Consider the following 278,457-nt stretch of genomic DNA (forward strand, 5'->3'; position numbering starts at 1 on the left):
GTGTGTGTGTGTGTGTCTCTCTCTCTCTCTCTGTGCTCTCCTGTTCGTGCTCTGTCCTTTCTCTGCCTCTCCAAAATAAAGAAATGTAATAAAAAAATTATTTTTTAAATACACCTTTTGGTGGTGCCTGGGGGGCTCAGTCGGTTGAGCGTCTGACTTCGGCTCAGGTCATGACCTTGTGGTTCACGGGCTCGAGCCCCGCATCGGGCTCTGTGCTGATGGCTCAGAGTCTGGAGCCTGCTTCCGATTCTGTGTCTCCCTCTCTCTCTCTGCACCTCTCGCATTCGTGCTCTGTCTCTGTCTCTCAAAAATGAATAAACGTTAAAAAAATTAAAGAAAAGTCTGACGCTTCACCGACTGAGACCCCGGGCGCCCCCGCCCTCCCCTCTTCTGAAAATCTGGAGCGTCTATCCAACAGCCAGGGCTATAGCTGATGTTCCGCTCACCACGTGGGATTCAGAAAACACGAGGCGGAAAGTCTGCTGCGCTTTCCATTCTTCCTTATTCCTTCCCGTTGCTCGAAGATTCCATCCTCTTCCTCTCTCCCTTCCGTTTGCAGAACTTTCTCCAGCTGCCCTTTAAGGAGGTCCCTGCCTGCCAGCGTTCTTCTCCGCTTGCTCCGTCAGAGGATGTCTTTATTCTTTTCCCTCCGTTCCTAACAGGGTGTTTCTGCCAGACTCCAGGCTCGGTTTCCTTCGGCACCTTTGCGAAACATGCTTCCAGTGCCAATCTGGTTCGGAGTCTCCGCAGGGCTGCCAAGGGGCACGAGGCCCAGCCGCCTGGTGCCTCTGGGTGGGAGGGGGCCTCCGGCTTGCTCGCACAGAGAGCGCTCTCGGGGCCCGTGCGTCTTGTGTGGGTGTTCCCTTGGCCATCGTTGTCTCCGGGTGAGTAAGGGGACCACTTACCTGGCCACTTGCTGCCGGAGGCCTGGGGAGCGTAGGGGGTCCTACGGAGCCTCGCGGCAAATTGTTCCTGACTCAGTCTTGGGGTCCCAGCCAGTTCACCTGCTCCCTCCCTTCTGCTGGCCTCTCTCCACCGTTCCCAGGGCGTGTGGCTGTCCTCAGTGGAGAGGGGCAGGAAGACACGAATCCCACACCATCCTTTCCAGACGGGAAGTCCCTAATTAGGTGATTGAGTGACTGAGCGTCTGTTTGAAGGAGAGAGGCGAACACAGGACCCTGGGCCAGAAAAGACCTTTCTCTGTGAGACGCAGAGTAAGTGCCTGAAGCCAGATCCCTGAGATCCGGGCTGGACTCCAAGGCCAGCCAGCTTCTGTCACAGCCCCACTGCCAGCGCGGCCAGGAGCGGCGGCCCCAGGCCCTGTGTGGCGTCAGGAGGGACCGCAGAGAAACAGCCACCCGCTGCCCAGCCACAGGGTGCAGAGAGACAGGGAGAGGGGAGAAGCCCCAGCAGGGAGACGCCTGGAAAACAGACCCCCTGCCCCCTCCAGGGCGGGGCATTGCCACCCGTAGCAGACGTCACCCACTCGATTGTAGGGATGGATGTGACAGCCTCTCCGGGACAGAACCTCCTTTCTCTCCGCCCCAGCCAGCCCTTCCCTCCTGCCGGTGACTTTGCTTTGCAGCAGACAGGGTGGGGGCCCCATGGTTCCGACGGCTCTGTGGGCATTCTGGGCCTTAAGCCGGGGGCCTGGGACACTGGGAGCTCTGTCTGGGTCTCTGTCCCAGAGGAGATGGCTGCTGTCTTTCCAAACCCATCAGGCCGCCGGCTCCTTCCCGTCTCGTCTAGCTGCTGATCGGTGTGTGAGCACTTCTGTGCCCCACCCCCTGGCCCCATCCCAGGGAGGCTCGCAGGGCAACTTTGGGGGGATGGGGGCCAGAAGAAAGGGAGACCCCAGGAGGCCAGTTCTTACCCGTTCTATTCCATCTCTTTCCATACACATCGTCTGCACCCAGCTCTGTGCTGCAGGGAAGAGGGGACAGGGTGCACACAGGTGACTCCCACCCGCTCAGCCCTGGGAGGAGCTCAGCGGGCCCAGGACAGCGACCATGACTTGAGAGGAGCTTTCAGTCCTGCCCCGGGCAGCAGCCATTCGGGACACTGGGAGGTTTCAGACGCCAGGGTCTTTGGACTGGCCGGTCCGTGTCTCCATTGGCATCTGGCGGGGCCAGGAGGGCCGGTCCCCTGTCACCACGATGGCAGGGGAGGCCGAGGCTCCGAGGGGCGTGGCGCCCCCAGCCCCCACGCCCAGGCCTGTGCCCTGCCCCTCCCACGTCTTTCCTGCCGGGGCCTGTCTGTGGCTCCCCAGGCAGAGGCCCCGGTCCCACCCCCGGCGTCCGATGATGCCGCTGGCTCTGTCCTGCTCGCGGCCTTCCCCGCCCGGCGCCCACCGCTCCGCGGAAGCCTGTAATTTCGCAGGACTGAGTCACCGCTGGCTGGCTAGAGCCGGGTCAGCGTGCCGCCCGGCACGGGCACTGAAGTCAGCTCCCGGGGCCTGTGCCCAGCGGTTAGGTGCCCAGGGACGGATTGCCAGGAAGCCTTGCCTGTGAATAAGCCTTTAAATGCCAAGAGCGAGGCGGAGAATGACCACGCCTTCCTTCCCTCGCCCCGCCCACGTCAGGGGCCACCGGGCTCCCTCCGCCTAGGCTCCAGCATGTCCCATGGGCTCCCCCTGACGCCCCGGGGCTTTGGGCGAAGCCTACACATTTCGGAGAGGGCGCCAGGCTTGGCCAGCAGTGGCAGCAGACCCAGCAGAGGCTACGGGACAGCACGATGGTCCCAGCGCGGGGCCCGGGGGGGCGGGGGGGTTGCTGCCTGGCACCAAGCCACCGAGTGGCTGTGTGACCTTGAAAGGGCGACATCGCCTCTCTGTGCTTATGTGCCTCATCTGTGAAACGGGCCTGTGACGGGGCTTCAGTGAGTCGCGGCGTGTAGGGCACACAGGGCCGGCTGGAGAGGCTGCCGGAATCTGGAGGCGAGGTTTTGGGGGGGGGGGGCGGGAGGAGTGTGGCCAGGAGGGCCCCGCAGCTGTGACCGTGGGGGGGCGGGGACCCTGAAGCGTTGGTTTAGACCAGTCTGGTGGTTTGAATATGTGGCAGCGAGTCTAGGCTGGCGAACATGAGGTGCTTCTTAGCGCTGAGCATGGACGGAAGGCCTGTGACCTGCCCGAGCTGTGAAGCAGGGGGAGGGGGGCCAGAGTGGAGAGAAAAGTAAGCCGCTGAGCTTGGCCCCTGCAGGAAGCTGGTCACCCTCACCGCCACTCGAGCTCCAGCCGCAGGACGGGTCTCCATCAGCTGCCTTCCCCCCATTACTCCACCCCCCTTCTCCCCTTCTATCCATTCCATCCCCTCCCCCACCTTCCCCCCTCCCTCCCCCCCGTCCCCACCCCCTCCCCCTCCCCCACCTCCCTCCCCCCTGCCCCCATTCCTCCATCCCCCTCCTCCCATCCACCCCCCCGTCCCCCCTCGTCCCCATCCCCATGTCCCCCTCCCCTCTGTCCCCCTCCCCCATCCCCTCCATCCCCATCCTCCATGTCCCCATCCCCCCACCTCCTCCCCCCGTCCCCATTCCCCCCTCCCCCTCCCCCTCCCCCATATATCCCCCTCCCCTCTGTCCCCTCCCCCTCCATCCCCCTGTCCCCATTCCCCCATCCCCCTCCCCCATCCATCCCCCTACCCTCTGTCCCCTCCCCCTCCATCCCCCGTCCCCCTTCCCCCATCCCCATTCCCCCCGTCCCCATCCCCCTGCCCTCCTCCCCCTACCTCCCTCCCCCCGCCCCCATTCCCCCATCCCCCTATCCCCCGTCCCCCTCCCCCCGTCCCCATCTCCAACGTCCCCATCCCCATGTCCCCCTCCCCTCTGTCCCCCTCCCCGTCCCCCTCCCCTCCATCCCCATCCTCCCTGTCCCCATCCCCCACCTCCCTCCCCCCTGCCCCCATTCCCCCTTCCCCCTCCCCACCCATCCCCCTCCCTTCTGTCCCCTCCCCCTCCATCCTCTGTCCCCCTTCCCCCATCCCCATTCCCCCGGTCCTCCTCCCCCCCCCTGCCCCCATCCCCCTGCCCTCCTCCCCTTCCCTCCCTCCCCCTGTCCCCATTTCCCCATTTCCCTCCCCATCCATCCCCCTCCCCTGTCCCCTCCCCCTCCATCCCCCGTCCCCCTTCCCCCATCCCCATCCCCCCCGTCCCCATCCACCTGCCCTCCTCCCCCTCCCTCCCTCCCCCCACCCCCATTCCTCCTTCCCCCCATCCCCCTCCCCCATCCCCCTCCCCCATCCCCCTCCCCTCCATCCCCTTCCCCCATCCCCATCCCCCCTCCCCCGTCCCCATCTCCTCTCTCCACCTCCACATCCTGTACCACGTCTGCCCAGTTTCATCATTTCCTGAAACAGCCCCCTTTTGCCCTCCCCAGCTGTTTCCTGACCTTGCTGTGCTCCTCCCTGAAAGGCACCAGTCCAAACCATCTCCTAACTGGAAAAGTCAGAGCAGCCCCCGTACCTGCCCCTGCCACGCCTGACATCCCGGGAAAGGATGCCCCGCTGGGGTGGGGGTGTCTCCACCCAAGGTGTGGGGGTGCGCAGTCGAGGAGCAACCTGTCGTGCGGCCAGGCGGGAAGGTGTCCCCCAACAGGCGCACCTGTTGCTGGGAGCCCGGTGCCGGGTCCTTTCTCAGTCCCCCAAGCCCCCTTGCCGGGCAGCAATTGTCAGCCCGTTGCACAGATGAAGAACGAGGCTCCCGGAGGTCCAGCAGCCCCTCTGAGTTCACGGGTCAGCAAAGAGCCGCTTTCCCAGAAGCCCCCGGGGCAGCCTGCTCACCGGCCCCCGATGGGGCGTCCTTTTCACTTGCTGCACTCGGCCTCGGCTCGGGAGTGACCGCAGCCCCCGAGTGACAGCCCCCCACACCGGTGGCCAAGCCACGGCGAGAAGGTGGCCATCCCAGGTTTTGGGGGGGTGTGGCTCACGGGGACGCTGTATCTGAGTGTTGTGGGAGCGGGCTGAACCTCGGGAGGCCCAGAGCAAGCCCGATGCCTCCGCGTCTTCGGAGCTGACCCCAAGCCCCCGGCTTTAACAGCAAAGTGTCTGTCGTTCGGGATTCCTGCCCTTCCCCCCAGCCCCCCCCCCGCCCCCCTGCTGTCGCCATCACCATGGGCTGGGCCAAGGTCCCAGGCCTTCCGGGTAGGCCCCTGGTCACCGCTCTGCCCACCATGGTGACCTCAGGGGCCTTTCTGACTCTTAGCTCTGCCTCTGGGCCTCCCGGGGACCCCCTACGGCTGTTCCCTCCTGGCGCAGACGGCCAGGCCCTGCCTGGCCTGCGCCCACGTCCCCACGAGGAGTCGTCCTCGTCTCCCGTTTCTCTGTCTCTCTCCCTCCGGCACCCCTCCCTCCGGCACCCCTCCCCACCCCACCCCACGCAGTGATCAAAGCTCTTCTCGAAATGCAGGGGGGACCACGGTTCTCCGTCGGCCCCACCCCAAATCCCTGACACCTTAGAACATGTGTAAAGTAAGGTCTCAGGAAACCACCCCCCGGCAGGGGTCCCCCCCACGGCCCTGCAGGTCCCCTGGGTCTGTTGGTGTTCCCATGAACACGGAGCGTTCCGCCTTGGGGATGGTAGGGCCTGCGCGTGTCCGGGGGAGGGGGGGGGTGCGGCCGGGGCCCGCACTGGGGTGGGGAGGGGAGGCTCGGGGGAAACTGGGCGGCGGGGGGACAGCAAGAGGGCCCAAGAGAGACGCTCAGCTAATTTAACGTTAAATGGGTGTCTGTGAAGACCGAGAGCTGCCACCACCACCCCTTTCTCTCCAGAAGGAGCGTCCGTCCCTGGGAGCTGCTCGTCAACGAGACCACGGCCGGCCAGGGTGCCTGTGACTCTGACCGCGCTAGGGGCCTCCGAGAAGGGGAGTCCTGCGCTGTCTCTGCGGTCCTTTTAAAGGCGGGTTTCCCGTGCATCTTCCCAATTCCATCTCCCCAGTGACTCTCACTCACCTCCCAGAAGCCCTTGGGAGGAGTCACGACAGGAAGGACATCGGGCCTCGGACCCCAGGCCGTGGAGCCCGACCGGGTCACCGAATTGCCCAGGCGGGACCCAGGGAAGAGGGTGTATTTCGGGGCCCCGGAACGTACACTCAGCAGATGAAATATTTCAAGCGTCAGAAAAGTGGAGAGCCACACGACAGACACCTGTGCCCGCAGCCGAGCACTGGCATCCCGCCGTGTGGGGGTCAGACCCTCCCTCCTTCCAGGGAATGCTAAGCCCACAATAACGTGAAGGCCCCTCAGTACCCCCAGGGACCCCATTCTTCCTCCCTCCATTCCCTAATGTCTCTGCATTTATAATTTTATACTTTTTTTTTTTTAAACTTGTATAAATCTCTGTAAGCAATACCTGAAATTGTATGTGTTAACCTTCCTGCTCCTGTCATTGTCCATAACCGGCTTGTTTGGACTTTCCTCTGCCATTTACTTTTATGTTTTCTATTTACCATGCCTCTCTGTTGGACTGATAAGGGTTTTGGCTTTCTCTCTCTCTCTTTTTTTTTTTTATAAGGTTTTATTTTTAAGTCATCTCTACACCCAGCACGGGCTCAAACTCATAACCCTGAGATCAAGAGTCGCAGTCTCTCGTAACCGAGCCATCCAGGGGCCCCATCAACGTTCTCTCTCTCTTTTTTTTTTCCTCTGTTGGCTAAGTAGTCGCAGGAGGCACCCTTTGGGAAGGTATTTAAATATAAGTTTTGGGGGGCGCCTGGGTGGCTCAGCTGGTTAAGCGTCCAGCTTCAGCTCGGGTCATGATCTCTCAGTCCGTGAGTTCAAGCCCGTGTCGGGCTCTGTGCTGACAGCTCAGAGCCTGGAGCCTGCTTCGGATCCTGTGTCTCCCCCTCTCTCTCCCCTTCTGCCACTCACGCTCCCCCCTCCTCTCTTAAAAAGTAAACATTAAAAAAATTTAAATATACATTTTTTGTAACGCAGTTGAAAGTTACGCAGTATTTCTCTCGTCCTCTGCCAGCTTGAAACTCCCCTGAACATAATCCCCTTCCCCTCCCCCGCATCGTTATCACTTTCAGAATTTCAGTTCTATTCTTCGAGACACGTGAAATCAGGTATTTTCACTATCAGTAGTAACTAAATTCACCAACACATTTCCGTGGTGACCCTTGTTTCTTGCAGCCTTCTCTTCCCTCCTGGCCCAGCTTTCCCTCTTGCTGAAGTTCTCCCTTTGGTAAATCTTTCCAGGGACGGTTTGTGGGAAGGGAGCGCTTTCTTAGACTTCGAATGTTGGAAACGCGCTTTGTTCTGTTGAGGGATAGCTTAGCTGCTCTAGAATTCTAGGACGGCAGCTGGGTCCCTCCAGCCCTTGGGCGACTCCTCCAGACTGCAAGGAAGCCGCCGAGTCCCCATTTCTCCGTGGACAATCTTTTTGTGTCCGATAGCCCTTCAGCCTTTTCCCCGTACCCACGGACGTGCTGCGGGGCCCACTGTGAAGTCCGTAACTCCAAATCGGTGTTTGTTTTTCCAGCGCAGCGAATTTCTTTTTAGTTTTTGAAAGCTTTGAGCAATTATGTTTTAGGATGTTATTTTCTGTGTCCTTCGTTCTGTGGTCTTCTTCTGAAGCACCTGTGAGTTTTATTCTGGAACTTCTATCCACTGTCTGCATTTCCTACTTGTAGCTTCTTGTTCTTATCTGCTTCATCTGTTTAATTCTGGGCCAGTTTCTCAGTGCTGTCTGCTGGCTACCTCATTCCCGTGTGTCCAACCACGTACGCTCTGTCTGTCGAGCTTGAACTCTCCATAATCATACTTATCACTTCCAGGATTGCCAGTTCATCCTTCATCACGACCGCTCAGTTTTGTTTCATTGCAGCCGGTTTTCTTTCATCATTTTTAATTTTCTCCGATGATCCTCAGCACTCTTTTTTTTTTTTTTTTAATTTTTTTTTCAACGTTTATTTATTTTTGGGACAGAGAGAGACAGAGCATGAACGGGGGAGGGACAGAGAGAGAGGGAGACACAGAATCGGAAACAGGCTCCAGGCTCCGAGCCATCAGCCCAGAGCCCGACGCGGGGCTCGAACTCACAGACCGCGAGATCGTGACCTGGCTGAAGTCGGACGCTTAACCGACTGTGCCACCCAGGCGCCCCGATCCTCAGCACTCTTGTGTGAAAATCATTTTCAGATTCCTCCATTATTTCCATTTCACTGGGGGTGGTTTCGTATCTCCACGGTCGATCTTCTTGATGGTCATTATCGGCATTAGCTTTGCCCGTGTTTTGGGGATCAGGTGTGTGGGTGCATCTTTTTTTTTTTTTTTTTTTAATTTTTTTTTTCAACGTTTATTTATTTTTGGGACAGAGAGAGACAGAGCATGAATGGGGGAGGGGCAGAGAGAGAGGGAGACACAGAATCGGAAACAGGCTCCAGGCTCCGAGCCATCAGCCCAGAGCCCGACGCGAGGCTCGAACTCACGGACCGCGAGATCGTGACCTGGCTGAAGTCGGACGCTTAACCGACTGCGCCACCCAGGCGCCCCAGGTGTGTGGGTGCATCTTGAGTAGATGTCCCTGTCCCTCCGATCTCTTCCCCTATCTGTCCACCCCCGACCCAGCCTCCACCTGGCCGCCTGGGGGCTCCACTCCAGAACAATGAAGCCATCTGTTGTTGTCTCGGAGTGCCTGTCTCCTGCGGAGGCTGTTGGGGACCCAGCTGCTGAGTCCCTGGCTGTCGTGGCTCGGAAACTACGGTTATTCCCTTCCATTTCTCCAGGCACACAGCCGGGAGCCCTGCCCCGGCCCCTGTGCACAGCGTGGCTCCAGCCTCTGCTTCCTTTCCGTATCTATTACGTGGAGACGAGCGTCTTAGTTTTTTCTTACGGCTGATGTCTTTTCAGTTTCTCTTTTCATAGTTTATCTGTCTTTGCTGTATGGGATGACTTGGAAAATGAACTTAAAGTGCCATCTATCTTTTTTTTTTAAGCTTTAAATATTTCCTTTTATTGCAAACCCATTAAAAATAGAAAACCAGTGTAAATTTTCGGCTTCCTGGAATGTAATGGGTTTGAAGGTTAACTTTAAAAAATGAAACCTCATCAAGCTGACCCAAATGCGAGCTCAGCTAAACATTTTTTCGCCCACAGTGGCCGGCCCTGCCAGCTGCACGCAGGCAACGGATAATAAATTACTGTTCCCGGTTAAAAGTTGGGAGGTAATAACATCTCCTCGCAAGATGAATGGTGTCGGTTTCTCTCTATGGGAAACTTCTTTGTTAATTGTTTTATAAACTATTTTGCTGCATTACAGCGTTGACACGGAGAAGGGCACACGTCCCAAGTGTGCCATGTGACCAGCATCTGCACGTGGAGGTACCCCAGTAGCCTCCGTCCAATCCCAAGCAAGCCCGTGGCCTTGGGGAGGTCACGATCTGTGTTCCATGGGTAAGAAAATGGATCTCCGTTCCACGGGTAAGGGAGAGAAAATGAAAGAGCAGAGAGGTTAAGTGCTTTTTCCAAGGTCCCCAGCTCGGAAGAGACATCACCCGGAGGGGACAGCCAGGCCTCCCGGTCCCCCATTCAGGGAGCAGCTCAGAGAGGCCGGCGCCCCTGCTGCTCCTGGCCGGAACGTTGACACAAGAAAGGAAAATTTCAGAATCAAGACAGGTCCTTGGAACAGCTCAGGCTTTTACCAAAGAAAAACAAAAAACAAAAAGCGAGGAACCCACCACTTTGCTGTGTCCTCACGTGTGCCATTTTGCTTCTGACCGGTGACCGCGGACGACTGGTCCCAGGGCGGCCCCAGCCCCCAGCCTGGGAACTCCGCGGCGGGGGAGGGGATGGTCAAGGCTCCTTTCCAGGACCGCCAGTCTGTCCCCGGGGGCTGAGGCCATACAGCTTTCGGATTCAGCGAGTAAAAATACAGGATGCCCCGTTAGCTACCTTCTAATTCCAGATAAACAATAATTTTTGTAAAGTATACCTTTATGTCTTAAATACCACATGGGCGTGCTCATATTGCAAGAATCGCTTGCTGCTTCTCTGCAGTTCAGACCTAACTGGGCATTCCGTGTTTGGGCCTACAGCTTCGCCGAGGGACGCTTGCCGAACATGAGGGCTGAGCAGGGTGTGTCCAGAGGGCCAGGGGGCCCCGAGGGGCCACGCCGACCCCTGCCCTGTGACCCGAGGCCCCGGCAGCCGTGGCCCCTGGCAGGCCCTGTATTTATTTATGCTTTCAGTGAAAGCACGCTAAGATTGACCCACTCTTGACCACTGTGACGTGACGGCCCTTGCGGGAGGTGGAGACACCCGGCTTTTCTCGGCCTGGCGCGTCCCGCATGGGGCTCGGGTTCCAGCGGGCCCCGGACCCCGCAGGCCACTTTTCAAATGTTTCTGGAGTGCTGGGGGAGGGAGGCTTCAGGGCTCCAAGCGGGAAGGCCGCTCCTACCCTCACTCACATGTGAGAGCGCCCCATATTATCCCCCAGCCCCACAGCAGCCCAGGGCTGGAGTTGTCCCCGTGGGGCAGTTGAGGAAACTGAGGCACGGAGATTTGTAATCATGCAGAAGCTCACCGGGCTGATACCTGGCAGCCCTGGGATGTCTACCCAGACCTTGGGGTTCCCAGAGATCCTGATTGAAGGGGCCTGGCCCGGGGCCTGGGAGCAGGAAGCTTTGACAGCTCCCTGGGAGATGCCCGCGGACAGAGACGAATCCGGCTTCTCCCTGTGACAAAGGTCAGCGTGTGCTCTGAGGAAGGCCCACCAGGGAGGAGGGGGAGGGGGAGGAGGAGGAAATCCGGGGCTTCCGAGGCTGGAGGGCCTGCTGGGGGGACGGGAGGCTGTGAGCAGAGGCACAGGGGGATGTACCCCTGGGTGACGAGATAGAGGGCTGAGCTCCAAACCGGGCTTGCCTTGGGCCTTCCTACCCATGTTGCTGGGACTCCCAGCTTCCCCTGAGCCAAAAGCTCGGATGCGGCGTCACAGGGATGCCAGTCCTCCCCTGCCTCACGCCCTCGACTGGCAGTTTCCCGCCAGAAAGCTCATCCCGGCCCCTCCTCCTGGAGGGCAGTGGAGGGGAGAGGGGCAGGGGGCAAGGCCAGCAGGAAAGGACAAAGGAAAGGAGAGCAGGCCCAGGGGCAGAGGGCCCTTCACTTGCAGCTGACTTTTGGAGCCTGGCAGACTTCCCCGGCCCGTGGGTGCCCCTCCCCACCCCCACCGACCCACGGCCCTCGTACAAGCATCCTTTCCCAAAGGACGTCCCCATGGAACCTCGAGGTGCTTGTGACAAACGAGTTCTGGCGACAAACAAGTACTCTCAACCTTGTTGGAGACTCGCAGCCTCTACGGGCACGTTAAAGGCTCTGAGAAGTCCTGCAGCTAAGTTAGTTTTGTTTAACGTAGATGTTGCGGATACATCCTGGAGACAGGCAGTAGCTGCAGAAGGCTCGTGACTGGTTCCCGAGGGCAGCGGGGGTTGTAGGGTGTCATTAGGATCTGTGGTGTCCAGGTTAATCTTCCAGAAGAAGGGCCCTCCCCCCTTCCTCAGGCTGCTGGTGAGGGAGGGAAGCATCTTCTCTGGGGAAGCACTTTGCATGAGTCCCAGACCGATCTCTCTCCGGCAGAGACTCAGCCATCGTCTGCTGTCTAACCTGGGAGAACGGGAGATTCTGACTCTCAGGATTCGGGGGGTCAGCCCTGGCTTTCGTGGCCTTGGGAGAAGCCGTGCTTCGTGGGAGGAGTCCTGGGTGACCTCGGACTCCGTGTCACCTATTCTGTAAAACGTGGTCCCACGTGACAACCGCCCATGTGACATCAGTGGTTACGGAGACTTTGAAGATCAGCAGGGCCAAGCTGCCCAAAGGTGGAAAAAGCTCGTTTTCGGTCCTCCTGGCAATGAGTTTGCGAAAAGTTAAAACATCAGACAAAGAGGCTTTAAACATGTACCAACACTGACCTCAAAAAAAGTGTGCCCACCAATAACAACATCCATTGATGCATTTCTGTCCACATGTGTCGGTATAGCGCGGGTATCTATTTTTTTCAGGTTACGAAAGCAATACATGCTTCTTACGGAAAACACAGAAAAATACAAAGGAGAAACCCACAAGTCGCCCGTCATCCCACAACGGGCGGGCAGCTGCTCTTAGCACTTGGTGTAGCATTTCCCATATTTTGATGTTTTTCTTTTTAATTTTTTAAATGTTTATTTTAGAGAGAGAGTATAAGCAGGGGAGGGGCAGAGAAAGAGAGGGAGACACAGAATCGGAAGCAAGGCTCCAGGCTCCGAGCCGTCAGCCCAGAGCCCGACGCGGGGCTCGAACCCGCGAGCCGTGAGATCATGGCCTGAGCCGAAGTCGGACCGACTGAGCCAGCCAGGAGCCCCTTGCGACCTTCATTTTTAAAAAATAGTTTATTGAGGTGAAAATCACATAAAGCAAAATAACCACTTAAGGCGAGCAGTTCAGTGGCATTCAGTGGCATTCGCGACGTGCAGCCAGCAGCTCTGTTGAGTTCCGAGACGTTTCCAGAGTCTTCCTTTGACCTCACCATGGCTGGGAGCGCTCTTCCGCCAAAGAAGGGGGCTGTGACGAATTTAACTCCAAACCCGTCATCGAATGCTTGTTTAAACCCCCTGCACGGCCGGTAGGCTGCTGACCGCGCCCCGTGCCCACCTTTTGTCCGTGTGTCTGTCCATCTGCCTCCTGTAGCTCAGTTCCCGGCTCTGCCCAGCGGGCTCAGGGAGCTCCCTCTACGCCACGATCCGCCTCTGACTCCCGGGGAATAAACACCACCGCCCAGCCGATGGCTCCCCTCGGATGCTTGGGAGCCTCCCCAGGATCGTGTTCCTGGGACCCAGGCCGTCTGTCCTCTGTCCTTGTCTCTTGTCTGAGCCATCCCTGCCACAGCCCATCCCCGGGTCCAGGTGACTTTATCTCCAGAGATCCTGTCAGATGCTCTAGAATTTCTCTCTTCTCATCTCTCTGTCACCCCAGCATGGTCCCAGTCTGGAACACTGCCTTAGGCTCCCGCTGGACTCTGGTCCCCTCCAGCCACATGGAGGGGACCTCTGGAGCTGCAGTTTCAGAATGCCGGTCTGCTCATGCCAGCCCGGCTCCTCCCTCTCGGAACCTTCCCGTGACCTCCCATTCTTTTTAGGATAAAGATCTGAGTCCCTGACGTGCCTGCACGGCCCGCTTCCTCCACCATCCCTCCAGCTTCTCTGGGCGTAAGGCTCCTGGGTCCTCCTCCAGTTCCTTGCAGGGACCACATTGCCTCCCACCACAGGGCCTTTGCACAGGCTGCTCTCTGCCTGTAGTCTCCTTCCTCTCTTTTTCTCCTGTTTAATCCATGCTCATCCTCCTGACTTCAACCCAGTATGCCCTCCTACAAGAAGTCCTCCTGGACCCCAGACCAGATGTGAAGCGTGTAGTGTATACTCTGATAGCACCTTCTTCTTCTTCTTCTTTTTTTAAATTTCTTTTGAGAGATAGAGAGCAAGTGAGGGAGGGGGACACAGAGAGGGAGACAGAATCCCAAGCAGGCTCCGGACTGTCAGCACAGAGCCCGACGCGGGCCTCGAACTCACGAACCATGAGATCATGACCCGAGCCGAAGTCAAGAGTCAGACGCGTAACCGACTGCAGGCGCCCCCACATGGCACTTTCCTCCACGATGGTTTGACTGAAGTCTGTTTTCCCTACCAAAGTATAAGCTTTGGAGGGCAGGGGCCATCATGAGTAATCAAGAAATATATGTTGAATCAGCCGAGGAAAAAACAATGTAATTAAAAGGACAAAGCGCATGGGCATTTTATGCTTTTGATGCGTGTTACCAAAGTGCTTTCTTTCTGGACACTCCCACACTGCCTACGCGGGCGTCAGAGTGGCCACACCTGTACCGTAAAGTCTGCACCTGCAACAAGGCCTCAGTCCTCTGACGGGTTCAAGCTCGGGAGCAACATAAGTTGGAGAAGAGTCCGCAGGAGAGATGGCTGAGCCCCGCTGAAGAGCAGAGGTAAGCACCCGGTGTGACCGGGCCCCTCCCAGGTCAGAGGATGGGAGCGGTCCCCCTGCTCGGCCTGGAAACCCCGGGCGGGACGGCTGGGGAAGGGACCAGCGGGACGCTGCCGGAAGACGGAGGAGAAAAGGCGGGCAGAGGCAGCCGGCACGGGCAGTGGCCAGAGCAGGGCGTCTCAGCCCTGCAGGTGCAGCGTAGGGACCCCTGGAAGGGCCACCTTGCTAGCACCTGGGCTGGGGAGACCCAGAGATCGGGACTGCCAGCCAGATCTCCGCTTGTGGCCACCTCACCGCAGGCTGCTTCTGAGATGGCCCCAAAGACGTCTGCCCCCTGGCATGCGGGGCGGCCACCTCCGTGATCAGATTACGAGATCACGATTTCCATCTTTGCAGCAGACTGTCTTCCTCTGATGGACCACTTGCTACGTCGGGGGGTCTCAAAACCAAGGCCTTCGGTCCAAGAGCCTCCAAGGAGCCGAATTCTGCCAGCAACCACGTGAGCTTGGACGCGGACCCTTCCCTAGTTGAGCCTTCAGATGAGACCCAGCCCCAGCCAGCTCCCTGACTGCCATCTGTGAGATCCTGTGTGGCCCACAGCCCAGCCGAGCCGTGCGCATGTGCATGACCCACAGGACCTGTGGGGACTCCTGGGGAGGGCTCCTCCAGTCCTGTGCCCACCTGCGGCTTTTCCTGGGTCACACTTCCTCTTTCATAACTTTCTCAGTCCGCTTCCTCCCCTAAAAGGCTGAGAGCCCAAAAGCCTCTTTTTTCATTTTGCCCTGCCTTCATCCCATTGAGCCCAAGAACCTAATTCCTCTAAAAGCCTGGGGGCTGCCTATGTGTTCACGTAAAATCCGCTCCTGGCGATAAAAGCCTGACCCACGAAACTTTTTTTTTTTTTTTTAATTAATAGACTTTGTGTTTAAAGAGTAGTTTGGGGGTTACAGAAAAGTTGAGCAGGGGGTGCAGGGTGTTCCTATGTGCTCTGCGCCCACCAGCTTCCCCTCTCCTTTTTTTTTTTAAGGGTATTTGAGAGAGAGTGGGGGAGGGGCAGGGATCGAGGGAGAGAGAGAGAGAATCCCGAGGAGGGTTGGCCCTGTCAGCGTGAAGCCGGATGTGGGGCTTGAACCCAGACCCGTGAGATCCTGACCCGAGTGGAAGTCAGATTCTTTTTTTTTTTTTTTTTAACGTTTATTTATTTTTGAGACAGAGAGACAGAGCATGAGCAGGGGAGGGTCAGAGAGAGGGAGACACAGAATCTGAAACGGGCTCCAGGCTCTGAGCCGTCAGCACAGAGCCCGATGCGGGGCTCGAACCCACAGACCATGAGATCATGACCTGAGCTGAAGTCGGCCGCTTAACTGACTGAGCCACCCAGGTGCCCCGTGGAAGTCAGATTCTTAACCAACTGAGCCACCCAGGTGCGCCCCCCCACCCCCAGCCTCACCCCCACCCCTCTTCTTAACATCTTGCATTTGGTGCATTTGTTACAACCGATGGGCCAGTATTGGTACGTGGTTATTGACCGGCGGCCGTGGTTCGCACGAGGGCTCAGTCCGTGGGTTTGGCCAAAGGGGTGGTGACGTGCGTCCCCCGCGATGCTATGACGCACAGTAGTCTCGCTGGCCTACAAATGCCCTGTGCCCCACCTGCTTGCCCCTCCCTCCGTCCCAACCCCCCCCCCCAGGCAGCCTGGAGGGTTCCCCGATTCCTGTCCCCACGGTGCTGTCTCTTCCCGGATGTCGTGCGGCTGGAGTCACGCAACACGTAGCCTTTTCAGACCGACTTCTTTCCCTCGGCTCCACAGAACTTGTCTGCCCTCAGTGAGCATGCGGTGGGAGAAGCCCCCTGAGAGTCTGGAGGACGCTTTAACAGAGAGGGCCTGCAAGACAGGACCCTGCGGGTGCCTTTGTCCGTCGGAAGGAGTTTATGAAGCACCCTGACCGTCCCCCCCGCCCCCGGTCTTCACCACGGATGTCACAGTCGCATCTGCGGGGATTGCTCTGGCTTTTCCCCTTCCCCCTAATTTCACTTGAACTTGAACAGTTTGCTCTTAGTCCATCGGGCCCCTTTTCTCGTTTTATTATAGGCAGAGCCCTCCACCCTCCGCCTGGAGACCCCCTTCAGCGAGATCATCAAGTTCGTGAGGCCCACTTGAGGTCAGTCTCCTACGTCAGCCCTGCTAAGCTGCCTGTCACCACTTGGCGAAGGCTTCCGGTCCGCGAGGGCACAATGGCGCTTTCTTGCCTCCCTCGGGGTCTCCCTGGCCTCCTGTAAGGCTCTCGGGCTTCTCTGCCCGCCACCTGCTCCCAGCCAATGCCACATTTTAGGTTCCGGGGACAGCAGCAGAGTTAGGCGGCTGATGTGCGTTGTTTTTCTTTTTTAGGTTCGTTGGTTTATTTAGAGAGAGAGTGTGTGTGAGCGGGAGAGGGGCAGAGAGAGAGAGAGAGAGAGAGAGAGAGAGAGAATCTGAAGTAGGCTCCCTGCTGTCAGCACAGAACCCGACACGGGCTCAATCTCACAGAACCGTGAGATTGTGACCTGAGCCGAAATCCAAGACTTGGACGCTTCACCGACTGAGCCACCCAGGCGCCCCTATACATTGCTTTTCTAATCGGTACATCTGCCTCGCAAGCTATGTAAGGTATTGTGATCTACACTTGTAGGAGCAGGAACCGAGACTCAGAGGAGTCATGTGGCTGGTCACAAGCCACATAGTAAGTGAGGGAGCTGAGGGTTGAAATAGAATTTTTTAAAAGTTGGCTAGCCCGGGGGCTTGGGGACATTTCGTGAAGGAGTAACACAGCAGTGTGTGAGTCAATAACCATTAAAGGTATCACTTAAAATTTTTTTTTAATGTTTTTTTTTTTAATGTTTCTTTATTTTTGAGACAGAGACACAGGATGAGCAGGGAAGGGGCAGAGAGAGAGAGGGAGACACAGAATGTGAAGCAGGCTCCAGGCTCTGAGCTGTCAGCACAGAGCCCGACGCGGGGCTTGAACTCACGAACCGTGAGATCATGACAGGCTCGAACCCACAGCCGGGGAGACTATGACCTGAGCTGCAGTCGGCTGCTTAACCGACTGAGCCACCCAGGTGCCCGCCCCTAAGGGTGTCATTTAAAATGATCTTGATTTGGTCGGTGAAGCGTCCGACTTCAGCTCAGGTCACGATCTCACGGTCCGTGAGTTGGAGCCCCGCGTCGGGCTCTGTGCTGACCGCTCAGAGCCTGGAGCCTGCTTCCGATTCTGTGTCTCCCTCTCTCTCTGCCCCTCCCCTGTTCATGCTCTGTCTCAAAAATAAATAAACGTTAAAAAAAATTTTTTTTTAAATGATCTTGAGTCAGGAGAAAGCTTGGCCTACTCTGTTTATTAAGGCAAGTGATTATGTCACACGTTCTAGAGAGTTGCCACGAAAAGAATGCGAGTCACGCTTTTGCGCTTAAGCGCGTACCCTTGGCGCATCTCGATCGTGCGCTCAGTCGTGCAGTTCTTGCAAGGAACACCTCGCTGTCCCTCCCGCCCTCCCTCTCTCTTGTCCTTCCCTCAGAGTACTGGGAAGGCCGCACGTCCGGCAGCATTGCCACACAGGTGACCCTGGTTCCTGGGTGCCCAGGTACACGTGAGTTACACTCACAGGCGGAAAGGTGGGCGTTGAGAGAGAGGCGAAGCACACAGAGCACATCCAACGGTCCTCCGTGACTCCAGGATCCATCCGCCCTGGGCACGGATGTGCGCCGCGGCATTTCTGGCCAACAGTTCGATCCTTGGTTCCCAGAGGCCTCAGCGGCAGAGGGTGGTATCACATGGCCAGAATCAGAACAAAGCTAAGCCTTCTGCCTTGGCCAGAGCGGAATTTACCTAAGTGGCGATCGCGTGTGTGTGTGTGTGTGTGTGTGTGTGTGTGTGTAGGGGGGCGGGTGCGGCCGTCCCAGAATCTAATGACACCTGCTCATAATTCACCTCTACTCCCCAGGCCTGGGGCTGCTCCCTTCCTTCACAGTCCTGCCCTGCCTCAGCCTCCAGCCCCTAGTTGACCCAGGCAGAGCCCAGTGTCCACTTTGGTTGGGTCGGCTCTAACCAGGGGCTGGGGAAGGTCACCTGGCTGGACAGATTTCTTAAGAAGGAGACCGGGTGGCGGGGGCGCCGGGGTGGCCCCGTTAAGCGTCTGACTTTGGCTCAGGTCATGATCTCTTGGTTTGTGAGTTTGAGCCCCATGACGCGTGCAGAGCCTAGTGGGGATTCTCTCTCTCTCCCTCTCTCTTAAAATAAAAAAAATTTTTTTTTTAAAAAGAAGGGAAGGGGTGCCTGGGTGGCCCAGTCGGCTAAGCGACCGACTCCAGCTCAGGCCATGATGTCACAGTTCGTGAGTTCAAGCCCGGCGTCGGGCTCTGTGCTGACGGCTCAGAGCCTGGAGCCCGCTTCGGATTCCGTGTCTCCCTCTCTCTGCCCCTACCCCGCTCACGCCTCTGCCCCTCTCTCTCTCAAAAATAAATAAAACATGAAGAAAATTTAAAAAGTAAATAAAAGAAGAAGGGAAGCCGGTGGGAAGGACTCACGCACCCAGCCACACGTGCCTCAGTTCCCCTTTATAGGAGTTTCCCACTCTCCGGCAGGAAATAAAAATGCTTCTTGCCCCTCCCTCCCCCGAAAGTAAAGGACAGATGGGGAAGAGCGGCTCTTGGTGAGGCCAAGCATACTTTGTCCTGGGTTGGTTCGGGGTGGGGGCAGGGGCCCGCAGCTGCGCCCTTATGAGAATCTGCTCCCCACCCCTGTCCCCCTCCCCCCCGGGGACCTGCGCTGGCAAACCTGGAAGGCCTGGCCCTGTGTGTCTCCACACGATTGTGATACATCGCGCCTGCGGCCCCGCCTCGCCCTTCCCTCTGCCAGGAACAGCCCGCCTCCCTCAACCTTGGCTACCTGGCAAATTCCTGCTCATTCTCTAAAACCGTGTGCTGGCACCGCCTTAATACAGCTCTGACCTCACCCTCTAGACAAAATGTATCGCTTTCACCTCTGTACGTTAAGACTTTTTTTTTTTTTCATTACGGAAAATTTCCTTAAGGACACAGAATTCTTCTGTACACCTTTTGCCAGGACGCGCGCGCCCGCATCACTGCGTGCATTAAGCGGGTTGGAAAGGCGCGCGCCCCGTGTCCGCCCTCCTCACAGGACCTGGCGCAAAGCCGACCAATGTTTTCTCAGACGGAAGGGAAATGATCGGATCCAACGCACCCATCTTACAGATGGGCTCATCGGAGGAGTCACCGCAGTCTGCGCTTTTGACTACCAGAGGGTGGAGGGGCAGGTTCCCCGCTCGCCCTGCCCGGGTCCACGAAGCCGGTGTAACCGCCTCCCCCCAGTCCCCCCACCCCGGCCTGGCCCGCCCGTGCCGAGGCCGCTGCCCGCGCTCCCTCCTCTCCGGGGGCCACCTGGCCCTCTCCGCCCCCTGCGCAGGGAGGTGGCCGGACGCCCCCGCAGCCAGCCCTCCACGCTGAGGGACAGCGAGGGGCCCCGCGCGGACCACGTGGGCGCCCCCGCCCCCCCCGTCGGACACGCGGCGCCGGGGCCGCGGGGCGGGGCCGGGGGCGGGGCCGCGCCAGGTGCAGCGCGGGGCGGGGCCGGGCGCGCACCTCCACGGGCGGGGGCGGGCCCGGGGGCGGGGCCGGGCCGCCCCTCCTCCCGCCCCACCCCGCGCACTCCCGGCCCGGGATTAGCGACCCGGGAGCCCGCGCCCCGCGGCCCCGCAGCCACACTTTCCTGGGAGCGGCGGCCGCGGCGGCACCATGAAGAAGTCGTACTCAGGTGGGCGCCGCGGCCGGAGCGCGGGGAGGTGGGGGTGGGGGGGGGAGGTCGGGGTCGCGGGACGCGCCCTCCTTACCTGGGCCGGGGCGGGCCGCCGGACTCAGGCGCGGGTTGTGGCGGGTGGGGAGTTCGCGCCCGGCCGGTGGACGCGGCCCCCACCCCGCGTGGGGGTCGAGGGGCCGCCAGGCGTTGAGCCCCTCGAGGGACTCGGCGCCCCCCTTTGCTCCCAGGCCGCGGGGCCCGCGCGCACGTGCGGGACACCGGGGCGGGGGTCGGGGCGGGGGTCCTGGCGCCCGGGCCCTCTGACCCCTGCACGGCCGGCCCCGCCCCCCACCTGGTCCACGGTTCCCTGGCGCCGTCAGCCGGGGGTCGCCCGGAGGTCTGGAGGGGGCTGCCGTGGGGGCCGCTGCCCCGGGCTGGCCCTACTTCCTGCTCGCTCTCCTAGCCCTTTGCATCCTCGCCGACTCTGCGGGCGCCGCCGGCCGGTCGGGGAGTTTGGGGTCCCGGTGTGCGCGGGGGGGGGGGGGGGGGGCTGGTGGAAGATTTCCTCCGGTTCAGCCTCCAGGGCTGGTGGTCCAGGCCGCGCAGCATCCTTCAGATGGACTGCCTGTACCCAGCGGATGCCGTGAAAGTTCGCCAAATGGGACCGCCCAGCAGCGCTGGGGGCGGGGGGGGGGGGGGGCGGGTAACGAGGGTTCGTCCGGTGGGTCTCACAGCGCCCTCCGCGTCCTGGCGCCCATCCTAACTCCACCAGTGGGCCTGCCCTCACTCGGGTGGAGGAGGCCTCGCTGGCTCTCATCACCCTGAAGTTCCATTTCACAGATGGGCAAACTGAGGCCACAAGCACTGAAGGGCAGGTCAGGGTAATCCAGATCTCCGTCGTCTCTCTTTTCTTGTTTTTTTCTTTGTGGTTCCCCCCTCACCCCTAAAGGGTCCAGGCAGGATCCTCAGCCCTGAATTCGGTGGCATCTGCCCTTTCGCTCACCTTGCTAGCTGCGTTCTTCATCTATTTGGACATGAAGTTTTCTGCCAGGGACGCGTGACTTGATTTTTACTGATAAGAAGCCAGAATCATGGGACTCACTGGGAACCGAAGAGGCCATTTGGGCCACCCCCCTGCCTGTGGGTCATTTCTCAGTCTCCTGCTTTCCACATTCAGGAACCAAAATGAGTAATAAAGAATAACGTGTCTCAAAGAGGGTTACTCAGAACTTCCTTTAAAATACCCTTCTGGGTCAGTGGCTTAGAATGTCAAGTTTCACCCCCTTGTGGCCAACAGCGCGGCCCTAACCCGGCTCTATCTCGGAAGCGTGGGTGCGTTGATGTGATGGTGGGGGAGGAGGGGGCTTCCAGGTGGCATATCCTGGGCTTTGGCTCGCGGCCTCCCTCCCCAGCATGCTCCAAATACTTGAGATGGTTGTGGGCATTGCTGCTGCGTGAGGCCCTCTCCCTGGGATCACTGGCCCCGTGCGGCCCAGGGACCCCTGTTTGTTCTTGCCCTTGTCTCCCTATACCTCACGTCCTGCCGGTGGGTCTGGACAGTGGGTGTGATCGGGGTCCTCCCAGGTCACAGGTCCTTGGCTTTTTCCCTGGGGAGACTGCCCTACACGGATGCCAGAGGGCCCCCCAAGCTGGCTCGACCTCTCCTCTCCTCCACGCCTTCTCCGCCTCCCCCCAGGTAGATAAAAACAACAAAGCTGAAGCTTTGTGCAGTCAGTGGAGGGAGAGTTTATGGGGGTGAGTAGGAACCAGCTCTTGTAAAGTTAGCTTCCGTGGCTCCTGTGTGTACCTAACGGGGCGGGGTGCTGCAGGATAGGTGCGTGGAGGGCTTGGACCCCTTCCAGTTTGTTCCCCTGCTGGCAGCGGTCCAAGGTGGGCTGGGTCACTCCGTTGTAGTTGTGTGGGATCAGACTGGAGGGGACTGGCCCAGGGGCGGGGTGGCCTCTCGGCCCCATTCTGAACACGCTCCCGTTCCCCTGGTGCCCCGGTTCCACAGGGCTGCTTGGCAGAAGTCAGACCGACCCCTACGTAGCATGAATGCCACGAAATTAAGGAGCCTCAAACGGTGTTAAAAATCCCCCGGTATTGAAAATCCAAGGACAACGAAGCAGGCTTTTATTCTTTCCTGGACTGAGTGGGATCGTTGCTTCTGGACCTATTTACAGGCTCGGAGATAAATGGAATGATTATGATGGTGTTCTCTGTAGAGCTGCCTTTGAGTACTCGTGAGTGTCTGAAGAGGGGCAATTTTTTTTTAATGTTTATTTTTGAGAGGGAGCGAGAGAGAGCAGGTGTGTGCACAAGCGAGGGAAAGACAGAGAGGAAGACGGATTCCAAGCAGGCTCTGGGCTCACAGCGCAGAGCCCGACGCGGGGCTCGAACCCACGGACCGTGAGACCGTGATCTGAGTTGCTGTTGGACGCTTAGCCAACTTAGCCAGCCGGGCGCTCCTGGAAAGAGGAAAAAATTGAAGATGCGTTTTGGGGGGGGGGGGGATCCCAAGTGTCTTGGGGTCCGTACGCGTTCGTTGAACACACACCGTGTGTTGGGCGTGCACGGGCAGGGCCGCGAGGGTACAGAGGTGATGGAAAGATCGTGGTCCCCGCTTGCGGGGAGCTCGCATGCTCCCTGGAGGGGCAAGAAGCAGGTGGATGACGCCACACGGGCTCCAGATGCTACCCAATACCCTGGAAGCGGGGACCACGGGCGTGACGGGAGGTTTGAGTGGGCGGCCTTGAGAAGTGAGAAGCTGTGAGTAGGTAGGAGAATCAAAAGGAACTTTCCAGGTGGAGAACGTGGCAGACGCCCAGATGGGGCTTTGGGACAGCAGCTCCCGAGCCGCTCCAGGCTTGTCCCGGGCCCACCTGCCCTGTGGGCTCCAGCGGGCCAGGACCGATGTCAGTCTACAGGCCGCGTGGCCCCGCGGTTCATTGCGGGGCTCCTGGAGTTAAATCCGAGCCTGGCACCTCCCTCACTGCGGGGCAAGGTACTTGGTCTCGCTTGGTTCATTTGTTACATGGGGTCGACGCTGACTTGTGAAGACCGCACGAGCCCGTGCGTAGAAAGGCCTAGAAAGGCCCGCTCTGTACCTTGGCGGCTGCGGTCAGCATCATGCTTTTATTTTCTTCAGTGACTTCTGCTAAGTTTATTTATTTTGAGAGAGAGAGAGAGAGAGAGAGAGAGAGAGCGAGCAGGGGAGGAGAAGAGAGAGGGGGAGAGAGAGAAGCGCCAGCAGGCCCCGCACGGAGCCCGACGCGGGGCTTGAACTCAGGAACCGTGAGAACACGACCTGAGCCGAAACCGAGGGTCGGACGCTTAACCGGCCGAGCCACCCGGGCGCCCCTGTCTTCATGGTCCTCATCAGCACGAGGAAGGAGGAGAAGGCTGCGTGTCCCTGCCTTTGCCAGGAAGTCCAGGAGCTGTCCGGTCCTCCCCGCACCTCTGCGGCTTTCGAGGCCGGGAGTGAGGCCCAGGCTTCTCCCGCAGCCCCTCGGTGTTGCAGCCGCCTGCTGCCTGAGTCCCCCGGGTTTTCTGGCGTTCTGAGTCTGGGGCTCCTCACTGCACACCAGGTCACACAGACCTTGCCCTCCAGTGTCCCCGGCTCCCCTGGGAACCCTCAGTGGCACAGGCGCTTCCCTGAGGCCCACGAAACGGGGGACGGGGGGGGGGTGGGCATTGGTCCGTGTGTGCACCGGCCACAGTGGGGAATTACTCGGAGATTCGTTGTGGCTTTGAGGAGATTCCCAGAGGGGTACCTGGCCTACCAGGGGTTAAAAAGCTCTGCCCTGTAGTGACCTCTCCAGAGGCCCGGGTAGGAGGCTGGACCCCAGGGCAATGGCCTTAGAGAGATTACGTCCGCAGCCGGGCCCGGAGTGGGCGGCCTTCTCCACACCCAGTGCGCTAGGAGCTGACTTATGGGAAGGGCGAAGAACCTCCGAGAACACTTCCCCAGTGAGCTAACCCCGGGTTGCCGGGTTGCCGGGTGAGCGTGGGCAAGGTTCTTCCTCTTCTTTGTTCTGGCCCCTTCCCCTGCCCTGTCCTTGCTGTCCCTTGTCTCCTGGGGGCCAGGCCTGTTTGCTCTGGCTCATCTGGGGACGTGGGCAGAGAGAAAGAGCTGCCTCGTGCAGTTAGCCTGTACTACTGCGGGCTGGTGCCCAGGACCACGGAACTTGGGGATCCCCGAACCCCACAAATGTGAGCGAGCCGACTGAGCCCGAGACCGGGGGCCGTCCCTCTTCCTGGCCTCCCGCAGAGACGGGGGTGACCTCCCTGCCTGGCCTTCTGGCTCGCCCCAGCTCACAGACACCTGCCCACCAGCACCTCCCAGCCAGGCCAGCGGGGTTCTGAGAGGCCAGTGTGAGGGACCTGAGTTGGAGGTCGCCCATCGTCTTTCTGGAAGCCCCGCTCTGCCCACCCACCTCCGTGTCCAAGCCAGGACAGGTGCAGAGGGGACGTGAGATTGCCTCTCAGGAGCAGAGGCCCAGAGCCCCGGCCCAGGTGGCAATGGGGGCCGGCCATGGGCGTGGAGCTCCCAGGTGGGCGTCTGCAGAGGACATCTCACCTGGAGACCCAGGGACCCCAGGAAGAAGAAGGCAGTCCCCTCCCCCGCAACTCCCTGGGCAGCCTGGCGAGACTCTCCTGCCCGCCCCAGGCCGCCCCACGTGGATGGGACCTGGGGGCGGGACCTTATTTCCGCAAGGCTGTTTGTCCACGGGCACTGTTGTGTGGGATATGCAGTTTGCCTAAGATGTACTCGATAAGGAAGGTTCAGCCCACGGCAGTGCAGGGCCCAGCCAGGGGCGAGGAGCGCCAGTTCCGGGGCGGATCCAGCTGGTGGCCTTGGGGGAGGGAGGGCTGGAGAGAGAGGCCCAAGGCCCCAGGGGTGCGAGCCTCGCTGTGGAGGGAGGTGACGGGCTGGGTTCCCGGCCCTCTGTGCTGGCACTGTTATCTAGGAATGCCCAGCTCTAGGTGTGGCCGGGGCGGGGGGGGGCGGTTTGGGGACATCAGTGGGGGTAAGTGGCGGTGCAGCCCCCCGGGAACCTGTAGACAAGGCCACACAGAACCCACGAGACCGCGGCGCCCACCGTGCTGAGGGACCCGGTCTCCCAGAGCGACCTTGGCTGAGCTGTGGGGTGCCTGTCCCCCCCGAGGTTCCTGGCCCGTTTCACCTCTCCCTGTGGGTTCCGTCGCTCATTCCAGAAGGGTCTACCGGGCACTGCTGAGTTGCTGGGAAGGGCCCCCAGTGTCCTTCCTGTACTCTGGTGTCTCCCACTGCAGCCGGGGAAGGGTGGCCTGGCCTTGGGTCCCCAAGGTTGAGTGTGGTACTCTGCTCCCAGCCCAGTTTCTCTCTGCCTTATCTCCCTGTCCCCACCCCAGGGCCACTGCAGCCCGCATGAAGGGGGTGGCGGCTCCCAGGCGTCTTGCCCTCTCGGGCCTTTTGGAGCTCTGTAAGAGCCGGGCTTTGTTCCCGTCCTAATCTGACCTGGTTCTCCAAAGCGTGACTGCTGGCAGCCTGCGGGCCTCCAGGGCGGGGAAAGGGGCAGCGGCGGGGACAGTAAGATGATCCGGGTCACAGGGTGGCCCCGAGCCCAGGCCGCCCGCCTCCTCTGGCGGGAGCACACGTCACCGGTCGCGCTCCCAGCGATGCTGGCTCCACACCTGCAGAGGCCTGTCGTCTTGGGGGACAGGGATCCCCAAGGGCCACCCCGGCCCGCAGGTGTGGGCCCCAGTGTTGGGTGGGGCGAGGAGGGCGGGAAAGACCTCTGTCTTGCTGACTGACACCCCCCGGAGAGCCGCGTCTTGTGTCCTCCCTGGCCGGGGGGTTTCAGAGTGGGGCCGAGCTAGGGCGAGGGGGGGGCTTGTCCACTGCCCCCTTTCTGGCTCCTGGAGAGGCCTTGCTCGTCCTGGGCGGTTCAAGGGGTGGTGCGGGGATGCCCAGGCGGTGACTGGGCCTTGTGGGGCCCTCAAGGCTGCACCCGGGAATCAGGGCTGGCCACGGCAGCCGTGGAAGTCCCCGAGGGCTGTGCCAGGGCCCCTTGTCCCGGCCGGGCCAGGCGTGTTGGGGCAGCGGCTGAAAGGCAGGCGGCAGTGACTGCCTGCCCCGGTTGGAGACCGCTCCTGGGGAGTGTGGTTACCAGGAAGGGCTGGGCAGAGGCGAGCTGGCAGGCGGCCCCGGGCTTGGCCCGCGGCTCAATCTGACCTGCATCCTGGGGCTTTCACAGCCTTCCCGGTGGACCGTGCCTCCTGTTTCCACCGGGGATCAGATCCCAGCGGGAGAATAAAGCTCCTGTAATCCAAGCCACTTGGAAGTGGGTTAAATCCAACGCCCGTTGCCTTCCTGATCAGCCTGTTAAGAACCCGGCTAATCAACTTCAGACGGATTTGGGGGTTAGTTTGTGAAAGTCGCTAACAAAACCGTGACTTCTGTTGCACAGAGGTGCCCCAGTGTAGACAGTGTGGGGAACACAGGTCGGGGAGAAACATCCCATCGCACACAGAGGCGGCGCTGTGAGGCCGGGGAGGGGGAGGGGGAGGTGGTGGCATGGGGGGGGGCGGGTGCTGAGTTGTGCCACACCCTCAGCCCTGGCGATCCAGTCCGTTCTGGATGGTCGCACCTTCCTGGGAGCTGGGGGTTGACACTTGAGCGGCCAGACCTTTGCGTGTGTACCTTTTTTGTTGTTGTTTTCTTTTTTTTTTTCAATTTTTTTTTAAATGTTTATTTATTTCTGAGAGAGAAACAGAGCATGAGCGGGGGAGGAGCAGAGAGAGAGGGAGACACAGAATCCCAAGCAGGCTCCAGGCCCCGAGCCGTCAGCACAGAGCCCGACGCGGGGCTCCGTGAGATCGTGACCTGAGCTGAAGTCGGACGCTCAGCCGACTGAGCCACCCAGGCGCCCCTGTTGTTTTCTTAAAGGAAAACTTTCTAAAAATAAACGCCGTGCCTCTGACTCTGTCTTTTGCCTTTTCGACCCCCCCCCCCCCCCCGGTTGTTTGTTTGGCTCCTAACCTATGGCCGTTGTGAACAGGAAGTTGGAAGGACAGATTCTTCAGTCCCATCGGTCATAATTTTTGCTTTTCGTGCGCCCTTGGCCACACGCACCGGCCTACGTATCATTTGATTTGATTATCAGAGGAGGCTCGTGTTCCCTGGAAAAACCATTTTAATTCTGCTCCTTCTGCTCGAAGTCAGATGTCCTGCGTGGATCCCAGAATTGTAACTTCAGTGGCTCTCGGAGTGGATGTCCCGTGGTTGATGTGGCCATCCCTCCTAGCTGCTGACTTGCAGCCTCTTCTGTGATGGCTGGGAGTGGGCCCAGGACTCCGGTCGAGGGTTCTGTGCTGAGCCGAAGATCTTAACAGTAGGTGGGACACGGGCTGTTGCTTTCTGGAAATTTCTCCAGGTAATTAGCTTCATAAAACGTCACGCACGCCGCCGCCCTTTTTCCTTCATTCCTGGGCTTGCCTCCGTGGCCAGACCAGGGTTCCTACCGCTGTGTTTTGTAAGGACATTGGATGAACAGAAAGTGCCATCTGCTCTGCTTCTCAGTGAACTTCGAGGATTCGCGTGTTTGAAACATCGACCCCAAGTTCCTGCGTCCGAGCCCCGATCCCCAGGGGGGTGGTATTTGGAAGTGGGGCCTTTGGGAGGTGATTCGGTTTAGGTGGTCTTGAGGGTGGGGCCCCCGTGGTGGGATTGGTGTCCCTGTAAGAAGAGGAAGAGACCAGAGTGTCCCTTTACCCGCCATGTGAGGATAGGGAATGTTTTTTATTAAAGCTCAGGAAAAGACTGGCCCGCTTGCCTACAGGGCTTGACTCCTGTCTCTGGCTGGCGAGTGATGCCAGGAGTACCCCCTTCTCTTTGTCCCTCCTTTGGCCCCATGAACAGGTGCGTCTGGACCCTGGGAGGTGTCCCTTGGCTTCCTTGGGCCAGCCTGAGTGCCCTAGTCTTGGGGCCAGTCGCCCGAGGTGACCAGTCACCTCTCCTGATGACCATTCCTTCTGCTGCCTGGTTACTCCCGCAGAGACTTCTGGAACTCCAGGCCGGTCAACAGCGCCGCCTGCCCGCTGGGCCTCTGTGGGCGCTGACTCCCCTCGCCAGCCCTTCCCGGGCCTCTGCACCCCTGACCCCACCTCTCTCTGTGGTTTGTCCTCCGGTTAGGCTCTGACCACCATCCAAAGCTTGGATGAAACGCCGCTGCCTTTTGGGTGACTCGGGGGCCCATTAAGCAGCGGGGCCCGGAGGCGGACGAAGCCTTTCGCCGTGTTCTGGGGCACCTTCCTGCCCTTCCTGCTGCCCCTTTTTGCCGTGGTCGGCAGTTTCTGATCGTAACCATTCTCCACGTTACCCTCGATCTTCCTGGGGGTCCGTCGGCCCTTTGTTAATCTCCTCTGTCTCTCGCGTGGGCCGTTTGCGCTGGTGTCTCACCAGGAAACAAATCGCTTGAGGACTCGGAACCGAAGGGCTTCAGGGTGGGGAATTTGTCACACGGGCGGCGGACAGGAGCAGCCGGGGGCAGATCCAGGTGGCGTGGGGCGTATACAGCTCTCGAAACGTATGAACGTGATGTCTTGTTTAGGATGAGGGAGGAAGTGACAACACATCGCGAGGTTTATTTTGTTTTTGAAGAAGACTGTAGTTTGTTTATTTTTGTTTCTTTTCTTTGAAACGTGTATATATTTTTGAGAAAGAGAGTGTGGGCGGGGGAGGGGGGGAGAGAGGGAGACGCAGAATCCGAAACAGGCTTCAGGCTCTGAGCTGTCAGCACAGAGCCCGACGCGGGGCTCGAACTCCCGAAGCGCGAGATCACGACCTGAGCCAAAACCAAGAGTCAGACGCTTAACCGACCGAGCCATCTGGGCGCCCCCAGATCTGAGTTTTTAAGTAATCTCTGTGCCCAACGTGGGGCTCAAGCTCACAGCCTCAACGGAGCCAGCCGGGTGCCCCCAAACTGTAAATTTTAAACAGCTGGTGTATACCATAAGCACCAGAAAATCCAGAAACCTAAGAATGCTTTTATCAATCAACTACTTGTCCTGTCTCCAAAGCAATGTTTTTTGTTTTTTTTTTCCTACTGTTTTGGCTACACGCTCTGATGGCTTCTTTTACCTGAGGACCTGGTCATATCATTTATTCCGAACAGAAAGAGAGAGAGAGAGAGGTAGAAAGAGAGAGAAGAGAAATTTCATTCATCTTCCTGGTTACTCAAAGTTTATTTTGTTTATCTTCAGTAGTTGGGATGCATTAAAAAGTGTGACTTCACAGTTTGTGATATTGCCACGATTTTTGCCCTCTAAACACAAGAATTCTGATAAATTCTATTTTGAAGATAATTTCTGTTTTTAAGAAAGACACAGAAAAGTATGGGACAGGGGCGCCTGGGTGGCTCCGTCGGTGGAGCGTCTCACTTTGGCTCAGGTCACCATCTCGCGGTTCGTGCGTTCGAGCCCCGCGGCGGGCTCCGTGCTCTCAGCGCAGAGCCTGCTTTGGATGCTCTGTCCCCTCCCCACCCCCCTTTCTCTCTCTCTCTGCCCCTCCTCCATTTGCGTGCACTCTCTCACTCTCTCAAAAATAAAAATAAACCTTAAAAATAAAAGTACAGGGCATTTGTAACTGTACCTTTATTCCTGGCCGGGGATACTTGTCGTTTTGATTCAACGTGGACGAGAACTGAATTCTCTGCTTCCAACTCTGTGTCTGGTGATTGGAATGGTTTTCCGTAGACGAGCTTCTGGCTCCATACAAGCCACATCTTGCTTCTCCCCCTCTGCCCACATTTTTCTGGCATGCACCCGGGCCACGCCCCTGCCCTGCGCCTCTGACCGTGCGCAGCACACGGGTGGGGACGGGAACCGGAAGGCGCATCGCTGGGCTCCCTCCGCGGAATGGGCAGCGGTCACCTAAGTAGACGCAGAAAGGTGTGAGCTGTGTAAATGCAACCCAGCTGAGTCCCAACTACGTAGCTTTCCATCCAGCCTCTCCTGGGCCGGCACCCCCCGACGGCAGTAACCCTCCGGTGGCTCCTTGCACAGGAGGAGTGTGTTGGGCAGGAGCTCAGAGTGGACACAGACAGGGATTTTAACCGATTGGATTTAAGGTATTCCCTGGTTCGCAAATTTTGCAAGAACGTTTGACCGTGTCGACACGTTGTCAGGGCCCTTCCCGGTGGCTTTGCCGAGACGACCTACAGATCTTCAGCAGCAGGAAGCCATCCCCACCCCCTCCCCGCCAGATCGGAGGGTCAGAGGGAGGAGGTCCTGTCACTGGTCCAGAGTCCCCCGACGCTGGGGACGAAGGCGGGCCTGCCTGACAGGGGCTGCAGCTTTCGGCAGAGGCCAGACGTGACCTCCCAAGGCAGAGAGAGCGGGAAGGAGGTACCCCGTTTCTCCCTTGCTCCCACCTTCCGCTCTCCTCCCAAGCCCCTCGCTGGTTGGCAGACCGGGGGACCTGGAGACCTCGTCCCGTGGATGGCATCTCTTCTGTCACTCAGAGGAGAGCCTGGGAGGGCAAGGGATGATGCTTGAAGATTATCTGTTGTTTATCTGAACTTCAGATGTAAAATTTTTTTTTTAGCGTTTGTTTATTTTTGAGGGAGAGAGAGAAAGTGGGGGAGGGGCAGAGAGGGAGAGGGAGACACAGAATCAGAAGCAGGCTCCAGGCTCCGAGCGGTCAGCCCAGAGCCCGACGCGGGGCTCGAACTCACTAACGGTGAGATCGTGACCTGAGCTGAAGTTGGCTGCTTAACCGACCGAGCCCCCCCAGGCGCCCCTGAACTTCGGATTTCACAGGGCAATGTAGTTTCTACGGGTGGGGCCCAGAGTCCAGATGCCCCGCTGGTGAACCTTTGAGGGAAGGGCTCTGTGGGTCCTTGGTCAGCACCGATGGCTGTGTGACAGACGTGGCCATCTGGTGACACCTCTTCCCCGAGGTGTGAGCCAGATGCCCGCGTGGAGGGGCCCCAGGAGCAGCCAGGGCACTTTGGGTCACCGTCGTGTCCCCCGCTCCCTGGACAGTGCCCGGTGCAGAGGAGGCACTCAGTGATCTTTCACGAGTCTGCATCTGCCAGGATGCTCAGACAGGCTGAACACCCGCCCGAAGATGTGGTCCGAGCTGGAGGAGGACGTGCGCCCTGGTTCCTCGCCGCACACGCAGAGCCCTTGCCCGCGACGCGGCCACCGCCCGGGGCCTTCTCTTCCGGCCCTGCAGCCGGGCCCCAACCCTGAGCCTCAGCAACCGCGGCCGAGGGCACCGCACCAGAACCAGCGGCCCCTTCCGCTGGCGCTTGGTAGCCGGGCGGACCGTGGGCTGGGAGCACCGCCAACACCGGAGAGGGGATGGCAGGTGGGGGCGGGAGTCCGAGAAGGGACTGGGACCCCTGGCTTCAAGGCCCGAGGCTCTGCAGAAAACAGAACTTCCCGCAGTATTGCGTCCCTTGCCCGAGCACGTTTCCAAAGGCGAAAGGATTGCTCGCCACGTGGGAGAATACGTTGAGGTTTGCTTCGATCCGCAGCCCCAGCTGCCGGCCTTGGTGGGGAGAAGGTTCTCTTGAGGGGCGTGGGGTGGGGTGGTGGTTGGGGCGCCATCAGGAGGGCATCCGCGCCTCCCTAGTGTACCTGTCCAGAGCACACACACACTTCCTGGCAGCAAAGGCCAAGGGCAGAGGGTGGGAGAAGAGGGAGGGGGTGTTATCTCCTTATCTCAGGTTCCTCTGAAGATAAGCCTGGAGTTTGACTCTTTACTCCCACCTGCAACCTTGACTTGGGGGAAGCCCTTCACAGCTTCTGTGAGCACTTGAGCTTGGAGAAAGGGGGGGTAAAGACTGTGTGTCCTGGGCCCCCCCTACCCCCCCCCCCCAGGGCTTGAAGGAGGAGGGGACCGCTGGGTAGGGGCAGGCAGCTCTGGGCCAAGGTCGCCGGGACCTCCCTGTCCTTTCCTGAGAGTCTCTCATGAGTTTGAAGACAAAAGCTGAAAACCGATTCTCTATTGAAAACGGACCTCTTCCTGCAAGTCTCCCTTTTGAGAAAATGGTGACTTTTAATTGGAGGAAGGTCCTGTCCAGACCTCCTTTGCTGTTGGCACAGAGCAGAACGCGGTGCGTGTGTGTGTGTGTGTGGCGGGGGGGGGGGGGGGGGGGGGGCGGGGGGGCGGTGTCCCCTCCCCCGGGGTCAGGGTGTCTGGGTGGTGCACGACCCCGGCGGGGCTTGGGGCCAGCCGCCAGATCCTGGGAGGAGGCAGCGGCTCTGAGACTACGTGTGGTGTTCCAGTCATTAAAAATAATCACGAATAATAACATATTAACTCGAGAGTCTAGTTAGGTTCCTCAGTGCCTGTTTGACCATTTCAACCTTGTAATTTCCTGGGTTCCATTACAAAAACGTGGTTGGGAGGGAAAGATAAAATGTCTTCACACCTTGCCCTCCCTTCCCCGGGCAAGCTCCCCGGTTCCGTGACACAGGCACCCGGGCTGTGCCGCCCCTGGGGAGTGTGGCAAAGGGGCGAGAGGGCGCCAGGCGGTTTACCTGGACCCATTTTTGCTGCCTGGAGGCGGCCCCCACCCCAAACGCTGCTCCTACGAGGAAAATGCCCTGCGGCCCATCCCTGTTCTCCCAGCCTCGCGTGGGATCCTCGTCTTTCCCTCGAGGCCCGGGGAGGCCCCGCGCATCTTCTGGCCTCTTCTTTCCTGCTCTGCAACGCTGCGTTTTCATTCTGTTGGAGCCGCTGGCCGGGGGCTGAGTCCCGCTTTCCACTCTCTGCTGACTTTTGTCTCGTCTGAAGCGACTTTCAATCTCGCGGACTCTATCTGCCACGCTCTGCTGGCGTTGGTCACTGGTCTGGAGTTTGTGCCCACGTGGGAAACGGCCTTTGGCCCGGCCTCCGAGTCTCTGGGGCGGCCGGGTCTGGGAGGGCAAGCACCCGGAGTCTGAGCTCCCCAAAGCCTGGCTGTTTTCTCTGGATCTAGAAAACTGCCCACCTTCCCCTAACGTGCAGATCGCTGTGGAGACCAGGAGGGTCTGGGGGCTTCCCTGAATTGGGACGGAGTAAGGTAGAGCTCCTGGAAGAACTTTTTTTTTTTTTTTTTTTTTGGCGGTGGTCGGGGCACAGCAGCGGCCTGGCCGGAACGTGCCAGGGGCCTCGGTTACAACTTCTCCTTCGTTCAGATGCATCGGCTCTGGGCAGCCAAGCTCTCTTAGCTCCTAATTATAGGTCCCCAGGTTCAGGTTGGCGTATGCAGCAGGTGAGCGATAATAATTTAAAAATTGTTATGACCGTGATGAACCTACTGCCGATGGTAATAATTGTCTAATCTATCGGGTGCTTCCTTTGAGCTCGGGACTGTGCCCAGTGCCACGGCGTGTGACCTCATTTCGTCTTGGTCCCCGTGCCGCCGCCCCGGGGTGGGGGGGCTGGGGGGAGTGGCGAGGCTGGAACGGATTGGGGGGGGGTGTTATTTTCCCGGGGCGTGCGGCTCGCACCCGGCGGACTCTGGATGTCACATGGCCTCCTCTCCTTCTGAATATGTTTTCTTTTAAAATCGCATAAAAATAACTCCCTTCTCAACTGGAACAGCGGAGCCCTTGGATGTCCTGGAGGCCTTTCCAGCTCCCTCTTCGCCGGACTCCGACGCGGGCCCGAGGAATGAGGTCCAGGGAGCTGGATTTCAGTAGCTCTTGGCCGCGGGTGTCTCCCGGGCGGGGAGTTCGTCGGAGGGCGGGAACCCCGGGCCCGCCACCTCCCCGGCTCAGCAAGCAGCGTGCCCGGCGTCCTGTCTGCGCCAGGGGCTGCCTGGCACCAGCCGCGTGTTTGGGGAAATCGGAAAAATAAACAGCACAAATAAAACACAAACTCCACCCAAGAAATCTGAGACAGATGCTGTTGCTCTGGCCCCACCCGGGGGCTCGGGGAGGAGCCAACCCAGAATGGGGCTTGAGGACCGGACGCCCTGGTGGTGGGCGGGGGGTTGAAGAGCCTGAACCTTCGCCTGGAAGCCGCCACAGGGGCACGGGTGGGCGTCCAGCTGGCCCCGGGCGAGTCGCAGCCGGAAGTGAGTCAATCCACAGGAATGTTGGGCCCATTCCTTCTCTGTTCCTCACCCCGTACTGTTTCCATACTGGGGACTCTCTGGATTTACAGGCACAGCTGTGGCTCATTGGTGCCACTCTTAGCCCGACGGTGGGACCTCTGAGTGGCTTATTGTGTGTGTGTGTGTGTGTGTGTGTTGGGGGCTGATGATCATTCTCGGGGGTTGTCACATGCAGCGTAGCTCCCACTCAGGCGTGTGGAGAGAGCTCACGGCCGTCATGGTGGCCGTCGGAGGCTGGGGATGCCCACACTCCCGCCTCAGCAGCCTTGGGGGCGGGGCCCGTCTCCCTCCCGCCGCTCCCAGCCCTGGGGAGCCCACCAGAGCCACTGAGGGCCCCACCCTCTCCGGGTCTGAAGGGAGCAGTCAGTTCTGGAAGCCCAGTGCGGGACGTTCCCGCCCCCAAGGGCCCGAGGCCGCCGTCCAGCCTCTTCGGGCAGGGGTGGCCTGCAATCCTCGTGTTCTGGGCGGTAGTCGAGGAGGGACGGTTTCCGTCACTCGGCGGTGAGCAGACGTTTCATCGGGGTGGCCGGGCACCCGGGGTGCACGCGTGTCTGCCGGGTGACGTCACAGAGCAGCGGGGAACGGGCTCACGTGATGACGGAGGCTGAGGAACCCCAGGGCTGCGGCTGCAAGCTGGGCACCCCGGGAGGCCGGTGCCGCAGTTGAGCCCGAGGACCAGGGGGGCCGACGCCGTGCGTCCCAGCCCGTGGGCAAGAGAGGACCGGTGTTCCCGTCAGGCCCAGAGCAACCCCCTTCCTCGGTCGTGTCCACACCCACCACGCCGAGGGGACGGCCTGCTGTGCCCAGTCCGCCGATCCAGACACTAACCTCACCCAGAAACACCCAGAGATCACGTTTGGCTGCATACCTGGGCACCGGGGGGATGCAGTCATGATGACACATAGAGTTGGCCACCAGGTCGCCGACGTGGCTGGGGCGGGCCGGGGGGGGGGGGCCTTCCAGGTCTCGCTTCCCTTGTCTGAAATGGCCCTGGTGGCACCTGCGTCGTGGGGTGCGCGGGGAGTGGTCATAGAGCCTCCGCGAGCGGAAGTGGTCGTGACCTCACCGCGTCCCCCCTCCTCCCTGCCTCCTTCGAGGGTCAACTTGGTCGTCCCTGCCTCCCAGAGGCCTCGCTGGTCACTCCAGGCCCTTGAGTCTCGTGTCCATGCATCTCTTGGTGTTGTTCGGTGTGGGTTCAACATTTGGGGCACATCCTGGGGTCCTCCCCAGCCCCAGAAAGAGGCCTGGGCTTAGCGGCAGGTAAGAAAGACCCTGAAGGATGCACTGTGCCCGTTCTGCTGTCACTAAAGCCACTGTCTTCAGACGTACAGAGCATGGGTGTCCCTGGGGAGCTGCACACGAAGCCAGGTCTGTGGGTCACCCTGCGTGGGGCTCTGGAACCTTCAGGAACAGTGCTGGCTGCCTCCGCTTCCCAGTGGTCACAGTGTCGGGGGGGGGGGGGGCGGTGGTTGTGGGACGAATGAGTGAGTGAGCATTGTAAGAGCCTCTCCGGAAGACTGCGAGACGGGAGCGGGCATCTCTGGCCCCGGCATCCTGGGTGGCTGTCAGACGGCGGAGGCTGCGGGCAGGTTTCCGGGTTAACCCTGATGAGTGGGTCCTGTCCCCACTCATCTTGCCGTCTGTGGGGAGGGCCTCTGCCGGCCAACCTGGGGTGTCCCTGCGGCTCTCCGAAGGATGGCCTGGTTGCCCAGGCGGCACACTGCCAGAGCTCCGTGAGACCTGGCCGCGGTAGCACGCTCCCCTGCCCCTCCCGTGGATACCCTTCCTGGCAGCTTCGGCTGGGCTCGGCTTAGCACCTCCGCAAATCTCCTCGAGTCGGGACTTGCCTGCCATACGCCTCTCCAGGGAGCACGCGCTGGCCCCAGGGGTGGGTGCCGGGATGGAGCGTGTGCGGCACGAGGCGGTGTTAATCTGGGGCTCCGTTCTTGTTCCCCGCTGGGGGGTGTGGGGGAGGACCGCTCGTCCTCCACCCTCCCGGATCCAGCCCGGCCCTGCCCAGCCTCAGAGCAGTGGGGGCAGGGGGGTGGCGTCAGGGACCCTGGTGCGGGGAGATCCCAATTCACAATACAGATCTACGTGTGCCATCCCAGGGGGTGACCAGTGCCTGACCGGGAGCCAGCACCCCTCAGCGTCCCGCGGGCAGTCAGGATGGTTTGATGCACTGGGCCAAGCCCACATTTTAGAGTTGGACGGACTTGGGTTCTTTCTGGGCTCAACTCCTAGGAGCTGTGCGACCTCGGGCAAGTTCCTCGACCCGACAGAAGCTCGGCTGCAAAAGGCAGCGGTAAGAGTTAGGTGAGAAATGGGTGTAAAGAGTCTGGCCCGGTGGCCGCCAGTGGCCGGCTGTCCTTGCAGGTGGCTGCTGGGCCTGGGTGTCGCCGGGGAGGACGAGGACCTCTGGTTTCTGGTTCTGGAGCCCGTTGTAGGAGCAGAGGTGAGGGCGTGCCCGGTGTTAACCACCCGCCGGCGGCCGTGTGTGACCTGTGCCTTCTGCCCCTGTCTTTAGGAGTCACGCGGACCTCCAGCAACCGTCTCCGGAAGCTTGGCGACCCCACGGGCCCAGGTAAGCGGTGTGTTCAGTCATGGCCTTGCCCTCTCTCCCGCCTGGCCCTCTCGGGTGAGCAGGGCCCCTCCCCTGCTGTCCAGGGAGTTACCGTCTTCGATGGCTCTGATGCAGGTCGGGTTCGGCCCGGCAGAGGCGTGTCGCCAGGGGCTGGGGCAGCCGCCCGTCTGTAGGTAGCACAGAGGGAAGGCGTGAGGTGCCGAGGGCGGGCCGCCTGCCGGAGGGCGGCTTTGACTCTGAGCACCTCTGAGCCAATCGGCCCGTGACCCCTGCGCCTGCCCCCTGTGACCCTGAAGAAGGGAAGGTGCTCCCGCGACAGAGCGAATAGGTAACCAGTATCAAATTAGCAAGCTCATGATGGTCACGGCCAAGCTATTCTTCTGGCTCTTTCTGTGCGTGTTCATGCTGGTGGCCCCCTTTCAAGGAGGATGTCGTAATTACTTTATTTTATTTATTTATTTATTAAAAAAAAAATTTTTTTTTTTAACGTTTATTTTTGAGACAGAGAGAGACAGAGCATGAACGGGGGAGGGTCAGAGAGAGAGGGAGGCACAGAATCTGAAACAGGCTCCAGGCTCTGAGCGGTCAGCCCAGAGCCCGACGCGGGGCTCGAACTCACGGACCGCGAGATTGTGACCTGAGCCGAAGTCGGCCGCTTAACCGACTGAGCCACCCGGGTGCCCCCTTAATTACTTTATTTTAGACGAACTTCCAGCTAAGGTCTTCATGTAGCTAGCAGCCAGATCTTTCTGGCGACGCCAGAATTCCTTGCCCAGACGTTCCTGCGCCTACTTCCGGGGCCAGCGCAAACATCCCCGAGGGGAGAGGTGTCACCTGCCCGTGGGTGGGACACCTCCAGGCTCGTGGGGAGGCCAGGGGCAGCTCTTTGCAGGGAATGGGGGTGGTGGTGTCGGCGGGGTGTGTCTGTACAGGCTGGGACGTCCACACGGCTGTGTCTGAGGCCCCGTGTGGTGCAGGATGGGGCCGGGTGTGGGAAGGGAAGGGTGACGCCCGGCTGGAGGTCTGCAGGGCGGCCGAATGATTCACATCCGTGGTTAAGCAGGAGCTCCGCCCACCCGGGGCCACGTCAGGCCACTGACCACTGGACCGCCCGGCCGCCTCTGCCTTCCTGGGGAACTTTTCTCCGGGACCCCTTGCCTCTGCAGCTGGGCCGCTTCTCGGTCTCCCTCCCTTCCTCCAGCGGGGCTGGGTCTGGGGGCCTGGTCTTGTGACGGGCTGGAGACCGGCTCCTGAGCTCGGGGGTTGAGGTCCTGGGAGACTGGCGCCCCGGGCTGCGTGGACGCAGCCTCCTCTGGCCAGCGCCTCCCCGCGCTCAGACTGGCCAGTTCTGTGCCGTCAGCCCTTGGCAGCCGCTAGCACGGCTCCACTTGGAAGCCTAAGGCATAATTTGCCAAAGCCCAGAGCTGCAAGTCGGTGATCTGGGTTTCGCATGGGACCGCCTGCTGACACACGGAATCCTCTCTGTGGGGGCCTGTGCGGGCTCCGGCCCGGGACACCCTTTCCTCGTCTCCCTGGCTCCTTCTGTCAGCCCTGCCGTCCTGCAGCTGAGACCTCGGTCCAGGCGGGGCCCTGCCTGGACCCCCAGCCTCTCAGCCCCCTCGCCCTGCCCCTCTGACCCTTGTAGAATCCCCTTTGAGAGCCGCTGCCCTCCCTCCCCTCCCCGAAGCTTGACCTCCTGTCCCCCACCCTGCCTGGTCTCCCGTGTCTGGGACCTTGGACCCCGAGTCCTACAGAGGCCTGCTTTCGTTCAGGTTCTTCACGGGGCTGTGTGTGGGACCAGGCCGGGGACGGCCGTTTCTGGCACAAGCCACACCCAGGTCAATGCTTTGACGAGCTCACTCACTCGCTGCTCTTTTTTATAAAAATGGAATTGGTACTGGGGCGCCTGGGGGGCTCAGTGGGTTAAGCGTCCCACTTCAGTTCAGCTCACGATCTCGCGGCTCATGAGTTCGAGCCCCGCCTCGGGCTCTGTGCTGACAGCTCGGAGCCTGGAGCCTCCTTCGGGTTCTGCCTCCCTCTCTCTCTGTTCCTCCCCCGCTCACGCTCTCTCTCTCAAAAATAAAGAAACGTTAAAAAAAGTAAAAAAAAAAAAAAAGAACTTGGTTGACACGTAAATGTGAAAAGTAAAGTAACAGAACGGCTGTGCCCCCACCATCCGGCGTGAGCTATAGGGTATCACGGGTGCAGTCTGAACCCCTGGGGTGACCCTCCCCATGCCCACCCCCGCCAGGGTGACCACTTGTTTGAATTTAGCACCGGTCCCCGTCGGGCGTGTCTGTGGTCAACACACGTGGTCTCGTGTGGTCTCTCGTGGTCTCGTGCTGAAGACCAGCGGCATCACATCGGGTGTCCAAGGGGGCGGTGGCCGTTTGCTGCTTTTTGCTTTTCCACGCGACGGGATGGCTTTGAGACCTGTCCACGCAGGGTCCACGTAGCTTTAGTTCATTTATTCTGACCGCGGGCGAGGGCTCCTCCGTGCGGGCAGGCCGAGTTGCCTGTCTACCCGCGGGCCTGCTGCCGGGGTTCCACCGAAGGCTCCCCCGTTACAGGCGCTGTTGGGAACATCCTCACGTGTCCCCGTGCCTACGTGTGTGACCCCAGGCGGATCGTCTGGGCCGTGGGGATGCCCACACTCAGACCTCCCAAGTGGCCTTCCGGTTTCTTTTCCCACACTCTGGGCCTCTAGCAGTGTGTCTGGGCAGCCGCTTCCGGGCCACTGTCTCGGGCCAACCTTTGCCCTGGTTCCCACAGCGCACCCGGTCAGCTCCCTCACCTTCTGCGGCCCGGCCCGCCAGCCTGCCCGACTGTCCCCGGCCGGGATCCCTCAGAGCCTTCTCTTTCTGCCCGTCGTGTGTGTTCTGGGTCCTTCTCTTCCTCCTTCAGACACCTCTGAGGTTGGTGGCCTCATCCCTTCTGTAGGAGGTTGAGTCGTGTCCCCTGAGGATTCACGTTCACCCAGAACCTCAGAGAGTGACCTGACTTGGACGTCGGTCTCTTCCGGGCGTCGTTGGTTGGGGATCTCGAGATGAGGTTCTGCTCCTGGTAGGGTGGCCCTAAACCCCACGGCTGGGGGTCCTTCCAAGAAGGGACATGGCACACAGGGGACGTACACGGGGGGGAGAAGGCCGCGTGAAGACGTAGGCAGAGATGAAGTGAGGTGACCACTCCGGGGGATGCCGGGACTGGGGCTGGAAGAGACCGGAAGGGTTTTCCCCACAGCCTCTGGAAGAAGTTCAGCCCCGCCGATGCCTTAATTTTGGACTTCGGCCTCCAGAAGAAGAGAGAACGGGAGAGAACCCGCTTTTGTTATTTTAAGCCCCTTTGTTTGTGGCGATTCGTTACGGGAACCTCAAGGACCTTCCCGCTGGGCCGCTGTGGGTGGATGGGGGCTGTGTCTCTGCCCTCACGGGGGACGCCTCACAAGCGGGTGCCGCCCGGGATCTCGGGCGGGTTCCTCCGACGCTCCCTCCCCGCCCGTCTTTCTGTCCAGGCTCACGCACCCCTTCCTTGACCCGGGCCCAGTGAGCCCTCAGCCTCACGTGCAGGACGCCCAGCTGTATGCAGGGCCCCGTCGCCATCATTGTGGCCACACGGGCAAGAGGGAGAGAGCGTGCCTCTGTGGCAGGGAGCCGGTCGAGGAAGACACTGCCAGAGCCTGGCTGACCGTGGGCAGGACCCTGGGCTCTCAGAGGCTCCCTCGATAGTACTCCCTTTCCCATGCAATGACACCTCTTTTCCTTTGTTCCCGTCACGTCTCAGCCTGACCATCCACCCAGGTACTCAAGCAAGAAGTCTGTGTCTCCTTGACCTCTGCACCACCCCCAACACCCTCTTGTCAACCCCCCCTCTCCCCAAATGGCCGCCTCTTGGCCTGGACCTGGTCAGGCCTCGGTGTCCCTCCTCATGGCATCCCTTCTCCACACGGAGGCTGCCCTGGTCCCGTCAGCATTCGGTGGCATTCGCTGAGACCCGGCCGTGTGCCCGGGCCTGGGCCAGAGGCTCCGTCCGTGTGATTATTCAGAACAGACCTGGTCATGATCCTCCTGCTATTAAGGAAACCTTGGTTCACTTCTCCCCGCAGGCTAAACGGAACCCAAGTACGGTGGTTATGACCCTTCCCAGCCCGGCCCGGCCCCCTTTTCCAGGCCCTCTCTCCCGAGTCCTCCCTCCACGCTCTGGGTGCCCTGGCCATCTGACGACCACGCTCTGGGATGGGCTGTGCGCCTTCTCGTCTCTGAAGGTGTTCTCTCTCCATGGTGACTTTGACCCGGCCCATCAGTCTCCGTTAGCCTGCTGGCCTGGGGGTTTCGGGGTCCTCCCCACCCACAGGGCTCCATGTTCTTACGGCACATAGCTAGCAGGCTGTAAATACTGTGGACTTGTACTCGATAGGAGAAGCTTGGGACGATGGGCCAAAGAAAGAGTTTAAAATAGAAGTTTCCGCCTTCTTTTGCCTTGGCTGAAAAGTAGCTTTTCTTTGTTTGTCTTCTGGTGAAGACATTTATGGAGAATGCGATGTCTCCGGGGAGAAGGAGGAGGAGGAGGAGGAGGAAACCCATTCAACAGTAGGCACACGTGGCTGCCATATTGAATGCGGTAGATATAGAACATTTACATCATCGCAGAACGTTCTGTTGGGCAGCGCCGGTCGGGAGAGTCCACGTGTTGGGTCTTTAACTTCGTTGTTCCCCCGGCGAGCGTTTACTGGGTGCTTGCCGAGCAGGCAGAATGTAGGGCTCCCAGCGGTGAATGTAAGACACCAGCTCTTTGGGGGAGTTTTCAGTGTTCTGGGCAGAAGCTCCAACGCCGGGGCCCCGGGGGGAAAATCTACCGAGAACCTGGCCTCCAAACCCCTAGGCCCCCCTCGCACCACACGGCCAGCCGGGGCCTCCTGTAGGAACGGAGTGCCGGCTCCGGCCGGGCTGCAGCCTGGGATGGCTGGCTGAGCGTGAGGCCCTTCTGGGCCGCTGCCCTCCCCCGTCTCCTCTCGTCTTGGTTCCCTTCCTCCCAAAGCAACAGGCCGGCCCAAGGGCAGAGAGCGGCCGGGTTGCATTTGCTCAGGAGCAGCCGAAAGTTGGCCGCGCGATAAAAAGCGGGGAGAAGGTTCCGGAGAGGAATGCAGCCGGCCCCAGCCCGGAATCTGTGTTGCTCAGGGAGGCTGCCCGCTCTGCTGGCGGGTAAGGTAGCAGCGGGAGGGGGTCAGGATGGAACGCCTGTACTTGTAAGTCAGGGAGGCAGACTCCAGTGGTGAGTGTGGGGATGAGCGGGAAATGAACGGAAAAGTCATTTTTTAGAGGGAGAGTTCTCTGGGAGCTCGGAGCCGATTATGGAGGCTTCGCAGGCATCCGTGCTGGGGGAGGGGGGGGGAGCGGGGGCGCAAAGTGTGAGCCCAGAGCCTCAGAATGTGACCTTCCTTTCTGAGTGTCTCCTCTCCCCCCACCTCCTCACAGCCCCTCCTCAGAAGGGGCGCGGGGAACAAGGCCCCGTCGGTCCTGCCAGCCCCTTCTCGATGCTGCCCGCACCATCAGAATCATCCTCCTGGCCCGGTGGCAGGCGTTCAGGGCACCCCGGGAGCGCCTCTTGCTTGGGCGTCCCCTCCCCACCGGGTGCAGGGCGGTATCTTTAAAGACAGGCCTCACCCTGTACCAGGCCCCTCGCTGGTGATGGTGACATTGAAAAGAAGGTGGCTGGGAGCAGGCAGATGGCAGGTACACATCTATGGGTGGGGGTGGGGGGGGAGTGAAGGACGGAGGCACCATCTTGAGAACCATCTGGAAAGAGCTGTTGTGCATTGGTGCCCACCCCAGGACGTGGGCTGGCTGGAGGGGGCTGGGACTTGCTGGCTGCTCCAGGCAGTTTCCCAAAGCTATGGCCGGGGGCGGGTGGGGGGGGTTGGGGGGTCGGCCTCCCCCAGGTGGCAGGTGTCCAATCCGGGCAGTGCTGGGTTAAAGGAAGCCTGCCCCCTCAGTGGCATCGCTTACCGCCTTTCGTATGCTAATGAGGCAGCAGATTCTAAGCTGGGGGGGGGGGCGGGCGTCGGGTTTTATGTAACCACAGACGAGGATAATGGAGCCATGTGGGGAACCCACTTCGGGGATGCAGGTCCGGCCTGGCCTCACCCCACCTCTGCGCCTGGCCTCTGAGCTGGCTCATGACTCACACGGGCCTCCTCGGAGCCGATCGGTGCTGCCAGGTTTTTTGGTTTCAAATGATCCCCTGCTTGGGCCAGAATGCTCGGATTTTTAGGCACGGTGGTGGGGGGGACGGACGGACGTCGAGCCAAACTATGCCGGGGACAAACCCCAGGTCAGCTGTGCTTAGCAGCTGCACCAACTACGGCTGTGAAATCACAGCCCGTGCGCCCGGCGCCTGCAGGAGGCGGCCTGGATGGACGAGGCCGCCCCGTGTCCTGGCCTAGCCCGAATTTCCGCCAGCTGGCCTGTCTCGGGGAGGGGGGGCCTTCCTGGGCCTGCTCGGCCCCAGCGGGAATTGGTGCCCGAGAGTCTCGTGTGGTATTAAAGGGGTTCTTCTTTGGGGCGCCTGGGTGGCGCAGTCGGTTAAGCGTCCGACTTCAGCCAGGTCACGATCTCGCGGTCCGGGAGTTCGAGCCCCGCGTCGGGCTCTGGGCTGATGGCTCAGAGCCTGGAGCCTGCTTCCGATTCTGTGTCTCCCTCTCTCTCTGCCCCTCCCCCGTTCATGCTCTGTCTCTCTCTGTCCCCAAAATAAATAAACGTTGAAAAAAAAAAAAAATAAATAAATAAATAAATAAAGGGGTTCTTCTTCATATCTTTTCTGCAGTTTCTAAATCCAGTGCGATGACCAAAGATTACATTTATAAGCAGAAAAACCAGTAAGGAGTATTTCTTCAAAATCAGAAAAGAGACTGGAGGAATAAACCCCCAAGCCCCCACGATTGCCACTGTTCTAACCCAAGGATTGTTAATGGTTGGTTGAACGTAATGCTTTAGAATGAAATGTAATGGCCGGAAAACGTTATACGGGGATGTTGGCTCTTGGGTTTATGGTGTCTGGGTGTGTTTCCTGGGGCTGTCGTAATAAACGGCCACAGACTCGGTGGCTCACGACCATAGAAGTGAGTTCTCTCCAGGTTGTGGACCTGGACGCCTGAGAGCAAGGTGAGGGCAGGGTTGCCAGATCCTTCTCTGGCCTCTTGCTGCTCCTGGGGGCTGCGGCCCCTCTGTTTGTGGCCGCACCCAGCCTTGAAAGCCACGGTCTGCAAATCTCTCCCGCCTCCCCCCCCCCCATATGATTAGGACCCAGCCTGATAATCCAGGCTAATCTCAAAATCCTGCACTTAATCCCTTCTGCAAAGACGCTCCAAATAAGGTCCCCTTTGCAAGGATTAGGTTGTGATGTGTTTGGGGGCCACTGTTCAGCCTGTCGGACCCCCCCCTTGGTTGAGACACCGCCCCCACCTTCCGTCACCATGCGGGCCGCTTTTGGGGCTTTCCTCCAGGCTCTGCTTGGGGGGTGGGGTGAGAAGGTGCTTGCCCTTGGGCGTCCCCCGCCCCCCCAAGAAGACGCCCTGGCGACATAGGGGACTGTGTTTGGGGTCTTGTCCCGGGCGGGAGGGGACGGGGACCTTGACCGCGCCGTCTGGCAGGCAGGCGTGCACGGACCGCCCATGGTAACACGGCTCACGTGGCCATGTGGGACGGGATGGCAAACTCAGAATAATGACAATGAGTGAAGGGGCTGGGGGACCAGGGCAAGCCGGAAAATGCGGTTTCGTCAATGGGGGGCGACGCTCTTCACACCAGCCCACGCGGCCACATGGCCGTCTTTTCCAAGACAAGCGCGGAAACTGCAGATTCTCCGCAAAACTGCCCGAGTGGTGCGGCAGGGGCCCCAACGCGCGTCTTCTTTCGAGAGGGTCCGGCCGACAAAACCCGTGTCTGTCTGGGGCCAAGGGCCTTGGAGGGAAAGAAGCCTAAAGGGCAGAGGGGATACGTCCATCTCCCCGGCCCCCCAGCCCTGACTCTGACCGGGTGCCGGTGGGGCCCTGAGGTTGCCAGGTGAGCGGCCCCTCCCAGCCGCCCGGGCCCCAGGAGAAGAGCAGGGGGCACTCGAGCCCCCAGCCAGGCCCGGAGAAGGGGCTGAGTGTGGGGAGTCGCGCTGAGGAGCTCACTCCCTGGGGACAGCTGGGGACGCACTGACTCATGAGTGTGTGGGACCTTCCAGGAAGTCTCTCTTGCGCCACCCCCCTCCTCGCCCGGGCGGGAGGGAGGGCCGGCCGCGTCTGTCAGGACCCGGACATCCCGCTGGGCTCCTCGGGCAGGTGCTCCGGGGCCCTGCCTCCTCCTCCGGGGGTGGGGGTCGAGTCTGGGGTCGGGGGTGGACTGCGGGGCCGCAGGCAGAGGCAGGCACGCGGGAGCGAGGCTTTTCGACCAAAGGAAACGGAGCATCTAGCATCGCGGGACGGGAAAATAAAAGACTTTGGAAGTCGCCAGGAATCTGACTGTGAGCTGGTTTCCAAGAGGCTAAGTTAAGCTTCTCCAAGTGGATATTAAAAAGGAGCAGCAGGCCTGGCGGAGGGGCTGGAGGGGGTGGAGAGAAGGCCGCCGGAAGCCGCTCGCACGCCGCACCTCTGGAGCCACCGGGTGCACAAAGCCCAGACGGCAGTCCGGTCCGGCCGGGACCCTGGGGCTGCGGGAGGCCCGCGGCCCACGTCCGGCCCCCGCCCCGCCTCTTCGCCTCTATTTCTCTGCCTCGGTCCCTTCTCCCTCCTGATTCAAAGAGACAATGCTAGTTCAGTTTGGAGCACAAACATATGATCAGCACATGGAAACGTGGTAATTTGGATGCATTCGTGATTGCAACAGATTGAAGAAATTAGACCAGACAAAGAGTGTTTTTGGAGGAGGAGGAGGAGGAGGAGGAGGAGGAGGAGGAGGAGAAGGAGGAGGCAGAAGGAGGGAGGGCGTCGGGGGTGAGAAGGGGAGGAAGCCTCTGGAAAGGGGGACGCCAGGACTCCCGCCTGCTGCTAAATATATCCGTAGTAATGGAGAGAGACCGGATCACAGGTAGGCCGCTCGCCGCCCCTCCCCTAACTCAGAGCTGGATCGCTGCTTCGGGAAGTCAGCACCCAGGGGTCACTGGGATTCATTTCTGTGGACATATTTCTTTCCTTTTGGCTGTTCTGAGGTCGTGGGACGCGGTGTTCCCAGAGCCGAGCTCCACGAAGTCTGGCTTTTATTTCAAGCCCGCTCTGCTTCCCTGATCCTTCTCCCCCTCGGTTCCCAGCGTGCCACTTCTGCGTCCCGAGACGCCGGGCGCAGGGACGGGGACGTTGGCGCCGAGCTCCCCGGCAAAGGGTGGGGGGACCCGCGGCCGGCGCTCGGCTCTGGGCCGCTAGTTGGTTGGTTCGTCCCCCGTGTGGTTTGTGTTTTTGCTGCCAGCCAAAGTCCGTCTTCAAGGCCGCCGTGGTCTCCTCCTTGAAATAGCCTTTTGGTGCCTTCCCAGGAGCTGATTGCCGGGGTGGAGCTCCCGGGGCTCAGGGCAGACATGCAGACGTGTGTGTGTGTGTCTGTGTGTGTGTGTGTGTGTGCGCACGCCCGCACACGGCTGACAGACCTGGTCCTGTTCGCTGGAAGCTTGGGGCATTAACCCAGGTGACTGGTGTCATTGGAGCCCCTACTCACCTAGGAACCCTGCAACGGGGTGGGGAGTGGCGGTCTTCCAGGGTCACTGAGGGACGCGTCAGGCCAGGAGGATGAGCAGACGTGGGCTCGGCTCAGATTCCTCAGCAGAGTCGCTGATGTCACGTCAGGGCACAGAGTGAGGGCGGACGGCTGGTCCTGGGGCAGCGGGGCCTCGCGGGTCTGGACCACTCCCCGCTCCCCTTGTGGGTCCAGCGTTTCAAAGACGGGCCGTTTTCACTGGCGGTCCCCACGGAGCGGGCACAGAGCCGCCGGGGTGGCGCGAGAACCGATCCTGGAGAGAGGGGAGGCAGCCCCACCTTGAGTCATCCGGTTAGGTGGCCCTCTGTCCGAGGTGAGGCTGCTCAGTCCCCCGGCCAGCCACGGCACGCCGTGACTGTGTCGGCGTCTGACCTCGTGACTAGCCCATCGTGGTGCTTGCCGCTTTCAGCGTGCCCCTCGAGTGTCCTGGGTACACTGTGCAGGTCTGGGGCCTTCTAGGGCTCCAGGGGGTCCCGGTGAGGCTCAGAATGTCACCCCACAGGTGCATAGCCTGCGTGCCACTGGGTGGGTTGGGGGGCTCCCCAAGAGGCCAGAGGAAAGGGTGGCCCGTCCCGAGGCTGCTCCTCGTCTGCTGCTCCAGGGGCTGATCTGATCCTGACGTGAGGTCAGGGCTGACGGGGCAGCCACTGGGGGGAGAGCTGCTGACCGGCGTGCCCACATGTGTGCATGCGTCTGTGCGTGTGCATATGTGTGCCTGCACGTGTGTGTGCACACGTGTGTGCGTGTGCATGTGCATGCACGTGTACAAGGCCGGGACCACCACGGGAGGAGGGGCAGCCGTGGAGACCTGCGGAAGGCAAGGTGTGAGCTGAGTGACATGGGCCAGCTGGAGTAGACAGGTGTGGAGCCAGACTTCCCCGCGCTCCCCTGGCAGGGGCTGCAGGGCACAGGGCGCCCTGAGCGGGACCCCTGCAGGCTTGCGATGGTCCTCACTTCACCAGCCTGGCTTGCGGGGCCTCGGGGCAGGGGGAGGGGTCGTGGTGGGGCACCAGGTCCGGCCTTCATTTTACAGCCGGCCAAGCCACCGCCCACATGGGTGACACCAGGGGAGCGGAGAGCAGGGGGGAAGACTCTTGGGAGGTGATAGCACTCTTGGAACCTTCCGGGCTAACCAGACCCCGGGAGCTTTTCATGAACCGAACAAAACTGCCTTCGCAAACGTTCAGCTCTGCACCTCGACGGCCGCGCGAGGCACCGCTGCCCTCATCGGGCAGGTCTGCACGGCGAGGGACGACGCGGGGACCTCCTCTCAGGGTGTGCCCGTGGAAGAATCAGTACTATCGAGGACATCCTCACAGGGCTGCGTTGTCCCTAAAATCGCTTACTTCTTTCAAAGCTCAGTTAGAAACTGGTTACAGATGGGGACGAAAGTGGAGACCCTTCTGCCTTTTCCCCGATGTGCTCCCCAGACCTGCTCAGATCTTGACCTTGGCCTCTAACGGTACCTTTAACTGGGGCCCCCTGTGCCTGCTGGGGCCTCAGTTTCCTAACCTGTCAGCTGAAAGAGTTGGGCCAGCGTGGCCGGAGGCAGCGCCCCACTGCCGATGGGGCCTCCGAGTCTGTTCTGGGGGGGCCCTGAACCCTCCTTCCTTCTCGCCGGACACGTCCCCGCGTCTCGCCGTTAGGCGGTTGTGACAGCTGTCTCAGTCCACACCGGGCAGAGGCGCCTGCCCGGCCCAGCGCCCCACCCGGGCCTTCCCGACAGGATTCCTCCGCTCATGCCCCGGGGCTGGTGGTTAAGGTGGGCCTTCGGCCACTGCCCTGTTCTGTCCAGGAGGGGTCGTTGGGGAAGGGGAGGGGCTTGGGGCAGGTGCGGACAGCCGCGGGACCCTCACGTCTGCTGCTCCCTCTCCCGGCCGCGCTGGGTCCCTGCCCGGTGTGTGAGTCCGGGGCCCGGGGTCCTCCTCAGTGGGGGGGGGGCACCCCCGACCCCCTCAGGGGCTGCCCGCTCCCCCACCCCCACCCCCACCCCGAGAAGATGCCGGAGGGCTTGTCAGCAGGGCAGGGATGAGTCACGGAGCAGTGACTGGCCGCTGAGACACAGAAGGCCGCGCCTTCCAGCCAAGGGTCGGGTTTTTTCCCTTGTTCTGGATTGGCTTTGTGGCTTTTACAAATTAAGCAGTTTTTATCTCGTTCCAAGCGCTTGTATTTCAGCAGGGAGAGAATCTCCAAGAAGGGAACTTTCCACTGGGGAGCTGTTACTGAGCTCAGCTGGGCCCCGGGAGGGTGGGAACGGGCCTCGCGGGTGACTTGCAGGCGGGGAACGTGGAAGTCCCTCTGCTCTGTCGTGGACGTCGGTGTGGGGTCCCGGGAGGGCCAGCTGCCCCGTCACGACACGTCTGCCCCTGCCTGGGCGTCTGCCTGACGCATGGAGGTACACGGCGCTTGCCTGGGGAGAGGGGACTGGTGGTCTGCTCTTCTCAGGGGTGTCCCGCTGTCACGGGGGGGTGGGGGCAGGGAGCTGGACACCCCCGCCCATAGGGACAGTGCCTGCGTTCTCACCCGTCCCTGCTTGTGTCTGAGTCCCCGGGCACCTCTCACCCCTGTCCTGGACGGACACTGCGGTTCACAAGCTGCCTGGACCTGCCTGGCCCTCTCCGGCTTGGTTTTCCTCATCTCCCAGAGGAGAGGCATGGCCGGGCACCCTCCTGGCCCTCCTCCTCTTCTGGCTCTGAGTGGCGAGGGACTTGGTCCCCCGAGTAGTTTCTCAGGGCTGCTGAAACCAAGTGCCGCAGACTGGGTTGGCTTAAAACAACAGCCGGCCACGGTCTCAAAGTTCTGGAGGCAGGAAGTACAAACTCAAGGTGTGGGCAGGGCTGGCTCCTTCCGGATGCCCTGAGGGAGGAGCTGGTCTCCCCCGCCCCTCCCCGCCCCGCCACCGGGAAGCAGGCTGCCATCCTCGGTGATCTTCGCTTCTAGAAGGATCACCGAGTCTCTCTGCCTGTTGTCACAGCCTTCCGTGTCCCCAATCTCTCCTCTTCTCTTAGGAGGACACCCATCACTGGACTGGGGGCCCCCAGGGGCTCTGTGCTAGACTCTGAGCTGGTTTATTTATTTATGTTTTTTAAGTTTATTTATTTTGAGAGAGCGAGGGCGAGCGAGTGTGCACAAGCGGGGAAGGGCAAAGAGAGAGAGAGAGAGAGAGAGAGAGAGAGAGAGAGGGAATCCCAAGCAGTTTCGGTGATGGCAATGGGGAGCCTGATGCAGGGCTCGATCCCACAAACCATGAGATCATGACCCGAGCCCAGACCCGCTTTCAGACGTTTGGGGTACATACCCAGAAACACGGTTGCTCGATCATATGGGAATTCTGTGTTTAATTTTTGTGGGGACCTCCACACTGCTTTCCCAGCGGCTGCACTATTTCACTTACCCACCAGCAGGGCACAAGGGTGCTGCTTCCCTACAGCCTCACCGACACATGTTATTTAATTCATTTATTTGTGTGGACAGCAGCCGTCCTGAGGGGTGCAAAGCGGTGTCTCTCTGTGGCTCTGATGTACATTTCCCTAATGCTCGGTGACGCCAAGCACCTTCTCCTGGGCTTGTTGGTGTCTGTGTCTTTGGAGAAATGTTTCTTCTTCAAGTCCTTTGCCGAGTCTTTTATTGTTTTATTGTTTTGTTGTTGTTGTTGCTGTTGTTATCGGTTGTAGGAGTTCTTTATATATACTGGATATTAGTCCCTTGTCTGATATGTGATTTGCAAATACTTAGTCTCATTCTGCGAGTTGCCTTCTCATGCTGTTGTTGGTGTTCCTCGGTGCACAGAAGTTCTTCATTTTGACAAAACCCAATTTTACTGTTCTTTTCTTTTGTTGCCTGTGTTTTTGTTGTCATACTCGTCACAAAAACTTTTCCCCGGTGTATTTTCCTAAGAGTTGTACAGTTTTGGCTCTGGTGTTTAGGACTTTGATCCATTAAAAAAAAAAGTTTATTTACTTTGAGAGAGAGAGAGAGAGAGCAAACGAGCATGGAAGGGGCAGAAAGAGAGGGAGAGAGAGAATCCCCAGCAGGCTCTGCACCGTCAGCACAGAGCCTGATGTGGGGCTCAATCTCATGAACCGTGAGATCATGACCTGAGCCCAAATCAAGCATCAGATGCCTAACCAACTGAGCCACCCAGGGCCCCCGGCCTTTGATCCATTTTGAGTTAATTTCTGCACATGGTGTGAGGTAAGGCTCCTGATTCACTTTTTCTTTCCTCACACCCAGGCAGGCTCCTCTGGGAGGCAGGAAATGGGGAAATCCTGGGCTGGGCCAGGCCTTAAATTGCACCCCCACCCCTGCCCCAGGCCAGCCAGGGAGCCCCAACTCTGGCCCAGAACACAGCTGGACACGTGCCACGCCCAGGGCAGCCCAGGCCGGGCCCTTCTGGGCTGACGACGGAGGTCAGCCTGGGACGTTTCTGGGTTCCGCCGTGTCGACGTACCCCCTGTTCTGTCTGGTCCCCCTGCCCGGCCTGCACGTGACCCTGGCTGTCTGTGTGTCAGTGAGGGGCTCACTGTCCGTTAGCCTGTCCCGTGCTCCTTCTCAGGAAGCCTCTTCCAGCCACGCTCTTCTGCTTGCCTTCTGCCGTCCGAGCTTCTCTCTCCTGCTCTGAGTTGGTCATCTGATCCGGACAGAAACCTCTGCGCTGAGGTTGCCACTCGAACCCCTTTGCCCAAAGGCCCTCCAGCCCCAGGCACGCCTTCACCAGCCACACGAGGATTCCGCTGACAGGGGCAGTTGTGGATTCATTCAGGCTGCGCATGTGACCGGGCAGCAGGCAGGGTGGGAGCTGACGGGGAAACTGGGGAGATTTCCTTCTGACAAGTGGCCTGAACTTGGAGAACAGTCTTGGCCACAGCCTGAACTCTGGACAGACAGCAATGTGGATTTCAGCTCCTGGTGGAGAAGGCTTCTGTCTTGAGACCTTCGGATGCTCCTCCCCCCTCCTTTTTTTTTTTTTTTTTAAATAAATGAGGAAACTCTGACTTGAGCAAAGCTGAACAAACAAAGCAACACACCCCTAGGAAATTAGCGAAGAGGCACCAGCTCTGAAACTTTGCTATAGAAAACTACGTGCTTTGGGGCTGGGTGCATCTGTGGGAGAGGACGGGTGTGACGGGGCTGCAGGGCTCGGGTGGCAGGGACCCGCACACCCAGCCCAGCGCGTCACTTCTCCCCGCCTTCCTCCCCCCTCCCCTAGCCGGTGTCAGCTATCTGTGTTGCTTCTCCTGCTTTGAGTTCACCTCCTGTCATTCCGTCGCCGGGATCCTGTGCGCAGGACCTTTACGCCCAGCTCGTTCCAACGCACTTTTTGGTATTTTATTCAGGTCCTGCAGTGGGCAGGCGCTTGCCTGGGTTCTTGGCCGCTGGCGAGGCACCAGGGGGATACGGCCCTTGCTTCCCTGGGGCTCCGTCCGAACTAGATGTCAAGCAGTTAGCCAATAAAGCACATCGATGCGTGAGTTGGGATGAGGGCTGAAAGAAGCCTAGGACAGGTGATGCGATCATCACCAGGTATGCATGGCCGTGTGTGTCGGGGAATCAGCGGATGTCCTCCCCGAGGAGGTGACACGGAGCTGAAATTTGTATGACGGGGGCGGGGGTGGGGGGACCCGACCAGGCCAGCCTCCAAAGGAAGAGCTTTCAGGCAGAGAAGCACAGCAAATGCAAAGGCCCTGAGGTCGGGTCGTCATGAAGGTGCGCGTGGCCAAAGTGTCATCGGAAGAGGGAGCGGCCGGGGGCGGGGGGGGGGGCGGGGTGTGCTGGGTTGTGCTGGGGAGACATGCTGCGTGCCCTGTGGAGGGAGCCACAGGCCCTGAATGCCCGGCGGCTGCTAGGAGTCACCTGTGGTGGGCAGGGAAGGGAAGTGGGGAGGCCCGGAGGGGAGGAGGGCACCGAGGCTGCTCTTTGCAGCGGGAGAAGGCAGGCCTCTGATTGCTGGGCAGACCCGGGCGGTTGAAGAGGCGGAAGATGCACTTACCTGGGGCCCAGAGGGCACCCCCGAGGGGGTAGCCTCAAGAGGACATGCGGCGTGGGGGAAGCGTCTCGTTCTTCGTGTCCCACAAGGCCCCGGGTCTCCGGGCAGAGGGGGCGGGAGCTCTGGTGCGACCCCACGTGCCTGCCGGGGACTGATACCGCCTCCTGCTGGTGCGGACGGACCTGCTGCTTCTCCAGCTGCCGTGTTTCTGCTCCCATGGTGGGGGCTGGGGAGGGAGACAAAGATTCAAGACGCCGTCTCCTGGGACAGCGGGCAGTGGGTGCCTGTGCACCCCGGCCCACACAGGGGACGTTCAGGTCAAGCCTTGCTCGCTGCTCAGTGTGTCCCTTGGCCATCCGCAGGATCGCCGGTGGGGGCAGCACAGGTGTGAGTGTGGAACGCAGAAGGCTCACCCGGGGCCCAAGACCCCGCCTTCCCGTGGCTTCGCTTCGGGCCCGGGCCCCGCTCTGGCCCTGCTTCCGGTGCCGTTCACGCGGGCGGCCGTCTGTGTGCATGTGCCTCCCGCTGTCCGCCCTTGCCAGGTGCCCTCTCCAGGTGGCATTTCGCTTCAAGGATGCAGGGCTCTCGGCCCTGGCGCTGCGTGACAGGTCACCGGGCATTGTTGTCTGATAGTAACCACAGAACGACGGCTTTGGAAGGGCTGACTTCGTCACGCTTCCAAGCCCCAGGATCTTCAGTGTGTGCCCATCCCGATGACGCCATGTCCAGGGCGGAGGGATGGGGCCGGGGGGGACGGTGGGCCGGGGGCTTACGAGCCACCCAGAGAGGGTGGGCTTGGGCCGTGCCTCTGTGATGTGTGTTTAAGGGTAGGGGACCTACACCGGGGAGCGCCTGCCGCAGCTTGCACCTCTCTGATAAGGAGTGTCGGGGGGCCTGGGTTCTGGAAACATGCATCGTTCATGCCTCAGTGTCACCCCCCTTCCCCCCCCCCCGACCCCCTCCACCATTGCTGCAGTGATGCGACCCCGGGGGAACCTGGGGAAGGAGGAGGCCGTGAACCCCAGAAGGGAGAGGGATTGGGCTGCAGAAGGCCTTTCCTCCAGGAGGTGGCGCTGCAGGCCCTGGAGAGCCAGCCCCTGCCCGGCTCCCATTCTGCCCCCCACCCTGTGTTACTTCCACTTCCCGTGGCTGCTGGCTGGGGTGCGTGCGGGAAGTGACGGGTGGAGAGAGCAGGAAACGCCCAAGGATGGGAAGATACCCCTCCGGCACCGCGGCAGGAGAGAGGTCTCCCTCCTCAACTGGCTTTGACCCCCTGCTTCCCTCTCCTTTTTCCCCTAGTTTTCGGTTGATACGTCTCTGTCTCTTTTAAGTCTTTCCATCTTCTCCCTATGCAAAATTTCCGACGCACAGGAGGGATTGAAGAATTCGAGCGCCAACACCCGTATGCCCGCCACCGAGATGCTGCACGTTTTGCCCTGTTGGCTTCGACACCTGTCTGTCCCTCCCTCTGCCGACAGTCCCCCGTGACTTGGGGGGTCCGTTTCAGATTAAGTTGCGGATATCCATACACATCGCCCTGCAAACACTTCGGCTTGCATTTCACCAGCGAGAGGCCAGCGTTCGTTTATGGCTCTTTTTCTTTCTCGGCGGTAAAATTGATGTGCCGCGAAACGCCCAGATCTTGGGACGTGCGCTTGCCCTGTGTATCCTAAGTCCTATCAGAATTGGGAACATCACCATCGTCGCTCCCGGCCAGTCAGTCTCTGCCTCCACCGGCCTAGGGGCAACCAAAATTCTGGGTCTTTCCTCACACTACAGATTAGTTTTGCCGGTTTGCGTGTCCTTCTAGCTCTCTCCGTGTTCCTGCGAACACCGGTGGTTTGTCCCATGATTACTGAGTGGTGTTCGTTTCATGTCTCCAGTGTAAGGCGCTTACGAATAAAGCTTTGAGCATTCCTTTTTTTTTTTTTTTCAAAAGATTAAAAAAAATTTTTTTTAAAGTAATCTCTCCGTTCCACGTGGGGCTTGAACTCACGGCCCCGAGATCAAGAGTCATACGCTTCGCCAGCTGAGCCAGCCGGCATCCCTGCTATGAGCGTTCTTGTACGTGGTGTGTGTGTGTGTGTGTGTGTGTGTGTGTGTGTGTGCACATGCTTCCATTTCTCTTATGTGACTACCAAGAGGTAGAATTGTTGGGCCAGAGGATAGGTAGGTATGCGTGTATTTAGTTTTGTAAGAAACTGCCAGATCTTTTCCCCAAGTGGCTGTACCATTTTTGCTTGCCCACCAGCCATGCAGGAGAGTTCTGGTCGCTCCGCGTCCTCGCCAACCGTTGGTGCTGTCACTGGTGGTTCCGTTCTCCTGGTGGCTGTCTCATGGTATCTCATAATGGCTTCAACGCGCATTTGCCCGGTGACTAATGCCGTTAAGCGCATTTTCCTGTGCTCATCTACTTTTCCTTTGGGAAGGGTCTTTTTCAGATCTGCTGCCCACTTTAAAAGTGGGTTGCTTGGCTTTTATTCTTTCCGGATGCCGGTCTTTGGTCAGCTGCGTGGATTGTAAATATCTCCCCCCCTCCCTGCTCTGTGGCTTGCCTGTTCGTTTTCTTAATGATATCTTTTGAGGAGCAGAAGTTTAAATTTTAATTTTGATGAGATCTACCTTAATAAATTTCTTTCTGTGTGGTTACCTCTTCCTGTGTTCTTTATAAGAAAGCTTTGCCTGCTCTCCCACGTGGCAAAGATATTTTCAGTGTTTTCTTCGAGAAGCTTTATAGTTATAGCTTTTACGTTAGGTTTAGAAATCATCTTGAATTAGGTTTTTGCTTATGGTATGTGATGGAGAGCACCGAGGTTCGTTACGTTGGATTTTGCTTGCTGGTTTTTTTTTCTGTAGCACTATTTGTTGAAAGGACATTCTTTTTTTTAAATTCCTTTTTAATGTTTATTTATTTTTAAAAATCTTAAAAAAAAATTTTTTTTTAATGTTTATTGACTCTTGAGACAGAGACAGAGCATGAGCAGGGGGAAGGGCAGAGAGAGAGAGGGAGACACGGAATCCGAAGCAGGCTCCAGGCTCCGAGCTGTCAGGACAGAGCCCAACGCAGGGCTTGAACTCACTGACTGTGAGATCATGACCTGAGCTGAAGTCAGGCGCCTTTCTGACCGAGCCACCCAGGTGCCCCGATGTTTATTTTATTTTTGAGAGAGAGAGAGAGAGAGTGTGAGTGGGGGAGAGGCAGAGAGAGAGGGAGACACAGAATCTCAAGCAGGTTCCAGGCTCTGAGCCATCGGCACAGAGCCCGATGCAGGGCTCAAACTCAGAGACCATGAGATCATGACCCGAGCCGAAGTCGGACGCTTAACTGACTGAGCCACTCAGGTGCCCTGGTGTTATCTCTTTCTTTCTTTTTCTTTCTTTTAAAAAAAATTTTTTTTTTTAACATTTATTTATTTTTGAGACAGAGAGAGACAGAGCATGAACGGGAGGGGCAGAGAGAGAGGGAGACACAGAATCGGAAGCAGGCTCCAGGCTCCGAGCCGTCAGCACAGAGCCCGACGTGGGGCTCTACGTCCCACACCGTGAGATCGTGACCCGAGCCGAAGTCGGACGCTCAACCGACTGAGCCACCCAGGAGCCCCTGGTGTTATCTCTTTCTTAAGTGTTTGGTAGAAGTCAACAAGGAGGCCATCTGTCCTCGAGTTTTCTTCTTGGAAAGTTTTTTTTTTTTTTTAATTACAAATGAAGTACTTGTGTTAAATATGTTGAGAGCATTTAATATTTAATCGACTATATTGCATATATTTGATATAGAGAGAGTTATTCAAAGTTTTTTACTTCCTCTGGTGTTAATTTTGGTAAGTTGTATTTTGAAGGAATGTGTCCATTTCACCGAAGTTGTTGAACTGATTCGTATAAGTTGCTCATAATGTTGCTTTATTACCATTTTAATGTCTGTAGGATCTTAGGGATAACCCTTCTTTTCCTAATATCTTTCCTTTTTTTTTTTTTTTTTTTTTTTAACATTTTTTTATTTATTTTTTGGACAGAGAGAGACAGAGCATGAACGGGGAGGGGCAGAGAGAGAGGGAGACACAGAATCGGAAACAGGCTCCAGGCTCTGAGCCACCAGCCCAGAGCCCGACGCGGGGCTCGAACCCACGGAACCGCGCGATCGTGACCTGGCTGAAGTCGGGCGCTTAACCGACTGCGCCACCCAGGCGCCCCCCTAATATCTTTCCTAATTTCTGCTCTCCGTCTCTCTCATCAGTCTGCCTATGAGTTTATTGATCCGTAGATCTTTTTTTTTTTTTTTTTTTGTTTTAAAAAAAAAAAAAAAGAAAAAAAAAGAAAAAAGAAAAACGCATTTTTTGCCTTATTATTTTTTTTTTTCTGTTTTCTATTTCCTTTATTTCTGTCCTTATCTTCATTGCTTCCTCCCTTCTACTTTGGTGTATTCGTCAGGGCCCAGGCAGGAAACAGAAAACCACAGCACACCAGTAATTTGAACAGCAAAATGTAATACAAAGCATCATCAACAGGCAAAAGCTGACTACGACAAAGAGGGTAAAAAAAAAAGATTCTGAGGAACGTAGAGCTGCCCGTATAGAAGGAGCTGCTTTAGGGGGAAACACAGAGGGAAGCCTGTGACATTGGGTTTGGCACAGTTGCTCGGAAGGGACACCAAAAGCACAGGCCACCGAAGAAAAAAGTAGATAAATTGCGTTGCACCAGGGCGCCTGGGTGGCGCAGTCGGTTTAAAGCGTCCGACTTCAGCCAGGTCACGATCTCGCGTCCCGGGAGTTCGAGCCCCGCGTCGGGCTCTGGGCTGATGGCTCAGAGCCTGGAGCCTGTTTCTGATTCTGTGTCTCCCTCTCTCTCTGCCCCTCCCCGTTCATGCTCTGTCTCTCTCTGTCCCAAAAATAAATAAATGTTGAAAAAAAAAATTGCGTTTGCACCAAAATCGAAAACTTGTGTGTGTTAAGGGAAGCCCTCTTCCGAGTGCAAAGGCAATCCCCAGATTTTGGAGAAATAGTCGCAACCGTCTATCCATAAGGGATTACTATTTAGAATATATAAAGAACTCCTACGATGCAACAGCAAAGAACCCAAACAACCCAATGAAAAAACTGACAGAGGACTGGACGTTTTCCAGATAGACATTTCCCCAGAGAAGACAGACCAGATGCCCGGGGGTGGGGGTGGGGGCTCAGTCGGTCAGCATCTGACTCCGGGTTTCCGCTGGGTCGTGATCTCGCGGTTGGTGAGTCCGAGCCCTGCATCAGGCTCTGTGCTGACAGCGCGGAGCCTGCTTGGGATTCTCTCTCTCTCTCTCTCTCTCTCTGCCCCTCCCCTGCTCTCTCTGTCTCTGAAGATGAATAAATAAACTTCAAAGAAGAAGAAGATGCAGAGATGCCACAAGCCCGGGAAAAGACGCTCAGCGTCACTAATCGTCGGAACGATGCAAATCCAAACCGCAGTGAGATACCAACTCATCCTCAGGAGGATGGCGACCCTCCGGACGGCAGAGACGAACGCACGTTTGGGGACGATGTGGAGACACCGGAGCCCTCGGGCACCGTCGGCGGGAAGGCAAGGCGGTGCAGCCGCTGTGAAAAGCAGTATGCAGGTTCCTCAAGACGTTGAACACAGAATTCTGACGTGAATCCGGCAAACCCACTTCTGGTCGTGTGCCCCGGAGGACCGCGAGCAGGGTCTGGGGCAGATGTGCGTACGCGTTCACAGAAGGCGGTGGTTGCTGGGGGCTGGGGTTAGCGTTTGAGGGGTACAGGGTTTCAGTTTGAGAAGACAGAAAGTTCCAGAGATGGCTGATGTTGATGGCTGCACGGCCGGGTGGATGTACTCACGGCCGCCGAAACGGGTGCCTAGATTTGTGAACACGGTGACTTCTGTGAGAGCCACGGCTGTTTCACTGCACGCAGGAAAGGAAGGACCGAGCCTCTGGGGCTGCGGGAAGGTACCTGGGAAGGAATGAAGAGCTGGGGGCACCGGCCCCGCCTGCCTCACTGGGTCTGGGGTCCAGGCCTTGCTGGAGAGCGTGCGGCGGCCTCCGAAACCCCGGGGCCTCCTGGCGGCACAAACGCTCTTCCCAGAGGGTGTCGACTGGCTGGCCGAGAAACTTCTGGAGGGTGTGGGCAGGCTGGAGCTGGCCCACGAGAAGTTCTCCGGGGGGGCTGGCGCACAGGAAGGGGCCTCTGGGTGCCAGAGGAAGCCTGCGAAGAGGGAGCACCCTGCCGCTCAGGCGCACGGGGGCCAGGAAGGGAAGCCTCCCCCTCCTCTCCCCTCCAGCGTCGTGTGTGTGTCCGCGTGCGTGCAGAGGAAATGATTCACACCCAAGTGCAAAGGTGGGGGTCAGAGCAGGCAGCCCAAGGGTTCGAGGAGCCCGGAGGAGGAAACGGGGGCGGGGGTGGGGACAGGAGATGCGGCGGGTCCCGGAGAGCCGCCTTCCGCCCCCCTAGGAGGCCTGGGGGGGAGGTTTCTGCGAGCCCGGGACGAGCCTCGGGCACGTTTCTGAAGTTCAGTCTTGTTCCATGAAGCCCGGGATCCTTTGACATGAAAGGAAGGAAGAGGACTTCCCCTTGGGGGTGTGTGTGCAAGTGTGTGTGTGTGCGTGTGTGCGTGTGTGTGCACACATGTGAACACAGCTCTCGTTTCCCGTTTTTTTCTACCTTCCTGACCCCCATGCTGCACATGGAGGGGCGTGTGCACATGCATTTGCACACACACACACACACACACACACACACACACAGGCAGGGGCCAGCAGTCCTACAGATTGTACCTAGGCCTGGCAGGAAACCGGACTCTGGGAAACTTCAGGCCCCACCTTTGGCACAAAACGATGCTTTTTGTTGTGTGCGTTCAAGGGAACAGAAGGGGGTGGGGTGGGGGCGGGACAGTTGACGTGCAGGAGGGCAAAGTTTGCCCCAAGTGCCAGTGCAACTGAGGGCCCGTTTTGGCGGCTTGTGTCCCAAGCTTGGGGAGACGGGGGCACGGGAGACACATCTGCGCCCGGGAGGCTCGCAGGTCGGGCCGGCCCTTCTGGCGCTCCGGGTCAGGATCGCGGGGTTAGCACAGGAAGGAGCCTTGGCCAGCATCCCGCCCAGTGGCTCCCCAAAGTGGTGAGTGCAGGCGGCTGATTCAGTTGTCTGGGCAACGTGTGAAAATACAGGGTCCGGGCCTCCCCTCTGAACCCCTAGGTCAGATGAGGTGCTGAGTGTGAGGAGGGAAAGGGGGCCCCGCGGCGGGTGCCCCGTGACCGTGGGGCGTGGGAAGATCTGCAGATACTCCCAGACCGAAGCTCGGGGCGACCAGCCGTGCGGCCTTGCCGATGAGGCAAAATAGCGGATGCAGCCTCTGGCTGCTCTCGGGTGGGGACGTTGGCCAGCGGGCCATCCTCGCTCAGGTCCTGGACGGGTCTGGAGGCCGTCGTGACAAGTGGCCACGAAGCGGGGGTTCAAACAGCGGACACGTATTCACTCGCGGTTCTGGAGGCCAGAAGTCCAAAGTCAGAGTTGGTTTCTTCTGGAGGCCGGGAGAGAGAAGCGTCCCCGTCGTCTCCCTGTTTCTGGTGGCTGCTGGTGGCCTTCCTGGGCTTGTAGACACCTTGTCGCAGGCTTGCCTCCTGCTGCGCGTGGCTGTCTCCCCCGAGCGCCTCTGTCCACAGCGCCGCTTCTTTCTCTTACAAAGACACCTGTTCGTTACTGGATTTAGGGCCCACCCTGATCCAGGACGCCCCCATCTTAATTCGATCACATCTGCAAAGACGCAGTTTACAGATAGGGTCGCTTTCACGGTCCTGGGCGTTAGGGCTTCGACAACCTTTTTGGGGTCTCAGTGCAAGCTACAACAGGCCCTTATCTGCAGACGGGCCTCTCCAGGGCTCAGCCGTGGAGGAGGTTGTGGGTGGACGAGTGAGAGCCCCGGGGTGGGGGTGGCGGGGACCTGCGTGGCCAGGGAGGGCTTGGAGCAAAGTCAGGGCAGGGGAGGGGAGGGGGCCGCGGGGTTCTCTGGACAGGAGGCACCGAAAGAGAAGAGCTCTAGGGACACCTGCCTGGCTCAGTCAGAAGCGTGCGCGACTTGATCTCAGGATGGTGGGTCCGGGCCCCACGTTGGGTATGGAGATTAGGGGGGGGGGGCGGGGGGTGTCACAGAGGAGGAGGAAAGGACTTAGTCTGAGTTCCTCCCCAGTGCACAGCTGGTGTCAGAAGTACAGCCTCACTCATCACATAAAGAGGCGCTTTGCCCACAACCTGGATTATCTGACCCGTGGAGCAGGCCAGTTCGCCCAGTAGTGAGTTCCCCATGCCTAGAAGTATTCAAGCAGGGACCCGCGTAACGACTGTTCAGGAAAGCTGGAGAGAGGACCTCTGAGGTCGAGACCAGGGGTCCGTTATTTTTACAAGGACTTGAATTTCAAAATGTCGTGATGTGGGGAACATGCCTAAGAGGGGGGCCCTCCGCTCAGGCCCTCCACCTTCTGCTCTGTCTTTGGGGCTGGGGACCGGGCGGGCCTTGATCCTACAGCGCTTCCCCCCACCCCGCCCCGGCACCTGTCTTTGGCTGTCTCTGGTTCCTACGGAAACAGAGCCTCCGCCCTGTGGCCCACCTGCCCGAGCCCAGACGTCATCATGAAGCAGACGGTCACACGTGTGCGTGGACACATGCCTGTGTGTTGCACGTGGGGGTCCCTGGTGCCGGGCCCCAGCATCTGCCGCCCTCCTGGGTCTCAGGCAGCATTTGAGAACACCGGCTCTGCTGCTAAGCACGCAGTGACGCGTGTGGTGTTTGGAAAAAGTTTTCTTTTTTTTGTTACTTATTTAGCAAACCTATAAGGCTTGGCTTTGTGCCAGGCCCCGTTGCAAGCACTTTACCAGTATTAAACGCATCTCCTTTTTTAAAAAGTTTTTTAGCGTTTATTTATTTTTGAGACAGAGAAAGAGAGACAGACACGGAGTCCGAAGCAGGCTCCAGGCTCCGAGCCGTCAGCACAGAGCCCGGCATCGGGGCTCGAACTCACGCGCTGTGAGATCATGACCTGAGCCGAAGTCGGACGCTCAACCGACTGAGCCCCCCAGGCGCCCACAAATTCCAATATATTAACACATTTTCATTTCAAAGAAGGTAATGTTATCCCCTTTTTATAGATGAGGAAAGTGAGGCACAGAGGGGTACAGGGACTCGCCCAAGACCTGCCTCTCTCCCTCATGCACACTCGCGCCCATTCAGACACGCTCTCACACAGTTGCTCTGGGGTGGCTATTCATCCCCCTCTGACATGACGCGGGTCTCTTGAACGGCCAGGGCCCTGGTCCGGGTCTGGGTCTCACCTTGGCCTTGTTCTGCTGTGGACATTGAGGGGCATTCTAACCCTGTGGTCTGGCCCATCTCCCAGGAGCTGGATGTCCCCCATGGCCCTGGCCCAGCCGGGAGGGAGGGCTGAACGACTCATTGCTCCCGGAGGAGGTCGAGGTCAGGTTCAGACCCCCTCCGGCAAGCCCCTCCTACCACCGCCCTGGCTCTGCTGGCTGCTCGTGGGCCCAGGCTCCCGGCAGCTGTCAGGCAAGGAAATGACACTTGAGCCTCCGGGAAGCTTTGGGAGAAGCAGGTGTGGGACGTGCGCCTCCTGCCGCCATTTCCCTGCCCCTGAGGACGGGCATGGGTGAATGACCACTCGAACATTGCCCCGGGGAGTACACAGGCATGATGCCAGCTTGTCCCCCATCTGTCAGCGGGGAACTGGTCTAAGTCCTCCGGGCTGGCCACCCACCCGACCCGGGCCGGTGCTGGACGCCCACAGACATTGTCGGGTCATCTCGCCGGGACCTGGCGTTTCACAAGGAGGCTGAGGCTCAGAGATGTTGGGAAACTGGTCCAGACCCCACCTGCTAATAGCTTAGCTGAGCCGGGATTTCTCTTGCGAGCCGTGCGACTCGAAAAGCCCAACTTCTTCCTATAACGTCAGGCCCAGGAAAGGATCAGGATGTTTTTCCATGAGCTGATCTGTCAGGTGCTCTGTGCTGCCTGGCTCGTTGTAGCTGCTCAATAAAATGCTGAACCGACGGGCGGGTGCTCCCCCGTTGACCCGCAGGACTGAGAGCTAAGGGCTTTGACCCAAATGCCTGCCTCTAATCCTTTGCCCAGCGTCTCCCTCTGGGGTATGTGACCTTGAAAACAGGGACCCTCCCGTCGTGCCTCGGGCGGCGTCTCGGAGTGGCGTTAGGAGAGCAGCTGGGGATTACCCGCGCCCTGTGGCTGGCGGGCTGGGCACCAGATTCCTGGCACGGATGTGTGGGTGACTGTCAGCCACCTGTGTGCGAAGAGCTGCGCGTGTAGGGCTTGTGCAAACGCCCCGCCCCCGCCCCCCGGCACAAGCCCCCTGGGCGGCTGCCAAGATTCTGCTCTGGAACCTTGGCCAACGGGGAAGGGGGGGGGTCTTGCCTCGTGTCCTGGCTGTTGTGGCTGTTGGTTTAGGTCCCAGGGCTGTGTGCAAAGAGCCTGAACGTGGATGGTGGGTCATGCATGCATTCGCTGCTTCTACCTGGGGCATCCTAGGCGGAGACCCCGTCCCATGCACGGTGGCTGCGGCATCTGAAGGCCCTTCCACGGTGAAGGACTTAACGTAGGACCCACGCATGCGCGGTGGGGTTTAGGGGCACTAAGGCCTCTTCCTCCCCGGCAGGGCCCTGCGTGCCTATCCTCAGAGGCAGCATCTGGATCTTCGAGCAAGGCCGGGTGGGTGGGGTCCCCCTGCCGGGGAGGGCGTTCCTACGCCGGGACGCGATGCCACGCACGGAGGGGCTCCAGCGTGGGCGGCCAGGACGGAGGTGCCCGGGAAGCCTCACCCGGCACAGCCGGGTAGCATCCTGGCCCCATTCATGCCTGGTGAACGCCCGCCACGCGCCACACGGCGCCTCCCGAACATCACAGGGGCCGCGCACCAGGCCCGGCCTCCGGTCTGGGCTCCCTGGCCTCTGGAACCTTCTGCGAGGACTCGGAGCCAGAGCCCCTGCTGCCCTTGATTGTCTTTAGGTCCATGAGGATGGGCGTGGGGCGGGCCGCGTTCACGTGCCAGCTTCTCCACTGACACCTGGGCCTGGGCAGGCTCCCGCCTTCCTCGCGCCTCTGCCGTCCGGGAGAGATTGGGGGACGGAGAGGCCCCCTCGTGGCAGTTTCTCGAGGATTAAAGGGGGTGATGGCGTAGGTGGTAATTAACAGTAATCGTAAGTGTGATTAGTGTAATGGGGTGCAGGCACCCGGCCCTCCCTCAGGAAGCAGCTCCTCCTCCTTCTGGTTTTCTCCATCCCTCCTTCCCCTCCCTCCCTCTCCCCCTCCCCTTCCCTCCTCTGCCTCCTTCTCCTCCCCCTCCTCCACTCCCTCTTCCCCCTCTTCCTCCACTCCCTCCTCTCCCTCCTCCCCCTCCTCCCCTCCTCCCCTCCTCCGCCTCCCCCTCCTCCCCCCTCCTCCCCCTCCTCCACTCCTCTACCTCCCCTCCCCTCCCTCTCCTCCCCCTCCTCCCCTCCTCTGCCTCCCCCTCCTCCCCCCTCCTCCCCCTCCTCCACTCCCCTACCTCCCCTCCCCCTCCTCCCCCTCCCCCTCTCCCTCCTCTGACTCCTCCCCCTCCCCCTCCTCTCCCTCCCCCTTCCCTCCTCCCCCTTCTCCCCCTCCTCCACTCCCTCCTCCCCCTTCTCTCCCCCTCCTCCACTCCCTCCTCCCCCTCTTCCCTCTCCCTCCCCTCCCACCTCCCCTCCCTCCTCCCCCTCTTCCTCCTCTCCCTCCTCCCCCTCCCCCCTCCCTCTCCCTCCCCCTCTTCCCCCTCCTTCCCTCCTCCCATCCTCCATTCCCTCCTCCCCCTCCCCTTCCCTCCTCTGCCTCCTTCTCCTCCCCCTCCTCCACTCCCTCTTCCCCCTCTTCATCCACTCCCTCCTCCCCTCCCCCTTCTCCCTCCCCCTCCTCCCCCTCCTCCCCCTCCTCCCCTCTTCCTCCACTCCCTCCTCCCCCTCTCCCTGTTCCCCCTCCTCCCCCTCCTCCCCCTCTCCCTCCTCCCCCTCCTCCCCTCCTCCTCCTCTCCCTCCTACCCCTCTTCCCTCCTCTCCCTCTTCCCCCTGTTCCTCCTCTCCCTCCTCCCTCTCCCCCTCCCCCTCTCCTGCCCCTCCTCTCCCTCCTCCTTCTGCTCTTTCTTGTCTCCTTCTCCACCTTCTTCCTCTTCCCTCCTCCCCCTCCTCCCCATCCCCCACTCCCCCTCCCCCACTCCTCCTCCCCCTCCCCCCTCCTCTGCCTCCTCCCCCTCCCTCTCCTCTCCCTCCCCCCCCTCCTCTCCCTCCCCCTTCCCCTCCTCTCCCTCCTCCCCCTTCTCCACTCCCTCCTCCCCCCTTCCTCCTCTCCCTCCTCCCCCCCTCCCCCTCTCCCTCCTCCTCCCTCCTCCCCTCCCTCCTCCCCCTCCACTCCCTCCTCCCCCTCTCCCTCCTCCCCTCCCCCTCTTCCCCATCTCCCTTCTCCTCCATTCCCTCCTCCCCCCTCCCCCTCCTCCTTCCTCCCTCCTCCCCCTCCTCCCCCTCCCTCCTCCCCTCCTCCCCCTCCGTCTTCCCTTCCTCCCCCTCTCCCTCCTCCCCTCCCCCTCTTCCCCATCTCCCTTCTCCTCCACTCCCTCCTCCCCCTTCTTCTCTTTCTTCCCCTTCTCCTTTCCCTCTCCCCTCCTCCCCCTCCATGCACTACCACTAACACTACAGTTTGCTGTCCCCCACGGCCCCCTCCATTCCTGTCTTCTGTCTGATTCTCCCAGTGGGGACTCCAGCACAGAAAGGCGCTGTCCCCCCGCCGGGCTCCCGCAGGACCGGCTGCCCTCCTCAGCCTGCGTCTCTGTCCACCTTTGGCCTGCCGTGGGCTGGGGCGCAGCCTCAGGGGGCACAGCCCCAGCAAGGGGCTCCGGGACCAAGGGGTCAGGGCCAGGACGGAACCCTGTGAGGAGAGGGGTAGGCGCCACGGGAGGGGAAGCTAGTGAGACAGTCCCCAGTGCTTTATTTATGACTTAGGATGTTTGCGGCGTGACCGGAGCGTAGCTGAAGAAGCTATTGGCCGGCTGTCCAGAAGCGTCCGCTGGGTGGCTGGGCCAGGCTGCTGGGGAATGCTCCGGGCAGGCAGACAAGGAAGGCATGGGGGCAGAGGCTGACGTGTGCTTGGCATCGGTCGTGTGCCAAGCACTGAGCCCAGCAGGGCGGAAGGAGAGCCGGCATCTGGGCTGGCCCCCACCCCCCCACCCCCAGAACCTTCCGGGTGCACGTGGGGAGAGGAGAGCCAGGACTGGGAAGCAAGAGCCTTTAAACCTCTAAGGGACACACTCAGTCAACATCCCTCTTTCGATCTTCAGAAGGAGACAGGAGAGGCATCCAGGCTCGCACGCAGGCTGCGTCCTAGCACGTGCTCTGTTCGGCGGGTCTGCCCCCGCTCCGACAGCTGCCGTGGCTCCCTGCACCCCCCTCCTCCAGACGCGGGTCGTGAGGATTGTCAGACGCGCGGCGGAGCCGCGAGCAGTTTACGGTGCCCACCCACACTCCTGTCCCTCAGGTTCCGCCGCTGACGCCGAATCAGGCTCACTCTATCACCTCTCTGTCCGTCTGTCCATCCTTCCGTCCGCCTGTAGGCTCACCATATTGTTCTCTCTGCCGCGTTTCAAAGTAAGGCGTGATCATCCCAGTTACCCACAGGATCATCCCACGTATTCCGGTCTCACTCTCAGAATTTCTCACCGACTACCCACTGCTTGTGCTCGGCCGGGGCCACCCATTCCGCAGCAGGGGTGCGGCGGGGGGAGCTGGAGCCCAGGCCCCAGTCCTGGCTCTTGTCGCTAACAGCCGCGCGACATTCCGCAAACCATTCTGCTCCTCTAGGTCCGGCTGCAGACGGGGCCCCACTAGACGTTATAGGTAATGAGAGCTACCGATCACCGAGTTCCCATTTTTTTAAAAAATGCTTTTTTTAACGTGTCTTTATTTTTGAGAGAGGAAAGAGAGACAGAGCGCGAGCCGGGGAGGGGCAGAGAGAGGGGAGACGCAGAATCCGAAGCAGCTCCAGGCTCCGAGCCGTCAGCACAGAGCCCGACGCGGGGCTCGAACCCACGAGCCGTGAGATCGTGACCTGAGCGGAAGTCGGACGCGTAACTGACCCGGCCACCCAGGCGCCCCTACCCAGTTCCTCTTTCGTGCCAGACCCTTACTGTCACCAATCCCTTCGGTCTAGACATTGTCGTTCCTAACATACGGGGGAGTCAGTGAGGGCTCAGAGAGGTGAAGTAACTTGCCCTGCGGTCCTGCTACCCGGCGAATGGCCACGCGGCTCCGGACCCAGCCGTGTGACCCAGCGCCGAAGCCTCAGCCCCCGCCCGCGCTCTGAGGGCGTGCTCTGTCCCTGAAGTGGCCCATCCTGTTCCGTCCGGCACACATCTGACTGTTGGTGTTGGTGACCTCTCCAGATCTAGCTCAATACAGAACTTCGCAGAGCAGTCCCCAGGCTACTCTGGGCCTGACTTTATTCGGTGTCGCCTCTGCCCGATGTGGCTGTTTGTCCTCTGCCAAGCTCACACCTTTACGTTCCCATTCCGAATACCAAAACAAGCAAACAAAACAAACCGTGGGTGACCTAGGTGGTTCATTTTGCTCCGACTATATTTATCGTATCAGACACTGCCAGGGGCTTGGGGCATAAAGCCTAGGACCTCTGCCTCGCCTTCAAGGAGCTCCCAGACTGGAAGAAGGATGGGTACACGCTGCGATCAGTCAGGGAGCCGTCTGGCTGTGTAACAAAGACTGAAGCAACAAGGCTTATGCAAGAGAGAAATTCATTTCTCTCCCTCTTCCCAATCCAAGCGTGAGCAATCACGGTGGCCCAGGGCAGCGGGGACACGGCGTGTCCCTTCTTTGCTGCTCTGCTATCCTCAGCGTGCGGCGTCCATCTCACGAAACAAGGCGGTTGCCCCGGCTCCTGCCATCACATCTGCACTCCAGCTACGGGAGGGGAAGGGGCAGGAGTGTCCTGAAAGTTAGACACTTCAGCTCCCCTCCTGCGGGCCAGAACCTAGTCACAGGGCCACTGCAAGCAGCAAGGCTAACTGGGAAACGTCTTCTTTCGTTGGGCAACCGTGTGCCCAGCTGAAACTTTTGTCACTATGGAAGAGAGGGAGATTAGATGTGATGAAGGGCACCTAGGGTCTGTGCCGCACACACCGCTAGCCCCCTTTGCACGTACAGAGTCGGTGGCCGGTCCCATGGCAGGGATCGCTCCGGGGAAAGGCGAGATTGGGGAAAAGTGACGTTTGCACGGAGCCTGCACGACGTCTTCAGGTCAGGAATGGCCGATGCTGGGCACAGGTGCCACCAGCCTCCTGTCCCGAGGCTGGGGCAGACGTCATCGCTCGATCATCCTAGCCGTCTCTCTCCCTGAGCCCCCGCGCAGCCTCGCAAACCTGCCTGCCTCCCCCCGGTGGGCCGGTGACCGGGTTGGCTTGCCGGGTGAACCCCACCGGCCGCGGCTGTTTTGTGTCCCCAGAGAAGAAGAAGAACCTGGGGTTATGTGACAGCTAACGGCTAGCGGTGCGCGCGACCCTCGCCAAGTCCGTGCTCAGTCACGTCGTGTCGGTAGCTCGAACCCGGCCTTGGTGGGGACCATTTACATCACGGCCATGGGCGAATGTTATCAACCAGGCTCCCCAGCCACCGGCCCCAGCCACCGGCCACCAGGGCAGGTTGTTGCACATTTAGCCGCAGGCCACTGCTTTAGCCCGGTCTGTTATCCTTTGGTGACGAACGTCTTCCTGCAAGGTTTGCATACGGACCTCTGTTGTCATAGGGGGTCCGATCGCACAGCACTCGCTTCCTTTTGGAGATCCCGGGGTCAGCGTTCTGAACGTCCGTTCCTCCTGCCCAGAAGGAGGTTCGGGGGGCCTGCTGGATCGGCACCGGCTGCTGTTGTGTTCCGGATGACCGCAGCTGTGCGGGTGGGACGGGCGCCAGGGAAGCCGTGTGGTTCTGAGATCGTGGGTTCCCCGATGGGACTGCGGTGCTGGACGATTCCTCGACCGACGATCTAGATTATTCATGACCGAGGGGGAGCCTCTGCACCCCGGGCCTCGCACACGCCGCCGGCCCAGAAGACCACATGTGCCCCATAGGCTCCGGCGGTGGGGTGGGCCAGGGGCCCGGGGGGTGTGCTGACATCCGGTGAGTCGCTGGCCTTGGAATGCCCGCGGTTACCTCCTCGGGAACGATGCCCGCGGGACCATAAGGCTCGGCTTGGGTTTGCGCGCCCGTCTGTTCCCCACTTGTGCTGTGGCTTTGGCCAGCCCGGCGGATTCCCTGCCCCGCCCTGCCCCTGGGGCTGTGCAGCTCCAGATGTGTGCTCCCCTGGGCAGGGATGGCGGGCCCGGGGCCAGGTCTGCGGCCACGTGGCTGGAACAAGCCCCAGAGATCCAGACTCCACGGTCTCTGGGACCAGTGTAGACGTGGCCCCCTCTGGAACATCCCCACCCTGTCCACGAGGTGAGACGTCTGTCTCTGCTGGAGAACAGCTGTTAGGAGGAGGTGGCCCATCAGGCCGGCAGGGTGGCGGGGCCCCCGACACGGTGATGCTCATCACTTCCTCCTTCCTCTGGCTGTGTCCTTTTCCGTGGCAGGAGAGGACTGTCGCTTCCCCAGGCTGATTCCCTCCTCCGCGAACCCCACCTCCTGATGTCCACCGCCTGGCTTCCTCCTCCAGCCGTCCGGGGTGCCCGTCACTGAGAAAACCCACAGGAGGGTCTGGGAAGGAGTCCCTCCACCCAGGGGTTCCAGGGAGGCTCCTCAGAAGCGGCACCTGAGCTGAGTACCTGAAGGCTCGAGAATGAGCCGGGCCGAGGAGGGTGGGAGGGCCTCCTGGGCAGAGGGAACGGGAGAGAACAGGCACAGATCTGTGACACTGGCTTGTCCGGGACCTGGCAAAGCGGGGCGGGAGCAGAGAACGTGGAGACGCACGGGGACAGGAGGCAGGAGCGGCTGGTGCAGACGGAGGGCCAGGGACAGCCTCGCGGACCCCCTCACCGTATTCAGCAGGTGATGGGTCACATGTGCATTCTAGAAGGGGTGTCCCACTGGCAGCTTCGAGTCAGGCTGGGAGTACCGGGCACCCCGAGCAGGGAGGCCGGCCTGCAGCCTGCACGCTTCCTCCCTGGAGCCCGCGGCCAAGGGCACAAGAGCGCCTGAGCGTCAGTGTTAATGAGGGACTGTGATGCCCCAAAGCTGCCTCTGATTGATGCCGTCCCAGAGCACCAGGGCGACAGCGTCTTGTTCCTGTCCTCCCTGGCCAGGTCCACATTGGTTCGTCCCTTCAGCTCCCCATTTGCAGGGATCTCCAGGAAGACTGTCCCCAAACGGGCAGGGCCACACAGCTGCCCGGGTGCCCAAGGAATCAGAGACACCTAGGGGCCTTCCGCTTGCTTCAGGGGCCCCAGATGTACAGTCGGTCGGGGGGGGGGGGCTCTGTGCTGGGCGGCAGCCTTTGTCCTTTGTCCTGGTCTGTCTGCTGACAGCCCGGCCAGAGCTGGCATCCCCCTGGTCGGGGCCCTCAGCCCAGCCTTGTCATCTTGGCAAATGACTCACGCTGGGGGTTGGGGGCGGGGGGAGAGCACCAGGCGGGGTGAGTTAACAGCAGACCCATTACGTCCCCGTCCCTGAGGTCACTTCACACGAGGGACAAATGGTTCATTGAGGTTGCTGTGGCTGCCGGCCGGCCCCAGCAGCAAGGGCGCTGGGGAGACTTCATTATCCAGGAGAGCGATACCAGATTGTCGGGAGGGGGCCCCGCCGGCCTCCCTCCGCCACGGAGCCTTCTGTCCCCAAGGCTCTGGGCCAAGACCGAGAGGGTGCGTCTCAGGTACGCTGTGGCACGGGGGCCACCCTCCCCCCCATCGGGGGTCACGCCGGGCGAGGGGCGCCGCTGGTGGTACCGAGCCCTCTCTCGGTTCGTGGTGGGCAGGAGAGGGTGGAAAGCCCAGCCCGCAGGGAGCCCCGTGCACCTTTTGGCTACGGACGCCGGTCCCTTCGTCCGCCAGACGTGCTCGAGTGTCTCCTTCGTGAGCTGGCTGTCTCCTCCTTTTCTTCGCCGTCCTTCCGTGGAGGTGCAGGGAAGGCGACACGTGGTCCGAGATGCGCAGTGGAAGCAAGGAGGGGGCGGCGACATGGGAGAGGCCGGGGCTGGGGACCTGCCGGCTCAAGAGTCTGTCCCGAGATACGCGTGGCTTCCCTGCTGAGCCCACAGCCGCCTGCCACAGACCGTGGAGGAGGCACCCAGCCTTCTCCCCTCTCGCCCTGACCCTGGGCTTACCCCCTGGGGGGAGTTCTGGAGCTGCCTCCGGCTTTGCAGCCCTGGGCTTACAGGCTGGCTTCTGGGGACGTTTCCCCACGTGACCGTTTGATGGAAAGCCAGTTCTCTTCCGGGTCCCAGAGCAAGCCCTGCTCTTTCCCTTGCAAGCTTCTGCACTCAGGTGTCTACCTTTGCCAGGGACGCATGAGAGCTGATGTCCCCCTGGGAGCCCCCTCCTGGGGGGCCGGCGTCTCAGCCCCTTTCTCGAAATTTCTACGGTCATCTCTTTTTGAAGCAGCCCCAACTGGACGCAGATAGAGGAGGCAGCTGAGAGGCGCTGAGCTGCCCATCACTGGAGGTGGGCGCATGGGCGTTTAGGGGGTGGGCACGGAAGGGGGATCCCAGCAAGAGCTGTGCACGCCGCATGTGCCCCGGAGACCCTTAGAAAGGAGGGCGCGGAGAGGAAGGCTCCCCCTCTCCTGCCCTTCCTGGGTCGACGGCCGCCTCTCCGAACCTCAGCACGCTTTCCTCCCACCTGCTGGCCGTCTCCTGGGCAGCGGACGGGGACACTGTCAGGGCATGTGGCCGTAGTCCACGGCGGTAGGCGGACGGGCGGCTCCCTGGGGACGACGTCACCTCGGTCACGGCGGCGACTTTAAAAATAAGTTTGGCCGCAGAGGGCCTGTTGTTCTTTCTTCTCAGCTCAGATCCCGCTCAGATTCTGTTGTTCCTGCTGACGTGGAGCTCGGGCAGGCCGGTGACTCAGCCCTTGTCCCCACGCTGCCTCCGGCCGCTGAGCCCGCAGAGCAGGGTGCCTGCTTGAGAAAAGCGGCGAGGAGGTCGGGACACCGAGGGGACGGCCTGTCCTCCTGGGTGTGTGGCCCAGCCAGGTGTCCTGGCAGCCCCGGGTGGACAGCCGCTTGCTGCTTCGAGGCTGGGTTGGTACCAGGCCGGCCACTCCTTCGAGGCCCCTTGTGTGACTCTGGAGCCACCGGGAGGGCAAGGGGGTGCCTCCGCATCAGCCGGGGCGCGAGGGATGCCGCGTGCCCCAGCCCGTCTCCGAACCTCTGACCTCAGACGGCTGCTAGCAAGTTGGGGACCTCAGTCCGTCCCAAAGCCCTGTTTGGGGGGCCGGAGTAGCAACGGACCGTGTAAAGAGGGAGCACTCAGGACTAAAACATCCATCGCCGCCTTCCTCCTCCCGCTTCCTATCTGGGTGCTAACTCACCAAGCCCACGGCGGGGGCCCGGACGCCTGGGTTTGCCAACCGCAAGCCCATCGGATGGGCCGAGGAATAAGTGACGTGCCTGAGCCACAAGCTAGGGTTCGGCCGGCGAGGAGTCACCTCGGAGGGTCACGGCTTCCCACGAGTCTCCCGTCCCTCCGTGCGAGCGGCCGCTGCCCCTTCCTTGGCTCCCGTGGTCCCAGTGGGTTTTCGTGTCACTGCAGTAAAATTTACAAGCGAAACTGAAAACGGCGGGGCCGCAGGCCGAGCCAGAGGCTGGACGCGGGAGCACCTGTCAGCGGGGCTGGGGGGGCGCTGGGGCGGGAGGCCTGAGAGCTTGCCCGGGGCCTGCAGACCAGCCGCTCCCTCCGGTGACTCGAAAGCCTGAATTTAGAAGAGTCCTACTTTGTTTAGAAAGCTCCCTGCCTCAGAGATAAGGCCCAGGCTGCTGTGGTCAGGGTTCGCTGTAAATTTTCTGAGCAAAGCAGGCCGGGGCGATAACTGGGGAGTCTGGGGAACAGATTAATCATGTGCTAAGGAAACGGCATTCCCCTTTGAAGTGAAACCTTCTGGTTGCATTTAAGCAGCCGGGCAGATGGTGTAAGGGTGTTGTGTAACCTACGCACTGATTAAATGTCAGCCGTACCCACAGACAGGCTTCACGGGAAGATTCAAAATCGGGCAGCCTCAGAGACTCCGCGGCCCGAAGCGTGGCCGCCGTCGGGGTCGCGGGGCGGTGGGAAGGGAGATGGGGTCCCAGAGCCTCGGGCCGGGTGCAGACGGCGCCCCGCCTGTCATCCTGACCGCCGAGCTGGGGAGGTCTGCACGGTGGCCGAGTGACTTCTGAACGTCCCCTCTGCCCCGCTGTGGGCTGACTCCCTGTGAGGAGTCACCGCGACCCTGCCGTCCCTGCGAAGGAGACTGAACTTTGCCATTCCACAGGGATTGGATGCGTTCTCGGGGAGTCCCCGGTTGTATGCCTGGAGGCAGGGAAGCAGCTTTGTCAGGCGGTCTCCTGGGGGGACCCTGGGATAGTGGTTCTGATATTTAAGACAGAAATGACAGACAGGGAACCAGCAGTGGGGGAGACCTAGGCGGGGAGACCTAGGGGATGCTCTCCGGGCAGAACAGCTAAGGCAAATGTCCTGGGGCAGAAGGCAGTGTGGAGGCCAAGGAGTAGGCAGGGTGGATAGGGCGTGTGGGACCTTGGCAACCCAGGGAAGGAGTTTGCACTTGTTTCTAAGTGTGAACAAGGCCATGGGAGGTGACGTCATCTGATCTTAAAGCCTCCTTGGGATCTGGATGGAGGGAAGCAAGAACGGAAGCCAGCAGGTGGGTCAGGAGGCTCCACGGGAATGCAGGGCGGAGAGCGACAGTGGGGGGACAGCCAACCCTTACGTTCTGAGCTATTTCGTGAGCTGGTCATTCGACGCAGCCGTTATTGGAAACTTAATCACGTATCACGTAAAAAACAGAACTTACTGTTTTATGGAAGATACAAAACAAAAAATAGATGTAACTGACTGCTTAAAATTAAATTACCCGGAATCACTGTATGATCTGCAATTTCACTTCGGGGTAAATACGCGGAAGCATTAAAGAGGAACCCAAAGAGATATGTGCACAACCCACGTTCTGTGCGGCGTTATTCACAGCAGCCCAGAAAGGTGGGAGCCGCCCAGACGTCCACTGATGGGTGACTGGATAAACACAGTGTGGTGTGAATGTACCTACAGTGGAACATTGGCCTTAAAAAGGAAGGAAATCCTGACAGATGATAACGCGGATGGGCCTTGAGGACATTGCGCTCAGTGAAATAAGCCAGGCACAAAGGACAAACACACTAAGGTTTCACGTGTAGGACTTTCCCTAGAGTAGCCACATTCACGGGGACAGAAAGCAAGACGGTGACTGCCATAGGCTGGGGGCGCAGAGGGGAAAACAGGGGGTTATTGTTTAACGGAGATAAGAGTTTCGGTCTGGGGCGACGACAGCAGTTGTGGGGGTGGTTGGTGTTGACGGGTCTACAACAGCGTGATGTGCTTTAGTGCTCCTACAAGTGGTTTAAGGGACGCCCGGGTGGTTCGGTCGGTTGAGCGTCCGATTTTGGCTCAGGTCACGATCTCGCGGTTGGTGAGTTTGAGCCCCGCATCGGGCTCTGTGCTGACAGCTCAGAGCCGGCTCCGAGCCCCCTCTCTCTGTCCCTTCCCCCTCTCCCCCCCATCTCTCTCTCTCTCTCTCTCTCTCTCTCGCAAAAGTAAACATTAAAAAAAAGTGGTTAAAATGATGAATTTTATGTTATGTGTATTTTAGCACAGTAACAAAATGCCCCCGTTAGGAACAAGTTTCTTGATGAAATCATCCGTTAGACTTACATAATAGGAATTACTGACAAGTAATCGCCTCAAAGACGAAGGTAACGCATATATAGCACCCACACTTCCTAAGTATTTTATTACATTTTACTCTATCCTCTGTGTTCTGGAAGTCCACAACTTGCCTTATCTGGACTAGGAAATGCTATGCGGTGCTAAATGCGGGCAGGTTGTTAAACGTTAGGGTTGCTCCGCCCGTGTTGGGGGCACTTGAGGTTAGAAGCAGCCTGGCCTGCAGATATCTTGGAGGTGGAAACTCACTGATGGCCTGGATGCGGGGGTGAGGGCAACAGAGGACCCGGGGGCGATGCCCGGGCACTCGGCCTGAGCCGCTAGGTGGATGGTGCAACCATTTACGAAGATGGCGGCCTGAGGGAACTTGGGAGCTGTGGAAGGTCCGGCAGCCGGTGGGTCCAAGGCTCTGGAGCTCGGGGAGGCCCTACTGTGCTCCGGGCCCAGGCAGAGCTGAGACCATGGGCCTTCGCCCTGGTCTATGAGGAAACAGATGGTCCACGTAACAGGGTGTCCTGTCCAAAGGCCCAGGGCGGGCGGGCGGGCACAAAGCCACTGTCCTCCCTCTGCTCCCCAATCCCCACACGGAGCCCGGGGTCATGGATACTGACTTCGAGCCAAACGGCTGTTTCCTCCCATCGATTTCCTCTCTCTTTTTCCCAAGGCTCATCCCACCGGGGCCTGACCTGTGGGTTTCTCTTCCCCTTTCCAGAAAGGCCTGAACTGGACTTCGTTTCACACCTTTCTTGCCCATCCCTGGCCCCCAGGTGTTCTTACTAAAACTTGCTGCTTGCTGTCCCACGTGTCCCCAGCCCCCCCCCCCCCCAGTCCCCCGAGGACTGCCACCTGCCCAGCAGCGTTCCTGACCTACAGCAGGTTGTGCGGCCTGTAGATCTCTTGGGGAGGCGTTGATGGGGTCAATGTCCGTAGAGTGTCTGGGGGCCACCATTATAAAGGACCACACGCGAGGAGCTTAACACAGCAGCAACGTTGTCTCTAACGTTCTGGAGGCCAGAAGCTGGAAGCCAAGGTGTCAGCAGAGCCTTGCTCCCTCTGAGGGAAGACGCCTTCCTTGCCTCTTCTAGCCTCCCGGGTCCCAAGTGTTCCCTGGCTTGTGGCCACATCTCTCTGGGCTCTGCCTCTGACTTGCCATGGCCTTCTCTGCATCTCCTCCTTTTTGGTCTCTCGTGAGGACACTTGTCATTGGATTTAGGGGCCAGCCTAACCCCGGGTGGTCCTATCTCGAGATCCTCCCCTCAATTATATCAGCAGAGATGCGTGTGCCGGATCAGGTCCCATTCCGAGGTTCGGGTGGGCGTGTGTTTTCAGAGCACCCACTATAGGGTCTCACGGGGGAACCCGTGAGGTGGGTGGACCCTCCGCTGTCCCTCTGGTCACACCTTCGCCTCGGGCCAGGCCTACAGACAGTCTCGCCTTCGCCCGTGGTCTTAGAAGAGTGCGCCGTGACGGAACGCGGAGGCCTTACAGTTCTGTTTTTCTTGCCACCTTTCAGCTCACCGTCCTCTCTCTGCTGCTGCCACCTTTCTCTGCCCAGCGTCCCCGCCAGGATTGCCCGTCCTGCCCCTGGCCCGGACCGTTCTGCCCCGAGGAGGGGGCTGGGGGCCCCTCACCTCCCCATAAGCATCAGGCCTCCTCAAGTCCTGGAGCTACAGGCTGGACGCAGAGATCAGAGGTGATCACAGGCAGGGCTGAGACAGGGCCAGATGGATGATCCAAGCTGAGAAAGAGAGGGCCCAGCAGCGGGCCGGATTATCTTCGAGTTTGGAGAAGGTGCTTATTATGGGAAGGGTGGCGCCCAGCTGTTTCCCATCTCCTCCGAGGACAGAAAAAAGGAGGCACTAAACGATGTACAATTAGAGCAGCTGGTTAGATACAAGGGTGAACTTCCTGGCTGGGAGCGTGGCCAAGCGCTGGGTTGGGTTGCTGGAGGGAGTGTGGGGAATCTCCTCACCTGGAGGTGTCAGGGTTTGGCAACGGGAGCCCCAGCGGTTAAGCGAAGGCGGGGGGGGGGGGGGGGGGGCGGCCCGGATGGGCTCCTGAGCTTGGCCGTGCCGCCGTGGGGCGCTTTCTGGCCGCGGAGGTCGCTTCCCTCCTGCCATTGTCCTCTGCGTTCCCACAGGGGAACGTTTGGGTGAGGCGGACACCCTGGCCGGGCTCCTCGAGGAGATAAGCCTAAGCCTGCTCGGCTCCGCTGTGAGTGGAAATGAATAACGCCCAAGAAGCCGCCCCTGTGCCAGTCTGGTGGTACTGAATGAATGCCAGCTCTCCGGGAGAACAATCACGTGGGTGTGTCTGCGCTCGCCAGGTGCTTTTTTATAAAAAACGCTGGCCACTAACGCTGTGGACCGGCATCTTTCCGGGGGCCCGGGTGCTTAGCCCGTGCCTCACGGGCGGGGGACCCCCAAACTCCCAGACGCGGGACGGACAGGTGGCCCAGAGGGTTGGAAGCGGCCAGGGCTGGCGTGGGAACCATCCAGGGGCCATTAATGCCGCTGGTGACTCCGGTTTTGAACCCCGGGCTCCCAGGCAGATGACGGGGCCTGCGCCTCCGAAATGTCTGTGGTTTTGCACCTCCACATCCACAAACTCACTTGGTTGAAAATAGTTCAAAATATCCAAAGCATGAGGGAGGGAGCGACCGCTTTTCTTTAAAAAGAAAGGACTTGATTTCATCTCTTTGATAAAGGCCCCCCTGAACCCGGCGTATTCTCTCAAGGAGGTGGGGAAGCACTGGGGTGGCAGGCGGGCCTCGGCGGATCTTTCAGAACCAGGGGTGTAGGGGCTGGGAGAGGAGTGGCAGTCACCAACCTGAGACCCAGGATGAGCTCTCGGGCGCTCAGATGCCACACGGAGGGGACGGTGGCCAGCCCGGAGGGTGTAGTGCCGCCCGGCCTGACTTGGGACAGAGGTTCTGGGTCTAAGATAACAAGGGGGAGAGTAGACAGGAGCGCCCAACCAACCAGCCAGGGCAGTGGAAGGGAGGTCCCCTCCGCTGTAGGTGCCAGACCTGGAGGGCCCGTCCTGGTCCTGGGGGCTCTGTCGTGTTGCTTCTCAAGTTCCAACCCCTCCTGTTGTCCCCAGCCTCCTGGAGGACCTGCCTGCGCATTTAATCGGTGTTTGGGAATGGATGGGGAAGTGCAGAAGTTGTGTCCTGGAGGGCAAGGCCCGGCCTGAGGTCCAGAGGAGACGGGGAGACCCCTTGCCTCCCATTCCGGAACCCCTTCCTTCAGATCCTGTGAAATATCTCCGCCTTACCAGGGGGAAGACCGGGGTCTACGCTGGGCCACCAAGCAGGCCCTTAGTGTGGAGGCGGGGTGGGGGGGTGGGGGTGTGGGCGCACGTCCCTGGCCGTTGTGGCCCGGGCGCTCCTTCTTCCCTGCCCCACGCCCCCCGGTAGCCTGGCACCTTTTCTGTCACCCCGGGGGTGGTCGGGTGGGGGTGGGGAGTAGCCGGAGGGCCGGACCTCTCGCCTGGCCACGTGACTCCCGCGCTCGCCCCTCGCCCCGCGGCTCCGGGCCAACAGGCGGGGGTCCCGCGGCCCGCCAGCTCCGGCGCTTAACCCTTGCAGGCGCTGAGCGCGGGAAGGCGGCGGCGGCGGCGGCGGCGGCGGCGGGCGGCGGGCGGCGGTGAACTTTGTTTGGCTGCGTAAATAAAACCTCCCGCAGGAGGAACCCTGCGCCCCAGGGAAGGGGAGGAATCTCTTCCCCCCCTCGGCGCCGCCCCCGCGCCGCCGCCCGGCCCCCACATCCGCCCACATCTGGCCGCGGCGGGGCGTCCGGGGGGGAGGGGCCGGGCCGCGTCTGTCGCCGTCCCGGGGCGCGGGGCCAGGCGGGGCGGAGCGGGGCGCCGGGTCGCGCGCCCAGGACTCGGCCTGTCCCCGCGGCGGCCGCTCGGGCCCCAGCCCTCCACCACCCCCACCCCAGCCCCAGGCCTTGACGGGCGGGCGGAGCAGCCAGTGCGAGCCGCGGAGGCCGGGCCGGGTGCGGGAACCTGATCCGCCCGGGCGGCGGGGGCGGGGCGGGGCGGGGGCGCGGGGAGCCGAGGCCCGGCGCCCGCCCGCCTCCCCCATTCATTCAGCCGAGCCCGGGGGCCGAGGGGCGCGGGCGGCCAGCTCTGCTCGGCGGGAGCGCGGGCGCAGGGCCCGGGCCTCCGGGGCGCTTCCTCGCCGCCGCCCTCCGCGCGAGCCACCATGTCCGACCCCGCGGTCAACGCGCAGCTGGACGGGATCATTTCGGACTTCGAAGGTGGGTGCCGGGCGCGCGGAGGGGCCGGCGGGACCCCCGAGGGGGCGCCCTGCCGCCGCGCCCCCCCCTCCCCGGTCCCGCGCCCTCGTCGCCTACGTGGAGGACCCGGTTCGGGGGACCGCGCTCCTCGGCGGGCCCCGCGCTGCCTCCCCGCTTCCTTCCTTTTATTGTATCTGCCCGAGCGGCGACAGCCCCCTCGAGGGCTCGAGGGGCGCCCGCGGCACCGGCCCGGGCGCGCGGCTCCCTCTCGGGGGTCACTCGGTCCCCTCCCTCCGGCGCTCCCCCGTCGGCCTTCGGGCCCCCGCGGCCCCGCGGCGGGTCGGGGAGCCCGTCCCCCGCCCCTGCGTCCTGCCCCGGGCGCCGCCGCCCTCCCCCACACCAGCTTCGGGGGGCCCGACCGAGTCGAATTCCGGCTGGGGGAGGCCGCCGAGCGGACACGGCCCGGGCCGGCGGGGTCTAGAGGGGGGCGCCCCTGGGGCCCCCATCCAGGCCTGGGGACACCCCCCCTTCCGCCTCCTGGGGAGTTGGGGCCTGCGTGCCGGTAGGGAGCGCCTTTTGGTCCCCTCCCCCCTTCGGGGTTTACAGAGTATGCCGAGACTTAGGGGGCTTTGCCCTCCGAGGGCGCGGGGCTTCCCAGCGCCGACCGTGTGTGTGTGTGTGTGTGTGTGTGTGTGTGTGTGTGTGCGCGCGCGCGCGCGCGCGCGCCCCTTCGTGCGTCCTCGTGACTGCCTGTGGCTCTGCGTCCTGCGTCCTGGGGAGTAAATAAAGCGGTCGGGAGGGAAGCTCACACAATAGTCTTTGGCGCTCCTGGGGCCGGATTTCTGAGGGGCGGGCCTACCTCTGCTGGGACCTGGAGCCCACGCCCCTCGAAGGGGCTCCCGGCGGCCTCCGGTGGGCCCGGCCTTGGGGAGGCTAGGCTGGAAGGAGTTTTGGACGTCCGGGTGCCAGGCCGAGCCTGGAGGTCGTCCAGCCACCGGGGGGCAGAGCCAGGGCTGGCATCTGAGTGTCCGGGGCTCTGCAGTACTCATGTTCCACCCGGGGTCAGCCGCGTCTGCGGGCGCGCTCCTGGGGACCAGAGTCTGGCTGGATCCCGAGCAGAGCCCTAGCGGCTGTGATTCGGGATTGGGTCTGGGCTGGCTTGAGCAGGGGTGTCAGGAGACAAGAGGGTTTGGGGTCTAGCGGCCGGCACACCCTTGAGGAGGACGCGCCCGCTGTTGGCTGGCTCCGTAGTGGGAACACTTGTGATTCTGGCGCTGAGCACCGCGGAACTGGGGGAGTTCCGGTTCAGCGGAGCCACGATGGCTTATACCCTGCTGTTTGGACATTTCGGGTAGCGTGCTCATACTGGGGTCTCCCCACGTCTGCTTGCCCAGAGCGTAGCTCTCCTGCAGCCGCTGCCTTGGGACTCCCACTGTGGCACTTAGGGCGTTTCATCTCCTAAGTGTCCTGGTGGCAGAACCCGCCCCGTCTGGAGAAGGCTGCCCCCTTCAGGCCCCGCGCTGTGTGTACGTTCGCCTGGTGGCCTGTGGGAGTTGGGTTGGCTTGCGAGATCCTGGGATGAAAACGGCCTGGCAGGCCTGGCCAGGCGGGCTGGGATTTCTGGGGGCACAGCAGGGTTCCACGGCAGCCCCGAGGCCGGATGGGGAGGCGGAGACTTGGGGGTGGTGTGGTCCTACAGCTGTTACAGCACTTCTGCCTCGGGGTCCCCACGTGTAACTCCATCCTGACCCCGACCTGCCCCATCTGGAGATGCGGGCCGCCTCTGTGCTGCCTCCCAGGCGGCTTCTTGACCCTCTCATTTGGTCGGAGACAATGGCCTCATTGAGACCAGCCTGCTGCGACAGTTGGTGGTGTTGTGATTCCGGGGGAGAGTTTTCGCTCTTAGGGACTCTCCGGTTCCGTGTGGTTCCGTGCGTGCACCGGTCCCCCTGCTGTGTGCCCTGGGCAGTCGAAAGTGCCCCGAAGGCACAGGAGTCGGTGTTAGAGCCCTCCCGGCGTCCGAGTGAGTGGAAGCGTGTGCTAGGGCCCTTCTCGCCCAGCTCGGGGACCGGAATGGCCTCCCTAAGTGCCCCCGGAGCTTGGAGGGGAGCGGGCGTTGGCGACTGAGCCTGGGGTGGACGGACGTGGGCCAGGAGCCGGCGGAGGAAGACCGTGGAAGACCCAGAGCTGCAGTGAGTGATACAATCTGGCAGAGCCCCGGCTGAGAAAGGTCGCTGTGGAGGAGGCAGACCTTGGGCGAAAGTCGGAATTCATTTGCGCGAGGAAGGCAGAGAGCATTCGGGTCCCGGGCGGCAAAGCACAAGTGGGGGAGGCTGGAATGAGCCGACCCATTGGAGAACGGGGCACGAGAAGGGGCCCTTTGGAGCGGATCGGAGGGCCAGGCGTGCCCGCCGGGAGTTCGGACGGTCCTGGGGAGGGAGGCGGCAGCATAGAGCCGGGGGAGCGCCGGTGTGTGTCCGTGGGGCTGCCCGCGTGCCATCTGGGTTTCCGCAAGGTAGGACGAGGGGGGTGGGGAGGGCACCGCCGGCCCCGCAGCAGTCGCTGCGCCCCGATAGCTCCGGGGCGGTCGGAGAGGGCAGGTCTCCAGGCACGTGCTCGCTGCCGAAGAACAGAAGCTCCAGGGGCCGCCGCCAGAGCCCGGCCGGTCGGGAGCCGTGGCGATGCTGGCCGTGGTTTTCGGTCCTAGCAGGCTGGAATCCTGCGGGGCGGCCAGAGGGCCCTCGTCGGTGTCTTTGGGAGTTTGGAGCTAGTGAGCCGTCCAGGCCAGGGCAGAGGGGAAGGCTCCCGTTGTGGGGTGCCGGGCGGGTGTTCGGGGCAGGCAGAGAGCTGCCCCGGGTGGGTGTGCCGGGTGTGCGGATCTGCGGATGCCCCGTGTCCAGGGCACGTCTGCCCCCTGCCCTGGGCAGCAGCACCCTTCTCTCTTTGGCTCTGTCACCTGGTGGAGGTGAGGTGGGGATTCAGCCCGTCTTCTGTCGTGGATGTGTGTGTCAGGTTCGCGTCTGCCCCGGGCACTGAGGGGGCGGCAATGCCCTTCGTGGGCGTGCACCTCCCACCCTGGCCTTTCCTTTTTGAAGGGTGAACTCAGAGCTCTCTGGAGGACCCCATATAGGGGCAAGAAAAGGATTCTGTGTTTTGCTCTTGTGATTTTTTTTTTTTGTTCCCTATTCACCCTCCCCCCCCCCCCCCCCCGTGAGAGTAGGCCTGGAGGTGACCTCAGCGCCCCAAGCGATCGGGGGGGGGGGGGGGGACAGGAGGGGCGGCTCCGTCCCCGATCTCGCTCCGGGTCGGTGGACGGAGCAGTCGGACAGGCCGTTCTCGAGTGAGAGCGGGGCCAAATCTGTTATCGTGAAGGCTGTTACGGCTCCGGCCTTTGTGTAACAAAGCCCTTCCGAGTGCCAGCTGCTGGCCTGTTTTCCTCAGCGCTGTTTGCTGCAACCGTTTTGCATGCGGTAGAGGAATCCTGAAAGTGCGTGCTTCATGTTTGCTGAAACTCGGTGCGGCCCAGAACCTAGGTGCTCTGGTCCCACAGCTGTGCTCTGTCGCCTACGGGTTGTGTCCGCCCTTCCGGATGCCTCGCCGGATGCCTGTCGGGTGGAGGACCCTCCCAGGCGCGCCCTGGAGGCTCTGGGCCCAGGAGAGTGGGCTGGTGGGGGGTGGGGGGCTGGGGGCAGGGAGATGGGACTGCGTGGACCAGCCTGCTCATCTGGGAGCCCAGACACCCTCGACGGCTGGGTCCAGGGGCACCTTTCCTCCCAGAAGGACGAGGCCCGTTGCTTGGTGACGGGTGCAGACCTGTCCCTAATTAATGCCAGTGGACCTCTTGAGTGACGGCGCACCCTGCTTTCCAGCAAGACTCGAGGCCTCCCGTGAACGCCACCTCCCTGCAGGTCGCACCTTTGCGGCGGGAGGCGGGAGCCGCGCGGAGGTGGGGTCGCTCACGTGGGCTGGAGGAGCCGGGTCTGTGGGATTTGGCCGGTGTCTGTTCTGCAGCTGCGAGGGGCGGCCCTCTTGGGGGTCCCGCTGCCACCCGCAGCACTGGCCTGGTGCTGTCTGCATCCAGAGCACGGGACCGGGCACGCCCACCGTCCTCGTCGTGAGGAGGAGAGCAGACACGCACGCACGGGGCAGCAGAAGCGTCTCTGTCATCGGCTTCCCCGCCGGGCTGAGCTTCAGACCTGGGCTGGGGGATGGAGGGGGGGGTGGCGGGGAGAGGCAGGCGGGGAAAGTCGGGGTCCACAGGGGGCGGGCCTTTGAGAGAGCCCACGTGGTGTAATGCTGCCGTTGGAAGCACCGGGGAAGCGGCCGAGCCTGAGCCTCAGTTTCCCCTCCCTGCGAGCGTTGCCCTGGGGTTTCGGCGGATTTGGCCGGCAGCACTGGGCACAGGTTCTGCTCTTGGGGGTGTGGTGGGTGCCGCTCTTGGAGCTGGGGGGTGGGGCGGGTATTTGCAAGAGGCAGGTGGGTGTGGGCGCCTGGGTGATGGAAGGTGCTTCAAGGCCGCCGGCGAGGGCCAGTCTGGTCCCCCCGGGGGCGAGGCCGGACAGTGAGGTCAGCCTGCAGACTCGTCACGCCTGTGGAGCCCGCCCAGGCTCCCTCTGGTTCCGGCACACGCTCAGGCTGCTGGCCAAACCAAGGGAGCCCCTCCTGTGACCTGGCAGACCTTCCCTCCAGGGTGCCACCGCTCTCTGCCTGTCGGGGTGGAGGCTGGGGTCACGTGGGCTGTAGGGCTCCTTCCCTGGAGAGGTCACCCAGCCCCCTCTGCCGCCTGCCACCCCCGAGCACCACAGGTGGGTGGACCCGCGGGCCTGCCTTACAGCAGCGACATGGGCTCGTGCTGGACCGCCTCGCTGAAGACGGGCAGGGGGGTCGGGCCGCCAGCCTTCCTCAGAGGTGAGCCAGGCGGGGAGCCTGTCTCAGGGAGGGGACGTGCCGGCGGGGGCGTCCTCTGGGTCCAGTGGCCCTGTGCAAGTCCCGACTGTGTGTGGGCACTGAGCTAGGAGAACAGCCTCATCTGGGACCGAGGGGGGGGCGGCGAGGACAAGCCGAGGGCACGAGGAGCCTGGGCACAGGACGGGGGCCTGGGGGGCTCCCCGGCCTGGAGAAGCAAGCCCACAGCTCAAGCTCCCGGGGCGGGGGGGCGGGCACACGGCCGGCACGGTGCCCAGCACACGGTGCACGCTCGCTCAGGCCACGTTTGCGGAGGAGGCCGTCTTGCCGGCGGGGGGGGGGCGGTGACACGGTGGCCCCCGCGTGAGGCGGCGGTGGCTCCAAGGCAAACCCCGACGTGCAGACGGCGCACCCGCCCCGCAGGAGCCGGCACCTCTCGGCCCGGCAACCGTGGCCCCAGCCTGCCCCTCGGTGCTGTAGACTAATATCCTGGCACTTGCAGGGCAGAGGGGGCCCCCTCCTCCTCCTCCTCCTTGTGTGCCCCGAGGGCAGGGGAGGCGCATTCAGACGTCCAGCCCAGCTGCGGCCCCGGACTTGGGTTGATGTGCTGCCGGGCAGGGGCTCCTTGGGGTACCGATGGGAGCACCCCTGCTTGGCTGGCAGCCAAGACCCGGGGGCCAGGCTCCAGGGATCCGTGTCGGTCCCCAAACCCGGGAAGGAGTCCCACCTGCCTGCCTGGCCACACCAGGTGCTCCCGGCTGGGCTCGGAGCTCCTGTGCCTCTGCTCTCTGTTCCGTGGCCGCGACAGCGGGCTGCAATCCGCACACCCTCAAAGACGTGGTGTGTGCATGGCATGGTGGGCTGGGTTGGCAGTGAGGGGCCCTGGGCAACCGGGGGGCTCCGGTGGGAGATGCATCAGAGGTTTAGGTCCCAGGAGGTGTTGTTTTTTTTTTTTTTTTTGATTCATCCCAGAAACTCAGCCAGAAATGAGCTCCTGCGCTTTCTCTTGACAAAGCCACTAAGGAAAAATGGTCAAACAGTGGCTTTCTTTCCAGAGACCTCTCGGTCTTTCCCAAATTTGGAGGCTCTCTGAGTTGCTTACGAGACCGAACTGTCCGGAACTCTCTGGAACGTGGTCCCAGAAGCTCCGGGGTTTGTAATCTGCAGCCAAACAGACCCAGCAGTCGGTCCCTAGACACCCCCGGCGCCTGGGGCATTTCTGGGCACGGGCTGTTTAATTTGGTCGCGACAAGAGTCTGGAGGCTCCGTTCAGCCCGGACCGGGAGACATTCTAGAAACTCCCAAGTTTGTCGTCATTTTTTGAAGTGCCGCCAGCGCCCAGAGATTTAGGCGGAGGGACGAGGGGACAGCGCCGGTGTCCGTGGAGTCCCCACGCCCACCCTGGGGCTCTTGCAAGAGTGGGGCTGCAGAGGAGGAGGGAAGCCCAGGCCTGCCTCTTTCTTGCGTTTGGTTCCTTTCCCTCGTCCACTGTCACTCCCGGGTTCCTGAGTCTCTAACGGCCCCTCCTGGGAGGGTGACCTTGCACAGATTCTGGCCTTCTCCCTCCACTGGACCGAGTTGCAAAATCCAGAAAATCCAGGGCCCCTGGCCTTGCATGTGTGTGTCCTCCCACCCGTGGCTGAGAGCTTCCTGTGTCCCTGTCCCCAAGGCCGGGAGCCTTTGCCCTCACACACTTGGAGTAGCTTCCTGGGAAAGCCAGTGGAGATGGGGAAGGGGAAGCGGGGGGGGGGGGGACCCCCGCCCCCCGGGGGGGGGGACCCCCGCCCCCCATCTCCCATCTACTCCACTCCTCCTCTGGTCCCCGAGGGGCGGGCTGTCTGGCTGGGGGTTCCACGGTTGTTCTCTGGGTACAGGTGGGGGGCGGGGGTGCTCAGGTCCAGTCTTGCCGGTGGTGGGGAGGTGGGTTTATCCCGCAGCCTGGGGCTTATTTGGACCCAGTGGAGAATTCCAGGGCGGCTACCCCGCCGTGCCCAGCCTTCTCGGTTGTCCAAGGAGGGGCTGGAACCCGTGTCTTTTGCAGCCGGTGTCCGGTCTTTTTTGATGATCCTCTGTCTTGTTTCCTGACCCAAACCCGCTTCCTTCCCTGGTCCTTCTAGGAGCTCTGGCTAATGGCTCGCTGTCATTGCTGCTGGACTTTAGGCCGTCCCCTGGGGCAGGGCCTGGGGGTCCTGGGCACCTCCCTGTGCGTGGCTGCAGCCGAGGGTCCCCCTGGAATTGAGGAAGGGAACCACCCAGGCCTCTCTCTGCCCGTGGGAAGTTGGGCGATGGACAGCATCATCTTTCTCTTCGGTGGGAAGGGAAGAGCAGTCTCCAACATGGGCCACCTTGCTGTCTCCCCTCCCCCGGGCCCTGACCTGGAAGATGGAGATGTTTCTGGTTCTGACCGTCAGGGCCAGCAGTCTGGCGGATTCCCGTTCTGTCCCAGGCAGGATCTCATTCTGTACCCGGGCCGGCCCCCTCCCTGGGTGCAGGAAGCCGGCTCTGAGCAGGGCTGTTTGGCCCTCCTTTCCATGTGGGTGGGCGGTTTCCCTTCAAGTGGTAGGCCAGGCCCCTGCCCCGTGTCCCCTGGAGACCGATATTATCTACAGTAAAAGCATTCAAGTTCTCCTGGCTTCAAACCAGGCCTGGAGGGGCGGTCTTCTCTGCTGTCCCCTGCCTCCTGTCCCCCGTAAAAAGCCAGGGGAAGGCGTGCTCTGTAAAGTAGCTGGGTTTTGGCTTTTCCTCCGGCTCAAAATGAAGTGCTCGAATCCCTGTGTTCTCTGGAGAGCCGGGAGAGGATCAGTGAGGGGGGGGGGGGGTGGAGGCGGCCAGCTCATTGGTTTATCTGTGGGCACCAGCTGAGTGCCAGCTCTGTCCTAGGTCCTGGGGATCCAGGCACGGGTCTAAGAGGGGTAGATTCCGGAGGGCTTCCTGGAGGAAGGAGCACGTAACCAGAGTCCCAGGTGGGAGTTTACCAGGCAGGGTCTCCAGGCAGACAGTGCTAGCTGGCTTCTCCTCTGATTTTTGCCAACTGGTAGTTTTGCGTGGGAGAACCTGGTGTGGCCGCACCTGGCAGAGGGTGTCCTGGGCCCTGAGGGGGGAGGGGGCCGTGCTGGCAGGCCCACGTGGAGGTGTGACGAGCAGGCAGGCTCCGTCTCTCCTCCTGGGCAAGAGGCTGGGTGAGCTGGGAGGGACGCGGGTGGTGAATAACCCAGGTGGAGAGAGGCACCGATTTGTTAACTTAGCGGGAGGAGAGGTGGGGAGCAGGTTGGCGAGGCTGAGCTTGAAGTCCTGGGCCTTCACCGGAACAAGTCAGGAAGGCCTGCTTTGCTGAGCTACAAAAGAAACCCTTGGCAGGCCTGGGGCCCCTTGGGGGTGAGATGGGAAAGACCCTCACGCACTCACACCTTGGTGGGCCCAGTGCACGGAGAGGAGGGAGGGGGAGCAGGGTCCTCTCCCTCCCTCCTGGGGCCGCTGTCCCCAGCCCAGCCCCTGGACCCTCGGGGACACCGAGGGGCGGGGCAGCTGGGGTGCTGGGGACACTGCTGAGGGAGGAAACCTTGCGCCTGCCCTGTGCGCCCAAATATTTAGATCTCTCCTGATACTTAAATGATGAAGCCGGGTTCCTGCAGACTTCTGCCCGGGAGCCAGCTGTCAGGCTCCGGCCCCCTCCCTCCCGCATTCTTTGTTTCTGACCCAAGTCCCGTCCCTTCCAGCTCCTTCCAGCTGTTCGCCCTCTGCTCACAGAGACACGTCCTCTGGCCGCGCGGGTTCTTACTATTTTCCGAAACGGTCTCCTTTATCGGGCACTCACAGCGTGCCAGCCACTGGGTTGGGCACTTTACATGCGGAGTTTTCCGGGCCCCCCAGAGTCCGGCAAGGTGGACAGGCCTCCGAGGCTCACTCAGGTGCCCCCTGGCCCGAGGCCACCCTGGAAGGCAGACCGGGTCCTCCCGCCCCGCCCCTGCATCTGGCCCTCACTCCCTACTCCCTCTGGCCCTCCCCGGTGCCACCCTACACGGCCTGGCCTTGCCGGGCCGCTGTGATGGAAACCTCGGGCTGCTTGTCGGCGGTGGGTGGGGACAGCAAATCCGCCCCTCCTCTAGCCCCAGCCTCGCGGCCCCCCAGCCCCGAGACCTCTGTTTGCGAGACAGAAACGACTGTGCCCACCTTGCCGGGCGGCAGGGAGCTTGGGAGAGGCGGCCCGGGGCCCGGGGCTTAGCACAGGGCCCGGTGTGGCGGGCCCTCTGCCCTGTAGGGTGTGGCTCTCGGGGGCCCGGTGGGGTCTGGAGAGCGGTGTGGCCCTTAGCAGGCCGGCTGGGATCGGGCTTCACGGACGCCCAGGCTGTGATGTTTGCCTCTCCGGGCCGAGGCTTCCCGTCTGTGGAGTAGGGAACAAGTAAAGTCACGTGTCTTGGGGCAGTCACGATAACCGAACGGGCCCCAGAACGGTGCCCGGTGTGTCGTAAGCAGGTGGCAACATCGCCTCCTCACTCCGTCACACTGGGGCAGGACTCAATACGAGAATATGACGGCGGGGACACAGATGTTCAACGTACGGCTGGGACAGACAGGAACAAGCTTTGCTCTTGCCTGCAGGAGGGTGACAGGCTGTGGGGAGGAACGTGACCCACCGTCCTGGGGGGCGGGGGAAGCAGGCAGATTCGGTGGAGGCTGGCGGGGGGGGGGGGTGGTGGTGCCGCACCTCTGCCCTGCCTGTGTCTCCCGCAGCAGGTGAGTTAAACCGTGTTTTGCTGTGCAGCCCGCACCCCCCCTCCCCTCCCCACCCCGCTGCTTGGACCTTCTCTGTCAAGGGTAAACACAGTGTGGCCGTCCGTCCGTCCTGTAGGGTTTGAGGCCTCGTGACCGACACGCCCCCTTGTCACATGTGCCTCTGCCCCCAGCAGTGCCCAGTGTGCCCTTCGGGTCATGACGCATCCGGGAGCCGAGTGGTGGCGGCTGAGGCTGGATGGACGTGACCTTGGGTGACTTTCGGGGAAGGTAGGGGTGGGTGGGGCTGCCAGGCTGTTCCCAGGATGGTTGGTACTTGGGGTTTTCCCTTTGCAGGATTCTCGGGGTGGGGTGGTGGTGGAGAGGTTAGTGAGGCCCCTCCCCCGCCCTCCCCCTCGGACCTACCTCGAGGCGCCAGACCCACCCCTCCTTCCCGAACCAGAACCTCCAAGAGGCGGAGACCCGCAGTCTATTTTCTCACAAGCTCCAGAAATGCTTCTGACCGGCGGTCAGAGCCTCTGAGAAGGATCTGGAAGCAGGGCCTTCGAACTGCAGAGGAATTCACAGAACCAGTGTCCGGATGCGTAGAGATGTGGCCCTCGAAATGCTGCCCGGAGAGAAGCGCGGAGCGTGTCCCTGCACGAGCCCGCTTCAGAGACGCGCTCATATGTACGCACGTCAAAAAGATTAGAAGGCCCTTTGCCAAAATATCGACCGTGGTTATCTGAGTCGTGGGTGTATCGACGTCTTTTCTTCTGTCTTGGCCGCCGCTGACAGATTTTCTACGTCGTCCGTAATAAATAGCTTTTGTAGTCAGGAAAAGAGCAGTAGATATCATCCTTGCAAGTTTATCGTCCAAAAGGAGAATCTCTCACTCACCCCGGTCTCCCAGCCCGGCTAGAGAGACGGGCCCCCACTGGCTTTTCCGGCTCCAGGTTTGGGTTGCTGGGTTGAGTGAAGGCAGCTTTGCTCAAAGGTGAGCGGGCCAGGAGCCACCTTCCCAGGCCGCCAGCTGCGTGTTCGGCCGCAGAGGAATGTGGCCAGAGCCGTGGTCCTTGACCTCCTCAGCACACACCCCCCCCCCCCCCCCACTGGGGGAGGTGGGCTGGCCCTCCCTGTCCATCCCCAGCCGGGCCCCTCCAGCTCTGAGTGTTGGGAACTTGCTGGACCTGGCTGGTTCAGGAGCAGCCAGCAGACCGGGAGCTGTTGGCCGACTTCAGAAATGGCCCTCGGGTCGTGGGATGTCACAGCCAGGAGGGGCTTTTCAGTGCTGCCCATCTGGTCCGACACCAGGACGCCGAGGCCAGAGGGGTCATCTCTGTGGCCCATGAGCCGCCCCAGCTCTGGGCTCGGCACTGCCCTGACCCTCCCACACTGAGCTAAAATTCTCTGTTTTTGGTTAAGGCAAGACTCATTCCTGCAGGGCAGTAGGCGGGGTGGGGTGGGCTCACGAGGTGCACCCAGGGTAGTTTCTGGGCGGGTGAGGACCCCTGCAGCTGGTGCTTGGAGGCTTCCGGAGGTGGGAATCGGGAGAGGCAGTTGGCAGCCTGGGCCCTGCCTGTGGGGCTGCGAGGGCGGTGGGGGGTGGGCGTCGGGGTGGGGGTGGGGGTGGGGGTGGTCTGCCGGCCGGAGCTCTGGCACAGGGGGATTGAGAGATCGCTGCACAGGAGCTTCTGTTTCTCCTTCTCCCGCAGGCCCAATGCTCGACAAAGGGTTGTCTCTTTATGGGGTGTGGCCCTGGGGGTGATTTATCTGTCCACCCGCAGCCGGCCAGCCAGGTCACAGGGTCACACAGTGCCTGTCCCAGAGGCCCTCATCTCTTGGGAGGAACGTGCAGCAGAGGGAGGGTGCCCTTGCAGGGTCACGTTCCCGGCTGCCGGGACGCACTGCCCGCTCTGCCCAGAGGAGGGGTCTGTCCTGCGTTTCAGGAGGTGTTTCTCCCAAAGCCGCGCAGGGCAGGTGAACCCTTGGAGGCTCTGTGACCGGACAGAAAATGCGAAGGAGAGTAAGTTCACCACTGCCTGGGCGCCGTGGCCGGGTGGGCACTGGGGGGGGGGGGGGACACGAAGAGAACAAGTGTGTGCGATCGGCTAGGGGGGGACTTGGGGCACAGGGCAGGGGCAGGGGCTTTTGGTAGGAAGGAGACGGAAGGCTGAGTGGGCAGGGAGTCAGCTTGAGCGTGAATTTGCCGCAGCAGAGTTCCACAGGCTAGGGCGTGCGCAAAGCCCAGGTCAGGGGCCCGAAGTCCAAGGTCAATCAAGGCATCGGAGCGGCTGGTTCCTTCCGGAGGCCCCAAGAGAGAATGTGTCCCCTTCTGTCTTGGCTCTTGGGGCTGCCCCTCGGTCCTTGGCGTTCTTGGCTTGTGGACACATCACTCAGGTGCCCGGTCTTCACGTGGCCCCCTCTCTGTGTGTCCCTGTTCTTGTCTTTCCTTATCTCATACGAGGACACTCGGCATTGAATTTAGGACCCACCCTAAATCCAGGATGATCAAATCTTGAGATTTTTTTTTTTTTTAATGTTTATTTTTGAGAGACAGAGCACGAGCAGGGGAGGGGCAGAGAGAGGGGGAGACGCAGAATCCGAAGCAGGCCCCAGGCTCCGAGCCGTCAGCACAGAGCCAGACGCGGGGCTTGAACCCACGAGCCGCGAGATCGTGACCTGAGCCGAAGTCGGACGCTCAACCGACTGAGCCCCCCGGGCACCCCAAATCTTGAGATTTTTAATCACATCTGCAAAGACCGTGTTTCCATTCACAGGTTCTGGGGGCCAGGACACGGACGTGTCCTTTTGGGGCCACTCCCCAACCCGCTACCGCGGCACGTCTCAGGGCAGCAGAGTGTTCTAGGCTGGGGGGTGAGTGGGATGGCGGGCGGGCAGGCGTCGGGAGAGCAGGCTTGGACGGGCCTGAGGGCGTGACTTGGAGGGACGTTGGCCTGCCCAGACCTCGGCCTCCACGTCCGTGTGGCAGGAATGTGGTTGCGTCCCGCCTGCAGTCCTGAGCAGCTGCCCACGGCCCTCCTGCGCGCATTCCCAGGGGCCTCGTCAAGTTCTGGATGGATGCTTAGAATTGGTGGAGAGCTCGCTGTCCCCGGGGAGATCCCAGTCAGGCCCCGAGCAGGAGCCCTGCAGCCCGCCTCACTCAGCCTCCACCTGGGGCTCTTTGGAACGGCCAGATGGCCTCCCTGGTGGAGGTGCTACTGCTCCCTGGGAGCCCCTTCCAGAATCTTCTCAATGTCCGGCTGTGGTCTCTTCCACACAAGACTCGCCTCCTCCTCCTAGTTTTCCGTGCCCCTCCTCCTCTGGCAGACCCCTCACGTCCCTGAGGGTGAAGACCAAGGCCGGGTCACCCTCTGGGTTGGCAGGACCTGAACCCGAAAGTCCACGTTGGTGCCCGGAGGGCTTTGTGTCACGGCGACTCTACCCACCCCCCACCCCCATTCCTCGGGGGCCTGGGGAGCAGCTGGACTCCCGGGTGCCGCTCTGACCGGCACCTGACCCTGCTCCCCGGGGTCACTGTCCCCTGTAATTAGGGGCCGGGGCAGCACCCCTAGGCCACAACACAGACGGCTCCGTCTGTCCCTCTGGGGTCCCTTGGCAGGCGGCGTGATTAATGGAGGTCTCCACCTGGGCCGACTGGCTCCCGGTATGAGGCTTTTTTTTTTTCCCCTTCATTTTTTTAAGTGGTTTTACCACCTCCCCCAGTAGCCAGTGAGGTGAGGAAGGGGAGGTGATTCCTCCCCCCGACCCCCACCCCCGGGCAGATAACAGCCAGCACCCGGGATCCCCGAGCTGTGAGCAGAGACCGGAGGAGCGGTCCCCGTAGGCAGGTGGCCACCCTGAGGTCACCCTGACCTGCCGGGCGGCTCAGCCTGTGCCCTGGAGCCCAGATGCCCTAGGTCCCGCGGTCCTGGTCCACACCACACGTGTCGTGTGGGAGAGAGCCACCCGGGGCGTGGACAGGTGGGTGCAGGGCAGCTGGTTTTCATGGGCGTCCTTGCTCCGCGGTCTGGGTCGGGGCTGGGGCAACATCCCCAGCAGTAGCACTTATGGGGCCTGCGGATTTGGGGGAGTGGGGGGAGGGTGCAGGTAGAAAGGAGGAGAGGTGGTGGGGGGAGCGGCCGTGCTCCCACCCGGAACCAGCAGCTTAGTGCTCCTTCTGGGACAGGACCCCCTGGAGACCCCCTCGGGATGACTGGGGCTGCCCCAGAAGGGGGTTGCAGGTTAAAGGGCTCTGGGCTCTGTGACCTTTGAGGCCCTTGAAGCTGTGACCCAGGGGGTTTGGGGTTTTGAAGTCAGTCCCCTCCCAGGGGCTCCCTCCTGCCTCCTCGACTGCCATTTATCTGAGAACCTTTGACCCGCAGAGGCCCCAAGAGGTCCCCAGGAGGTCTCACATCCCCTCCTCTCCCGCCCTCCCCTCCCTCCGGGGGCCGGGGCCAGGCCACACCTAGGTCCTCCTCCCGCCTTCCAGAGAGCTGTGCAGGCAGGCGTCCCCACCCTGGTCAGGAAATTCTTGCTATCTCGTCCAGATCTCGCTCTGCTCCCTCCCGGGTGTGGAGAACCCGCAGCTGGTTTGAGGGGGGTTGGGGGGGGGCAGAACCTTCCGCCTGCAGCAAATTGGTCTACGTGTGCACACGTTCCCGGAACTTTAGTCAGGAGAAAAAGGTGGCCCAGCATCTTCGGGGACTTTTGAACCTGCCCGGAGTGACCCTGGTGTCCCGAGACCCAAGGGCATCGGGGAGATGGCTGGATAGGCACAGAGGGGCCTTCCCCCCCGCCCCCCCCCCCCCCCCCCCCCCGGGAGCAGCTCTGGGTGGAGATTTCTTGCATCAGGAGTCGCTACGTGGCTGTCCCACGCCGCCTGCTGGGGTCTCCCCGACTGGACAGCTGTCACCCCAAGGCCCTTCTCTGGTGGGGGAGAGGTGAACACCAGTAATTAGTCCTCGGAAGGTGGGCCGACCAGAGAGCTTCCTGCCCCAAGTGGGACAGTGTTGGGAGCACCCGGGGTGCCCTGTCTGGGGACACTGGGGCAACAGGTGTGAGATGGGGCATCCTCTGGGTGAGCTGGATGCATGGGTCCTGGCCGGCGGGGGGTGGGGGTGGGGGACTTGGGGGAAGCTCTGAGGCCAGGGAGGGCAAGGACAGGCAGCAGGAAGGGGCTCCCAGCGAAGCGCTGGGGCCAGCCGGTGGCCTGATGCAGGCCTTTCCCGCCAGGCCGGTCCGGTTCCAGGGTGCCCCTGGCCCCTTCTCAGAGCTGGTGAGTCATAGCAGGAAGTGGCTTCAGCATCCACGGAAGGAGGTCACGGCGGTTGCAAGGCCTCCCCTCTCTCGTCCGTATCCCGTCGGGGTGTTCGTTTCCCCGGGGCGGCTGTAACAAAGTGCCACACCCTGTGGATGGCTTGAAACGGTAGATGTTCAGCCTGTCCCAGTCCTGGAGGCCATGGTGCGGAGTCAAGGTGTGGGCAGGGCTTGGTCCTTTCCGGATGCTCTCTGCGAGAGAGTCTGTTCGGGTGTGTGTCCAGCTTCCGGTGACAGTCCTTGGCTTGTAGGCCCCTCCAGACCCCGCCCTGCCTCCACACGGTCTCCTCTGTGTGTCTTCTCCTTTTCTGTATCTCACGAGGGCCGCTGCCGTCGGATTTAGGGCCCTCCTTTATCCAGGATGATCTCGTCTCGAGATCCTCACCTTTATCCCACAAAAGACCTGTTTTCCCAAACAAGGTCCCCGTCAAAGGTTTTGGGAGTTAGGACTCAGACGTATCATTTTGGGGGGGCCACCATTCGGCCAGTGTCTTCTGCAGACAGCACAGCGGAGTCTGAAAGCCCCTGTAAAGGAATCCGAGGGGCGCCTGGGTGGCTCAGTCGGTTGAGCGTCTGACTTCGGCTCAGGTCATGATCTCACGGTTTGTGGGTTCGAGCCCCGCGTCGGGCTCTGGGCTGACAGCTCAGAGCCTGGAGCCTCTTCATTTCTGTGTCTCTCTCTCTCTCTGCCCTACCCTGCTTGTGCTCTCTGTCTCTCATAAATGAATAAATGTTAAAAAAAAAAGTTGAAAAAAAAAAAAAGGAATCCGATGGGGGCCCTGGTCCCATCCTGGCTGGGGAGGACTGGCTTCACCTGTGTCCATGCCTGCTTGCTAGAGCTTTCTCCAGTGAATCTGGGGACTAAGAGGATGTCTGGGATCCGGGGGCCGCTGTAGACCCTCGCTGCCACTGGGCCTCTGCTCCTGGCCGGGGGGTCTTGTGTGCGCGTGTGCGTGTCTGTCCCAGCTGGAGGGTTGGGGGGTCACTGGTGCTCCGCATCTGACTTTTGCATTCTGTTTGTGCCTGAGCATGTCCTGGGCGGGGAAGGGCCGGGTGCCACGTAGGCTGTGTGGAGCCCCCCGCCTCCCCCCTGCAGTGAGTGGCAGCAAGCTCCCCCTGCAGCCTGGGAAGGGAGGGAGGGGGCCTGTTTGTTGCTCTTGGCCCCATCTGAGAAGCCCAGCCCACTCTTTCTTACATTGCTATTCCAGAGCAGGGGGCCAGGCCTCGTGGGTGGAGGCTGTGAGAAGCAGGAAGGACCCCCCGGCATGCCTGTGTCCCCCCCCCACCCCCCCCAGGCCCAGGGAACAGAGGTGGGGTGGGAGGAGATATAGCAGCCCCTAACACCCAAAGCAGGAAGACAGTCATCAAAATAGATTGGGGTGGGGGGGGGCGGGGGAACCTCCCATCTTTTGCCTGGGGCTGCGTGGCCTCCCCAGAAACCCCCTGCTGAATCTGGAGTTCTCAGGGCTACACCACTCCCCCCAACCCCCGCGACTGATGGAAATGGGGCAGCTGGTTTCTCCTGTCCAGGGCGCCCAGGCCGGACCCCTGCTGACACTGCCTGGTGTTGAGGCACAAGCCCGTGGTCCCAGGGCCAGGGAGAGGGGCCGCGTGCTTGCTGTCCGCCCTCCCCAGGCCGCCTACAGCCGGCCACGCGTGCACACGAGCCCAGGGCGGCCAGGAGCCCTCAGCCGCCTCGCTGGCCCCCAGACCCGAGCCGGAGCAGGGCCAGACATGGCTCTCAGGCCGCGTCAGGCCCTGCGGCCCGGCCAGGCCTCGCCTTGGGGACGCAGAGGGAGAGGGCCCGGGCAGAGGGCTTTGACCGCGGGTGCCACACTCTCTACCCGCTCTTCTTTGTTTGGACTTTGCTCCTTGTATCCTCCTCGTTCGACAGACGTGTTTCTCTGCGGGGAACCCAAGGCCCAAGTGGTGCCCGAGCTGTTTGCCACCCTTGACTTCCCAGCGCAGGCCCCACTTGGCCGCAGTGTCTGTTTTCAAGCTTTTCCCTTTCGGACCGTTCTGCTTCCTGAGGACCCTCCTCCCCCAACCCCTTCCCCACCTGCCCCCCCCCCCCCCCCGCCATCTCCCCTCCGCTGAGCCCCTGGAGGCAGCTCCTGAGAGGGTTCTTGTAGGAGGTGATCCAGGCATTCCCCGAGCGGAGGAGGCAGGGAAGGGGGCGGCCTGGAGGGTGCGTGCGGCTCAGCCCCCCTAGGGGTGCTGGGGGGGGGGACCCCATACCGTGCACCTCAGGGTTGTCCCAAGGAGAAACAGCTGGGTATCTACTGTCCCTTTGCTGCCTAAAGGCTGCTGGCGTGGAGAGGAAGGCTTCGTGCCTTCTGGGCTTGGGCACCGGGTGCACACGTGAACAACGGCGATCATCGGGGCACGGGTACCACTGTGCCATCCCGTCAGCGCCCACAGTAGGACAGACGAGGAAGCGGAGGCCCAGGGGTGACGGAGGTCGTGTCCTCCCCGTCTCAGCCCCTGCCCGGAGTCGCCCCGGCCTCTGGCCAGCCTGCCCCCGCCTTTCCTAGGTAATTCAGTCCTCAGTGGGGATGAGTCCTGCTCTGTGGCCTCGGCTGCTTTTCCTTTGGAGGATTTGCTGCTTAACGGACGGCCTCCTCTCCCGTCGCCCTGCCCTGCTCGGTGGCGCTCCTCCTGGCCCCCGCCCCCCGTCCTGTCTGCTGCAGCCCTGCTCTGCTATCTCGAGCCTTGCCCGAGCCCGTGACTCAGCCTGGGGCGGTGCGAGGGCCCGGCCCTCACTCCCGGGGGCTCACGAGCTGGCAGAGTAGGTATCTTCGGGATGGGGGTCCTGCAGTCTAGTCCTGCAGGCTCAGGGCGGGGAGCAGGGCAGTACCCTCCGCCTGGGACCATCCTTCTAGGCTCCCTGGGGCCACCCGTTCAGGGATGAAACCTTCCTTGCTGCTCCCTGGAAGAGGCTGCATTGGGCCAGGGCCGGCGCTCCTGGGGCCTGAGCCCAGATCGGCAGTGTCCTTCCCGAGGGAGTCGTGCGGGGAGGGCGAGGGGGGGGGTTTGTTTTGATCTTGGTCTCTAACATTCTTTGCATGACATTTGTCCCCCCGCTGGAGCAGGGCTTTGTGGCTGCCCCGGGACGTCCCCCCTCCCCGGACCGGCCCCTTCTGTGCACCCGGGAGTGGGGAAAGGTCTGCCGGCAGCCTGTGGTCGGAGCAGAGAGCTTTACAATGGCCCCTTGTGTGGTGCACATTTCCTCCCTCAACAGGCCCAGACCCAGGCGGCTCCCGCTTCGACCCCCACGGGCACAGACGGACGTGCATCTGGCGAGGCGGCTTTGGCCTCCGCGGCGGCTGGGCCTGTAGGTGTTTAAAGGACTGGAGAGGGCCGGGCTCTGGGGCCGGGGGAGTGGGGCTGGGCCAGCGAGGCCCACAGCCTCGCCTGCCCCGGTTCTCAAAACGCAGCGTTGATGGCCTTAGGCCCTGAAAATAGCGAGTGGTCCACGCGCAGCACAGGCAGCACACGTTGGGAAGAGGCAGGAGAGTCTAATGGGAAAAAAAGTCACCCACCTCGATTCCTTCCAGAGTCGTGGGAGCGCGTGGGCACGTCGCACACGTGCGTGTGAGACCCCGCGAGGGTCTCTTCACACGCATCTTTTTTTTTTGTTTAAACGTTTTATTTATTTTTGAGACAGCATGAAGGGGGGAGGGTCAGAGAGAGAGGGAGACACAGCATCTGAAACAGGCTCCAAGCTCTGAGCGGTCAGGCCGACGCGGGGCTCGAACTCACGGACCGCGAGATCATGACCTGAGCCGAAGTCGGACGCCCAACCGACTGAGCCACCCAGGCGCCCCTCTTCGCACGCACCTTGTGTGCTGCCGGTGTGGCTTCACGTCCTCAACGTTTCTCATCTTCAAAGCCGGGATTTTGATGACGGCGCGGGACTTCGGCATCTGGGTTTAGGAAATCTCCGTAAACCGGAATGGTTTCCGGCGTTTGCTGTTTTAAGGCTGATGCAAACGTCCCCCTACGTCAGTCCTCGCGCCTCTGATGATTTCCGTGGGATAAATTCCCAGCAGCGGGCGGGCCGAGGCGCGCAAACGGGCTCCAGGCTCCTGGCGCCCGTCGGGGAGGGCGGGTTGAGGAGGGCCTTTGGGAGCGGGTGAGGTTTGAGCCTGGCCGTGGGGGGGACTTGCATGCAGAGGAGAGAGAAGCGGGGCGATCTTGAGATGATGGCGGTGTCTCCCTCCCAGGCGGCGGCCCCGGGCCCGTCTGGCGCTCTGAGGGTATGTCGCGTCCAGCTGACATGGTAAGCGGTGTCTCACGTGCCCTCTGACTGCAGTGACGTCTTGCGAACAAAAGAGGCAGCAGCCCAGCACTGCTCCCCCCCCCCCCCGGTCCAGTAAAGGCCGCTTCTCTGCCCAGTTGTCGGATCTCGCGTACGGTCCGTCACGGAGGGCCTCAAATCTGCAACTTGACCAGCTCATGAGCACTCTTGCCGCCTCCCGTGGCTGCTCGTGGACAGCTGTGGCTGCCTCTACCCATGCAGGGAGGGGGGAAGGTGGGGAAGGTGAGAGGCACCTGCCGTGGGGCCGGGTGACACTCGCTCCCCCCCTTGGAGCGGGTGGAGCGTGTTTCCAAGGACGGTGGCTGCACGTGTGTGACAGCCGGTCTTCCTGATTTTTCCCCGCCGGGTGCTGCTTGCACCGTGACATCCTCCGTGGGGGAGGCAGCTTCATACAGGGCGTCCCTTGCAAAGTCTACCTTAAAAAATGATCTTGTTTCATTGCCAGGTATGGCGGTGTAAATCTAGAGCAGGGTCCCTCCAGACGACTTCTCCCACCATCTGGGGGTTTTGTGGGATTCCGGGGGAGGAAAAAGGAGGCGGCTTTTTCTCCTGGGTCCCCGGAGAGGGGCTGGGGTGGCGGCACCGTCGGGAGATCCCAGACAGAGTCCTGCAGCCCAGAGGTCTCTCCCCCTTCCGGGGGGCCCCGGGGAACTTCCGGGGGCTGCCGTCACAATTTACCGTGGACTGTGGGGCTCAAGCCACAGAATTTGATTCCCTCACATGTCTGGGGGCCAGAAGTCCAAAGTCAAGGTGTTGACAGAGTCTCACATGGATTACAAAAGCTTGAGAGAAGAATCCTTCTTGCTTTTCTGAGCTGCTGCTGGCGCTAAGCATCCCTGGGCCCGGGGCCGCATCGCCCCATTTTCTGCTGGCCTCACGTGGCCTCTCCTGTGTCTCCCGTGCCCCAAGTCCCCCTCTTCTCTCCTGTATAGGAACACCTGTAGGATTTAGAGCCCGTCCTGAATTCAGGATGCTGGCATCTCGAATCCTCACCTTAATGACATCTGCAGAGACCCTCTTCCCAAGTAAGGTCACATGCGCAGGTTATGGGGGTGAGGACTGGGACGTATCGTGTGGGGGACACGGTCCACCAGAGAACCTTAGAGCGGGTGGAGAAGAAGCACCTGAGGCCCGTGAAGGTCGTGGAGGGGGCTCGTGGAGTTGCAAAGCGGAGGATGTTTCCAGGGACCCCAAGCACGCCCCCTCCCCCATCCCGGAAGCCAGTCACAGTAGTCGTGACACGGCCTGTAAGAGGTGAGGGGGAGAAGTGAGTTGCACGGGGCCAGGGCAGGTGACAGGCAGCCGGGCTTTGGGGCTGGGGAGAGGCGGCGGCAGCTTGTTTGGGGGGGGATGGCGTAAATCATCAAGGGCACCCCTAACGACCTGCACGTTTTCCAACAGTCGCCGCCCTGCGGGTGGGAACAGCTCCTTTTCTCCTGGGGCCTCAGACTAGCTGGGGGTGGGACCGGATGGGACAGTTCCGAGGGTGAGCACCTAGGTGGGTGACGTGGCCGGGCGATAAACACACAGCTGCTGTAGGGCCAGGGGGTGACATGTGCCACGCAGGAGCACAGAGCGGTCAGAGAGGAGAGGGTGGCAGGTGGGGACGGCGTGTGCGTCTGTGCGGGATGACCGTGGCCGTGAGGACCGAGTCACGTGGACCCTCAGAGGGAGGAGGGTTGCAGGGAGCGGGCCAACTCGGCTCAGCGGTGATCTGTGTGCGGGTCGGGTTCGAATTCAGCGCTGTCCCCGGACGGTGCCTGAGTCAGAAAGGGCTTCTCTTGTGCGCAGTCATGACTCGTGAGTTGGTGGTTGAGGGCACCTCCAAATGGGCTTCCCAGGTAGGGGATCGCCTCGTTCTGGGGCCAACGTGGGACGAGGCCCATCCCCCTGACCTCTCTTCTCCAGCTCGGCCCCAGGCAATTACCACCTGGGCACCTTCAAATACTTGTGCCCAGGTGGGCTGGGTGTGGACCCCTCCTCTAGGGAGTTCATGGACAGGAGCCACCATTCAGGGACAGTGTGGACAGTACCCTGGAGACCGCGGGTAGACTGGGTGCTTTCAGGAGACCCCACATGAGGTCACAGTTCCAGACATCCACCTCTGGGCTTCTGGCCACTTTAACACCCCCTTGAACCTGGCCTTTGTCACCTCGACCTTTTTTGGAACAAGCAGTTAATGCTCCGCGGTTATCTTAGGGGCAGGCCCCCAGGGGAGGGGTGCTGAGGTGCTGGCATCCCGCTTTGGCTCGTCCCCTGCCCCCTTGGCCACGTTATCAATCAGAGGTCACAGGCTGGACCTCAGGCCAGAGGCAGCCTGCAGACGTGATCCTGTTTGACAACACGGTGTTTTTTTTCAAAGGGGGTTGTTTCCCTTTGTGCGAGCGTGTACAGATCAGGAGATATCCCGTAGGAAAGTCCAGATTTCCAGATTCTCCCGAGAGAAGTCCGGAGCTCTGGCCGCGTCGGGAGCACAGACCGGCCAGGCGGCCTGTGTGTCTCTGTCCTGTGAGGGAAGTCCTGTCCACTGGGAAGCGACAAGAGCTGTCCTGGACTTTGGAGGAGGGAACACGTGGCGGGGGGCCCCCGAGAATGGCCCCGGATCGCTGTTGTCGGGCCAGCGGGGTGCCGGGGAGGAAATGGCAGGGTCCCAGGAAGCCCCGGGCTTGGGGAGCTGGGGAGGCGAGGTGGGGAGAGGGGTGGCAGAGACATTGGGGGTCGCTGAGCGCCCGCTGTGGGCCCTTCCTGCTCTGGTCTTCGTGACGGGAGCAGCTGGTTCCTGTTGGGAGCACGGCCGCAGGCAGGGGCCGCGGGGACGGCTGGCAGCTCCCCAGGCACCGTCGTCCCCTGGCCTCGGAGGGAGCAGCGGGTCCTGGCGGAGACGGTGGGCGGCTGGGCTTGGCGGGTGGGAGCCGGGCGGCCGGCGTCCCACGGGGCCCTGGCTGGGACAAGCAATGTGGGATAGAGGCCGACGACGCGTCCGAGGGTGAGGATCGAGAGAGTCGTGGACCACGCCGGGGCTTCGTTGTTTACCTGAAACAGGACAGCCGAGTGGTCAGAACCCTGTGCCCCGGGGTGGGACGGACGCGTCTTCCGGCTCTGGCGCTCCGTCTCCGCCCCTTTGGGCACCTTGCTCAGGCACCACGGCCTCAGTTTCCCCATCCGGACCGGGGGATAACGGCAGCATTTAGGGCACAGGGTCACATGAGGAGTAAATGCCCACCGTGGGCCTAGGGGCCGTATTAGGCCTCCCAGAGCCGGCCGTCCACGCCGTGCTGCTGTGATGATGTCACTGCGGTTGTGGTTCTGACAGGTGATGGTTGAGGCTGCCGTTGGTGGGGATGTACGTGCCCCCCACCCCCACCCGGTTGCTGGTGGTCGTGGCGGGTTTGCGCCCCGTGGCGTCTGCGCTGGGGGGAGGGTAAGGGAAGACCACGACGAGAAAGAACTCCGATGTCCCCTTGAGCCAGAACGTCTTTCTAGAACACGTAGCTGGCACGTCCTCGCTGCGGCCATGGTGGATGGGGGGAGGGGGGGGAGTCCCCCGGGGGAGTGGGGCTTGTCCTCTTTGTGCCCGGGAGGGGGAGGGTGCAAGAGTCTCCGGGGGCCCACAGCTACCTTAGCAGCACATTCCTGGCTGTTCCCCAGCCGTCCACGCCTCACGTCCCCCTCTCTCTGTCTTCCAGCCTTGAAAAGATCTTTTGAGGTCGAGGAGGCCGAGACACCCAACTCCACCCCGTCCCGGAGGCTCCCGACCCCCCTGCTCCGGGCCACGGTGGCCAGCTCCACCCAGAAGTTCCAGGACCTGGGTGCGAAGAATGCCGAGCCCGCAGCCCGCCATGTAGACTCCCTCAGCCAGCGATCCCCCAAAGCCGCCCTGCGGAGGGTCGAGCTCTCGGGGCCCAAGGCCGAGCCCGTGTCCCGGCGCACGGAGATCTCCATCGACATCTCGTCCAAGCAGGTGGAGAACGCCAGCACCACCGGGCCGTCCCGCTTCGGGCTCAAGCGAGCCGAGGCGCTGGGCCACAAGACGCTGGAGCCCGCCCCTCGGAGGACGGAGATCACCATAGTCAAGCCCCAGGAGTCAGTGCACCGGAGGATGGAGACCCCCGCCTCCAAGGCCCCCGAGGTGCCCGCCGCCCCCACCTCGGACGCAGCCCCCAAGAGGGTCGAGATCCAGGTGCCCAAGCCAGCCGAGGTGCCCGCCTCCCCCGTCCCACCCCAGACCCTGGAGAATTCGGAACACGCCCCGGTGTCTCAGCTGCAGAGCAGGCTGGAGCCCAAGCCGCAGCCCCCGGCGGCCGAGGCCCCACCCAAGAGCCAGGAGGGTGAGTAGCGAAAGCCAGTCTGCGGGGCTGTTGGGGTGCGTGGGGACGGGAGCTGGCTTTGCCCTGGCGTCTTGGAGGCAGAAGCTGTGAATGTGGGCGGGGGGGGGGGGGGGGGAGGGGTGGGTCGCAGGTGGGTGGAGACCCGGTTCCCTGGAGGCCAGGAAGACACCGGGCCGGGGTCCCAAGGCTGGCGGAGGGCTACTGTCCGTTGGGGATGGCCCGGGTGCCACACGCTGGGCTCGCGTTTGGCTTTGGAAAGACCCTCCGGGTTTCGAGGGGCCCCTTTATTGGTCAGGATGCGTCGTGGTGTGGAGTTTCTGCTGTCAGAGCCCCAGCCGGCGGGGGTCTGGAAGCCTGGAAAATGAGGGGCGACGGGCTCGTGTCGGGACGCGGGGGGCAGAGGGGCTTGGGACCCAAGCGCGGGCGTCCGTGTGCCGGTGGCTGCCGGGCCGTGGGCAGGCAGGCTCCTGCTCAGATCTGCAAGCCGGAGGGAGAGGCCTCTGGTGGGGGGCGAGGTTGGTGCCCTCCTGGGTTCCGCACTGCAGGGGCTCCCTCCAGCTCTTCCTCAAGGAGGGGGCGTCGTGGCCAGAAGCAAGGGGAAATGAGACTGCCCAGGCTGTGTGTGCCCGGGTTCTCAGGGCCGCCAGGGAGGGGACCGTAGGCCAGGGAGCCCCGTGATACCTGCCACAGCTCGGGTACCGTCCTCCGGGGGCCCAAACCCGGAAGCTGTGCTCACGTGGGGAGCTCACCGGGGGCAGCTTGGGAACATCTGGTCCTGGGATCTTGGCCCACGGGGTCAGGGGCCGGCTGGGCTGTAAGCCCCATGAGAGCTGGGTCCCTTTCCAAGTGCAGGAACTGAACTCAGAAGCGTTCGGTGTTCTTCGGGTTAGGTAAACAGAACGTTCTGGAGTTTTGATTTACCTTTTAAATCATAATCGCTTCTAATTTGGTCAGAATGCACGTAACGTTAATCGACTGTTGCTCGAAGCGTCGTGAAGCGTGCAGCTCGGTGGCATTGAGAACGTTCGCGTCGTCGTGCGGCCCAGCTCCCTCATCCGTCTCCAGAACTTTCTCAGCTTCCCACACCGAAACCGTGTCCCCGCTAAATACTGACTCCCCGTGCCCCTCCCCCAGCCCCTGGCGCCCACCGTCTACTTTCTGTCTCTATGAACTTGACTCCCCCAGCTCCCTCACACAGGTGGAATCAGACAGTGTTGGTCCTCGGTCCTTTTGTGCCTGGCTGACCTCGTTGAGCCTCGTGTCCCCACGGCCCATCTACGGTGTGGCAGGTGTGGGGATTCCCTTGGCCTTTAAGTGAGGGCTGTGAATTTGCTGCAGCACTTGACCTCAGCCTGCTCGCCTAAACCTGACCCTGCAGAGCCACGCCCACTCTCTCGGACCCTGTGGTGTCCCTGTGGTCCGAGACTTCTCTCTCGGTCTCTGGGTCCCTGTGGTGTTGGTGCATCGGAACGAAGGCGCGCCCAGTGGCCTGGAGACTGGTTCCCCTGTTGGTCCAGGGCCTCTGCCTCCCGTGGGTGAGGTGTTCGCGCCCAGCTGAGCCAAGCAGGATGTGGTCGGGGGCATGGTCGGCACCAGGCCCGTGTGGATCTTGGTGGCAGCTCGTGCCGGACGTGGGAGGAGGTGGTCCCGCCCTGGGTCATCGGGCCCCACGGCCCAGAGGCCGTGCTGGCAGCCGGCTGGCCACCGGGGCCGGTCCGGCTGGCTCTGCTTGTGGAGCAGTCGAGGGTCCTGTGGGGCCCTTTCCAGATCCCCAGCCTCTCGAGCCGAGCTTTGGAGAAAGTGGGATTTAACCAGGCAAAGGAAGGGAGCCAAGGCAGCGGCCCGGAGGTGCTCCGGAGCCTGGAACTTGGGGAACTGCACGCTCTCTCCGCGGAAAAGAGTTTAAATGTCCAAGTCCGGGGCGCCTGGGGGGCTCGGTCGGTTGAGCGTCCGACTCTGGATTGAGGCTCAGGTCACGAAGTCATGGTTCGTGAGTTTAAACCCCGCGTGGGGCTCTGTGCCGGCCGTGCGGAGCCTGCTTGGGATTCTCTCTCTCTGCCCCTCTCCTGTTCTCGCCCACTCGCTCTCTCTCTCTCTCAAAAATAAATAAACGTGAAAAAAAAGAAGTCCAAGCCCGGCGTGAAAGCCATGTCGTCAGCAGCCCAGACCCTGGTGCCCTCAGAGAGCAGTGGGTGGGCCCAGCTCTGTGTGGGGAGGGTCAGAGGCCGGTGGCTGTCCTCCCGCCCTGGAGCACAAGCTGGGGGTGAGTGGGTGCCGGTCCCGTGTGTACACGCGTGTGCCTGTGCCCTGTCCCCCCGCCCCGTGCCCCACCTACCTGTGTCTCAGTGGCCGGGTGGGGAAGGGCTCTGAGACCAGTGCTCACAGGGTGAGAACCTTTAGGGCCAGACCGATGCAGTGAGACCGGGCGGCTGCACTGAGGCAGGATGCTGGGGGCTCGGATGGCTCGGTTTGGGAGGATCCTGTCCACCTAGGACAGCACGACAGAGGTCACTGCAGAGCGACCTGGTCCTCGAGCCCGGGAGTGACGCCGGGCGAGAGGTTGGGCGAGGAGGAGGAAGGCTCACCCAGTGCGGGCTGGGGAATTTGGCTCTGACCAGCGCTGCCTCGGATGTCGAGTTCTTCAGTGCCCCGGGCAAGTCCGGGTGGCAGGCAGGGCGTTCCCGGTGGAGGTGTGCTCTTGGAACCCATGGCACGGCTTCTGGGGGTCCCCTGCTCCGACAGAAACCCTCTGGGCCATGGCTTTGGGCGCACGTCGGGGTCTCCTGGGACCAGAGCTGAGTCGCTCCCAGACTGGCCTCCCTAAAGCACAGCACTGGCGAAATCCGTGCCAGGCCCGAGCCTTCCCTGGCCCACTCTGCACCCCACCCAGTCTCTTGTCCAGCTCAGACCTCCCGCTCCCCAACTCTTCCTGCTCTGGCCCTTCCGTGGCCTCCACAGGCCACCTCTCCTGACCTCCTGACTCCTGACCTCCTTCCTCTCCACATCACTGCTTTTTGAATTCCTATGCATCCTTCGAAGTGCAGCTCAAACGCCACCTCTGCCATGAAGCCCTCCCTCTAGCTGGAAGTGGCCTCCCTTCCTTGGACTCCCATGCCTTTCGGCATCTGTGCGTGTGTGTGTGTGTGTGTGTGATGTCTTATGTTTGGCTTGGAACATTAATTATTTGTGTTGTACCCCCTTTTTTTCCTCTGCTGGACTTTTTAATGGAAAAGTTTCCCAGCGTACCTTTCCTTTAAAATTCAGAAAATGTCGGGGCGCCTGGGTGGCGCAGTCGGTTAATCGTCCGACTTCAGCCAGGTCACGATCTCGCGGTCCGTGAGTTCGAGCCCCGCGTCAGGCTCTGGGCGGATGGCTTGGAGCCTGGAGCCTGTTTCCGATTCTGTGTCTCCCTCTCTCTCTGCCCCGCCCCTGTTCATGCTCTGTCTCTCTCTGTCCCAAAAATAAATAAATGTTGAAAAAAAAAAAATTCAGAAAATGTCGAAGTTAGAAAGAATCTAAAGTTCACCTGTAATCCAAAGGTACCCCCTCTTCGTGTTTACTCTGTGTTTTTCAGAATTCCCTCCGTGCCCCCCACTAGATCGTAGGTTATTTGAGAGTAAGGCTGTTGTCGGGTTTCTTTAACTTTTTTTTCCCCCCTGAGTGACATAGACTTAGTAGGTGCTCAAGAAAACAATGTAGGAGGAGTGAGATGCGTTTTCGTGCCCCCCCTGCAGGCGGACACAGGGACCCTGGGGACCCCGTGGGACCTTGCAGGGACCAAGCAGATCCTTTCCTGGTCAGCCAAGAACCCCCGGGTCTCACAAGCTCCACTCTGGCACACGGGGTTCCTTGTTTCGGAGGCTGCTGACCCCCGGCCCTCCTTGTCATGTGTCGGTCATCTCTGCTTCTCTCTCGGTCTCTGGGGCAGTCCGGCCTCGCCTCCCCTCCCAGGTCCCTGGCTTGCCCTGCGTCTGCCTGGGTGGCGCTGGGTGGGGCTGGGCTGCAGGACCCAGAACCGTGTCTGTGCAGTGAGCTGCCGCCCCCCCCCGCCGCCCTCCCCTCCCCCCGGGAACCACCCACCTCTGGCTCCCACGGCTGACACCAGCCAAGTTTCCCCGAGGTGGCCTTATAAGGCGGGCACTGGCTCCTCACTCGTGGGTCTGGTTCTTCGCCGTCTCCAGATGCTGATTGGAGGCCATGGGGCTGGCCGGGCAGGGTGGGGGGTGAGGCACCCTGACCGGCACCACCCCCCCGGCTCCACCCCCCCCCCATGCCAAGCGGTTCTGAGCCTTTACTTTGCCCGCCCCCAGCCTCAGTTTCTTGATTTGTCAAAAGAGCGAGGACCCTCTGTCCCAAGGCAGCAGGGTTCGGACTCCGCCGTGTGTCCTCCATGGTGGTGCCAGGCATGGCTTGTGATGGTGGATGTGAAACTGGGGAGGAGGGCAGGCTCATCTGGGGTCTCGGTATGCTTTCTCCCTGACTGAAAACATCTAGAAACGTCCTCGGCTCGGTGGGGGGGGGGGGGGGGAGCACCGAGGAAGGTGGGCACCAAGGTCCCCGAGCCTCTAGCGGTGGGCGTGGCTTTCTGGCACCCCGGCTGCACCTGCCTATCTTTCAGGTGCACCTGGCTGCCTGCTGCGTCGGGGGCTGGGACCGAACGGAGGGGACCCCAGCTCTGCAGGGGACAGTGGGGGCTAGAGGCGCGGGGTTGCTGGGACCCCCAGCAGGGACACAGGGACGGAGGAGGCAGGGCAGAGGAGGCTTCAGGAGAAGAGAGGTGTGGACTGGGTGTGAAGGGCGAGGAGGGGTCCGCTGGCGAAGGGGCAGGAATGTGACAGGCCCGGAGCGGGGAGGTGGGGGAGAGGGTGACCGCCGTGTGATCAGGGAGGAGAGGCCCAGGTTCTGCAAAGTCTGCCTAGACTCCCTCACCATATTTACAGGACACCCCACCAACTAGGGTGTCCGCTCTGGGCCTGACGCTGGGCCGGGAACTCCCCGGTGAAGTTTCACCCCGGCACTCGGTATACAGTAGGAGCTTGATAAACGTCGAGGGACTCACTTGGGCGCAGGGGGCTCGTCTCTCGCCATGCCTTGGGCCCTTGTGCGTGGGGCTCAGTGTCTCTGTTGTGGCAGGACAAAGGCCGTGCCTCTGGTAGGGGTGTGTGCTCCGAGCTGTCTTGCCTGGCAGACTCCTCCGCCCCGAGCTCCTCCCCTGCCCCTGCCCTGGCCCCAGAGAGCATCCGGGCACCCGCTTACTTTTCGGGATGGAGTCTCTTTCTCCTTCCCCCTTTTGAGGACAAGCACTCTCAAAGCCCGTTCCCGTTAGGTCTGAGGCAGGACGTCCCCAGGCACGCGGGTGCAGGGTGACAGCGGCTGGGGCCAGGTGTGTGCCCTCCGAGGGGAGGCGGAGTAGAGGGCTGCGGGGACCGAACCCGGCCCCCCTCGCCGGCCCACCCAGCTGTCTGCCAAGCCCAGCCCAGGGCCGAGAAGGATCGAGGGCCCACGCAGGGTGTGCAGCCCCAGCAGCTGCGGAATGCCTTAAATAGAGCCGAGCGCAGCTGCGGGGCGGGTTGGGCAGGGAGGCAGGCGCTGGGGGCGGGGCCCAGCTCTTCCCCATTTGGGGGCCGTGGCCCTGACCAGCCGGCGGGGCCCCCGGGACGGAAGCCGGGCTCGCAGACACATGGTGCCGGGTGAGGCCTCCCGGGTGCTCGTTCCGGGAAGCTGCCAGGAGAGGAACTGTTTGCGTCCTCAGCCTCCCGGGCCCAGGACAGCTGCCGCGAGCCGGGGTCCGCACAATGGGGCCGCTGTCTGGGGGACGTGCCCGTGCCAGACAGCCACGCTCTGTGCGGCAGGGACAGAGGACACATTGAGCGCTGGAGGGGCACCCTCAGACTCCCACCTGGTGCCCTGGAGCGTGGGCAGCCCCGGCCAGAAGCCGGGTTCTGTCGGTTGGCCTCGAGGAGGCCGCTCGGTTCCCGCCGGCCTCGCGCGGTCCCCCACGGGGCGGCCGGGTGCGCGGGAGGAGCGTCACGCGGCCTCTTCTCTGGGCCGGGATGTGACTTCCTCTCCCTGGGTCTCCTCTGATTTTCCCTGACCCCGGGACTTTCCGTGGGCATCACTGGTGCCCCCCCCCCGCCACCTCCCACCCCGGAACCCCAGGGGCGGCTGGAGCTCTGGCTTGTAGCTAGCTGGTGAGCAAGCAGCTGGTGCCCAGGAAGGAGCTTCCAGCTCGCTGAGCGGTGGACGGGGACAAAAGCGGACGCGATTTCGTTAAGGGGCGGGCACGGCGCTCCCACGCTGGGCCTCCCCTGCCCATTCCCTCCGCTGCCGTCCCCCCTCCTTCCAGAGTGACCCCCAGAGGTTCCGACTTGGAAGCGCAGAAGGCTGAGCGCTGAGACTCCCCTGCGGGGGGCCTTGGCCACTGGTGTGGGGGGAAGATGGCCAAGCACGGGCCCAGCCCCCGGAAGGGCTCCGCCTCCCTTTCCTCTCCGTGTCCCCGAGAGCGGCGCGCGGCCGGGGCTCGAAGACGGGAAATAGCGATCACAGGAGATCTGAGAAGGAAGTTGGTCTTTCTGGACACCCCCTCCCCGCCCTCGTCCCCAGGACCACCCGTGTTGTCGGCGGGGCGCATGGAGCGTCTTTCCAGGATTCGCCCCTTTAGATGGTCACTCGGCTTGGCGCACGTGTGGAGAGAAGTCTGTGTGTGAATATCATAGACCCTTTCTGAAAACACAAGTGAAATCAGACTCCTGCAACTAGCTCTTTCCCGCTCCGCTTTCCCGATGCTGTGTCTCTGTGTCCAACAAGTCCCTCTGACCCGCCGCTGGTCCCCGGCTGCTCCGCTCCTCCCGTCCCTGCCCTGCTTTTCACTGTGGGACGCGAGGCTCCCATGGACACACTCACGTTTCTGTTTGCGCCCAGCGGAGTGTCCGACTTCAGGAGTGGGATTTCGGCACCACGGGATGTGCGCATGTTAAGTGTTGATCTGTGGGGCACCTGGGTGGGTGGCCCAGTCGGTTAAGGTGTCGGCTCAGGTCATGATCTCACGGCTCGTGAGTTCGAGCCCCCGCGTCGGACTCTCTGTTTTCCGTGCAGAGCCTGCTTTGGATCTTCTGTTCCCTTCTCCCTCTTGTCCCTACCTCGCTCTCGCTCACACTCTCAGAAATAAAGAAAACGCTATAGAAAATTTGAAAAAAATTAAAAGGTTGATCCGTGGGGCGCCTGGGTGGCTCAGTCGGTGGATCGTCCGACTTCGGCTCAGGTCAGGATCTCGGGGTTCGTGTGTTCGAGCCCCGCGTCGGGCTTTCTGCTAAGCCTGCTTCAGATCATCTGTCCCCTTCTCTCTCTGCCCCTCCCCTGCTCCCTCTCTCTCTCTCTCTCTCTCTCTCCCAAAAATAAATATTTACTAAAAAACAAAATTAAATAAAACGTTGATCTGTGTGGCCAAACTGGCCTCTGAGCAGTCACACTGGTTTTTAGTGCCAGTAGCAGAGAGGTTCTGTGCCCGTGGCTCGAGCTGACCGCAGTTTTATTTTGTACGTCTTTCTTCGTGGGAAGGGCAGCGTCTTCTCCCACGTTTACAGACCAAGGGCCCTGGGTGCTCCGTGAGCGGCTCATTCCTGCCCTTGGTTCCTTCTTGGCCCCACTCGGGTTGTTCATCTTTTTCTCATTGACATTTTCTTTTTTTTTTTTTAATTTTTTTTTTCCTTAACGTTTATTTATTATTGAGAGACAGAGAGAGACAGAGCATGAGCCTGGGAGGGGCAGAGAGAGGAGGAGACACGGAATCCGAAGCAGGCTCCAGGCTCTGAGCCGTCAGCACAGAGCCCGACGCGGGGCTCGAACTCACGGACCGTGAGATTGTGACCTGAGCCGAAGTCGGAGGCTTAACTGAGCCCTCCTGGCGCCCCTAGGTTGACATTTTCTTGAGAGACCCTCGTGTACCTTTACTATAGCTGCTCTGAGGGCTTTTTCCCGGTTGTTGACTTTTGATTCTATTTATAGCATGTTCTTCCATCCTCCAAACAGAGGTTTTTAACCCGTAGGTTTGTCAAGTGCATTCTTCTTCTTCGTCTTGTTATTATTTTTTTCTCTGTTGGGATCTATGCCCTGCTTAGAGGCGTTGTGCATTCCAGAATTCTAGAAAACAGTCCGTCCAGGTTTTCTGTTCGCACTTTTACGGTTTTGTCTTTACGGACGTCATTCATCTGTTGGAATTTATTGGGGGGTAAACAGCGAGCCAGGGACATGCGGTTTTGCACGGATGTATCCACGTGAGCTTGGTCCCCGGGCCGCATGGGGTGGGGGGTGTGCGCGCTATTTTTATCAGCCTTAGTGTCCGTGTCTCTCTGGCTCAGCAACAATAATTTGGATGTGTTTCTCTCTTCCTCTGTGTCCTGGAACATTTAAGAACGTTTTGAACAGCAGTACAGTCATCTCCGTGTTATAGCTTAGAGAGGACTGACCGGTGAAACCATGTGAGCCCGATATTTTCGTGGGAGCCCTTGTACTTTAAAAACCTTAAGGATGGGGTGCCTGGGTGGCGCAGTCGGTTAAGCGTCCGACTTCAGCCAGGTCACGATCTCGCGGTCCGGGAGTTCGAGCCCCGCGTCGGGCTCTGGGCTGATGGCTCAGAGCCTGGAGCCTGTTTCCGATTCTGTGTCTCCCTCTCTCTCTGCCCCTCCCCCGTTCATGCTCTGTCTCTCTCTGTCCCAAAAATAAATGAACGTTGAAAAAAAAATTAAAAAAAAAAACAAAAAAACCTTAAGGAGCCTTTTTCCGTGGGCTCATTTGAATTCTTGGCTTTTCTCTTATTTTATACCCTCCCCCCCCCCCCCCCCCCCCCCACTAAACTATCATCCTTTGAGGTATTTAAAACCTCTTGGACGGTTCAAAGGTAGTACCGGGATCATCACCCTGTGCACCTCGGCCCCTCCCCGGGCCGGACGCTGTTCACAGAAGGCAAGGGGCAGAGACCGCTGGATGTGGCCGCTGTCCCTCTGAAATGGGAGCCGTGCGGCGTGGCAAGGTTTCCAGGAGGGACCAGTCCAGAGGACCACAGCAACCCCCCCCGCCGGGGGAAGAGAGCCCCCTACCCTCCTGGCAGAGCTCTCAGGGGTGACGATGGGGGCCCCGGGTCTCAGAGGGGGACAGGGTGGTCCAGGCAGGTGAAGGGCCTGGGTTTCAGGAATCGTGAGTTTGGTGTTGCCCAGAGAGAGCCTTTCAAACTTTCTTGGGCTGCAGCTCCTGGGAAGAAATACTTTTTTTTTTTTTTTTTTAATTTTTTTTTTTTCAACGTTTATTTATTTTTGGGACAGAGAGAGACAGAGCATGAACGGGGGAGGGGCAGAGAGAGAGGGAGACACAGACTCGGAAACAGGCTCCGGGCTCCGAGCCATCAGCCCAGAGCCCGACGCGGGGCTCGAACTCACGGACCGCGAGATCGTGACCTGGCTGAAGTCGGACGCTTAACCGACTGCGCCACCCAGGCGCCCCGAAGAAATACATTTTACACCACCGACCGGGACATGCGGATGTGTGGCTAGATGAACGTGTGTGGGGGGGGTATAAAAATGCAGCGTTTCGCAGGAGGGATTCCTACCTTTACTGTGCCTGCCGCACTCTCGGGATTTTCTGTTCTTTCCTCTTTTTGGGTGGGGAGAGCTTTTCTTATTTCTTTTAAAGCAGCTTTCTTGAGATACGGTTTACAGGCCACACGGGGCACTCATCCAAAGGGTACCTCTCTGTGGTTTTATCCGCAAAGTTGTCCAGACATGGCCGCGGCCCATTTTGGATTATTTCCATCACCTCAGACGGAATCCCTGTCCCCTTTAGCCATCTCCCCGACCCCCTTTTCTCCAGCCCTAAGCGGCAACTGGCCTTCCTGTCTAAATCTGCCTGTTCTGAACTTTGCCTAGAAATAGGACCATATGGTAGGTGGTTTTCTATGACTGGCTCCCTCCACTCTGTCTAATGTCTTCAAGGTTCACCCACACCGTAGCACAGATCAGAGTTTCATCTCTTTCCTTCTTTTTATTTTAATTTATTTTTTTATTTTTGAAGGAGAGAGAGTGTGAGTGGTGGGGAGAGGGGGCAGAGAGAGGGGGAGACACAGAGTCTGAAGCAGGCTCCAGGCTCCAAGCCATCAGCACAGAGCCCGATGCGGGGCTCGAACTCACGGACCGTGAGATCGTGACCTGAGCCGAAGTCAGATACTCAACTGACTGAGCCACCCAGGCACCCCTAACTTCGTCCCTTTCTACGGCTGAGTACGGTTACACCGTGTGACCAGGGCACATCTGTGTCCCCACTCATCAGCTGATGGCCATTTGGGCGGTTTCTGCCTTTTGCCTGTTACGAACGCACTTGTATTCGGGGGGCTTTCTTAGGTATGCCCCCAGGCTTTACTCCCTGCCCCAAAATACCTTCTCCTCCGTCTCGAATCCTTCTGTGCCTATCCCCTGCTCCCCCTGGGAGACCACCCGCTGCCTGGGTGTGTTCAGCAGTTGGCTGTGAAGGTTAAGGAAGGGCACATGTTGCACTGGTGACATCACACACGTCGAAGCCCCCAACTCAGAGGCATTTTGGTTGGCTTCCTGGGCCAGACTGATTCCTGGAGAGGGTGGCCTGCCCAGGGGTCTACACGGGGCGGGGGGGGGGGGGGGGGGACTGCGAGGAGGGTGCTGATTGGACAGAGGGGCTTGGGCTGCAGTGGGTTTTCTCTCTGTTCCGCCCCTAAGGTGGGGGAGGACGTAGGCTGGCAGACGTAGCCTCCTGGTCCTGCAGAATTTGGGGGGTCGGCTCCCTCTTGTGCGCGGGGACGGCGAGCCGGTGGGGAGGACGGTATCATGGACCGGGAACTGAGCCCAGAAGGGACGCGACACCCACAGTCCCCGTAGTCACCCCAGAGCCTGCCTGAGTCAGGGTGTGATCCCTGCCCGCGCCCCCGGGGGCAGCGTCTGCTTCTCTACAGGGCCCAGTAGCCCAGCCCGAGGGGGAAGGCGGTGGGGGGGGGGGGGCTCTGTTTTCATCCTCAGGGTGATCCCCATCCTCCCTTCATTCTGGTCGAAGGGAAGGCCTCCCTTAGGTCCGTGGCTCCCTGCCTGCCGGCCTGCTGACTAATGCCTGTCTGCTGCCCGATAGGAAGGGCGCACGGTGAGGCAGCAGCCCCTGTCACACAGAGCTCAGGTTACCGAGGGTTTGAGGCACCTCCTGAAATAAGGCCCCAAAGCCACAGACCCTCCGGCGCAGCCTGGATTCCAGGCCCTCGGCCCCTGCACCAGGTGAGTCCAGGCTGGCTGTGGCAGGGCCGGTGCGGTGGGTTTGTGGTGTGGGGCTTGGCGGGGAGAGGGGGAGAGGGCGGGCCCTGCTCTGTCCCCTGGGCTCCCCCCCCCCCCTTCTTCCCGTGGCAGCCCCCGGGGGAGCCTCGGCCACTTCCTTTTGCTTCTACGGAGGAGTAACAGCTGCTCCGTCTGCTGCGCGCACAGAGGCCGACCTCACACCCAACCTCCCGTGTTGCCCGTGGTTTAGCAGCAACGGACATTCTGTTCTGGGGCGATGGCCCAGCTCCGAGAGTTAGAAGCCGAGTTCCCCGAGATTTAATTTAGCAGCAAGTCTCCCTCTGCCCAAATCCCTGCTTATTGTGCGTGCGTGTTCTTGGCAGGGGATTGGTGCTCTGCTCTCCGTGGGCGGTGTGGGCCCCCAGCCACCCTGGCCCTGGCGCCTGCCCTCCCCACCCCTTCCACCCCATGTTAGACAGCAGCCCCCCCCCCTCCCCCCATGCCTGCAAGCCCGGGAGACGCTCGGCTCCGGCGGTGGCCGATTCTGTTTGGACCCAGCAGGCCTGGGAATGTTCAGCCTCGGTGTCCAGAGGAGTCTTTGGGGGCTGGTGGGGGGGCGGCATTCAGAGTCTTCCGGTCACATGGTCGCACGCACTGTCCTGGAAGGATCCTCCCTGTCTCAACTCCCTCCCGCACATCCCTGCCCCTCCCTCCCCACCCCCAGGCCCTCCATCTGGCACAAGCCCCTCCTTTCTGGATGGGACGGGATGGGGCTCAGAACTGGAAGAGTCTTCTGGCCCTGGAGGTCCGGATCCCTGTCTCAGCAGTTAGCCACATCCTTATCTCCGCTGGGCGGGGGGTGGCCAATCCATTGACGGTCACCTAACCATCCCAGCGGGGTAAGGCTAGTCTCCGGCTATAGTGACTCTCCTTATCCCATTTCCTAGATTAGAACCTCAAGTCAGAGAGACCCTAGCCCCTGGCCTAAGGGCCCCCCGCAGCTAAGTGTGGATTCGGCTCCTGGGGGAGCTGCTGAACTGGCGGGGGAGGCGGGCAGCAGTGGTGGGGGCGGGGCGGGAAGCTGGGTCCCTGCCCGGAAGCTTTGGCTGGGGTGCAGAGGAACCCAGACCGGCACCCTCCGTTTGCTGCTTTCTTTTGCAAGGCGCCACGAGATGATGAAAGAAAACCCCGTTTAGAGAGCAGAGGCTCTGGGATTCCCCCCCCCCCCCCCCTTTCCTCCAGACCCTCAGCTGCCCTGGGTTTTGAAATAAGATACTCGTCAGGGGCTTGAGTGGGAACAGATTGGAAGTCCCACTTTCTCTCTCTCTTGGATCACAGCTGCAGGGAGCCCCGTGTGGCTGCTCGCCACCACCCGGCCGGCCCGGCCCGGCCCTGGCCCACTGCCCACGGCTCCCATCCTGTGTTTCTGCCCCCCTCCTTCCCCTCCTCACAAGACCAGCCCCAGTGCTGCCAGAATTGTCTGGGGGAAGTTTGGGCTGGGGGCGGCGGGGGGGGGGGGGGGGCGTGCCTTTGCAGTTGGGGAGGGGCTGAAATAAGACCCCTGCTGGCCTGGGGGGCACCTGGGGGGCTCAGTGGGTTGAGCATCCCACTTCGGCTCAGGTCGTGATCTCACAGTACGTGAGTTCGAGCCCCGCATCGGGCTCTGTGCCAACTGCCCGGAGCCTGCTTCGGATTCTGTGTCTCCCTCTCTCTGCCCCTCCCCTGCTCACACGCTGTCTCTCTCTCAAAAATAAAATAAAGATTTTAAAAAAAAATTAGGAAAAAAAAAAAAAGAGAGAAGACCCCTGCCGGCCTGGGACCAGCGGGAGACGGAGGCCTGCAGGCCAGCCCCCTGCCTGCCAGGTCTGCTCCCAGGCCTTGGAGCGCTGTCCCTGCATGTCCCTGAGCACTCCGTCCCGTGCGGTGGTGGCTTCCAGAGGCTCACCCGGGTTATCGAGTGTTCTGGAGCTCAGAGTAGTTCTCCACCCTCCTGCTGGGCTGGGCTGGGCGAGGAGGGAGCTTTCTTGACCCCGGCCCTGCCAGGGTGAAGGGCGGGAGTGGGTGGCGGGGACTGGCTGCTTCCACGATGATTCCAGAGGCCCTGCTGAGCCCCAGGGCGCTTCCTGAGCTCAGGCCCTGAGCTCAGCTCTTGACGAGGGTGGCCTTCAGCAGCACGGGGTCCTGTCCCTGTTCCCTGGACACGGTCCCTCGGGACATCAGAGGGAATGTCGGGTGGAGAAGCCAGCAGGTTTCCATTCCTCTTGGCACCCCGCCTCGGGACTGGGCAGGGCGGCCAGGACTGGAGCACGGCCCCATGGCTCTCTGGGAGGCCAGCCGGTCAGCACGGCCCTGGGGATGGCGATGGGGAGCGTCCGTCCTCGGGTCCCCTCACTTCTGGTCTCTGGGCCTTGGGAGTAGGCCCCAGGGTTCTGCCTGGGGATGCGAGGTGGGGTGAGCCGGGAGCCCTGGGAAACCGGCTGTCCTCACCCCCCAGAGCCCTTCCCTCAGAGCAGGCTCCTGGCCGCACGTGCCGATGGGGACGCTGATCCGTTTGAGGGGTCCCCGAAGCAGAAGACGTGCCCGTTTGCTGCCTTACCTCCTGGCAGGGCCCGAGTTCCACCTTCCAGGCTCTGGACAGTTCCGAATCTGAAAGTGTGGCTTCCTGGGCCCAAACCCACCCTCGGGAAGCAGGGCCTCTGGGGAGAGCCGCCTCTGCAAAGGGGAGTCTAAGAACACCGCAGCAAACCGCCTCCCGGAACCTTCCGGTTCTCTCCCCTTTCCTCTGGGGTCTCGGTCGGGACGCCGGTGTCGGCCCCAGGTGACAGCTGTGGGCTCTGAGATCACACCTGCCTCTGGGCCAGGCTGTGGATAAGTGTGAGGAGCTCTAGTCCTTCTGAGCACATTGTCCACCCGGGGCTCGGGAGCCCACCGCGGGGACCCTGAGAGGGGCAGGCTTGATGCTGGCTGTGACCACGCGACTGTGGGCAGCGTCTCTGGCCCAGGAGACTAGAGATGCAACCCCCCACCCCGGGCCAGTTCCTAATCGGAGGGTGCGGGGGCCAGGCTGGCCTGGGTCACTGCCCAGTGCCCCAGCGCCCCGAGAGCGCGGCTCTGCGGTGAGTAATCCTTCCCAAGGCCCCTCCTCCGCCACATGTTCCTGCTACAGGGGAACTTTTCCAGGGAGCCAGCTGACACAGTTGGCCTGGATCGTTTGTTTTTGAACAAGACTGAAAGGAGAGAGTGAGTAAGAAAGTGTGTGTGTGGGGGGGGGGTAACCGAGCAGGGGAAGGTCAGAGAGAGAGGAGGAAAGATCTGGAAAGTCCCGATGAGTGCTTTGGAAGCAGGTGCCAGCCAGGAGATACCCTGGAGGGTGGCGCCGGCCCTTGACGGAGCAGGGGGAGCGTTCTGCAAGGCGACAGCTGGCTGGACCCGGGACCTGGGCGCCCGCCCCTGGCTGGAGCTCTGCTGCTCTGAGAGCTGAGTTGTTTCCATTTTAGGGACCCAGTGGGGAGGCTGTCATTCTCCTCCCAGACTTTATTGAGATGCCATCAATCACAGTGACCGCTCCGAGGGCTGGAGCCCCGAGTTTCACGTGCTCCGCGGGACGGATCCGCACGGCAACCTCAGCGAACACGTACTGTTACTGTTGTCGAGAAGGTAGTGAGGCACAGAGAGGTTGAAAAACGCCCCAGGTCACACGGCTGGATGTGGCAGACCCTGGCTTTGAAGTTGAACACGGGGGCTGTTAGACCCCAGAGCCCCGGCGGGTTTGTAACTCGTGCGTGGCTTCTGTGCCACTCAGGCAGCTCAGAGAGGTCCCTTGCCTGTCAGGGCAGCCCCAGGGCGGTGTCGCCGTGGCTGAACTGGGGCCCGGAGGGGCAGGGGCTGCGGCCAGAGGCTCACTCCCCGGTGGTCGGCAGCCAGCCACCCTGGGGAAAAGGCCACGTCTTCCCTCCTGGGCCCCTGGAGCCCACGGGTCCAGGTCGGGGCTCTGAGCCACAGGCAGGAGAGGGCCCCACAGCGGCAGACCCTGGGAGTCCGGACTGCGAAGCCTGGAGGCTTCCGGAGGCCGCCGGCCCGGCTTCCTGTGCAGCTGGGTTCCCCCCGCACACTCGGTCCCGGGTCCGACCTCCCACATCTGGGACCGTCTTCCCAGGCTGGGTCACGTGGCGCGGGTCGGCACTGCTCCGGGCAGGGAGCAGCCTGCAGGGAGGGGGGCGCACGCCGGGAATGGACTGAGCGCTCGCTTTGGCCGAGGGCCCCCTCCGCGCAGGGGCGGGCCAGACTTCCGACTGGGGTCCCTCAGCCCTCACCCGACGCCGCGCAGGCCCTTTCGGTTGCCCACCTGTCCCTCTGTCCCCCACCTGCCCGCACCCATCCAGGGGACACGTCCACGTGCCCTCTGCGGTCCGTGTGGGGAGCAAAGCTGTCTGTGGCTCGGAGCCAGAAGTTGCAGGGTTAACCCAGCCCTGCTGGACACTGGCCATGGGATCCCGGAGACATCCAGGACCCCCCCCCCCCCCCGTGCCCCCGCCTCCCTGCCTGGCATGGCGGGTGTGTTTCACTTGCAGGGCTGGCCCCAGTCCCGCGGTCCTGGCTGCTGCAAGACCTGTGTTTGAGGATCCGAGGTCGGGAGGGAAGACTTGCGCTCTAGACTGGTGGGGTCTGCCTCGGGTCGGGGGTCCCCACTCTCTGCCTGCCTGCCTGCCCCTGCCCCTGCCCTGGCAGGAGACCCGTCGGAGCCAGTTACGGCCCAGGGGGCGGTCCGTGCCAGAGCAGGGGGAGACCAGGGGTGCGGGGTGGACAGGGGGCCGGGACGGTACTCAGGCCCTGCCCTGCTTGCTGCTGGAGCTCTGCTCATCGGGCCCAAGCGTCCCGAGCAGCCTGGGTTTGTCGGACCAGTGCCCCGTCCCCAGGCCATTTTGGTTTGATCTGTTCATTGTCACTGCTGGCATCACGGATGTCAGGTGTGCGGGCCGCTGGGCTCGGAGCTCTGCAGGCCTCTCCTGTAACCTTCGTAGCAATCGAGGAGGCACAGAGAGGCTGAGTTACTGGTCTGTAGTCACACAGCAGGTACCAGGGGGTGCCAGGACTCCAGCTGGACCTCTCACCCCAGGGCCTTTGCATGGCCAGAGTGGGACATTGGCAAGGAAATGAGGTGTAAGGTGTGGCCTTACACTTTGGAGCTTGGGCAGGGTGGCCCCGCAGGCCCAGGTAACTCAGTGACTGGTGCAGGCTGGGCGGTTGACCAGGCACGGCGGTCGTGTGCCAGAGAGGTTAGGGCGCTGACCCAAGTCACTCAGCAAGAGCCCAGAGTGCAAACAGCCGTGCTGGAGGGGAGAATGCCGGAAGCCTCTGAGCATAGGAGGGGGAGCCGTGGGGGTCACCGAGGGAGGGAGTGCTTTCCGGCTGGTGGGGTTCCGTCGCTCGGGTTCCTACTTCGTGCTGGCTGGCGGCCGCGGGCGTCATCCCGGAGCCCCCGAGAACCGATGGAACTCAGGTCCAGAGAGGGGAGGGGTGTGTGCCCGGGGCCACACAGCGGGTGGGGTAGGCTTGGGGGCCAGGCTTCGGGCACCCACTCCGTGTCGGGGTTTGCCTCCGGAGCTGTGGCCAGTCTTGGTAATGCCGGCTGCCGGTGGAGGGAACCACCTGCCAGGGAGCTGGGTCTTGCCCCGGATGTAAATGCCTGTTCCCATTCTGCAGAAGGAAAGTGAGGCTGGGACGTCACGGCGCCTGCCCAGGGCTGACCCAGAGGTGTGAGAGTGCTGGCCCTCCTTCCCACCGGGTCTCACAGCTCGCTAGCCCCTCAGACTGTGGCTGCGCCTTGCCGGGCCCGTGGGAGCTGGTCCCGTGCTGGCCTTGAGCGGGCCGGTCACTGGGAGGTTCCCTGCAGAGAACTGTGACCCCCTCCCCCCCCAACCGCATCCCGCAACGCACGGTTGTCAGATCCTTTCCCGACACGTTTCCGGGAACGGGCTCGGGGGTGGGTGCTTCTGGGGTTTGTCGGAGCGCACCTTGTCCTCTGCGTGGGGACAGACCTGGTGCTCGCTCCCTGGGTGTCCAACACGGGCAGTCTTTTTCTCACCTGGGAGAAGTGGGTGCTCAGTCCCGGGTGGCCTCTTTCTGTCGCCGAGGAAGGGGGACAGTGACGTTTTTGGAGGCAGGAGCCGACCTGCGTAAGAGACTACCCTCCTGGTCCCACGTGCCCCCAGCTCCGCTCCCTGCCTCGATGGGCCCGCAGCCCCCGTGGGCACGTCACCCCCTTTTCCTCCCTGGATGGTGGCTGGTCGGTAGGGGGCAGTGGAGGCCTCGAGTCCCCGGAGAGGCCTGGACACAGCAGAGTTGTCACACATCTGTCCCTGGGAAGCCTGTCCTGTCACACCCACAGCGGCTTCCCTCCCTGCTAACATTTGTCCTGGGGGTTGTCACGCCGGGCGGGGGCGGGGTGGGGGGGGGGTCCCCACCAGGCTGGGGATGAGGCAGAGCTGTGTTGATTTAAACTCCAGTTGAAGTCACGTGATCCCTGCAGCCCAGCGGGAAGTGACCTTACGGCAGGGCCTGTGGAGCCCCCACCACACGTCCCACCGGGGGGGTCCCGGACCCAGCCCTGCACGTGGAGGCGAGGGGACCCGGCCCCTCGGAGCCGTCTGGGGAAGACCCAGCCCAGGGCCCGGCTGACAGCTCTTTGGAACGTTCCGTGTGCCGGGCTGGTGGAGCCAGGGTGCCAATGGAGGGGGGCTGCTGAGAAGCTAAGAGGCATCTGCCTTCCTGATTGAAAACAACCCGTATTTCTCGCTATTTAAAAATTATGCCAACTCATGGCAAAGGCAATTTTTAAATTGGAACACTCTAGAGAAAACCGTCACTAACGATTGCATCAGAAGGAAATAATAAAGCACGGCTGGCATTTTCTTCCAGGCTGTTTCCCTCCCCGTGCGCTTAATACAAATGCCTTTTTAAAAATAGTCGAAATGGGGTCTGACGCCTCTTTCTGCCACAGACGGGAGTGCCTCCCCCCCCCCCACCCCCGGGGGTGGTTTCCTCCCTCTGCCTGCGTCTGGCGCTTCTGCAGGTTTGCGCCCGCTTGCTCCAGGAGGGCACGGCCGGTCCAAAACCACCTTTGGGGCCGTTGGGACTCACGAACAGGCCGGGGAGGCTTTCAGCAGAGGCTTGGCCCCTGGCGGGGGGCAGCGGGCGAGGAGTGAACCCCCTTGGATGCCGTCTCCCGTCATCCCGCGGGGTTGTCTGTGAGTGGCTCCAGCAAGAGTGTGGCCACAGAGCCGGGCCGAGTGACCTTCCTGGCGGCACGGCCTTGGCCACGGTACTTTGTTCCCTTCCGTAACATGGGCTCATAGAAAGAGTCAGGAGAGCTCAGTGAGACACGGGTGAGTTCATCCAGCGGAGCAGAGGCCTCAGAGCAGCTCACCTCACTGTCCCCGTCAGGGTCACGGGCACTTTGGGGGTGTTCTGTCCCCATCGCCCTCCTCTGTCATCAGGCTGTCATTCGTTCACCTTTTGAGGGGCCGGGCCCGGAGCCGAGGACTGGGGTTTCCGGGTGGGACACGAGGACACCAGGGACTGGCCCCGGCTGCCCCACTGCCCCGTCCTCAGTGGGTCGCCAGGCTAGCAGGGGAGGGGGAGGGGCGGCTCCTACCCCCCTGTCGCTGTGTGCCCTGGGGCGAGTTGCTTAGCCCCTCTGTGCCTCGTTTCCTGATCCCTTGAAGGAGGGGAGGAGAGCCGCAGGAAGGCGCCAGTCGATTGCGGTGGGGGACGCATGTGATGCTCTGGGAACAGAGCTTGCGGTTCATAAACTCTTACTCGGCGTTAGCGTTTCTCGTAGCTGCCGTCCCGAGAATTTTCCTGGATCTCGGGACACTGACAACCGCAGATGGGATGCTCTCCCCGGAAGCCATCGCGGAGGGACGGCCGCGGCGGCAGGAACGGTTACCGACCGGGAGCCGCCGCCTGGAGCACGGTCGCTGTTCTCTAGGGGGAGGTGGCCAGCCCTGCAGCCCCCTGTCCCAGCAGCTTGAGTCCTCGGCCCTGAGAAGGGGCGGTGGGGCGGGTGGGGGGCTGACGGCCCTTTGCGGGGGACCTCATTCTCCGAGGGTGTCACTGCTCGGATGTGGAGGGGCCTCGCCCCCTGTCACCTGGCGGGTCCCCGCTGTGTCCTCAGCTGCTCCAGCAGAAGGCTTTCGGGGCCACGGAACGGAACCCCCGCCTCGCGGTGGCCCGGGAATCGGCTGTAGCCCGAAATGAGAAGTCCGGAGACCAGGCCGCTCGGGGATGCTGTGAGCGACGCCCCGTTCAGCCGTCGTCAGGTGTGGCTTTGCTCTGGGCCCGTTCCCGTGGTCACAAGGTGCTGCGCATCCGGAGGAAGGAGAGCCTGTCCTGTGAGCCTCACCTCCAGCCCCTCGGTGCCCCCTCAGGCACCCTTCCTCCCCCGAGCCTTTGCCTCCCAGCTCCGGGTCACGGCCGGGACCCGGCCTGGTGGCTCCTGCCCCGGAGCACGAGGTGTTTGTTACACGAGGTGTTAGGGGCGGCTGGGACAGGTGGGGCCGAACGAGGGAGCACGGAAGAGGCCCCCGGACTCTGGCTGGCGTCTGAGCAGAGACGGGCCACCTCGGGGCCAGTCCTTGGTGACCAGGTGAGCGAGTGAGGCGGGACGGGTTCTGCCAGCCCAGCCCCCCCACCCCCACCCCTTCCGTGCCAGAAAACCAGCAGCTGCGGCCCAGGGCACTGGCGCTCTGGCCGGAGAGGGTGGGCTGGGCCGGGGCCTGACCTCCGAGCCGGATCCAGCCGTCCCAGGGACAGGCTGTAGCTGCCCACGCTGGGGAGAATCTGCAGGGGGGTGGGGGACAGGGGAGGCCTGGCTGCCCCTCTGCGTCCCCTTCTCTGCAGGCTTGGCCGGGGGTGCGCCCTGCCCTTTCCTGGTCCCCCACCCGCCTTTCGTGTTCCTGCTGGTTTCCTTTCCTGCCCCCTCCCTCCGGCGCCGTATGGTACTAATTAAGTCCTTCCGCCCGCCGAGAGCAGAGCTTGTGTGGGGCCTCCCCCGACCCCGGGGTGGGGGTGGGGGGGGTCCCCTCGTCTTCTGGCTCGCGAGAAACCAGACGTTTTGCGCGTGCGTGTGGGTTTCGGGACAGTGCGGGACTGAGCCGCTGCCCGTCTGCGTGGGTCCGAGTCGCGCTTTCGACTTGGGGGGGGGTGCCCTTGGCTGGGGGTTCGCAGGCGTGCTCCCCACGCTCCCTGGGACAGGCAGGGTTCCTCGTCCCCATCCAGGCAGCTCCTCTCCGGCCTGCTTTCTGTGGAAGGCTCCCTAGAACAGGGCCTCGCAGTGAGGAGGCAAGACCGGCCCAGGCCCTTGGGCGGCTGTCCCCCCACCCCCTCCCCTCTGCCCACCTGGGCCACCTTCACCCCGTCCTCAGCTGGAGGGAGGGGGCAGAAAAGGCAAAGGAACAGGACGCGAGGGAGCCATGGGTGGGGCGGGGGTGGGGCGGCGGGCGGCCCCAGCAGCACCTGGCTCCGCGAAACCCCGAGTCCCAGGTATTCCTGGGCTCCCCACGCCCCACCCCTGGCCGGCCTTGAGGGTTGGCGTTGGCCCTCGTGCAGGAAGCTAAGGCGCGTCTGGAGGAGGGAGGGAGAGGAGTGGTTTTGAAGACGACAAGGAGATCTTTCACCGTCCTCGAGTGTGGACGGAGGGTGGTGGCCTGGGGCCTCCGTGGTTCCTAACTCAGGGGGGTGGTCGGTCACTGGGGACTAAGGCCGGTTTCCAGCTTCTCCGCTGCTCTCACCTGAAGGGAGAGAGGCAGGCGGGGAGGGCGGCACCTTCTGTGGGCTGGGGCCTCGAGCTGCAGAGGACGGACGGGGCCCCGACCACGCGGACGGGGGTGTGGGGGTCCGTTCATGGTGACCAGGGCTGCCCTGGGACTCCGCGTGGCCTGAGGGCGCTTTACCTGGCGTACGCACCTCCTTTAATCCCATCCTCCTCCGTGCCGTGAAGTCAGTTCTGTTAGTATTCCCATTTCACAGCCGAGGAGCTCAAGGCAGAGGGATTAAGTAACCTGCCCAAAGTCACACAGCTAAGTGGGCGTCACAGAGGGAAGGTTTGCATCCCGGAAGCCTGACTCCCGAGCCCCTGACGTACCTCCTCGGACCTCTGACTTAACTCTCTCTCCTTATGGCGGAGACCGTGAGGCCAAGAGAGGGGCGGTGAGAGTTGGCCAGGGTCACACAGCAGGCTGGTGGCCGAGCCGGAGGCCCGGCCCCCAGGCCCTGGTTCTGTGGCCTCCCCTTAAGTGGCTGCCTGTTTGGAGGTGGAACGGCCCATCCTTGGGGTGGGGCCGGGTACACAGGTCAGCGAAGCCCAGTCTCCCCACATATCATTCCAGAAAGATGGGGCACCTGAGGGAGACAGACACCCTTTGGGCTAACGACCACAGCTATTCGTCATTGGATCCTTTACGGTTTTGAGGGTGTCCTTGGGCCTCCCACCTCTGTCCCGCACTCGGGCACTGGGCGGCCTTCAGCTCAGGTACGTTGTGTGTGTGTGGGAGACTGCCAGAGAGGCATCTGAGCACGTTTGCTCCTGAGCCCTGCCTTTGTTTATTATTTTTTTTTACATTTATTTATTTATTTTGAGAGAGAGAGAGAGAGAGAGCAAGAGGAGAGGGGGCAGAGAGAGAGAGGGGGCGAGAGAGACTCTCAAGCAGGCTCCGCACTGTCCGTGCAGAGCCCGATGCGGGGCCCGAACTCATGACCCATGAGATCGAGACCTGAGCTGAGATCAAGAGCCGCACGCTTAACCGACTGAGCCACCCAGGTGCCCCGTGAGCCCCCTGCCTTTGTGTCCTTGGTGAGGCGTGACCCTCCCAGGGGACCGCAGTCCGCACACCGTCCCCTGGGGCAGGGCCGGAGCTCGGGGGCCAGGCTGCAGGCAAGCACTGTGCCCCCCCCTCCCCCCGGGGTGTGTGTTCTCACGCGTGGCCTTGACTGCGCACGCGTGCGCTTTTATGCACGAGGGCTCAGGGGACTGGCATGGTGGGAGTGAAACTTCCCGCCTCTCCGGCCTCGAGGGGGAGGGCCCCGGCAGGAAGTTGGCGGGCAGCAAAGAGTTAATGCTAGATCCCGCCGCCCCTGTGGCTCCTCCAGCTTTTCCCAGGGAAAAGGACAGGAATGAGAGGCCTCTTCGGAGGAAGGGGTGGGTGGGGGATGCAGTGAGAACAGGCTTTCTGCACAGGCACCTCGAGCCACCCCGCATATTTAATCCCACCGACTTCTGCAGGCCAGCTGTTCAGAGCGAGCCCGGAAGGTTGGAGGGAGAGCTTCCAACAGCAGAAAGGGTGGAATGAATGTGGGATTCATTACTGGAATTTGGCAGGGCGAGGAGCCTCACTTTCTCCCCCGAGATGGGACGGGGGCGGGGAGGCCCTGGGCCGGAGCCACGGAGGGGTGGGGGCTGTCGGGCCAGAGCCCCTTCCCATCCCCCCACAGCGGAGCTCCTGGGGCCCCTGCTCGCCGTTCCCCGGGCTCACCCTTCCCCTGAGAACCGCAGGCGGGAATCACGTCCCTGGCTTGCCCCCGCGCCTCCCCGGCCTCTGCCGGAGAGAACGGCCTGGCCTCTGCGGCCCCTGCCACCTCCAGCCTCCTGTTTTGCTGCCCTGGCCGCTCTCACGGAGGCCGGGCCGGGCGTGGGCAAGAGCGGCTTCCCGGCAGCCGCCCTCGGCCTGGGAGCAGCTGAAACGTACCGACGCCCCTGCGGGGTGGGCCGAGTGTCCGGGCTTTGGGAGGGCACCCGGGGAGAGGGCCAGGGTGCCACCACGTGGGACCGGGCACAAAGAAGTGTCCCCAAGCGTTTCTCAGGGCAGGGGGGTCCCACTGGGTTCCGGAAGCGTTCTCTGCGGGTGCAGTTGGTGGAATCTCTCTTTAGGGAGGAGAAAGGGAGAGGCCAGTGTTGGATTCTGACCTCCACAACTGGGAGATGACAGATTTATGTTGTTGTAAGTCCCGATGTTTGTGGTAGTTTGTTACAGCAGCAACAGGAAGCTAATACAGTCAGGAAGTGGTGATCTTCTGGAAAAATTCCGGAGGCATCCTCCATGTCCCGAGCCTCTGTGTGCCCACTTTGGGCTCTCCCAGCCTCTCCCAGCTCCAGACCCCACAGGAAGGCTCCCCTGGGGCAGGGCAGGAAAGACACCAGTTGAGAAACCTATTTATTCCCCTTTCCACAAGTGAAGGCGAGGGTGAGGGTCGGAGCACTGGCCTCATTTTTGTGTTGTTTTTTTTTTAAGTCTATAGCCTGAAGAGGGTTCAACTTCCTGACTTGTGAGTGAGGACACTGAGGCCCAGGGAAGTTCAGCGGCGGGTTCAGGGGTCTGCAGGGAGTTCAGGCCGGGTGTTCAGCCCGTCCCCCGAAGCACTGTCCTCAGTGGTGGTAGACGGTCACGGGTGTGGGGGCCTCCTCGGCAGGCTGCTGCCCTCCACCTCCTGCCGGGGCCACTAGGCTGCCCAGGGCTCCCCGAGACCTTGGTGAGTGGGTTTGCGATGCCCGCTGACCCCGAGGGCCCCCCTGTGGCCAGAAGTTAGAACTTAGGCTCTTCGCTTCTGGCCATGAAACAGTCATTTCGTGAGCTGAGCGGGGACCCGGTGAGCAAGTCCCCACCCCTCACTACCGTGAGCACCGCATTCTCAGGTCTGGAAACAGGGCTGCGAATGACACTTTAGGACAGTCGGGACCTCCAGCCTCATCACTTGCCGCACCCCCCCCCCCCATCTTGACTCCCAGAACTCCTTTCTGTGGCCCCCCGTAGGCCCCCCCTGCCTGGAACGCCTGCCTTCCCACCGGGGTTGGGCCTCTTTCGGGATTCATGAAGAACAGCCTCGCTGGCCGGTTCTCAGGTGCTGCGGGCCCTTGCTAAGCGTTGCCAGATCCTCTGCGTGGGTTCCACGCCTACTGCTAAATCTTAACCTTGTGACTCCGAGGCCTGGGCGGGCAGGGCCCCCGCACCTGGGACAGCGCCCGCCCTCGGGACGGAGCACACAGCGTCCCCCACGAGGGGCCGAGGGAAGGGAACCATCCAGTCTCCGTTTTCATTATTTCCCGTGATGAGTATTGCCAGCATTTTACATGTTTGATGTACTTTTTAAAAGCTTTGTCTTGGGGCGCCTGGGGGGCTCGGTCGGTTAAGCGGCCGACTTCGGCTCAGGTCGTGATCTCGCGGTCCGTGAGTTCGAGCCCCACGTCGGGCTCTGGGCTGACGGCTCAGAGCCCGGAGCCTGTTTCAGATTCTGTGTCTCCCTCTCTCTGACCCTCCCCTGGTCATGCTCTGTCTCTCTCTGTCTCAAAAATAAATAAACGTTAAAAAAAAAAAATTAAAAAAAAATAAAATAAAAAAATAAAAGCCTTTGTCTCGAAGTTACCTTAGCCTCTCAAGACGTTACAGAAGCAACCATAGAAAGTTCCCGTACCCTTTACCCAGCATCCTCCCTCAGGAGAGCTTGGTTCATTATCAAAGCCAGGAAATGACAGTGGTCTCATTCAGCTCTTAACCAGCTTTCGGGGCGTTTACTGTCTTCGGTGTGTGGGTCTGTGAGATGTTACCACCTACCTGGATTCATGTAGGGCACCCCCCTCCCCCCACCCCAGTCGGGAGACAGAGATGTTCCGTCCCCGCAAAGAATATTGTCTGGTTTTGAACTTACCTAAATGGCGCTACAGAGCATGCTGTTATCAGACACATTTTTTCTTTCATTTTGGCTTCTTTCACTGAATGTTGTGTATTCCTCTTTTCATGTGCTTTTTACTTTTATTTTCTTGAGACCGACAGAGAGAGCGTGCACGTGCACGAGTGAGCGAGGGACAGAGAGAGAAGTGGGGCTCAAACTCACAAACCGTGAGATCGTGACCTGAGCCCGAGGGGGACGCTCACCCGACTGAGCCACCCAGGCGCCCCCGAAGATTTCTTGAGTTTTTAGTAAACGTGCACCATCTCGGACAGCGAACAGCTGGAGTCTCTGTCCAGCCCGAGCAAAGTGGGCTCCTGGGTGGGGGTGGGGGGGTGCTGGCACTTGGGGTGCTCGGGTGTGTGGGGTGAGCCCGGGGAGGGTCGGCGTCCCCTCTCTGAATGATGTTCCAGCAGCTTCCCAGCCTGTGATTTCCTGAGCTCTTGGTCCTGGGAGGAGACAGAGGAGGAAAGAGCCGGGCCGGCTCGGGCCTGGATCACTCAGGCCGCTTCGTTTACGGGAATGGTGGTTTCACCTAAAGGCATGAGGGGTTTCGGGGACCCCGCACCACAAGCGGGTTCTGGGGCTGACAAAAGCCTCGTGTCAGGTAGCCTGAGACCTCAGACCTGAGACTGAGGCCTCTGCCCCCAGAGGAAAAAACAAGGCTTCCGTTGGCTGGGACGTTTTCTGCCAGGTCATGAAAACAGGCCCCGTAGTCACTGGCTCCCCTTAGGTGGGAGCATCCTGTGGTTTTCAAAGCCCTTTGAGGTTGTCAGCTTGTTATCATCTTGCTCAGAACCCCACAAGGGGGGAGGGCAGGAGGTTTGAGCAGCCTCCTTGCCAGCAGCCCGGTAGCAGGTGGTTTGTCGCCCTCGGTTTACAGGTGAGTAAACTGAGGCTCAGGGAGGTGACGACTTTTGCCGGTTAGCCACCGAAAAGCTCACGCCTCGTTATTCCCTAGGGCCTGCGAAGATTTCTTCAGCGTGTGTGTTTTTTATCTATTTTTGAGAGAGAGGGAGGGAGAGAGAAAGCGTGCTTACAAGCCAGGGAGGGGCAGAGAGAGACGGGGACAGGGGATCCAAAGCAGGCTCCGAGCTGTCAGCTCAGAGCCCAACGCGGGGCTCCAACTCACGAACCGCGAGATCGTGACCTGAGCCCGAGGGGGACGCTCACCCGACCGAGCCACCCAGGCGCCCCCGAAGATTTCTTGAGTTTTTAGTAAACGTGCACCATCTCGGACAGTGAACAGCTGGAGCCTCTGTCCAGCCCGGGCAGCGACACGTGCTGTTTGTTGTTTTGCATGTCCCGTAACTGGGAGCGCGTCACGTAGAGTAGCATCCTTGCGCAGTTTTTCGTGCTTGCAAATTAAGGTCCTGCGCCTCATGCCTGTGGTTCTGGTTTGTGCATTTTCGCTGCCAGGTGGTCATCGGTGGGTGGATGTACCACAGCTTTCTGTTCTCTCCTCGATGGACATCGGGTTGTTTCCAGTTTTCGCCGTTAGAAACAATGCAAAAAAGAAAGAAAGAAAGAAACAGTGCTGCGTACCCATTCTTGTGTCCCCTGGTAACCCAGGAATGTGGATTTAGAAATATTATTGTAAAAACCTGTAGCCTACCTGCGGGGCTTGTGATCTCTGTTCCCGCCCCAGCCTGTGTCCAGAGAGTCTGGACTGATCTGATGCCTGGCCTAGAGAGAACGGACGGGCTGAGAAGTCGAACCCGTTGTGTCCCACTTCATTCTCTCTGGGGCCCTTAGAAGGTACTGTAGAGGCAAAGTGGTTCCACGTCTGAAAAGGTTGGGAATTAAAGAGTTTAAAATAAAAATAAAGGGGGGGGGCGCGCCCCGGTGGCTCAGTCGGGTGAGCGTCCGACTTCGGCTCAGGTCGTGATCTCGCCGTCTGAGAGTTCGAGCCCCGCGTTGGGCTCCGTGCTGACAGCTCGGAGCCTGGAGCCTGCTTCGGATTCTGTGTCTCTCTCTCTCTCTCTCTCTCTCTCTCTCTCTCTCTCTCTGCCCCTCCCCCGCTCACGCTCCGTCTCTCTCAAAAATGAATAAATATTTTAAAAAGTTAAAATTAAAAAACCCTCACATTATAAAATGTCAAACATTTGATGTGCTGGTGTATGTACTTGTAAACCTCAAAAGAGGGATGGTGGAGGGTAGCAGTTGATCGATATAGTTGTGGAAAAGTTTTAGGATGGGGGTATCTTGCAGGGCAAATTTTCCTGCTTTAACAGACTTTGAGAACCAGGGGTCTGAATTCCTGGCTGTGGGTGTGGAAGGTGTGGATCTGCAGTGAAGAGAGGGTTTTTTGGGGGGGGGGGGGTTGGGTTTTTTTTTTTTTAGTAGGTGCTGGTGAGGAAAACCTTTTCCTCTATCCTCTTAGGTTCAGTCCTTGGGGCCTGCAAATTAAACTGACAGGCGCCGCACCCCCCCCCAGCCCCCCAAATTAAACCGATAAAAAGCCATACGTATGAGCAAAAGATAGCTCTAATCATGTACATATGGGAGTTTGCAGAAAAATATGACTCAGATGGGCAGTTAGAATTTGAAGCTTCTATATACTATCCTAGTAGGGGAAAGGGAGGGGGAGAGGAACATTTCCTGGAAAACAAATGACTTTTTGGAAAGATAAATGGCCCCTTAGGACAGATGGGAAGTCGATAGCTTTGGGAGTGTCTGTTTAGGTGTGGTGCAAAGACTTCTCATCTCTTGTGATAAAGTCCGACTTCCCTGGTTGCTTCGCGGAGGGGAATGGTAGCAACCGTGTTCTTTTGCGAGTTCTGCTTTTAGATCAAGAGATTTCAGGAGCTCAGATGTCCTTCTTCTTGCTCTTTTCCGAGTCCCGGCCAGGCCGTGGGCTGTGTGGAGATACTTTAGCAAAAGCCCGAGCCTGGCCCGCTGAATCTCCAGCTCCCCCCCCCCCCCCCATCAGCAAGAACTGCGCGGACCTTCGGGGTTAAAACCAAGTTTCTCTGGGCCGAAGGGTTGATTTTGTCCTAAGGCAGGATAAGACCTCTTGAGGATGGACGCTTCCCCCGGACGGTTGAAGGAGCTGTTGACCCTGAGAGCTGCACTCATCCGAGCGTGCCTCTTGGGTACATTCCGCTCCAAATGCTGTCAGGATCTCGCCAGATCCCAGCTGTGTGTGTGTATGCATCTATCCGGCCTCAACGGTACTTCTCAACCCGGACCACACGGTAGAGTCCCCTGAGAAATTTTCCCAAAATACCAAGCCCTGGATCAGTTAAATCAGAATTGCTGGGGTGGGGCCCGGGCGTCTCTGTTTCTTACCGGCTCCCCTTAAGAAGGATGGAGTGCTGCTAGGATTGAGATCCTGTTTCCAGAAACCAAACCAATAATCCTGCCCTTTCTCAGCCCGCGTCCCGGAGCCTCGGTCCCCCTCTAAATACGAAACCCTGTATGGTTTGACTCAAAATCCTATCATCTTAGCTGCTGGGCTTTTTGGTTTGGGCCCTCGTTTCAGTGAAGGGGAGGGGAGGACCCACAGTATCACACCTAAAGGCGACCTGGAGCGCCCCCACCTGGCGGTCCTCCCTCCTGACACCCCGGAGTGTTCCATAGACGCCTTGGGGGTTTTTACTGGTCTTTGTAGGGTCTGAGTGTTCCGATGCTGGGCGTCTAGGATTCTGGCTTTGTATCCTCTGGGAGTTCGGAGCCCCAGGGCGCGCAGTTACCGAGGGAGGGAGGGGCGGGTGGGGCTGGGAGTGTGCCTGGAGCTTCTTTGATCCCACTGAGTGGCCCTCGAGCCGGGATAATGCACCGGGATAATGGGATGACAAGCGGTGGCTGCAGACGAGGAGCACAATTTCCTAAAGTTAAGATATCATAACATCGTTTCTAAGACACACTGTTGACACGGTGGCTTTTCTAGAGGAGAAAGAAATGTGTATTAAAGCCTCCTTGAGGGACAGTGGAGGAGGGAGGCACGCTTGTTAGAAAGGAGGAAGTGGGGCCTTCCTGCCCTGCGCTCCCCAAACACGTTCCAGGAGCGGGTGAGTAAGTCAGCCTGGCAAGTGCTCCAGATCCCGGGGACCGAAGGGTGGTCCTGGCTGAGGGAGGCCATCTGGAGGACTCCCTGGAGGCGGTGGCCTTTAGCGGGGAGCAGGGCAGGGGGTGGGGGTGGATTTTAGGTGGGGTTTGGGAGATGGCAGGGCCTGGACAGGGGGTGTAGGCTCATTAGAAAACAGCATGTGTAAGAGGTGGCCGAGCTGGGAAGACGGTCCCTGGGGTGGCTCTGGGGACGGAGGAGAGGCTGTTCTCCTCTGTCTCCAGGGGGGCTGGGATGAGGGCGGAGGAGACCCCCCCTGTGCTGTTGTGCTGTGCAAACCCCTGCCTTGGGGGATGAGGGGAGGGGCCCGCCAGGTGGGCGGAGCCAGGTGGCGGCCCTGAGAATTTTGTCAAGTGGTCGGTTACCAGTGAGAAGGCCAGAAGCCAGACAGAGGTTAAGATGCCAGCAGGTGGTGGAAAGATAGAAGCCACGATGCAGACCAACTGTTAGGCGGTGGGGAGAGAGCCCACGGGCCCAAGGAGGGGGCTTGTGTTTGAGACGGGGGGGCAGCCTGCCCGTGTTCCTCCTCGGCCAGGTTGCAAAGGGACCTGAAGAAAGACGTCAGCTAGTAGTGACTCAACCGCCAGCCTGCAACGCTAGCCTGCGGCGAGAGAGAGACTTCGCAGGCCTCTCTCCCTGCAGGCAGGCCTGAGCCCTCACCCTGGGGCCTCTGGGAGCCCCCACCTCCCCAGGGACAGCAGGACCTTGTGTGGGCTCCCCTCCCCCCGGGGGGTGTGTGTGGCTGCACCTGCTGGCTTCCCACATCAGCGGCAGCCCCCTGCCCTCCCGTGTGGGAGTCCAGTGACCGTCCGGCAGAGGAGAGGGAAGGATCCTTTCTTCTTGGCCTTTGATGGGAAGCATCGGCTGCCTCCCGTGGGGTTTGCCCAGGGTGGGTTGGGAAAGAGGTTGTAGGAGGGGCTGAGGCTTGGCAGGAGCGAGTTGGGGGCCCCGGGCCCTGGGGCGTGTGCGTGTGTGCGTGTGTGCGAGAGAGGGAGAGGGAGGGTGTGGTGTGACCACTTCCCTTCCCTTCTGCTGCTGCTGTGACCCACATGAGGGTCTCGGGCATCACGTGGGCATCACGTGGGCATCCCGGCACTGCGGGGTGGGTGATGCCCTCGGACCGTGCTCTACTCCCAGTGGGCCCATTTGGAAGTGGGAGCCTGACCCAGCTGTCCCCCTGTGGCTTTCAGAATAGGACCCTGTGGCAGGACAGCTGACCAGTGCCTCCAGCTCCCTGGCGGCTCCCCCAGGGAGGCCAGTGGGTGAGCAGCACCCACTGGCGGAAATGGTCTAGGGCATCCTTGTCAGCAGGGGACCCCCCCCCCCCCACTCCACCGCACGGCCTCCTGGTGCCCAGTAGGGGGGCTTCCTTGGCTTTGTGGGCAAGGGTCGAGCTCAGAGGGGGCTTCCTTGGCTTTGTGGGCAAGGGTCGGTCGAGCTCAGGGTTGGACGGTTCGACTTAGATCCCCCTCGTTGGGGCTGGGAGGGATCCTCTTTGCTGCTTCTGGACCCGAAAGTTTCCTTCTGGCCCGGAGCGTCCCGTTTCTTCGTTCCTGCGAGGAAGCTCCCCCCTTACAGTGGTCCGGTCGGGACTGCAGGCTGTGTGAGTGTCCTGGGGCCGCTGCGACCGAGGCCTCACCCAACACAAACCTGTGCCCCTGCAGCTGTGGAGGCCACAGGCCTGGGGACAGGTGTGGGCGGGGCTGGCTCCTGCGGGAGGCCCCTGGGGAGTAGGGCACCCTCCCTCAAGAGAAAAAAGGATGCATTAAACTTGCTTTTTTTTCTGTAAATACTTTTTTTATGGCATCAAACACACAGGATGTGAACTTTACCGTTCGAAAGACTTAGCACTTTCACAGTGTTGTGCAACAGCACCATGATCTAGCTCCAGAACATTCTCATCAGCTCCAAAGGAAACCCCGTGTCCATTAAGCAGTCAGTTCCCACTGCCCCCCCCCCGCCCCCAGTTTGGCAACCTCAATCTGCTTTCTGTCTTTATAGATTTCTTTTCTAACCAGTGAAGCTGTTTGTGACTTTGAAGTCAGTAAACAAAGGCAGGATGAGTCGTGGTTGGAAGGACATACACGAGGGGATGTTGGAGTGTGGAATCCCTGGGCTCAGAAAGGGCAGGGTTTGTGGTAGTTCAGCTGGACCGCACGCTCCTCTCCCTTTCTCCTTTCTTGGGGTCCCCGCCTGGGCTCCCACCGCCCCCCGCCATTCTCCACTCTCTCCCTTTGCAAATGGCCCCAGTACCTCCGCAGAAGGGGGACACTGTGATGTAGAGATCGGTGGCCTCAGCGATATCTTTCAGTAAAGCTACGGTGGGTCCCATCAAGCTGTGCCCTGCAGCACCCCCAAAGTAGCCACACCCCCGCTGTTGAAAAGGGGGTGTGGGGCTACAATCAGACGGTCTACGTAAACAGCTGTCCAAGGGTCTGGTGTAACCAGGGTGAAATCGAGAATGTCCGGGACGGTGGCCATTTGAAACGTGGCTAGTCCAAGCCGGGGGCGGGTGGGGGGGGGGGTCCTGTAAGTGCACGGTGCACATTGGACTTCATAGACTTCAGTACGGAAAGCAGAAAGAATGTAAAATACCTACAAAGTGTTTATGTTGATGACGCGTGGAGTTGATAATAGTCTGGCTCCGTTAAGTGAAAGGTATGACACGTCACCTTTTCTTGGTTTTCAGTGTGGCTGCTGGAAACTTCAGAATTACAGACGTGGCGTGCTTATCGGGGACCTGCCTTCTGTTTTCTGCTGGGGGATCAGGCGGGGAGCCCTGCAGGCCTCAGGCTGTTCCTCTAGTCCAGGGACCCCCTCCTCCTGTGCTCTGGAGACCCCCATCGGGTGAGCGATGAGTGAGGGAACATGTGGAAAGCACCCGGGTTGTCTCCTGGGCCAGAGGTGAGCAGGGGGGGGAGGAGGTAGGGCAAGGGGCGGCCTCAGAGAGCGTGAGGTTTGCCCACGTGTGGCCCCGGAAGCGGTGGTGGGCCCTGGGGGGGGGGCAAAGCTAGGTCAGGGGCGGAGAAGGAGCTTCTAAGGGGAGTACTGAGAAGGCGGCCCTCTGCCCACAGGACAGGTGCAGAGTGGAGGTGCATATCCAGGCTCCTTGTTAACCTTGACACCTGGGACAGGAGTCCCCCCCGGCATCCTTTGTCCATGGTTCTTGGAACTGTCCTTCGGGGCCCCAGTGACAGGGGCCCAGCAGGGTGGGCAGGGGGTGGCAGGAGCCCCCCCCACCCCCGACCCTCGACTCCCCATCCTAGGAAACCACCTTCTTGGAGGAAAGAGAGGCGTCAATTTTGAGTGGCCACTCTTCCTGATCCTGGTCGTCCTGTCCCACTTTAGTTCTCGTGACTACAGTTGATGGGCCCACTTGACAGGTGGGGAGGGCCCAAGCCCGCAGGGTTGGGTCATGAGCCAAAGCTATCTCCAGGGAAGGGGGCCGGATTCTGGCCTCTGCCTCCGAGGCCCGCGTCTCAGATCCACCACCGCCCCCCCTCCCGCCGTGATGGGAACAAGATCTCCGGACACGCATCGCTCCCCTGGACGCTCCCCGTCTTTGGCCAGGTGCCCAGAGACCACGGCGGCGGCTTTGCACTCTGCGTGGGGTGGGGAGGGGAGGACAGCGGCCCCCTGAAGCCTTCATGGTTCGGAGTCCGTGGCCGGCAGGGGTGGGCAGTGCTTGGGCTGGTGCTGCTGGGGAGAGCTGGCTTCTGAGGAACCCCAGGGGGACCGGCTGGATGTGGCCGGTTTGCCAGTGTGGCCAGTGGGTGGGTGCCTGGGGGCCTCGTCCACCAGCCACGTGGGGGGCATGGGAATGGGAAGGAGAGCCGGCCTGGGGAGCGGGTCTGGGCCAGCTGGCCCTCACACCACCTTCTCAAGGTGTCCCTCAGGGCTCCTCTGCACTTGAACGACTCACTCCCCACCCCTGCAAATCCCCCCAACACCCGCGGGAGCTCTCTGCTAGTGGGGAGGAGGCCTGGGGCTCCCTTGGCCACTCCAGCGCCTGGGAGTGACTCACTCAGGGGTCAGAGGTCGTGGCACGGGATGGGTCTGGCAGATCCCAGCGTCCAGGCCCAGCCCCAAACAGGGTGGTTCCCAAGCTCCTCCCTCTGGGGGGACCACCTAGCCCATCCCCCCTGAGGGTCCCAGCACCACACCAGGCTCTGCGGGGGAGGGTGACTCATTGCCAGGGCCCTGAGGGCAGTAGAAGCCGCGGCTCGGGGAAGAAAGAAAGTGCTCAGGGTGAGCTGGCCCCGCCCGTACCTCCCCGCCCCGCCCGGCCCCAGTTCCCCTTCTCGAGGCTTCTCCCTTGGGGCCGTCTCCACCAGGGCGCGCTTAGGCAGTTGAGGCTCTGGCCCCTGACCGCTTTCCTGGGGGAGGTCTGCCGACCTGAGGGAGCCCGTCCGATAGCCTGGGTGTGTTATCTGAGCCGGCCGGGGGTCAGGACCCGTTTGGGGCTCACCTGGCAAAGGGAGGGGGGTGCTGGGCGGGGCAGCAGGGACCGAGGGCGCCCCCGGGCAGTGTCAGATTCCCGGCACCACCCTGCACTCCCGTCCCGCCCGCCTCCCCCGGGCAGGACAGTCTGGGAGGAGGGGACTCTGCGGGCGCCCTGACTTGTGGCCGGGGCAGTTGGGACTGGACGTCCAGGTGAGCCGTCTTCCCTCTCTCCCTCCCGGAGCTCTTTCCTGGGGGACCCTGTCGCTTTCCTGGAGGCCGGCTCGGGAGCTCGGCTCCTTGGCGTTTCTTACGCACACAATGCACCCCGGTTGGTTTCGGGCCTGCAGCCGGGCGCCCCTTCTCTCCTCCGCCCCCCGCCCCCGACTCGGCTCCCCTCGCCCTGCCCCCGAGCCTCCGGGCTCAGGCGGTCCCTCCTACCTCTGCCCGCGCTCTGGGAGGCTCCTTGTTCCGCGGCCACAAAGCCCCTTTGATCCTCTGCTCGGCTCCGAGCCATGTGACCCGGTGGGCGGGCCGCGCTCTCCGGCAGCCAGCGCAGCCCGACTCAGCTGCAGGGGTGAGTCCTCCGCTCCCTTTGTTCCTTGCGGCCTCGCACCGGCCGTGGCCGGGGGCCCTCAGGTGGTGCGGCCGCCCGGCGGTCCTCCGACGGCCCGGTGGCGGGGCCGCGCGCGGCGCCGCCCCGGGGGTCCCTGTCCCCCACCCGGGCCCGGCCCCCCGCTCCCCACCACCAGCCGGCGGGACGGCTCTGGGTCCCCGGGAGAGGGGTGGCGGGAGCTCGGTCTCCACGCGGGGCCCAGATTTTCGGCCGCGGAGCAGGAGAAAAGGGCTTTGTGCGGCCACAGCTATCTCTTTGTAAATATTGGGCCAGCTAAGCCGAGTGGCCAGGTCCTCCCGCGGCGGGGAGTTTCTCGCAGCCGGTTTCCCACTTGCGGGGGGCTTCCCTGGCTTCCAGGAGACCCGGGAGGCACTCGGATTGGCCACCGCTGCCTCTTAAAATCGTTCCGCACAGATTGTCAGCCGTTGGGGCGGGCGGCTGGGAGGCTAGCTTCGGCAGACCCTGGACATGCGGGTGTCCCATCTGGTATGGGCGCGGGGGACCCTGCCGCGCTGTCTCCGGGTCCTGGGGACGGCGGGGGTGGGGGGTGGGCGTCTGGACGGCGGCTTGTGCCCGGAGCATCCTGGGGGGCCGATGCCACTCCCTGTCAAGGAACGGGGCTGTGGGGGGGTGGAGGTGAGGGAGGAGCTCCTTGGGGACGTGCCTTCCAAAGAACTTTCCAGCCGAGACGATGGGAAATCCCCCAGACTCAAATCCCACAGCCAGCCGGGCGAGCCCCCCCCGCCCCCCTTGTGCACCCGCGCTGGGATGGCCGGGGTGCTTCAGAGCCTGTGCCCCCTGCTCCCAAAACTTCATCCCACTGCCCCCTGGGGATCGACTCAGCCAGTCCTGGTGCCCCTCTGCCAGGAAACCTGCCTCTTTTGTCAGAGGTTTGGGGGAGCATCTCTGCTCACCAAAGAGAAGTTTGGAATTCCTTTCCTGGAGGAAAATGTGCCGCCCGGGCCGAGGCTTCTGGCGGTAGGGATAGCACCCTAGCAGGAATTTGGTTTGGATCCCGCACGGAAAATCCTGTTAGGCAAGGACGGAGAAAAAGCCCCCCATTCCCTTCTTCTAATCCCTTATGTCCCCTTCTAATCCCTTCTAATCACGTGTGGGTTTCCCACCTCGTTCATGGGCGCTTGGCCTCCGTGGGTGTTTACATAAATGTCATTTCTCTTCTGGCTGGCTCCCCGTGGCAACCCAGGGGGGCTCCTTTTCAGGAAATAGGAAGCAGAATGGGTTTGTTTGACCATTTGGGGCTGGAGGACCAGTGTCTGTGTGGGACCTCTTTGGAAAGGTGGGATGCTTGCTTCTGTCCCTTTGGGTCTCCTTCGGGCTCAGGTGAGACTACGGAGGGAGGCCTCTTCTGTGGCTGACCCCTTTTAACATCTGCGTTGTCGGTGACCCCTCCTGGGCATCCCCACTGCCCCCCCCCCCGATTATTTCCGTGTTGGGGCACCTGCATCACTAATGTGGCTGCTGCTTTCTGTCTGTATTTCCGACAGACTGCTCCGTTTGACTGGCACCGTGTCAGGGACGGTGGCCAGTTCAGCTGGCGTGTGGGGAGGGCCTACTCTGTGTGGGGCACAGGGCGCTCTGAGACGTGGGGAGGGGGCAGCCACAAGGCCCCGCCCACCCGAGCCAAAGACAGCCCAGGTTGGGGCCTGTGGGTCATTCCCTGAGTGCCCCAAGCCTGGAGAACAGAAGCCCCAGAAGCCCCGCACCCCTTAAGGCAACCAGAGTCTCTGGGCTGACCCACCTCCCACCACCCCCTCCCCTCTTCCCCAGCCACGTACCCTCCCCACTTCCTGTTGTGTCATAGCCTGAGCTGTTCTTGTCAGATAGGAAGGATGAGACGCATTCCCTAGGGGCCTTCAGAGAAGGGGAAGACCCTGTCCTTAAGAAAGCACCCCCGCCAGCCTCTAGCCTAGCTTCCTGTGTTGTCAAAGGCTTAGGAGCTTCCGTTATCCGATGCCCCCTGCACATTTAAGGCTCGGGCCAGCTTTCCCAGGCCACCCAAGGGGTTCTGGGCTCCCTCCTGCTCTCCTTGGCCAGGTGCACAGGAGGGATGACTTTATTTCAGGGCTGGTGATCTCGGAGATCACCGCTGCCCGCTTCCCCGCAGCCGAGCTCTCGGGGAAGATGCTTCCAGCAGAAATCGCAGCCCTTGGCCAAGACTCCATTCCCAGACTTCTGCCTTCCAGCGGCAGGCTTTGATTTGTTTATTGAGAGCCATCCTGGTTCCTTGGACAGGTAGGGACCTGCTCTCAGGCGCTCAGTGGAGCCTTGCGAGGCCTTCCCAGGAACGCTCCCCAGGGTGGCAGGCAGTGAAGTCATCTGTGCGGGCCAGCCCGTTCTCCGAGGAGCAGGCTGGGAAGCCAGGGGAGGCCCACAGCTAATGATAGGCCTCCCAGCCTGCCCGCCTTGGCTTGTCCCTGGGCTGGGGTGGGTGAGTGGGGTCCAAATGCCCCTTCCTCTCTTTCTCTTATCGCCACCGGGAAGGGCCGGGCCGCCGGGCCCAGGAGTTCCGAGTTCTGATTCTAAGTTCGGGCCCTTGCCCTCTGGACCAGCCCGTTCCCACCTTGCGAGCAGAATTGGTGCTCAGCCCTCGGAAGCTGGTTTCCGGGGAGAGGGTCTGGGCCTTGGTTTGGGGGGCTGCAGCTTCTCACAAAGGGTCTGAAAGGCGAGGGTGAGCCCGTCAGCTCACTCCCCTCTTCCTGGCTGTTCCAACCGAAATGTGATGTTTAAACGTTTTAGTTTAGCTGGATCGTGGCAGAGGCCCCCCCAAATTTCTTGTGCCTCTCCTGAAGCTGGGGGTGGGGGGGCCACCCTCGGGGAGATGTTGGCTCCCGAGCAGCCAAGGTGGCCCTCGGAACCCCAGCTCCAGGCTGGGGTTGAGTCACTGACACTGACCCTGCCCCTCCCTCCCGCCCCCGCCCCCCCCCCCCCCCCCCCCGCCCCCACACTTGGCCTTGGGGAAGAAGGGCTCACCAGGCATTGATTTCCTCCATTTTGCACCTGGCTTGCAATCCCCACTTCCGGGACCGGTGTCCCCAGAGGCCTGCCAGCCCCTGCCCTGCCCTGCAAATGCCAGGCACCGAGTGCCCAGTCATCTGAACGGTCATTGGAGTGTCCTTGCTGATGTCCCCAGCGGAGTGTGTCCTACCCCCCAGATACTTATCTCCTCCCTTATCTCCCAGGCCAGGTTCTAGGTGCCTGTCACCAGGCCTTTGACGTTGGGATCACAGATAAGATTTTCCTAGCTTGGAGCCGGACGGTGATTTCAAATTCACTCTCCTGCGTGGAGAACCCCACCCCCCCCAACACACACACACACACACACACACACACACACACGGACTGGACGGGGACATTGTGTCCTGTCTTTCCCTAGACTGTGGACTTGTGGAGAGATTGCATTTTATTGATCTCTGTCTCCGGGCCCTGGACCTCCCGGGAACTTGCTCAGTTAACGTTTGAATGCATGCACGGTCAGCACAGTTTGCCCAAAGAGAGCCTTACGAGAACAGCCCGTGGCCCTACTGTCTTTATACGTGCTCTCCTTGGAGTGTTTCTTTTCTTGGGGATCTGAATACATCCTCCCGGTGCAGGGGACTGGACCAGATGGCCCGGCCCCCACTCTGTGCCCTGGTTCCGGGGAAGTAGGGGACTGAGGACAGGATCCACGTTGCCACCCGTTGGCGGGTATCAGCTGTGGGCTCCAAAGACCCATGACGGGGGGGGGGGGGGGGGGGGGGGGGGGGGGGCGGGGCCCCCCTGGGTGGGAGGGAGAGTCGCTGCTGTTTTGCAGACCACATGCTCTGCTAATGCAGGGCTGGGCCCTCCAACAGGGCCCGTCCTGCTGACCACAGTTGACTCCGGGCCCGGTGTGCGGAGCCCTCTGTCTTCCTCTTGGGGAATTTATTGAGGTGATGAGGCTGCCTCATGCCCTACATGACAGGTGGAAACTGAGAAAGTTTCTCTTTGGGGAACACATAAGGTTGCCTATTAGGAATAAGTTTCTTTATTACAGAATAAATGAGTCTTTTAAAATTACTTCTTTTTCACAGAGAGACAGAGACAGAGCGTGAGCAGGGGGAGGGGCAGAGAGAGAGAGGGAGACACAGGATCGGAAGCAGGATCCAGGCTCCGAGCCGTCAGCACAGAGCCTGACCCAGGGCTCGAACTCACGAACCGCGAGATCCTGACCTGAGCCAAAGTCGGACGCTCAACCGACGGAGCCCCCCTGGGCGCCCCCAGAATAAATGAGTTTTAAGCTGATTCCTTGAGCCACCTCTGCTGCAGGCCACCTCAGCCCAAGGCCGGTTTGACCTACGTCGATCCGAGTGCCCTCCTCACCGCCCCCCCAGAGCCCACCTGGCCAGCCGAGGGGCCGCTTCATGCTTCCTCTCTGCTGCTGAATAGTGCCCAATAAGCCTTGTTGGCACCTTCCTGTCGGTCTTCCCTCAACGTCCGGAATGTTCCGGTTCAGGGCAGAAGCCGTTGTGCCCTCCTCTGGTGCTTTCCTCCCCATCTTGGAGGCAGATGCCAGGACGAAGGCCTGGGAAGCAGGTCGGCCCCACGGGTTCAGTGACTTATCTGCTGATGCCAGATTGGCAGCACTGGAGCTGGAACCCCCCCCCCCCCCCCCCCCGCCTTCCCATGTGTCCCCTACTCAGGTGTAGAGTGAGCCCTCCCGAGTCCCCTCTTAGGGCCCCAGCGGGCGGAAGCCCTTGGAGGCAGGATGTGGGGGCCGTTCCGAACCAAGGGAACTCAGCGCCCAGGTGAGGCTCCCAGCGAGGCGGGCGGTGACTCCGGGTGGAAGCCGGGAGGTTGGGGAACAGTGAGGAGCCTGGCGGAAGTTCCTGTGGAAGGTGAGGGGAGAGGCGGGCAAGGGTGGGGCGGCCAGGAGACCCCTATCTTTCTTTGGTGGAGACCTGGGCCCAGGGACCAGCCCCACCTCTGTGAACTTGGCGTCAGCCGGCCACCTATGACCGGGTCAGCGTTTCCTGAGGCTCCTGACCAGCCCCCACATCTGCTTTGTCAACCTGCTCGCTCGCTGGGAGAGCGGCCCGCTCCCCAGATTCCATGCGAGGATGGACATTGCAGGGAGAGCTTCACACGTGGGGCCAGGGAGCCGCCTGGTGCCTGCCGTGCACCTGTCAACGGCCCCGCGGCCTTACACACGTGCCGCGTCGCCTCTGAGCCGCCATCCGGTTTCCGGAAGGTGTACCGCTTCACGGAGTCAGCACGGAGGTCACAGAACCTGGACGGGGAGCTGCCAAGTGCGTGCAGCCCCTCGCCTGCCGTCGTCATGAGTCCTGACCTCGGGGCGGCCCTGGGCTGAGCAGGGTAGGGGGACCCACGAGGCAGGCCTTCCAGAAGCTTCCATCCCAGTTAGGTGGCAAGTACACACCAGCTTGGGTGGCTCCGTCAGTGAAGCGTCTGACCCTTGATTTTGGCTTGGCTCATGAGATCGAGCCCCGAGGCGGGCTCTGTGCGGACGGCGTGGAGCCCGCTTGGGATTCTCTCTCTCTCTCCCTCTCTCCCCCTCCCTGCTTGCATTCTCTCTCTCAAGAATAAATAAACATTTAAAAAGATGCACCAGCTGTAAGATGAGAGGCTCTAGGAAGGTGTCCTAGGACCTGCTGGGGGGGGGTGGTGGGGGCCCAGGAAGCAGCTACTTTGCAATTGGGACTCAGCAAAGGTTTCGGGGCCCGGAGTGTTGAGATGCTCCCTCTGGGCTCTTTGGAATTTCACTGGAGACACAGAGGAGAGCAGCTCAGGGGCGGCTGGGGGAGCGGGACCACAGGGGAAATTTCAGGGAACATGTGGGGGTGGGGTGGGGGTGGGGCAGAGGAGGGGCTGGGGGGTGTGGTGCCCACCTGTCCACATGGAGGTGGCACCCCTCGGCAGGTGCCTGCTTCCTGCTTCCTGCTCTTCCTGCACAGAGTTCCTCAGCTGACCTTCGCCATCCTTCCAACGGTCTTGGCTGCCTCCCCAGCCTCCCCCCGGGGCTCACAGTGGAACCGGAGCACCTGGTCAGTCACACCTTGCCCGTGTGCCAACAGCCACTTCTTGTCTTCATTATTTCCTTATACATTTGCCCAGCAACGCGTTTTGGACACCACTCAGCAGGAAGGTGCAGAAATGCTTCTGGGCCTGAAACCCAGGCCTGGCCCGCTCACATCTCCTGGGGCCCATCGTGGGCCCTCGGGAGGATGAGCCAGTGGCCTCTCCCTGCACCTGTCGGCTGCTAGATCCCAGATCGTGGGGGAGACGTGTGAGTCAGGGATGGGAGGCTGGTTCTCCGAGGGCCCCCGTGTTTGTGGGGCGGTTGGGGTGAGGACAGCCCCACCGCGTGTGCCGCCCTGAGCTGGCCCCTCGCCCTGGGGTTCCCCGGGGACGGCTGGGGAGTAAAGCCCTAACGAACGCCACGGGGCACTCGGAAACTCAGGCGCTAAAGTCATCATTAAGCCTTGAGCCGCCAGAGACCTCCCGCCCTGCCCTCTCTGGGGCCTTTGCCGCCCCGTGAAAGCGGGGCTTCGGTGAATTCTCTGTGACTTGTTTCCATGGAGGCTCGTTCAGCAGCATCCTTCGGGTTTGGGACGGGACAGGGCGAAGCTCGGGCCTCTGACAGATTCGGGGTGGGTCGTGCCAGAGATGGTCCAGGATATCCGGCGGCCGCCCCCGGCAGCTGCTGGCTCCTGCCATCATTTCCGCTGGGTCGGCTGGGCCTGCGCAGAAGACTGAACACCTGCCCCGTGTGTGCGTGTGCGCGTGTGTGTGGGGGGGGCCTGGGGCCTGCTGCTGCTGCTTCACCCAGTTGGTTCCGGTACGTGTAAGGGGTCGCAGGTGTCCCTGCATCCGGGAGGGGAGTGCTGAGTGGGTTTTCCCTTGTCCCTCCTGCCCAGGGACCCTCTGTGGTTGCTGATTGGCTGTGTTTGAATCCCAGTCTCCCCTCCCTTCAGGTTGAGGTTTTGGTTTCCTTCTGTATTAAAGGGGGCTCCTAATGAGCACCGGTGGGGTCAGGAGCAGAGAGGGCAAGGGGGGGGAGTCGCAGGGCCAGGGAGCCTGCCAGCGCCCCCACTCGCCGGGCTGCAGAGTTGGGGGGCACCTGGAGGCGGGGTGTTGGATCGGTGCTGGGAGCTGGCCATGGATGAGGACACAGCCCTCACCCCCGGTCATTGGGGAGCAGGTTACCTGTTATATTGCTGTTGTTAGGAGCTTTATTGAGATACGCTTCGCACGCCGTTAAAATTCAGTCGTCTAAAGTGTACAATTCAGAGGTTTTTAGCGCGTCCCAACGTTACCCAATCATCACGACTAATTCGAGAACGTTCTCATCATCTCAGAAGAGACCCTGTTCCCCCGAACAGCTCCCTGCCCCCAGCCCCTGGCAGCGCGAAGCTGCCTCGTGCCTCAGTGAATTTGCCTGCTTTGGGCGTTTTATAAATGTGGAATCAGAGGACAGGTGGCTTTTTATGCCATGGTGTCTTCAAGGTCCACGTGGTAGCAGGGGTCAGCGCGTGGTTCCTTTTCCTGGCTGAATAGTGTTCCACGCGGTGGTCCCGTCCTGTGCTGCTTATCAGCCTTCATCAGTAGCCGGGCATCGGGGCCGTCGCTGTTTTTCAAGTGCTGTGAATCATGCAGCACTCGACGTCGGTGCCCCTGTCTTGGTGCGGACTTGTGTTTTCATTTCTCCCCGGCATTGCCGGTCGTGCGATAGTTGGTTCGCCAGCACGGGCGGGGGCGCGCCCTGTGTCCCCGGCGGGGGCGGCGGGGAGGGGGCAGCCGCTTCTTTCTCTCCTGCACTTTCCCCCATGACCTGTCTTGAGTCTGCGTCCGGGCGATTCGCCAGGGGTCCTTTTGTTTCCTTTTGCATCCAGCGGTGAATGGGCTTGTGGATGGGTTTGGGGGTGGGGGTGGGGGCACAGAGAAGCCATTCGGGTCTGCAGCTGAGTCCTGGAGCCGACTTCTGGTTTCCGTGGGCCCAGAACTAAGGAAGGTTTGCGTGTCTCTTGTCCTCTCCTCTCCTCTTCTCCTCTCCCCTCCCCTCCCCTCCCCTCCCCTCTCCTCTTTTTTCTCTCTCTCTCCTCTCTCTCTCTCTCTCTCTCTCTCTCTCTCTCTCTCAGCTGCGGCAGTGAACTCCCGCAGTGTGAGAGAGGAAGTGGGTGGAGGGAGTGGCTGGGTTTTGTGTGACCCCCTCCTCCTCCCTCTCCCCCTTCCCCCCTAGAGGAAGCTGAGAGAAAGGAGGACTGGGGTGTGGGAGCGGCCTTTCTTTTTTTTTTTCCTGAGAGAACGCGCTCCCCCTTCCCCCACCGGCCTTGGCCCCGGGGAGACCCTTCCTTCCAGGGAGGGTGGAGGCGCGGGGGGCTGCCTCTGGGGTCCAGGGAGGGGGCGAGGGCCGCCGTATCATCTGCAGGGAGCCACCGAAAAGTGAAGGGAAACAAACCCGTGTCCGTTGTCATCTGAAACCACCGCGTGAGCGCAGAAAGCCGAGGCCCTTTGCCCCGCCTGCGCCAAGGCGCCCGCTCCCCCCGCAGCCCGAATTGAGCGCCCCGGGAAGGGCCCGCTTGGCAGGGCCGGGAGCGAGCCGGTCAGGCCCGGGCCAGGCTCCCCTCCTCCCGGCCCGCAGCTGGAGGGCCCTCTGTGCCGCGCCAGTTCACAGGCAGAAATTACCATATGAATGTGGCTCCTTCCCGGAGCCTCGGGGCGGAGGGACCTGGGAGGGGACCTGGGAGGCGACGGGCTCCCACCCCTGTGGCCTCCACAGCTGCTGCCATCTCCGGGAGGACGCCTCAGACGGTTCCCATCTGCCGGCAGGTACCCCGGGGGGTGTGGAGGGTGCGGGGCCGCCTGGGGTCTGCCTGCGGGCAGGGTCCCGTGAGGGTGGGACCCCCCCGGACTGGTGTGCTCCCTAGTTTAACTTTCTTCCGTCGTCACCCGTGTAAGAGCCCTGTCGATCTTGTCACTTTGGTCTCATTTCGAGAGAGTCGCCGCCCAGCCGTTATCCCCGGAAGCCCAGGATCCCGTGTGATAAAGCGAGTTTGAGCGCTTTGCGGACTGAGAAGTGCCCAAGCCCAGCCCAGCCCCGGGGGTCAGCGCTGCTCACTGGGCCCAGCCGGCCCCTCGCGTCTGCGGTCCAGGCTGAGCCCCTGGGCCCCGGGACTGGGTATGTTTCCAAGGCTGGTTGTGTCAGAGTTAATAAATTCTCTTTGCCAGTTCTAACCACTCTTCAGTCTGGGCTGGAGGCAGGTCACGTGTAGCTGCTGGACCGCAGATTAGGGGACAGCAGGAAGAGTCACCCTTGGGCTATGAAACTAACCGACTGACCCTAGTTCCCAGGAGGGCGTGTCTTCCGGGGTTGCCCGGTGACCGACAGCCTGGTCCCTCCACGCTGGGGACTCGCTTGGCACTGTTGCACTGGCCAGGCCATCTGCAGCGGTGGGGAGCGGCTTGGGGCAGTGACCGGGGTGGTCCAAGCCCCTGCCCACCGGCCCAGTCTCTGCCCACCTCTCCTCCTCTGGGCGCCCTTCCCCCCCATTTCCTGAGCAAAATTTCCTGAATGGGCAGGAGCTGTCCTCGGAAGTCCGTCCATCCGTCCATCCTTCCTCTTCGGTGCTTTGTGGCTCCAGAGGACGACGGAGACTGGAAATGGTTAACATCCCATTCCCATCCTGCCACACGCCGAAGGCCGTGGGGAAGCCCATGGGAGAGGATGCGGGCCGGCAGTTTGGGGCCGGGCCGGCAGTTTGGGGCCGGGCCGAGAGGCGCCACCCGGCTTGGCCGGGGAGCAGGGGCCGGCCCCTGACAGTGTTCTGGGAAGAGAGGAGGAAGGAAGGAGGAAGGGTAGCGAGTTTCCTATTCGTTCGTTCATTCACTCACTCATTCATTCATTCATTCATTCATTCAACAACTGGGGGAATATGGGGTTCCTCCAGGAGCAGAGCAGGAGAGAACCTCTGTGAGGAGCCTTGTTTGCAGAGCTGGTAGGAGCTGGGGAGACAGTCCATTCACCCAAGCTGGAGAGCTGGGTATGGGCTTCTGTTTTCTCTACAGCTACTTAGAGCACTGACTGAGCACTGTTCCGTGTGCTCCGTAAACAATCTTGTTTGATTCTCCCAGGGCTCTCGGGAGGCAAGCAGTAGTATTGCCCCAACCTACATGGAAGAAAATGGAGGTGCGGAGAGGTGAAGGTCCTTGCTCTGGGTCACACAGCGAGTGTGATGGTGGGTGGTGGGGGCCGCGGGGAGGCAAGCAAGGCTGCCACCTGCAGGGATGTTGGGCTGGAACCCGTAGGACTTTGGGACAGGTGGTTGGGTTTGGGTGATGGAAGGGGAAGGACCAAGGCTGGGCCCCCCAGATTTGTAGCTGCGATAACTGGACGCCTGGAGGTGCCATTTACTCACGTGGAGGGATTGGGGGGCGGCCCGGAGGGTCAGAGTTCAGTCTGGGGCACGTTCGGTCTGAGACCTCCAGACTTCACTGGGCGGGGGCCACAGATGCGGGTGCCGGTGGGGCCTCGGGGCATCTCCGCTGAGCTGGGACGGACTCAGAGGGCCGGTCAATTGGCATCAGTGTGTGAACCGGACAGAGGTTGGCCTGTGACGCTCAGGGGCTGGGCAGAGTCGCCTGGAGAGAGTGTCCAGCCGGGGGCCAGGACTTCCAGGGGGAAGGAGAGCCCGCAAAGAGGCTGAGCCCCCCAGCAGCCTCGGACAGAGGAAAGGCAGCGGAGGCCTGCGCGGCTAAGAGAAGAGAGCGTGGCAGGGAGGAAAAGACTGACCGGGGTGCTCAGGGCTCAGTCCCTGCAACGTGGGGTGAGGGGTGACCCCTCAGTACTTTGTTCCGCAGAGGTCTGGCAGCCGTGTGCACTCAGAACCGCCAGTCCAGAAGTACGCCCCAGCTTCACCCCCCAGTGCAGACCAGGAAATGGGCTGTGCCTGCTTCTCTCTGGTGTATGACCCAGCCCTGGGCTCACGGGTGTCTGCACCCTGCCCACGGCCAGCGACACCCCCCCCCCCCGACCCCAGGCGGTGTTTCAGGGGTGATGGAACGTCCGCCCCGAGGGGTAACTGGGCAGCCGTCCCTGCACACGGCTTTTTCCTGGGGAGGGCCCCGGGTAGAGGGGTGGCTGTGTTTCTGAGATTCCTCCGATGGGCGGGCTGCCCGTCCCGCGTTCCCCTACTGGCTTTGGAGGTGTCCTCAGAGTTCACGGGGCCTTTCTTGGGCTTATCCTCGGAACGAGTGGCTCCCGTAGGAGCAGTGGAGTCTGGGACATGTGGAATCGGGGCGGCCCCGCCGGCGGGGGGGACGCGGTCCGAGTAGGAGTCCTTGCTAATCCCCAGGCCCCGAGCCCACTGCTTCCAGAACCTCTGCTCTCCTGAGCAGGAAGGACCCAGAGGTGGGAGAGAAGATGACTCCAGCTCTCTCGCCACTCCTCAGCCCACAGCCAGAGCGACAAAGGGACGGGGGACCTGATTCAAGAGGGTCCAGGGCTGCTGACTCCCTGCCTCAGGGGTCATCTGGTCAGGCTTCCGGCCCAGGAATGTGGCCCTCCCTGCATGGCCCCCGTGGGCCACACTCTGCCTCCTGCAGCACCCTGGGCACGAGGGAGATCTTCTGCTTAGCCCCTGGCCGGGGGGTGGGGGGGGTGTCCTGTGGCCCCCGGGGAGCCCTGTTTCCTCAGATGACTTCATCAGCTGGGGGAGGCGGGACCTCCAGCGCCCCCAGCCTCTGTCCCTCTGGTGAGGATCTGCTGACAGTCCCGCTGATAGAGGGGACAGGGGGAGGGGAGGCCTCCCCCCACCCCTCCTTAGCGGGACATCCCTGATAAGAGGAAATTCTACCCTGTGACAAATGGCCAGTTTCCACCCATCCGTGGGGGGAGAATCTTTTCTTTCTGCTTTTAACTTGGCAAATATTTGCCAAGAATTAACAGAATCTCTGTGGTCAGCCGGCCCCTTCAGACCCGGTGGGCGGGCTGGCCCGGGGTTGGATTCTGGGTTTGCTCTGGGGCGGGGACCCGTTGTGCTGGAAGGTTCTCTGGGGTGGGAGGAGGCTCTGTGTTGGGTGGGGGGGGGGCACAGTCCCTGATCCTGCGAGGCCAGTGGGTAGTGGAAAATGAAATAAAAAATGAATCCTTGATGCAGGGAGTCGGAGGGCTCAGCCCTGGCCCTGGCCCTTCTGCAGGCTGCTTTTTAGGAAGTGAACCATGCTTGCAGCTCGGAGCCTGCCCTGAGCAAAGCCCGGGGTCTCCGAAGGGCCGCCCAGCCCAGCTGAGAGCTCCCTGGAGGAGGAGAAGGAGGTGGCCGGGCTGCAAATAGAGAACAGAAGAAGGCCTCTTCCAGGAGCGGGTGGGGCGGCACGGGGAGAGAGGTGGCCGCTGTCCAAATCTGACTTCGCCGACTTGGGCCAATTGAAACCGTGTTGGCAGAAAGGGAGAGCTTCTTGAGATTCCTTCCTGCACAAAAGAGGAGAAGCTTGCTTGAACGCGTTTGGCGGGAGAAAAGCCAAGCCGAGGAGCCTTGGCGGGCAGTGAGAGTGGGGGAACCCCCCTCCCCGCCTCCGGGGCGCCTCGGGCCCCTGAATGAATGAATGAATGAATGAATGAATGAGTCGGGTTGGGATGGCACTGTCCCTGCCGGGTCCGCAAAGGGCATGGGGTCCTGGGAGATGTTTATTCATGCACCCTTCCCCTGAGTCTCCTCACACAGAAGCTTTAGAACTGGAGTTTCGGTCTCCTTGGAAAAGGGAAGGAGGGCCGAGGTGGGGGGGGGGGGAATGCAGCCCTTTGCATTTGCAAATCCCTCCTTTCTCCGGAGAGGCTCCAGCCTCTGGGCTCCGTTTCTAAAGCAGAGTTTCAGGCCAGAGGGCAAAGTCTCAGATTTCTGGCAGCCCCGTTCCTGACCGGACTGTGACGAGCCGCTTCCTGCCCCGGACAAAGTGTGAAGTGTAATTTGATGTGGAATTAACTTCTCGAATCAGATGAGGCATGTGCGCTTTTACGATTCCCTCCTCGATCCCCACCCGCACAAATTTGCAAAATTCGGCCATTTGTACTCAGTGTTTCCATCTTTAGAAGGGAACAGGAAGTTCCCCTGCGACATTTATGGGGAGTTTGTAACAGCCCCGGCGTAGGTGCATGGGGGACCCAAGGAAGAAGGAGCCGAGTGAATGGGAAAGGGTCCTGTTTTCAGAGCCCCGCAGGAGTGACGCCCCGTCCGGAATGACACTGTTTGTTCTCGCTGGTCCTTGCTGCAGCTCGGGGAGCCCTGGCCATCAAATATTTGTTGAGTGAATCTACATTGTGGTCCTGGTCCCCTAGGGCCCCGGGATCTTTTTCCACGATTATTGTCGACAGCCATTTCTTTGACGTCTCGGTCCAGGGCCTTTCTGCAGCCCCCGAATGTGGGTGTGCCTGGCCCCACGGACTTGCCATTCTCTTTCCTTCACCTGTATTCCCCAGGCTGGCTAAGAATAGCACCTCCCTCCCGTGTCACTGATACCAGAAGTGGGGAGTCACCTTGGGGGCCCCTGTGAATTTTGTCAGTTCCGCCTGGACCTGGGGCGGCCCCTAGGAGCTGGGGTTTTAGGATGAAAATGGGCATTTTGCTGCCTGCTCGGATGGGTCCATCTGGGAGCTCTGACGGGGCCCCTGTCGGGGGGGGGGGGCTCTGCGGTACCAGGGTTCTCCTACATCAGCGCCCCTGCCCTGGAGTCCCCTGGCATCTGGGACCCCCAAACTGCTCCCTGCAGCTGTTTTAGAAGAGCTTGGCCAACCAGGCTTGGCCTTTGAATGACTTTGCTCCCAGGTTTATGAAGATTAAAATCCTAATGCCCCTTGGGGCGCCTGGGGGGGGGCTCAGTCGGTTAAGCGTCCAGCTTGGGCTCAGGTCACGATCTCGCGGTTCATGGGCTCAAGCCCCGCGTCGGGCTTTGTGCGGACAGCTCGGAGCCTGGAGCCTGCTTCCAGTTCTGTGTCTCCCTCTCTCTCTGCTTCTCTCCCACTCAGGCTCTGTCTCTGTGTCTCTCTCTCTCAAAAATAAATAAACGTTAACAATTAAAAATAAAAAAAATCCTAATGCCCCGTGAGAGGCCTGGTGCCTCTCTAAACAGGATGGGCGGCTCCTGGGAGGAGGGGGGAGCGAGAGCTTCAGTCCCTGCCCCAGCGGCACCTGCTCGGGCTCTGCTGTCGGGAACGCACCCCTCCTTCTGCTTCTCCGTGGTGCTGGAGGACCTGGCCTGTGGGGTCACCTCCCTGCGTTCAAATCCTGGCTCTGCCGTCCGTCCACTCGCGCTGGGTCATAATAAGTCACAAAAGCGGGCCTCAGCTTCCTCATCGGAGACTCGGGGGTAATGCCCGTCGCTAGCTTACCCGGTCCTTGTGCCGTGCACGTCACGTGAGTTAGTGCAGGTGTGGCATTCACGGTAGCACCCAGTGCATGGTGAGCCCCCGGGAGACCTCGGCTGTTGTGATCAGTGCCTCCCTTTGTTCCTTCGTTCATTCAGCATCGCGTTGTGGACCTGCCTCGTGCCAGGCACCGCTCTAAACATGGCAATACACGAGTGGGCGTGGCGGATGAGGGCACTGGTTTCCTGACTGCCACGTCGGGGGGACGTGTGGGGAGAGGAAACCACACACAGCGTTACTCAGTCACTGTGGAGGCACCTCCAAGGCTGGGTGTGGGCTCAGCAGGAGAGCAGCGGGGACAGGGCAGGAGCTGCCGGACTGGGCAGCCACCCAGTGGGCGCCTCTTTGAGGGGGGCAGGGGGCAGGGGGCAGGGGCTGTCTGCGCCCTGGCCATGGGCTTGGGTGCTCTGCTGGGGTCTGCAGATGTCCCCTCAGCCTTCACTGCAGCCTGTGCCACTGTCCCCGAGGGTGGACCCCACGTGCTTGGGGGGGGGGCAGCCGTCCCAGAACCCCCCACTGTGTGTGCTGTTCTGCGGTGAACTTGGACAGACTCCTGGGTCCCCTGGGCTAGGGTGGGGTGGGAGACAGAAGGCTTACATGTCTGGACGTGTGGTTTCCTCCAGGAGAGAAGTCTAGGGGCTTTGGGGCAGGAGGAGTCCCTGGTGCCCTGGGAACCCCGACATCTGGCCCCGAGTGGGTCTACCTGGATCTCCTTGGTGACTCTGGTTCCCTTTGTTGGCCGTTGGGTAGCCTTCCAGGCATCCGTGGACCGGTTGGCCTTGCTTTCTGCCCAGGCGCTGTGGGTGGTGACTGAGCAAGGCACGTTCAGACACCGGGATCAGTGACCCCCGGCTCCAGGAGCCAGGCACGGAGAGGATCGGGGTGAGATAGGGGAGTGGCATTGGCTTTGCCCCGAGAGCGTTGTCCTGAGAGCCTGGTGCCCCGTGGATGCCCCTCTCCCGCTGGGAGCAGAGTCAGGCAGTGGCCCAGGGTCCGTGGCCCCAGTAGAGCCACATCTGCATTTGACAGCTGATGCTCGGGGAGGATGGGACTCGTGGGGACCGGCAGCAGGCTGCCAAGGGGGGACCCCGGGGTGTCGGTTTCCCCATCAGGCCTGGGGTGCCGTGAGGGGCTCCAGAGGTGTCCCAGCCCGAAGAGCTGCGCCCACAGCCCTGGTGGTCCCGGGGAGCTGCAGGCGACCCTCCGATCCCGTCATCCTTGGCCGGCCCTGGGCGGGGGGAGAATTTGTCACTCGGCGCCCAAGTCACAGCCCCGGCTGCGGGCACACACAAGAGCGAGGTCGCCGGTTGGGGCTGGGCGGAGCCCTGCGCTTCCTTCCTGCTTCAGGGCCCTGCCGCCCAACTCCTGAGAAGAGGCCACCCAGCAGGTGCCGGTGCTAAAGGCGGGGCTTCCCCAGCCAGGGAGCGGTCAGTGGGCCAGGGCTCAAAACGGGCACCAGTGGAGAGAAATTGGCAAGATTTCCTCCCAACTGCCCTGCCTCCCCGCCCCCAAGGAAATCGCCCTTCCTGGGAGATGCAGGGCTGCTGACCCCGGGGGTGCCACCTGGCCATACCCGGCCTCCAGACCTCGGGCCTGAGCGTGGCATCTGGGCCTCAGCTGCCCGCTGTGCTGTGGGGCCGGCCGGCGGGCACTCGTGGGCCCAGTAGGGTTCTTTTAAATCCAGCTCCCCAGGCAGGCTTTTTGCTTTTCTTTCTTAATATGACAGTTTTATTGAGATCACAGATCCCCCATCGCTCAAGCCACCCGTTTAGAGTGTCCAATTCAGTGGCTTGTATTCACAAGCTGTCATCTCCGTCCGCATCCAGAACATTTTCATCACCCCGAAAAGAAGGCCTCTTCGCATTAAGCAAGCACTCTCCCTCCCCCAGCCCCTGGCCGTGCGCGCCTGCTTTCTGTCTCCATGGATTTGCCCGATTCTGGGCATTTCACATAAATGGAATCATACGTGTGTGACCTTTGGCGACCGGCTTCTTTCACGGAGCGTCAATGGCTTCGAGGTTCGTCCGTGTCATAGCAGGTGGCAGGATGATGTCACGGCCTTTTGTAGTTAATGTGCCACTGGTATACCTACCACATGTTGTTTATCCGTCCACGTCCTGGTGGATGTTTTGCATATTTCTAGAGAGCCACTCTCGGGGCTAGGAGTTAGGGATGCCACCCCAGCAAGCCGCGGCGTCAGGGTCCAGGGGCTCTCAGAGCGGAAAGCAGTGGCAGGGGCCGTGTGCTCAGGAACCACATGTGGCCCGTTTTCCCAGGTGGGCAATGCCAGCAGGGTAGGGGACCGGCCACAGGCCACGTGGAGCTGGGGCCACGACCCGAGGCCCCTGGCGCCTACCGTGCGGTCTGCAGGGAATTACCACGCCTCGCTCTGACGACAGGATGACCGTGGCACTTCTTGCCCGAACCACAGCCTTGCTGACGGTCGACTGGCTTCTCTTCCTCAGGAGGCTGGATGCCCAAAAGAGTTCAAAGCGGGGACTCAGATCCTCGTACAGCCGTGACCGTAGCAGCGTTATTCACGACAGCCAAAACGGGGGGACAGCGCGAGTGTCCGTTGACGGATGAATGGATAAACAGAATGTTATCAGGCAGAAAAAGGAAGGAAGGTCTGGCACCTGCTACGGCGGGAACGGGCTGTGAGGCCTTTAGGCTCGGTGAACAAAGCCAGACACAGGAGGACCCGCCGAATGAGGCCCCTGGAGGAGTCGGATTCACAAAGCCAGAAGGTCCACTGGAGGTCACTGGGGGAGCGGGGCGGGACTTAGTGTTTGATGGGCACAGAGTTTCTATGCAGGACGACGAAAAGGGTCTGCCATCTGATGGTGGTGATGGTTGCATGTCATTGTGAATGCTGCCGAACCAAACAGCGACACATGGTTTAAATGGTCAAAACTTTACGTCCTGTGTCCGTTACAACAAAGGAAATAATGAGGCTGGAGGAAAGTTTAAGCCAGGGTGTAGGGTCACCTCAGCCTGTGTGGTCCCTGGCCTTCCTTCCATCGGGGAGATCCGGTGGCATGGAGGGCAGTGACTTCGCCCTGGGCCTGGGAGCCTGGGGGCAGAGCTGTTGGCCCGAAGCTGCCTGGAAGGGGGTGAGGCTGCCCCAGGGAACATTCCATCCTCAGAGGAGGGGAAAGACCCGGGAGGGCGGCATAGGGAGGGCACGGCAGCTTGTCCTCTCTCTGTATGGCCTCCTGGCCGAGAGGCAGCCAGGAACAATGAGAAAAGGCAGGTGGTGCTGTGTGGCCTTGAGTAAGTTACTTAACCTCTCTGAGCCTGACTTTTCTACTTTTAAAATACGCGGCTCCCTTTAGCTCACGAGGGTCCAGTGAGTGTCATCTGGGACACAAATGTGAAACTTAATTGTTCTGTGGGGAACTCCCCTTTCCTATTAATAGCATCTCATGAAGTTTGGGTATGAAACAGACGTTGAGGTGACAGGGCCATTTGAAAGAGAATGAAGCCCAGGCCCCAGGCAGAGGTCACTGGGGGGTGTGAATTAGACACAGGCCTGACCAGGGTCGTGGAGGGGCTGTGGGCCAGCCTCGGCCGCAGAGCCCTCCCCCACCCACCCCGCACCAGGGGGACACTCCCAAGACCCCATTCATTCCATGGGTGTCGAGTGTCCCCTCCCTGGACACTTCTAGGGGTACGGCGTGGGGCACCCCCCCAGGTCTGCTGCCATCCTCCCTGGGGCTCCCGGTCTGTGTGGGGGACACGGACAGTGATCACAGGTGACAGAAGCGAACGTTTCAGGAAAAAAAAAAATCACTCTGGGGACCTCAGTTTCCCCACTTGTAAAAGGAGTTGGTTGGACAGAATTTTGTGCCGTCCACGCGCAGCTTTTTACATTTAAATTAACTAATTAATTATTTTAGCGTTTATTTATTTTTGGGACAGGGAGAGACAGAGCGTGAACGGGGGAGGGTCAGAGAGAGAGGGAGACACAGAATCGGAAGCAGGCTCCAGGCTCCGAGCCGTCAGCCCAGAGCCCGACGCGGGGCTCGAACTCACGGACCGCGAGATCGTGACCTGAGCCGAAGTCAGACGCTCGACCGACTGAGCCACCCAGGCGCCCCATAAATTAATTTAAATGAAACAAAACAAACAATTCCGTTCCTCAGTTGGCCTGGCTACATTTCAGGTGCTCAGAAGTCACAGGCGAAAACAGTGGGCGGGTCTTCGGGTCTTCAAAAAATTAAAAATACGGCTGCCGTGTGATGTGGCCGTCTCACTTCCGGGGTGACCCCAGGGGAACTGGAAGCAGGGTCTCGATGTTTGCACGCCGGTGCTCGTGGCAGTGTCATCCACAAGGGCTGAAACGTAGGAGCAGCTCAGGTGTTCACCGAGGGATGAACGGATGCACAAAACGTGCCTTAGCCACTCGGGGGCCTCTTAGCCTTGAAAAGGAAGGAGATCCTGGGCGCCTGGGTGGGTCAGTCTTACGCGTCTGGTTTCGGCTCAGCGCATGATCTCGCGGTTCGTGGGTTCAAGCCCCGCGTTGGGCTCCGAGCTGACAGCGCGGGGCCTGCTTGGGATTCTCTCTCTCCTCCTCTCCTGCCCGTGTGCGTGCACGCGCGCTCTCTCTCTCTCTCTCTCTCTCAAGATAAACTTTAAAAAAAAAGTCAGTCCCGATACCTGCTACATACAGCACACGTGAACCTTGAGGACCTTATGCTAAGGGAAATAAACCCACCCCCGAAAGGACAAATACCACGAGAGCCTCTTTATATGGGGGCCCCCTAGTGTAGCCAGGTTCAGGGACAGTCGAATGGAGGTTGCCAGGGCCCCGGGAGGGGGTGGGGAGTTCGTGTTTTAAATTTTTTTTTTTTTCAACGTTTATTTATTTCTGGGACAGAGAGAGACAGAGCGTGAACGGGGGAGGGTCAGAGAGAGAGGGAGACACAGAATCGGAAGCAGGCTCCAGGCTCCGAGCCATCCGCCCAGAGCCCGACGCGGGGCTCGAACTCACGGACCGTGAGATCGTGACCTGGCTGAAGTCGGACGCTCCACCGACTGCGCCACCCAGGTGCCCCATGGGGGGTTCGTGTTTAACGGAGAGAGGGTTTCAGCTTGGCCACATGGGGAAGGGTTCTGGAGACTGGTTGCACCACAACGTGACTGGGCTTAAGGGCGCCGAGTACGTCTAAAGGAAAGGACTGATGGTGCGTTTTACGTTATGCGTATTTTACCCACCCGGTTCGACGGCACAGGCATAGAATCCCCCGTCACAGAAGTCGTTACGGACGGTGTTGGAGGAGGGGGTTCCTGCAGCCAGGCCCCGGTGGCTCTCCGTGGAAAGCAAGTGTTCGGGGAAAGCGTCTCTGGGCAAGTTAGCCTCATGGGGCCTCTGCTCTTTCCTGGCCCGGACTCCAAAGCCTGCCTCCCGGCCGGGGCACAACCCAGCCCTTGGTATCCCCACCCGCACCCGAGCCGGTGGCCGTCCGGCAGGCCTCCCAGGGAGGAGGGGCTGCGGGAAGGGACCCTCACCTGTGTGGAGGCCAGGCCCTTCCCTCGGTGGGTCGGTGGGTCGGTGGGAAGGACGGGGCTTGGCGTGTCTTTATTATCACTTCCCAGACAGGGCCCTGGTGGGCAGGATGTTTGCTCTGTGCCTCGTGGGTGTCGGTGCCTGCAGAGGGACCCAGCCAGAGCAGAGGCCGGGCGGAGGAGAGAGCCGAGTGGGGTTCAGGGGGTTCACCGCTGCGGCTCGGAAGGGGGCCGTGGGCCCAGGCCCGGACGGAGGGGCGCCCGGCCCCGCAGGCAGATGGAAGCAATTTTCCGTCACGCGGGGCGGGGCTGAACTGCCCTGCAAGACGGGGCCCCAAGTCTGTCTCCAGGAAGCAGCCCCACGGCCACATGTTCAAGGCCAGATGCAGCTCTCGTCTTTGTTTATTTAAAGATGCTGGAGCGCAGGGACAGTTTCTCAAGAGGGAGCAGAAGCAGATGCCTTCCGGGCGCCGCTCGGGGGGAGGCCCCGCGGCTGTCATCGCTGCTTCCCGGGTCCCTGGCCTTTCCCTGGCCTGGGGGGCGGGGGTGGGCAGCGTGGCCCCGGGCGGTCCCTGGCCGTCGTCGGTGGTGTCTTCTGTTATTTGCTGGCTCCCCTTCCCGCGCGGTAGGAATCACCGTGCTTTGCGTGGCTGAGGACACGGGGAAGTTGAGCGACCCTGCGGATGACCCACCCACGCTCCCGTTTCTGGAATGTGTGAGCTGACCATGCTCGTTATGGAAGGGAAGGGGGCCGGGCACCCCCACCCCGTGTCAGCTCCCTCTGACACCCCTGTAAAGCAGAGGTGTGGCCGCCGAGGTGCCAGCCGGCTGGGGCCACTGGGGTTTGGAGGCGGGGGTGGAGGGGGAGAGTCCGGTCACTTCCCCAGGAAGTGGAAACTGTTCATCCGAAGCCCCGCGGTGACTTTGTGGCCTGCTGCCTCCCAGGGCAGGGCCAAGAGGGCACGACCGCGCCTCCTCCCCCCGCCTCCCAGCCCCAGCACACACCAGGGTCCCGGGGCCGATGCCCAGGGGACAGGTCACGACAGCCAGTGTGCTTCCTTCCCGTGAGCTCGGGGTGCTCCGGGAGACCCGTGAGCGGCCCTGGAAAGGCCTCCACAGCGGTTGGGGGGGCGGGAAGAGCCTGGCCCCACCGGGGCTGAGGGGCTGGCCCAGCAGAGGTGTGGTGGGGCGTGTGTGGCACGTCTGGGGCTGCACCAGGGCCCATGTGCTCCTGCCCCACCCTGGTGGGGACCAGTTCCACTGGGTGAGTGCCCCTCATGTCCCCACTGGGTGCCTTCTGCTCGTCCCTTCTCTAGGCCTCTGACCTGAGTGTGTGGACTCCTGAGGGCGGCCAGGGGAGGAAGGCGGACAGGGAGGAAGGTTCTGACCTACAAACCGCGGAAGCTGGAATTATTTCTAGAAGCTCTGTCCTATCTGCCCGTTCATAGACCTCGTCCTGGTCTGAGGGTGGGGGCACACAGAGGCTGGGCAGGAAGAAGACCTCCCCCTCCGGGCCCAGTCCAGGGCGGAGGGGGGGGGGGGCGGGCGGGTAGGGAGCTGCCACAGGGCCTCGTCTGCCTGCCATCGCCCGGGAACAGATGGGCCCCGGGGGGAGCCTCCTCTGCGTCCAGGGCTACTGGCGGCTACCTGGGATTGAACACCTGTCACCCGGGAGTGACGGGAGTGACAGAACAACAGATGCTCCTCCCTCCCCGGCTCACAGGTTGCCGCAAACACTTGACTGTTTGACCCCAAGGGTCCTGAGGCGTTCTGGCTGCAGCAGGTGTTGGGGCCGACTTGAGTCAGGGAAGGAGGTGGGGAGGGCCCACCTGGGTGCCCTGGGGCAGGGTGGAGGCTGGGAAGAGGAGGGCTGGGGGCCAACTCCATCCCGGAGCTGAGCGAAGGGCTCTGTGTCCCGTGCCTTGTGTGTGTGTGTGGGGGGGGGGGGGATGTTTAGCGCTGGGGTGTTCCAAAGGGGTCTTTGGGCGACTGAGCCTCAGTTTCCCCATCTGAGAAACTGGCGTGGTGGTCGGAACCACCCGGGGATGTGGGCGCTTTGCAGATGGTTGTGTCCGGCCCCCTAACGCCCCCGCTCTTCTCTCCGCAGCCCCCGAGGCAGCTCCTGGCTGCATTGGCGACATGGCCGACACCCCCAGAGATGCCGGGCTGAAGCAGGTGCCCGCGCCCCGGAATGAAAAGGCCCCCGCGGACTTCGGCTATGTGGGCATCGACTCCATCCTGGAGCAGATGCGCAGGAAGGCCATGAAGCAAGGCTTCGAGTTCAACATCATGGTGGTCGGTGAGCATGCGCCCCGCACTGGGCCCCAGCCCCGTGGGCCGGCGCCTCGGGCTCCGGGGCTCAGTCTGCCCTTGTGCAAAATGGGTGTGGACACGCCAGGCCTGCAGGCGCGTGTGGTGTTGTGTGTGTGCCCGTGTACCTGCCAGGGGGGTCCCAGCTTCACCCACGCCTCGGGGTGGGGGGGGGGCCTCCTCGTAGTAAGAACCCGAGACCACCCGGCTGGTCTCCGACCAGTGGCCTGCACTTTCTGCCAAAGCATCACCAGGCCCAGCCCTGGGTAGGGCTCTGCAGGCCTGGCTGGTGGCTTCCCGGTGGCCCCACGAGAACCGGACGGCCACTAGGGGTCCCATGTCCTCACAGAAACCCTGTGAAGAGGGTGCCCCATTTTATAGGCAGTGATGAGGCCCAGAGAGGGCCTGACGAGGATTCAGCTCACAGAGCAGAGAGAGCGGGGGCTCAGTTCCTCCTCCTCTTCCCACGGCAGGGCCCCCACCACTGAGACGCAGCTGGGGTGGGAGGGCACCTGTTTGGGGGTTCCGCGGACCCAGGGTAGAATCCCACTTTTCCCCGGACTAAGCTGTGTGGTGCTTGTCCTGTCTTCCCCGGGGCTTCTCCCTGCCTTGATTTTCTCATCCGTAAAACGGAGTGATCCTGACCCCAAAGGGCTGGGAGGGGCAAATCAGTTGTTATTGTGTGTGGCCCCTACGTGGTCATGGGCGCTCGGGAAGCAGTAGTGCCGAGGGTGATAATAATAACAGTTCTGACCTTTTTTTTTAATTATTAAAAAAATTATTTTAACATTTATTCACTTTTGAGACACAAAGACAGCGGAAGCAGGGGTGGCGGGGGTGGGGGGTGCAGAGAGAGAGGGAGACGCAGAATCCGAAGCAGCTCCAGGCTCTGAGCCGTCAGCACCTTTGATGTCGCTCTGCCCCTGAGCGTGGCGGGGACACAAACAGGTGGTCCGTGGGGGGAGATGGACGGGGGAGGCCGATCCCTGGCCCGCTGAACAGCGTCTCCCGGGATTCCCGACGTCGGCCTCCAGCATCCCGGGAGCCCGCACTTTTCCTTGCCAGACGATCAAAGTCGGAAAATGGGCGTAATTTAATTTTCTTAAATATATTGGTTGGCACGGCCTGAGGCGGCTCAGGGAAGGGGCTCCACGCGTGGGTCCTGTGTGCGCACGCACCTATGAGGCATGCCTGGCACCCAGTAGACACCCTGTAAGCACCTGCGGCTGGTCCCTGTGGGCGCCCCCAGGTCAAGGGCGGGGCCCTGGAGCTAGGCTGCTGGATTCCGGTCCCCACGCTGGGCTCTGTCCCTGTTTTCCCCTCCATCAGATGGGAGGGTGACAGCACCTGGGTGCGGGATGCGGAGGGTTACACAGCCGCAGTCAGGACAGCGCCCGGTGTGCATCGAGGGCTCTGTGAGCGGGACCTGCGGGTCCTCAGCAGCAGCAGCAGCAAGGCCAGCCCTAGATTCTGACAGTTGTGAGCAGCAGGGACCTTCCAGCCACAGCTGAGTCCAGCACATCCCTCCTGCTGTGGGAGGGGACTCGGGTCAGGTGAGGTCTGGACACGCGGCAAGGCCAGGAGCGCTTCTGGGGCTCGGGGGCCGCCTGATGCCCCGGGGGCTCGCTGGCCAGTCAGCCTCTCAGCTGCAGGGTCTGTTGGTGTGGGCACCAGCCTGTGGCCGTCCCTGCTCTTGGCCCTGCACTTGGCCTCCCCTGTGCTGTTCTGCATCTCAGCTCCTGCTGGGTACTCTGGGTCCCTGCCCTGCTACAAGCCACCCACCACGAGAGCCGGGCCACCACCTGGGCATCCCGGCCCTTCTTCCTGACCGGGGGCCCCCGCTGAGGGGTGCTGGGGGGGGGCACCGCCCAGGTATCGCTGAATCGCAGGGCCCGCTGATTGGCTCCTGTCCCCTCCCCAGGGCAGAGCGGCTTGGGAAAGTCCACCTTAATCAACACCCTCTTCAAATCCAAGATCAGCCGGAAGTCCGTGCAGCCGACCTCGGAGGAACGCATCCCCAAGACCATCGAGATCAAGTCCATCACGCACGGTGAGTGCCGGGGTGGGGGGGCCGGGGGTGTCGACGCCAGGTCCCCTGAGCTGGGCATGTTGAAAGTCTGGCTCAGGGATGCCCTCCGGGACCCCTGCAGCCCTTGGTCAGGTGGAGCCCCCTGGAGACACCTGAGTTTTCCACCAGACACCGTGGGCAGGGGGCTCCCCAGGATAACTGTCGCTGGCCCCTGCTGGGCTTTGCTCCTGGAGGCTGTCATCTCCTCGGCATCACCTGGGGAGTCATCGCTGGTCACCACCCATGGGCACCCCGTATAGGCCCCGGGGTAGGACCGGTCGGGTCCCTAGCAGGCGGGACCCACGGGGTATCTGTAGGGGTCCGGGGTCTCCCCCTGAGCTCGGTGGGCACTGTGATTCTGTGCAGATATCGAGGAGAAGGGCGTCCGCATGAAGCTCACGGTCATCGACACGCCGGGGTTCGGGGACCACATCAACAATGAGAACTGGTGAGGATCTGCAGGGGCTTCTCCTCCTGGGAGAAGAGCGCTCACGGGTGCCCCTGGCCTGCGGTGCTGCTAAACCCTCGGAGGCCCCCAAACCCCGAGAATCCTGCCCTCCCTCCACCACCCCCTGGGGTCGAAGGGCCGCGTGGGAGGCTGGTCTCGGGTAAGGCTCTGGTCTCTGCTGAGAAAGCCCAGCAGCCCCGGCCCTTGTGGTAGAAGATGGGGTGCCGGGCCGGGATTCGGGGAGCTGGGGGGCCTGCCCGGGGGGGGGGGGGGGGGGGGGGACGGGGCGGGCGCCGGTCCCGGTGCGGGCTGACGGGGGCCTCCCATGCAGCTGGCAGCCCATCATGAAGTTCATCAACGACCAGTACGAGAGATACTTGCAGGAGGAGGTCAGCATCGACCGCAAGAAGCGCATCCCGGACACGCGTGTCCACTGCTGCCTGTACTTCATCCCGGCCACCGGCCACTCGTACGTCCCACGCGGGGCCTGGGGGGTTGGGGCGGTTCTGTCCCATCCCGGTTCAGAGCCCCGTGCCCCGTCTGTGACTGCTGCTGTCGCCCCAGGGGAAGAGAGGGCACGGCTCTGCTCCGGGGTGGGAGGGAACGTGCCCGCCATCCGGGACCCCGCGAAGCCACCCCCACACCGGCCGAGAGCAGGTGCCCGGTCGGGGGCTGGGGGGTGGAGGGTAAGGCTGAGCTTCCGTCAGACTGTGGCAGGCCGGAGCCAGTGGGCGAGGTTCTGGGGGTGCCCTGGATAGCGGCCAGCCAGCCTGTCCCGGAGGCCCGGAGCTGCTGGGTCCTTTCTCCGCTTCCCCCTCCCGAGTGAAGCCCCCACCGCCACCTGAGCAATGACAGCGCCTCTCTGAGAGGACACCTCGCCCAGGACCATGCTCAGAGCCGGTCTTGTCCTCAGCCCGCTCCTGTCTGGCTCTTCCTTCTTGCCGTCCCTCGCTTGTTCCTTGGCCGGCACTCAGCCCTCGGCCTTGGCCTTGTTGACATGCACCCACCCGGGAGCAGGCCGCCGTCCCTCTCTCGTCCCGTGCCCGTCCTTTCGGCTCCTGCCGGCCCAACACTCATCCAGGCCATTCTGTTCCAGCCTCAGGCCCCTGGACATCGAGTTCATGAAGCGCCTCAGCAAAGTAGTGAACATCGTCCCCGTCATCGCCAAGGCCGACACGCTGACCCTGGAGGAGAGGGTCTACTTCAAACAGCGGGTAGGTCTCTCCACCTTCCTCCTCGCGGGGGCCGTCAGACACAGCACGCCGGGCTTTTCTTGGAGGAGAAAAATCCGAAACGGGTGGTCTCCACCGGGGGGGGGGGGGCAGGTGGCCGCACCTCCCTTCCCTGCCGTGTGGCCCCGCTTCGGGCTGCTGTCGAGCAGGAGGATGCGCCTTGGGCTGCTGCTTCCACACGGCCACACGTCAGAACCACCTGGAGAACCGAGGCGCGGGGCCCCGCAGAGCCTCCGCCCCAGTGGGCGTGAGCGAGGAGGCCCTTCGGTCTAATCCCCCAGGCTCCACAGGCCCCGATGCTGGAGATTTTCCCAGCATGCTTAGGGAAGGACTGTCTCCTGTGGCTGTGTCTGCAGGAGGGAGAAGGAAGGAGAAAGCCCCTTGAAGCTGCTCACGGGTGTGGGTCTGTGCTTAGGGCAGAAATGACGGCCGTGCACGGGAATGTCGTGCATGGCGGGTAGCGGGTGCTGTCAAGGGCGGTGACAGTCGGGCCCGTGCGGCATCCGGGGCCTGCTGTGACAGAGGGTTTCCAGGTAGAGCTCGAGGGAGGACGCTGCTACCCCGAGCTGCTGTCTTCGGGGTGGGATGAGCTGGAGAGAGTAGACAGCCCGGGGCTCAGGAACAGCGACCCGGCTCCCTCGGGCGGCTGCACGTCTCTCCTGGCGGGCCTGCAGCTGCCCCCCTCCACTCAAGAGGCACCAGAACTGGAGATACCAGGGTCGCCTGCGCCCGTAGATCCTGCCCTTGACCCCAGGCCCGGGCCACTCGCTTACTGGAGGCCACAGCGTGGGCAGATACTGGCGGGCCAGTCCGGCTCACTGTGCGGACGGCGCCCACATCTCTCCCCTCCGGGCCCCCAGATCACCGCGGACCTGCTGTCCAACGGCATCGACGTGTACCCCCAGAAGGAGTTCGACGAAGATTCGGAGGACCGGCTGGTGAACGAGAAGTTCCGGGTGAGCGGACTGGCCGGACGCCGTTCCCAGAGGCCCCTCGGTTCCCGCCAGAGGACACGGCGGGGTCTCCTAGCCCTGTCCGTGGGGACTGGGGTCATGGGTGTGATGGCCTTGAGCCGTGAGAACGCGGTCTCTGGGCCGGGAGGGGTCAGGGCCCATGTGGCCGCCTCAGGCCAAGGGTCTCGGTGGTGGGGGGCCCCGGGCTCAGGGCCCCCGGGCGCGGACCGGCCTGTGCACACACACGTGACCCGCGCTGCCCGTCCCGCCCGCAGGAGATGATCCCGTTCGCTGTGGTGGGCAGCGACCACGAGTACCAAGTGAACGGAAGGAGGATCCTCGGAAGGAAAACCAAGTGGGGCACCATCGAAGGTACTGGGTGCTCTGGGGACCGCGTCCACCGCTTTGCCCCACTCAGCCACGGGGGGGGGGGGGCAAGTGGCTTGTCCAGGGCGCCCCGGCCGTTTGCCGATGGAACCGTCCCTCCATCCCGACCGCCCACGGGGCAGGGGAACATCCAGAGAGAAGGTGCCCCGTGATCCCGCCGAGTTCTGGGTTTCCGGGGCTGCCGATTCGGAGGCGCGCTGTGTGACCCTGGACAAACTACCACACTTCTCTGGGCCTAGCGCGGGGGTGGGCTTCCGGCACCATCCGGGTCCGAGAGCCAGGCGGCCCGCACCCCCTGCAGAATTTCCCGGGACCCCCACATCTTCGCGTCCCGGGGCTGCTGTCACAAATTAGCACCGACTGGGTGGCTTGGAGCGGAGACCTACCCTCCTAGTTCTGGAGGCCAGAGGTCAAGATGTCAGCAGGGCTGGTTCCTTGCGGAGGCCCTGAGGGAGGATGTCTTCCGGGCCTCCCTCCTGTGGCTGCCAGCCACCCTCCGCGTCCCCTGGCGCGTCCCCGGTCTCCGCTCCGCCTTCAGCCTTCTGACTGTGTCTGTCTTTCCGTCTCCTCGGAAGGACACTGGTCATTGCCTTAGTGTCCACCCGAAATCCAAGATGGCCGCCGCTTTGGTTCTTTACCTCAATTACGTCCTCAGACGTTCTCTCCACATAAGCTGTCGCTCACAAGTATGTATGGGGTTCTGGCAGACACGGGTCAGCCGCTCGGGCGGTAACACCTTAGGTGGGCTGTACCCGGGCATTTCTCCACCGTCCACTCTGTTCCTTCCTCTCGCTTTAGAACAGACGGGAGAGAAAGGACAGGTTGAGATGGGCCACTGTGTTCTTCCCGCCCCTGGCGCTCTGTGAAATGGGGCAAGTCTCTTAGCCACCCCCCCCACCCCGTGGCCTCAGTTTTCACCATCCTTGAAATGGGTACTATGGGCCGAGACTTTAGCAAAACGGGAGAATGTCCCAAAGACCTTGGAGCTTTGGGGGCAGCAAACGCTCTAAGCGTGGAGAGTCCCCAGACCTTCCTGGGGTGCCCGGTGCTGGCGGGTTCGGTGCAGGGCGGTGTGTTCTAAACCAGCCTCTGCCTGGGTGTTCTCCAGCATCTGCTGGGTCTGCCTTTCCGCAGCTCTCCCTTCGTCTAAGGGCCTCGATCCCGGTCGTGCCTCTGTGGGGGCCGCTCACCTCTGTGTCCCACGTGGCAGTCTCTCCACCAGGCTTTACCTGGGCTCGTCCTGAAACATTGCCCCTTAGGGCCCTTTTTTCACGGGCGCGTGTTTTGGAGGGTGGAGGGGTGTCCGACAAGAAAGGCCAGCGGGGACCGAGAGGGTTGAGGGGCAGTCCAGTGACGGGCACGCCTCTGCTGCCCCCTGGTGGCCAGCTCAGGCGCGCAGGAATCGTGGGGCTGGTTCCTGCTTCCGGCACCTGTGTTGGGGCCTCGAGCCCGCATATCCCGTGACCTGTGTGCCGTGGCACCTGCTCACCTTGACATTGTTCTGGGAAACCGCCCCCCAGCACCTCGTAAGGACGGTGGGGAGGTGGTGGGTCTCCCATCCGAGGAGCCCGGAGGAGGCTTCTGCCCCATCTCGGAACCGTCGCACGTCCTAGAACACAGGTGGCTTCTTAATCCCCGGGACCCTGTGCACTGATGACTGGCCAGGGGACCGGCCGCCCTGTGCTCGCCCCCGGCAAGCGTGGTTGTTAAGCGCTTTTGCCTCGTTCTTGCCCTCCCTGCCCCATCCCTGGTCTTGCTTCTTTGATCTTCTCTCCGAGTTGCTGTGCGCCCTCCCGAGATACTTTACCCATCCTCGGAAACCGCCTGCAGCGTCTCGGGAGGAAGGTGGGGGGTCACGAAGCACACAGTTAGCTCACCCAGGCCTCTCGTGTCCCTGAGAGGTGGGTGACATTTCCTCCCCGCTTTCCAGACAAGGAAACGGGGGGTCAGAGAGGCCAGGGGACTTCCCCAAGCCAGGAAGCAGTAGCCACAGGCTCACATTCCCAGCTTCGGGGCTCCGCTCCTGCCACCATTTCTCACTGCCGCTCCACGTTAGGTGGCAGAAGGTTCTAGTGAGGGCCCAGCCCCGCGGGGATGGGGACGTGGGGGGAGGTGGGTAGAACCCAGGCAAGAGGCAGTGGGAGTAAAATCCAGAAAGCTTGGCAAGGCGGAGGCACTTGGGGGTTTTGCGCCCCGACCCTGCCTGCCGGCTTGGGGGGGGGGCGGGGGGGCGGACTCGGGCCCACAGAGGAGGAGCCAGAGTGGTATCTCGTGGGGTGTGTGAAGACTGGATTAAATGTGCAGGGCCGGGCGCCTTTTCCGCTGTCCCCTGCACCCTCCGCCCTCAGGGCAGACGGCGCCCCTCACCTCTCGGCCGAGAGGTCTGCCAGTGCGCGAAGCAGAGCGTCCGCTGGGCCTGTCGCTCCCTGGGGCCTCTGGGTGTCACCGGGCAACACGGGCGTTCCACGTTGCTGGTTCCATAGCTTGATGTAAATGGTGACGCACAGTACGCGTCCCCGTGCGTCCTGTGTGTGCGTGTGGGGAAGACACCCAGCGGGCCACTTTGGCCGCTGCTTTAAAATCCCAGCTTGACTTCCTGCCTGCCTCTGTTACCCGCCCCTCCTGTCCTCCGGGATCCCCTGGGACGGGCTGCTCTTCCCAGGAGACCTCCCTGGTCCCCAGCGGGGAGCAGCGGCCTGCCTTACGGGAGCCCTCTCCCCACTGCTGCCCGGCTGGTTCCTGGGCCGTGTCCCTGCTAGACAGAACCCTGTGGAGGACAGGAGCCCGGTCAGGCCCGCCACGGTGGGATCTGTGGAACCGGGTGCCTGCCAGCCGCCCGGTGCCCGCGGATGAAGCAGGGACTCCTCTACCCACCGGCCCAGCCTCCTCTGGGCACCAGGATCTACTGGGGGCGGGGGGGGGGCAGGGGAGACGCGGGGCCGGGGCAGGGGCGTCCAGTGCCGCTAAAGCCCATTTTGTCTCCTCAGTTGAGAACACCACCCACTGTGAGTTCGCCTACCTGCGGGACCTCCTTATCAGGTGAGAGGGGGCTGTGGGGTGCTGGCCTTGGCCCCCTGAAGACCCCAGAAGGCCCTAAATCAGGAGCGTGGACTGTGGGGGAGCAGGCGGGGGTCCTGGACAGCAGCTAGCACGTCCCCCCGCCCCCCCAGGAGGACCTCGGAAGCCCGTGGTCTAAAACGCCTCCGGGGAAATGAAGCAGGAAGTGAAAACCCTTCTTAATCTGTATGATAAAATCCCCTGGACGGGAGGGGCCAGGTTCGGACTGCGGCTGCTGCCGGAGCCCGCGAGATTCAGGGCCCCAGGGAGGGGTCCTTGTATGCCGGGCATGGGGGTGGTGTCTCCTGCGACCATCCCAGTGTCCCCGGACCCCACCGCTTGGACCCAGCAGAGGCTTCTCCTTGCCCGGAAGCAGCCATCCTCAGGCCATCGAGAGGGTGCCGGGGGGGCTGGGCCTGGGCGAGTGATTGGAGAGGGCGGGGCTCCTGCTGTGGCCCCTGCGGCCCCCAGGTTAGGGGTGGGACGTGGCTTCCAGGGGTGACCCCACCGTGTTGGAGGGCCTGGCTGCTAAAGACCCCTACTGTAAGCCCTTCTGACCCCCCTCTCCAGTCTCTCCTGTTGGGCTGCGGGGGGAGGAGAGCCTGAGCACAGGACCGCAGGGTCGACCAGCACCCCAGCTCAGGCCGCTCCCCTGGACCGGTGGTTCTTCACTAGCCACTGGCCTGGTGCTTCTAGGTGGCAGCAAGGACAGGCCAGCCCTGTCCCCTCGGAGTGTGCACCCAGCCCGGACTGGCCACAGGCTTGACACAGAGGGGCAGGCGTGTGCATTAGTGTGTGCTGAGAGGGTCTGGGTTGCCACGGAGACTGCCCCCCCCTACCCCGCCCCACTGATGGGCTTTGGGAGCCCTCCTGGGGGCCCCCTGAGAGCCAAGCGGGGGGGTGGGGTGGGGTGGAAGGGGGCAGGCGGTGGGAGTCCTGGGTCAGTGCCCACCCCGCCCGTGGCCTGCCCTGTGACCTCCCCGTGCCCCCCGCCCCCAGGACACACATGCAGAACATCAAGGACATCACCAGCAGCATCCACTTCGAAGCGTACCGGGTGAAGCGTCTACACGAGGGCAGCACGTCCAACGGCGTCGAGGAGAAGGGGCCAGAAGCCCAGGAGATGTAGACCCCCACCCCCACCCCCCAGGACCCCGCCCCCCAGTCCCTTCCACCGCCACCCCCAGGCCCGCCCACACGCCCCGTTTTATTTTATATAATTTCCTCCGTTTGTCATCATTCTCCGCCCCTTTCCACGCTGCCCAGTAACAAGATGGCGTGTGCCCTCCTGAGTGTGTTCCTTGTTAGCCGCTGACTGTGGGGCCCGGACCGGGCGGGCCTCGGAGAGGAGGCCGCCTCTCTGGCCGTCCCATGGCCAAGAGGAGCAGGACAGGACCCGCTGATGAGAGCCAGCCCCCAACCCCGGGCCCGGCTCCTGGTGGCCCTTGGCCACAGCCTCCGAGCGTGGTGGCCGTGAGCGGCCGCCGGCCTGGTGACCTGGACCCCCTTCCTGCCCCCTCCTCCCTCCGAGGCCCGGGCCATAACTCAGAGCCCCCGCCCTTGCCCCACCCGGAGGGCAGAATAGTCAATTCTGTGAGACGCAAGTTGCCAGTTGCTTAGACACGGGGAGGCCCGTTGGCTGCTGCCCGCCCGCCCACCTGCCCGCTCGTCCTGGAGCAGAAAGTGCCTTTATCTCAGCCGTCCACGAGCCAGCGCTCCCCCCACCCCCCCCCCCCACCGTCCCCTCCACCGCAACTCGGGGCAGCGCGGGGAGACGGGGAGACGGGTCCTTATCTCTCCCTCGTCCCCCCTTCCCCCCCGGGATCGAGTCATTCAAAGGAAGGAAGGGATGCACCCCACTCCAGCCCACCCCCACCACGTCTGAGAAGGTCCGAGCAAGTGAATCTGGTGGAGATGCTGGGGGAGAGAGAGGTGGCAGGTGCGGGCAGCAGGGGGCCGGGCCCGTGCCGAGAGGCCCCAGTGGTCCCCGGGGCCTCGCCCTGCACCGCCATCTGACTGGGAGAGTGTGTGTGTTTGTCTGTCTGTCTGCCTGTTTAGACATCGCTCTGGCCCAAGATGCTCTGGTTCAGTTCTGCGTGGGTGGTCACCCCAGATACACATCCAGCCCCCCCCCCGGGCCCAGGCCTTGCTGACACCATGACCCCGAGAGGTGGGAGGCCAGGCTTTTTGTTGCCCTAGATGTCCCCGGGCTCCTGCCACCGCGGAGCCCGCGGTAAAGACCCCCACCCCACCCGCCAAAGAGGGAGAGGTCAGGAGTCAGCTGTGCACAGCCCGAGGTCGGGCTGCAGAACGGGGGTTTGCCCCGACGGTGGCCCGGCCGGTCTCTGCCGCCCCCGCCCCCTCACGCTCTGTCTCCACGGGGCCACCAGCAGGCACCGTCCGCGCCACGCACGGCAGATCACACGCGCTCCCTCCTGCCTCCCGGAGAGCGCGGGGTCTGGCTCAGGTCGATGAGATGAGACGAGACTAGACGAGACGCAGGCGAGGTACACGTCTGTCCTACCCCCCCCGCTGGCTTCTTGCCACCGCCGAGAAGAGCCTCGGGAGGAAGGGGATGCGGACAGGCGTGTGCGTGTGCGTGTGCACGTACGATGTCCTTGCATTGCACGTTCACCCCCCCACCCGAGACAGGAAGGACCCCTTGGCGAAACTGTTGACTTGCCGACTTGCCGCGTTTTTGCCAAAACCAAGACCCAAGGCTCCGAAGGAAACCCCCGCCTTCAGCGTCGGGGCCCCGGGGGCGCGGGGCGGCCTCCGCGGTGGGCACGGCCTCGGGGTGCCCTTCTCGCTTTCCTTCTCTGTAGCCAGATTTTGAAAACTTGTGAGTTTCACGGGGCTCTGTTCCACAGTGGCCCTCTGCTATGTGCCTCCTGAGAAATTCGTCTTTTTGTATAAATAACAAAAGTGTTGGAAATGTATTTCCTGAAATAAATGTTCCAAATGCAAACCTGGAAAGGGCTTCTTGGGTTTTGGTTTTTGGTCGTCTCTCTCTCTTCCCGACCCCAGGGGCACCGCTCCCCTTTGCGAGGAAGCTGGCTGCCATCAGCGTGGCCTCCGGGCCCGTTCGGTCTCTGGCCGGGGAACCGGCGTCAGGGGACTTAGCAGCTCTTGCTTCTGTGGAAGGTGAAGGGCAAAGTTTTCCTAATTCATTCCTTTCTCGGGAGGCTTTGAAAGGTCTGCACAGGAAGGCGCCAAAGCCGCTTCTCTCCCTGTATCGTCGGGAAGGAAGTTTTTCTTCTTAAAGTTCATTTTACCAGAGCGAACCCTACGAACTGGTCCGTATTTGACAGTAACTGCATACTGGCGAACTTCCCTCCGGAGAGCATGGGCCCCAGTAGACGGGCTTAGGAGGCTGCCTTCGGGGGATCCCTGCACACCCCCCACGGGCCTGGGGAAGGAGGCCTGGAGCCCTTTGCTGTACATCACAAACCACCACACATGGTGGGGGGGGGGGGGTCCTAAAACCACAGAAATCTGTCCTCTCACATCCTGGAAGCCAGGAGTCCAAGATCGAGGGGTCGGCAGGCCATGCTGTCGCCTTTTCTCCTGCCTCTTCTAAGGCGTTCCCATTGGATTTCGGGTGCAGCCGAATCCACGATGACCCAGCTCGCCCTTCCCTTAATTACACCTGCAAACATGCCATTTCCCGATAAGGCCACACTCCGAGGTTCTGAGAGGATGTGAATTTGGGAGGGGGGTGGGTGCTGTTGAGCCCGCGGCACCCCCTTCCCCCCCTGTCCCCAGGCCTCCGGGGGGCAAGGTGGTAAGCACAAGTCCCCGCATTGGGACTCCGATGATTTGGGGTCCAAGGTTTGCTCTGCCCCCCGCGAGCTGCGAGGTCTCGGCATGACCTTCCCAGCCAGCCCTTCTGTCGGGCAGGTGGGCTCATTTTGCAGGACGGATTTTATCTCCGAATGACTCACTGGGCGGTGGCCACGTGGGGCCCCTGCTTCCAGGATCCCGAGGTCTGTTACCGACTGCGGATGTCTGCCGTGGGCTCCAGAGGAGGAGGAGAGTCAGTCCAGATGTGGGGGCCGCTGGGCCCGGCCCTTCGGGCTCTGATCTGTTTGCTCTTGGCGTGTTCCTTGACCCTGAAGCCCCGCTCCCTCCTCCAGATGAAAAGCGTCCCCACTTTCACCCCTGCTGGCACCTCCCTGTGCACCAGCTGCTGTCTCTGGACCTGACCCTCCCCAGGGCCCAACTCCCTCTCCCAGCCTTGGTCTCAGTTCAGGAATCGGGCTCCTCGCCCCGGGGGCCTACTTACCACGTCTGGCTGGTACCAGAACACCCCCGTCCACACTCCCATCCAAGGGCAGTCCGTGAATGCCCGCAGTGATGGGGCTCTCCATCCCTCCCCCAACCAAGCAAATCCCCTGCTGCAGATCCAGGTGGCTTACTGTCCCAGTTTCCCAGGGACGCGGGACTTTGAGTGCTAAAACCAGGAAGGAAGGTCCTGGGCGAGCTGGACAAGTTGCTCACCCTGTGTAGACTCCACACCACCTTCTCCCACCGCTCAGGCCCCTGGTCTCAGACTCCTTGGCCCAAGGGGTTCCTGAGGAGCTGCGAGGCGCAGGCTGTTGCCGACACATCCTGGGCGGAGCAGGAGGTCCCAAGGACCAGCCATAGCCTCATGCTGGCTCTGAGCCCCTGTGTGGGGGGGGGGACGTCCCGAGGGTGCTGTGGCACCCAGGTGTCCTGAGCTCACGTCTTCCCTGCTGTGGCCTGCCGGGCCCGAACAAGCCAGAAGATGATTAAATCAACAGGCAATTTTGTGGCTTTTCCAAAGCTGGGGAAGTTGCCTTGTGTGTGAACTTGCATCCGCGGGGTGGGGGGGGACCCAGAGCAGGTGGGCTCCACCTGGGGAAGAAGCCAGGTGGAAATCAGCTAAGGGGTCTCCTTTTGACCTGTATTTATGGATGTGCTCCCTGCCATTTTTAAACATTCCTTTCCGACTACAAAGGTAGCCCATGCGCGGAAAGACAACGTGGAAAATGCCAGAAGCGAAAATACGCCACAAAGAAACGAAAAGCCCCACCGTCCCCCTCCCTGGTGCCAACTCTGGTGGGGGGTGGGGCGGAGTTTCATAGCACTAACGTTCCTGTGCTTTGTCTCGTATCCTGCCTGACTTGGATTTGGGGGCCCCTGGGGCTTGGGGTGCTGGGGAGAGGAAGTTGGGGGGCGAGAGGGAGGACGGAGCCATGCAGACATCTGGGCTAGACCCCAGTGTGTGCAGCTGAGGGCTTTGGAGGTTTTCCCTCTCAGGTACCACCCTGCAGGGGTCCCCAGCCACCCCCTTTCCGGCCCAGCAGGGAGCCCGAGTGAGGCTGTCTCGTCCCTCATTCGGGCAGGAGCCCTCTGTCCCCCGCCCTGCCCTTCCCCCTCACCCCTGCTCTCCCCTTCCTCTCCCCCTGAGGAAGGCTACGTTGGGCCCAGCTCGGGCCCAGCTCGGGCGTCCCGGATGGCGGAGACTGGGACTCGCTGTGCAGACCAGATGCGTTTCCTGCCTTGGCGTCTAGAACGCTTTCCAGATGTGTGCACCGCCCCCAGGCCCAGCCAGGAGGGGCCCGGGGGATCGGAACCCGCCCGTGTCAGGGGTACCGGCCTGACACCGGCACACGGGTCGGTCGCTGATGAAAACGTCGCTGCCAGGAGCCCAAACCCGAGAGCGCGTCCTCGGAGAGTTCCGGGAAGGCTGCCGACCCTCTGCCGACCCGGGCTGGCCGCAGACCCCAGCCCGGCCCCTACTCCGAGGGCACCGGCCTTCCCAGAAAATAAGATGTTCTGGGTTTTCTCTAATATCAGCGACACCTGCTAAGAGGTCGGTGGGGCTGACTCTCCCCCAAGCCCAGCCCCTCCGTGCAGCCCCGCAAAGGTGGCCTCACCGCCCTCTTTCCTCCGGTCTGTGTGAGCCCCACTCTCCCGCGGGGCTGCAGGGCGGCTCCGGGGACACCCGAGGTACGATGGAGTGCGCCCCCCGCCAGCCCTCCGCGGTCCCGTGCAGAGTGCCGGCCCGGTCCCCCGGGGCAGGCGGCCGGTGGTGGCCGAGGGCCTGCAGCTGAGTGCCCAGAGCCCAGGGAGAAAGCACCTTCCTTCCTTCCAGCAGAGAGGACGGCTGTAAATAATGAGAATAAAGAGGGAGTATGAGTGATTAAAGCTGCCCGGAGTGAGTGGGTCTTGAACCGCTTGCCTGATTTAAAACTAATCACTTGGAGAGTGTCAGGGCCAGGAACTCGGGCGCTGGTCCCACAACACCCTCCTCCCCCTCCTCCCTCCCCCTCCTGTCCTCCTCCCCCTCCTCTCCTTCCTCTCCTCCTCCCCTTCCTCCCTTCTCCCCCTTCTCCCTCCTCCCTCCTCCCTTCTCCCCCTCCTCCCTCCCCCTCCTCTCATTTCTACCCTCTTCCTCTCCCTTCCTCCCCTCTCCCCTCCTCCCTCCTCCCTCCTCCCCTTCTCCCCCTCCTCCCTCTCCCTCCTCTCATCCCTACCCTCCTCCTCTCCCTCTTCTCCCTCCCCCTCCTCCCCTTCTCCCTCCTCCCTCCTCTCATTTCTACCCTCTTCCTCTCCCTTCCTCCCCTCTCCCTTCCTCCCTTCTCCACTCCTCCCTTCTCCCCTCCTCCCACCTCTCCCCTTCTCCTCGCCCCCTCCTCGGGTGCCAGGGACACCAGCATCAGACTGACCAGCAAGTCCTGGCACGTGGAGAACCCCCCACCCCCACCCCGGCCCCTTCATCTCCCAGATTAATGACTTTATTGGAGCCCGTCCCACTAAGAAATAGAAGTCCCCTGAAGGAAACAGCCACTTGGAGGGACCCCCATGAGGGAGAGGCCAGGGACCCAGCCAGGCGGGGCTGAGTCCAGGGGCCCGAGCACGGAGGGAAATCCTAGGGGCAGCTAGCCGGGCCAGGGTGGGCACCGCTCAGGACTAGGGTGGCGCCCCAGCCTCTGCATCCCGCCAGGAGCCCCACGAGGGGAGGGGGCTAGGGTTCCGGCTCCAGGACGGCTCACCCTCAGAATGTCCTTGGGCACCAGGGCCTGGGGCAGGGGGCCTCTGCCAAGGGAAGGAAAGGCGTGCCCTCCAGACAGCTGCTCTGGGAAAGCAGAGACAGGGGCTGGGGGCGGGGGGTGGGTAGGACCAGCAGCGTCTCCCAGTGGGCGAGCTGTGGGGGTGCGGACGTGGCCTCGGGCGGGGTTGCCGAGTCCCAGGATTGGCAAACAGATTAACCCGGGCGGGCAGCTCATCACAGGGGCTCAGGAGCACCTTTGGGTGTTCACCTTTGGCGCCCCAGGCGCGGCCTCCCCCCACCCCCTGCCGGATGCCACCCTATAGGAGGAAACGGGGTCCCCGTTCTGGCTCTTGGGTGCTCTGGTTCCCACCCGCGGGTGTGTGGAAGGATCCTCCGGGAAGCTCCCTCCCCACGCAGCTCCCCTTCCCCCGCCTTCCCTCACCCGGTGGGTTCCTCCTCGAGGCGTCTTGCTCTCTGGGTGCCGCTTTGGGGACCCCTGTCCTCGGCCACCCCCCTCTCTGGGAGGAGCCGGGCTGCAGCACAGCAAACGACCTCTCACTCTGCCGGGCTGCCTGTGGCCTCCGAGCAGGGAGCGTGTGTTTGTGTGCACACGTGTGGGCGCTCGGGTTAACACGCACGCCCCCAGGGCCCGCGCTACAGGGCAACGCGCGGGAACGCGCGGCCAGCAGGCGTTACAAAACCCGCGTGGCAAACCCCAGCCCCGCAAAACCAAGACCCAGGGCACATCCGGTGTGCACAGAAAGCGGGCAAAGAACCCAGGATTCCTGCCATCGCGGCCCCCGTACGACTCGGTCCTCAAGCAAGCGTGAGCTTGGTAGGGAGTTTCGGCCCGCGGTCTCTGGAGTGTCTCATCTACGTTTCCTTTTCCTAAAGGCTCATTTCTCTGAGTGCTGCCTACGCCCCTCTTTTTTGCAGGCCCTCGGACTGTGTTCCTTCGCAAAGGTCACCCAAGGGCAGAGTCCTCGGCAGCTGGCTTTGAATGTCGGTTCTTCTCTTTGCCAGCTGGGTGACTTTGGGTGGGTGACCTCACCGAGGTCTTTGCGTCAGTTCCCCCGTGTGTCCAATGATGGTAAAGCGATACCTAGTAACTCCTAGCACTGTTGGGATGAAATGAGGCGGTTCTTGTGAAGCACGTAGAATGGTGGCTGGTCAATAAAGACAGCTCCACGGCTGTCAGCCAACATCGTCACCAGCTGCTACGGACGGCATACCCATGTCCCCCAAATGTGTCGGTGGCCGGTGTGGCGGGAGGCAGGTGCACGGAGGGGATTTGCTATTGAACGGGAGGCCACCGGGGTGCAGAGGTGGGTGGGAATTCTCAAAGAGGAGAGGACGTCTCTTGGAAGCTTCGATGTTCCCGCTGCAAATGGAGAAAATGATGATGGACGTTAGCCTGATGGGAGGGTCTTCTCTGCCGAATCCAGGGCCCTCAAGGACCCTGAGAAATAGGTCAGGACTTCCAAAGCAACTGGCCACGGGCCACGGCTGCTTCCCCCTCGTAGACAAATGTGAACAGCCGAGTTCTACCTCCAAACCCCAGGGTTTTGGACGGTCCCCCAGGGGAACGCCCCACCGGGAGACAGACACAGCCCTGGCCCCGGCTTGGACCTCTGCGTCCCAGCCTCGCACCCTCAGGACGGGCTACACCACCCGCTCTCAGCTCCCTGCCAGAATTCCCACAGAGCTTTTTGACTTTTGTCAACTCAAGGCAGCCCCTAGAAAGCTGCGGAAGCTGAGGGGGTGTGTGTCTAATAAAGCTGGAAGTCTATAATTGAGCAATTATTGTAACCCACACTTGTAATTTTGGGGGCTGCTCATAATGCTTCTTTGTTCTCTCTCTCTCTCAAAAAATACACAGCTTATACAGCTTTCTCTCTGCTGCTCCAAAGGCTGGTGTCCCCCCACACGCGCCCCGCTCCCACCACACCCCAGTCGGCTGCAGAGCCCACAAAGTGTGCAGGCTACGTGTGCGTTACTTTTCAGGGATTACAAAGGTTAATTTAACGTTCGGCAGCTCCCAAAGGAAATCGATCTTGCTCTCTGCCATTGGGCATGCCTTCAAAGCCCTGAATGCATCTAGTTTGATCACCGGTGTGGACCGAACCGGCCGCAAGGTGTAATCTGCCCCCGTCCCAGGCTCTGTTATTAACCGGTCCCCTTACGGCCCGCTGAGCGCACGGGCGCCACTTTCGCGCCTCGGTCTCCGTTCGTGCGATCACCTGTTGGTTCATTTAAGGAATGTTTGTTTTGAGAACCTCCGTGTGCCAGCAGTATGCTTTCTGTGCGGAATCTAAGTCACAAAAGGCAGGGCCTCTTCTCAGGAGCGTGTAGCTTGGCGGGGAAGACAGATGACCGTCTCGTAAGTATAGTTCAGGACAGAGATCGCACAGGGGATGCAGGAACCCCGGGTGGGGAGGGTGGAAGGATGCCAGAGAGACATAGCCTGGGAAGGGACAGCACTTGGTTGACGGAGTGGTGGCGTCGGGGCGTGAAGGAGAATCAGTGCCCGGTGGTCAAAGACAAGCAAATAATTCTGTGGAGCTGGAGAGGAAATGTGGAAATGGGCGTGAGAAGGGCCAGAATACGGGCTGGGGTCACGTCGAGAAGAGCCTTGAGGGCGACCGTGAGGAATCTGAGCTGTGTTTTGCAAACCACCGGAGCTACTGAAGACTTTCCTGAAGGGACCGATGTGGTTAGATCTGCATCTAGAACATTGTTGTGCAACGAACCTTCTGCAGCCATGTGGGTGTTCTCCGGGGTGGGGGGGAGGCTGTCCAGCGGGGGTAGCCACGAGACCCATGTGGCTATTAAAAACTTTAGATGTGGCTGGTGTATCTGAAGAATTGAATTTTTAATTTTATTTAAAAACTTTTTAGTATTTATTTATTTTTGAGACAGAGAGGGACAGAGCAGGAGCAGGGGAGAGGCAGAGAGAGACAGAGACACAGAACCCGAAGCAGGCTCCAGGCTCTGAGCCGTCAGCACAGAGCCCGACGCGGGGCTCGAACTCATGAACTTCGAGATCATAACCTGAGCTGAAGTCGGACCCTTAACCGGCTGAGCCACCAAGGCGCCCCAGAATTTTTAATTTTATTTAAAGTAAACTTTCCTGCCACATTGGACAGTGCACTTTCAGACGGTGTATTCTATCAGCTGCACAAAGACCGTGTGGATGTGGGATGGGGGCAGGTGACCAGCCAGTTAGGATGATATGTGACCATCCAGGTGAGAAGCATTAAGAATCTGGCACGACGCAGAGACTGAAAAGGAGATGCAGATTTGAGAGACACGTAGAAGAATCAGGCATTGGCTATCGCTTGGATGGAGGAGGGACCTTAAATGACTTACGGATTTTCTACTATGTGCCTGGGTGGATGGTGTATCTTTGTCTTGCATCACAGAGAAAACAAGACACATATTAAATAGACACAGACACTAAAATGTATTTTGTGTGTATATATATATATGTCACATATTATTAGTACTCTTATGATTTATTATATGTCAAACATATTTTATATATTATATAAAATATGCACAGTCATATTTTACATGTATGTAAAACATATATAAATATATACAATATTCAGACCTAGAGTAAGAGAGAGAAAACAAAAAAAAAACATTGAAAATGGTAAGCTAATGATATTTAATAATACAGTTAGGACTGCCCATTTCATTTATATCAATTAACGTAAATGGCATAAATCACCCGTTAAAAGGCAATGACTCTAGAACTGGATCAGAGAACAAACTCAGCTGTATAGTATTTGTAAGGAACACATATTCAACAAAGCAGCTCAGTCAAGTTAAACACAGAAGAAGGAAAAAACATACTAGATTGACCAAAGACAAAAGCATCAGGGTTGTAATATTAATACCGGAAAACGTCCAGCTCAAGGGCAGAAATGCTAAGCGGATCGACGGGGCCACCCTGCTGGAAGGGACTGCCGTGCAAACAGCGTGGCGTGGGATCTAGAGGGCCGAGCAGAGGAGCCAGGAGAGCAAGCAGGTTAGCAAACTATGGCTCCCCTCTCTCAACACATAAGAGGAAAAGTAGACTAGAAACCAGTAAGGCTGCAGAGACGCTAAATATCAGCTCTAGACAGAGCTGATGGGTGGATGTTAAAGATCCCCGGGGGGTGTCTGACTTCAGCTCACGTCATGATCTTGTGGTCCGTGAGTTCGAGCCCTGCATCGGGCTCTGCGCTGACATCTTGAAGCCTGGAGCCTGCTTTGGATTCTGTGTCTCCCTCTCTCTGTCCTGCCCAGCTCACACTCTCTCTCTCTCTCAAAACAAACAAATAAAAAAGATACCCTGGAGGTAGTGTATTTTCTCTTCAAGCAACCATGGACATTTACAAAAGCTGATTCTAGCTATGCTACAAAGAAAACCTCAATAGGGGCACTCGGGTGGCTCAGTCGGTTAAGCGTCCGACTTTGGCTCAGCTCATAATCTCACTGTTCATGAGTTCAGGGCCCACATCGGGCTCTGTGCTGACAGCTCGGAGCCTGGAGCCTGCTTCAGACTCTGTGTCTCCTTCTCTCTCTCTGCCCCTCCCCTGCTCCTGCTATGTCTCTCTCTCTCTCAAGAATAAATAAAAATAAAAAAAAGAAACAAAAAAAGAAAACCTCAATAAAAATCCCCAAAGAAGAAACATTGCTGACTACATCTGACTTCGGTGTAATAAGATGGAAAATTAATAACACAAATTAACATTAAAAGGATTAACAATTAAAACTGTTGCATGTATAATAAACCTTTTATTCTTATTATGGAGGCCACATAGGTACAGTAGGTATTTAGTGGCCCAAAATTCATACAGACAGTATTTCCTAAATTTTACTATGAGCTTGGCCACGTGCTGTATCCTGGATTTAGTTTTATCTATCCCATGTGAACAGAGCAGACTTTCCTGTTTGTTGGGGAATAGTTTAGTGTCTGGCTCAGACATAACCCTTAAATATGTATTGCTCGCTTCAGTGAGCAAATGCAGCGCCTAATGCCTTGACGTGGTCAGAGGACAGTAAAAATAACCACGTCTCAGTTGTGTCCGTTGGGTGGAAAACCTGAACGTAGCAAGAATGGAAACAGTTAAAGAATTTTATGCATTCAAAATATTTAGGCTATGTCAGCGGTAATATGAAGTCAAGCCACATATCTTTTTAAAAAATAAATATCCTTAATGAGGGAATAAATCCATACAACCGCTACCAGATATTAGAGCCAGATGTTACGGTCTTGACTTTTAGGCAACCATAAGGCCCCGTCTTGGGGTCTGGCAATAGTTTTCATTTTTTATCCGGGTTTCGACATTCCTTATCAGATGTGACCTGTACGTGGGTAGGAAAGAAAGCAGTTGGAAAAGACCCACGTCGTGACCCAACGTAAAATCAATTTTGTGACCTTTCCATTGATGTTTGCAAAGTGGGAATGTTATGAAGAACCTCTTTTTCTCCCCAACTCTCTGTCGATCTGTTAGTCATCTACGGCTGCATAACAGATTATTCCCAACAGAAGCTTAAAACAACAGGCTGTTATTCACTCCAGTCTCTGCGGCTCAGGAATTCAGGAACAGCGAAGGGAGAGGGAAGGTCCCACTCAGGGTCTCTCATGAAATGATAGGATGTTGGCCAAGGCGGCTGTCATGGGGAAGCTTGACTGGGGCCACATGACTTGCTTCTGAGACGGCTTCGTTCCTGTGGCTGTTGGCAGAAGCCATGTGGGTTCCTTGCCGTGGGGGCCTCCCTTCACATTACAACTGGCTCCCCAAGAATGAGTGACCCAAGGAAAAGAGAAAGAACACGACTGGAACAGCGGCTGGGATGTCTTTCATAACCTAACCTTGGAAGTGACGCATCGGCATCGTGTACACGGAGTAGCCTCAGCACAAAGCGGGAACGGGGATCTCAGGGGTCCTCTTGGGGGCTGACCGTCACAATCCACCTCTTGATTTATTCATAGACGTAGATGGAAACTTATTTAACCTTATGAGTTGTGGTCTTAAAATACTCTTTTTTGTTTTGTTTTTTTTTTTGGTCCGTGTTATCCTAAGAGAGATGGCTATTGTCAACCACTGTAATTCTTTTTTTATTTTATTTTTTTATGTTTATTTTTGAAAGAGAGAGAGACAGACAGGGTGCGAGTGGGGAGGGGGAGAGAGAGAGGGAGACACAGAATCGGAAACAGGCTCCAGGCTCCGAGCTGTCAGCACGGAGCCCGATGCGGGGCTCGAACTCACGAACCGTGAGATCATGACCTGAGCCGAAGTCGGCTGCTTAACCGACTGAGCCACCCAGGCGCCCCATCAGCCTCTGTAATTCCGAGTCTCTTTGTATCTGGCCACGTTTTGTTGATATGTTTTGATTCCACATTCATCTGCAACATGACAAATGACATTATGGTTTCGTTGTGGATTCTACTTTTGATCAATATAAAATAACTCTGTGCATTTCGCTATCTTCTGTTCCTGGTGCTGTGACGATGAATAAGAACATTCTCAGCCTCTGCCTTCTGTTTGTTTGCCTTTCCCTGATCATTTTGGCCTGCCGTTTTAAATTTTAATCTCCCCTTAATATTTAATTTCTCTTTTGTTTTGGATGTGCCTCTGGTAAATAGCATATACTTGTAAGTTTGTTTGTTTGTTTGTTTTTAATAAGGGAGCTTTAATCATTTACTTTTATTGTTATAACAAACACATTTGGTTTTTTTTTTTTTTTAATTTTTTTTTTTTCAACGTTTATTTATTTTTGGGACAGAGAGAGACAGAGCATGAACGGGGGAGGGGCAGAGAGAGAGGGAGACACAGAATCAGAAACAGGCTCCAGGCTCCGAGCCATCAGCCCAGAGCCTGACGCGGGGCTCGAACTCACGGACCGTGAGATCGTGACCTGGCTGAAGTCGGACGCTTAACCGACTGCGCCACCCAGGCGCCCCACACACTTGGTTTTAATGCTTTTGTCTGCTTTGCTTCTCTGTTCTTCTGTGTGTGTCTTCTAAGTCTTCTGGATTTTTCTCTACAGGTTGTGTTTGTACCTTCCTCGTATATTCTCTTAAGTATTTGTAGGTATTTGTTATCAATTCTGTATTTGATTGTAAACTTAAGAACGTTAAAACCTATATATTTTCAAAATTATTATTATTTTTTAAAGTGTTTGCTTATTTATTTATGAGAGAGAGAGAGAGAGAGAGAGGGCGAGCAGGGAAGGGGCAGAGAGAGAGAGAGGGAGACACAGAATCCAAAGCAGACTCTGGGGTCTGAGCTGTTAGCACAGAGCCCGACACAGGCCTTGAACCCACAAACCCCGAGATCATGACCTGAGCCAAAATCGGATGCTTAACCAACTGAGCCACCCAGGTGCCCCTTGAAATTATTTTTTCATCACACTAAAGCGTGTGTGTAGTTTTAAATGTTAAGTAATATTAAAAGGAAAGTAGCAACAAAGCACCAGTTCCGTGCCCTTTGTTTCTGCAACGAACTGAATGTTTGCGTCCCCCCCAAATTCGTACGTGGAAATACTACCCTCCAAGGTGGTGGTGCCTTTGGGCGGTGACTGTGTCATGAGGACGAAGCCACGGGAATGGGATCCGTACCCTTTCGTCAGAAGCTCTTCCTGCCGTCGGGGGACACGGTAAGAGCGTGATCTATGAGCCAGGCAGCGGGCTGTCGCCAGACTCTGAATCTGTTGGCACCTTGATCTTGGACTTCCAGCTTCCGGAACTGGGAGACGTTCACTTCGGTCGCTTACGAGCGCCTCTTCCTTGGCATTTTGTTACAGCAGCCGGAGGGCACTAAGACACGGCCCCATCTCCCCTCTCCGGTCCCTTTCTCAAACACACCTCACCTGGTTTTGGTTTCGGTGCACAGCTGCCACAATGCACTTCTGTGACGTTTCTCGGCATTCCCCTCACCTTCCTGTGGCAGAGGATGAACATTTATCGTAGCGCTCTCTCTCCCGCCCCACCCCTTCACCTGCTCTCCCTCCTCTCAGATGGCCCCCATTGGGTGAAAACCATGCCTTCGCCTTTGCCTTACTGGGATGATGCTGTAAGGGCTTAGAAGAAGCCACCTGATTGCCACCACCGAGGCACAATCTCTTATTACGGTTACCTTTCCTGCCCTGTACCCTTGTTCTTCTTAGAGTTAATATATATATTTGAGTAGCTGTTATTATTTGGCTGCACGGTCTACTAGGTCACGGTCACGGGGTCTTCCCAAATTCTCTGACAGCACAGCAACACCACACTCGATTCTGTCCTTCCCCGCGATTAGGACATCCGGTGCTTCGAGGAGTCGCTCCCACCCCACCTGATGGATTCCCAACCCCCTCCTCCCAGCCACGTCCTCTCTGAGCTCCGGCTGCTCCCTGAAGTTGCCACACCCCTCTCACCCATCAGGGTGCAAATTCTCTTTCCTTACCGCCCTCCCTACTGTGACGCCTGCTTCCCAGGTCAGGTGTCTCCCAGGGGCTGCCCGAAAACACCTGACAGGTACATGTCCCGAGGCTTCACCTGACAGTGTCATTGGTCCGCCTTCACACTTGGCCTGGGTGCCGGGCCTCCTTGAAAAGTCACTGCTCTGGAAACACTGAAGGCATGGCTCTTTTGTCTTCCAGTCCCCCACTGCTGTGGCATTTCTGTCCTGTGCAAGGGGTCTCTTTTCCTCTCGGAAGCTGTTCACGCCACTGTCTAGCTCTGACATCCAAATATCGCAAGGCTGGGGGCGCCTGGGTGGCTCAGTCGGCTGAGCGTCCGACTTCGGCTCAGGTCATAATCTCGCGGTCCATGGGTTCGAGCCCCGCGTCGGGCTCTGGGCTGACAGCCTAGAGCCTGGAGCCTCCTTTGGATTCTGTCTCCCTCTCTCTCTCTCTCTGCCCCTCCACCACTCACACTCTGTCTCCCTCGCTCTCAAAAAATATTTTTTAAATGTTTATTTATTTTGAGAGAGAGCGAGAGAGCACGAGCGTGGGAGGGGAAGAGAGAGAGAGAGAAAGAGAGAGAACCCCAGGCAGGCTCTGCACCGTCCGCGCGGAGCCCGCCGTGGGGCTCGATCCCGTGAACCGTGAGATGGTGACCTGAGCCGAAATCGAGAGTCGGACGTTTAACCGACTGAACCGCCCCGGCACCCCTTGACACGGCCATTTGAAATTCACCGCGCTGGCTCCTCGGTAGGTCCTCTCCTTGTGAGTTGACCTCAGGTACGTTGGCCACCACAAGCCTCGGGCTCTTTTTGGCGGAAAGCGGCGGCCACGAAAGAAGCCTGAAGAAGGAGGGGAGGGCTGGTCGCTCCCGATGCTGATGAGTCCAGGCGGAGAACAAGGTATTCCGCACATGCAAATTCTTGTTAAACAAACGTGCTCCAGGAACGGGCACCCGGCGGTTCAGACACCGTGTCCGGTAAGCGTGATGAACTCCCGGTGTCTGTCCTCCGGGCCCTCCGTCTACACCTGCATGGATGGCTCACAGGCTGCCTGCCTCAGCTCGGAGCGCGGCCCGGAGCTTACAAAACTGTGGGTTCCTCCTTCTCCCCAATCGCGTCGCCCCACAGCTGTCCTTGTGGACCTCGCTTTGGGAGGATGGGGGCACCCAGGCGAGCAGACGGCCAGCCGAGCTGTTCTCACCTGAACAAGAACCCTGCAGCGTCCTGTCCGCCTTCGGTCGACTCCCGCTGCCCCCAGAAGGTGGACCGTTGACAACTGTGGCCCGCTGAACGCTGATTTTTTGGGGGAGAGGATTCACCGACCACCTCGTAGCATCGTCGTCCGGAAGCACCTCCGACAGACTGAGGTTTAACGACCGTACAGCCACCCCGGGGGGCTCCGAGCCCACACGGGTTTGATATGGGGAGAGGGGATGTAGGATTCGTGGCTCCGGCTCCCATGATGCCAAGCGGTGGGAATGGACCCCGGGCGCCACAGGAAACGGGCGGCACACACGGGCAGAAAAATTCTCCCCTGGTCTTTGGACAGAGCCACAAGGTCTCCTCCAGCTCCGAGCCCGTCTTGAATCTCTCTGGGTCCCCGGCCCAGATGAAGCAAAGGACAATGGCTCCAGAACACCCGTGAAACGTCTGACATCTCACGGACGGTGCTGGAAAACTTGTAAGCCTTGGCTGGATGTGGCGGAGTCTTGTCTGAGCCTGTCCAGGCGGCTTTAACCGAACCCACCGTAGACCGCGTGGCTCTTAAACAGCAAACATTCATTCCTTGGGGTTCTGGAGGCTGGGAAGTCCCAGATGAAGACGTGGGCAGACCCTAGGCCCCTAGTGGGAGGTCTACAGATGGGCTTTGCCGGTGGAAGGGACGAGCAAGCTCCCTGGGGCCTCCTTGACACAGGTGCGAATCTCATTCACGAGGGACCTCTCCCAGGTAGCCCTCACCTCCATGGGCACTAGGACTTAAATGAATTTTAGAGGGACGCAAACATTCAGTCTAATAAACAAACGGGAGACCTCGTCGCTCACCATCATGTTAGGCTCTAGAATTCTGCCAACGTTCATATCAAGGAGAAACAGGACGTGAGCGCATCCCTACAGAGGAGGGAGCGTCCCCGGGAAGCAGTGTGCCCTGTTTCTGTCTCTTACCGCCCTGCCCAGCCTGGTGACCCCAGCCTGGAGACCCAGATCCTGCCCGAGGCCTGCTCAGCTCCCGGGAACAAGCCCCCCCCAAAAGGTGGATGTGCTTGTCCCACGTCAAGCTGGCCGCACCAAGGGGCCCTGACTGTATCCGAAAGCCATCTGGGAAGTGGCCGCTGACTGCAGGCCCCCTGTTGTTATTTTCAAGTTTAGTCTTACATTCGTCCTCAGAAGGATGGTTTTGTTTTGCCAGGTTTCTGTGGCAGTGGCCGCCACCCCTGGGATCAAGTGGGGGGGGGAGGCGTGGAAGGGTTTTGGGGGACAGTCTGCCTCTAGCCGATGATGACTCTTCTGGCAATGCTTATGCCCCGTGTTCTGGACAGAAGAAACCCAGGAGGCACGCCAGCCCCGTCAGACCCTCGGCCCCTCGCAGGGCTCAGGGCTGACAAGCGGCTGTTTAGGAACGTGCCAAAACGGATTTCAAAGGTTTCAAATCCGTACCTGCCGAGAGAGGAGATGGCGGCCGGCACCAGCACCCTCCTCCCCCTCCTCCCCTTCCTCCCTGCACGCAGGTGCAGTAGGGGTCCCCAACTTCCCTCTTCTGCGCGGGTGTTCAGGGCTTGAATCTTACAGAGCCACGCCCCCGGGCGAGCCACGCCCCCGAGCGAGCCACGCCTTGAATCTTGCAGAGCCACGCCCCCGGTCGAGCCGCGCCCCATCCTCCCCACCACAGCCCCTCCTCCCCACCGTCTGCACACACAGCCTCTTCCCTCCGCTCCCCCTCTCCAGGGTCCCACGTGGATCTTCATGTAATTAATTAATATTGCATTCATCAGAGCTTAATTCATGTTCTTGTAATATCCAGGATTAAAAAAAAATCCTACCAAGGCAGCAGTGATAGGCTCTCAGCTTTCCGAGGAGAGACTATAATGAGCCCTCCTGCCGACTCCCCCCTCCGTCGCAGGGTGCGGGAATGCTCACCCCGGCGAGCCCCCCACCCCTGCCCGGGAGCACCGCGGCCTCCCTTCTGGGGCAGGGGCCAGGCTGGGAATGCATCCTGCGGTCAGAGCAAGCCGGGGTCCCGGGGACGGGATGCCGGGGTGCAGGGGGGCGGGGCGGGGAGGCGGAGGCGGAGGCGCGGTGTTTCCGGGCAGGTCTGATCTGGGGGCTGGGCTTCCCTGCAGAAAAGCCCAGAGCGGGCTCCGTGATGTTCCTTCCCTCCCCGCGCCCTGGGCTCCACAACCACCACCTGCCCCGCCAATCGCCCTGCACGACAGCAGGCAAAGGAGAGGTGGTGCCTTTGGGGTGTTAGATTTTGCTCAGTGACCACAGGGAGGACCAGCGAGGCGGGGGTGGGGCTGTCGAGGGCCGTTTTGCAGGGCCAATCCCTTCTGGGTGCCCAGGGGACAGCATCTGGGCACCGGGTGTCAGCGCTGGCTCCAGGCTTTGCTCAGAGCCCGCGCAGTGCGCGTGGGGCGCGTGTGTGAGTGTGTGTGTGTGTGTGTGCGTGTGTGTGTGGTCTTGGGGGGATCCCAAGGGGAGGGTCAGAGGCTCTGCTTCAACCAAGCCTCTCCTGTCATGTCCCTCCTGGTCTGGGCGTGGTCCCTGGGGACCTTACCTCCACTTTAGAACAAAGCAGGGTTATTTGGAGAAAGGAAGGAAAAAACTGGGGGCAGAGGCACCCGGAGTGGCAGTGCCGGGCAGCGTGCCCCACGGTCACCAGGGAGGCAGGTGGGTGGCGGAAGGTGCGGGGAGAGGAGAGGGCTGTGAGTGGGGAGGCAAGCCAGGGCCCAGCCTTTGTACACCCCTGTGCTGTTCTCTGGGGCCCAATATGGCCGAGAGGACGCCTTCCTTCTCTCTCCTCCCAAAAGCCCTTCCTCCTCCTCCCCTGCTTTTTAACTGCTTCCTTCCTGCAAGGCTCTTGGCGTTAGCTTCCTCGCCTCCGTGCTGCCGGCCCGGGTAGGGGCTCAGTCCAGCCATCTCTCTGGATGCTTCCAGGCGGTCAGCAGGGTGGGAAGAATCTAAGAGCATTCGGGATGCTCCTGGCTGGTGCCCTGCCTTCCTCTGCCTGCGAGCGAGCAGCCACGCTGAATGACTGGGAGCCGTCACACCATGTACGGCTTCCCTTCTTCCGCCCCCTCCCCTCACTACCCGCTCCTTCCCCAACCTCCCAGGGTGGGGTGGGGACATGGAGGGACGGAGGGGACAGGGGCCAGAGTGACCGTTGTTGAGAAGGAAGGCCTGCCTGCCTGCCGTTCTTGGCAGCTGTCAGGGGGCAGCGCAGGCAGGGCCCCCTGGGCCAGGGCCAGGGATGGTGCGTCGCTGTGCGTGGCCCGCTGAGGAAGCTTCCGGAACACCAGCTCGTACAATAGCAGAGAGCATTCCAGAATGGGTACAGGGGCGTACGGGGGGCTAGAATGTGCATTTCCGTTCTCTGTCTTGGCGCAGAGCTTGAAATGCCGGAGGGGCTGTGATGATGACGATATAGGACACAGACATGGTCATAGCACACAAAATAGGGCTGCGTTGGAGACAGAGGCGAGCCCGTCCCCTGGGAAATGCGTTCTTCCTTTCCTCTCTGCTCCCTGGAAGCGACGGGCTAGTCAGGAAGGTGAGGGTCCTCACCCCTCCCAGCCGTGCCGGGCCATTGCCACTCTGGGGACCCTCACTCTTAGCCCCACTCTGTTCTCTGGGGGGGGGGGTGAGGGCCCCAGGGGCCATGCCGCTGGTGGTGACCGTCCCGCCGGCCCTTGGAGAGCCGGGAGGGCCATGCTGTTGGGGGCTGCCTGCCTGGCATCATTAGGGGGCCTCCTGTCTCTCCGTCCACCACTGGCACTGCATGGCCAGAGGCGAGGATAACAGAGAGGAAGATGTTCTTCGGAGAGCTGGTGATTCGACCTGACACATGTCAGACAGACCCTGGCCTCCTGCCTGCGTCCCCCTAGGGGAAGAGCGGCCATGGCCGCTGCTCCCAGAGCCCCGAGAACAGCCCCTAAAAGCTGAGCATGGCTACTAATGAGCCCGCAGAAGGGTTGCCCAACCGGGGGCGGGGAGCAGGCAGGGGCGGTGGGCACCCTCCGCCTGCTGGCGGGGCCCCGCGGTGAGGCTGCCCTCACCCCCTACGCTCCCGGCCACCTCGTGGGGCGTCTAAGGTTGACCCTGGAAACCACCTGCTGCCCTCTCTTATCAGGACCGTCCTTCAAGTGTGGAACTTTCTGGAATGTTTTCTCTGCATTGAGGCATGTATTTATTATTATTTCAAGACCACCCCCTGGTGTGTTTATCCTTAAATAAAGCCGGCGGCCGGAACCTCACGCTCTTACAGGAGAGTCCTCGGACAGGTGACCGACACAGGTCCTCAGGAAGCCCCTCGTCCCCAGGGAAGCGTCAGCGTGCTCGGAGGGAGTCTGGTGTGGACCACGTACCCCGCCCCCATTCAGATAGCCGTGACCCCAGCACCTCAGGATGTGGAGAGAGGGTCTTTGAGGAGGTGATTAAGGTTACACGAGGTCACTAGGGTCGCCCTAATCCAGGACGACTGGAGTCCTTACAGAAAGCTGAGATGTGGACACACACACAGGGGGAAGACCCAGTGAGGACACGGGGAGAAGGTGGCCATCTGTGAGGCCGGGACAGAGGCCTCGGAAGGAACCACCGCTGCCCATGCCTGCAGCTCAGGTTCTAGCCTCCGGAATGGGGGGGGAAAAGAACTCTCTGGCGGTAAAGCCGCCCAGCCCGCCTGAGCGGACCAGCACCGAGTCTTTGGAAAATGCGAATGCAAGATGGACCTCTGCAAGATACCTCCCAGGTCCCTAAAAACACCTGCTCTGATAGGAGGAGAAAGTTCCGGAATGTGTGTGCTACCACCCGCGCCGAGATGTTTTCATGCTCCAAGCCCCCTGCCCACCGCACTCCCCCTCAAAGAGGTGCTCTTTTAAAAATGTATTTACACAACAGATCGACACTTAAATATGTGTTTAAAGAGCAATTATGACTATGTTCACCTGTCAGAACGGCATGGTTTCGCTCATGTGTTTTCCAGTTGGTTGGATAAATAATCAGCTTGGGTGTTGTTGTTTTTTTTAAGCCTAGCATCTATGTAATTATGTATTTACCTCTATGATAATATCACATTGCTCTCAGACCTAGCTACGAATGGGGGTGAAATATTCCAGTAAAAGAGAGGGGAACGAGCCTGGTGCCTGCCCACCCCTCCCCCATTGTAAATCTGCCCCGCCCCTTCCCGGGGGGCGTGGCCATTGACGCCCCGCCTCCTGCAGCTTTTCCTATCGGCGACCCACGTGCTGAGAGGGCCTCCCAGTGTGGGGACCAACGCGTGTGGCCCTGCCACCCATGTGGTCACTGGAGAGGGTGCGGGAGGTGCTAGCTCTCGGGGACCTCGGGTGGCAGAGGGCGCGGAGTCCTGCACAATCACGCGGCCTCTGTCGGTCTCACAGCCCCCCCCCCTCCTTTGCTCCCAGAACCTTCGGTGATGATGCCCGGGACCCGGGGTGCCTTTGCCCTCTTTTAAATTTGGAAAGAATCTGGGTCCTATGTCCTTACTGCTAGTGACAGAGCCCTTACCTCATACCTTAGACGCCAGAGTAAATGAAGAGGCCCCATCAAGTCCATTTTACAGACGGGGAGAGAGAGGCAGGGAAGCTCCGTAACGTGGCCCAGTTCAGGGACGTGCGGTATTTAGGCCTCTCGTAACCGGCGCTCTTCCCCAAAATTCCACGGTGGAAATTTGGGGACACGAAGCCATTTAGCAATGGGGTCACGCATCTAGGGGGGCCACGCCGCTATCGGTGTCAGGAAATTCTGCTTTGAGAACACGATCGGTCCAAATCCTTCCCGCGTAGGTCAGGGATGGCGGCTTTCACCCGGAAAGCCTATCTACAGGGCACGTTGGCACAGCGAATCCCTTAAAGTGTGCTCTGCGCGGCTGAGTTGTAGTCCGCGCCGTGGAGACCCCGGGGGACCGGAGGAGACCCTGGGGGTGGGGTGGGGTGGGTCCAGAGCCGTCAGTCCAGGGCGTTCGGAGGTGCGGGGGGTACACCCCTGCCCACGCAGTGGCGGGAGAATCCAGAGTCGGCGCGCGGACGCGCGCAGGATTCCGCAGAGGCAGAGGAGGGTTTCAGCGGCCGGCTCTGCGGCGCCACGGACGGCGTGTTGGCCCTCTAGCCGATCCGGTGTGGCGCTTCAAAGGTTGTGGGTTCTGGTCTCCCCAGCGTCGCCGCGCCCCGCGGCACGTGAGCGCGTGCGTGCAGAGGGGGGCGCGGGTGACGCGCCCATAGCTCTCGTCACCTCGGCTTTCTCGGGAACCAGGGAAGCTGAACTCAAAGAAAATGGGGAAAAAATATTTTTTTCCCTATTAGCAAAATCCGGTAGAAAAAAAAAAAACCCAACAACAAACCTCCACAAAGTTTCACTTCGTTACTAGGACCTTTTCAGGCGCAGGAGAAAAGCACTCAAGTTGGAGACTAAATCCGGGGGGGGGGGGGGGGGGGGGGGGGGGGGGGGGGGGGGGGGCGGGGGCTGGGGGAATCTACCTGAAGGTTTCCAGACACAGTTTGGAAGATATACTTACACAAGCACATGGAAGGGTCTGCCCAAGACAGGGTGAGAGGCGGGCCAGGCAGCGGGATGTGCCAGGAATGGCCTGCCCAGCGTCCCCAGCTGAAATCAAGAGGCCTCCCTGGCCACGCCTACCCCCCCCCCCATCTGCAGGCCCCGCCTTGTTTCCACAGTTTTTATCCCACCTGCCTGAACAATGTATAATTATTTCATTTATTGGTTTACTGTCTCTCCTCCCCACTCCGTGAGGGCCAGTGTTTTGGGTCTTGTGTCCCCAGGGCCTGGCCCACAGTATTAGGTCCTAAACATGGGGGTTGGAGGCAAGAGAGTAGCCCAGAGACACTGAGCTAGCACTGTCTGTCTGTCTGTCTGTCTATCTATCTATCCATTTATTTTTAGTAAGCTCTGCCTCCCACGTGGGGCTTGAACTCATGACCCTGAGATCAAGAGTTGTGTGCTCTACTGACTGAGGCAGCCAGGAGCCCCTGGCCTCTCTTGAGACGTTATGGGACATAATAGGGGCCCAGAGGGTGCGAGTCCAGATCCCAGGGGTGAGTCGGCCAGAACTTGACTTTCCCCCCATGTCTCTGCCTCCTGGATTCCGGGTGCTTCTTCCGTTCATGTTCTCCTTTGAAGACAAGAGGCCAGGACAACAGGCCCAAGATGCCGGGAGGTGATCTGAGGCCCGTGGAGGGCGTCCAGGACAATGCTACGTGCCCAGAATCCGAGGTGTGACCAAATCTGCAAATACTCCGCCTGCCGTCTTTAAGGGGATTTGATTCCCGCCTGAATGCCCGTGGCCTCCTCTCTGGCCGCAGCTTCTGGGCCGCCTGCACGTGGGCACCCCTTGCTGCATCCTGTGGGAGTGCGGACGAGAGCCAGCCGCCCCTACAGGAGAAGTCCGGCCACGCTGTCCCTAAGAACGTGCGCTTTCGGAAGGAGGCCACCTGGAGGTTTCGGAAGCACAGGTGTCCTGGCCACCCTGCTACGCCTCTCGGCACCCCCCTACCCGGGCCCAGTGTCGCTCAGGCTGCAAGCTGCTTTACTTCGGGGAGGAAGTGGACCATTAAAGTTGCCCTGCGGTGTGTGTGGTACAAATGGCTGCCCTGGGATCTTTTCAGAGAGAAGGGTTTCTTACAGAGCAGACCATCGGGACCAGCAGAGACGCTTTGACATACAGATTCCCAGGCCCCACGCCAGCGCGCCGAGCAGGAGCGCCACCGTGGGGCCCCGGACTCTGCTTCTCAACGCTGCTCTGGCCACCGATGTGCCGCTGAGGTTGACAGGGAGGAGGTGCGGGGAGAGCGAGTCGGGGCTGGGGGGCACCAATACCATGCCTGCCTGGGCCCCAGCCAAGGAACACCTTTCCGGCTCGGCTGTCTCGGAGGGGGAGAAGGGAGATCTGGCCGGAGAACCCCACAGTTTCCGTACCTGCCTCATCTGGCAAAGGCTAGTCTGAAAAAGCAGGGAGTCTTGTCAGTACAGAGTAAACCAGAGTCTATTCCTTGAATGCAAATGTCCTGGGGCCGATATCACAAGGCCGAAAGTCAGAGCCTGGGGAACTACGGGCTCCGGCATGCCCCCCCCCCGGTCCGCCCTTCTGCCGCCTCTCCTGGGATCTGCACTGGGAGGCCAGGAAAAGGGGCACCTAAGGGCTGAGGCCTGCAGGTGCCCTTGGTCCCATCCGTGGGAAGCAAGGAGCTGTCCTTGCCTGGGGGTGCCACTCACCGTCCCCCCCACACCAAACAGGAGGCAATGGACTCGGTGGGAGCTGTGTGTCATCTGGGGAACGGTGGTCTGTGGATGGGGCTGACGTCAAGCCCCTGCCCTTGGTCTCCAGCAGAGTCGGGAGGAGCAAGTGAGTCTGGTCAGGGAGTCCTTTCTGCTATGTCCAGTGTCTTTCCATTAACCACTTGAGGAGAGAATTTAATTTGTAATAAATCTGCATTACAGTAGAAGTTCAGTGCCCCCAATGGCTATAAAAATTAATTCCTTATCCTAAACATTATTATATAGCTTTTGCAATGAATTGGCTTGTGGTTGGGTTCCTGGTTTGGGCCATTATGAGTAATTAGCGTGATCAAACAGCATCACATAATATTTCCCCTCTCCCTTCAGCCCTCCGCGGGCCTCACCGCCCCCCCCCCCCCATTGGCAACTGGATTCCATTAAGTAATCAGTCCCGTAAATGGGATACGCTGGGTCACAACTGCCTGCTGACTTTGATGGCCAAAAAAGATGCTTTCTTTCTATTCCTGAATGGTCGCTTCTCCGCTCTGTTTTTTCTTTTTCTTTCAAAGTACCGTGTGTTCTTGGGAGAGATCACGGTAACTTTCCTCCTGAAGGAGGCTGGTGAACAGACAAGGACTCTGACATCTGCTTAGGAAGGAGGGTTCCTTAATCCGGGATCCAAGGGAAGGCTTCTGAAGGTCTCGGAACTTCTTACGATTGTCTGGAAAGCGTGTCCACATGCATGGATAAGGCATTTAGTTTCTCCCTCAGGAAGCGAATCGGGAGGTTTCTGCAGATGTACGAAGGGGATCCATGTCCCAAAGGATAGTAGCTAATGTTGGTTGAAAAGCGATACAGACCAGACGGCCTGAGTTCCCCAATCTGGCGTTCACAAGCCGGTTGGGGTCCAGGAGTTTGGACGAAGCAAATTTACACGTTCAGTTTCAGCAAGGTTCTACTGAAATTTAGCATTTGCTTCCATCATAAATGCACTCAACACACTACCGCGATTTTCCCAGCTATTTCTTCACTACGTTAAAGTTGGTGCAGACAGCTCAAAATATTCTCTGTGCTCATCATCACTTAGAAATCATGTTGGTTATTCAATCAGCAACTGTGCCTCATTTGTTGCATTGATAAAGAGGCACATATACTTGAGTATCTCTATCGTTGAAACGTATTTTAAGAACTGGTACCCAGAGGCGCCTGGGTGGCCCAGTTGGTCAAGCCTCTGACTTTGGCTCAGGTCATGGCTCTTATGGTTCACGAGTTTGAGCCCCGCGTGGGGGCTCTGTGCTGACAGCTCAGAGCCTGCAGCCCGGCTTTGGATTCTGTGTCTCCCCCTCTCTCTGCCCCACCCCCGCGATGTCATTGGTTACCATTGTAATTCTATGTATATTATTTTATGCCTTTATAAACATTATTCTGAGAAGGGGTCCATGGCGGAGCCACGATTAGATACCACTGGTGTGCATTAGAGCGAGTGTGTGCGTGTGTGTGTGTGTGCGTGTGCGTGTCTGAGGTTATGAGGTTATGTTGTGTCTGAGTTTGGACACCCTCTCGCATCCTAGTCCCATAGAGTAGCTGCCTGGTCTGTGCCCTGATGGCTCCCTTTAAAATGGGAATAACAGCCACCAAACAAGGATGCTCAATGGTTAAGAAAGAACTTACATAGGCAAAGCCTTTAAGGCAGCACCAGACATGACACCACACTCCTTACGTGGGCTTTCTGATTTAATCCCTCTCCAACGCTACAAGGTTAGTCCTAGAATTATTCCCATTTTACAGATGGGGGCACTGAGGTTTATTTTAAGAAGTGGCAAAACTAAATCAAGACACAAGCCCAGGCCATTGGACACCTGAGCTCTTGTGCAACACGTTCTGTTATATTTACCCGTAGTATTTACCATTGCTGGTGCTTTTTATTTCTTCTCGTAGGTCTGAATTCTGTAAGGCACTATCTCCTGTCCTCCTGAGGAACAGCTTTAGGCATTTCTTGTCACGTGGGTCTCCTGGAGAGGAATTCTCTCAGAGTTCATTATCTGCAAATGTGTGTAACTCATTCTCATTTTCGGAAGAAGTATTCTCTTGATCTAGACTCGTGAGCCAACATTCCGCCTCCCGCCATGCCTCACCCCCCCCCCCCCACCCCTGGTACTTTAAAATATTTTCTCCCGGGGCGCCTGGGTGGCTCAGTCGGTTAAGCATCTGATTGCGGCTCAGGTCATGATCTTGCTTTTTTCTTTTTTCAGAAGTTTGACTACAGTGTAACTAGGTATGGGTCGCTTTGCATTTATACTGCTTGAGGTTTTCTAAGGTTCTTGGATCTGTAAGTGAACGTTTTTCATCACATTTGGGCAATTTTAGCTATTATCTCTTCAAATAGTTCTTCTGCCCCATTCTCTTTATCCTGTCTATTAAAAACTCTACTTACGTATATGTTACACCACGTAATTTTGTCCTATAGATCCGCCAAGTCTCTCTTGGTTGTTATGAAATCCTTTCCTCTCTATTCTTCATATGCAAGAATTTCTGTCGACCTGATTTCAAGCTTACTAATCTTTGCTTCCATAACATCCAATCTCCTACTCAGTGAATTTTAGATTGTTTACTTTTAAGTTCTGGAATCAATTTGGTTATTTTTTATTTTTTTCAACGTTTTTTTTTTTTAATTTAAATTTGTGGGACAGAGAGAGACAGAGCATGAACGGGGGAGGGGCAGAGAGAGAGGGAGATACAGAATCGGAAACAGGCTCCAGGCTCCGAGCCATCAGCCCAGAGCCTGACGCGGGGCTCGAACTCACGGACCGCGAGATCGTGACCTGGCTGAAGTCGGACGCTTAACCGACTGTGCCACCCAGGCGCCCCAATTTGGTTATTTTTTAATAGTCTCTATTTCTTTGCTGGGATTCCCCCCTATTTTGTTCATGACCAACCTTCATTTACATTTGTGAGCACATTCTAAATAGTTACTTTAAAAAGGTCTTTTCTGCTCATTCAAACAAATGGATCACCTCAGATCTTTTTCTATTTCTTTTCCTTTTTCTTAATATGGGTCCATAGCTTTCTATTCCTTCACATGTCTGATAATTTTTGATCGTATGCTGGACATTTCAGAAGATGTGTTGTATGGAGTCTGGATGGTCTTACCCTCCTTTAAAAAATGTTGAGTTTTGTTTGGCATGTAGCTAGATTGTTGGTGAATGCTTTTCATCCTGCAAAGTTGTTCTTATTCTTTGGGCAGACCTGTTTTGGTTTTCAACTTGGATCTAGGATGTGGCCCTTACTCTAAGACATGGTCTTTACTCCTAAGGCCTGGGCTTTCTGGGATCGCCATATAATGGTGATTTCAGTTCAAATATAGGCTGTAGGTCGATGTAAACTTCTCTTTGGGCCTTTGAAGGTGCATCCCAAAGAGAAAGTCAGTTATTCTACGTAAGAGGGTGAAGAGAAAAGTACAATAAGAAGGAGGTTTGCCTGACTGTTGGTAGAGACCTGCTGAGTATATTAAGATGTTGAGGGCAGAGAAAATGTACACCAGTTACAGGTTACAGATATAAATCCCAAAATGGAAAGTCATAGGACAATATTCATGAATTGCAGGAATGGATCTGTGACAGGGCTGCTTCTCATTAGGGCACCCTATAGAGAAAGTTCAAGGGTTTACTTACGATCTGGTTCAGGGTCCTTGGAGTAATGCTGGGGAGGTGAGCTGGTTATTGAATGCTTTTTTTTTTTTTTTTAATTTTTTAATGTTTATTTATTTTTGAGAGAGAGAGAAAGAGAAAGACAGAGAGCAAACAGGGGAGGGGCAGAGATAGAAGGAGACGCAGAATCCAAAGCAGGCCCCAGGCTCTGAGCTGTCAGCACAGAGCCTGACGAGGGGCTCGAACTCACGAACCGCAGGATCACGACCTGAGCCAAAATCGGACGCCCAACCGACTGAGCCACCCAGGTGCCCCTAGTTACTGAATGTTTTTAAAGAAACACTGCCGGATTATTTTCAAGCACCTGTAGTGACTACTTAATGTACTCGAGTGTCTCGAAGTTACTTGGTAAGTATGAGAGCAAGCAGATAAGTTTACTTCGTGATATTGGAATGTTACCTCTTTGTATGCAAATAGATGTTGTAATAGATGCACTTGAAGACAGTTTCAGTTAAAAGTAGACTCTGCCCTGTCATCTTGGGCACATTATTAAGTTGCTCAGGTAACTCCTTGGTTCAGGCACAGAAAAAATACACTTCACCTTAGCCCATATGGGAATTTGGAATGAGAAGTATCCGAATTGATACATTTTGAAGGTAAAAGGGGTAATATCCTTTGCCATCAGAGCGGCAAGGGTATTTGTGCTGGTTCCCTAGGATTGTGTGATAACCCCAAACTTAGTGGCTTTAAACAATAATGACATTAATTTTGCTCATGGGCGCAGTGGGGGGACAGCTTTTCTCCGCTCTACTCAGCATCAGATGGGATGGCTCAAAGGCTGGGGTCGGAATCATCTAAAGGGATGTTCACTTACAAGTCTGGCGGCTGGGGCACGTGGGTCGCTCAGTTGGTTAAGCATCTGAGTTAGGCTTGGGTCATGGTCTCACGGTTCCGGAGATCGAGCCCGGTGTTGGGCTCTGCAACCGACAGCGGGGAGCCTGCTTGGGATTGTCGCTCTCTCTCTCTCTCTCTGCCCCTCCCCCACTGTATTTGTGCTCCCTTTCTCTCTCAAAATAAATAAACTTAAAAAAGTGAAATCGGCTGTTTTTAAGAAAACAAGTCTGGTGGTTGATGCTGGCTGTCATCTGGGTCCTCGACTGTTGTTTCTCCATGTGGCTCGCTTCCGAGGGTGTGTGTCTTGGGAGAGGGAGCCAGGCAGAAGCTGTATCGCTGACTGATTTTTCCCTCTGACCCACTGCTGTCCCTTTTTCATGTCCTAAATGTCCTACACGGCCTCCTACGTTCTATGCAGCCACTCCCGCTCCTCCAGATGGGCTCAGGTGGGGACACCCAGAGTCTTTGGTCCCTCATCCTGTCTGTGTGACAACCTGTAATGCTTGGGGGCGGCTGAGTCCTCCACGATCCCTGTTCTGATGGGCTCTGATAAGGATAAACTGAATGGCTTCGGTTCTATAGAGGTGCTTTTGTCTTTCAGAGAGACCGTCAGAGCTGGACCCCCATGTCAGCAGGGCCCCCAAGGTTCCTAACGTCCAGACCCTTCCCTGATGCCTTGTCTCGGTCCACTGCTCTGTATTCTCTGCTGCCTCCGTGTCTCGGTAGTTCCTGACCAAGCCAAGGGGTCTGAAGCTTTGTTGCTTCCTCTAAGGACTTGACTGTCAAGGGGAATTAGCTTGAGAGGAAATGGGGCTAGAGACTTGATGTGAATTTAAGGTAAAAATCTCCAGGATCTGAAGAGAGTGGGTGTGACAGCCAGTGCAGGCCTCAGGGACCCTGATGGAAATGTTCACACAGGTGCTGAACTGTGTGCTGACCCCTGACCAGGGAAGCACCTGCTGGGACCAATTAAAACCTCTCTTTCTGGGCTGGGTTCATTTGCATCAACTCTGGGCCCCCAGGACAAATTTTCCAGAAGGCCTCCTATTCTTTGCCCAACGAAAAAGGCTCGTCTCTTGTCAGCTGTCTGTGCTCACACTGGCTTCCTGGGCAAGCTCGGGCTGGTGTCTCAGACCAGGTTCCCTGATCTGTCCACACCCCTGTGTTCTCTGCCTTCTCCGCCACACACCTCTGCTGGTAATTGTTTGTGTTTCCTCCCAGACTCCAGCACCAAGGACAGGGCTTTTGCATTGTTTGATCATCCTGGAGAGCCCAGGCTTAGCCCACAGTAGGTGTCACCTGCTCAGTGAAAGAATGCATTTTCTTCCATGACACCCGTCTGCCCCCTTGGGAGACAGACGCTGCACAAGGCCATTCATGGGCCATTTCGCAGAAGGCTAGCCAGTTGGCATTTTCTTTACCATGGTTAAGTCTCTCTGCTAGTTTCTGGGCCCGCCCCTTAAGGAGCTTACAGCTGAGCTGGGAAGATAAGCTGTAAGTACATGAAAAGATTATTTTTATTTTTGGAAAGTTGAACGTTTTAAACCAACATCCCATGAGGCTGTGGGGTTAGGCTGGAGGTAGAACTGGCTTATCCAATTTGGAATCTCTGAGAGAGTTCCAGGAAGGGCTTAATTCTTCATCCTCCCCCCGCCCGACCACCATTTTTTTTTTTTTTTTTTAATTTTTGAAATTCTGCAGAGATTGAGATACTGAGGTTAGGACAGGGAGACAAAGCAAACGTCGAAATGTCAGGCGATGTGTTGGAGCAAAGGGGGAGCTTTCAAGATAACGCCAGAGGGACTGGCTCTGGGGGGGCCCCCGCGGGCCATCTTGGGTGGGGTCTGGCCAATGCAGTTGATCAGAACACCATGCAGACAAGCTGTGTGCCTATTCTGGCTGCTGAATCCGTGACATAAGTGGCACACAGTAAACACGTTCCCAGGTGCTGCCTTTGTCCCAGGGAGGTTGGCAGAAGGTGCCAGAACTTCTCACAAGGAGCCGACGGCCCCCAAAGCTGGCGGAGCATGAAGACAGCACCTGCAAGGCGAGGGGAAAGCCAAGACAAACTGCCAGAGTTCTCATCTCCTTCCAGGGAATCCTGAGCCTCTAAAGCAACTGCGGGTAATTGCGCCCAGAGGCCATGGGGTGGCAGTGTGGAATTAAACCCCTGAGCGTGTTCCCCTAACAGCTCTTGGCTTGCGCCTGGAGCCAGACGCTGCTGGAAGCTGGGCATGCAGCCCCACGCAGGCTGGGAGTTGGGGCAGAAGCCGCGACGGTTCTCCCTCGAGTTAATCGCCCCGTGCGCCGAGCTGAGACCGCGTCTGCCTGCCGTCTCTCAGGTTGGGCGGTTCCCCTCGTCCCGAGGCTTTGGGGGGGCCCTTCCTCACGGGGCTGGGAACACGCTGATAAAAAGTTAATTTCTATTTGCTGTCGCTCAGTAATTGGATGAACACGAAAGCAATTAAATATTAAAACATACAAACAAATAACTAAGTCACCGTAATTAGCCAAAGTTTGATCACTGTCATATTTATTTAAGAAGAGGTGATATGTCTCAGCAGGTGACATTTTAAATACCCCGGGCCTCTCTGGCGTTGTCTTCGGAGAATGCTGAATAATGTACGGAGAATTTAATTAAACCCTGTTGTAAATCAGCTATGATGACAGGGAACTGACAACCACATGTTGAAATGAGAATTAGTCCACAGCGAGGGATATTAATTAACTCCTTTTCTGAAGGCCTTTGGCACAGAGTGGCATTTTAAAAAACATAAGAGGAGGAAGCAAGCAGCGCTTTGGCATGGGGAGGGGCCTGTGCCTGTAATTATTATTTATAATCATTATTATTTATGGCTGGAATTTCTGCAGTCGCCTAATGCAGCTAATGATCGGGACAGCGAACAACGAGATTAAACAATTCTTCCCCTGGGAGCCAGGTAGAAATCAGCGGCACCATAGGACGCCAGGGGGTGAGGGGGGTCCCTTTGGAAAACAGGAGCATTGTTTTTTTTTTTGTTTTTTTTTGTTTTTTTTTAATTTTTTTAATTTTTTTTATTTTTTTTATTTTTTGGGGGACAGAGAGAGACAGAGCATGAACGGGGGAGGGGCAGAGAGAGAGGGAGACACAGAATCGGAAACAGGCTCCAGGCTCTGAGCCATCAGCCCAGAGCCCGACGCGGGGCTCGAACTCACGGACCGCGAGATCGTGACCTGGCTGAAGTCGGACGCTTAACCGACTGCGCCACCCAGGCGCCCCAGGAGCATTGTTTTAAGCTGCGTCCAACTCTCCTCCAGATGTGGACTCAGGAAGAAGATACAGACGTGCGGGAATTGTGAACGCACAGACCTCGCAGATGAGAGCGGCCTCGGAAATCGCGAGGCCTAACCCCACTCACCTCCCGGAGGAGGAGGAGACGGAGGCCCAGGGAGATTGGAGATCCTGCCCAAGGTCGTGGGCTAATCCGGGCAGAGCGAGGGTGCAGCGTGACCCTGTGCCTGGGTCAACAGAGCAGAGTCCCCCGGAGTCTGGAAATGCTGAGGACGTGGACAGGCCGAGGATGGAAAGGGGCTGCTGTGGGCCTCGGGGCCATGGTAAGGCCGCGTCTGTCTGACGACGCTAAAGCTGTAGGTGAAAGACCGAGCAGACCGGGGTGGCGTGGGGACCCTCGCTGGGACCCCCCGCTCGGCCCTCCGCTCGGCCTTCCCCTGGCCCAGAAACAAGGCTGCGTGTGAAGACGAACACGTGGCCAACAGGTGTCCCTCCGCGGGGAGGGGACATCATCGCTCTGGGAAGAACCTGACCTTCCTGTGAGGACGGACCACTTGGTGCATCCCGCCGCCCGGAACCTGTCACTGGGTTACAGGAGCCGCGCGACCCGCACCACTGGCGATCCGGAACCGGGCCGGGAACGCGCACCGCCTTCCGCCTGGAGGAACAGTCAGGTGACTGCAGCCAGAGGCGAGCGCGGGTGCCCAGGCTGTGCACTGTGCCGGCACCCTATTGGTTCCCTGGGTAGGTGATGGACAACTGTAGCAGCCAATCGAGAGCTTGAAAGGGCGGGACGTGAGTTGTATTAGAGAAGGTCCCAGGTGGGCCTGACCCTCCCCCTCCCCACGTGGGCGGACGGTGGGCCTCCTGTCCCACGGGGATGAGACTCCGAAGAGGTCGTCAGGACACAGTCGTTACAACCCTCCTCAAGGTCGGAGGTGGCTGATTCAGATAAAAGCCTCAGCTTCAGGGTCTCAGGTGTGGGTGTGCGTGTGTCCCCGATGCTGGGGACCCCCAGGGGTCCCCAAGGAAGCGTGGCTGGCGGCAGGCGTGGAAGTTAGGCCAACAGCTCTCTTGGCCGAGTCGAAGATGCATCCATACATAGCCAGAGCGTCCCGTGGGTTTGGGTTGGATGATGTTATCTGCAAGGTCAGGACTTAACAGAAGCTTAGCTTAATCCCCGGGGCCCTGCAGTTCCTGTGTCAAAGTCGCTGACCCAGAGGTACAGGGCCTTGGCTCGCGGGGAGCCCATCTGATCTGGGTCAGCCAGAGCCGTACGACACAGGCATTTGTGCGCCTCCTGACAAGGTCTGGCTGGCAGTTAGAAGGAAACGTTCTTGTAACTACGTCCCCGCTGAGCGGCAGTCCCTGGCCTCTCCGGAAGCCGTGCTGCGCAGCTCACCTGTTTGTGGCCTGGGGTGAGGTCTCACGGGACCCGGCAAGGCTGGGAGGAGAGCAGCCTCGTGTTTCCGCTGGAGAACGAACTGGCGGGATCGCTACCGCCAGGCCCAGCCCCAAAAGGCTGAAGGCCACGGCCAGGTACGGGGTGGGGGCAGCGAGCTCAGGTGGGAGCCCAATCCGGATCTTTCTGGCCCTGCCTGACCTTGCGGGATTCAGCCGCAGCTTCGACACCTCCCTCCTGCCTGCCGGCCACCAACACCTGGAAGCTGGTCCCCAGGCCCCACCCCTTCCCCAGGCGGGCCGGCTCAAGCAGGCCCCGCCCACCGACTCTGGCCCCGGAGGAGGTCCCCTCCAAACAGGTCACAGCCCCTCTGCGTTCCCTGGTCTCTCTGTGGGCACCCTCCTTCCCGAGCTGCCTGCCACCTTGAGGTTACCCTTGCTTTCCCAGCTCCCCCTCCTCTGCCGTCCTGCCCCCTCCCTGCCCTTTCCTCGGCATGGCCTGGGGTTCTGGAGTCCCTAAAGAAATGGAGACGGCTGACCATGCTGAGGCTGGATCCAGTGACTGCGTCCAGTGGCTCCCAGGACTGATCTGTGCTCTCCTCTGGGAGAGGACTAGGTGTGTGGGTGGTTCTGTAGGGATCAGGTCCCTTTGCAAGGCTCCATAGTGGATTCTGACAGGCAGCCAGGGCTGAGAACCCCAGGGAAGGTTCTGGAAAGGGTTCAGAAATGAGATTTCGCCGGAAGCTGCCCTGCCGGGAGCACTGTTTTGGGAACACAGATTTCAGACTCAAACCCATCGGGGCTTGGCTGTCCCCTAACTGATCGTGTCCCTTTGGACTAGTGACTCCACTGGCCAGTGTCTCAGAGCTTATCAGCAAAAAAGGAAATAGCTCCTTAAGGAACAGAGACTGCCCGAACCAGCTCAAAAAACCCAAGAAGGGCTTTGATTGTAAGAAGGGGAGGTGTCCCCGGAGTCACGAGTGCCCCCCTAGTTCAGCAGGCCCCTGACCAGTCCTGTGGTCTCTCTGTAGGTAGGCGCGTGGACCAGCCATTCGGAGCAAGACTCGATCTCTGTGCGTGTCAGTTGCAGATTCCCAGGGTAGTGCCCCCATCTGTCCATTTGGCATTCTGTCTGCTTGCTCCCAGAGCGTCGCCTCTGTCCCCAACACTGCTGTGGGCTAGGATATTGGAAACATCCTCGGAGGCGGAATAATCCATCCTCCCCAGGTGACACTGCATTAAAGGCAAGACGCTTGTGTTTGGAGAATAGAGACCACGTTGTGTCCCCAAGCACGGACAGGAGAGATCTGGGCCTCCCCTCTGCCCACTCTCCCAGCACCTGCCCCCGGGGTCGGGCACCAGGGACGTGCGGGGAGTCTATTAATCTAAGTGGAAGGCAAAAGGTCTCTTTCCAGGGCTCTGGGCTTTGCAGACCTTTCCTTAAACAAACAGGACAATTTATTTGTCTTCGGTCAAACTACGCAGAGGTCAAGGGGCTGGTGACCCCTTTTAGTTTGCAGTGATGGGGTCACTAGGTTATTTGCTCATGGGCCAGGACGATCCCCAGTCGGGGGAGAAGTGGCTCATGGTAGTTAGACCTCAGCCCCTTGCCTGCCTTGCGTCTGTCATCCTGACCGCATAGACAGCCCGTGATGGGCTCACACCGTTCCTCTACACGCCTCTCAGCGCACGGTCTTTCTTTTCCAAATCCTCACCTCGCCTCTGTTTGGTGCCTTCCCCCCACCCCCCCACCTTCTCTCCTAAGCTGTTACCCCTCTGGGCCCCCAGGGAGTATTCTCAGCATGCTGGACGACCCACAAGGACATCGGCTCACGTCCTACCCAGCGACCCTCTCTCTGGACGGCACAAACCTCCAGGGAAGAGAGGCCAAGGAGGCGCCGCTCCGGTCCGTCAGGCCCCTGGTTTGCAAATGAAGAGCTGCCCTCAACATGTGTGTAAGTTAGAACAAGGAAAAGGCTCGTCCTGAGGGCCCGAAACGGCACAGCTGTGGAATAAATTGTTTTGAAAGTAACTTGAGCATCACTAACATTAATTATTTGGCTTGACGTTTGCACCTTAACTTAAATACATTCCACATTTGTTGATAATAAATGTTGCCTTCCTGTTACAAATTTATATATATATGTATACGTATGTGTATATATGTATACATATATGTATGTGCATATATACGCACACATGTATGTATATGTACATATATGTATATATATGTACATATATATGTTTATTTTTGAGAGAGAGAGAGACTGAGTGCAAATGGGGGAGGGGGGGAGGGACAGAGAGAGGGAGACACAGAATCCGAAGCAGGCTCCCGGCTCTGAGCTGTCAGCACAGCGCCCGACGCAGGGCTCGAACCCACGAACTGTGAGATCATGGTCTGAGCTGAAGTCAGACGCTTCACCGACTGAGCCCCCCCACACCCCCTCCTCCACAAACTTATATTTTAATGAGGTCAATCGGATCGTATTCTTTTTTCTTTCAGTGCGGTTTCTGGGGTGTAATTTGCGTGCAGTAAAATGTACCCTTGGTAGGAACCAGCCCTGTGAGTTTTGATGAGTGCATTCAGTCGTGTACACAACACCATAGTCAAGCTGTGTAACACTTAGTTCCCTTAGCCCAGTCCACAGCTCCCCTCCCCTTGGTCTCTGGAGACTAATAATTTGTCATCTTTCCCTAACGTTTTACCTTTTCCAGAATGCCCTAGAAATAGAAACATACAGTATGCAGCCTTTTGAGTCTGGCTTTCTTCACATAACATCATGCATTTGCCAGCCGGCCATGTTGTGTGCAAGGTGGCTTGCTCCTTTTTATTGTGGACCGGTATCCCATTGTACGGGTTTTCTGCTGCTTTGCTTAATGTTTATTTTTGAGAGAGAGACAGTGTGAGCTAGGGAGGGGCAGAGAGAGAGAGAGAGAGAGAGAGAGAATCTGAAACAGGCTCCAGGCTCTGAGCTGTCAGCCCAGAACCCGATGCGAGGCTCGAACCCACAAACTGTGAGATCATGACCTGAGCTGAAGTCGGACGCTCAATCGACTGAGCCACCCAGGCTCCCCGTTACTGCTTCTTTTTTCATCTGTCACCAAGTTGAAGGTCATTTGGGGTGTTTCCGGTTTTTGAGGATGATTAATAAAGCTGCTGTAAACACACACATACAAGTTCCTGTGGGGACGCACATTTCCGGGACGGATTGCCGGGTCATAAAATAGGCGTATGCCTCCACATTGTCATCCAGCACGGCCGAACCAGAGTATTGCTTGTGAGTCTGTTTTTATTACTGGTGAAAGATACAGGTTGAAATTCATCTTTTTTTGCCGAAGGGCGTCCACCATTTCTTTAAAAGACGGTCCCTTCCCCACCGAAATGCCTTCATACCTTTATAGAAAATAAATCGACCATGCTTCGCTACTTTTGAAACATTTGGCTTAATGCTTTTTTTTTTTTTTTCCTGAGTTCATTTATTTTGAGAGAGAGAGTATAGGGGAGGGGCAGAGAGAGAATGAGGAGAGAAAGAATCCCAAGCAGGTTCTTAACTATCAGTGCAGAGCCTGATACAGGGTTTGAACTCAACAGACTGTGAGATCATGACCTGAGCTGAAATCAAGAGTTGGACACTTAACCGACTGAGCCACCCAGGCACCCCTGTGAAGTCTTCCTTCTGGATCATTTATGTCAGTGTTTGTTTGTGTTGGTCCTATGTGGAAAGGAGGCCTCACAAAGGTTTGTTGACCCAACCAGAGGAAGCAAGCTGGGGGCTGCAGCTACCAAACCAAGATACTTGTTTTCCAATCCCATCTGACCCCTGTGTGATTTTTTTTTTTTCTAACTGAAGTTTGTAGGTTTCATTTCCTTATGTTGGTTTCATTTCCTTATGCCAACTGGTTGTTCTCCCCATCTTGGAAAGTGTGGTAACATTTCATATCTTTAACAAATGAGTTTAGAACCCACAACACTCTCCCTGTGAAACATTTTTTAAAACTTCTTAGGAGATTGCTTCTGGGGCCCACGCACACGTAGGAGATATTTTTCAACAAGTGATATATTGTTCTTGGTAATAATAATGCCAACTTTACTGAGCACTTTCCACCCGTCTGGTGGTTTTCTAGACCCTGAACACCGTACCAGAAGTGTGGTGCTTGGGTAAGGTGAGGGCCAGAGCGCGAACGAATACCGACGATAGCTGTGTTCTTTGTAAAATGTGACTTCTTCCACACCGGAAGTGTTTGAATTTTCTACTCAGCCCACAGCCTTCCACCACCACTGACCTGTTAAAAGACGTTGAGAATCTCTGCATTCAGACATTGGGAACGTGTATGTTCTCAAATAGTATCTCCCAGTTTCCCTGCTGTTTCTTGCTAGGGTGGGTGCACTCTGGGTGTTCCTTCCTCGGGGAGATTGTGTGTTCCTGAGGCTCCTGCTTCTTTGAACTTCACTCTTCCTCCTTGGAGGTCCCCTCCCCCCCCAACCCAACCCGGAGACTTGTACCCAACACGAGTGAGGCTGTCTTTGACCACAGAGCTGAATGCCGCAGACAGTACCAAACACAGAGTGTCCTGCCACCCGGCAGGCACCGAGAGCAGGGGCAGCTCTGGGGACGCCAGCCTGTGGGTCCCCGTGGACAGCCTCACTAAGAGCCACACCTGTGCCACCTGGGTGCCTGGGATGTGCAGATGAGGCTCCTCTGTGAGCCCACCTACCAGCGTGGTTTCCTGTGGGTCACATCCCGAATTTGGGTTTTTCGTACTTTGGTAGTCATCTCCCATCCTTTATTTTAGGAGCTTAGGGGACAGCCACGAAAACTCCCCACGCCAACAAGCGCAAACTTGTTTGCGAGTCGGGTCCCCCTGCCTTTTGGTTTTCCTCTCATACAGCACCTCTTTTCTTGGAAAGGCGGCCAGGAAATCTCACTGTACGTTGGCTTTCGAGAGTTCCGCAAAGCCCCGTGAACCCACCGGTGCCCAGAAAGCACTCGAGTGTGGACTTTTACGAGCTCTGCAGGCTTAAGGGCTCAGGCACCCTAGAGAGAACTGCTCTGCAGGAACCTCCACGCTCCTTTTCTGGGAGTGGGGGTGGGTGGGATGCGGGCCAGAGACCAGAGGAACGACACAAGGAATACAGAGAATTTGGTTTTCCACTTGTGGAGCTGTAGAGAGGCTGCGATTTGCTTTGGAGGGGGCCAGTCCTCGGCCTCTCCCTCAGCCTCTCTCGCCAGTGGACAGACCTCTGGCTTCCTAAGGAGCTGGCTGCCGTAGAGGCCTCACTGCTCTGGCCTGTTTTGGACGTCTCCTGCTCTTCTCCAACGGAGAAGCCCGGCTTTTGAAGAACAGGCTGAATTGGGGCCAACTGCTGGTCACTTTTCCCGGGGTGGCAGGGGGGGGTCTGCGTGCCCTGGAACCAGGACCCTCCAACGCACAAGAACCACGGCGGCTATGATGCGTGTGTGTGCCTGCGGGTGCCTATGTTTTCTTCTCTAATTTCTGCGTCCGGTAGGTCCCACATGATTGCAGGCCGGTCCTCAGGGCCCCGTGCTTTCTTGGTCACATCCAGTAAGAAAGAGAGAGGCTCTGTGTGCCAACATTCTAGGCGAAGGTTCTGAGCTTGCGCTAATTAGGCTGGATCGCTTAACGTGCCCACCTCTGGACTCATCACTGTGACAGAGGGATGGGAAATAGAGAGAGTGACAGCCCGTGTCGTGTGCCGGCAGGTGCCCACAGAGCCAGGCTAGGGTCGCCTCGGAAGAGCGATGGTGGTGAGTCTTCGGGGTGTGGGTGCCCTGCCCCACGGGCTGTTGGCGCCGTCCGACGATGGGTTTCAGCCCCTTGCTCAGCCGGCTCTGTCCCCACGCGTGCCCCGTGTCCCCAGCTCTCCTCTAGTTCTGCCCTCATCAGCCTTTGCGATGGAACAGTTGCATTCTCCTGCTTGTTTAATCAACACGAGGCCGTGGTACTGGGATAGACGGACATCCACGGGCACGAGGCCACACTCTCCAAATTCAAATGGCAGAGCCTCAGTGTTCTCGCAAGAGAAACGGGCGTATGGATCAAAACTACCTTCTGAGGGCGTCTGGGGGACTCCGGGGGGGGGGGGGGGGGGCTGACGCACGTCACCCTAGCGTGTCCAGGCGCCCACGACACCACCGCGGACTGGGGGCTGAAACCACAGACCCGTATTTCTCACAGCTCTGGAGGCTGGAAGGCCCAGATCAAAGCGCCCGCAGATTCGGAGTCGGCGGAGGCCCCCTTGCGCCTCAGAGCTGGCCGTGTCCTCACACGGAGGAGGGGACGAGGAAGCTCTCGGGGTCTCTTTCATAAGGGCACTAATCCCATTCATCAAGGCTCTACCCTCGTGGCCTAATCTCCTCCCAAGGGCCCCATCTCCAACTGCCGTCTCAACCTGCGAGCGCCGGGAGGACGCAAGCATTCCGTCTACGGCTCGCGCGGAGGGCTCAGCCAGGGTTGGGCGGCCCCGATTTGGGCCCGGGGTGTGGACCTCCTTCACTGGCCGTCCCGGGGCCACAGCCCAGAGGAGCAGAGGTGGTGGTGTCGGAGGCGGGAGACAGAGAGCGAGAGGGGGCGAGACTGGGAGGTGGGGACTCGGGCGCCCACGGCGCGTCCTCTTGTGTCCCTGCGCAGCCGCTGGTAAAAATAGAAGCGTACTTTGCAGAGAGATTCTCAAATGACACCCACCAAGTGCCCATTAACTCATCAAAGTGGTGATTCCAAATTGATTATTTCGAGTGTAAGACATAATAACATGTTCATCATGGAAAATAATTAGCGGTGGAGTGGGGCCCGGGATGGCCCGCTGCCTGCCTGGCTCCCCCACCCTGCAGGGGTGGGGACGGTGGGCTTGGAGGGGGCAGGGGCGGGGGAGGGGGTGGGATGCGGGCTCTCACTGGGGGCTTCCGGGGCTCAGGATTAATCCTCGGCCCCCCACCCCCGCCCGGGCCCCTCGTGGGGCGGGGGTCGCAGCGCCCCCGCCCGGCTCCGCGGCGGGGCGCTGCGGGCACCGAGCGGGCGGCGTGGGCCGGGCTCCAGCTGGGCGCCCGCGCTCGGGACCCCGCAGGCGCGTCTCCTCGGGCGCCCGCACCTCCACGCGTTGCCTTGGAAACCAGATGGCTCTGGCAGCATTCCGCCGTGACGCAGGCGCACCCCACGCCGTGCCTGCCACACTCACACCCGCCCCACGCTACACACACGCACACCCCCCACATCATGCACACACACGCCGAACACACCACAGGACAATCAAGTGCCCCAGGCCGGGCCATCGTGCCCCGGCCACCCTTCCCCGCATCCCGCCCCCCTCCCGCCTCCTCCCTCCCCTGCGCATTTCCCTCCCCTACTTGTCTCTTCCTTCGAGCCCCCAGCTCTCCCCACAGCTGCCCACCTCTCCCTTCCCTGCCCACTCTCCCCTCCCTTGCCCACTCACCCCTCCCTCCCTTGCCCACTCTCCCCTCCCCTGCCCACCTCTCCCCTCCCCTGCCCACTCACCCCTCCCTTCCCTGCCCCCTCACCCCTCCCTCTCCTTCCCACTCACCCCTCCCTCCCCTGCCCACTCTTCCCCTCCCCTGCCCCGTCTCCCCTCCCCTGCCCACTCACCCCTCCCTTCCCTCCCCACTCTCCCCTTCCCTGCCCACTCACCCCTCCCTCCCTTGCCCACTCTCCCCTTCCCTGCCCACTCACCCCTCCCTCCCTTGCCCACTCTCCCCTCCCCTGCCCACCTCTCCCTCCCCTGCCCACTCACCCTGCCCTTCCCTGCCCACTCACCCCTCCCTCCCTTGCCCACTCTCCCCTCCCCTGCCCACCTCTCCCCTCCCCTGCCCACTCACCCCTCCCTCCCCTGCCCACTCACCCCTCCCTCTCCTTCTCACTCACCCCTCCCTCCCCTGCCCCTTCTCCCCTCCCCTGCCCCCTCACCCCTCCCTCCCCTGCCCCCTCTCCCCTCCCCTGCCCCCTCCCCCCTCCCTCCCCTGCCCACCTCTCCCTCCCCTGCCCCCTCTCCCCTCCCCTGCCCACTCACCCCTCCCTTCCCTGACCACTCTCCCCTCCCCTGCCCACCTCTCCCTCTCCTGCCCACTCTCCCCTCCCCTTCCCACTCACCCCTCCTTTCCCTGCCCCCTCACCCCTCCCTCTCCTTCCCACTCACCCCTCCCTCACAGCCCACTCTCCCCTCCCCTGCCCACTCTCCCCTCCCCTGCCCACTCACCCCTCCCTTCCCTCCCCACTCTCCCCTCCCCGCCCACCTCTCCCTTCCCTGCCCACTCTCCCCTCCCCTGCCCACTCACCCCTCCCTTCCCTACCCACTCTCCCCTCCCCTGCCCACCTCTCCCTTCCCTGCCCACTCTCCCCTCCCCTGCCCACTCACCTTTCCCTTCCCTGCCCACTCACCCCTCCCTCCCCTGCCCACTCTCCCCTCCCCTGCCCACCTCTCCCCTCCCCTGCCCACTCACCCTGCCCTTCCCTGCCCACTCACCCCTCCCTCCCTTGCCCACTCTCCCCTCCCCTGCCCACCTCTCCCCTCCCCTGCCCACTCACCCCTCCCTCCCCTGCCCACTCACCCCTCCCTCTCCTTCTCACTCACCCCTCCCTCCCCTGCCCCTTCTCCCCTCCCCTGCCCCCTCACCCCTCCCTCCCCTGCCCCCTCTCCCCTCCCCTGCCCCCTCCCCCCTCCCTCCCCTGCCCACCTCTCCCTCCCCTGCCCCCTCTCCCCTCCCCTGCCCACTCACCCCTCCCTTCCCTGACCACTCTCCCCTCCCCTGCCCACCTCTCCCTCTCCTGCCCACTCTCCCCTCCCCTTCCCACTCACCCCTCCTTTCCCTGCCCCCTCACCCCTCCCTCTCCTTCCCACTCACCCCTCCCTCACAGCCCACTCTCCCCTCCCCTGCCCACTCTCCCCTCCCCTGCCCACTCACCCCTCCCTTCCCTCCCCACTCTCCCCTCCCCGCCCACCTCTCCCTTCCCTGCCCACTCTCCCCTCCCCTGCCCACTCACCCCTCCCTTCCCTACCCACTCTCCCCTCCCCTGCCCACCTCTCCCTTCCCTGCCCACTCTCCCCTCCCCTGCCCACTCACCTTTCCCTTCCCTGCCCACTCACCCCTCCCTCCCCTGCCCACTCTCCCCTCCCCTGCCCACCTCTCCCCTCCCCTGCCCACTCACCCCTCCCTTCCCTGCCCACTCTCCCCTCCCCTGCCCACTCACCCCTCCCTTCCCTGCCCCCTCTCCCCTCCCCTGCCCACCCACCCCTCCCTCCCCTTCCCACCCCTCCCCTCCCCTGCCCACCTCTCCCTCCCCTGCCCACCTCTCCCCTCCCCTGCCCACTCACCCCTCCCTTCCCTGCCCACTCTCCCCTCCCCTGCCCACCCACCCCTCCCTCCCCTGCCCACCCCTCCCCTCCCCTGCCCACCTCTCCCTCCCCTGCCCACTCTCCCCTCCCTCCCCTGCCCCCTCTCCCCTCCCCTGCCCACTCACCCCTCCCTTCCCTGCCCCCTCACCCCTCCCTCTCCTTCCCACTCACCCCTCCCTCCCCTGCCCACCTGTCCCCTCCCCTGCCCACCTGTCCCCTCCCCTGCCCACTCACTCCTCCCTCCCCTGCCCACCCCTCCCTGACTCCCAGGCCCTCACTGCTGCCTGCAGAAAGCACTTACAGTGGGAAACACTTGGGAAGGGCTGTCCTCAGGGATGAGGTGAAGGCCACATGAGAGCGGGCTGGGTAGCACGGGCTGTGGCGGTCCCCAGGGTCCGATCTTGGCTGGGGCTCACCGGGCTCCCGCTCACAGCGGAGCCCTTCCGGGGGCCTTGCCTGCAGCTGGACAGGTGGCCCGTGTGCCCGCTGGGGGGTGGGCGGGGTGGAAGGCACCCGGGCTGTGGCTCCAGGGCTCCCAGGGTGGGTGGTAAGTCTTCCCCGAGGCTGCGTGAGCTCTCCAAGCGCACAGAAGACCCCCCTGCGCCCCGACACTCTGTCTCTGCACGCTAACCACGGCCGGGTGTCGGCGTGTGATTTCCGAGCACCTTCTTTCCTTCCGTCCCTCCTTCCAAAATCCCCTCAACACCGGCCGTGTGCCAAGCACCGCCAGCCAGACGCGAGCTCCCGTCCTCACGGGGCCTCTGTGCAGGCTGGTGGAGACAGAAAAGAAATAGCAGGAAAAGAATCTGGCGGTGAAAAGGGGGACGTTCCAGAAACTGGCAGGGGGAGGCTCCTGTACCTGAGTGGTCGGGAGAGCCTCTCTGAGGAGGTGACATCTAACTTGAGACTTCATCAACAGGGCCAGCCCCGTGAAGAACTTTCCCGGCCCAGGAAGCAGCAGATGCAAAGGCCCTGAGGTGGGGACAAGCCTGGAGCCCTCAAGGGGCAGAAAGTGGCCTCTGGGGCGGAGCCGATGGGGACACACACACTGTGGGACGGGGCTAAATGGCCAGTGTGATTTACTTTGGGCTATTTAATTTTTTTTATTGTGGTAAAATGCACATAGTATAAAACTTCCCATTTTAACTATTCCTTCCCTTTTCTTTTTTCTTTTCTTTTTCTTTTCTTTTCTTTTCTTTTCTTTCTTTTTTTCAGAGACAGAGTGCACAAACAGGGCAGAGGGAGAAGGAGAGAGAAACCCAAGCAGGCTCCACACTCCGTGCAGAACCCAACTCAGGGTTCCATCCCACGACCCTGGGGTCATGACCTGAGCTGAAATCAAGAGTCAGACGCTCAACCGACTGAGCCGCCTCTTAACCATTTCTCAAGTAGACAGTTCGGTGGCACTAAGTCCATTCACCTTGCTGTGCAAGCACCACTGTCCGTCTCCAGAACTTTCCTATCGTCCCAAATTAAATCTCTGTCCCTATCAAACACTACCTCCTCATTTCCTTCTCCCCCAGCCCCCAGGAACCTGTGCTCTGCTTTCTGTCTCTGTGAATGTGGCTGTTCTAAGCGCCCTAGGTAAGTGGAGTCATACGGTATTTGTCTTTTCGTGTCTGGCTTCTTTCACGGAGCATCACATCCCGAACGTTCGGGAGGCGTTGGCATTTCCTTCCTTTTTAAGGCTGAATAACATTCCATCGTATGGCGGGACCACACTGTGTTTATCCACCGATAGATGCTTGGGTTGTTTTCCCCTTTGGTTGCTATGATGACTGGGGCCTTGAACGTGGCCGCACCAGGGAGGGGTTCCGGATAGACAGGGAGTGCATGGCTGTATTAGTGTTTCTTTCTTTCTTTTTTTTTTTTTTAATTTTTTTGAATGTTTATTTATTTTTGAGAGAGAGAGAGAGAGAGACAGAGCGTGAGCGGGGGAGGGGTAGAGAGAGAGGGAGACACAGAATCAGAAGCAGGCTCTGGGCTCTCAGCCCAGAGCCCAACACAGGGCTCGAACCCACGGACTGAGAGATCATGACCTGAGCCGAAGTGGGACGGACGCTTCACCGACTGAGCCACCCAGGCGCCCCTGTGATGGTTAATTTTATTTGTCAACTTGACTGGGCCACCGGTTGCCCAGATAGCTGGTTAAACATGATCTCTGGGGGTGTCCGGGAGGGTGGTTCTGGAAGAAATGAGTAAAGCAGGTGTCCCGCCCCAATGCAAATGGGGACCGTCCCCTCCACCGGGGGCCCGAATAGAACGAGAAGGTGGAAGAAGGTTGCATTTAACTGCCTGGCCCTGAAGTCTGCGGGCCCGGCCTGCAAATGAGCCCATCCAAGGACAGCAGCCACAGGCCCGCCATCTGCACCGGGAGAAGGCCTCTCCCCGCCGTCTCCCCGCAGGACCATTTCCGCTTTCTTGCTTCGGATTTAGAGCCTCTCACTTTTTTACGTCTTGCCAGCTGGTCTGGAGCTCGGGGGGAGTTTAAATCCCCCGGGTTTCTGCCCCAGCCTGAGGGAGGCCGACGTGTCACCAAGAAAGTGATGGGGCGAGAGCAGCGGCCTTCGGAGGTCGTGGCCTTTGGAGGATCCGATGACAGCCTCGGCCCCTTCCCTAGGACACGTGCACTCACACGCTCACACGCACCCACACCACACACATTACACACTCACACGTCTGCACCACACATTCACACAGGTGGCTCCCCACGCGTAGGGAGGCCACGGGCCTGGGGCCTCTACGTAGGAAGCCTCTACGAGGCTCTTGGGCTGCGAAGGGGCACGTGAGGAGGGAGGGGTCGCCCAGAGTCGGGGAGGGGGCCCTGCCCCTCCCAGAGCGGGAGCAGTGGCACTGGGGTCCCTCTGCCGACCGGGCCGGAGGCTCGAGGGACGGTGCCCCCCAGTGTCCCCCAGGTGAGTTCCCCCACCTGCAAGGGGGCCCCAGGGCGTGAGGCTTCCTCGAGCCCAACGCCGTCTTAAACACGCGACCCCGTCAAGCCAGCTGGCCCTGCGTCAACGCCGCGGGGGGGATACTGCTGGACTCCCATGTTTCACAAGGGGAAAGTGACACCCAGAGCAGGAGGCCCGCCCAGGGTCACACGGGGCTGGAGTCCGGCCCTCTGGCTCTGGAGGTCTTAGCCCTTCACTTGACTTCAGATGGTGCCCCTGTCGGGTCAGGTCTTTGCCCGTTTCCCTCCGATGTCCAGCCCCTCGGGGAGACCCTGAGCCTTTCAGCTGCCCCAGCAATTTCCTCGTGTCTGTCAGCACGGCCCGCGGTCCCAGGCACTGGCCGGGGCGGGTCACCCTGGGGCAGTGGCCACCTTCCTCACGGTCTTGTTGTCACCCGGTTCTCTCCACCCTCTCCAAGGCTTAGGTCTCTGAAGGTAGTTGGGGGGGAGGAGGAGGAACTGACCACGATGAGTAGTGACCACGGCCCAGCGCCGGGCGCCGGCCCTGGGCACGCACGGGACACATGCCATCTCGCTGGCCTCTCGCACCTCCCCGTCGACTGTCTCGTTTGCAGGTAAAGACCAGGAGGCTCCAGAACTCACGGAGGCTCGGTGATTTGCTCAGAGGCCAGGTGAGTGTGAAAGGCGGGCTGGAACCCAGCCCCCTGGGCCCCTGACTCTCAGCCCCAAGTGCATTGCCTCCCGCGGGTGGCTCCCAGCTGACCCCCGCGTCTTCAGTGCCCGTGACTGCAGCTGCTGGGCTTTGGGGTGGCCCGCTCATGTCCCCGGGGGGCTCGACGGCTCTTCCTTGGACGGGTGGTGTTAGGAAAAAGGCTCCCGAGTTGCTGGCTCACAGACAGAGCGTGCGTGAGAGAGTGCCGCGGTTGGACGTTCCAGCCTGGACCCAGAGCGGGCCTCCGGAGCGGGGTCAGACTCCTCCCGGCCATCCGTCACTCTTCCCACGCCCCCCTGTCATTCTGGGGGGTCAAGCGCCGCCGTCTGGACTTGCCCAGTGGCGAGCTCGGTCATGCAATCAGTCACCAGTGAGTTCATTCTGCTCTTTCATGGCTCACAAGCGCTCGGTGGGGCCACCCGATGGGTGGGTCGTCACTCGTTGGCTCCTGGTCTCAAGTGCCTCTTCCTGCAGCCACCTGACTCCTCTCTGCCTCCACCCGCTCCCCTTACAGAAACAGGAGGCTCAGGAAGCAAGTGATCGTTCCTGCTGGAGCGGCCGGGCAGAGCCAGAGTTCTTGGCTCTGTTGACCTACTTCCTCTTGCTGCGAGTGAAGCCTGCTTCCAGCCCTGGGGAGCAAAGGCTGTCCTTGTTTCTCTGCTCCGGGGAAGAGGCCACACTTGTCCCTCTTCTGTGCGAGGGACAAGCTCGTTTGCCCCGGTGTCGCCGTGAACCACCGACCCTGCGTTCCTCAGAGACCTGGACACACGGGTCTGAGAACGGAGCCTTCCAGGCCGAGCCCTTTGTGTACCAAAGGTGCTTGACGAATCCGGGTTACATCAACGCATGACATCCTCGGCTCTCCCGGCGGCTGGGATGAAAATCGTGAATTCCTTTAGTTCAGAGTCTTTGCCTGGGGAGCAGTCAATTTCATGGAGGGGGCTGTTCAGAGGAGACAAGGCTGGTTGGTGCCTGTCTAGCCATGCAGAGTCGTTTCCTGCCCCTTCTGTGGCTGGAGCCGTCAGAGGGCATCTTGGGATATAAGTGTGACAAAGGCAGATCCTCATACATTTTGTTCACGGAGTGTCTCCCGCCCGTGCGACAGCAGGTGGCGCATAGTAGGCCCTCAGTAAACCAACAGGGAGCTGACGGGGGACAAGAAAATACTCTGTGGCCCTCCCCCACCGACCTCTCCGTCTTCGCCCGTCTTTTAGCTCCGCTGAGGCACCGTCTGTATCGACGCGGACGTGAGAGCGACCTTGGTTAAGGAGTTTCTAGACCTTTCCAAGCAGAGGCCCTCTTGGACCACCGTCTCCGGTGGCGGTGGCCGGACCGGCCCCACGTGAGCCATATCCCTGGGTCTCAGGCGTCAGCTGAGGGGGCCGCGGCCGCAGGAGACCCTGGCTGACGGAGATAACATTTGACAAACAGGGGGATTGTGTCTTCCTCCTCCGCCCCTCTGTTAGATATCCGGCGTTCTTTATGGCTTTGCTCAGGTAGATCATTCATTGCCATAAATTTTGTTATCTCCGGCACTTTTCCAATTATGGATAACAACAGAAAAGCAGTCATTGGTTTCTAAAAGGTCATCAAGATATAGAGCCCGTTTGGGAAGGGAATGACTTATGCAGTGGGCTTGTATAAATCTGGAGAAGTTTTATGCACAAGTTGAACAAGAAATGTAAGTGAGAGTCATAAAATATATCAAGATTTATGGCGCCGCAGCTGATGAAAATTGCCTCTCCTTTTGCTGTTTGTGTGGAAATTGTTTGTTCTTTCCGAGTGTTTTACATGGGGCTCGCGGGCCAACAAGGCCCCGTGAAGCCCCGCGAGCGGCCAGTGGCATCTGAGGGCATGGCGACCGCTCGTGACGGCATAGGGTCAGAACCGCGGGCCAGAAGGGGTCTGGGAAACCACGGCTGATCCCAGCGCCAAAGAGGCTCAGGTCCTTCCACGAAGCTGTTGCATTTTTGGCGCCTGCCCACGGCGAAAACCATCGCTCCCGCGGATGCCCGACCAGCTGGTCAGCACGTCACTCCTCTGAGACAGGGAGTGGGACATCGGGGGATGGCGGCCGGCTGTTACTCGAGGTGGTTCTCAGACGACCACAATGGACTCATTGCAGATTCCCAGCCTCACCCCCCGCAGAGAGCTGGGCTTTCCTGGTCGACCTTGGACCTAGGAGTGCACGTCCCAGATGTCTCATGGGCACCCTGAGGTTTGAGAGTGCCCCCCACGGAGATCTTCCCTTTGCCTTCCCTTTTATGGACAAGAGGTGAGGTCCAGAGCCATGAGTGGTATAGTTAGTAGCATAGTTGGGACCCTCTGCCTTCTAGGGACTTAGAAAAGTAGACAGAGGAAAGTTCCAGAACCTGCAGTCAACATAAAAAGCTTCAGGGGAAGGGCGCCTGGGCGGCTCAGTCGGTTAAGCGTCAGACTTCGGCTCAGGTCATGATCTCACGGTCTGTGGGTTTGAGCCCCACGTCGGGCTTTGTGCGGACAGCTCGGAACCTGGAGCCTGCTTCGGATTCTGGGGCTCCCTCTCTCTCTGGCCCTTCCGCTCTCGAGCTCTGTCTCTCTCTCTCTCTCTCGCTCAAAGTAAATGAATAAAACGTACATCTATTAAAAAAAGAGCTCCAGGGGGGTGGTGTCCTGGAAACTTCTAAATGCAGCCTCATCAGGAAAGGTCGTTCCCCCTGGAAGGCACTCAGCGGCCCAGCCCAGGCTCTCCGCTGCTCGTCAGCGCTCCGTGGCTCTGCCACGCCAGCATCATCTATGGGGCCGTGTGTGGGTCAGTGTCTAACTGGCTTTCTGACGTTCGCCAATTCCCATGGTGTAAATACCCCCACCGCGGCCAATTTCACGCTTCCCTGACTGTGGACTTGGGAAGACAGCTGCAGACTTGGAGCTCACCAGCCGGTCTGGGCCCATCACTGCGTCTGCGTCCCAGGAGGTGAGTGGGAGGTAGACGGAAATGGATCCGGCCTGAGGAGGAGGAGGCTGGCAGCTACTTGAGGGCTGGGCGGACGAAGAGTCGTGCGCAGGAGGCCAGCCGCTGGGGGCCGGGGCGGGGGCGGGGGGGCGACCCACGTGCGCAGGGAGGTAGCCAGCCTCGGGACCCAGGGGACTCGAGAAAGCCCAAATGGCCCTGGGGCTCGTGGTGTAGGCTCCCCGCAGGGCACGGGACCTCAGGCACAAGGCTGCTTGTCACCGGGTCCCAGACAGGGGCCTCTGACGCCTCTGGTGCCCAGGAATCTCCTTGCCGATCGATCGGAGCGGACGCTTCCTGCCGGGCACAGGGCGGAGGTCAGAACAAAGTGCCAAGCCCTGCTCTTGAGATCTTCCTTCCTCGGACCGGCCCCACACCCTCGTCCATCGCCTGCTTCCGTCCCCTCCCACCCAGGCCCCACACTCTGGTGACGGCGTGGGACCCGGTGAGCCCCCCAGATGGCGGGTGCTTGGCTGCCTCCTGGGTCTGGCTTAGGCCGGCCCGCCACTTACAATATCCAGTGCACGGCTGTTTTTGGTTTTGTGGAAACCCCAGGCTTTCCTCCCGGCTCTCTGCAGACGTTGCCGCTTGGCGGGGACCTTTCCCGGTCACCCCTCCTCCACCATGGACGGACCTCCCCCACCCTGACCCCAAGACACCGTGCGCCTTCCCAACAGCGTGGATGACGTCGGCCCTGTGTATTCACGGGCCCTTTCCAATGACCTTGACGATGTTTCCCTCCACGGCGGCCGTTCGTGTGCCCTTAGGACTCCAGGCCAGTGGCTCCCCCGCCTCTGTGGCCCCCGTAGCACGTGGACCTCCCGTCCCAGGCCCGTGGACGGTCCCCCCGCGACGGGCGTGTCTGCGTCGGTCCTTGGGCAGTGACCGTCTTCTTTCCCCCTTCTCTCCCTCCCGCCTCATCGCCCACGATCCGGAAGAGGAGTGGTTTCGTGGCAAAAAACTCAGGCCTCTGGTCAGAGAGTCCTGGGTTCGAATCTCAGCTCCGCCATTTACGGCGCCTGTGACTGATGGTATCTGTCTGGTCCGTTTCTGTGGGCCTTACACAGGAGGACGCAGACAGAACTTCAGACAGTGCCTGGCTCATGGCAGGTGTGCCCTGTGGATTGTCTGAAGGTTTGTTGTCATAAACAAACTGTTGGGGCACCTGGGGGGCTCAGGCGGTTAAGCGTCCGACTTCCGCCCAGGTCGTGATCTCGCGGTTCGTGAGTTCGAGCCCCGCGTCGGGCTCTGCGCTGACGGCTCAGAGCCCGGAACCTGCTTCGGATTCTGGGTCTCCCTCTCTCTCTCTGCCCCTCCCCTGCTGGCCCTCTGTCTCTGTCTCTCTGTCTCTCTGTCTCTCTGAAAACTAACTACACATTAAAAAAAAATAATCGCTGTTATCAGGCAGCCCAGCCTCTGTGATCATGGAGTGTCACCCCCTGTGTCTGTGCTGCCTCCTTTTTTCTCCAGCTGTGTCGTGTGTTTGCCTTACCGTGGCCGAAAGCCCATCAGGGCACACAGGGGAAGCCCTCACTGTGCCCGGCATACAGTGGGTCCTCCGTAACCGAGCTGAAGGGCTAGCCTGGCACCCTCTCTTCCCCCTGTGCCCTCCTCCTCGGTACCGGGGTCCCTCACCCTCATCAGGGTGGCACACAGATGAGCTCCAGAAGGCTCCGGGTCACCCACGAAGGTGCAGCAGAGAAGTGAGGCCTCAGGAGAATGGCCTTGGGGTGAAGGGGCTCAGTCTGAGCAGAGATAAGGGGGCAGGACTGTTTCTCGAATTTATTATCTGTTTAAATTATCGTGTTGATTTTTATTTATTGAAATTCATTTGAATTTCAAATTTATTGAAATTTATTTATTTTCGAGAGACAGAGAGAGAGAGACACAGAGCGTGAGCAGGGGAGGGGCAGAGAGAGAGAGGGAGACCCAGAATCCGAAGCAGGCTCCAGGCTCTGAGCTGTCAGCACAGAGCCCGACACGGGGCTCGAACGCATGAACCGCGAGATCGTGACCTGAGCCAAAGTCAGGAGCTTCACCGACTGAGCCACCCAGGCGACCCTCCCTCCCATTTAAAGCCCAGTTCTGGCCCCTCTTCTCACTACCCCCTTGGTCAGGCCCCCAGCCTTCTCTTGGAGTCACAGCCCCGGTGTCTGACACTGGGCCAGAGTGGAATCTCCAATGACTGATGCAAGCCCGTGGGGGACAGGACGGGGGACAGACTGTCCCCACCAGGACTCGTCTCCAGGAGAAAGGCCAGCCATGAGGCTGTGTCGGCCGGCAGGCTGACGAGACTGTGGGCCAGCGTGCGGGTGCGTTTGTCATGCTGGAGAATGACAAAGAGGAAGCAGGTGTCTGACCTGTAATGACACAGCCCAGAGCAGGGGGGCAGGGGCAGCGACACAGTGTCATTTTTCAGCACATTTCCCTCCATTTAATGTTCCCATAGATTCTGGGACCCCATCATCTGATGGCCCATAGACATGTTTTACGGTGTCAGGACGTCGGGTCTCAGGAGAGGGAGAAATTAACCGTGAACTTACTCTCCTACAAAACCCCTCATTGTCTGCAGAATGTGAACTTGGTGTTGTTTCGCCTTTCTTGGAAACGTGCTCAAGGTGAGGAGGATACAGGGAGGATCTTCATTCAAGAGCCCCATTTCTTTGCAGAGAGGAAAAGAAAAGAAATGCGGGTCACGTTCAGGCGGGAGCCACTGCCCATACTGAGGTCACGCAACGTCATGGCTCATCGGGGAAAGACCGGTCAGCAGTGAGATACCACGTCATGCCCACGGGATGGTTAGAATCGAGGCCGATGGTAACAGGTGCCGGCCAGGGTGTTCAAACAGGGGAGCCCTTGTGCCCTGCAGGTGGGGATGTGACATGGTGTGGCTGTTCTGGAAAACAGTCTGGGGGGGGGGGCGGTTCTTAAAAAGTTAAACACAGCATTACCTGTGGTCTGGGGAGCCTGGGTGGCTCAGTTGGTTGAGTATCCGACGTCGGCTTAAGCGGTGATCTCACCGTTCATGAGTTCGAGGCCCGGGTCGGGCTCACTGCTATCAGCCTGTCGGCACAGAGCCGGCTTCGGATCCCCTGTCCCCCTCTCTCACTGCCCCTCCCCTGCTTGTGCTCTCTCCCTCCTCAAAAAAAAAAAAAAAAAAAATTAGCTGTGGCCCAGCAATGCCACTCCAGGGTATAGACCCCAGAGAATTGAAAACACGCGGTCAAACCAATACAGGCGCACGTGTGCTCACAGCAGTGCTGTTCACAGAAGTCAAGAGGTGGGAACCATCCCACGTCTGTGGGCAGATGAATGGAGGGACAAAGCCTGGAGGGACATCCAGACAAAGCCATATTATTTAGCCACACGAGGGATGAAGTCCTGACCACCTGCTACAACGTGGGTAAGCTCGAAGATGCTACGGGAAAGCAACCAGTCCCTACCACATGATCCCACTTCCAAGAACCATCCAGAAGAGAGTGGAGACAGAATGCAGAGCAGTAGGTTGCCAGGGTCTGGACAGAGGAGGCAATGGGGAATAATGGCTCGGTGGGTCTGGGGTTTCCTTTTGGGGCGATGAAAATGTTCTGGAAATACATAGAGGTGATGGCTGTGCAACACTGTGAATGTAGGAAAAACCCCTGAATTGTCCATTTACTTGAAAATGGTTAATTTTAGGGGATTCTGGGGGGCTCAGTCGGGTGAGCATCTGGCTCTTGATTTCGGCTCAGGTCATGATCTCATGCTTCGTGGGTTGGAGCTGACAGCGTGGAGCCTGCTTGGGATTCTCTCTCTCTCCCTCTCTCTCTCTGCCCCTCCCCGGCTTGCATGCTCTCTCTCTCTCTCTCTCTCTCTCTCTCAAAATAAACTCAAAAATTAAAAAAAAATACAATAAAATGGTTACTTTTATGTTATGTGAGCTTCTCAATTGGAAATACATTAAAACAAAATTTCCAGTAGGGCCCTGAGACGTGAGCTCTGAGAAACTGGCTGACACCTGGTGAATTCCTGCAAATGGGACCAGAGCTGGCTGTATTCTCCTCTAGAATTTCTCACTTCCCGCATCCCAGCAGCGAAGGCTTGGCGAGAACATCAGGTGATGCATAAACTCCCTCCCGGTCCGGCCTTGGGAACCGGCCTGGACGGAGCCAAGAACCCAGGGGGCACGGGAGGGCGACCCCATCACCCTACTCGTCTTCTTCCCCCCTGCGGGGCCCCACCCCCCAAAGAGCCACCTGCCCAAACTCTTTAGCCCGGGCCAACCGCTGCATGGGAACCGGCACCCGCAAGGGCCTTGGCCACCGGCCGGGAGGAAGCCGAGCTCCGGGGATGCTTCCCTGGTGCCCACGAGACGTGGTGCCCCTCTCTCCTCCTCCCCTCCGCGGCGGGCTTCAGGAAGGCGACCGCTTTCTCTGCCTCCCTCTCCTGCAGTGGCCCGGGGACGACCTTCAGGCCGGCTTCATAAATGGTGTCTGTACAAGGAAGGATGGAGTCTTCGTTCCGGATGGTGCCTGGGGCCCAGGCAGCCCGTAAGCTTTTCCGGGACGATGGTGGAGGTTCTCCTGCTCATTCTCCCCGGGACCACGTTCTTTGGAGCTTCCCCTGCCGAATCCCACCACGGCGTGGGATTCTGAGAAGTCTACCCGAGGGCCCAGGAGGAATATCAGGCCCGTAGTGGGATCTTGCCTGAACCGGGGAGGGAGACAGACCCCATAACGGACACGGCCGCTCCCCAGACGGGAGGATCCAGGTACGGATGTGAAAAATCGTACTCGATCTTCATCAGCTAAAGCCCCCGCCCCGCCCCCACTGCCCCCAGCAATGGAGCCCGAGTAATCCTCAGCGAGAGAGGATAATTAATTCGCAAAGGCCCACATCCCGGGGCCTCGGCCCTTTGACGGGAGCGGAGGAGGGGAGGGAGGGAGAGAGAGGAGCTAAGTCTGTCGGAATAATCCCTGTCTCGGGGCAGGATGGTTCCAGTCCTAATGAGACCCCCGGGCATTATCGCCGCGTGGATTGTCTATCGCGGCCAGGAAAAGGACGAGCCCAACTTTCTTTCTGAATTTGGACTGACTTAAAGAGGTGGCATCGCATTTGAAGGACACCCAATCAATCTGTTACCCTCGCTGCATGAAATTGTATTTGCTTCCCGCTTTCTATCTCGCTGAGCGCAGCTGGGCTGTAAGTCATTGGTGATAACATTCTTTATTATGCCGTCCTGTTTATGAACTGTGCCTGGAAAGAGGTGATAGAAATATGCAGCAATATGCAAAGGGACGGGGGGGAGGGGGGGGGAGCAAATGCTAGTTGCCAGGGCAACAAAGGGGCTATTTTGGGCATCGGATTTTGCGGATGATGAAAAAACCATCTTCTTGCGATGCTTGGACTCTCCCCTCCCCCCGCTCCTGGAAGTGATGAATTCAGAGCCGAATATTTGGGAAAGGGGACGGCTTAATTTCTTAATTAAAAATGATGCTATTTTCCCTTCTGCCTCCTTTAAACATGGATGGAAAAACAAACCTAAGGGTGTTGATAAGCATTCTTGAGTGGAAGGCGAGCTTCCGTTCTGGTAGAGAGCGATGTGTGAATAATTTACTAATCTTCACTGATCCCCGCCATCTCCCCCCACCGCACACACCCACCTCTTTTTCCCTACACCGACTTAACTCTGATAAACTCCCCGAGCAAAATCCCCGAGCTCTGGACCTCAGCAAAATCTCAAAACCTGCAGGTGTTTACAAGCAACCTGAATTCCAATGAGTTTCTCGCCAGTTGGCCACCAAGGAGATGGTTGGGGCTGAGTGGAGACCACAGCTCTGGGCACGGGCGTCCGCACGAACAAAGGAGAGGGACCCTGCTCCTGTCCCTCCAGCCACGCAGAAGATTTCCCCGGGGAGGGGGCTTACTCTCTGCGGGCGCCGAGCCCCGCCCACAAGCCTGGCGTGTCCGCACCCACGGGGCGGCGTGTGCGCGCCCTCTGGATCCGTGCCCGGGGCGGGCCATCCGGAGCGCTGCGACCATTTTCACGAGGAGGAGCTGGTGTTTCCACCTGGCCGCCTCCGGATTGTTGCTTCCCTGGTTCTCCAGGTGGGGTCCCCTGACCAGCAGCACATCGCCTGGGGACTGTTGCAAAGGCACATTGGGGGAGCCCCACTCCAGGCTCGCTTCGCCAGAAATGGATCCCCTGTGTGCTTGGCGGCGAATGTCAGGGTGGGAGCGGGGTGGGTAAGTTTTCCTGTTCGGGACGTCCAGATACGCTCCCCCTGTCCGCCGGACTCTGGTATCAGGTCTAAGATACGCTGCCAGGCCCAGGGAGCATCTTGCAAGACCAGTCGGTTCTGGAAGATTCCATAGGTGTCCAAATGGGTGGCACGGCAGGGGAAGGGGTCAGGGCTCTTGTTCTGTGGTCAGAATGGGTTTGTGCCATTGAAGAACTTTTTTGTGCCTCTGGCTTTGAGGCAATGGGCCATGCCGTGTTCTTCCCGGAGACTCCCTTCTGCCCTCTTCGACCCCCAGAAAGCAACGCCCTGAAGATGACTGTTGTGGGCTCATTGTGGGGAGGTTCTTGATGATACATCAGGGGAGAAGGTGACCGGTGGCTTCAGATGTGGCCCCTTCCTGTGGGATGTCACTTACTAGAGCATCAGTGCCCCGAGCCTGAGGAGAACACTAGGATTTAAGCTTTCTTTTAAAAATGGACTTTCAGGGGCTCCTGGGTGGCTCAGTTGGTTAAGCGGCTGACCTCGGCTCAGGTCATGATCTCGCGGTCTGTGAGTTCGAGCCCCGCGTCAGGCTCTGTGCTGACAGCTCAGAGCCTGTAGCCTGTTTCAGATTCTGTGTCTCCCTCTCTCTGACCCTCCCCCGTTCATGCTCTGTCTCTCTCTGTCTCAAATATAAATAAACGTTAAAAAAAATTAAAAAAAAAAAAGAAAAAAGAAAAAAATGGACTTTCAGGGATGCCTGAGTAGCTCTACGGCCGACTTTGGCTCAGGTCATGATCTCGCGGTCTGTGAGTTCAAGCCCCGCGTCGGGCTCTGTGCTGACAGCTCAGAGCCTGTAGCCTGTTTCAGATTCTGTGTCTCCCTCTCTCTCTGACCCTCCCCCGTTCATGCTCTGTCTCTCTCTGTCTCAAATATAAATAAACGTTAAAAAAAATTTAAAAAAAAAAGAAAAAAGAAAAAAATGGACTTTCAGGGATGCCTGAGTGGCTCTGCGGCCGACTTTGGCTCAGGTCATGATCTTACGGTTCGTGAGTTCGAGCCCCGCGTCGGGCTCTGTGCTGACAGCTCGGAGCCCGGAGCCTGCTTCCGATTCTGTGTCTCCCTCCCTCCCTGCTCCTCCCCTGCTCACACTCGGTCTCTCTCTGTCTCTCAAAAATGAATAAACATTACACATTTTAAAAAAATGAACTTTTAATTACACATCATCGAATTCATACGTACTCTGGAAAATACAGAACAGTACAGAACAGAAGAAGGAAGCAAACTATCTACACGTTTTCTGGCTGCACGTAAAAGATAATGTTTTTCTGCCCTTTTTCCTTTTTTTTTGGTTTTTGTCCTACTCTATTTTATTTTCACAAACCTGAGCTCACATTGTACTCTTTTTTTTTTCCAGCTAACATCACAATGTGAACATTTCCCCGTCTTCAATACATGCTTGCATTGTTTTAGCAGCATGCATTACTGTTTCGTAATGCGGACGCGTCATAGTTAAGCTTCTTCGGCGAATACCTTATTTTCCGCGTCTCTTTCAGGACCTGGAAGTGGCCGCTTGTGATTTTAATACCAAAGGGAGCCGAGGGCGCGGAGAGGCAGAGGTGAGTCCCTTTGTCTTTGACGCCTGGCATGCCGGTGGATGCTGGTGGAGGAGAAACCGATCAGTCAGTGGGGTCTGAAGTGAGTTTCTGCGGTGACATTCGGGGTAGAAGACGAAATTACTTCCCCCAGGGCAAGCGGCAGCGTTTGGCATTTTGAAGGTTGGCAATGAGATAAATGCAGTAAAATGGGAGCTCGCACAAAGCTCCCCTTTAGCTCCCTGGAACGGGGCCGTGGCCGGAGGAAAAAGGGGGGACAGGCTGGTCTGGCAGGGTTCACTCCCAGGGGACAGCCTGCCCCTTAGGGACCAGAGAGAGCCAGGGGTCAGCCCAGAGTCCCATGGGGTGATATTTCTGCTCCATTTTATCCCCTCTGGGACCACACGTTTGGGTCTGTGCACCTGTGAGTGGGAGCAAGTGAAATCTCTTCCGCGGACAGAATCACGGGTGTCAGGGGCACAGAGACGTCTCCTGCCCGCTGACATCCGAGTGTTCGTGTTCCTTTGCGTCTCTGCTTTCCCACGAGTTTGGACCTGCACTTGGTCTCCAAAGCCGACCAAACTGGCCCTGTCTTCCCATGGTTCCCACCCAGCCACCTCCACTAGCAGGGAGCCCCCAGAGACCCTCGGGTCGATAAGCAACAGCGGACGCAGGGCTCTCCTTTCCAAGGAGTTATGCCGGCTGAATGTACTGCGTCGTAAGTGCCAACGTCCCGTGACTCGCAGGGGGGGGGGGGGGGGCGGGCTTCGAAGCTGTGACACGGTTGACAGGTGTGACGGGAGAGTCCTGCCCGTTGCGGGGCGGGAGCAGCATCCCTGGTCCCCACCCACTTTGTGCCTGCAGCCCCACTCCTCGTGACATCCGAAGATGCCTTCAGACGTTGTCAGTTATCCGCTGGGGCGCAAGCCCGCGCCTGGTTGAGGACAACGGATGGAGAACACCGTTTCCCAAGGTGTATTCCGGGGAACCGAGTCTCGTGGGACCCTGCTAACAGCTACTCTCCGAGCAACAACCAGGTTCCAGTATGAGCTAATTTGAGACACCGTGGGCTGGAGGAAGTTCATCCATGCTGGCTCTGCTCCGACCTCGTTTTTCCCAGCCTCGTGTGCTTTCCTGCGTACCCGCTGCTCCCACTCATGCACAGCCTCCCCCATGATCAGCAGCCCCACCAGAGCGTACATTTGTTGCAACGGATGAGGCTCCGTGGACGCGTCCTATCACCCAAAGTCCACAGTTTACATTAAGCTTCGCTCTTGGTATTGGACACATTATGGGTTTGGACAAATGCAAAATGACGCATTTTCACCATGACGGTATCATCCAGGGTAGTTTCACGGCCCTGAAAATGTTCAGGGCTCCCCCCACTCATCCCTCCCTCCTTGCCCTGCTAACCCCGGGCAGCCACTGATCCTTCTGTCCCCACAGTCCTGCCTTTTCCAGAACGTCAGACAGACAGAATCACACAGTCTGTAGTCTTTTCAGACCGGCTTCTTTCACGTAGTGAGATGCATTTAAGGTTCCTCCGTGTCTTTTCATGGCTTGATAGCTCATTTCTTTTTGTGCTGAATAACATTCTGCTGGCTGGCTGGACCGCAGTCTATTTATCCCTTCACCTACTCAAGGGCTTCTTGGCTGCCCCCCAAGTTTTGGCAAGCGTGAATCAAGTTGCTATAAGCAATCCACGTGCAGGTTTTTGTGCGGAGGTAAGTTTTCACCTCCTTTGGGTGAATACCCTGGAACACGATTGCTGGGTCGTGTAGGTAAGAGTCTGTTTGGTTTCATAAGAAACTGCCAAACTGGCTTCCACAGTGGCCGCGCCATTTTGCATCCCCACCAGCAGTGAGTGAGTTCCTCCTACTCCATATCTTCACCGGCGTTGGGTGTTGGGCCAATCTAAGAGGCATGTAGTGGTGTCTCATTGTTGCTTTAATTTGTATTTCCCTAATGACATGATGTAAAGCATACTTTCATGCTTATTTGCCATCTTATATCTCCTTTGGAGAGCTGTCAAAGTCTTTGGCCCATCTTTAACTGGGCTGCTTGTTTTCTTATTGTTGAATTGTAGGAGTTCTTTATATATATCAGGTAATAGTCCCTTATCAGATGTGTCCTTTGCAAATACTGCCTCTCAGTCTGTGGCTCGTCTCCTCATTCTTTTGAACCTACTTTTTGCAGAGCAGTGGTTTTTAATCTTAACGAAGCTGGGCTTATCAATGATTTCTTTCATGGATTGTCCCTTTGGTGTTATGGCATAAACTTTTAATTTCGAAATAATTTTAGATTTCTAGAACAGTGCAAAGACCAGGCAAAGGGTTCTGTTTGACAGTGGTTCGTAATTGGGAGCGTAATTGGGACATTCAGCAGGGTGAGGGGACACTGTGGGTTGTCACATGGGGGGGGGGTGGGTAGGTAGGACTGCTCCTGGCACCCAGTAGGGTGCCGCTAAACATCCTAAAATCCACAGGATGGCCCCACCACAAGGAAGGATCTAGTTCAAAATGTCAGTAGAACCGAGATGGAGAAGCCTGGCCACATGTCCTTCGCCAGCTTCCTGAATGGTAACATCTTTTTAAAAAATGTTCATTTATTTATTTTGAGATGGGGGAGGGGAAGGAGCACCAGCAGGGGAAGGGCAGAGAGAGAAAGAGAGAGAGAATCCCAAGCAGGCTCCATGCTGTCAGCACAGAGCCCAACGCGGGGCTCAATCCCATGAACGATGAGATCATGACCTGAGCCTAAATCCAGAGTCAGACGCTTACCTGACTGAGCCACCCAGGCGCCCCTGAAATGTTAACATCTTAAAATAACCATGGCACATTTGCTAAAACTGAGAAGTTAACATTGGTACAATACTGTTATTGGTTGGCTTAAAACAATTTTTTAACATTTATTCATTTTTTGATAGAGAGAGAGACAGAGCGCGAGTGGGGGAGGGGCAGAGAGAGAGGGAGACACAGAATCCCAAGCAGGATCCAGGCTCTGAGCCATCAGCACGGAGCCCGACGCGGGGCTCGAACTCACGGACCGCGAGATCATGACCTGAGCTGACGTCAGACGCTTAACCCACTGAGCCACCCAGGCACCCCCCCCTTTTTTTTTTACTTTCTTGACAAATTTTTAAGTGTATGGAATACTGTTAACCGTAAGTGCAACATTGTACAGCACATCTCTAGACCTTTCTCGTCTGGGTAACTGAAACCTCACACACATTGAATCACGTTTCTCTTGCCCTCTCCCCTCAGCCCCTGGCAAATTCTGTTCTACCTTCCGCCTCTACGAGTTCAAGTTCGAGCGCTTTCATTCTCTCATATAAATGGAATCCCACAGTATTTGGTCTTCTGAAACTGGCTTAGTTCACGGAGCCCCACACCCTCAAGGCTCATGCATATTGTAGCTGGTGTCAGAATTTCCTTCCTTCTTAAGACTGAATACATAATATCCCATCGTATGGATGAACCACACCTTCTGTATCCATCCATCTGCCGGTGGACGTTTGGGTTGCTTCCACATCTTTGCTGTTGTGAATAACGGTGCGATGAACATAGGAGGGCGATCATCGCTTCAAGATCCAGACTCTAATTCTTTTGGAGAAATTTGCACCAGTAAGATTGCTGATAGTTCTATTTTTTTTTTTTATTTTTATTTTTCAACGTTTATTTGTTTTTGGGACAGAGAGAGACAGAGCATGAACGGGGGAGGGGCAGAGAGAGAGGGAGACACAGAATCAGAAACAGGCTCCAGGCTCCGAGCCATCAGCCCAGAGCCCGACGCGGGGCTCGAACTCCCGGACCGCGAGATCGTGACCTGAGCTGAAGTCGGACGCTTAACCGACTGCGCCACCCAGGGGCCCCCATATGTAGATATTTTTAATGGCCATCCTAACAGGTCCCAGCGAGGTGGTTTTGATTGACATTTTCCTGATCAGCGATGTTGAATATCTTTTGATATGCCCGTGAATACATCCATTGGCCATTTGGATGTCTTCTTTGGAGAAATGTCCCTTCGAGTCTTTTGCCCATGGTTTAATTGGGTTGTTTGGGTTTTTCTGCTATCGAGTTATAGGAGTTCCTTGTGTGTTGCAGGTATTGGTTCCTTATCAGATGTGTGGTTTGCAAATACCCACTTCCGTCCTTTAGCTTGTTTTCTTTCTTTCCGGATCGTCTCCTTTGCTCTGATCACTTGGCTTTTTAACACTTTTTCTTTCCTTTTTTTTTTTTTAATGTTTATTTATTTTTTTGAGAGACAGAGTGTGAGTGGGGCGGGGGCGGGGGCAGAGAGAGAGGGAGACACAGAATCCGGAGCGGGCTCCAGGCTCCGAGCTGTCAGCACAGAGCCTGATGCGGGGCTGGAACCCACGAACCGCGAGATCATGACCTGAGCCGGAGTCGGACGCTTAACCGACTGAGCCACCCAGGCACTGCATGTTTCTTAATTTTTTTTTAACATTTATTTATTTTTGAGAGACAGAGAGAGACAGAGCATGAGCAGGGGAGGGGCAGAGACAGAGGGACACACAGAATCCCAAGCAGGCTCCAGGCTCTGAGCGGTCGGCACAGAGCCCGACGCGGGGCTCGAACCCACGGACTGTGAGATCATGACCTGAGCCGAAGTCGGACGCTTAACCGACTGACCCACCAGGTGCCCTGACACTTTTATTTCTTTACCCCACGTCCGCCATCTGCCCTCGCTTAAGTCACCAGTGCTCTCAGACAAACTGTAAGTGCACAGAGGAGGCCTCCTCCGTGGGGTGAGCCGTTTTACAGAACACAACTCGTCTGTCGCACAGATCACCTTTGCATCATTGATTTGTTTGGCAAAAATCACGTTAGGCCCAGCTTTACACAACCAGAACCCAGGTGCACTTTCCACCAAAACGTGAACAGATCTGCACGTGGGAGGCGGGGCGGGGGGGTTCTGGCTGGCCGGACACAGAGCACAGGGACCTTTTTGGGGGACATCAAGTCCGCTCTGTTGAGGACAAGCCATTGACTAGAACGGGCGTCTAGGAGCTATTGGCATCCATCCCACGGTAATGACCGACGGCTCATTCACTCTTGAGTGTCCCCAGGCCTGAGGCTCTGAGAGGGGTCACAGTGGGAGTCAGGTGCTCGCTGGCCTTGGCAGGGTTGAGTTCCTGTGGTACCCAGTTCGGAGGAATCAGCTCCTGGGCTCCCCGCCCCCAACCAGGTTGGAGAGAGGTTTGGGGAGAAACCACCAATCACTTCCGTCTTTTTCAAGGTCTCTTCCGGTCCTGGCGGTCACGGCAGATCCCAGAGAAGCAGAGCCCTGACACCAGGGGGACCAGAGAAGGAAAAGCTCATTCAGCCGGGCGGCATAATTATCCCACAGAATAAGTGCCCCGGGTACGTGGCCTCAACTCGAAAGGGCACAGCCCCCTGGGGGTCTGGCCGAAGGCAGATTCTGGACTTGGGCTGGGAGTCTGCCTTTCTAACACGCCCAGTGATGCCGGTGCCGCAGGACCTGAGCTGCATCAGAGAAGCCGGGGCAAGCCCTTGACCGGCCGGGAGAGAGGGCACCGCGAACAGCGGTGATCTTTCGATTCTGCGTGGGGCAGGGACAGCCCTGGGCCTTGAAGGCCGGGCAGAATGGGTGTCGTACTGGTTGCTGGGGCAACGTTCCATTTTCCTGCAAGCAGAGGCCCGACTTGTGCTGACCCCGATGGTGAAAACCGAAGGAAAGACGGATGGACGGACCGGGGATGCTCGTCCTCACTTAATTCAACCGGATTCATCAGAGACGATGGACGGACCGGGGATGCTCGTCCTCACTTAATTCAACCGGATTCATCAGAGACGATGGACGGACCGGGGATGCTCGTCCTCACTTAATTCAACCGGATTCATCAGAGACACTGGCGTCTGGCAAAGGAGCTACCTGGGGGCTTTGTGGGGGTGGAGGCGGGCTTTGTCAGCCGGCCGAGCTCCTGCCAGTGAGGACAGAGCCGTGTGCGGCTGAGACGGAGTCAGATAGCTTCGCCTTTGGGCCACCAGTGGGGTCCCTTGCCTTCCGAGGGCAAAGTTTGTGCTTTTAGAAATCTCTTACCGCGGAAGCGATTAGCCAGCCAGACCTGTTGTCCTTTTGCAAGCAGCAAATTACCCAGGAAAATGTAATTACCCATTTCACTCTGTTATTAGTGCACAGCTACGAAGATACTGAAGCAATGGCCCCTTTCATGGTATTTCAAAGCTCACTCCCACGATGCGTCCCTGATATTAAACACAATGAGACTTTTTTGAATTCAATTAAGCATTTGCCTACTGTGACTCTTTATTCATTGCAAATTGTCTCAGTAAATAATCTTCATCAAAAGTCAGAACCAATCCCCATTAGTTGTTTAGATTAATTAACGGATCCCCCCCCCCCCCCCCCCCCCCGGAGCCACCCAAATGAATTCAATTCGAACGTCAACAACTTGACCGCGGAGTTTCCCAGGTTGGCATTAAGACAATATTAAACCTGGAATAAGTCACATTTAAAATGTTAATTCAGAGAAGCTCTCCATTTAGAGCATTTAATTAAATCCTTAAATAAACTGCATGGGCTCAGTACCAGATGGTTCCGCATTTTCACTGCGGCACCGAGCTGGCACAGTGAAGATAACCAGGATATATAGAGTAATAAAATCTAATCTCGTTTCCAGTGGGGAGATTCAGTGTATACACACAACCCAGGCTCAAATTGTAAGTTAATTACATTAACCCCAGTGTACTCCGGGATCTGAGCAGCCAGAGATGAAACTAGTCTTTTTCCTATCGTAAGGTTCTTTTCAACTTCACTATATTAATTTTTAGCCAAATACTAACTCATAAGGAAAATTGAAGTTAATGTAACCAAAGATAAAGTAATGCAGCCTTAATATTCTGAAGGGATTATGGAGACCCGTGAAAATACACTCTGCAAATGTCATTGACTCGGAATGGATTTATGGGGGGCGGGGGGGAGGAAATGAAGACACGGAGAAGGCTCTTGTCTCCGCCCATTTTTCCCCCTCCCGCCCGAGGGTTAATAAAGGACTTAATCTAAGAAACTCGGTCCTGGAAATCACGCAGTCCCACGAGGGTAATGGAGAGCGTCTGTGGGGGGAAGGGGCGCGTGGCCGCCGGGAGAAGTCACTCTGTCATCTCGGATGCAGGCGATGGGGCCCAGGTGTCGCCGGGTAGCAAGATTGCGTCCCCCTGCCCGCACGTGGTCCGTAAATTTCTATGGCTCAGCCCCTTAATCTCCCTGTCCTCGGAGCATCTGTCCTCCGTGAGGAGGGACGGGGCGAATGGCTCTTCCCAGCCTCCTTGGCGAGCTGCCCAGGGGGACCCCGGTCCTCCCTCTGCCAGCCCAGAGACCCTCAGGCGGCACCTGGCACCATCACGGTGATGTTTCGTCATGCGGTGGTTGACGATCTGGGGCAGACCTACTTTTGAAGGAGTTTCCCCCCAAAGCCTATCGATTCTCAAACAACTAAGAGATGCTGTCTGCAGCAGCATCCGTTCAGCCCCGAGAGTCTGGCATTTTCGAGTAGCTAAGACTCCCAGGACCATCCCCCTCCAGGAATGGGGAGACTAGAAAACCCCAAAGCTTCTAATTTGCCTCAGAAGAACAACTTTCTGCTCCTAGAATTCCAACCAGAGCAGCAGGAAACGTATTCAGTCTCCAACCACCTCGTCCTAGGAAGTGACTCTCTCGTCCCTAATGGGCCACCACAACCCTGCGGTCGCCTTCATTTGACCTTCCACCAAGCTCCTATTTAAGTTTCCTTTTTCACCCTGACCTTGACTGTTGGACTTCTCGCCGAAGGGTCTCAGACTGAGGTCGCTAGTAAGTTTCGTCCGAACGCCAGCTCCAACTGATGGTGGCTTTTCGGAGGGCTGTGTTAAGTAGGATCCTGAGCCTGAGTCCAGTCTCCAAGAGGAAAGAGCCGTGTGCTATTGGCGATATTTACCGTGTGCCTGGGCGTGTTTCTGTGTGCGTGTTTACACTGTGAATACTTCATCGTTTAAAAAAATACCACTGTGAAAATTTCCACGAATAGTTACGCTTTATTTTGATTGTCTTCATCTGTTGGTTGTCTTTTTGTTTGTTTGTTTGTTTGTTTGTTGACTTTGTCTTCTGATTCTTTGCTGGTCATGGTCAAATAGCACATCTTTGGCAATGAGTCTGTGCCTCAATGCTCACCCTTTGTTCAGACTCCTAGAAGGGGAATTACTACATCAAGGATAATAATAATAATTAAAAAAAAGATCAAATGACTTAAACACTGAACGCTTTGTTATGATGAGCTTAATAACTTCAACAGAAATTCCTGAGTATTTGAATTAAGAGATAGCTCGGGGAGAGCAAGGTTTAAAGAAACAAGCAGGTGGTTTTGTGTGTTCTAGGAATCCCTGCTTTCCGTGATTCCTAGTCAGTGCATCAAAGACGTTAGCGCTGGAAAGGAGACAGGAGGCCAGGTCTTCGGACAGAGGAAGACGAAGCCCGGAGAAGTTAAGGGGCTTAACAAAGCCACGCAGCCAGGCCGTGGCAGGCGGAGTCCTGCTTCGGTGGTGTGGCCGCTGCAGCTCGCTCTCCCCACATCTGTTTGCACAGACCTGCTTCCTGTGGTTCTGTTTCCGGCTCTCTCGGAACCCACAGCTCACGCTTCTCTTTATACCTTCAGTGGTGGATCCTTTATTGCCCAGTCGGACGCAGGGTCCGTTGTTCCCAGGACTTTCTTCTACGATGCGTGGCTAATCCTGTCGCCCCCAAATTTCTCTTGTTCTGCTCCCCTACCCCGTGGGAAGAAACAGAGGCTTGCTGTGCTGGGTCTCTACATCGGAGTGTAGGCTCACTTGTTCGCAAGGTAAAAACAAAACGAAACAAAACCAAAAAAACCCCCCAAAAATAGGCTTTGTTTTTTTAATTATTTTTTTTAAATATGCATTTACTTTTGAAGGAGACAGGGTGTGAACAGGGGAGGGGGAGACGCAGAAGGACCTCCCTCTCCTCCGTCACGTCGGCGCCTCAGCCTACAGTCCGGGCAGCGTCTGCATAGCAGGCGAGGGGCTGGGGAGCCCATGTCCCTGCAAGTCAGACGCGTCACGGGGGGTCGCGCAGACCACTGCGCCGGAAGGGTGGGGGGCAGCCCTGAATATGCAACAACCCAGGACGACTGCACGGGAGAGGAGGCGCTGGTCGCCCTACTCGCCCTCTCTGGGCTGGCCCCGCGACTCCAGTCTCCTTGCCGCCTGGTGAGCCAGCTGGAGGCAGCTCAGCTGGGACAAAAGAGAGCCGAGGCAGGGGGGTGGGGGGGGGGGTTGGTTTTCCTCCTGTTCTGTGTGTTTTGTTTCTGAAATACAAACATGGCCTCAGACTCAAAACGTTTCTTCCCACGGGGAAAAGTGTCGGTCGTGACTGGTCCCGGCCTGGGCTTGGCAGGTAATCCGAATTTCTTCCGGGCCTCCGCAGCTGTATCACAGTCGTGCAGGACAGGAGTCTCCTTCGGCGGACAGATAGCTTAGTAAACGGCAAGAAGAAGGCCATCTTTCCCAGAGCCTGATCTCCAGAAACCGATCGACTCCGTTTCCTGGAGCCCTCAGGTCACCTCATCGAGATGGAAAGGGGTCAAGGTCCTTGCCGTGGTGACGTGGGAGGCTAAGGCAGAGGAGAAACTAAATTCCCTTACTGCCTACAGCCCGCTGACGAGTCCTGGAAACCAGCAGAATGACCTGCCTCTAGGAGCTCGGCTGCCTCGATGGTGACACTTTGCGGGGGGCAAAAGGGAATCTCGGCTTGACGTGATCCCAACCTCGGGGACCCTGTAAGTCAACTTCCTTCATCTCGACGGCCCCAAGCTATATGCTGGCAATCCCTCTCCAAGCTCATGGCCCCCGATACACATCTGAAGGGTCTCAGGACGGAGGTTTTGCTAAATGGTAATAAACTGAGTTTTCCCAGCAACAGCTAGCCCCTCAAGGTCCCGGAAACCTTGCGTCCAGGATTCCTTAGAGACGTACGCTGTCCCTGCCCCCCTCCCCACCTGAGGGGATACAACCCGTCACCCATCACAACCCCAGCGCAGCACTTCCTGCCCACGGGTCCCGCCCCCCTGTCCCCGTGCTTTAACAAAATCGCCTTTTGGCACCCAAGACGTCTCAAGAATTCTTTCTCGGCTGTCGGCTCCGGGCCTCCCCCCACCCCCCCCGCAAAACTTCATCCGTGGTAACAGGGTGGTGAAGGCCCAGGCGAGCAGTTCGTAGAAGCCATAAAATAAAATGCTGCATGATTTTTGTGACCGTGACCTAGATTTAGGCTGCCCCGGAGGGCAGGGCAGCGATCGCCCCTGAGCGAGAAACCGGGGTGATGGGGCCTGCAGAGCCGGCCCTGGGATGAGCCAGTCTGCGGGCGATAGTTTTGTTTTGGAGCGGAGTGGGGCCAGCTTCCCTCTGACTGCACCTGCAGGGACCAGCATCCCCAGAGTGGCCAGCGCCGCATCGGGGCACCCCCAGCTCCGCCGGGCCCTCCACTGTGGCACCTTGCGTCCGGGGCGGAACCTGCAGCTCCCGTTCCCGGCACAGACGGATTCTCCTGGCAGGTTCACCACTGGTGCAGGATGCGGGGCAGCTCTGAGGCCCTCCCTGACCGTCTCTGCCCCGAATCCTTGGGTCCGAGGGAAGCGGTTCTATCCCCCCAGGGCGGGCGCTGCCATTGGGAGCCGGCACCTGAAGCAGCCTCTCAGGGCTGAGCCACTCAACAGGTGGGAATTGGGGTCCTGTGGGCTCCCCCCCCTCCCTCCCCGGTCCCCTCTCCCCACGGAGTGAACAGAGGACCTGGCGGCTACCCTCTGGGACTCTGGGCGAGAAGGAGTTCGCCGTCTGGAGCTCGGTTCTTGCTCTGACCCATCGCCGCGACCATGAGGAGGCCTCACCGCACCGCGATAGCCCCGCACGGCTGCGGGCACAGGGGCTCAGCCCGGCGTTGCCAGGTCGGGCAAGCAAGGGTTGTGGATCCTGGTGCTCAAACAAGATGGTGAGGCCCAGGCGTGTGTTCGCCTCCCTCTCCGAGCTCCCCGGCGGGCTTCCTTTCATGGTGGGTCCTGGCCGGCCCAGACTGTTGTCTCACCAGCTTTAAGACGGCCTGTTCTTTCCTCACAGCGCACTGGACAGATTGTACAATCACAGGGCGTGCCTGACCTACGGACCCATTTGGGGTCAGGCGGCTGGTGAGGGAATAGCAGACGCCGTCCGGGCCCAAATCCCTCCGGCCCGCCTGGGAGCCCAGCTGTGGGCCCGCTGTGTAGGAAGGTGCCTCCAGCCCTCCTGTGTTCTGGCTCAGGGCTTTTCCAGAGCTAAGGCAGGGGGCCCTGGGGGCAGGCAACACCCCCAGGAGCAGCCCCCTGCCAGTGGGGGTACGCAAGTCCCTGCCTGCAGAAGGACAAACTGAGGCAGAGAGCCAGCCCCACCTGAAGCACGTGCACCGAGAGGGATTCCAGTTGAGGGCGAGGGCAGGGGTCCCGGCAGGGCCGTCGTGGGGTGAGCGGGTCAGGTCTCCTCCTCTGGCCTCCGCAGTGAAGGGTAGGACTCCCGGAGATAAACTGGTTTTCCCTTTGGCATCGGTTTCCTGTCGCTGCTATTAACACATTACTGTAAACTTGGGGCCTGAAACAACACACATTGATTCTCCCACGGCTCCGAGGCCACTGGTCTGAAATCAAGATGTCAGCAGGGCCTCACTCCCTCCAGGGGATGATCCTTCCTGCCTCTTACAGCTCTCGGTGACTCCAGATGGTCTTGGCCTGTGGCAGTGTTCCCACAGTGACTGCCTCCCGAGGTCACAAACCTCCCTCTGCCTTTCTCTTGTAAGGACACCTGCAATGGCATTTAGGGTCCCCTTCCCCCGAGAATGCAGGATGATCTCCTCATCCAAAGATCCTTAATCACATCTACAAAGACCCTTTTGCTTTAAAAAATTTTTTTGATGTTTGTTTGTTGAGAGAGAGACAGAGACAGAGATCGAGCAGGGGAGGGGCGGAGGAAGAGGGAGACACAGAATCCGAAGCAGGCTCCTGACTCCGAGCCATCAGCACAGAGCCCGACGCGGGGCTCGAACTCCATGAACCGCGAGATCATGACCTGAGCTGAAGTCGGATGCTTAACTGACTAAACCACCCAGGTGCCCCTACAAGGACCCTTTTTCTAAATAACATAACACCTCACTTGTGGAGATTAGGATTAGGGGGCGTGTTTTCCAACCGACCACACCCTTTTGAGCAAACTTTCTGACTCTGAGGCCAAATTTCTCAGTCAGTCTCTGTCTCCCATTTTCTTTGGGAATCTTGTTTTTAACCTTTCTGAAAACTTCCCAGTGCAATTTTAACAGTAACACTGTAAAGCCCCAGGGAGAGTGCATGGGCCCTCCTAGGATATACATGAAACAAAGCTGGGGTGACCCAGGCTCATTAGGCATTCATTAAGCACCTACTGTATGCCAGGCTCACTCACCCCTCACAATGACTCACCATCCCATTTTATAGGTGCAGAAACAGAGGTCCAAGATTGTAAGGAGGTCACACAGCCTGTGAAGGGCAGGGCGAGGCCCTGGGGTCCACGTCCTATAAGTTCAAGTGCAGGTTCTTGCTCTGGGTCTACTGGGCTTGTCTGAGCCCACTCACTACATTGGGCTCACTTGAAACATTTGTTAGTGGCCTCCAGTCCAGACTGGACTTTCTATGTGTCACTTCCCACCCTTTCAGACCCCTTTGCCTTGTGCTTCCTAGTGCCAGGCTGGGCTATTCAAGGTCCCCAGGTGGCAGACCCCTTCCTGTGTGGGCACAGAGGTCCCTGTCCTGAAGGTCCCTGGGGCACGGGGCTCCTGTGCCCGGCTCGACAGGCAAGGGTGCTCATGGCTCCTTCCCCTGCCCACCCCCTGCCCCCATGGACCCCAGTGTGAAAGGTCCTCTCGGAACCCAGCCCTCCCACAACCCAGTCCCCATATCACACTCTAAATGACAGCGCTGACCCTTCCCTTCCTCCTCTGAAATCTGAACTGTCACCTTCTGGGGCTGCCCCTGTCCACCCACGTCCCCCTCCCTGCTAAGAACACAGAAGCATTAAATTCTCCATCTTCTTCAAAGATCATTAGCCGAGAGCAAGCTACACATTGATTTTCTTTTCCTTCTTCTGGTTCTGGCTAAACACGGGGACCTCCGGCCACCGTCGGAGGGCAGGGCACTTTTCCCAGGCTCTGCCTTGTGTCCTTGAACTTGCCTTCTGGCCGCCTCATGATCCCCACAATACGACAGGCACGCGCCATCCCAGGGCCAAAAACAAGGCCAGCCTTGTGCTCCTAGGGAAGGGGGTGCTGGGCTGCCCCCCTCCCTTTTCACGGCGCCTTTGGGATGTTTCTCCGATTCGTGTATTTTCCCAGAAGTCACCTACGAAATCCTTTTTGTCCGCGATATTTTTGCCGTTAAACAGACCTATCCAAGCGGGTGTCCCCAGATCATTTGAAATTCTCCCCCTGGTGTTTGTGCCGGAGACGATGGGCCTAAGTGCGCTCTTCTGAAACGCGGCCGGGCCTGGTCCCCAGCCTGGGCGATGCCAGCTTTCCGTGAAGCCTGAGGTCTGGCCCCGCTCCGGACCTCATCCCGGAGAGCGATGCTGACACAGATGTGCTCTGTGCCCTTAAAAACGGCCGGCCGGTGGCAGATAAAATCCGATACTCTGCTCGGCGGAGGCAGCCTTAGCCTGGGGCTCGAGATCCCTTGCGCAAATAGACTCTTTGTCCAATCTGTCACATGCTCCCTCTGTGCGGATTCCATGGTGGCTCCGAGGAGACCTGTAGGGAGGGCTCCGGGCTGTTCCAAACCGCCTCTATAAATAGCCAGCCTCAGGAATTCGCGTGGACTGTTTTCACAGGTTTGCGACTTTGTTTTTCCAGTAATCCGGCTGAGCGCTTCTGGGCTGGGGCCACAGCAAGGGGAGGTCTTGGAGGGGGTGGGGAAGCTCCCTCCCCGCCTTTTAGGAGGGGTCGACGGGAGGCCAGGGCCACCAGTCAGGATCCCTGGACTGTCGCCGGCACTGTGGCCAGGACGCGACTCTGGTCATCTGGGACCAGCCGCGGTGCCCAAGTCCAAAAGCATCTTCCCCGGGCCCGTCCTTGGCCCCCACATCTGGTAAGCATCCAGCCGAGACAGAAAGCACCGCGTGAGAGGAACCCAGTCTGCGCGGTCACAGAAGCCCCTTTCTGTCAAGTCTGAGTGCTTGCAGGGGGCCGTGCGCCCACGACCAACAGCCCGCGGGGCGAGCCCCGCACATCGGTGACCAGCCGGGTTTTGCTTCCTCGTCGGGGACACAGGGGAACGCAGCCCAAGGGGTCTCCGGCCCCACCGGATTCGGCTCAACGGCCTCGATGGCGTGCCGGGGCTCCTCACACGCAGCAGGCCGAGAGAGGGGTGTGAGGCAGGGGGCGGGTGCCAGGAGTGGGGTCCCCGGGGGGCCTGCAGGTGGGGGGATCAGGCGTGGCAAGGGGCGCGGAGGTCAGCTGGGCCCGGAGAGGAAGGCTCCAAGGGAAATGGCACGAGGAAGGGGGGCCGTGGCTGGAGCGGAGGGGAGCGGTTTTGCCTCGTGGAGGCGTGGGAAGGCCAAAGACTGCCGGGGCCAGGATTCCAGAAGGCCAGCATGCCCCCTCAAGCAGCCCCTCCCCTGGCGCCCCCGGCCCCGGATCTCTCCCCCCTCCCTGCGCTAGTCCTGATATCCCAGCTCCTTGTTGCCTGGCTTCATTCACTCATTTATTCGTCCTCTAGGGAATTATCTAGCGCACGGCTTCCATGATGCTCTGCGGCTGCCCTCCCGACCCCTGTGCAGACCTGCCACGGACCCTGATACCCCGCGTGGACGCCTCCCCTCCTGCCCCCTGCACCCCTCACCCCTGCCCTCTCCATGTTGCCGCTTCCAGCTGTGCTGGGGAGACACCTCAGTTGGGTCTCGTCCCCCAGGAGCGCCCAGAGCGCGGACCCCGCGACAGCACGGGCCCGGGGGATGGGACCCTCAGACGGCCAGCGTGAACAAGACAGCCAACGGGAAGTGCCTTCCCTGTCCTCCCTCCACGGCCAGAGGAGCGACGGGTTTGGGGTGACCGGGCTCTTGAGCAGAGTAGCAAGTGGAATTAACAGGGAAGAAATAAATTCAGACGCAGACAGCTAGAAGCAGAGATTCGCTGAATTTTTACCAAAAAGGAAGGTGCGGGGCGTGGGGGGGGGGTGGTGGGGAGCAGGCCTCACTCCGGCTCCCTGGGAAGCTCCCTCCTACCCAGCTTGGGCGTTTGCAGCAGGAAACGATTTGTGATTGTGCCGATTTCATGGTGGAGTCGTGCAAAACGGGACAGCTGTGCAGACCGCATCCGTTGGCCTTTGCACAGCAGCGCCTTCTCGAAGGGAGGCCTGCGGGACCCAGTCGCTGTTGGCTGCAGGAGCCCCTCGAGTGGCTAAGGCTGTCCCCGGGGACAGAGCCCCGCAGACCAGCCTGAACACAGGTGCCGCCACTCACCCCGGCCACGCGCCCTCGGCTGAGCTGGCTGCCTCATGGGACCATGAGGCACCCCATGAGACGGAAGACGGGAACGTTCAGCACACGCTGGGCACGACACGTGTGCAACAGGAGACACCTGCCATTCTTGCTGGGACGGCTGTCACAGGACCGGGGCGCTCGCGGGCTCCCACAGACAGGAGGAGGAGGAGGCCCGGCCGGGCAGGGACAGAGGACGCCAGCCCAGAAGACTCCGCGGAGGTCCCTAAAGTCACAGGTGACCCGTCAAAGGTGATGGAGAACAGGTGCGCCCTCGTACAGCTGGTCAGCCCGGACGTGAGGTGCACCCACCTTTCGGACTGATGTCACCGCGTCGAGAGACATCCGTGGGGAAGGGCCTCCCTGACACCCCGGCAGCCCTCACTTCGGGTCGCCCTGTCCCCTTTGACTAACGGCTGACCTGACATCTTTCAGCGAGTGACCTCGTTACAGCCGGTAATTCAAATATCTTTCAGCGTCAGAAATAATAAGCCCCACCGTGAGATGAACAAACAGAGCTTAAGTTGAGTGCAGATTAATGGGGTTTTAATATTCCTAATTTAATCACTCTTTTCTGTCGCTCTGTGGGCAACATGATGTAGCAGCTAATTATTTTTTTAACCATGATGGGGATCTTTCCTAATCAATTTTATATTTAACATGAATGAAGGGAGGGCAGTGATTAATGAGAGAATAAATCTCACCAAACAGGCACAAGCCAGCAATCAGTTAAAAATACGGCAGGATGATTTTTTTTTTTCTTTTCTTTTTTCCTTTCCTTCCTTCCTTTCTTTCTTTTCTTTTTTTTTTTTATCTTCTCGCCGAGCAAATCCTTCAGGGATGGGAGGGAGCACAATGCCAAGTCTGTTTCATTCTGCAAAGAAGAAAGACGTTGAAGTTTTTTTTAAAAAAAAATGTGTAGGTTGGAAGGGGAAAAAGGCACGCCTGTCTTCTGATCTGAAACATTGTAACCTGAGCGGTAAATCCCGGGTGCCCAGCTGCTCTTGCGACGTCTGCACCGAGGTGATGGAGCATTAGGAGGTCAACAGTAGCCTAACGTTGTGTCCCTCTGCCTGCGTCACTCAGTCACTCACCCACCCCCTTTCCTCCCGTCTCATGGGGACAGTTTGCCATCTGACCCCGTGGCAAGAGGAAGGGCGACGGGGGGGACAGTTAGAGACCCCATTTACATGATTGTCGCTACAGAATATTGTCACAGTTGTCCCCTTCTATTGTTAGGTAATGCTGTTCACCTGTTACTGCCCTGGATTTGTAAATTCCACGTGATCATAGAGGATTTACACGGAGGGTTCTGTAGTATCTGAGGTTTCAGGGGTCCCCTGGGCGGGGGGGAGGGGCAGTCTGGGAACGCATTGCCGGCACTTAAGGAAGGGTTCCTGGCTATTCAAATGCTGCTGCTGCCTTTACTGGGTGCCCTCGGGCCTCACTTTTCTCATCTTCTAAAAGGGGGCACACGAGAAGCGCCTGGGTGGTCCAGTTGGTTACGCTTCCCACTCTTGATTTCGGCTCGGGTCGCGATCTCACCGTTTGTGGGTTCGAGCCCCGCGTCAGTCTCCACTGTCAATGCAGAGCCTGCCTGGGCTTCTGTGTCCCTTTCTCTCTGCCCCTCCCCTGCTCACTCGCTCTCCAAAAAGGAACAAACTTTAAAAGAGGGGGGGGCGGGGGGTGGGGGGGGGACAGCGATGTGCCCTTGTGCTCCGTTCGTTCGCGTGACTCTGGAAGGTGTGTCACAGGCGGGGGCCCCAGGAGCTGGTTGGGAGGCGTTCCTTGAAATCAGAGCAGTTGAGTGGGAAGTGAGACAGAAGGACAGAGGCCACCCCAGGGGACGGTATCACGCTGAGCCCACGACTTGGAGACAACGGTCCCACCCAGGTGCGGTCCCAGCTGGGGGCCCGGGAGCCGACAGGGCACAGCTCACCCATCGGTCACAGGGAGGGGGGAGATGTGAATTCCCAGGCGCTTTCGCTCCTCTGGCCCACCAGCCTCCAGCAGCCCGAGGACAGCCTTCTGGCTGCTGACTGTGCACCAACAGGTGGCACTCAAAGTGACAAGGACAGGGACTGCCCGGGGAGGGGACGGTTGGGTCACGGGCCGACTTGTGCCCTGGGAGCCGTGGGTCCCTGGAGGCCTGGGGAGAGCTCTGCGCCCTGGACCCCGCCCCCAGGAGGACCCCAAGGTGCCGGACCCCACGGGCCAAACGGGCCCTCAGCTCAGCACTTGTAGCAAGCAGACGGGGGCCTGTTCGCCAGTGTTTTCACTCATTCTTTCAACCTGTATCACACACCTGTGCTAGCCAGCGAGGGCACCTTGGTGCCCCGCGAGCCAGGAGCTGACACCGGAGGAGGAGACGGACTACAGCGACTTCTTAGAATCGGGTGAGGGTCTGGGGGCTCCTGGCCGGCTCCTCCGGTGGAGGCACGACTCTGGGTCTCGGGGTCGTGGGTTCTGGCCCCACATTGGGTGTAGAGATTCCTTACACACAACATCTTTAGGGGCACCTGGATGGCTCAGTCGGTTAAACATCCAGCTCTTGGTCCTGGCTCAGGTCAGGATCTCACAGCTGGTGGGGCCAAGCTCCGTGTCGGGCTCTGCACTGATGGCGAGGAGCCTGTTTGGGACTCCCTCTCTCCCCACCGCCCCCCACCCCCGTCTCTCTGCCCCTCCCCCCTCTCGTGCTCTCACGGTCTCTCTCTCTCTCTCTCAAAATAAATAGTTAAAAAATAAAAGAAAAAGGAAATGTAAAAAGAAAAAGAAACAGCAGGCGAGAGTTCGCAGGCAGAACACAAAGTGGGGAGAGGGCAGAGCGGGCCTGGCTGCCAGGAGGGACCCAGCGCTGACACGGGCCCCTAGGGGAGCTGAACAAGGAGGTTTGAGCAAAGACCGGCAGGATGTCTTAGAGAACAGTGTTCAAGGCAGTGGGAATAGCTGGTGCAAAGGCCCAGCGGCGGGAAGGTGCTTGGCCCTCAGGAGGCGGAAGGGAGCTGGTGTGGCCACAGCAAGGGTGAGGAGGTGAGGGCTCGGGGAACGTGCAGGTCTGGGTGAGGCCCGGGGCCCCGCTGAGGACGGCAGCTTCCCTCTGGGCGGTGGGAACCCTCCACTGGAGGGTTAGAGCCGGGAAGCGCCGTGTTGGAGAACAGCCTCCGGGGCGTGGCTGGGAGATGACAGCGGCCAGACCGGTGTGGACAAGGTGGGAAAGGGCTGGGTCCCAGGCGGAGCCAGAGCCGGGAGGATTTGCTGACAGATTGAGTGGGGGGGGGGGCGGGGTGAGGGGCAGAGAGGAGCCAGGAGAAGCCCCAGCCTTCCAGCTGGAGCAGCCGGAGGCCCGGAGATGCTGTGAATCCAGACGGTGGGGCAGGTTGGAGCGTGGCTGTGCTATGGCGGCCAGGTAGGAGTTTGCACCTGTTACGTCCGAAACAGCCGGCAGGCGTCCGAGGGAAACTGTGGAGGTCATGGCTGGGTTTGGGAGTGTGGGACTCGGGGAGAGAGACCAAGTGGAGATGGGCGGCTCGGCACTTGCTTACGGTGAGCTCGGTTCTGTAGAGGGCGGGCCTGCGGTCTTGCAGTCAGAGACCTGCCTCGGACCCTGGATCGCGTCCTTCCCGGCAGTGAGCGTGGAGCTCCTCCAGGAAGCCCTCTGAGCTTGCTTTCTCCTCAGGAGGGAAAGAGAGAGGAGTGTGGAAAGTAAATCCCGGGGCTCTCAGGGCACAGCCACACCCCCTGGCAGGGAACAGTGACGGACACTGGCTTGGGGCTGAATGGTTTGTCAAAGGTATCGTTCTTTCATAGACATTAAGCTTTCTTTTTTAAAAAAAAAAATGTTTTTTTTTTTAAATTTATGTTGAGAGAGAGAGCACATGTGTGCATATGGGGAACGGGCAGAAAGAGAGAAAGGAGACAGAATCCCCAGGAGTCCCTGAGCTGTCAGCACAGAGCCCGACGTGGGGCTCGATCCCACGAACCGTGAGATCATGACCTGAGCCAAGATCAAGAGTCAGACGCTTAATAGGGACAGCTGGTGGCTTAGTCGGTTAAGCATCCGACTTGGGCTCAGGTCGTGATCTCGAGGTTCGTGGGTTCGAGCCTCGTGTCGGGCTCCGTGCTGACCGCTCGGAGCCTGGAGCCTGCTTCCGATTCTGTGTCTCCCTCTCTCTCTCTCTCTGCCCCTCCCTCGTTCATGCTCTCTCTCTAGCTCTCAAAAATAAAAAAAATTTAAAAAAAGAGTCAGACACTTAACCGACTGGGCCACCCAGACGCCCCAACATTTAGCTTTTGGAACTCACCTCTATTTCATCGTCTCTTCCCCACCCCTCCAGATGGGAACCGAGGGACGCCGTTTGCTGGGGACACAGGCCGGTGGCCTTCCTCTCCCCAGAATGTGGGACCCCGGAGAGGGCAGAGCTCTAAACCCTCGGTTCCTCCTGCACCCAGAGCGGATGGCCTGTTTCCCATTTGACCGTAGAAGTTTTATGTAAACATCGTCTTGTGTTTAATTTCCTTTGTTTGGGGAGGTCAATTAAAGGTCTCCACATAATTCTATTAAATCGCTTGTCTTCCCAGCGAGCAGTTGAGGCCAGGTTATAAAACTCTGCGAGGAGGGAAGCGAACGTTTGCCCTGAAGCCCCTTCCTTCGCCTCCAGGAGAAACCAGAGGCAGGAAGTGCTCTGCAGAGAAACAGTGCCACGATCGGGCTGGTTTCTTTGCTGCCTTTTCTCCTTAGTGTCCCTTTTGTCCGAAGACCGTCCAGACGAAAGCGGAGGCCTGGGTCCCTGCCTGTCCACCACCCCCCGCGCCACCCCCCAGAATGAGCTCCTCCCCTTCTCAAACCAGGGCCCCCCCGGGGGGCAGCGGGCTGGCACACGGTTACCCGGTTACCCGAGAGCCTCCTCTCCCTCCGCCAAGCAGGAGGGGGTGGAGGGTTCTGGTGACTTTGGGGGGGGGGTGGAGGGCAATGTAATAGCCCTTTCTGGTTGAGGCACACTAAAGCTCCGAGGGGTCCGTCCCTGAGCATTTTTCTCCCTCGGTCTTGAAACCATCCCTGCTTCAAGGAAATTGAATCCATGTGTGTTTGGATTAATTGCTTAACTCCTAAAAATGTTGTTTTGTAAGAGCCGTTTGAGGTCCAAAAACCTTTCAGTTGCTTTCCATCCTTTGCACACGGCCCAGTCGCGGGGGTGGGGGGTCCGAGCGAGCCCTCTTGGGCCAGGGCTGTGCTCACAGCTGGATCGGGCCGATGAGGAATCAACAGCCCGACGCGGGGTTCAGGTCACCCCCAAATAAGGTGGGCTTCCGAGCCCCACGCTGAGATCCGGGAAGCTTCTGGGTCCTGCTGGGTTTGGGCTCTGGAGAACAGGGACACCTTCTGCCGTCTCGTGTTTAATCTGAAGTGTCCTTTCCCTGGGTCTGATTTCCAGAGCTTGGCTGCCTCGCTGGCGGGATAAATTGCCGCTGAAGAGGTTTCAGGAACCTGAAAGGATGAACTTGGCCACCTGGGAGATGCTGCCGAGGGCAGAGGCGTGCCTTCGGTTCTAGAAAGTTCTCCAGCGCTCAGGCATCGAGACTGACGGGACGCCCCCCGGTCGTGGCTGGGAGAGGAAGAACCCGCCTTCCTGAGTGGCCAAATCCATCGGGAGGCGGGAGGGTTGATGTCCAGCCCGGGAGACTTCCTCTCTCTGCCGTCCCCAGGCCTCAGTTTTCCCATCCGCTACGTGGGAAATGGGAATAACCTCTGACCTCAAGGTGTTCTGAGAGAACTCCTGGTGCTTCCAGACGGCAGGCACCCCTCCCCCTCCCTCCCGGGGCCACCTGCAGGTCCGTCCTTCTGGCCTCGTTCAACTACAGGCCCCCCTGGCCTCTGACACCTTCCTGATGACTTAACTGGGGCCCGCCTTCCGTTCCCTAGTCGCCGCTGTGAACTTCCTGCTTGCTTCCTGCTGCACTGTTGTCTTTCCAGCACAAGGACGGGCCGCCCCTTGTCTCTAACGCCCTCCCCACACGCACACTCGGGAGCGGGCCAGCACAGCCCCACTCCGTCAGTCAAATTCCCTTTGGGAGAGGCAGATCCATGGAGACAGGAGGCTGACGGGTGGTTGCCTGGGCCGAGAGGAGGGAGAACCGGGGAGCACTGCCCACGCGAGCAAGGCTTCCATTCGTGCGGAGAAAATGGTTTGCAAGAAGAAGGCAGGTGGACCTACGGAGGGGTTTTCGGAAGAGGAGGTACGACCACAGTTGACTTTTTAGACAGCCCGCCCAGGGGGTGGTGAGGTGACAGGCAGGGGGCAGGGGAGCCGTAGAGGGGGTAAGAATGCGGATTTACGAGTCTGGATGAGAATGGATAAAGAAGATGTGGTTTGTACACAACGGAATACCGCTCAGCGATGAAAAAGAATGAAATCTTGCCATCGGCAACGACGTGGATGGAACTAGAATGTATCACGCTAAGCGAAATAAGCCAGTCAGAGAAAGACAAGTATCCTATGATTTCACTCATATGCGGAATTTAAGAAACAAAACAGAGGAACACAGGGGAAGGGAAGGAAAGAAAACAGTTACAGAGAGCGAGGCAAACCACAAGAGACTCTTAAAAACAGAGAACAAGCTGAGGGTTGATGGGGGGGCAGGGGCGGGGGAAATGGGAGATGGGCATTGAGGAGGGCACTTGTCGGGGTGAGCCCTGGGTGTTGTACGTAAGAGATGAATTTCGGGAGTCTATCCCCGAAGCCAAGAGCACACTGTATACACTGTATGTTAGGTGACTTGACGATACATTATATAAAAAATAAAATAAAAATAAAATACAATAACATAACATAAAATGACATAACATAACATAAAATAACGTAACATGACGTAACATAACAACATAACATAACATAACATAACGTGACATGAGATGATGTAACGTAACGTAACGTAACGTAACGTAACATAACGTAACATAAAATAACGTGACATGAGATGACATAACGTAACGTAACGTAACATGAAATAATACAATAATGAAAAAAAAAGAGTCTGGATGAGAAAGATGAGGTCTGGAGCCAGGAGTGGGGTTCCGGGAAAGGATGGCAAATTACACGTAGGCACTTCCGTGGGTATATCTTGGTGACTGATTAGGGAATGAAATCTTCCCTCTGACGGGCTGACTGCACCAGGAATACATTTTTTCCCCCCAAATGACATGTCAGTTGAAACATCCCCTTTGCCCATAGACTTTACCCTTTGCTCCTGCCAAGCCTTTACGCTGCCCGGCGTGGGGCTCACGTCCCGCCTGTCACGGGCCCAAGGCCCCGCTCCGCTCTGGTCTGGCGCCTGTGTCCGCACGGGTTCTCGCGGGGTCTTTCCTATACAATTATTTTTTAAAGGGAGGAGGGGCCGTATTTAAAAATGCACAAGCGACTCTGATGTGAGTCTCAAGTCCGGTAAGAAGGTGATTATTTTTATTTATTAAATTTTTTAATGTTTGTGTATTTTTGAGAGACACAGAGAGAGACACACACACGCAAAGAGAGAAGCTGTCAGCACAGGGGCTGCAGGGCTCGATCCCTTGAACTATGAGATAGCGACCTGAGCGGAAACCAAGGGTCGGATGCTTGATGGACTGGACCACCCAAGTGCCCCATGAATGCGCTCGGGAAGGAACTACAGACAATCTGCTAAGGTATTTCTAACGGCAACTAAGCCACGGTTTGCCCAGTGTTTGCTGTGTATTTGGCTCTTTGGGTCCTGGCCTTGCGGACAAATAACCGAGAGGTAGACTTGTAGACTCGTGTAGATGGAAATTTGTCACTTGTCAGCTGGTCAAACCCCAGGTCCATGGGGCTGACATCACCCTCACATTTACACCTGCTCCGGGGGTCACCTGACCCAGGCCTGGCCAATCAGGGAGCCCCGCCCTCCTGACTTAGTCCAAGGCGGGCTGATCAGGCAAAGGTGAGTCAGTCCTGCTGGGACAGAGGCAAAGCCTCGTCCTCTCCCACTCTTGCCCGGGCTGGTGGGCTGGGAGCCCGGAGACGCTGTGTCTATGTGACCATGAAGCTGGTTCAGAGGAAAGCAGAATTGAGACACAGAGAGCAATCCCTGAAGACAAGGTTGGCATGCTGAGGTCCAACCATGTGGAACATTCCAGACTTTCCAGTTGTGTGATCCAAATGCCGCCCCCTCCTTTTTTCCTTTCAGCCAACTCAACTAGCTTGGGGTCCTTTGTCATCAAGAGTCCCTCTGGCACCCACATTGGGTACCTGCTGTTTTCCTTCTAAAACCACCCAGGGCTGGCCGGCTGTTCTCTTGCGTTCCGGCCCACGGTCAGGCCCCTCTCCGCGCTCCCAGAAGGCTGTCCCCCTCCGTGGCCTCCTCCTGCATCCCGATTCTCTCTAGGGAGCAGCACCACGCCTTTTGGGGAAGACCTCTTTGCCCACCGAGCCTTGAAAAAGCTTGCCTCAAACTCTGGTTCATTGGCCTGTGGGTGCCCACCTCCCTCTGTTGCTTCCGGGGGCCAAGGGGGCCCAGGGAGGGGCAAAAGTAGCTCGTGTTTCCCCCTCTGTCCTGCCTTTGCTGACTAAGCCCCGCCTACAAACATCTCGGGGTCCCCCACGTTGTCCCTTCGCCGTCCCCTTGGCCCAGGAACAGGGGTCACTTCCTCCAGACGTCATTCAGGGGAGCATTTGTGTGTGAGCAGCTGCGGGGCTGGAGGGAGGTTCACACCACAGCACGGCCAGCAACCCCGGTTCAACCACACAGAGCTCTTTCTGGAGCCTCCTTTGGCCTCCCCCCCCCCCCCCCCCCCAGCCGGGATCCCCACCCAACCCCGCCAGCCGCCCGCCGGTGACTCAGGTACCCAGATTCCTCTGCTTCCACCCTGCCAGCTTTTCTGCAATTCAACCCCCTGCATTTCTCAGGCCCATGCACGCCCCCTCCCCCCCGCTGTCTTCACACATCCCCCCCTGCATCGCCAGAGCCCCTCCCCAACTGATAACCTGGGACCCCACTTCGGCAGAACAGGGGGACTGGCAGAGCCTGTTAAGGCCCATCTTTTTCTTCTGCATCCCTCAGCAAGGCTAGGGAGCAGGCGAGATGTATTTTCCTGCAGACGGGATTTATGCCACCTTCCCTGGGAGGCAGGACGGCCACGCTCACTCTGGCTTTTCAATAACCATCTGTTTTCTCTGCAGCCTGCAGTGAGGTCCCCCCTCTCCCCCCGCCTCTGCCATCTCTCCTCCAGGTCCGGCTGACGTTGTCTCTTCATCATTACTCCTGTTTCCAGACCCTTCACCCTGCAGACCTCTCCCCTGAACGCGTTCCCGTTCGCTCGTGTCCTCCTTGCATCGAACGCTGGCTCCCGGCCGCGACGTGCCCAGTGGCCTGCGGTTCCTATGAGCTGGATCCGCGGTGCTATTAATGCGGATCAGGGTGGGCCCGCCTCTCTCCCCCTCGGGGTCCCCACTGGCCCCCGTGAAGTTTGCCACCTTCTACGTATTGCCAGCAGCTTCCCACAGGGGCCTCCTTCTGTCGGGTCAGCCTCCCTGGTTCCTAATGATGCAATATGAAATGCGAATGCTCTCTGACAACGTTTGACCCGCTGGTGTTTGCACACTGGGGCCTCTTGTTTAATTACTTTTGAATCTTGACTCTGTCATTTTTCATCTTAAGCATCCCAGGTTTATGCCGTTTGCAAATTTGGAAAGCACACGGCTACGTCTGCCCGCGTGTACCGCAGAGGGGCCGATGGGCACCAGGACGGAGGGGAGCCCTATGGCCCTCCGCTAGGGCTCTCCTTCTAGGCTTCCCCATTGTGCACGGTGCCCACCGAGCTACGGAGGCTCTCCCTCCGGTTCCATCACGACAGTCCTTTGTTTGGCCACCTAATCTACAAATGTTTATGCAAATCAGCGTCTTTGCCAGAGACGTTCTTTGGATCTATCAGCCTGATAACTCACGGAAGATGGGAGCGAGATTCATGCAGTGCGTTTTCGTCTTAGCGACTTCCCAATTTTGTGTTGCCCCCCTGATGCACTCGCGCAGCGACTCTGTAATCGTCTTGCCCTTTTCGAAAGATTGACAACACATTTGCTGGCCCCTTAGTTCTAGAATTTTCTTACATTCCTTTCTTTTGGAGAAGCAGGTCAGGAGTGGTTCATGGCCACTGTTTCAACACCTCCCTTACCCTCCATAATTTCTTGAAATTACCAGTAGTAGCTCTGAGATGATGGCTGCTTAAACACCCGGGAAGGCGATTCATCAGGGGCTGGGGAAGGGACTCGTTTATAGCAGCTCAGGTGGCTATTTTTCTCTCCTTAACTTGCATCTGGTTGCAATCCCGGCTTTGCATTTAATTCAACACACAGCTCCTGAGCTCCCGCAACATACACTCTGCTTTGTTTTAACCTTGCCAAGTTGGAGACCATTCTCTTTCCTGGAACAGGCAGAAACAAGATGAGAATTGTGCCTTTTTGCCTTCTCTCTCTCTTTTTTTTTATTTTTAATTTTTTTAAATGTTTATTTATTTTTGAGAGAGAGAGAGAGTGACAGAGTGAGTGGGGGAAGGGCAGAGAGAGAGGGAGACACAGAATCCAAAGCAGGCTCCAGGAGCCGAACTGTCAGCACAGAGCCAGAAGCAGGGCTCAAACTCGTGAGCTGTGAGATCATGACCTGAGCCGAAGTCAGACGCTCAAGCGACCAAGCCACCATGTGCCCCTCTTTGGGCTCTTTTTTTTTTTTTTTATTTAAAAAAAAATTTTTTTTTTTCAACGTTTATCTTATTTTTGGGACAGAGAGAGACAGAGCATGAACGGGGGAGGGGCAGAGAGAGAGGGAGACACAGAATCGGAAGCAGGCTCCAGGCTCTGAGCCATCAGCCCAGAGCCCGACACGGGTTCTCGAACTCCCGGACCGCGAGATCGTGACCTGAGCTGACGTCGGACGCTTAACCGACTGCGCCACCCAGGCGCCCCATCTTTGGGCTCATTTTTACAAAACCACTTAATTGAGGGGCGCCTGGGTGGCTCAGTCGGTTAAGCCACCGACTTCAGCTCAGGTCATGACCTCAACGTCTGTGAGTTCGAGCCCCACGTCAGGCTCTGTGCTGACAGCTCAGAGCCTAGAGCCTGCTTTGGATTCTGTGTCTCCCTCTCTCTCTGCTCCTCCCCCGTTCATGCTCTGTCTCTCTCTCTCTCTCAAAAATAAATAAACATTTAAAAAAAAAACCACTTAATTGAGGCATGATTGACACATAAAAAGCTGTACATAGTTAATGGATGCAACTTGATGAGCTTGGCGATTCGTACACACCCCTGAAACCATCACTATAATCTGGGTCACAAGCATATCTATTCTAATTCTGTTGACTATGTGTCTAAGCTTCTGCCAACACCACACAATCTTGATTACCGCAGATAGGTAGGCTTGGAAAATTGTTTTAGCTATTGCTTTAATTTTCCGTTAAAATTTTTTGAGTACTCTTGTCTATAGCTATGAAAAATCTTGCTTGGGGTGCCTGGGTGGCTCAGTCGGTTAAATGTCCAGCTTCGGCTCAGGTCATGATCTCACAGTTCGTGGGTTTGAGCCCCGCATCGGGCTCTGTGCTGGCAGCTCAGAGCCTGGAGCCTGCTTTGGATTCTGTGTCTCCCTCTCTCTCTGCCCCTCCCCCACTCCTACTCTGTGTCTCTCTCTCTCAAAAATAAATAAACATTAAAAAATTTTTAAAAATCTTGCTGGGCTCTTAATAGGAATTGCTTTAAGTCTGTGTCAACTTGGAAAGAATGGGCATCTCTGCTATGTCCAATCCATTAACATGGTATGTCTCTTCATTTATTTAGGTTCTCTTGTATTTCTTTGATCAATGTTGTGTAGTTTCCACATATAAACCCTTCACTAAATTTTGTTAGATTTACACCTAAGTATTTCTCTTCTTTTTTTTTCTTTTGAGTGGTTGTAAATAGTATTGTTTTTTTAAATTTTGGTGTCCATACATTTATTGTTAGTATTTAAAAACACGAAAACTTTTTGTATGTTTATCTTGTATCTTGTCACTTTGCTGAACTCATATAAGTTCCAGGAGTTTTTTATTTTTATTTTTTATTTATTTTTTTAACTTTTTAAACGCTTATTTATTTTTGAGAGACAGAGATAGAGCACGAGTGGAGGAGTAGCAGAGAGAGAGGGAGACACAGAATCCAAAGCAGACTCCAGGCTCAGAGCTGTCAGCACAGAGCCGGATGCAAGCTCAAACCCACAAACTGCGAAATCGTGACTGGAGCCGAGGTTGGACGCTTAACTGACTGAGCCACTCAGACGCTCCTCCAGGAGTTTTTTTTTTTTTTAATATCCCTTGGAGTTTTCTAAGTAGACAACCATGCCTTGTGCAAATAGATAGTTCAATTTCTTCCCTTCAGATCTGTATGCCTTTTATTTCCTTTTCTTGTCTTATTGCACTGGCTGAACTTCCAGTGTTATGTGGAATAAGAGGGGTAAGAGCAGACATCCTCCCCTTGTTCCCAGTCTTAGCAGGAAAGCATTCAGTCTTTTGTTAATAAGTATGACATAATCTACAAAGACCCTTTTCCCAAACAAACTCACATTCTTAGGTTCCTGGTGGACATGCCTTTTGAAGGACTTCCATTTAACTCAGGGCAGGTAATGACGTGCTTTGGGAGTGCTTGTCCACACCTTGCCTTGCCAGTGTCCAGTCGGGGGCTGAGCGCTGTGGCCTAGGAGCTGAGCAAACAGAAAGTGGCCTGTGTCTGAAGAGAGACAGCATTACAGGTGGAAGGTGAGACCTAGTTGTGTGAGGCAGGAATGACTTGCCAGCAGGCTTGCTGCTCTAGGAATCAGGGACAGCTTCACCTGAGGGATGGTGGGGGAGAAGCAGGAGCCTCCCTCCTTGGATACAAAGAATGCTAAGCTGGGGCTTGGGCAGGCCCAAGGGAGACCGCAGACATTCGGGGGCTTGTCAGCAGGACCGTGATTTGGGCAGGGAGCAGGCTGGATTTGGGTAGCTGAGCAGTTCTCCCGAATCAAGATATTTTTAACTAAGACTTAAGTCCTGAGCTGGACACCAAGAAGGACTCTATCTCTTCACCATCTGTAATTGCTTGTGGCCTTATAAATCCCCTCCTCTCTGTGGGTCATGTTTATCTGGCTCCTGTTAGCTGGCTGGAGGCTGGGCTGTCATCCACCATCCCCAAATAGCCATTGAGTCATTGCATTGAGCCATTGCAATAAGGCACAGCTAAAACAGAGTCCCCATCTGCAAAAACATCCTACCCCGGGGGAGAGAAATAAAGAAAACATCATCCAAAGGCAGCTAGGTAAGGGGTGTAACAAAGGCTGTGTGTGGATGGCTGCTGGGGGCCAGACCAGGGGCTCACACCCTCTTACAGTTGTGGAAACTGAGACTCACAGAGGTAAGACCACCACTGTATCCTCGCAGCTGTTAATGGTGGGGCTGGGATGCCACACATCATCCATGTGTCATCAAAGTCTTACTCTTTCTGGAAGCACATGCTGCCCGTGAGCACAAGGGCAGGGGTGATAACGTTGGGGGTGCTTCCTGTGTAAGAAAAAGGAAGGGGGAGCAGAGTGGGGCAGGGAGGGCCCCCCAACAGGTGCCCCCTCACGAAGCCTGGGGGTTTCACAGAAGTGAGCGCCAGACTAGGACTTGGAGAGGGAGGGGGGAAGTGTTCTGGGCTGAGTGAGCAGGCAGCATGTACAAAGGCCGGAGAGCATGAAGCTGCTTCACTGTGGTTAGAAGGTTCCAGAAATAAGACAGGATGGGGGGCAGACAGGGCCCGGAAGAGGCCTCCTGGGCCACGTTCTGGAGCCTTCATCCAAGCCATGGAAGAGTCCTACCTAAGCGAGGTGATCAATCTCCTCTTGAGGGGCCGGAATGTTCTGGAACATGGTGGACGAGCATGCTGCTGGCTGCATTTGGAGGATGCCCAGGCCCACTGCCCACCTCCACCTGCTCCTTCCACACCCTGAGCCCCGGGCCCAGACCCCCGGCTCTAAGTCCACACTCCCGATGAGAACACCGGCAGGAACTGAGGCCAAGAGAGCAGAGATGGGGATGTGGGCTGATGTCTGGCAACGGCCACGAGGCCACTTCTTGCCACATCTGGCAGGCCAGGCAGCAGGGCCCAGGTAAGGGGTGCAGGTCTGTGGTTGGGCTACCGGAGGCAGAAACCATTCATCTGTATGCCCTCCTCTCTGAGCAGGGAGGAGTGGTGGGAAATGCCAGAGATAAGGCAGCCCGTCTCTGGCCTCTCTGCACCCCTCTTGCCTCCTGGGGGGCTTGGGCTCTTCCAGATCCGGGCACGGGAACCCCTTCTCCTCTAGGGGGCGGGGACCCAGGTCGTGTTAGTATTTGAACTTCCTCCCGTTCGTGATCCCGACCATGCAATTCATCTCCTGCCTCGGGGTGGGACCAGACCCACGCTGAGCCAGATTGGCAAGGCAGCAACCCCCCCCCCTCCGGGCCCCCCAGGGAGAAGCTCCCAGGTCTCATCATCAGCCACCCACCCCCCACAGCGTGGAGAACACAGACCCTCAGCCCTGGCCCCTCGGCCTCCCCACTCAGCCAGCAGGTTGCCATGGTGATAAGCCAATGTGAGCATCTCTATGTTAATGCCAGAGTCTTTCCAGGCTCTGCCCCTCCTGGCCCCCATCGCAGGCCTGGGTGGCACTCCAATAGCGAAGAAGGGAACCAGGCCAGCAAGGGGAAGAAGGGGATGGGGGACAACTGCCAATCCGGGCACCGTCCTGAGAGTTACTTCCTGGGAGGAAGTGCCAGGAAGATGTATGGATCAAAGACTAGAGCGCTTGGCAGACTTTTATTTGGGGTGGAGGGTGGTGGGGAGAGGCTGGGGATCTGCCTTTGAGCTTGCGAATGCCAAGTTGGGGCCCGACGGACCGAGCGGGGGCTCCCCGCGGAGCTAAGGGAAGGCCGGTAGGGCTGGCTTCACCTCTGCTCCCGTGCCGACCTACAGCCTTGGAGGAGTGAGGGGGGCGGGGACCCTGGGCTGCTCCTTCCTCCCCTGGCCTGCAATCTGCACCGAACCGAGCTGCAGCCCGAGTCCCGTGCTCAGTCCTAAAGTGAACTGCAGACTCAGGGGAGTTGGGCCGTTTCCCTGGCTCTCCCGCTCTGTCCGGGCACAAGCTTGTCCATCTGAAAGACCACCCTTGAGACCAGGGGGGTGTGGCGAGCCACACGCGGTTGAGGTGCCAAGAGGGGGCAGCACAGCAGGTCTGCCCACCCCAGCCTGCACCCACAGAGGTGGATCTGACAGACAGGAGGGATTCAAGGGATCCATTTCCTAACCTCCAGCGGTGCTTTTCGGAACCTCCTTCCTCTCTCTCCGGTCCTCGGATGTACCACAGTCTCTAAGTCACCAATGTGCTGTTGAGTCTTGCCCGTCGGCTTGGCCAGGCAGCAGCACCCGGTTGTTTCACTGAACGTTAATCTAGGTGCTGCTGTGAAAGATGTGGTTGACATGGATCGACATGACTAAGTAAAAGAGACCTCCCTCCAAAGCGGGGGTGGGCCTCATCTAATCAGTTGACGGTCTTAAGAGCCAAAACTGAGCTTTCCCGGGAAGAAGAAATTCTCAAGACCAAGGTAGCGATGCCTGCCTGAGTCCCGCCAGGCCCGCCCTGCAGACGTCCCGGGGCCAGGAGCTAGGCTGGCGGCGGGGTGGCCTGAGCCATCTTGGGGGGCGGGGACGGGGAGGCTGAGACAACGCTCTCTCTCCGCAGGCAGAGCCAGGGGAGGAGGGGCACTCTGGGCCATAAGACGTCTGTCCTCTGCCACATAAGGTTTTGTTTGGAGATCAGAGGCTACAGCCGAATGGAAGGTGGACCCCTCGGTCTGGACTGATGGCTGAGGCCAAGGGAGGCACGTGACTTAAGGGGGCCCTTGCCATGAGCCACGCAGGGCCGGGCTGGCGCTTGGATCTTCTGCGTCCTTCAGGTGGCCGCCTGTGTCCAAAAGAGCTGGACGGAAGAGGCACGTATGAGCAGGGGAGGGTCACAAGTGCGGGTGGGGGGCCCAAGGAGGTGGGGCCGCATTGCTCTGAGGGACACCAGAAGGGCTTCAAGTAACAGGTCATGCTGCAGACGACCCGGAAGGACGTCCGGTCTGTGGCCTTTAGGAGACGAGGCAGGGAGGGCATCACGGAGGGGGCGACGGGAGGAGCAGAGCCTGGAGGGGGCACAGCAAGGGGACGGTGGCGGGCGTCCTGCTCGCCCTGTGCTGGAGCTCATCACCTACGTGAGGGCGGCCGGAGGAAAGACCTGAGGGTTGTCTGGGCCACGTGTGGATGGCCCAACCTTTCCGGCAGCCGAGTCTATTCTCCGTGTGGCGGGCGGTGGGGACATTGAGGGTTTTGAGCACGCAAGTGACACCCCGGGGTAGGACCAGAAAGAGAGGGACGGCGGTGGAGGAGGGGGGCAGCTGGGACCAGGACCCTGGGGGGGAGCAGGGCAGAGGGGAGATGTGGCCCCGAATTAGGGGTGGGGGTCTAGCTGTTCAGCCAAGGGGACCCCCCCGCCCCCCACAATGAGCTTCACCGGGAGCGACAGATACAAATCCGCTCATAGTGGAAATGGACCGAGGGGTTTCCTGTTTAGAAGAAGCTGATTATAAAGCATCTTATAATTAGATGAACTACCACCAACCCATGTTTTCATAAGGCTGAATCTCCTGTTTAGACCTATTAAAGTATCAGAGCCCGTCTGTCACCCGTGTTTGTCCTGCTGTCGGACGGTTCATTTCCCCAGGCCTGAGCCTGAGAGATAGACAGCAGAGCCCCTCCAGGCCCTCCTGTCACCCCTGCCCGCCCCTCCAGGCCCTCCTGTCACCCCTGCCCGCCCCTCCAGGCCCTCCTGTCACCCCTGCCTACCCAGTTGGGATGCCTGTGTCCCTCACAGCCATGGTGTTGACCCTAATTGGGAGGACAGCAACAGCAGCCGGCATGATGGGGCTGTGGTGTCCCGCCTGTGACACTATCACAGAGAGTGGCTGGGACAGCTCCCTCGGCCCTGGGCAAGTTTCCTGGGGCCCTTGAAACAATCACCACAAGCCGGGGGCTGAAAGCCACAGAACTGGGTTCGCTCCCAGCTCTGGAGGCCACAAGACTGGGATCGAGATGTCCGGGGGCCTCGCTCTCTCCCCGGGCCCCGGGGAGCGGCTCTTCCTGCCTCTTCCAGGTCCCGTGGCCGCTGGCCCTCCTTGTGGCTGCCTACCCCCCGCCCCCACCCGACCCTGTCTCTGCACTCCGTCCTCACATGGTTTCGCTTCTTGGCAAAGTTGCCCTCTCCTGTTTCCCATTAGGACGCTGGTCTTTGGATTCGGGACTTGCCCACATGATCCAACAGCATCTCAGCCGAACTGTGTCACTTGACCCCATCTGCAAAGACCTTTATCCCAAATAAGGCCACACACTCGCCCGTTCCGGGGCTGGGCACGAGGACCCCACGTGCGCACCGCTGCACCCACCAAAGGCTGGGGAGGAGAGGGCGCGGGGCAGGACCCAGCTTCCCAGGGGGTGCCCTCCTCGGCCCGTCAGCGCCCTTCCCCAAGACACCCTCCAGCCGCCCCCCGCCCCCAGCCCTCCCCACGACCTGCTTTCCTGCAAAATTAGTATACTCTGCATACCCGCCTTGCCCTCCTCTGGCCCCGGAAGTCCTGCTCTCCCATCCGGGTGGGCACGTGTGTATTCTCAGCAGCGGATCGGATCCGGGACACCATCAGACGCGGGTCTGAATCCCCACCTCACACACGAACCTGCTGTGTGTTCAAGGTCAGGTGCTGTAACTTCCGGGCAGCCTTCCTCTCCCCATCTATAAAACGGCGATAAGCCCTTTTGGCTACAAGAATGGTTTCTGGAACCTGTTTCCCCCCACCCCGCCCCCAGCCCCAGCAATTTCTCTCCACTAATAATAGGCTTAATTCTTTAAATTTAATTCGTTGGAGGTTTGATATTTAATTTGAAAAATCCTAATGAATTATTAATATTTAATAAATAGTAAAATTTTAATACCTATTAACTTGGGCTTAAATACATAAACTGTTTAATTTCTTCATTCAGTGCCTAGTTTAAAAAGTGGAACAGACAGGAATGACTCCTTAGAGCCGTCAGAGCCCGGGCACGTTCTGGCCGTGCCCGCACCCCATTCTCTGGGGGCCCCAGGCCGGCTGCATGTGGGGGAGGGAGGATCTGGAGGAGGTTGGTGGTCACCCGTTGTGTCCCCCAGACTCAGCTGGAGCTGGGGCTCCAAGGAGACCGAGTCTCTGTTGAGCACCAATGAAGCATCCCCAACGAGCACATCCTGTGGCCGATGGGCCTCTGCAGGTGTAGCCGCTGCGGTGCGGACCACCCCACTCCCCCCCAGGCCGGAGCAGGAAGGAGGCGGGCTTCTTACAAACTGCATACAAAGAGACGCACCCAGCTCTCCATCTGGATAGAAATTGTCATTGATACACAGGCCCGTGATTAGTTACCAGTGAGGTTCTGGAACACCACGCTGCTCCTGGGATTCCGATACAAATCATTCCTGCTAATGCCATCCTCCGGGCCGAGGGCTCTTCCGCGAGTCTCCCCAAAGATCAATGGTTTGCCTTGCACAGAGACCAGGCGCTAAGTGACAACCCACAGGCCTGGCTCTAACCGTGTCACACACTTAGAAGGGAAATGTTTGGGGTGGCTGAGCCCTCCCCGGTTTTCTTGCCCTTTAAGGACGCGTGGGGCTCGGTGCGCCTGGCTGGCTCGGTCGGCGGAGCGTGAGACGCCTGACCTCGGGGTTGTGAGTTCGAGCCCCACGTTGGGTGCAGAGATGACTTAAAAATAAAGTCTTTAAAACAGAACAGAACAAAAAAGGATGCGTAGGGCTCACCCTGGCCATTCTGTCCTCAGAGGAAGAGACGGGCAGCTGGACACCAGAGCCCGAATCCCGAGCAGGGCAGGGTCCTGGCCCAAGCACACATGCACCCTTGCTGGGGAGCGTCCCCGAGATGCTGGGTCAGCTGTGGCAGAGCAGGGGGACAGCAGCCCCGGGGCCTCCCGCCGCCCGGCAGGCACAGCCCGACATGGGTTTTCCTGTCACCTCCTTTCAGGGCCTGCACGCCGGCCTCCTGCTCCTGGACGGAAGCCCTTGGAGGGCGTCTGCCGGGCTTTGCGCCTGTCCGTGCCCGACCTTTTACACCATGCCCGGCACATAGTAGGTGCCCAGTCTGCGGAAGGAGAGACTCAGGAAGGAGGGGCCGGAGCAGGCAGGCTGTGAGAACTCATGACTAGTGGCACACACAAGATGGAGGGGATTCTAGCAAAGCTTCCCCGGGAGGGTCGCTGCCCATGGCTCCCCAGCCAGCATCCCCTTCCACCCCTGACTCAACAACACGGGTTTTCCTTCCTTCCCGCACCCCCACCCCCTCTGGCTCAGGCTGGGCCGAGGGAGCTGGAGTTGGAGCCATGGCCCGTGTCCTGCAGCAGGGGGCCTGGGGGGCCAGGGCTGGTGGCCTGGGGTCTGGGGGGCCAGGGCCAGTGTCCTGGGGTCTGAGGGGCCAGGGCCGGTGTTCTCGGGGGTCTGGGGGGCCAGGGCCGGTGTCCTGGGGTCTGAGGGGCTAGGGCCGGTGTCCTCGGGGGTCCGGGGGGCCAGGGCCGGTGTCCTGGGGGTCCGGGGGGCCAGGGCCGGTGTCCTGGGGGTCTGGGGGGCCAGGGCCGGTGTCCTGGGGTCTGAGGGGCCAGGGCCGGTGTCCTCGGGGGTCCGGGGGGCCAGGGCCGGTGTCCTGGGGGTCCGGGGGGCCAGGGCCGGTGTCCTGGGGTCTGAGGGGCTAGGGCAGGTGTCCTCGGGGGTCTGGGGGGCCAGGGCCGGTGTCCTGGGGGTCTGGGGGGCCAGGGCCAGTGTCCTGGGGTCTGAGGGGCCAGGGCCGGTGTCCTGGGGGTCCCACAGCAGGGGTTCTGGGGGCCAGCTGATAAAAGCCCCCTGGCCAGGCACGATTTTCCCACCTGCAGGCCCCCCGTGGCCGCTCCGCTGTGGCTCGCTGAAGGATTGCAGGGAGTTTTAAATGGGGGAGAAGGAGCATTTCTGATCGCATTTTCAGTATTTCAGCTGTGCCATAATCTATTTACCACACAATTTGTGTCACTTTGATAAGCGGCTGCTTCGAGACTGCAATTATTAAAATCAAGAGCGGGGACAGCTTTCAAGTCTCTCAAGAATTGTAATAAATGTTTGAAATTAGTCATTATGGTGTTTGCCATGGCTCACATCATATAGTCCATCTTGGTGACAAGCAATCACGGCCTGCACACGCGCTCTTTGGTGACTGTGGTGAGGCCTGGCTGTGACGCTCCCCCGTGCGGGGGCGGGGCGGGGGGGGGCAGGACAGCCCGCGGGGTGGGACCCCCACAGCCCGCACCACAGCGCCTCCCCAGGGCCCCAGGCTCAGCCTCGGAAAATGCTCTTTCAGCCTCAGCTCAAAACAGGAGGGAAGCGGCCCAGGAACCCCTTTCTCTTCCCTTCCTCCCTTTTTCTCCCCCCCACAAACCATTGGCCCTAATTCCCTGCGGGCCCCACGGTCTCCCCTCCACCCCCCACCCCTGCCCAGTGGTGCGTCTGGGTTTACCGTGTCCTCTGGGCTTTCGAAGCCGTGGGAAGTCGCCTGGCCTCAAAGAGGGCACCTTCTCGGGGGCGCTAGCTCAGCAGAGGGTTGAACACCAGGAAGGGGACAGGAGGGTCCTCGAGGCAGACGGCAGGAACCGGGCAGGGGGAGGGGCCTCCAAGAAGCGAGCTCCTGCCTCCTTCTCAAAGTGACGCCAGGAGAGACCCATCAGAGCATGAAAATGTAACAGGTGCCCAGGGCGGCCAAGGTCTGACACGGTGGGGGGGGGGGGGCGGGAGGTGGGAAGGGCCAGGGGATACGCATTTCCTGATTGATGAGAAGACTTTCCCTTCCGAGGGGTCCCCCAGAGCTGGTGGCCTGCCCTCTGGATGCCCCTTGCCGTGGGAGCGGCCTTGCCGGCCGGGCTCAGGTCTGTCCCACAGACATAGGACTGAACGGGCAGAACCAGCAGATCCACAGTTGGGGGGGAAAGGGAGTCAGGGTGGTGTCGCTCAGGGTGACGGGCTTCTGATCTGTGAGAAGAGGACGGGAAAAGGAAGTCCCTTATGCCCCATGACAGGTATCCAAGACGGGCACATTGTTCTCCTTTGAGAAAGGGTTCAGCAGGGCAGGGACCCAAAGCTCATGTGTCTAAGTGGCATTGTTGATGGGGGGGGGGGTGCGTGCGTGCGAGTGAGGCAGGCAGGCAAACACCTGTGACTGTCGTGTCACAGAGAGGCTGAAGGTGTCCACCCACCGGCCTCTGTGTCTCCTAGTTGGACCTCCGTCCTGGTGAAAAGGGTTCTTTTCCCTCCCTCTAGTTTTGTATATATAAAAAAAGAAAGCAGGAAACTTCTTTTGGTCTGGCTTTATTATTTTTTTAAATTTTTTAGTGTTTATTTCTTTTTGAGAGAGAGAGAGACAGAGAGAGAGAATGAGCCAGGGAGGGGCAGAAAGAGAGGGAGACACAGGCTCCAGGCTCTGAGCTGTCAGGGCAGAGCCCGACACGGGGCTCAAACCCACAAACCGTGAGATCATGATCTGAGTCGAAGTCAGATGCTCAACCGACTGAGCCACCCAGGTGCCCCTCTTTTACTCTGGTTTTAAAGGAAACATATCCTCACTGCAGAGGATCTGGGTAAATTTAGAAGAGAATAAACACAAATATATTTTTGCAAAAGACGCTGTAATTCACTAGCCTGGAGATGAGCATGTGACAAGTCAGTGTATTTTTTTTTAAATCTTTGGTTTTCAAGCATTTCAATCTCATTTAGGTAGTTTTGACTTTCTTTCTTTCTTTCTCTTTCTTTCTTTCTTTCTTTCCCTCTCTCTCTTTCTTTCTTTTTGAGAGAGAGGGCGTAAGTGAGTGAAGGGCAGAAAAAGGGAGGGAGAGAGAGAGAATCCCACAAGGGGCAGAGAGAGAAAGAGAGAGAGAAGCGGGGCTCACCCAATTCGGGGCTCGAGCTCACCTGATGTGGGATTCGAACTCCCGAAACGTGAGATCGTGACCTGAGCCGAAGTCAGAAGCTCAACCCACTGAGCTGCCCGGGCTCCCACTTCCGCGTGTGTTTATGTGCATCTTTCCGCCTCATGTTCAGTTTCGGGTCTCGGTTCTTGACTCTGCGGCGGGAAGGGTGATCACGCCAGAGCCCCCACCCCCCCAAACGCCTCCCTGTGTTATTATAGCAGCCTCAGGGTGATATACTCACAAGCACACTGGCATCTTGAGACCGGGCCTCGGCCAGCGAGAGGCCTGGCAGTGGGCACCGTCCACTTTACTGCAAGACCTGCCCCAAGAGGCAACACCTCAGGACCCACGGCCAGGCCTCAAATCGCCAGGGAAAAAGAATGACTACCCACCATAATCCTAATGGCCTCACCTGCCAGCCGGCCGTCCTTCCAAAGGACCGGCCTCGGTGACATCTGAACCACAAGGGGCGCTGGCTGGACAGGTGGGTGTCTGGGCCCTGTCCGGACCCGCTGAGCCCAATTCTCTGTGATGGAGCCACACGGCCTGACCGAGAAGCGCCCCAGGCCACCCTGGGCAGGACTGCAAAGCCCGTCCGGTCCTCGCGGACATCTGGTGACACGGGTGTCATCAGCCACACGTTGAATGAGAATTGTGGGCTTGGAGAGGGAAGTGACTTGGCCAAAGTCACTCAGCCAACAAGGGGCAGAGCAGGATGGCCCCGGGGCCTCTGGCTCTTCCTGCTGGGGACACGGAGAGAGACACCCGGGACACAGAAGGGGCCGCACCACCGGGGATGCCTCGATGCCAGAGTCATTTTCACACCACCTATTTTTTTTTTAATGAATCTTTTATTTTAGAATAGTTTTAGATTTACCCAAAAAAGGGTCAATAACACAGAATCCTCATATACACAATACCTGGTTTCCCCTAGCATTAACATCTCACACTAGTACAGCACGATTGTTAACATCAACGAGCCAATGCTGACATTATTAACTGAAGTCCATGCTTTATTCAGATGGTCACGGTTTCCCCCCAGTGTCCTTTCTCTGTTCCAGGATCCCATGCAGGACCCCACATCACACTCAGGAGCCGTGTCTCCTCAGGCTGCCCGTGTCTGGGCTAGTTTCTCGTCTTGCCTTGTTTTTGATGACCTTGACAGCTTTGTGGATAACCCGTGAGGCACGCGGTAGAATGTTCCTTAGTTGGGATTTGTCTGCCATTTCCCCCCGGATTAGACTGAGTCTGTGGGTTTAGGGGAGGCAGAGCCCAGAGTTAAAGTGCCACGTTGTGTCCTATCAAGCAGCCAAGACTCGTGCCTGTCATGTCAACGTGACTCGTGGCTGTTGATGAGGACCTTGACCAGCTGGCTGAGGCACTGTTTCTCTGGTTTCTTCAAGGGAAAGGTGCTGTCTTCATCCCTTTCCGTGCTGTGCTCTTTAGGAGGAAAACGCTATGCGACGCCCATGCTTAAGTGATGGGGAGTCGTGTTCCGCTTACCGGAGGGCAGAGCTTCTACAGAAACTATATTACGAATTCTCCTGCAAGGGGGATTTGTCCATTCTCCACATTTTACTTATGAATTCAGTCATTTATTTATGCCAGTATGGACGTCTTCATGGATACTTACTTTATACTTTGGGCTATAATCCAATGCGTAATGTATCTCGTCGCTCGATGGCTCCCCCTTCGGCCATTGGGAGCCAACTGGGGCAGCCACTTTGGGAGACAGTTTGGCGGTTTCTCACAAGACTAAATACACTCTTACCATACGATCTAGCCATCGTGCTCCCTGGTATCCACCCAAAGGAGCTGAAAACATATCCACACGAAACCCTGCACGCAGATGTTTAGGGCAATTGTATTCATCAATGCCAAAACTTGGAGGCGGTCAAGATGTCTTTCAGAAGGTAAACGGTAAACAAAGTGCGGTCCACCCAATAATGGACTATTATTCAGTGCTAAGAAGAAATAATTTAATAAGCCAGGAAAAGACACAGAAGAACCTTAAATGCGTATCACTCAGGTTCACGGTTTGTAACAAACGCCCCTCTCTGGTGGGAGATGTGGATAGTGGGGAAGGTTGTGTGTGTGTGTGTCCGGGCTTGAAAGTTCATGGGCAATCTCTGTGCCTTCCTTTCAAATTTGCTGCAAACCTAAAGCGTCTCTTCAAGTCTTTACAAAAACTAAAAGTAGAAATGTGTATACTTGTGTGACCACCACCACAGTCAAGATACAGAACATTTACCTCACTCCCTAGAGTTCCTTTGTGTCTTTTTGGGGACACTCCCTTCCTTCCCCACGGGCTTACTGTCCCTATAGTTTTGTCTTCTCTAGAAATTTTCATATCAACTGAATCCCAGAATTATGCCATCTTTGGTCTGTTATTCTATCTCTGGCTTCTTTCATTTAGTCTAAAGCTTTTGAGGAGCACCTGACTGGCTTTATCAGTGGAGCCAGCGACTCTTCATTGTGAGTTCAAGCCCCACGTTGGGTGCAGAGATTACTTAAAAATAAAATCATCAGGGACGCCTGGGTGGCTGAGTGTCTGACTTCAGCTCAGGTCATGATCTTATGGTTTGTGGGTTCGAGTCCCGAGATAATAAACTTTCGGCCCGTTATAAATCAAGCCGCCATCAGGATTCTTGCCCCGATCCTTGTATGGAGACATATTTTTATCTCTCTCGGGCAAGTATGTAGGAGTGAGGTTTCTGGGGCACGTGGTAAGTGTAGGCTTAGCTTTTCAAGGGACTGCCAAACACCTTTGCAATGTGGCTGTGTCCTTTCACAGTCCCACTGGCGGCATTTGAGAGTTCTGGTTGCTCCGTATCCTTGTCGACACTTGGAATTGTCAACCTTTGATTTTAGCCAGTAAGGTTTTGGCTTCCTCTGTCTGATTATTAATGACGCTGAGCATCTTTTCATCTCGTCCCCCTTGTATAATTATTTAAAACGTTGAATTATTATATATGAGCAACTCCTGAACCAAACATTTTAGAAGTCTGAGTTTTGGCTTCCTCTGTCTGATTATTAATGACGCTGAGCATCTTTTCATCTCGCCCCCCTTGTATAATTATTTACAAAGTTGAATTATTATATATGAGCAACCCCTGAACCAAACATTTTAGAAGTCTGTAGTATGAACAGTGGGAGTCTCTTCCTTCTCCCCGTCCCTGTCCCCGCCCCCGGAGGTGACCACTGTTATCTCCTCCTCCAGCCTTTGAGACCTCTGCCTGCGTCTTCGCGGTCAGCCTGCACCCAGAGATCTTCCTTCTTTGTAAGAGCCGCGACCCCATTCTTTCACGGGCCCCTGGCCGTATGGGCATTTGTGTCTCCCTCTCCCTCCGCGCCCCGTCCAGACCATCACCAGGACCGATTTTACCCCCTGACCTCTCACCCATCCCTTGTCTCCACCTTCCCCACCTCCATGGGAGTCACCACCGCCTGCTGAGGGGACAGCGGCACTGGCATCCTGACCTCCTTCTAACGCGTCCTCCGTGAAGTAGCCAGAGCACATTTTTCAAAGTGCACCTCTGATCATGTCGTTACCCCATGCTGAAGCCCTTGGCGGGTCCCCATCGCTCTGGAGACAAAGCCCACCCACCCGTGGACACCACTCTCTTCCACTGCTACCCTTAGCACAGGCTGGGGACGCCTCCCGCCCTTTCCCCTGGGAAGCCCCCGCCTTCTTCGAGACCTTGCCCGGAGAAGCCTTCCTGGCCCTCCGCCGCTGGGGGGAGACGGGGTCACCTGTGCTTCTCTGGGCACCCAGTCCCCTGGCCCTCCTTCCCATGTCACATTAAAACATTTTTTTTTTAGTGTTTATTTATTTTTGAGAGAGAGAGGCAGAGCACGAGCGGGGGAGGGACAGAGAGAGGGGGAGACACAGAATCCCAAGTAAGCTCCAGGCTCCGAGCCGTCAGCACGGAGCCCGACGCGGGGCTTGAACCCACGGACGGTGAGATCATGACCTGAGCCGAAGTCGGTTGCTCAACCGATTGAGCCACCCGGGGGCCCTTTTTTTTTTTTTTTTTTTAACGTTTATTCATCTTTGAGAGACAGAGCATGAGCAGGGAAGGGGTAGAGAAAGGGAGACACAGAATTCGAAGCAGGCTCCAGCCTCTGAGCCATCAGCACAGAGCCCGGTGCAGGGCTTGAACCCACAAACCTCGAGATCATGACCTGAGCCGAAGTCGGACGCCCAACCGACTGAGCCACCGAGGCGCCCCAAGGGGGGGGTCATGTGATGAATGCACATCCCCACTCCCTTAACCAGAGGCAGGCACACCTTGAGGGCGAGGTGGGGCTCGTTTTGCAAAGCCCTGGGCTGTGGCTCTGGTGACAGCAGGCCCAGCAGGGGCTCAGCTCTGCTCAGGTGAACAGGTAGGCTTTAGGGCTGTAACTGACACCTCTTCCTGTCATTGCCGGGAGCTCACGTGCAGCTGGCAGGACACCCCGGCATCATCTCACCTGGGCGAAGCTTTGTGCCCGCCAGCAGGGTGGGGGTCTCTGCCCTGAGGGCAACCTTTCGCCCCTGGGACTTGCTTCAGGCCGGTGTGCTGAGGTCAGATGGCTCCGCACAGCGGCCACTCACTTCTGGGTCCCTCCCGCCTGCCCCCTGGGGTCCGGCTTGTCCCCAGATCCTCCCACACGAGCCTGACTCAGGCTCTGTTTTCTGGGTCACCCAAGCTGGGACACGAGGTTTTTCATCCCCAACTTGGCTTTTTATTCGGATGCTCCGGCTTCCGTGTAGAAAGCCCCCTTTGCAGCCTTTGTTTAGGGGGTGGGGGGCACCCCAGATGTTCCCACGGGTGTCCCCCTGTACGAATCACTGTAACCACACCTCCCGCTTGTCCTTTGAGCCTCCCTCCCCGCCATGCTTACCTCTGTCTTGCCCCCCCCCCACCCCCGTCTCCCCCTTCTCCTGCCTTTCCGAATCGAATCGTCTTCCGGGGCCTTCCCGCCGCTGGCATTTACACATGCAAGTCTTGCCTCCCGTTTTGCGTGAATGTTTGACCTTGGGTAGAGCTGCTTGCCAGGATGGATGTGCCGTGCCTGCGCTTAATCACCGGGAGAGCCCAAGCCTCGAGAAACCATAGAGACCCCATTCCCCTAGCCCCTGCTTCGAGATGGCAATGAACTTCTGAGAAATAGCTAATCAATAAATTGAACAAACAACTCGGGCGGCTAACCCGCTCTGTCAGGACCTTAATTACAATTGCAGAGATAAATTGGGGGGTGGAGAGGGCAAGAGCTGGGAAGCAGGTGGGGAGCTTACAGGGAGCCCTGATTTCTGGGTGGCGGGGAGGGAACAGGGGGCCAAAGTGACATTCTCCCCTCAAGGGGGCTGTGGTTTCAGAGGCTGGGACTTGATTTCTGGGAGGCCACAAGAGACAGGAGATGGTCCAGCCATCTGTCTGGCTCTCTCTCCCCGCACGGCGCTACGAACACGGATGGCTTTCCCAGCTGGGCAGACCCAGCACCTTGGAGACTCTCCCGTGAAATTATTCTGAAAAGCATATAGGTGCCTCTTGGCTGTAGGAGGCAGAGGCTACACGAACCACCCTCCTCGGCCAAGAACCCACACGTCTCCCCTTGGCCCGTCTGCTCATCTGAAGGCGGGTGATCCCAGACAGGTCAGCTGGCCCGGCGGGGGACGTCCTGTTTCTCCAAGACCCCCATTCTCCTGGGGGGTGGGGTGGGGTGGGGAGCTCTCGCTTTGAAATACATATTTCAGTTGGAAAAATTAAAAATTATAGAAGATCGATTTGACTCCCGCAGACAAAATAAAACTCAAGACTAGCAACAAGAAAAAGAAAATGCAAACCCTTCTCAAATCACCTCCCAGGAAAGACTGATAAGACTATATAGTGTATGTTTGAGTGTAATTTGCTCGGGGGCCTTCCTGCTCCCCGGTTTAGAATCACGGGAGGGAGCTTGCGTGTGGGTGCATGTGCGTGTGTGTGTGTGTGTGTGTGTGTGTAAGACAGAGAACAGGCAGCAGTAAGCAGCAAGCTGCCTGCCTCGGGGCCGGAATTTTCCACGGCAGTAAATAAATCTCTCCTCTGAGAGGTGGCAGGCAGAGAGGACACGAGCAAGGTGCCAGCTCCCTGTTTACTGCACAGACAGAATATTTACAGCTGCATCTTTGGTGTGAAATGTGGCTCTTCCAGACCCCACGAAGGTCACTGGAATGTCAGGAGAATTTATGGGTGTTTTATAGCACATTTGTGCCTGCAAGCGAGGCGACAGGATTCTGTACCTCTGTCCCCAGTGCAGAGACACCCACGGAGGGAACCAGGGAGCAGCTGGCTGAGATTCAGCGCCACACCCCCCCCCATCACGCTCATTTATCCCAGTGTGATTCTATTTGTCCGCGTGCGTGTAGAACATATGTTCCTCCAGGGCTGGGGAGGGGAGGTGAAAATGTGCAGAAGAGAGGAACAATTAGAAGAGGCAGGAATCACAATTCTGCTCCCGCTTCCACTGCCGGGGCTAATCACGTCTCGGTTTTGCATAAGGGATTCTGCATGAATTAAACCCAGTAAGGTCCCGGGTAGATCGTAGTCCTAGATTCCGGAATCCGAGTGCTGGGGCAGGAACCTTGAGCTAATAAAATCCGTTGCTGTCGTTTTTAGTTGGGGAAGGCAAAGCCTGAAGAATTTCGTGTAACGTGCCTGCGCGTTATCAGGGCTACTTGGGGGGCTCAGTTTGGACGTCAGCTCCTGGATGCATCTGAAGGAAGCAGGCGACGGCTCCCACCATCATTGGCAGTTGGTCCCAGCTGATTAAGCTGCAGGCTTTCTGTTGTTTCGCGCGTGGTTCCTGCCTCACAGCCGTGGATTTCTTCCGTAGTGGCATCGATCCGGGTCCTCTTAAATTCGGGCGGGCGATTACTGGTTCCTCGGCCCCATGCACCGCCGTTGGAGGGCATCCGAGGTCGTGGGTCAGCGACATGGCTCTGAGGCCACAGAGGAGGGGACAGCAAAGCCCCCGGCCGGGGGGCTTCCATCAACTCGGGCTCGGGAACCGCGTGGCTAGGAGGGGGCAGGGTCCCCACCGCGGCTCACGGCTCTGTCCTGGGGCTGTGCCTCTTTGCCGCGTGACTCTGGCCTCGTCCCTTCTCTGTCCAGACCCAGCCGCACCATCTGTAGAAGTATGTCTTTGAAGCAAGTGATCTCCCACAATTCTGGAATTTTCCAGCCCTAGGGGGGCAGCGGGCACCCCGTCTGAAACATCGCTATGGTTGAGTCTGTGCTGATGTTCGCAAGTGCGTCTGGAGGTGATAGAATTGTCCAAAGTACATGAAAATGAAGAGGGTGAAGGGAAGGCTTCTCTTTATGGTCTCACGTCAGCGAGTACAGAAGGGCGGCGGATGGAGCTGACATCCATGCATGGTCACAGGGAGAGGGAGAGTGCCATCCATCCATCCATGGATGGCCCGTGGATCTAGAACAAGTGTGACATCACAGGGGGAGAACCTGGCCAGCTCGGGACACATCGACCGTGTGTGTTACCTGGGCACGCTGGGAAGGGCACACGTCGCTTCTGTGGTTTTCCCATCGAAGACGCGCCCCCCGAATCCGATCCTGAGGGAACATCAGAACGACCCAAATCCAGGGATGGTGCTGTTTCAGATGAAAGGAAGCTAAAAGGGTAGGACAGCCAAGTGCCACTCGTGACCCCGGGGTGGGTCCCGGACCAGGCAGCATGTCAGCAGGACGTTATTATTTGGGTAACTGATGGAATTATGTGGGCATTATTTGGGTAACGGATGGAATCTGAACAGGGCACCATGATAAGACACCACAGGCTGGACGTCTGAGATCAGGTGCTGACGTGGCCGGGCTCTGGTGACAGTCTTCTTCCTGGCTTAGAGATGGCCACCTCCCTGCTGTGTCCCCACCAGGCGGAGAGGGAGAGGGAGAGCTCTGGTGTCCTTTCTCATAAGGGATCCCAATCCCATCGTGGGGCCCCCCGTGACCTCATCTCAACTCAATCACCTCCAAAGGCCCCACTTCCAAATACCATCACGCTGGGGGTTAGGGCTTCAACATAAGAATCTGGGGGGGGGGGGGAGGGGAGGGACACAGGCATTCAGTCCATAGCAAGTATGAACTATGGATTAGATAATAATATTTTATCAGTGGTAAATGTCCTGATTTTGAGAACTGTAGTGTTATGCACACTTATGGTTATGTAAGACAATGTCCCCATTCGTAAGAAAATGCCCACTGAAGCATCTAGAAGTGTCTAGAGAGTAGGGGACATGATGTCTCCAACTTACCTTCAAGGCACAGGGCAAAGAAAATAATGTGCCCAGAGAAAGAGTCTGTGATAAAGCACAAAATGCAAACAGACGGTGAATCTGGCTTTAAAAAAATCCACCCACAAACACAGCTCAGTGAGTGGTGAAAATTATGCTGGTCTTGAATCAAAACCTACGTGACTTGGGATCATCGAGGCCTCCGGTCTTCTGAGGTTGGTCTGTTCGTTCGTGATCTTTCAACCCAGCCCTGAAACGTACTTTTCCAAAGGAGGACAGCTGCCAACCAGGCCACCGAGATGCCTTTGCTCGTTTGCCTGTTGTCCCACAAGTACTCGGTGGCCAAAGAAGCTGGGTTATTAGGTGCATCTGCCTGGCCAGCCAGAAAATGGCCCTGGTCATGAACTTCCCCTCCTGCCCTATCTCTCTCCTTTCCTTCCTTCCTTCCCTTTCCTTCTTTCTTCTTCTAAGTCAATACTTACTTTGATATGAGAGAACAGCCCATGTCTCACTCTCCTTGGCCCCAATTTTTCCAGATAAAAGTGGAAGAAATGGTCTTCAAAGCATTCCATGGGAAAAAATGGCAGAATTGAAATGAAATATTGTAATGATAGAAAACAGTAAGCAGCTCTGCCCGACAGCTCTGACAGCTATTTGTTCTAGAAAACAGCATGTATGGTGTCAGTCCTATAAGGGAGTGTGTGTGGATTAAGATAATTACAGCTGATAGGACAACAATGACCCCGTGTCGTCAATCACCCTTCACAAGCACGCGGGGTCGGACCTTCCCAGTGGCGGGAAAAGTCTGCCTACGGGGAGAGGCAAGCGAGCGAGGGCCTGCTGTCGATTCCTCCAGAGGCTGGAGCGCTTCGCCTCTGGGGTCGCTGTACCTGCTGGACTGGCCTTTCTGGGACGCAGCTTCCCTCCTCTGGTCAAGCGTTTTGACTGAACGGACCTGCCGTCCTGATGACACCATCCTGACACCCAAAGCTAATGGCTTTACCTGCTGTCCCTCTGGAATTCTGAATTTGAAATTACAAACTGAGTCCAGACACAATTTCAGGGCAGTGTGGAGGGCGCCCGAGGACCTGCCTCGGATGGCCTGCTCACCAAGGGATCCCTCTGCCCGCGGGTAGATCCCTCCTCGTTCTCTCCCAGCTTCTTCAGGTTGGAATGTTTCCGACAGTAAAGTGCCCCTGAGAGGGTCACCACTTGGAACCCACTGAGGCTTGAAGGAAGTCTCAGGGGCCAGGACTGAAGGCTTCTGAAGCCTGAAGGGCAGGGAACAGAGTGGGAGGAGGCTGTGGGTGGGCTAGGAGACACAGCAGAAGACCAGAAGACCGAGGGTTCCCCGGCCCCAAGCTGGGACCCTGGCTGATGAGAGCCTCACTCCTCCGCTCCCAGTTGGCGGGCAGGGCAGAGCCTCCACGATGCGCCCGCACCCCCGCCCCTCGCCCTCTCCCCCCTTCACCTTAACATTGGCACCTGCTCATGTCAGCCCGAGATGCGGCATTCAGTTCCTCAGCGCGGCCTCGGAATCGCTGGGTGGGGAGTAACCCCCGGGCGTGAGCCCTTCTCTCCCTCGGCACTGACTGGCGTCGTGTCCCCCAGAGATACCCACGTGGAACCTCAGAATGGGACCTTGTTTGGAAAAGGGATCGCGCGGATGTGACTGAGTCAAGGACTAGAGATGACATCATCCGGGACCTAGAGGGGCTCTAAATCCAGTGACTGGGGTCCTTAGAGAAAGATGTGAGACACAGGCTCAGAGGGGGCGGTGCCGAGGAGCCACGCGACGGCAGGGCAGAGAGTGGTGGGCCCCTGAATGCCAAGAATAGCCCGGAGCCACCAGCAGCCGGGACAGAGGCCGCGGATGGTGTCTCCCCAGGAGCCCCGAGAAGGATCGAACCCAGCCAACAGCTTCGTCTTGCACTTCTGGCCTCCAGAACCGGGAGAGAATCCCTTTGTGTTGCACGAAGCCGCCTGCTTTGTGGTGGTGTGTTAGCGCGGCCCCAGGAAACACCCTTCCCCGCACAAGTACTGAGCGCCTACTGTGCTCCAGGAGCCCTGCGGCCTCCTGGAAGCGTGATCAAGGCCCGATGCGTGGCGCGGCACTGCTCTGCTCTACGTGGCAGGGATGGGGCTCCGGGGGCGAGAGCTCGAGACCCCCTGGACTGCCAGGAGCCCCGTGCTGGGTCTCAGCGAGCGGAGGGGGCACCCCGTGGCCGGCCCGCGGGTGCTGAGTACCTCCGAGACCCTCCTCGGGATCCCAACGCCCTCGCACCTGGTCTCTCGCTGGCCATCAGCTACACTCCCAGCGCTCTGCGGACGCCCAGCTCTTGGCTCTTAAAATTAAATGCCGTCCTGAGCCAAGGAAGTTCGCCCGGGAAGGCCTATACATTATAGAATAAAAATGAAAATTTCAAAAGATGCTTCCAGGGCGATGTAGGAAAGCCGTAAGACAGTGATTATGGTGCCAGTGATTATGGTGTGGGAGCCCGGTCCCCAAGGAGGCCCAGGCGCCTTGAATGTGTCAGGGAAATGGCTGAGGACTAAAGGGGGCAGAGCGGGCGGAGGGGCAGAGCCCCAGCTTCCGCGTGCCGGGTGCCGCGGCAGTCCCGGATGACCCGGCTAGTGATTTCAGAGTCGGTAGATGAGGGGAAGGAGCCGCGGCTGGGAATAGGGCTGGATCCTAGTCAGGGACCCCGCGCCTGGCGGAGAAAGCTGGGCGCACGGATGCGGGCTGGGGCGCGGGGAGGGCCGCAGAGGCCTCACTCACGCCTGTGTTTTGGGCCCTCGCAGCCTGGTGGGCGAGAACGAACGTGCGTCTCGTGACTCCTTTTGTGCAGACCGGCTCCCGGGTGTCACCAGCTTAATGCCATCGGTATCGGACCCTCGTCACCGGGCATTAGTGCATTAGAGGCTCTTCCTTTCCTACAAACTGAGTGGCCTGCAACAATAGAAATTTAGCATCTCGCGATTCTGGAGACCAGAGTCCAAGCCCAAGGTGTCGGCAGGGTGGGCTCCTGCCGAGCGTCGGCTCCGGGCCTCCCTCCCAGCTGCTGGGGGGTTGCTGGCCACCTTTGCTGCTCCTTGGCTCAGGGATGCATCCCCCCGACCTCTGCCCTCATCTGCACATGACCTTCCCCCTGTGGGCACGTCTGCGTCCACATCTCCCCTTCCTGTAAGGACACCAGTCCGAGTGGGTCAGCTCCCACCCGCAAGACCTCACTTTCAATTGTTTACCTCTTCAAAGGCCCCATTTCCAAGTAGGTAGCGGCATATTCTGAGGTTCTGGGGGTAGGACTTCAACGTAGGAATCTGGGGAGACGGAATGCAGCTCAGGACAGAGGGGGATACACATCCGGTGGCTGAGGCTGGCCATCGACTGGGCCGTCAGGGCTCCTGCCGGGGTGTCCTCGTGTCACCCGCATTTCTGCACACCATGGCGGCCTGGGGACAGTCATGCATTCATTTATTCAGGACATGTTCACTGAGCACCCCCCCCCCCCCATACACACACACCCTGGGTGCTGTTCTGAGCATGGAGACTGGGAACAGGGAACAGGACCGGTGGGGTCCCTGCTCTATTGTGTTGAAATCCCAGCAGGGAAAGGCAGGCAAGATACATATAAACAAGACGATTTTAAATAGTGATAAGCGCCCAAGAAAAATAAAACTGGATGCCACAAGGGAGGGCAAGGGCATCCTCAGACTGGTGGTGAGGGCAGATCTGACTTCACAGGGTGAGGCCGGGGGGTGGTGGGAGCAGCGTCCATCCTGGAGGACCCCCCCCCCCGCCCCCCGGACCTGGCGAGGAGATGGGGCTTTATTCTAAAGGGGATGATAGGTCCTTGAGGATTTTATGTCAGGAGCACGGCCCCTGCTCCAAGGGCCGGGGCTGGGGGTGTGGGATGGGCACATCGAGCCCCAGACCCGGCTGGGAGGGTTGGCGGCTATTTACGGCAGGTGTTTGTTGAGTGAATGGTTTAGTTATTGAGATGCTCTGCACCTCAACTGACTTCCGTTAATAACGCAGTGAGTCTCAGCGGCGGATTAAATCCCATAAAGGAGTAAATTACCCAGGAAAGTGAGCCAGTGCTGTGGTCTGTGGTTGAGGACAGTCAGGACGGTATAGGCCTTTATTAGATAGAAGCCCACGGCGGTGGGCAGACGGGCTCTCGCAAACGCGCACGGTGGAGAGACTGGGGCACCTCGTCAACCAGCTTCTCAAAAGCGCGCAAAAGAGCCGGGCTAGCGCAGAAGGTGGCCGGGCCCGGGAAGGGTCGCTGGCCCGGGGAAGACCGTGGCCCGTGCACTGGCACCGGGACCCGACTGTGGCGTGCTGCCGGTCCAAAGTTCTGGCCAATGACTGTGCCTTAAAACCTTTATCTTTATAGCAGCGTCCGAAGAACAGCCTCAAACAGTGTTAGAGGGGAAAGCTGGCTGTTTCTTGATCCGTGTGGCTTCTGACTCCAGAAACACGGTGCACAGGAGAGGCCCAAGTGGGGGTTTCCCGGGCTCTGCTGCGCGCCCTTCAGGAAACGGGAACACAAGAGAGTATCTGTCCTGCTGTCCCGCCTTGTGGCCCGGGAGACAGAAATCTGGTCCAAGCGGCTCCGGCAGCCCCGGACCGGGAGGGAAGTGTAATAAGGTGCTGGGAGGGGGGGGGGGGGGTAAGATGCGGGGCTCAGCCACCCAGCGGGGAGGCAGGGAGTGGGCAGCAGGGGTCGAACCCCAAAGGCTGCTGGACTGAGAGCCCCCGAGGGCAGCCGTCTCTGTCCTTCTCACGGAAGTCCCCCAGGAACCACACGTGGCATGGAGTAGGCCCTGGATAAATATTTATTGAATGCCTAAATAAATGAACGAACTCCCAGTAACTGAAGACACGGAGAGGGAGAGAGAAGACATCCATGAGACCATTCTAGGGGCACCTGGGGGGCTCAGTCGGTTGAGCATCTGACTTCGGCTCGGGTCACGATCTCGCGGTTCGTGGGTTCGAGCCCCGCGTCGGGCTCTGTGCCGACAGCTCGGAGCCTGGAGCCTGCTTCAGATTCTGTGTGTGTGTCTCTCTCTGCCCCTCCCCTGCTCTCTCTCCCTGTCTCTCAAACATAAATAAACATTGAAAGGAAACTATTCTAGGGTCTCGTATCTTCTTTTCTTCTGATCCTTTGTGTCCAGGGTCTGGATGATACACCCTTGTCCTGAAATCCTAACGGCCCAGCCAGCAGAGTGTCACTTGCCTCTGTTTATGAAAAACCAATCGGACCAACCCACTGGCAGCTGAAATTTGCATACCCGTCGTCTTATATCAAAGGCTTTGCCTTCGTAGGAGTCTTGTCACCCTGGGTTTTAAGCTTCTTGGAGGCAGAGGATTACACCCCCCTGTCCTCAGGACAGCGGTCCTACAGACAGCGCGCATACTCCAGGGGCCACACAAGGCACCCAGCTGGGTGCGGGAGGAGAATATTAGAAATTCTAGGTATACTTTTAGTGTCGTATTTGTAAGTTTTTCATTTTTCTGTATATATCTTGTAATGTGTGTCCTGCCCGTTGGTCTAGTCCAGTGGTTCTCGACTGGGGATGATTTTGCTCCCAGGAGACCCAGGGCAGTGTCTGGAGACGATATGGGTGGTCACAACTGGGGTGGGGGGGGATTGCTCCTGGCACCTCGTGGGTGGAGGCCAAGGGTGCTGCTAAACATCCTGACCCAGCCCCAAATGCCAGCTGGTCAAGTCTCCTGTCCTTTAATGTTCCCATCTGAGAAAAAGAGAATAAGATCGGTGCCGACCTCCTAGATTCTTAGAAGGTAGATCCAGAGCCGCCATTATTCTGGGGCTAATTTGGCCCCAAATTACCTTAAGGCAAAGCCGAAGGATAGATTCATCGGAAATGATTTTATCTGATTTTTAATTATTTATCTTACTGTTTGTTATTTTGAGTACTTTCCCTTATATTGGAAGGGCATTTTCGTTGCGTATAGAATTCTAGGCTAATTCCTCTACCCCTTCAAAGATGTTATTCTTTTTTTTTTTTTTTCAACGTTTATTTATTTTTGGGACAGAGAGAGACACAGCATGAACGGGGGAGGGGCAGAGAGAGAGGGAGACACAGAATCAGAAGCAGGCTCCAGGCTCTGAGCCATCAGCCCAGAGCCCGACGCGGGGCTCGAACTCACGGACCGCGAGATCGTGACCTGGCTGAAGTCGGAGGCTTAACCGACTGCGCCACCCAGGCGCCCCTCAAAGATGTTATTCTTGTTGGGTCTAATGGTGTCAAGTTTTTTTTTCATAAGTCAGTGGTGATGTTTACTCTTTCTCTCCCTGCCTGGGCTTCATCTGTTTCACTCGTGACAACTTTCAGGGTCTCCTCTTTCTCTGGGGCTTTCGGCAACTTGACCCTGATATTTTTTAGGGAAGGTTTGCTTTCTGTTTACGCTGGTTGTGGTTCGTTGGAATCCGTGGGTGTTTGCCCTGATATTTTTCCATCACATTTGAAATTTACCGTTACTATTTCTCCCAATGTTTTTCATTCATTTGGGCCGCTTTGACCCCTCTGTACTTCAATTTAGAGAGTTTCCACTGACCTGCCTTCAAGTTTAGTGATCTTTTCTTTGGCAGTGTCTCTTCCACCACTAAGTCCATAGTTTTTAAATTTCTTTTTTTTTTTTTTAAAGTTTTTATTTACTTATTTTGAGAGAGAGAGAGCGTGAGCATGGGAGGGACAGAGAGAGGGAGAGAGACAATCCCAAGCAGGCTCCACACTGACAGCACAGAGCCAGACGTGGGGCTCACAAACCGTGAGATCACGACCTGAGCCAAAACCAAGAGTTGGATGCTTAACCGACTGAGCCACCCAGGTGTCCCAATAATTTTTTAATTTCTAAGTTCTAGACTCTCCATTAGATTTAAAAAATATATAGGGTCTACTTCTCTGTTGAGATTCCCCATCCCTGTATAGGTGCGTCTCTCTATACAGATATATAGAGAGATAGAGAGGGAGATACCTCTCCTTTAAAATTTTGTGAACACCCGGGGGCACCTGGGTGGCTCAGTCGATTGAGTATCTGACTCCAGCTCAGGTCATAATCTCACAGTTTGTGAGTTCGAGCCCCGCGTCGGGCTCTGTGCGGACAGCCCGGAGCCTGGAGCCTACTTCGGATTCTGTGTCTCCCTCTGTCTCTTGCCCTTTCCCTGCTCGTGCTCTGTCTCTGTCTCTCTCAAAAATAAAGACACATCAAAAAAAAATTTTTTTTAAAGGCTTTAAAATTTTGTGAACACCTTTATAAGGGCTGTGTTTAAAATCTTGGTGGCTAACTCCAATCTCTTTGTTACCAGCCTGGTTTTTCTCTGGGGTATTTCATCACAGTTGCCTGCTTCAGATGGCTAGTCATTTTTGACTGTCTGCCAGATATTGGGACACCACATTATCGATCATCTGGATTATTTCGTCTTTATTTAAAGAGTATTAGCCTTTGTTCTGACAGGTAGTTAATTTACTAGTGGACCAGCTCATTCCTGCCGTGGCTGGGTGAATCTTTGAGGGTGAATCTGAAGCATTTCTTACTGGAGGCCCGAGAAGCCATGGTCCTTGGATGTGGTCTCTCCAGAGAGTCCCAGTGACATTCTTGAGCCTCAGTCCCGTGTCCGCGCTGTGGTTGGTCAGAACCTCAATCATGTAGCAACTTCTGGAATCCCCACTTAGCCCATAGACCTCCGGACGCTGTTCAGTGTCTGGCCTCTCGTAGGCTTGCCCTGTGCGTAATCGAACTCACCTTTGGCCCCAGACTCAAGGGATCCCCATGCCAGTTTGGGGACCTACTTCTCTGCCCAGCTCCCTCCGCTCTCGTATCCTCTTTGCAAATTCCGGATTCCTCAGCAACGCTGGGCTCTAGCCTCTGCTATTCCCACCCAATAAAACCACAGCTCTCTGTTTGGGGCTCCCCATACCCCGGTTGGGAAATGCGAGGTAAGGGTGGGGCTCATCTTGCGCGTTTCCATTTGCTCACAGGTCCTAGCCTGCACTGTCTGCCGTCCAAAACCTATTGTCCTAAGCAACACCGCAGCCCTGTTTACTTTATCCAATTTTGTAGTCAGGAGGGTAAGTCTGATATCCATTATTCTGACATGGTAAGACTGCCTCATCTCTCTTTTTTAAATGTTTATTCATTTATTTTGAGAGAGAGTGTGTGTGTGCACCTGAGCAAGGGAGGACCAGAGAGAGAGAGAGAGAGAGAGAGAGAGAATCTCAAGA

The 278,457-nt window shown here is 59.2% G+C and overlaps 1 protein-coding gene and 3 long non-coding RNA genes across 15 annotated transcripts; all 4 read left to right on the forward strand.

Moving 5' to 3' along the window:
- The first annotated feature begins 19,656 nt into the window (after positions 1-19,656).
- Positions 19,657-169,352, forward strand: SEPTIN9 (septin 9). Of its 9 annotated transcripts, XM_043585693.1 has the most exons (12): positions 19,657-19,759; positions 36,365-36,421; positions 101,236-101,877; positions 158,029-158,220; positions 160,153-160,281; positions 160,666-160,747; positions 161,079-161,216; positions 161,844-161,961; positions 162,840-162,935; positions 163,208-163,304; positions 166,307-166,358; positions 167,376-169,352. In XM_043585693.1, exons 1-12 carry the CDS (start codon positions 19,741-19,743, stop codon positions 167,503-167,505), a joined length of 1,752 nt encoding a protein of 583 aa, XP_043441628.1. In that variant the 5' UTR covers positions 19,657-19,740; the 3' UTR covers positions 167,506-169,352. The 9 variants fall into 9 exon arrangements, with proteins under 9 accessions (XP_043441628.1, XP_043441632.1, XP_043441631.1 ...); XM_043585697.1 differs by lacking the exon at positions 36,365-36,421 and having other exon boundaries at positions 19,669-19,759; XM_043585696.1 differs by lacking the exons at positions 19,657-19,759; positions 36,365-36,421 and adding an exon at positions 44,664-45,486.
- A 15,840-nt stretch (positions 169,353-185,192) lies between these two features.
- On the forward strand, positions 185,193-188,060 carry LOC122486157. 2 transcript variants are annotated; one of them, XR_006298031.1, is made up of 4 exons: positions 185,193-185,283; positions 185,991-186,106; positions 186,441-186,603; positions 187,183-188,060. It is a non-coding gene; the product is annotated as an uncharacterized LOC122486157 (long non-coding RNA). The 2 variants fall into 2 exon arrangements; XR_006298030.1 differs by lacking the exon at positions 185,193-185,283 and having other exon boundaries at positions 185,338-186,106.
- An 11,073-nt stretch (positions 188,061-199,133) lies between these two features.
- Positions 199,134-202,545, forward strand: LOC122486158. Of its 2 annotated transcripts, none has more exons than XR_006298033.1 (2): positions 199,134-201,129; positions 201,545-202,545. It is a non-coding gene; the product is annotated as an uncharacterized LOC122486158 (long non-coding RNA). The 2 variants fall into 2 exon arrangements; XR_006298032.1 differs by having other exon boundaries at positions 199,134-200,651.
- Positions 202,546-221,384: 18,839 nt separating this feature from the next.
- Positions 221,385-226,522, forward strand: LOC122486162. Of its 2 annotated transcripts, none has more exons than XR_006298037.1 (3): positions 221,385-221,670; positions 224,246-225,002; positions 225,173-226,522. It is a non-coding gene; the product is annotated as an uncharacterized LOC122486162 (long non-coding RNA). The 2 variants fall into 2 exon arrangements; XR_006298038.1 differs by lacking the exon at positions 221,385-221,670 and adding an exon at positions 221,693-222,576.
- The last annotated feature ends 51,935 nt before the right edge of the window (positions 226,523-278,457 follow it).

The sequence above is a fragment of the Prionailurus bengalensis genome, chromosome E1 (assembly GCF_016509475.1).
Source record: "Prionailurus bengalensis isolate Pbe53 chromosome E1, Fcat_Pben_1.1_paternal_pri, whole genome shotgun sequence".
Lineage (NCBI taxonomy): Eukaryota > Metazoa > Chordata > Mammalia > Carnivora > Felidae > Prionailurus > Prionailurus bengalensis.

Coding starts and splice junctions, on each gene's coding strand:
- SEPTIN9 (XM_043585693.1), top strand. Junction 101,878..158,028: donor CCCACCCAAGAGCCAGGAGG/GTGAGTAGCGAA, acceptor TTCTCTCCGCAG/CCCCCGAGGCAGCTCCTGGC. Junction 158,221..160,152: donor GTTCAACATCATGGTGGTCG/GTGAGCATGCGC, acceptor TCCCCTCCCCAG/GGCAGAGCGGCTTGGGAAAG.